The sequence below is a fragment of the Saccostrea echinata genome, unplaced genomic scaffold (assembly GCF_033153115.1).
Source record: "Saccostrea echinata isolate AGI-Se365-2 ecotype Australia unplaced genomic scaffold, CSIRO_AGI_Sech_v1 ptg000023l, whole genome shotgun sequence".
NCBI classification, from domain to species: domain Eukaryota; kingdom Metazoa; phylum Mollusca; class Bivalvia; order Ostreida; family Ostreidae; genus Saccostrea; species Saccostrea echinata.
The window spans coordinates 12507438-12795795 of NW_026889772.1; the positions used below are offsets into that span (position 1 = coordinate 12507438).

The following is a 288358-nucleotide window of genomic DNA, read 5'->3' on the forward strand; positions in this document are numbered from 1 at the left end:
ACATGTTTTGTTCGTTTTGATGTTGTTGCTTTATTTGAGTCTTTTTCTTTTGTAGAATGATATGGATAAGAGGTAGAACTAAAGACTGTTTTGTATACTGTATTCACTTCATTACCGCCTGTTGCACTCGCGCATGCGAGCTCATCCTATAGTGTTTTGAGTTTTATTTTATAAATAATTTATGTTCGGTTGAACTGGAGAATTAGAACATAATTTCTTTGAATAAAAACAAATTGTTTGGGCTGGTTCCAAGTTCCATATATACGTATATAATACGTTATATGTACACCAAAGATTTCCACTCTTCAAGAATACTTTGTTTCTTACATGTCATATTCCCATTTCTGAACTTCAATCGATTCCTCAGTCACATGAATAAATGTAGCATTCATTCCCTAAATATCGGCATTTGTACCTCCTCTGTGAATAAAAAAGCTTCCTACCAAACACGTTATATGCTAGGAGGTTTTCAACTTTACTTACACAACTGAATACTCCAGTACTACACACAATTGAACAATTTAATTTTTTTTTCACAACAAATGTATTAAACTGGGAAACAGCACTAATCAGATGTACTTTTTAGGAGACAACGAATATAGTGAGTAAGATACTCCTTTGATTTGTTTATATATAGCATTTCGGTTGAATCCAAATTTATCAATGGATTCCAATATTACAAATTCACTATACAGTATTTAACAAACTCTAGTGAATTGCAGGTAATTACAGTTTGAAATGGACACTCGGAAAATAAGAAGACACACCTTACTTACAAATATCTATAATGTGACATGAGTGGGAACACAGAGTACGGGGGACTTCTGACGAGAAAAGTTTTTCTGCATGATTAGAACAGTTGAATAGCTTCTTTGTATTCGCAGAGTCTGATTTTCTAATCTCTGTTTTAGGTCAATCAAGGTTTTGAACAGAGACAATTTTCTTTCGGCTGGATATTTTCCCTGTAAAAGCCTCCGCTGCTCCATCCGGGATCTTTCCTCTTCTTTAGCTTCCCTGATTTTATTTTGCACTATTAACTTTTCTAGACGAAGTTGATTAATCTTTTCTTGGAGACTTTCTTTCACTTCCGGTAGTGTTCTTCCACTAGGGGTTGAGTCCATGAAGCAGTTCAATTCTGTGGATGTTTCAGTAGCCTCTGTTGTTGAGAAATCTCTCCAGTAGGAATCTGTCATCCTTGACTCATTTTTTTCCTCCTCATCTGTACTAAGCGTGCCATCTCGGGTTAAACTTGCGTACCCTGCGTCCAACGATTCTTGCATTATACTCATCTCATTTATTTGGCCAATATCAGTTAACTGATAGGAACTTTCGCTTGAGTTTTCTGAATTATCTTCCAATGCTGTGGTGTTGAAATTCTTTTTTTCGTTACTCTGTCTGTTGCAGTCCGAATCATTTAGCAGATCCTCCATCGATACTTTTGTGAAGTCTCTTTCTGATATGCCCTGCTCTAAAATAAGGTCAAGGTCATTTTCATATTGCGCGTCGTAAGTAACATTGCCATTTTTCGAATCATTACTGTAACATTCACAGAATGCCTCACAGCTCCAATCAATTGATATGTCGCCTTCCGAAATGATTGACCAACGGTAACGAGTTTCGATATCCGTGCCTTTAGATCTCGTTTGTATCTCAGAAATTATTTCTAAATTATTTTGCAATGTTTCTTGTTTGCAAGTAGCTTTCAGTTCAGAAATATTTTGAGAAATAAGTCTTTCAAAGAAGCTGTATTCCGTTTGATCTCCGAATTCTTTGTTAACCGTAAACGTGTCGTCTGCTTTTGACTGACAAACACACAGCTCAGATGCTACTTCGGCAACCGGAAGTTGAATCCAAGGGTTCGTTCGGATTCGAGTCCTTTGTTTTAAACTATTGCATTTTTCTTTGTCTTCAAATGACAGTTTTTCTGGTTGTAATGAATCGAAATCAGAGTCCAATGTTTGCTGTGTTGCGTGTGTTTGATTTGCTCTAGAACGAAGGGTTTTAAAAAGACTATCCAAGTCTGAATCTATATCTATGAGGTTTGAAATACTGTTTTCCCGTGATTGTACTGAAAAATCGGCATGTTTTACATGGTCTGTAAAGTGTTTTGTATCCTTCGAATTGTCTTTATTCTTTTCAGATTTTCGTCTCCTTTTTGACTTCTGGAAGAAATTACTTGGAATAAGTTGTTTTATCTTCATAATTCGGTTCGATTTCGTCCTGTAACAAAAATAAAAACTCTTTCACAAAAACAATTATTATCCTATAGTCGTTGCATCACAGTACTGTTACTACTGTGTAACCTAGTTTTCTATTGGAAACAGATTTTTTTCACTTTGTGACACATCCTGGTTTCTGTTTCTTTAAAAAGTTAATACTTTATTTTTCAGTATGAAATTTGAATTTTAACACCTTCTCTCTCTCTCTCTCTCTCTCTCTCTCTCTCTCTCTCACACACACACACACACACATACACACCCTCACACACACACACACACACACTTGTTATAGTTATATTCATTTCACATCCTTCCAGATGTTTCAGTAAATTAATGAATAAGTTAGATAAATTAACCTACCTCAGACCTTTCGGTTTATACCTCTTATACTCTTCCTATTTTGTTTTATGACGTTTAATAAACTGGGATAGTTTGAAGAGGACCTTTGAAGACACTATCTTCCCTGATTAAGAAATAATACCCGTGTGCTCTACTCTTCTTAGAAAAAAACTTAGAAAAAAAAACTTATCCCTTCCAATTGTATTAACTCAATATGAGTGCGACATGAAATCTGAATGAATGTTTTTAAACAAACACCTCTTAATTTTGCCGCTAAGTAAACAACGTTCGCTGAAAATATCTTCTCATGAATTAAGTATAATTGCCTTTTAATAACATAATTGCAAAGATTATTTTGTCACATATGTCTAAGGTAAATTAAAAAGTTAACGAATGAAAGGAGAATCATTATGAAATATTCAATAACATGATCAGCTTTAGAAATTTTAACTCTGGTGGTTTTTCCAGGCTTTAATAACAAAAATCATTATTTTTACATTTAATCTTTCGAGTGTCAATAATTGTTTTCCCTTGAAAGCATGTAGATGGCATTAATCAAACATAGACATTTGTGTACTTAGATGATTCTTTTTTCTATTTTTTAATGAATAAAAGATAAACTGCTATTTAAAAGGTTTTATCCGTTCTATTTTTATCTTATATGTGTCTTTGATTTGATAAACAACGTGTAAAATAATTGTTTCTTTATAAAAGTAAAAAAAAAAACAACATAAATATATAATTTTTTTTTTTGAATCCCCAACTCACATAAAAAGAATTTTACAACAAGAGGAATCATATAATTTATGACGTGATTTTACATTAACAAAAAAAAAAATCTCTAAATTTAAATATTTAATAACATAAATAAAGAAAACTACAAAATTGTACTTTATCCGATGTTTTAAAGCTTGATTTCAATGGATAAAATTTGCTACCCTCTTAAAAAGAGTTGTGATTAAGAGTAATTAAGAGTAACTATTATTATAATTATTAATCGTTTAACAGTTAAATTTATTTTGCGTTCAAAAAGTTTTTAATGACCAAAACGCCATCAATGTTGAATTGTATAGGCGGGAAACAAGGGTTAGTGTGCGTAGTTCTTTTGAATTTAGTAATAGTAAATACTAAATTTACATCATTTACTGTCATTAGGTAAATTCCAAATTTACGACATGACAGATCTTATAACGTTTTCTCTTGCTTAAAAATTAATCGTAAGAGTTTTTGTGAAAAGGGCTACTGGATGACAGATTTACGGTGATCTGACAAATCACTTAATTTTGTAAAGGCAGATAGATGTTTATCATTCGTGCATGATCAAAATACTACAACAACAAATTTAACATAAGAGCATCAATAACAGCTAGGACTCATAACTAAGACCAAACTAAATTCGGTTTGATTTATGTCAAGCAAATTATCAAAATTATAGCATAGGAATGTGTTTTGGAAGTTAGGGAATGCTTTTCTTTAATGGACCTGTAAGACGCCCCTTTTCAAATGTAGTTCAGCAACAGAATGTCCGTTTTTAGCTCTTTTAAAATCATTTTATAGCAATTTTCTTTTGCATTTGTGTAAAGAAAATGTAAAATTTGTTTTATTTACTAATAAAATGCTTTAAAGATTAAAATTTGCTGTTAATAATCATAATATATTTTTAAAAAAAAAAGTCTAGAAATGTCAGACATTTTATTTCTTTCCTTTTTTTTTTTTTTTTTTTTTTTTTTTTTTTTTTTTAAATATTATTATTAATAATATTATTATTAATACATATTATTTTTTAACCCTTTTAAACCTATGGACAAAATCTTCAATTTTAAGCTCGGGGTCCTTTGACTCCATATATTTGAAAAGTTCAACTCCCAGGGGAATATTCGGTACTTTGAATCTTCCTTCAAGAAAGACAGACAGACACGGAGATAATTAGACCTAACTCATACTGACAAACATAGAGACAATAGGACCTGTATCATACTGACAGAGTATCATACTGATAGACAGACATAGAGACAATAAGACCTGTATCATACTTACAGACAGACAGACATGGATTTATTAAGACCTGTATCATACTGACAGACATTGAAACATAAGACCTGTATCATAAAGACAGGGCCTGTATCATACTGACAGACATGTAGACAATAAGACCTGTATCATACTGACAGACAGACATGTAGACAATAAGACCTGTATCATACTGACAGACAGACATTGTGCCAATAAACCTGTATCATACTGACTGATAGACAGACATTGAGACAATAAACCTGTATCATACTGACTGATAGACAGACATTGAGACAATAAGACCTGTATCATACTGACTGATAGACACTGAGACAATATAAGATCTGTATCATACTGACTGACTGACAGACATATAGACAATAAGACTGTATCTTACTGACAGACATACAGACATGTAGACAGTAAGACCTGTCTCATACTGACAGACAGACTTGTAAACAATAAGATCTGTATCATACTGACAGATATGTAGACAATAAGACCTGTATCATACTGACAAACATTGGACAATAAGACCTGTATCATACTGACTACTCAACTCTTACAGGATAATCTTCCTTCGGTCATTAACCTCCTCTGAGACATAGACAGAGGGATTGAGACTAGTACATACACACGCATTATTAGAGCAGCCTCCCACCCTACAGGAGTGTACACAACTCAGATACTGTTATTTTTTAGATGTACAACACGCCTGTCCACTTGCTTTCTCGACAAGGAGACATGAAATACCTGCCATTTTTGTCATTTCAGTTCTTGGTGAGGCTGACACGTTCATTGAACTCCTTCATCCTCCTGTATAAAGATTTAAACAATAATCTAATCCTTGCACACTGCAGTGATGGAAAAGTCAATATTATAATGGTGCCATATGAGAGGCGTACATAATAAATGCTGACGACGTTGTTTAATCGACTTTCGCTCAAAGGGAAATTACTACTGTATTTGTAATGCAGAAGTGGGAAATTTACTGTATTTATGTCCTCTTTAAAACTCATGGAAACGAGTGTGATTTTTTAAAAGAGCTCGAGGTTGGCTGAAATTTCGGATGCTCCCTCCATCAAGTCTAAATAGTAATACTATTCATAATACACATTTAAAGTACACCTTTCAAAAAAGTTACTTAGAGAGATTTGTCAAAAACCCCGGAGTAGCCCAAATCTATTTAAACAGAAAAAGGAAAATATTTGAAAAAATGGTGACAAAGCTTCTAGCTATTTACGCAATTCGACTTTTGTGTTATTGATTTTTTTTTTTTTTTTTTCCCTAGAAAAGATTCTATCAAAACTTTCTCAGTGCAAACCAGATTTTCTCAAGAGATGGTATTGGAGCTCTGACATTATGCACTTAATCGGAATATTTCATCGTGGAATACTTAATATATCAATATTAGATCTTAATTAGAATGTGTAGTATTGTTCTCTACTGGACTTGTGTACATGTACACTGTTTACTCCATTACGCTTCAATGTGAAGAATAAGACACTGGATCAGATTCTTTTTATTTAAATTTATTTTATTTTCTTCCAAAATTAAACCTCATACAATATTATATCTAAACATGTTCCACACTCATTCTAACTTGTTACTATGTATGATTTTTTCACGATCATATTCTGTTTATATATAGGGTGATACGAAAGTTCATTCCACATTTTTCTTTTATTCTCAAAAAAAGAAATACGATAAGAAGATATTTAAAATTTGTGATATTTCATGTTCACAGAGTCCATTCTTGCTACTGATAAGGTTTTAACTGTGTTTTGTTGAAACGAAAAGGGGAGGGCAGGTATTGAAACAGATGATATCACGGATACAGCTTATTTGTGAAATATCTTGAGCACACAGGTTAATATATCCTTTCAAATACCTATGCAAAGTTTATCAAGTAAGTATATAATTCAAATATGACAAACCTATTCTTTTGAAAAGGGACTGATCTTTCTTTTACCTTAGCTCATCAGTTTTGTATGATGCAAGATAAGCTGTGAAGAAACAAAAGTAAACTATCTTACATTTTCACACAAAATGACTAGCAGTTCTGTCACTTTGGTGTTCGAAATCTTGCTGTGCTGTCAGACTGGAAAATTAATCTCTTCAGTTATAACACTACTTTGAAATTTTAAAAAATGTTTCATTATGGAACGAACTTTCTTACCACCCCTTATTTTAATTTTTTTTAATCTAGTTTGTTGTAGTTCAAATTTGTGTTGTTAAACCGATGATGCACGTTGCAAAATGGTAATTAATACATGATTACATGTTATGTTTTATTTTTATTTTTTATTTTTATTTTATTTTATTTATTTTTTTTTTTTGTTTACCATAGTCATTTTTTAAATTCATGAATTAAACCTTCATGAGAGTTCTAACCTGTTCTAGCTCCTTTTATTCCTTATTGAAAATTCTTGCCTCACGGAGTGTCGATCTTGAGATTCGACAACCGAAAGAACATTTGGCGACAAAAAAGAAATGCATATACATTTAATCTGATTTAAGACACATTTTGAAAATTTTGATGAATCTGAGAGAACCTCCTGGGGGGTTCAGTTTTATTTGCAATACTACTTTGAACATTTACTTCTCTCCAAGATCGGTATTTTGAAACATGATTCAGAATATTGATCTGCGAAATCCAGTAATGGAAAGAGAATGATGAGTCATGCGTTCTTTGTGTATTCCATATCGATCTAGAGATGAAATTTAACACTAATATTGAATCAAGATGTAATAAGATGTTCAATAATTACAGTATTGTGCCACTGGCAAACGTATTGTAGCATAGTTAGTAGAAAACAAATTCCATAAAAAAACAAGAAATCAAATTTAATTTTTTTCTCTATAATATCGTGTTTACAGCGGGAAACGATTTTGTCTTTTGATAGTGGCATATCACGACAACGGACTTGGAATTTATGTTTTTGTATTGACTTATAACGTATCAGCAGAAGTACACGAGAATATTGTTTACCTGAAAGTAAATTAAGTACAAGGCTGATAAATTATCACGCATTCTTGCATGCTGGATTTTTTTTTTCGTCCCCTTGCGCAACAAGTTGCGGAGGGGATGTAGCATCGCTAGTGTGCGTATGAAATTGAGCTTGTGGGCAAGCTTGAATAAAATTTCAAGGTTATTGGTAAACTATATTAAAGAAAATTGATGTTAACTCGGACCGCAGTGGGGTTTAATGTCAAGAAATTCCTTAAGCACTTTTATTTCATTGATAGCTTAAGTGGCGGCACAGTAGCGCACAGCCCTTTATTTTTATATATACGACTATTCATAATATATATATATATAAATGTATGTATTATGCCAAAATTTTCCATTGAACACACACACACACGCATTAGCTTCAGCGGTCATTGCCTCCCCATTAAAACCGAATTAGACAATTTTCTTTTTGTTAGAATTGAGGGGGGGGGGATGAAATATATTCAGCGAATTGCTGGAAAATAACAAGCTCCCAGTATAATTAAGACTCAAATGCAAATTAGACGTCCTTTTCACCACCAATGAAAATATTTTTCCCCTTTTTAAATTATGAAGTCAAAAAGGCCGAGGGAATTTAAGGGGGGCAAGGCGTTTTTTAATATATATCCTCTTCAGAGTGTAGATCAGTGGTAGAAATCTGATGACGAAAATAATAACATGAAATTGAAAATGCCTAGACAGACATTTTTTGCATATTTCGGCTGTTTTGTCATATAGTTTTTTTTTTCTTCTACTTTACTGGAAAATTTATACTCGGCACGATTCCATGGAGTCTCTTCACGGAGAACACAGATCACTTTATTGTTTCTACGATATAAAACTCCATGTATACAAAAAATTGTGCCCTGGTTGATTTTAATCATATCAACATTGAAATCAGTAATTTGTGAAGATCATTGAATTCTATAATGTATGTGTAACTAAGAACAATCTGCTAACAAGAGCTATTCTTATTTTTTGATAATCTCTAAAATATTGTCCACAGAACAAGATTACTTTTAATGTCACTTGCATCAAACAATTTTTTTTCAAAAATCATGAAAATAGATACTAAATATATGTTTCTGTAAGTAAAATGAATATGTTTAACCACCAAAAGTTTTATTGTTATATATCAAGATTTCTCAATAATGTCATACAAAGTGATAAAAATTGTATAGGTTTATAAGGGGAACGAAAAAATGAAAATTTAGAACATCATAGAAAATATACAATTTCTTAATTGTTGAGGAATTTGATATTTCTATCATTTACATCCAAAACGTCGAAAAACATATAGCATACAAATTCATGCGTCTAATGTTTTGATTGTAGCAAGTGTCCCTATTAGTATTGCAAGATTTTTGTACATTAAGACACTTATCTCCTACACGCAATGTACAACCTTGTACATCAATGTATACATGATAGTCGTGTAATATTTAAAAAAAAAAACACTTACTACTAAACTGATAGAAGTCTACATTTAAAGGAAAATGTAGTAACTACATATAATTTGTAAAAATGACCTACCCAGTTTTTGACCTGCGAACATGGAATACTTATTGTAGCCATGTATGAGTGCTGAGTACTAACCAGCGTAGTTTTAAAGGTAACAACTAACTGTAGCTTCTTGTACTGACAGTTAGGTGCTGAAACAAATTCTTACAGTACGTGTATTAATAAGCCTCATAACATACCGAACTGATAACGAATAATAGTTTATGATACAAATACCGGTGCACCTCATTCTGCAATTTTATACATTTGATTTAAACATATTTTTGCAATTATTAGCATTTTAAAATCAATTTTACATTGGGTAATCACACATTCTGTCAGTAAGAATCAGCTCATTTAAACTTGCTGCCCGCTGCTCAATAAGTAGATGACAAGATGCAAGTTTAGGAAACTAAAAATGTTTTAAAACTTCAGCAAATTTATAAACTCAGAAGTGGTTGGTTAGTTACTATAAACATCCTTTCAAATAATTATTGATGTCCAAATTATCTGGAAATTCATAGATGCAATTTTAGTACATCCGCACTCGGTAAAGTTAACATTAAGAGAAAAAGTATAATTGGAACACACTGTACCTGCGCAACTTGTCTGCATCTGATCGGCGTCTTCGAAATTCCGAAGCACTGGAATGTCATCTCCAAGCTGTTGCTGATTTGTTCTGTGGAGGGACGATTCCTGGAGCACACGGCTTTGCTACATCCTATATCGATTAGTGGCATGGATTCCGACTACCATTACCGCCATTGTTTTCCTAGTACTCGGAAATCAATATGGTAACTGTAGGTTATTAATTAGTCAGCGAGTGCCGTACAAGTATGCAGTGTGACTTGGTGACAGAATTGACAAGTGCATGAAAGTTATGTGGGACATTAATGAGAATTTGTTAAGTGTCGGTTTCAGCAACACTGTGACTGTAGCAATGAATTCATCATAATTAATAAGGGACAGAGCGGAGGTCCTTAAACTTTATGCTGTAGCAAAATTCTTGTCAAGATCTATTTTTTTTCTCATAAGTTAAATAAATCTAATTGAGGTATCCAATCAACAAATTCTTAAAGTAAGATAATAAGGTCAGAGATTTTTTGCAATACTCTTTTTGCCTTGATTCTTTAGGCACTTTTCATAGATAATTATAATATTTTATTGAAATAATGTTCAAGTTACATCAACATTGTATTAAGCCCTTAGCCTATTTTTATATAAAAAAAATAATAATAACCAACAATAATAATCAATTATTAATAAAGTTTATCTTCTCTGGATAAACTAGATTATTTTGAGCACATATTTTCTCACTATAGTACGAACGATAGCTCGTACGTTTCACAATTATGCAACTGGGCATGCTCAAGGGTAACTTCCTTTTCCTGTTGAACAAGAAAGCTGCTAGGTACCAGAATCCCTCCCACCCTCTCCAAGTTATAACTTGTGCGGAAAAGCTTAGCCTTAAAATTTGATGTTTGTTTAATAATGTATGTACTGCTAGGCTAGTTAAGCACTGATCACGATTTACATGTTTGCAATATTTGTAGAACAGAAATTTTGGGGTTTTTTTTTCAAATTTATATTTTCAATATTATTTATATTGATTGATCATGTGCATATCAACAAAGACCGAAGCTGGAACCGAGAATTATGCGCCAGTGACTGTAAAAAATTATGTTCTGTGAATATATAATGACAATATTAATGGCAGAATTTTGCATAGAATGCCACCTCTAAGGGGCACTATTTTCTCCAGGTCCCTTGGGTCAAGGTGGTATTTCTAATGCTTTGAGTTGTTTGTATATTTGCTGCAATATCGATTTGAAGATCGGCGCATATTTTGTTGTTTTGATAATTGATTGTGAATAAATGGCCATGACAAGTACATGTTCGCTAAACACTAGTTATGTCTTAATAAGGTAAGGTCAGTAAGGTCTTTAGGATAATTATCAAATTTCTTATAAATTCTATTTATTTGTCTTTCAATGGTAAAGAATAATGATTTGTAAGGGGCGCCTTGGTGTCTAAAAATAACCACATTTTATGGTAAAAGAGAAGCATTATTACGTCATTATTCATTGGGTATATTTCATGATAAGAAGTCAGGATCACCAAGTGAATTTCAATTGCGATACCTATACTGGATTCAAAAGCTTCATAAAAATTCTTATTAAAGTTACAAAGCTCTACTATGCTTCTTTCTTTGCTTCACAAGAAAAAAAAGAGAAACTTCAGCAATAATGTGCAACAGCATATTCAAAACGCGGTGTAATTAATCTTTGGATGCAAAAGAAAATCAGAAATTACAAAATTTGGCCAAAATAAATGGCATCAAATCTACATACTTTGTTAAATTCTAAAAACCTCAATAAATGTAGTGATTCTACATACAAGTACTCTTAAGTTGATATAAATATTGATTTTTACACTGATAATATCGATGAAGTATTTTAATACCAGGTCCTCCAACAATCTGTGCCCCACTACATGAATAAGCGGATCTATTTTCAAATTCTTATGAAAATACTCATCAAAAACTTCTAAATGAAAAGAAGAAATCTTTACTGTGGCCTTTAATTTGACATTTAGATATATCGCCACGTTTAATCAAATGACAAAATTCATTTTCATTCATAAATCGACTAATACATCAAAGTGAACTCCAAATGAAAGACAATACAGAGTCTGACACCTGGATGTTGTACTAGAAAAAAGATATTGATAACAAAGTATAACAAAATCTGGATGATAAACGCATTGACTTCAAAAATAAACAATATTCATTTTCATTCTTTGACATATTTCATCGAACTCCAAAGAAGACGGGTGTGACCGGTCGACAGGGGATGCCCAGTCCTCCATGGCACCTGATCCCACCTCTGTTTTCATAGGTCTGTGTTTGCTCTGCTAACACTTTGTATTGTTTGAATGGACTTTGAGCATATATACTGCCTGTTTTCTGGTGTGTGGCAATATTTTTAATATGCAGACGAATGTTCTAGATCTGCAAATGATCAAACCGAGACAGGCTACTGACAAATAAGTTGATGTTACAGAGGATCAATAATACCAGGGGGAAAAGTAAACGATATTTTTTCAAATTCTATGGTCGTAATAATGGTCTTGTATGAAAAAGAACGGTTGTAGTTGGGTCGATGTTGACTACCGTTTTTTATATATTCGAGTAAATGTCTTTTTTTCTACAAATCATTCCGTTAGTGTGATCAAGCGAAAGGGTCGACAGGGGATGTTTTCACCTTCCTGGCACCTTGATCTCATCGCTTATGTTTCAGAGGGTCCGCGCTTGTCTTACTTGTAATTTTAATTGTTTTATTTTGATATTCACATTTTTTCAGTGGCACATTAAATCATGGGTTGCATGACATTTAAGGTCACTTTTACTTAATTTTCCAGAACTATTTTATCTTTGTTGTACAATGCATACAAAAGATTTTACATTTAATGACCATTTTGGCAACCAACAAATCTGTTTAATGCAAAACATTACTTGTGTTAATTATTTTCATTAACATCTAAAAAAAAAAAAAACAAACAAACAAACAAAAAGGTAAATTTCATTATATCTACTTTCAGGTGACACAAAATTAATGTTTATAATCTAAAGATCAGAAATTGATAGTTCTTTGTGATGTAGCATTAGTTTCTTAGTACATACCACTGACAAGGTCGCAAAAACTGCACTTTTGTTGACATCCAAGTTCGAAGAAGTATATAAAATCGTCTTTCTGTCATTTTGTCTTTATTTCTGTATATGGTCTGTATAGCTTCTGTCTGTTTTTTATGTCTTAGTCAACAAGATATCTGAAAAAGGGCTGAACTGATTTTAAAAAAAAATGTGAGAGAGATTTAACCATGGAAAAAAGAGAATATGTCCAAGTTTAAGATGGATCTGGCGATAGATGACGTTCCTAAAGTTTTCTGGTTTTAAGGTATCCGCTATATATCTCACAAATGGTATGTGAGTGTATCTTGATGAGTTACAGATCAAGTTTGCATTTCGTTTAGCTTCATTGATTTTTGACGGAATTATGGCCTTTTCAATTTTTAAGGGTTTTCCGCAATTTTCTTCTAAACACTTTCAGATATAGAGCTGATTTTTGGTATGTGACTTTACCTTGATTAATTATAGATCAAGTTTGCATTTCGTTCCGCTTCAAAGATTTTTGACGGAATTATGACATTTTCAATTCTTAACGGGAACCAGATTACACTTGCCGGTAAGGGACTAGTATTGCTAATGAAATACTCTCAGAATGCTTGTTTCGTTTATCTTTAGAGCTTCTGATTGATTGATTGATTGTATATTGTTTTACGTCCCATTTACTCAAATTTTTCACTCATATAGAGACGTCACCATATACCGCGGTGAAGTGCTTCAAATTTAGACCTATACTCGGCACTCAGGGCCATTGAGCACTGAAGGATCTTTATCATGCCAACGAAGGCCTCTGTTTTTAAGGTCTCATCCAAAAGACTCGTAACTTTCACTTCAAAGTGCCGAACGCTTGGCGAAGAAATAGTTGCTTCTTATTTTTTGCAGATTCTAAAAGAAATTACCACGATTTGTCCATAGACAATGTATTTTTAAAAAAGCCGTCAAAGCATTGTCCATTCACCTTAGAAGTAGTATACCAATAACAATTGTGGGACATCTACCTGGTCACATGTCATTTAATTTTATCTTTGTACATGTACGTCTGATCATGCACAAACTATCTTTAATCAATGTGATAATATTTGATAATTTTAAAATGATGGAATTCCAGATAGTGTATGAAAAATAAAATGAGAGAATAGTTTCGAAGTGATGACTCTGTCAGATGTTCAAATATAATATTAAAGGATTTCTTTATGAAACCCTCTCTTATACGTTTAAGTAATAGAACATTGGTATTTACGAATAATGTATTGTTAATGACCATCATCTGCTGTTGTATTTTCTTTTTAAAGCATACTGACAATATACATTAACTACAATAGGTTGTCTAAAACGATGAACATCTATGAAGATTGACACACAATTGTAAGATGCGCTTAACTTGCTGTAGAATCAATTTCTAATACATGTACAGTTATGCATCATAATCACAGTGTAAGCAAATGATAATTTCGTTAGATAATAGTTCGTAACTTTATAATCATATATATTAAGAATTTATTCTCCATTGCAGGGGTCCTGGAACTTTATCTTAAGATCAGTGGGATATTGTCCCGATTATCAAAAAATGGAAGAAAAAACAGTCTTCCTATTTTTCTCAGTCGAATTGAGTTTTAAAATAATGTATCACATCGTTGCTTATAAATGTAAGCATCTACTTATTTTCATTTTTCAATGTATAAGATGGATCACAGGTGCGGGACTTGAGAAGACATTTTTTCTTAAAATCATCCCAGTAAAGTTCACCATATGGAGCGCAATCCCTGTTCTGTGAAGCACCATTGACACAACTAACAAAGCCCTTACAGGTAATGCACGACTGGTAGTGTCCGTCTTCATGGTTACGACAGTCGGTTATACATCCTGAAAATGGGAATTTAATAGGGAATTGAAACATTCAATAGATTTCCTATTTCTAATTGCAAATTCAAGATTTCATCACAGAATCAATTTTTCTATCAAAATGTGGATAAAGACAGAAAGAGAGAGTGATGGGGGTATTTCCCCAAAGCAACTTCTTCAAATGCTTATATATATGTGCATGAATTTACAAATGATCTAAATACTTTAACTTACTAATGGCATGAATAATTTTATTTGAATTCCCTTTGCTTTGCTCTGTCCACTCATCATAATCTACAAACATTCGACAGGATAGTTAAACATATTAGGATATTAAATACAACATTGAACATTAACACAAAAAGGAGTTTATATACTTGCCTGCTTTGTTTGGTAAATTTTGTAGAAGCAATTTGATGTTCATCTCTGTCTTATTTGACAATTCTTCCATATCTTTTCTCATGGTTAAATAGAGAGATAGAAGCATTTTTATTCAATTGATATAAACGTTTCTAATGCTAAATTGTCTAAAAAAAAATATCAATCTTGATGATATCAAGCTTCTTTTTTACATGTAGATTAAATGATAATGACACTTAATAATACGGTAAATGAACTTAAGAAGGAATATAGATCTACCTGCTCTGTTTGGTAAAATCTTCAGAAATAATTCCATGTTTTCCTTTGTCTTATTTGACAATTCTTCCATGTCTTTTTTCATGATCGACAAAAGGGATTGAAACATTTACTAGTATATTAAATTGATAACAACGGAGGTAATGTAAATTCATATACATGTATACGTTGCTCTATATTTTTCAATAGCTTTTTTTTATACCTTTACTGATCTTTCCCTATATTAAATTAGATCGTTAGATTTGACTTATTCCCTAGAAATCGCTGTGAACGGACTAATACCCATGAGTTAGTCAAGTGAGCTAATCTCTGCTTCGAAAGCTAATTCCCAGTTAAACCTCTATAAATTTTACTTTTGTATTGGTGTAATAAAACAGTTAAAAGTATATCATTGAAGAAATTAGCTAGATTCTAGTTTCCTAAAGCCAGGACTATTTCCCAAGCCATACTAAATTTATTAGTAATACATGTACTTGCTTATTTAACACCAAAAAAATTGAAATCGCGAAATAAAGTATTAACCGTGACGATTTTATCGTAAAAGAAAAAAAAATCGTGCTTGTGTATTGTAGAAAGAAAATTCTTTTTCGTTAACTTTTGTTTTTCTTCCTTCGAGCAATTCTTTTACTGAAAAAAAATAATAATTTTGAATAAAATGTCATGCATGTTCGTAGAGGAGCACGGAAGAGTAATTGGTGTGATACAAGGTGGCACTCTCTAATTAGAGATGATGTTCCCGCTACGCTCCCAAATACACTTCTGTCAACCCTGACAAGAATACTATAGTTAACTAAAGTACACTATAATTAATTATAGTTTACGAAAGTTGACTATAATGAAAACTTTGACACTATGAAAACTGCAGTTAACTTTAGTGATAACTTTGACACTATGAAAACTGCAATTAACTTTAGTGATAACTTTGAAAACTTTGATTTACTTTAGTGATAACTTTGAAAAGTTTGATTCTATATAGTGATCAGTATAAAAACTATGATTAACTATGGTGATAACTATCAAAACTGATTTACTGATTTACTATAGTTGTTACTTTGAAAACTTTGATTTACTATAGTGATAACTTTGAAACTTTGATTTAATGTAGTAAACTATAGTAAGCTATAGTTAATTAAAGTTAACTATAGTATTTCATTGTTGCTCAGAGCTTAATGGTAATCTAACAACCAAGCTTTATGATAAACGTGATAACTTTAACTTTTCAATCGTCAGCTTCCCTTACTTATGCAGCAATATACCCTCATCACCTGCATACGGGGTTTATATCTCTCAATTGATTCGATAGGCAAGAGCATGCTCTACTTATGTACAATTTCTAAAACGAGGTAATAATAACTGACAAACAAGTTGATGAAACAAGGATATCAGCAGTCTCGTTTAAAGTCATCATTTCGTAAGTTCGATACAATGACCTTGTCAGCAAATAAAATTTATCATTGAGTCAAATGCTGACTGACGTTTTTCATACTAATTGTTAGACCATTATTTACACACTGAATTGTCGACGGATTTTCCCGTTATTTCCCGATCATGACAAGGAGCACAAGGCGGGTGTGACCGGTCGGCAGGGGATGCTCACTCTTCCATGGCACCTGATCCCACCTCTGATGTTTTGGAGGTCCGTGTTTGCTCTGCTCCTAATTTGTATTGTTTAATGGACTTTTGAGCTTAAATATTGTTCGTTATCTCCATATATTTCATTGTAAGGATTTACACTTGGTATTCAAGATTCTTGGAAAAATGGTGAAAAAATTATATCAAAAATAGACTTTAATCATATCATTACTAACAAAAGGACTTCTTTTTAACCTATCATCTCCTTACATGTTCCGTAATCGAAGATTTTGGAGCATATAGTTTTTGTCCTGTCTGTTTGTCAGCAAAAACTTTAATTTTGCCCATAACTTTTGATTTGTTAAAGCTATGGCTTTCATATTTCATATGTTTATTCCTTGCGACAAGACCTTTCTTTAGGTATCTACATATTTGACCTTTTGACATTGGAGTTTGATCGATTTTTGCAGAAGTTTAACAAACTTTAACTTCAACTTTGGCCATAATTTTTGAACAGTTGGTGCTAGGGCGTTCATTTTCACTGATGTATTCCTTGTGTCATGTCTTTTATTTGAGTATATTTACATTTTCAAATATTTCTCCTTAAGATTCTTTGCAAATTAGAGACCTGTTCATTTCTCATGAAGTACCATGGATGAGCAAGAATATCTCCATTGTGACGTCACAATACCGTACTTGACGTAAAACTATAGTGCAAACTGTTTTGTGATCGTTGAATGACATAAATTTGTGGCAAGTCGTCAGAGAAATAATGTAAATATAAGAAATGAATTTAATTTTTGAGAATTTATGAGGCATATGAACGACGGCGCTTCACGCCTGCTTCATGAAATATACCGGCGTGAAGGGTCGTAGTTTCTCATGAATTCTCAAAAAAATAATTCATTTCTTACACCAATATTTTTTATCTCTTGACCTTGATCTTGGGGTTTGACTTGCATTTTAGAAATTTTAACCTTCGCCAAGAGCTGTCCTATGGGGGCATCAGTGTTTCACAATCACATTTTGTTTATCTCTGTTTTTAATTTTTACTCAGTAAAATATTTCCTTAATAATCCGCAAAATAAATGGTTTTAATGATGATAGTGTGACCGCGTGTTTTTATCAATAAAGTTATTATCTAATAAAAATACAGCATTGACTTATTGTTTTAATTTTTGTCCATAATGTATTTCCATACTTTAATTAGTATTAAGTAAGAGTGTTTGTATATATCTCTTACACTAAGGCTTTTCCATAGTGTGTCCCATTAAGTCAAGCATTCTATTCATGCATGGGTGAACCCAGGTATTTGATTGGCTACCCTGGTGAGAAGCTCACTATTGTAATAATTTTTTAGACATTCAAAAAAGATCATTTGTAGTGAGAAGTGTATTTTTACAGACTCCAAAATTCCTAACTAATTTACTAACAATTTGTGTACCAGACATAATGGACTTATGGAAAATATACTAAACAGGTCAGTTTATTAACATTTTAACATTATTAATTATGAGCATGATGTGTGAAAGTTATGTGAATGAGATTTCTGTAAAATATTATTTTTATATGAGTTTTAAATATATTTTGCCGATAATCAGTCAGACTTACTTTGTGATAATTTATTATAGTTATGACTGACTGAGAAAGGATCAGGAAAGATCAGGTTCATATACCATATATTTGGTAAGATTGGTGTTTAGTGAAGTTTGTGTATATTGTGATGTCTATTTGTGTTGTAAATAGAATTTCATTTGCATACTATGAATGAAAATGTTTATAGTGAAAAGTAAAGTATTTTATGATAATGAAGTTGCATAATATAATGCTTGAAATGATTATTTTATGATGATCCTTAAAGTTATGAGGAAAATGGTGTTATTTCCCTTAGCCAGAAAATTCAGTGTTTTATGTGATTTTTGTGTATGTTTGTTTGTGAATAATTTGTTAAATATTTTATTTACAGAACTACATGACATGACCTGTACATATGAAGGAATATACAATATATTAATTGAACCCAGACTTTAATTCTTCGTTGTTATTAAAATCAACGTTTACGAATGGCGCCCAACGTGGGACGACACCACCATTAACCACTAACAGTTGCGTATCAAGGGCGGGAAAGTAGTCACATGCCTGTTGGATCCGCCAAGACCAAGATTTGTGTCGCATATCATCGGGTTAGGACTGCAGAATATTCCAACCATCATGGCTTTCATGTAAACATGTGTCGGTAAAATTGTTTTAATTTCTACGTGCAGCGAGGAACTTGACTGTGAATTAACTTTGAGAAAGACATTTTCTGAACATTCAACTACGGTGATATCGATCACTTTTGTGAATTGAACAATTAATATTTATTTGACATTTAATTGAATTATTTTGTGCATTGTCAATCAGCTGATCTCTTGACAGTCTTGTAAATCTTTTACACTTGTGCTTGTCTTGATACATGCTATTTATTCATATGTTTATTTATTTATTTTGCATTGGCATCACCTCATTCATCACCATCATTGTGTGTACCTCCATTTTTTGACACTGATTGAGAACATCCTTGAAGAAAGAGTCACAGGTCAGGGAGTGTGAGAGATTTCAGATTAACAAGAGGTTAAGGTAAAATATTAACCACTAAACTTTATTAATTGACAAAACCTTGATGACAGTAAGACCTACCGCGCTTATCTGATCAAAATGTTTGTTGTTGTCAGTTGGTATTGAGACTTTGAGTCTGTGGTTAAAGTTAGTCATATTTTCATCTGATCAAAAGAATTGTCTGTAGTTAAAAGGTCCAGGTACATTATTGCAGAGGTTTATCTGTAATTGATTGTTTCTTCAAACCACTTGATTCAGATTGAATATACAGGTGTGAACCATTGAGCATTACTGAATTTGAAAATATTTTTGATCCCATATTATTATTTGACATTTGCTATTTATATGGTTTGCACTTCGCGTTATTCCTTGCATTTTGACGTTGCTATCTGAAGACTACAGCTACAGCTAAAGAGGTTTGATATTTAGTTTAGAAATTCTTAGTTAAGAGATTTGATTTGAAGTATGTAGTTAAATTAGAATTTAAATCACACATATTTTTTTTTCAGGTGTAGTTAAGTTAGTTTATTAGATATTTAATTATCATTTGTACTGTAGTTAGTTTAGCAATTAGAGTTAGATTATAAGTTTATTTAAGTAATCTACAAGAAAATCAACAAACATGTCGGATGATTTAACAACAGAGGAACTCGAAAATATTGCAAAAGCATTCAAGGAATTAACGGTCATACCTAAAGCAGACACTACTCAGGACTTTACAGATTGGATGAGAGAATTCGTTGCAAGTATGCCTGTGAAAACAGAATCAGATAGTAACACCACAAGCTCAACAACAACATCTACCACCAAAACAACAACTATTCAGAATTCAAATTTTGTTCCAAAAATATCAGTGTTCATTGGAGATGGAAGGAAAGAGGACAACTATGACATATGGCACTATGAGATGGAGTGTTTGATTAAATCGCAATATAGTGAAGCAACGATAGGGCATGCCATAAAACGCTCACTCAGAAGTGAAGCTAGTAAAGCCATTATGCAGCTTGGTCCAGATGCTACAGTTCAACAGATGTTACACAAGTTAGACAACATTTTTGGAAGTGTCGAGAGAGGAGAAAACATCATGGAGGAGTTTTATAAAACAAGTCAAAAGAAAGAAGAAGAAAACATAGTATGGAGCTGTAGATTAGAGGAAATATTCAGGAAAGCTTTGATGAAAGGAATAGTTAAGGAAAGTGAAAGGAATGAGAAACTCAGGTCAAGATTTTGGCATGGTGAAGGACATAACAGGGTACAAGTATGATAACATTAATGATTTTGATGATCTAAGAAAGGAAGTTCGACTTATAGAAAAGGAACATGAGAGTAGTAAATCAACACCAACAATGGCTATAGCTGCGAATTATCAAGATCAAGACAATCATGAGGATGAAAGTGAATCAGACCTTAAGGGATTAGTTCATCAGATGAATGTAAGATTAAAGAAGATAGAGATGCAGAAGAAAGATTATACCGGAAACGGAAGAGACATACAAAGGAACACAGATACAAACAGAAGTGGAGACAGAAAGAGATATGAGGATGAACAAACCAAACAGTATGGAGATAGATATGAACAACGACAAAATTATCAGCATCAAGGAAGAGGTCAACGGAGATCGGATATACAATGCTTTAGATGTGGACAGTATGGACATGTAGCACATGGTTGTAGAGTGCGTATTGACCATCGCCGGAGTTTAAACTTCAGCAGACTGCCAATAAGGGGCACACGTCCGGTCTACCGTCGAGGAGCCGCGTACGAGAGACCTATCTAGTTGGAGAAACAACAAAGGTTGAGATACAGATTGAGAATGAAATAACTAAAGCACTCTTAGATACTGGATCTACCGTGTCGACAATTAGTGAAACATTCTATAGAGAACATTTGGGACATTTACAACTGCATCCTATATCAGATTTTATTTCCGTAGATTGTGCTAATGGAGAACAGCTCCCATACAATGGATATATAGAAGTAAACATTTCAGCAAAAGGACTACCACATTCTAACAACTTTGTATATTTCCCTTTGCTCGTAGTCCCAGACAACAACTACAACAGAGCAGTTCCTGTATTACTTGGCACCAACATTCTACAATATCTATTAGATGATTTACAGAAACAACATGGTGAAAATTTTCTTCAGAGAGCTCGACTTTACACACCATGGTACTTAACATTCAGGAGCATGGTTTTACTTCAGAAAAATTTAAAGAGAGAACAGAACTGGCATCATCAAATCAGCAGAAAACAAATGTATTCTCATCCCTCCAAATACCAGCATGACTTTGATAGGCTACGTTGACAAGGCAATGTTTCATACAGCAGCCTTGCTACAACCTACGAAAACATCAGTAATTCGATCAGACTTAGAAATTGCACCAACTATCATCAACTACCAATATCCGATGAAGAATCTGGTAAAGGTCTACATTGACCACATAACAACGTACAGTCAGTGTTCAACCAAAGTCGGTATTATGTGAACTGCAACCAGTGACTATTGAGAATGAACAAAATTGTTTTTCTACCAAAACCACAGATGACAATGAATGGACAGAGATGCTCAACATTGATGGAAATAATTTAACTAGGAATCAAATTCTAGAAGGTCAGAAATTAATCAACAAATATTCAGACATCTTTTCAAAATCTGACACAGATATTGGCCATACAACATTAGTCACACATCAAATTGAACTTTTGGATCCAGAACCATTTAAACAGAAAGCTCGTCGAATTCCACCATTAATGTTCAAAGAAGTGAGACAACATTTAGACCAATTACTTACAGCTGGAATTATAAGAAGATCCAAGTCTCCATGGTCCAGTAATGATGTGTTGTGTAGGAAAAAGAACGGCCAATTGCGCATGTGATTATCGCCAACTTAATCTCAAGACCAAGAAAGATTCTTATGCACTGCCAAGAACTGAAGAAATTCTAGATGCATTAGCTGGTAATAAGTACTTCACCATTCTGGATATGAAAAGCGGATATCATCAGATCGAACTATTCGAACAACATAAAGAAAGGACAGCTTTTACTGTAGGTCCACTTGGATTTTTTGAATTTAATGGACTCCAGTTCGGCCTTGTAAATGCACCAGCGACATATCAACGATTAATGGAAGACTGTTTTGAGGGATTACACCTAGACATTTGCTTCATCTACTTGGATGATTTGATTATCTTTTCCAAAACTTATGAAGAACACCTTGAGAGATAAGAAAAAGTATTCAAAAGACTAAGGGAGGTAAACCTGAAATTAACCACCAAGAAATGTGAATTTTTAGAAGCAAACTAAAGTACATAGGAAACATCATATCAGAAATTGGAATAGAGCCAGACCCTGACAAGATGAAGAAAGTAATAGACTGGCCAACACCACAAAACCCAGATCAAGTGCGACAATTCTTAGGATTCGTAGGGTACTATAGAAGACTTATAGAAGGATTCTCAAGAATAGCAAAACCCCTGATAGACCTCATGCCAGAAGGAAACAGAAAAGCTAAAAGAAAAGGAACATCACCAGAACTACCTGTTAAATGGAAATGGGATAAAGATCAAGAAAAGTCATTTATAACCCTGAAACAGAAATTAACATCTTACCCAATTCTAGGTTACCCCGACTTCTCATTACCGTTCGAATTACACACTGATGCGTCAACTACCAGTTTAGGTGCTGTGCTATACCAAACTCAAGACAACACCAAGAGAGTAATTGCTTATGCCAGCAGAGGATTATCAAAATCGGAAAGGAATTATCCAGTACATAAACTTGAATTTTTAGCTGTTAAATGGGCCATCAACGAGAAATGTTATGACTATCTTTACGGGAATAAATTCATCGTGATTACTGACAATAATCCATTAACCTATGTGTTGTCATCAGCTAAACTGGATGCCAAGCAACAGCAATGCAGAGACACAGTCATCAGATTTTGGTACAATCATGTAAGAAATCAGACCAAACCACAAAGATTCCAACTTCCTATGTCAAACTATAAAGATCATCTGTTTTTCCACAGAAATTTTGAAAAACTCAAGATCCAAGATGGCATTTTAGTCAAACAAACAACTTAAAACAACAGGAAGAAAGTACAAACTATTTTACCTCACTCGTGCACCAGACTGGCATTGAAATTACTGCATACTAATATGGGTCATCCAGGCAGAGACAAGACCAATGTTCTAATAAGGGACAGATTTTACTGGAGAAGTATGGGAAATGACATTGAGAATAACATTAAGAAATTTAAAAGATGCATTTTAAGAAAATCAACAACAGAGAGAGCACCACTTGTGAATATAACATCACAAATCCCATTAGAAATTCTGTGCATGGATTATCTTACCCTAGAAACATCAAAAGGAGGATACAATAGCATACTCGTAATTACTGACCACTTCACCAAATTTGCTCAAGCCATTCCGACCAAAAATCAAACTGCCAAAACTACTGCAGAGACTTTATTTAGAAACTTCATACTTCATTACGGAATTCCACACAAAATTCTTAGCGACCAGGGACCTCAATTCGAATCTCAAATCATTTCGGAACTTTGTAAAGTTCTGGACATCAAGAAAAGCAGGACAACACCATATCATCCAATAGGGAACGGTGTATGCGAACATTTCAACAGGACTTTACTGAAAATGTTAGGAACCCTGGAAACAACTCAAAAAGCAGACTGGAAAACTTACATCTCAACAATAGTACATGCCTACAATTCAACAAGACTCTACAGGGTTTTCACTATTCTATTTAATGTTTGGCAGAGAACCAAAATTACCAGCAGATATTATTTTTGGCCTACCAGAAACACAAGAAAACACAATGGATCAGTATATCGAAAACCTAAAAGCTAATTTAAAAGAATCATATAGAGTTGCTGAGGAGTTCATCGAAAAGTCTCAACAGAAACAGAAACATCAATATGACTTAAAGGCCAGACACACAGAAATAAGACAGATAAAGTTTTAGTGAAGAAAGTAGCATTTGAAGGGAAGCATAAACTATCAGATAAATGGGAGGAAACACCATTTGATGTTATAGAACAACATAATCCAGGCATTCCGGTATTCATTGTAAGTAATAGCGAAAGAAAAAGAACATTACATAGAAACTTACTGTTACCATTCCAGAACATCGACACCACAGAGCAGGATTTGTCGAAGCCGAAACCAGCACCGGGTCGAATCAAAACCAGAGCTTTTAAACAACAGAAATAACAGAGAGTGACAGCAGTGAGTCAGAAGATGAATTTGTGACGGAATCAGTAGTGGTTGTAAATCACACCACCAGTACAACTGATATCCAGGAAACACAAAGAGACCAGAGAACAGACAGTTCTACTGCAGAAAGAAAACAAAGACAAGATCACATGTCAAAAGATACAGAAAGAGTACAGCTCGAGCATAGTACAGTTCAGGAAGACAGAATACAAGAGATTGAAGGTACCACTGATCAGACAGACCCAGGAGAAGTTCATCATACTGAACCAAAAGAGACACTACCGGTAGTGACCAATAAAGAAAGCGTCGTAGTTTCTCATGAATTCTCAAAAATATAATTCATTTCTTACACCAATATTTTTTATCTCTTGACATTGATCTTGGGGTTTGACTTGCATTTTAGAAACATTAACCTTCGCCAAGAGCTGTCCTATGAGGGCATCAGTGTTTAACAATCACATTTTGTTTATCTCTGTTTTTAATTTTTACTCAGCAAAATGTTTCCTTAATAAACCGCAAAATAAATGGTTTTAATGATTTCTGTTTACAGAAATCTCATTCACATAAATTTCACAGATCATGCTCATAAGTAATAATGTTAAAATGTTAATAAACTGACCTGTTTAGTATATTGTCCATAAGTCCATTATGTCTGGTATACAAATTGTCAGTAAATTATTTAGGAATTTTAGAGTCAGTAAAAATACACTTCTCAATACAAAGGATCTTTTTTGAATGTCTAAAAAATTACAGTAAAACTTGTTAAATCCGGATGCTGTGCATTCCGGCATGTTGTTCAGTCAGGCGTAATATTTTAGTCCCTTGAATTTTCTTTATAATTTATGTTAAATAAATGTTGTTCAATTCGGATCTTGTCTATTCTGTAAACCGGCCGCTATTTAAAGAACTAACTGCTCATAATTAGTACAAATTATCTCCTCTAATCCGGCCACTTATTTTTGCCTGTGCCCGCTGGTCATTAGAGAAGTCTCGCGTGGGGTAATTATTGTCCCATTAATGATCTATCCTGTATCGACAGATTTCAACAAGCGTGATAAAAAAAAATCATTAACGGCTCAAGTAAGGCGAGGAAACTCGCAAAAGAATGAGTGATAGTGATGGTTGCGTGTAGCATGTCTGTAGACAAACTTGGAGACTTATACTATTCATGACCTCATTTCTACTTTCGTTTTGCGTGCACGACGTGCAATTCGAATACTTCCCTTTGTGTCACTAGTTTGCAACGACCATAGCGACAGAAGATTTTGGTGCAATATTCATTACATGTTTAACATTTGAAATTAACAAATACAGTGTCTAAATATTCAAACATATTAATTCTAAAATAAATTAATTAATTAGGAATCTGTACCTAACAAAATAATAGTCGCCCGCGTGGCGCAGTGGTTAGAGCGTCTGCTCTAGAGTCGCGAAGTAAGGAGTTGATCCTTACGTCGCGGGTTCAAATCCCACTGCGGGACGTGGAGACCGGTCCTTCGGATGAGACCGAATAAACCGAGGTCCCGTGTCGCAGTAGGAGATGGCACGAAAAGATCCCTCACTGCTAAATGGCCGTAAGTGCCGAGTGTAGGACAAAATCTGCAGCTCTCCACCGGCAAGTGGTGGCGTCTCCATATGAGTGAAAAATTCTCGAGAGGGACGTTAAACAACATACAAACAAACAAACAACAAAATAATATTTAAAGCTACGATGAGGTTTAGGAGTGTATTTAAAACATTTAACGATTTTCAAATTTGATAAATGACCAAGAGATATTATATTTCGATACTGAATAAAAAACTTAAACAGAAATGAAAATTCTGAAAAACAGAGTTCAAAACAAACGGAAATAGACGATTTTTTTTCAAGCGAAACGTAAAAAAAATGAGGGATTTGATCAAGTATTTATTTACCACTCTTTGTTTATATCTATGTAATTTTTAACTTGCTATAACGGTTCAATTTTATCCAGTCCGGATGTTGTCTAATCCGGCCAAAAATTTTGGAACCACTGGTCGCCGGATTAGACACGTTTTACTGTACTACAATAGTGAGCTTCCCACCAGAGTAGCCAATCAAATACCTGGGTTCACCCATGCATGAATAGAATGCTTGACTTAATGAGACACACTATGGAAAAACCTTTGTGTAATAAATATATACAAACACTCTTACTTAATACTAATTAAAGTATGGAAATACAATATGGACAAAAATTAAAACAATAAGTCAATGCTGTATTTTTATTAGATAATAACTTTATTGATAAAAACACGCGGTCACATTCTTCCCCGCTGCGAAAAATGTTGTCCCCAGTGTTGTCCCCAATCGGTTAACTACAAAGAAAGAATGTATTTAGTCATAAAATCAGAATGAAATATTATTGTAATTCAAGCATAAAACTATAACTATTACGGACGCTGACCGATTACTTATCTAATATGACATTTATCATGACTTGAGATAGATCCTTCTTGTCAATTCCTTCAAATATTTTGTATTTGCCAGTGCTAATAAAGTGTCTATTTTGTTCTTCAATTCTGGTTGTTGGCTGTTTTTTGTTACTTGATTATTGATGGTAAATTTTCCGGTGGTAATCCACCTTGGTCTTTTCCTGGGTCTCAGTGGTCTTGGTGGTATAGTAGGTGCAGTTGCGCCTTCTGTTCCTTCAGTCTCTGTGTTTTCTGTATTTCTCATTTATTGGTCACTACCGGTAGTGTCTCTTTTGGTTCAGTATGATGAACTTCTCCTTGGTCTGTCTGATCAGTGGTACCTTCAATCTCTTGTATTCTGTCTTCCTGAACTGTACTATGCTCGAGCTGTACTCTTTCTGTATCTTTTGACATGTGATCTTGTCTTTGTTTTCTTTCTGCAGTAGAACTGTCTGTTCTCTGGTCTCTTTGTGTTTCCTGGATATCAGTTGTACTGGTGGTGTGATTTACAACCACTACTGATTCCGTCACAAATTCATCTTCTGACTCACTGCTGTCACTCTCTGTTTGTTATTTCTGTTGTTTAAAAGCTCTGGTTTTGATTCGACCCGGTGCTGGTTTCGGCTTCGACAAATCCTGCTCTGTGGTGTCGATGTTCTGGAATGGTAACAGTAAGTTTCTATGTAATGTTCTTTTTCTTTCGCTATTACTTACAATGAATACCGGAATGCCTGGATTAGGTTGTTCTATAACATCAAATGGTGTTTCCTCCCATTTATCTGATAGTTTATGCTTCCCTTCAAATGCTACTTTCTTCACTAAAACTTTATCTGTCTTATTTCTGTGTGTCTGGCCTTTAAGTCATATTGATGTTTCTGTTTCTGTTGAGACTTTTCGATGAACTCCTCAGCAACTCTATATGATTCTTTTAAATTAGCTTTTAGGTTTTCGATATACTGATCCATTGTGTTTTCTTGTGTTTCTGGTAGGCCAAAAATAATATCTGCTGGTAATTTTGGTTCTCTGCCAAACATTAAATAGAATAGTGAAAACCCTGTAGAGTCTTGTTGAATTGTAGGCATGTACTATTGTTGAGATGTAAGTTTTCCAGTCTGCTTTTTGAGTTGTTTCCAGGGTTCCTAACATTTTCAGTAAAGTCCTGTTGAAATGTTCGCATACACCGTTCCCTATTGGATGATATGGTGTTGTCCTGCTTTTCTTGATGTCCAGAATTTTACAAAGTTCCGAAATGATTTGAGATTCGAATTGAGGTCCCTGGTCGCTAAGAATTTTGTGTGGAATTCCGTAATGAAGTATGAAGTTTCTAAATAAAGTCTCTGCAGTAGTTTTGGCAGTTTGATTTTTGGTCGGAATGGCTTGAGCAAATTTGGTGAAGTGGTCAGTAATTACGAGTATGCTATTGTATCCTCCTTTTGATGTTTCTAGGGTAAGATAATCCATGCACAGAATTTCTAATGGGATTTGTGATGTTATATTCACAAGTGGTGCTCTCTCTGTTGTTGATTTTCTTAAAATGCATCTTTTAAATTTCTTAATGTTATTCTCAATGTCATTTCCCATACTTCTCCAGTAAAATCTGTCCCTTATTAGAACATTGGTCTTGTCTCTGCCTGGATGACCCATATTAGTATGCAGTAATTTCAATGCCAGTCTGGTGCACGAGTGAGGTAAAATAGTTTGTACTTTCTTCCTGTTGTTTTAAGTTGTTTGTTTGACTAAAATGCCATCTTGGATCTTGAGTTTTTCAAAATTTCTGTGGAAAAACAGATGATCTTTATAGTTTGACATAGGAAGTTGGAATCTTTGTGGTTTGGTCTGATTTCTTACATGATTGTACCAAAATCTGATGACTGTGTCTCTGCATTGCTGTTGCTTGGCATCCAGTTTAGCTGATGACAACACATAGGTTAATGGATTATTGTCAGTTATCACGATGAATTTATTCCCGTAAAGATAGTCATAACATTTCTCGTTGATGGCCCATTTAACAGCTAAAAATTCAAGTTTATGTACTGGATAATTCCTTTCCGATTTTGATAATCCTCTGCTGGCATAAGCAATTACTCTCTTGGTGTTGTCTTGAGTTTGGTATAGCACAGCACCTAAACTGGTAGTTGACGCATCAGTGTGTAATTCGAACGGTAATGAGAAGTCGGGGTAACCTAGAATTGAGTAAGATGTTAATTTCTGTTTCAGGGTTATAAATGACTTTTCTTGATCTTTATCCCATTTCCATTTAACAGGTAGTTCTGGTGATGTTCCTTTTCTTTTAGCTTTTCTGTTTCCTTCTGGCATGAGGTCTATCAGGGGTTTTGCTATTCTTGAGAATCCTTCTATAAGTCTTCTATAGTACCCTACGAATCCTAAGAATTGTCGCACTTGATCTGGGTTTTGTGGTGTTGGCCAGTCTATTACTTTCTTCATCTTGTCAGGGTCTGGCTCTATTCCAATTTCTGATATGATGTTTCCTATGTACTTTAGTTTGCTTCTAAAAATTCACATTTCTTGGTGGTTAATTTCAGGTTTACCTCCCTTAGTCTTTTGAATACTTTTTCTTATCTCTCAAGGTGTTCTTCATAAGTTTTGGAAAAGATAATCAAATCATCCAAGTAGATGAAGCAAATGTCTAGGTGTAATCCCTCAAAACAGTCTTCCATTAATCGTTGATATGTCGCTGGTGCATTTACAAGGCCGAACTGGAGTCCATTAAATTCAAAAAATCCAAGCGGACCTACAGTAAAAGCTGTCCTTTCTTTATGTTGTTCGAATAGTTCGATCTGATGATATCCGCTTTTCATATCCAGAATGGTGAAGTACTTATTACCAGCTAATGCATCTAGAATTTCTTCAGTTCTTGGCAGTGCATAAGAATCTTTCTTGGTCTTGAGATTAAGTTGGCGATAATCACATGCGCAACAGGCCGTTCTTTTACCTACACAACACATCATTACTGGACCATGGAGACTTGGATCTTCTTATAATTCCAGCTGTAAGTAATTGGTCTAAATGTTGTCTCACTTCTTTGAACATTAATGGTGGAATTCGACGAGCTTTCTGTTTAAATGGTTCTGGATCCAAAAGTTCAATTTGATGTGTGACTAATGTTGTATGGCCAATATCTGTGTCAGATTTTGAAAAGATGTCTGAATATTTGTTGATTAATTTCTGACCTTCTCGAATTTGATTCCTAGTTAAATTATTTTCATCAATGTTGAACATCTCTGTCCATTCATTGTCATCTGTGGTTTTGGTAGAAAAACAATTTTGTTCATTCTCAATAGTCACTGGTTGCAGTTCACATAATACCGACTTTGGTTGAACACTGACTGTACGTTGTTATGTGGTCAATGTAGACCTTTACCAGATTCTTCATCGGATATTGGTAGTTGATGATAGTTGGTGCAATTTCTAAGTCTGATCGAATTACTGATGTTTTCGTAGGTTGTAGCAAGGCTGCTGTATGAAACATTGCCTTGTCAACGTAGCCTATCAAAGTCATGCTTGTATTTGGAGGGATGAGAATACATTTGTTTTCTGCTGATTTGATGATGCCAGTTCTGTTCTCTCTTTAAATTTTTCTGAAGTAAAACCATGCTCCTGAATGTTAAGTACCATGGTGTGTAAAGTCGAGCTCTCTGAAGAAAATTTTCACCATGTTGTTTCTGTAAATCATCTAATAGATATTGTAGAATGTTGGTGCCAAGTAATACAGGAACTGCTCTGTTGTAGTTGTTGTCTGGGACTACGAGCAAAGGGAAATATACAAAGTTGTTAGAATGTGGTAGTCCTTTTGCTGAAATGTTTACTTCTATATATCCATTGTATGGGAGCTGTTCTCCATTAGCACAATCTACGGAAATAAAATCTGATATAGGATGCAGTTGTAAATGTCCCAAATGTTCTCTATAGAATGTTTCACTAATTGTCGACACGGTAGATCCAGTATCTAAGAGTGCTTTAGTTATTTCATTCTCAATCTGTATCTCAACCTCTGTTGTTTCTCCAACTAGATAGGTCTCTCGTACGCGGCTCCTCGACGGTAGACCGGACGTGTGCCCCTTATTGGCAGTCTGCTGAAGTTTAAACTCCGGCGATGGTCAATACGCACTCTACAACCATGTGCTACATGTCCATACTGTCCACATCTAAAGCATTGTATATCCGATTTCCGTTGACCTCTTCCTTGATGCTGATAATTTTGTCGTTGTTCATATCTATCTCCATACTGTTTGGTTTGTTCATCCTCATATCTCTTTCTGTCTCCACTTCTGTTTGTACCTGTGTTCCTTTGTATGTCTCTTCCGTTTCCAGTATAATCTTTCTTCTGCATCTCTATCTTCTTTAATCTTACATTCATCTGATGAACTAATCCCTTAAGGTCTGATTCACTTTCATCCTCATGATTGTCTTGATCTTGATAATTCGCAGCTATAGCCATTGTTGGTGTTGATTTACTACTCTCATGTTCCTTTTCTATAAGTCGAACTTCCTTTCTTAGATCATCAAAATCATTAATGGTATCATACTTGTATCCTTCAACCATTGTTGTAAACCATGCCAAAATCTTGACCTGAGTTTCTCATTCCTTTCACTTTCCTTAACTATTCCTTTCATCAAAGCTTTCCTGAATATTTCCTCTAATCTACAGCTCCATACTATGCTATCTTCTCCTTTCTTTTGACTTGTTTTATAAAACTCCTCCATGATATTTTCTCCTTTTTCGACACTTCCAAAAATGTTGTCTAACTTGTGTAACATCTGTTGAACTGTAGCATCTGGACCAAGCTGCATAATGGCTTTACTAGCTTCACTTCTGAGTGAGCGCCTTATGGCATGTCCTATCGTTGCTTCACTATTTTGCGATTTAATCAAACACTCCACCTCATAGTGCCATATGTCATAGTTGTCCTCTTTCCTTCCATCTCCCATGAACACTGATATTTTTGGAACAAAATTTGAATTCTGAATAGTTGTTGTTTTGGTGGTAGATGTTGTTGTTGAGCTTGTGGTGTTACTATCTGATTCTGTTTTCACAGGCATACTTGCAACGAATTCTCTCATCCAATCTGTAAAGTCCTGAGTAGTGTCTGCTTTAGGTATGACCTTTAATTCCTTGAATGCTTTTGCAATATTTTCGAGTTCCTCTGTTGTTAAATCATCCGACATGTTTGTTGATTTTCTTGTAGATTACTTAAATAAACTTATAATCTAACTCTAATTGCTAAACTAACTACAGTACAAATGATAATTAAATATCTAATAAACTAACTTAACTACACCTGAAAAAAAAAATATGTGTGATTTAAATTCTAATTTAACTACATACTTCAAATCAAATCTCTTAACTAAGAATTTCTAAACTAAATATCAAACCTCTTTAGCTGTAGCTGTAGTCTTCAGATAGCAACGTCAAAATGCAAGAAATAACGCGAAGTGCAAACAATATAAATAGCAAATGTCAAATAATAATATGGGATCAAAAATATTTTCAAATTCAGTAATGCTCAATGGTTCACACCTGTATATTCAATCTGAATCAAGTGGTTTGAAGAAACAATCAATTACAGATAAACCTCTGCAATAATGTACCTGGACCTTTTAACTACAGACAATTCTTTTGATCAGATGAAAATATGACTAACTTTAACCACAGACTCAAAGTCTCAATACCAACTGACAACAACAAACATTTTGATCAGATAAGCGTGGTAGGTCTTACTGTCATCAAGGTTTTGTCAATTAATAAAGTTTAGTGGTTAATATTTTACCTTAACCTCTTGTTAATCTGAAATCTCTCACATTCCCTGACCTGTGACTCTTTCTTCAAGGATATTCTCAATCAGTGTCAAAAAATGGAGGTACACACAATGATGGTGATGAAAGAGGTAATGCCAATGCAAAATAAATAAATAAACATATGAATAAATAGCATATATCAAGACAAGCACAAGTGTAAAAGATTTACAAGACTGTCAAGAGATCAGCTGATTGACAATGCACAAAATAATTCAATTAAATGTCAAATTAATATTAATTGTTCAATTCACAAAAGTGATCGATATCACCGTAGTTGAATGTTCAGAAAATATCTTTCTCAAAGTTAATTCACAGTCAAGTTCCACGCTGCACGTAGAAATTAAAACAATTTTACCGACACATGTTTAGATGGAAGCCATGATGGTTGGAATATTCTGCAGTCCGAACACGATGATATGCGACACCAATCCTAGTCTTGGCGGATCCAACAGGATGACTACTTTCCCGCCCTTGATACGCAACTGTTAGTGGTCAATGGTGGTGTCGCCCCACGTTGAACGCCATTTGTAAACGTTGATTTTAATAACAACGATATGTTGTAGTTCTGTAAATAAACGATCGATGAGATCTCTGTTTTTAATTTTTACTCAGCAAAATATTTCCTTAATAATCCGCAAAATAAATGGTTTTAATGATGATAGTTTAGAATATTATCTTTATTAATGATAAAATTAATTTTTATGATTTTAATTTTTAAATTTTCATTGATTAAAACTTGTGCAAGAATCTTGTACAACAAGCGTTGACAGTGGTGTTGGGAGCATAGCGAAGACAACTCTGAATAGAGAATAATTGATTGATTGATTGATTGTATGCTGTTTTACGTCCCATTCGAGGATTTTCCACTCATATAGAGACGTCACCATATACAGGTGAAGGGCTTCAAATTTTGACCTTTACTCGGCACTCAGGGCCATTGAGCAGTGAGGGATCTTTATCGTGCCAACGCCTGCCGTGACACGGGGCCTCGGTTTTTAAGGTCTCATCCGAAGGACCCGCAACTTTCACTTCAAAGTGCCGAGCGCATGGCGAAGGAACAGTTGCTACCCATTTTTTATCGACTTAGGTCAGTCGCGGCCGAGATTCGAACTCACGACCTCCCGATCACGGAGCGAGCGCTCTACCGACTGAGCTACCGTGAACGGTTAATAGAGAATGATAAAGTGGTTGCAGCATAAAAAGGCCAGTTTCTGTAATATTACTAGTATCTGCTTTTATCGATATTCTTATTAACATGAGAAGTTTTAATTTTTGATCCTACATGTATTGTTGCAAACAAAGAAAAAATATCCCCATGTTTCTATATAATTACATCATCGCCGAGTAACAGGAAGTGATGCTGACAACTACTGCTCGTCAAGATCCTTACATGATGATTTCGGATTAAAGAAATCTGGATCTACATTATGTTAAACACCTAATTGTGGTTATATGTGGAATAAGGCTGTTGTATTAATTTTATCAGTAGTTCAGCCAAAATCAATTAATCGTGTTAATAATGAAATAAATAGGGATGTCAACGAATATTCGAACATTCGAATATCCATTCGATGAGTATTCGAATATGAATTTAAGATTCGAATATTCGATGTTTTCAGTTTTCATAAAAAAGGAGTACTGTGATTAATAAATTTTGATAAGAAAAGTGTAGGAATTAATTTACTAGCGATCAATATCGATCGCCTGATTTCTTTTGCTACTTTCTTATTTTATAGATCCGCTAAATTATTTTGTTTTGAGTAAGGTGTTAAAGAATTAAACAATAATTCTTTATATATAACACAAAAAGCACTTTCATAGTTTTTATTAGTTAAATACGATCGGATCTAGAATCGAGGACAACAAAATGAAAACCTTCTTAGAATGAGTACATGTATACGTATCAAAATAAATTTAATTGATCATTAAATAAATGTCCGATAGAATTAGGCTGTAATTAATATTGTTAAGGGCTCAATTTCAGAATAAATTTGTAAAATACTTGATTACCTAGGGTTGTACATAATCCTGAATATTATATTCATTATTGGGAAATTAGTTAATTACCTAGGGAAATTGTCTATAGAAATATTTGTTTACATATTTAAAACATTGTATCAAAGATTGTAATCAAATCTCATGCTAGACTTGTAACTAATTACACGTATTGAAATCTGAACAGTATATGACTACCTTGCCTTTGCTATAAGATGACTGGTTCCTCAGTAGGAGCTACTATAAATACACTTGTATCATTTGTTAAAATTATACTCTTCTACATTTAAATCAATTATTTAGTTTAAATATTGACAAATTTCAAATGGAATTCCTTATTGTACAACTACAAAAGTCTTCATACAATTTTACTTCCAATATAAGAATACCTACGCAAAACAAACCTTTTATGAGAGTAGGATGCTGAATATTTTAAATAAACCAAATTTTATTTACTGAGTATTTTATCGAATATTCGAATATATTCGAATACTTTCATTGGATATTTGGATATGAATTATTGACAAAATTGACATCCCTAGAAATAAATCATATATAATAGATAAGAATTCCAAATGAGTTGTTTTAAAACAATTTTTAGATGTGACTGTTCGTAACATCACTGAATGCAAGACTACATTGGTGCATGTGTTTGTCCATTAGACTGGCAGGTTAGAAGTCTTGATTAGTATATATTTACCTGTTCTGTTTGGTAAAGCTTGTAGAAGCAATTCCATGTTCTCCTTTGTCTTATTTGATAATTCTTCCATAACTTTTCATCATGATCAAAAAAGGGAAATAAAAGTATTTTTTATTAAATGTTAACAAGGTCGGAATGCAAAATTTTATTTCATCAATAGTAATATTTATGCCATATCAATTTAATTGTGGAAATATTGTGGCTTAATCAAGATTAACAGAATGACAGGCACTTGACCTCTGATGTTTTCAGGGGTCTCTAATTGCTGGTCTAAATTTGTACTGGTTAGTTTAACTTTTGAGTTTGATTACTGTTTGTTTTCCTCAAATTTCCAGACAGTATTGAAAATGATCATATTTACCTGTTCTGTTTGGCAAAGTTTGTAGAAGCAATTCCATGTTTTCCTTGGTCTTATTTGATAATTTTTCTATATCTTTTCTCATGGTTAAATAGAAAGATAAGAGAATTCTTATTACATGTTTTATCACGTGTAACAATGGTTTTTGGATTAACATATATATAAAACAGCGTAAATCATAAAATAGCAGTGTGTAAAACATGTGATTAAAAAAAAATCAATCGTGGTTTGTGGTAAGCTATGGTTTTTGAGCCAAATTCTTGCTGTGTTATTATCCCTTCGCCAAGGTTCGGGTATAAAAACACAAAACTTGTTGGATAAAAATCATACCCAACCACAAGTCATGGGAGATCCTATATATATCAAATTGATAATAGTGTCTTCATATGAAATGTGGAAAATGCTAAAATAAATAACTTTCTTTATAAATACAAATTGTATGACTAGCATTACACTTTAATATAAATGACATAGAATATTGAACATGATCACAAAAAATAACTTATATATTATATATATATATATATATATATATATATATATATATATATATATATATATATATATATATATATATATATATATATATATATATATATATATATATATATATATATATATATATATATATATTAAATATGATTCATATTTACCTGCTCTGTTTGGCAAAGTTTGAAGAAGCAATCCCATGTTTATCTTTACTTTATTTGATACTATTTCCATATCTTTTCTCGTGGATCAAAAATAAGATAGAGTAACGATTTTAGAAATCGATATGAATGTTGGCAATGCAAAATGATAAATATATATTTAGACGGTAACAAGATAGTTATTGATTTACTCAAATACTTCATTACCTCTTTTAGTTGGTAAACTGTCAAAGTGATTTTTAGGTTTTTTTTTCGGGGGGGGGGGGGGGGCAAAGTTGTGAACTTCTAAGTTCATATTTTGAAAATAATGTGTAAATTTAATTTCAGTTTTTTGCGTACTATCTATAGTTTGGTTTTACAAGTTATGTGAACTATATGATATTTGTGTATCACAGCCTTGAAAAGAACATCTTATCTTTCAAAAAATTCTCCGAAATCAATATAATGAAATATATGGAGATAACGAACATTATTATATACCCAAGTGTGTATCACATAATTTTTACTGTAGATTTCTTACAATCACGTGACGGTGTGATCCGACATACCGGATCACCACCATGGTTTTCTGAATCCATATCACCCCTCTCTGAAATTGATGACGTAGTACACAGAAACATGACGTTATTTTTCATGCGCATCAAAAAGTTCCTTGACAAAATGCTTTGTTTAATGGAAAAATCTTATATAATTGATCTCAAAAGTTTTTTAAAACCTTTATTTTGCTAGTTGTAAGGGGGGTATATAATAAATTTATCATTATATCAGTTACTGTTAGAATAATGTATATGTATTCAAGCTCAAAAGTCCATTAAAATTACAAAATAGGAGCAGAGCAAACACGGACCTCCAAAACATCAGAGGTGGGATCAGGTGCCATTGAGGAGTGAGCATCCCATGCCGACCGGTCACACCCGCCGTGTGCTCCTTGTCATGATCGGGAAATAACGGAAAAATCCGTCGACAATTCAGTGTGTAAATAATTGCCTAACAATTAGCATGAAAAAACGTCAGTCAGCATTTGACTCAATGATAAATTGTATTTGCTGACAAGGTCATTGTATCGACAATAAAACTTACGAAAAAATGACTTTAAACATAGATCTAAAGCAAAGGGATCGCCGACTTATGACGTCATAGTAGCGATCTCCTTGCGATTACAGCGCCTTCACCGGGATGTATAGAAACAAACTTCCTGTGATGAAATCAGTATTGTTGCATTCTTCGAGGAGAAAAACAAAAACTTGGAGCAGTCAATCATTTCTCTAAACTTCCTTCGACGAAATGATCTCGGTTTACTACTTTGGGGGTTATAGCTTTACGCTGTGCAGTCGATGAAACATTTTAAATACAGACATCAGCTGACTATGACATGACATCTCTTGAAAGCTGCCTGCTATTTTCTATGGTAGTACTCGATTATCTTATTATTTATTTTACAAAATAATGACACAATTTATTATCTGCCAATATTTAAACAACGATCAATATCAGATCTATGCTGAATTGTAAATTTACATAAATTAATACATCGTAAACTGCCGTTTCTAAAGATTAGCTAGCCTATTTCAAACAACTTGAGATGTCTCATTGACGATATATTTAAAGAACAATTATAACTCTCAAAAGATTAATTTATCTAAGAATACAGAATAATCAGTGATTAATAGAATTTCTAGGGTTTTTCTTTTCTTTTTTCAAAGATTTTGTGGAATGGGTCTGCCTTGCACGACACCAAACCCTATGGAAAATGTTGATAACATGTAGCATTCCAAGTACTATCTGGTATGATAAGTTATGTGGAAGTTAAAAAAAACACTGACATTCTGATCATCCTGGCACTAAGTGGTGATGTGATAGAACTGGTTACAAACCTGCACAGGATAAAATCAACAAAAGTGGTGTATGCATGGATGAGTTAACTCGTGACTGGATTTCATTGCAATAATACATGTTTGGAACTCCAATCTTTTCAACTATATCCAGATTATTAATATAACTTTTGTATATTATAAGTCATAGACAAACTGCATCAATTACATATAAATGTTAAATAATTTAAATATGAATGTAATGAAACATTAAAATTATTGTTGTATATAAAAGACTTTTCCACTTTTTTTTATTGATTCAAAGAGTGAAGTCATTCAGTTTAAAGCACTGCTAATTGACATCATAATTATGCATGGTTTTAGTATAATTGTATAAACTTGTGAATGAGAAAAACTTCATTTTACAGTTTAACAACTTTTTCTAGTGAGCATCTACTTGGCGAGCACTGCTCTAGATGTATGACATATTGTCTTTTCTAAATAAATTGTTTAAAATGCAATAAATCACAACTGCAAAGTACAAAATGATGATCTATTGAGCATCTTACCCGAAGCTTTAAAATACAAAAAATTATTTATATACAAGTTTAACTCCTATTATTACTGTTTGATCTTAAACCGACTGCCTTAAAATAGAATGAATAAATAGTTTTAATTACTATATCTCAAAAAAAAACCGCAAGCACCTTTTTTTTTTTTTTTTACTCAATGAAGACTATACCTCCTATACCTATTTATTTAGGTAGGGAAACTATTTTTTCATTAAAATAATCATACTCAATTGGGATATGAGTTTTTTTTTCTTCTTCTTCTTCTTTTTAAAAAATTAAATAATGATACATGTAAAATTTGTGTGCATAAATATAATTATATCGAACTAACTTTTGGTAAGCAATTTTCTCTCAGGTATAACCTTAGAACTGGATTTGAGATTGATTGTAATTTTTTTTTCGGCCTTCTAAGGATCAATGTAATCAACAGTAAACAGTATGGATACAAAAATGGGGGAGGGGGTGTTATTCCCTTATTTTTACAAACACAATCATTTATTGTAAATTTAGCATTTAGAGCATCGAGTTGATAATGTTCATTCAAAGGCAGGTTAACCTCCCACCCCATTTTTCCTGCAGCTTGATATAGTAAAATTTTCCAATGTTGAAGTATTTCCATCGTCTCAAGCCACGGTCTGGAGTCCGCATATGGCTCTCTCCTACCACGGCCAGTATGTACATTTTGGCCGTGGTTTGCGACAATGAAGTATTTCTTGATTAATAAAAACTGTAACCCCCCCCCCCCATCTTTGAAATAGATGGTTTTCGTATTTAGTCAATTCTCATTATTTTTTTTTTTATTTATTTATTATTTTTGCTTGTCAAAGAATATTCTTGTAAGTTATCAATTTCCCCCGCCTTATTCGTGTTACTGTACCATGATAGAATGCCATGATGTGATGTGCAAGGCTTGTTGTATAAATCATATGATCTTTGTGATTTAAAAGTTACACGAAATAAATATTTGTTTCTTAAACGTGAACGCTTTTCTTAACGAGCTGCACCTTGAGCAACCTAGCTGACATAATACAGCTGTTCTGTGATCATGTTATAAATTACTTTTGAGTTTATTATTTTACACATTACGAAACAATAAATACTTCAACAGCTGCTCAAGGAATTCTTTAATGTATTTGTAAAAACTTTTGGTAAATTCGGCGATAGTTCAATTCATCAAAGGCTATAATATCTCGACAATGTAGATGGAAAAAACGTCATGTTTATGATGTTGGAAGTTTTCTATACATCCCGGTGAGGGCGCTGCAATCGCAAGGAGATCATGTAAAGAAAATATGATTGTGACGTCATAAGTCGGCGATCCCTTTGCCTAAGGTCTATGCTTTAAACGAGACTGCTGATATTCTTGTTTCATCAACTTGTTTGTCAATAATTTACCTCGTTGTAGAAATTGTACATACGTAGAGCATGCTCTTGCGTATCGAATCAAGTGAGAGATATAAACCCCGAATGCAGTTGATGAAGGTATATTGCTGCATAAGTCAGGGAAGTTGACGATTGAAAAGTTAAAGTCATCACGTTTATCATAAAGTTTGGTTGTTAGATTACCATTGACGTCTTTTTCAAGTTAAATCTCCAAATATGAAACAGATGTGTCAGACTCTGTGGTATCTTTTATCTCAAACTCACCGGGATATAACGTATCGACATAAGAATGGATATACCCATTGTTAATTGACAATACGTTGTCGATATATCTAAATTTCGAGTTGAAGGCAACAGCAAGTGTTTTCTTCTTTTCACGTATAAGATTTTGGACAAATTCTGCTTCATATGAATACAAAAAAGGTCTGCTAATAACGGGGCGCAATTGTTACCCATGGGAATCCGAATAGATTGTTGGAAGACCTGGTCTCCAAAAACCACATAGATATTGTCAATCAGAAACTCGAGCATCTTTTTAATGTCAACTTCAGAGTACTTGTGTGAACAATCACAATAGTTTTTAACAAAATAATTTTGTAAATGACCAATGACAAGGTAAGTAAATTTACGAGTTCCATTTTTATTGAAAAAGCAACTGTCAATGATATCAAAAAGCCTGGACTTTAATTTATCGTGGGGAATGGGTGTGTATAAAGTTGAAAAGTCGTAAGTTTTTAAGCTGTTGATTTTGGTAAAATCTTGTGAATGTAACTGAAGCCATCTCAGATTTACATAAAGTATATTTTCGCCTCAAGGATAAAGAGACGACTTCTTTCTTTCATAAGCTTTACCGTCACGGTAGCTCAGTCGGTAGGGCACTCGCTCCGTGATCGGAAGGTCGTGTGTTGGAATCACGGATGGGACTGACCTACGTCGATATAAAATAGGTGGCAATTGTTTTTTGTTGTGATTTTTTTTTTTTTTTTTTTGCCAAGCGCTCGGCACTTTGAAGTGAAAGTTGCGGGTCCTTCGGTTGACACCTTTAAGACCGAGGCCCCGTGTCACGGTAGGCGTTGGCACAATAAAGAACCCACATTGCTCTATGGCCCTGAGTGCCGAGTAAAGGTCAAAAATGTCACCGATATAAGGTGACGTCTCTATAATTATGAGTAAAAAAAATCTCGAACGGGACGTAAAACAACATACAATCAGCCAATCTTTCATAAGCGTAGTCATGACTTATCAGTTCAAACTCACATTTATATAAATCATTTTATCTCACCACTTCTTAAGACATCTATATGGTTCTCCACTTCCTCGTGGCTAATATTCGAACTAGTTGGCATCAGGAACTGTACGTTACTAAGTGCTTGTTTAACGTCCTTGGGGATGTTCTCTCTTAAGGATTTTGTGCTGAAAACACTTGCAATAGCTGCCGATATAACAGCACATACCAATATCATACCAAATATGCCCATGTACTTTTTTGCATGACGACCCGTTTTTTTCGGTAATTCCATCTATTAAATAAGAGCGAAAGGAGGAGAAAGAAATTGATACCATTTTATGTTCATTAAAAATGTTTCTTTTCAGATCATTTAACACATTTTGATAAAGAAATAATCTTTATTAGAATTACTTTAAGAATTTGAATTAATGACAGCTTACCTGATAATGTATCTGAGCGTTCCTGTTCATGGGGGTATTGGTTAAAGCTGCTTTCATGATTCCATGTTCATCTGCCATAAAAGTCTAAAATATTTTGTAGATAATAGTGCACTGAGGTTTTGTTTAATTTAAAACTGATCTGATTAGGTGCTTGGGTTCTCACCAAAAAACACTAAAATATCAGTAACGTTTGAAACTGGTGAACATTGTTTAATTTTAATTTCATGAATATACGATAAATTAACATGATAGCATATCTTTGAAATATTAAAAGATACCTAATTTCAAATTTTAAAAGATGCAAAACATTTCAATATATAAAAAAAATTAATTCAAAACTTAGGTAGAGATTACTGAATTATGACTACTTTAATTTGTCTGTGTTAAGATGTTTATTTCCACTCAACATTGTTATAGGTTCACAAGTGTTACCATCTGATCTGCTTCATCGGAAATCGGAGACTTGGAGGCAATACTATTGCATCTAGCTAATTCGGCTCCATGGAGACACTAACAAAATAAGATGTTACTTATAAGGAACTTCTGAAGTTTCAGCTTAAACGATGACATATCTTTGTAGATCAAGCTCATTTATATACTGTCAATTGATCAAAGACACATATGTGTTCTGAAATAATCATTTAAAGCATGATAAACTTTGATATATAATAAACATCGTCTAGATTTCGTGGTCCAGTTGTCTAAATCTGTTTGAATGATTTTCAAAATAGATTTCAAAATTAGGTATATTTCTGTCTTTGTGCAAAAACATTATATTCTATCATACCGTTGCACATTTATAAACGATGTCTAGCTATTAATTATTACCTCAATTTCCAGATAAGTATTGGACGAAACATTGCTTTTGCTTGAATCTTTCTTAAAAGTCTACAATAGATTAACAGTTAAACATTAATAATTGTTTCCAACTATTATTCTTCGGTAATAAATGACATAAAAAGATCTTTACAAAGTTAAGTTTCAATTGATTATAGTCGCGAAGAATGCAAACAGCTACTTTCTTTTCTTGGTGATGCCTCACATGGCCAGTAATTTTGCATATTTTTAAATTAGTGATCTTAGTTAAAATTATAATTCATAGAAGTTTGATAATGGCTTCCTTAAGAAAAAATCTATCAAAACCTCGAATTGATATATATGACACAATTTGGAGAAATTCTTTTAACAATCAGTCAATTAATCAATCAATCATTTCTCAGCTAAGCCAAACAGAACACTTTTCAAATGTCTTTTAAGATGTAATTTTTTTCAGTTACAGTGTTCTACTCGTGCTCAAATATTGATTTATATAGTTAGAGCTTTTGAGAGCCGTCTAGCAGCATTGATAAATTTCTTTCTATTCCGTGAGTTCTTAAGTTTAGAATTTTGAAACTCTGCAGTCTGCAATCATCTAAATCAACATACTAGTAATTTCAGTATTTAACTATATTCAAATAAATGCAATATTAAGGACCATATCTACTTAAAAATAACAACTTTAAAGACTAAGCATAATGAATTCGAATTACTTCTATACCTTACCCTGCAACTAGCATAGCTACTACTGTTAGTGCTAATTCGGTGATCGTCTACATGGTGTTTCTGTAAAAAACCAAATAAGAGTTTCTATGCCATTATCCATGAATATACTTTGTAATGACATGTAAAAGTTTGGGGGTTTTTTGGCAATTAATAAGTTCATCTTGAATATCATAAATACAAATATACTTTTATAACTATTTCCTAAAATGAATGTATTCAGTTATCACAAAGAACGAGGGCGCTTTGGATTGGCATTCGGCAGGAATCTGGGCACACTTGAAAAGTGAAAATTTCATTGGTCTGTCACATGAAATTTTAGCATTCTTTTGATGTATCGGGTTCCTGTGAAACAGGAAAGGGAAATATTTTCCCGATATTCTATTTTGATTTGCTAAAAAAAGAACTTGAAAATTGACTAGATGAGTCAGTTGGTACAAAATGTTACATTTTCAAACACGTTTTTCTAAAAATTTGCTACCTCTGGGTCATCTCTCCATGATTTTGAAACGTTATTTGTGTGCATTTTAATTCAAAGAAACTAACAAACATTTGTAAAAAAAAAATGGAGAGAAGGCCTAGAGACGATTGAAAATGAACTTTTTCCAAAAAAAAAATCCAATCTGTAAATACGGTGCTTCATTGCTGCTTTAAAAACCATAAAGTGTGTGTAGCGATGATAGCTCAGTAGTACGCGTTACTTGTCCAGTACAATGAAAAAGAAATATTTTTGGTTCGATCTTCGCATGGAGCGTTAATAATTTTTTTTGGGGGGGGGGGGGTAAAAAATCATTGGGGGGGGGGGGGAGGGGGGTTCAGTTTAATTTAATGTACTGATTTATTTTCAAATAGATAAATTCAGGTTCTGTTGCACCGAAAGTGAAAGCAATTCTTCTAACCTACTGATACTTAAATATATACATGTACTTGTAATTGCATTTAACTATACCCTATAGGTGTTTATTATTTATGTGAAGCGTTACTAAGTTTTACATGTAGTAATTATTAAGACAAGCGGACTGATACATGAAATTTGACAAAGTATTTCAAACTTAATGTAACATTTTCCCATCTGCGTGACTTTGTAAAGTATACTTGTACAGCTGTGGTCAGCCGACCAAATCGTAGACATTTAAACTATAAATGTTTCGTACGCTTTATTCCTGCAGATCACACGCCAAACACGCCCATCTTCTTTCTGATAAATAGCAGAGTTAGAAAATGTGAAAATAGATTAATATATTTCATCAATTGCATAATATTTCATTTATTTGTATTCTATAATAGCTGGAGGTTAATATAATTTTTAACTTATTTTTCTAAAATCTCCATTTTTTTTAAATTTATAATTTCAAAACTATTTAAACATAAGTATCATCAAAACATACAATTTTTCTACGCTTTATAGAACATTCTTCATGATAAAGAGCATATCTTTTTGACAAAATAGTCAAACTGCCTCTGCAATAAGAATTGAACTCGTTTATTTTCATATCTTGTGATTGGTCATCTACGTAATTACTTTATCAAAAATCATTCAAATTCTACATACAAATACTCTGAAGATGATATTAAAAAGATGCTGGAGTTCCTAATTGACAATATGTATGTAATCTTTGGATACCAGGTCTTCCAACAATCTGTTAGAAATCCGATGGGAACTGATAATCATTTGCTGTGGCCTTCCACTAAAAATACTGTGAAATCACATATTTTCGTGGGTTCAAATTTACATGGCTTGAGGAAAAAATAATTGTTCGTGGGTATTTAATTTTGAGGTCGAGAAATAGCTTTGTTGTTATATATTTGAAAATTTACATTTCATGGAGGACAAATTCAAATGTCTTTTCATACCTCGAAAACAACGAAAATTCAACCCCCATGAAAATTTCTGATTTCGCAGTATCTTTATATTTTTTTCAATTAACAGTTGTTACTATTATAATATATCACTAAAATTCAATAAATTGGTGCAATTCAAAATATTATTCTTCAAAAATCGACTTCTGATTATCCATCTGCTAACTTCCTTCAAATGTGATTGATTCTTTATTCATTACGAACAACCTAGCCTTTTTAATCTAAAACAAGGTATAAAATAAATCTGTGTGGTTACCAATTGTCTTCCTCAGCCGCCATGACAGTTCTCGCGTGATGGACTGAGACGTGCGCTTGAAATTTTAAAAGTCTTGATAAAGTAAATGTCGGTGTTGATATAAATGTTTGTGTTGTATGTATCACTAAACATCGATAAATAAAAGCATTCTATATGAAATATTTTTCATAAACAGTGATATTTATGCTTGAAATAAGCTAATTCCTAAATACATGTAGACCCGCTCCCTAGATCCCGAATTCTCATTGGCTGTCCCAAAATATAATCGATCAAGGCCAGTAAACATGGCGGATAAAATCAAGTTGTGATGTTGATTTACACGAAAAATAACCGATATATGGATTATTATATACATTTTTCCAGGTAGCAAAATGATGACATAAAACGAGACTGTTGATATCTTTGTTTCATCGACTTGTTTGTCAAAAGCTTGCTTAGTTTTAGAAATTGTTCGTAGGTAGGCATGCTCTTGTGTATCGAATCAACTGGGAAATATAGACCCCATATGCAGGTGATAAGGGTATAATGCTCCATACGTGAAGACGCTGACGATAGAAAAGTTGAAGTCATCACGTCTATCATTAAGTTATCTTGTTAGGTTACCATTAACGTCTTTTTCTAGTAAAATATCCAAATATGAAACATATGTGTTACATATATCTTTGATCTCAAGTTCACTTGGAAATATCGAGCCGACATTTGAATGAATTAAAAGTGTATTGTTGAATATTTTGCGCTGGGAACAAAGGTCAAATAGAAGTTTTAATTTAAGATTTTTGGATGAAATAAAATAGATTGTAATAAATCCTCAACGACAAGAGCGATAAAATCTATGTACTTTCGTGATAAGACAAAATATGAATTTGACCTATATCTTAATTGTTATATTTCAAATATGCCACAAATAAAAATCACAATTTCCAGCGAATGTTTCATGAGAATCAATATTTACTGTTTTATATTCGAACAGAATGGGTCAGTTCATGAGATGTTATTTCCGTGTTATTTGTGCAATGCTACTGATAATTCAAAATAAAACATAATTTGAGCTGCATCATATATATGCATATGTATCATCGGATCTTTTTTTCCTAAAACTGTACTATATGTACAAACAGATAAAAAAAAATATATGTTAACTTTTCTGTAAAGACGTTTTAATAGAACGGAAATACATTTACTGTAAACAACATTTTTTCTGATGACACTTTGCTTCCATTCATTTTAACATCAGTGGAGACGTCCTTTGTATTACTGTTCGGGTGAATGCCATACAAAGCTGATACGAATTAAAAGTTCGTGGACTGATGCAATAAAATTAATACTATACAGGTTGTGCTTACAAAATTTATCAGGAACATAAAACTACAAAAGTTTTAGAAATGTTGAAAATTTTAGTTTGATAAGTTGATAATATGCTTATTTATCGTTGAATATAAAAGACATTAAATGAATACCCAGAGTTGTCGTTTGAGACAAAAATCTTCGGTTGACTTTGGCATCGTAATCCACTCGTTGGTGTTCAGTATCTTACACACGCAATCAACGTTACTTGCTGACGTGCCTGACTTTGGATTCGCAGACCAGGAATAGGCATTAAAAATATCTTTCCTATCTTTGAATCTTTTGTGTCGTTAAAAAAAATAGGTAATCTGGACTAATTTTGTCTCTCTACGACCTGTTCTAACATTTTTTAAAAGTCTGCATGTATATCAGATTTTCAAAAGTGGAACTATAGATTGCGGCAACCCCCCTTTTTTTAAACAAAAAGTTTTTAACTCTCTCTCTCTCTCTTAAATTTTCGATAAAATCTCGTAGAATTGACAAGAGGAGATAAAAATTGTAAATTTCACTACACAGCTTCGTAACGATTTTCCCCATACACTCACCATTTTGAGGTTGCACCGCGTGGTCACATCAATGCTTACAAAATCATCGCCAATTTACTTAAAAATAAAATGTATGATTTATAGTTTATTCTATAAATAGAAAAGATGATGTTCACAAAATTTGTAAAAATTCATTGATGTACTGTAGTACCTTAAGCGGATTTAAATATATGGCAGTCTTCGAATTTTTTGATAACCCCTCGTTACTTAACATAGAATATGAGTTTAACAATAACGAAATTATAAAAGAAAAATTAAAAAAAAAACATGATTCAGAATAAAAACCCAAGCCTTTTTTTACCTTATATCACATGATTAAAACTAAAAATGCCCTTCAAAATAATTTTAGATCTTGATATTCTTATGTCCCCGTAATGAAAGATTCGGGGGCATATAGTTTTTGACTGTCGGTTTCTTTGACTGTTTGTCTTCAAAATCCTTAATCTTGGCAATACATTTTGATTATGTGGAGCTATATGGCTTTCATATGGCTATGGCTTGGAGCTATGGCTTTCATATTTAACATGTACATGTATATTTCTTCTACAGGACCTTACTTCGGGTACTAATGTGTTTGACCTGTTGACCTTGACGTTGGAGTTTGGCCCACTTTTGACAACATTTAACAGTCGATCCTAGGGCTTTCATATTTTACAGGTGTATTCTTTGTGACAAGTCCTTCTCTTGGGTATCAACAATTTTTACACTTTGACCTTTACCTTGGAGTTTGACCTATTTTCGAAAAAACTTTAACCTTGTAATGACTTTTGAACAATTGATTATAGGACTTTCATATTTTACATGTATGTCATGTGACAAAACCTTCCCTTGGGTACCAAGAATTTTGATATGTTTATCTTGACCTTTGGAGTTTGACTTGCAGTTGAGAAACTTTAACATTTGCCATGAGCTGCCATACGGGAGTATCAAAGTTTCACAAACGCATCTTGTTTTACTTCAGAATTATTGTGTTCTATAATGCGTCTCTAGAAATCACTTTTTAAATAAAATTTATGCAATTTTTATTAAGCTTAAAATGATACAAATCCACCAGTAAAGTTTACTTTCGAACAGTTGGTCATGTAAATATTGTTGGCAATTTCTATGTTTGATTTGGTAAAAGAAAAACGTAACACACTTTACTTACTACGATAACGAATGTTTCAATACTTCTCAAGAGTAACAGAAGACTTTCAGGTGTATAATGACATGGCTGCATCGTTGTTGTCCTTCGTGACAGATATATTAACAGATATATACTAATTCACTCTAAAAAAACAAAATTACGAACACTCTCTTGACTTTAAAAAGGTATAAGAATGTAGCACGTGCTCCGGATGCAAAAATTGTATCGTGTGGCGCAAAATATTTGACCACATGAATGTTTTGAAGATGCTTGAATGTGTAAATCATTTTTAAAGAGCTTTGTTATCTAGTGTATCGATAACTGTTGTTTCATTTAATTATTTTCTGCTAAATATTAAGCTAATAATAAGATATATTCAAATTATGTTGGTGTAAGGAATTCTGCTCATGGACATTAGAAAAAGTATCATATATATATAACCATGATATCGTTATACTTCATTTAGCGTTCCATGCCTATTGAGACACATGTGAAATAGGAAGCTGGGATGCAATTTCGAAGTTATGGTAACAGATACAATCCTTTGTACTATTTATTTAGGATTTGCAAAGAATTTTCTTGAGTAAAAAAATTCCAACCTTACGGACATACAATACAGGATATTATTATTATTATTATATTATATTTTACAGGACCTTATTGAGAGTCACAGTCTGATTTTATTCTATATCTGACGACATGGGGATATTAAATTAAAGTTTGGTAATGTAATGTGATTATGCTCTATAATTTATTTACAACACACCACAAATGACTGTTTTAAAGATATATGCTAACTTATCAAAGACCCGACTGTTATTTTTATTTAAAAAAAAACACAAAATGTAATTTATCAGAGTTGCTAAATGCTAAATGCTAATGCTAAATAAATATCTCAATGTTGTTTTTCATTCCATTTTTGTATATTTGCCTAATAGTTTAAATATGAAGGGATTCATTTAAAGACTATTTTCTCTTTCATCTCATTATTTCTTACGCTTAACACCCCAACGACATCATTTGCATCATTTTATTGAGAATGACTGATAAGTCTACTCGATACATCCTAGTGAACTTGAAATAAAAGAAACTATAGTCTGTCTCTGTTTCATATTTGGATGTTATACTGAAAAAGTTGGATGAAAGAGTACCTTACTTACTTTTTTGGAAGCCTTGAATATTTTTGAATGGTACTGGAATACAATAAAATACTTTTTAAAAACTTGTGTTTCTTCCATTGTGATTTTCAATAATTTCAAAATACGAAAATAAGTATATGTGAAAGTTCAAAATACGAAAATAAGTATATGTGAAAGTTCAAAATACGAAAATAAGTATATGTAATGAAATTAAACGTCTCTCTCATTGAAATAGTCGGTAACTTTATATCCCATACTTACTTTAAATGGAATAAACCTTCGACGTTTCTTCTGCAAAATAAATATTTTGCTAAAATATCCTACAAAATGTTATTATTGGAAAGCAAAATTGCACTATTAAAAATGACACTTTAATCTAAATTATATTATGATTAAACATTTTTTAAATTTCCTACAATAATTCCAGCATTTATATTTTTCTTGTATTTATCTAGATTAGAAATAGATTCCATATGCAGTCAATAGTACGTCAACAATATAAAATATACAGATAATTACATTTGGCAATGTTGTGTCAGTAATGCAGTGAAACCTTGGAAATACCAAGTGAACATTATTACATTCAACCCGTGTGAAGAATTTCTTTGTGTACTTATTTGGTTTTCATGACGTCAGAGGGTGCTGTTAATACGAGTATATCGATTGGTGAGATGTACATAGGCCAGACAGGAAACACGTCTGATGCACTCATATAAGTTTTATCCAAAAATGAAGTTTAGTAGCTGTGATGCTAATATGAGTAATTTTTTTTAATTTTTTTTTAAAAATAAGACGATGATAATATAGCCCAAATTCATGTAACTATTTGTAAAAGTGGAGTCAAGAAGGACGGTTATCATTAAACATACCAACAATATCCTTCATTTGTGTTGTTTAATGATTCATTAATTAAGTTTTTAATCAATGACAAGTTTTTAGGTTTCATAGCTTGATAGATTAATGATTCATTAATTAATTTTTTAATCAATGACAGGTTTTTAGGTTTCATAGCTTGTTAAGTATTTAATTACAGTAAAAACAGTAATAAAAAAAAATAAACAGAGTTATGTATCCTGTTTGTCTACACTTGCTAATTTTCATTGACACAAACTGTTTCAAAGAAGCATGTGATTTGAAGATAAAGAACAGTCATCATACTCAAAAAGTAAGTTTTGAGCAGAAGCAACACAGTCTTTTAAAACAGAGGTTGGATCATATGCCATAGATCTGTAAGCACACACTGGTCACACCCACCGTGTGATCCCTTTTATGATCGGGTAAACAGGAAAAAGTATGAAAATGATGCTCTAACAAATTGTATTAAAAGTCAGTCAATATTTGACTAACCGATAGATTGTATTTGCGAACAAGGTAAGGTCATTGTATAGACCATAAAATTTGCGAAATGTTGACTTTCAAATGAGATTGTTGATGTACTATTAGCTTATTTGTCAACAGACTCGTGGTGTATATATATATATATATATATATATATATATATATATATATATATATATATATATATATATATATATATATATATATATATATATATATATATATTCTCAACAAATAAATGGCTTTAACAAACACAAAGAGATGACAGAAATTATAACTAATGCATTAGCTCTTTTTGACCAGAAGAACTTTAATTTCAGTCACCTGACTTTTCGTATGTTCTGCAGGGCAAATTGTCTGCTGAGTGTTTGCATCATGCTAAATTTAAAACAAAGAAGAAAAGCATTGAAAGTGCATATGCATGTCAAGGTATTTTATAAAAATAAGCAAAACATTTCCCCATATGTAAATGATAAACTATATATATATATCTATCACTATTAATTCACAGTCTTGTGCAAAACAATATGTAGACTGACGTTCAAGAAAGCTACAAAAAGTCTTAATTAGCTAATAAATAACTTCTTGATAATGATGTAATTTTCTGTTTTTAGTGCACTGTATACTAGTAAAAAAATCTCATGTTAAGTGCTTGTATTTACATGTATTTTCATACATTTCATTTCAAATAAGGTTGCAATTAATTGAATAATTAACCTATATGACATAAATAATAATTTACTATAATCAACAGTTGAAAGCCATCGCTTTATGTTCATGATTTTTAATTCACACATCGTTGTAAAAGTTTTTTATTAGTGAGTTAATGAACTTATAGAGCTGTTAACCATAATTGTACTTTCACTTGCCAAATAGAGGTTAAATAAGATAATTTGGTCAAATTAACATACTTTAGAAAATTCGAAGAAAGTTAAAACTGTCAGTGAAACTTTTGATACTGACTCTGTGATTTATATTTTATGTTATAAGGATCAATTTGCCCAGATTAGAAGTCTGCCAGCTGAAATTTTACTTCCTGTGGGGGCATCTCATAATTACTCAAAATTTAAAAATCTTTGCGAAATCAACAATTCTGAAATTAGGATCATGAAACATGCCAATGAGAAATAGACATACATTTACCTATCATAACTATGTGCTCTTGACCATGTCGATGACATAAGGTCACGGTACTGGCATGCCCTCTGATTATAAATATACTAGCGGGAAAAAGAGACTGTGTAGTTTAGTAACCTTATTTTTAGATTCATATACAAAATACATGCATTATGTTGCATTATGTATATCATTATTTTATATAATACATTGTCTTTGAATTTAAACATCAAATCAAGGATTATGCCCATTATGGTTGATACGAACAGCCACTGAATATAAAGGGGGATGCAAAAATGTTTCGCAAGTTTAATAGTGTTTATGTACGCCATTTGCACAGATATATAATGTAGACGTCGAAAGACATCGTCCCATTTCATCTCAAACATGTTCCATATGTGATTTATATGGTGACATCTCAGGCCAGGGTAGCACATTCACGTTTAGCTGTGAACAACACGTTGTTGGTGTTGAATGGTTTAGAGAAAACATTCTCTCCGGGGGCTATCGAGTTATTTATCTTACTTAAAAAACTCCCCCACTTTGGACCCCAAAGAAATATTTACCCATTCATATATCCAACTTTGCTGTAATACAATGGGATCAAGCCCATTTAGAATTCTAACAGTGACCCAATATAATAGCCTAATCGAACACCCCTTATATTCATGGACTAGTGAGCATGAAACTGCATGGTGCTAATTAATGTCATTTCAAATCTTTCCATTGTTCTGAACAGTCATGAAATCAGATGAAGAATAGTCTTAAGGACCCTCTCTACACTGCACCCTAATTTAAGGGTACTTTTGTGTAGTTGGACTGACCCACCATTTGACAAACCATGGAATAAATTGTAGTCATCACTGTGTGACATAATTTAAAATAAATCCAAGTGTTCTAAACCATTTATTAGACCTAGATAATATAATTGAAAACTGTATTTGCATGTATGTTCTCCACTTCAGTAAGCAAGAGCGATTTTTCTTTATCATTACTTCATTGTCTTTGAAGATTTTTCCCGCATAAAAAAGACACGCTACCTATATTAAAAATGAGTGAGTTAAATTCAGAATATCCCCCTCTACACTATGTAATTTTCTCAAAGTCCAAAAAACATATTTCATCAGTGTATAGAGGGTCCTTAAATCCAAAGAAAATTTAGAGAGGTTAAGATAGTGTTTTGAATATTTTTGACCTGAAAACAGAAGAAAATTACAGAATTTTGATAAAAGGTTGGTAATCTATCAGTACATATAAGATGATGATTTGTTGAGGAAAAGTGTTGGAACCTTATGGAGTTCCATTCGGACAATATTTCTAGTAGTGCTTAAACAGATGAAAAGGTTGTCGGTGTTATGCGGAACCTGCTTTAAAAAATATTCCATATCAAGATCTGCAATTAAAAAAAAGGTGACAAAAATAGATGGGCTATCAGTTATTAAATTGTTTTGGGAAGTACGCTGGAAAAGTATGAGAACAGAGATGAACCTCAAAAAATCCGATAACGGACCAACAGGAAGTGATGTGGTTTAAGGTTCAAGGTGAAAATGTATTTATAAGCGTGTCAAAAAGTTATGCTTTCAAAATTTAAGACCGGAAACATTCTGTTAAAATACAAGTACCATGGGATAAGTATTGGATATTTTATTGACGACAAGAGTCTAATAGTGTGCAAAATTCGGAGGAATTGTAATTTTTGTGAACATTGGAAGTATATTTTTAACTCGATTCTAATAATGTGAAAATGCGAAGTGATTAATTCCTCGTGCATTCTAACAGCGTGACAAATTCGAAGTAATTATTTTTATGTGCATTGGAAATAACAATGGGTGACATCATTGAAGTTTTTTAAGAATAAAGATTGATTAAAGAATACTTTTTTATGTTTTTGTTTAACATTTAATTATAAACTGTTTCATTTTTCCCCTTGTATATAATACACATTTTCAAAAATAAGTCGCCCGCGTGGCGCAGTGGAGTCATCGTTGGTTCGAATCCACTGTGGGACGCATGGCCGTAGGAACCGGGGGGGGGGGGGGGCACGGGGGGCCGTCCCCCTCTCCGCCAATAATTTTGCAGATATATAGAATATTATAGAAAACATAGCTACTACATGCTTGTGCCCCCTCAATAATAACCTCTAAACCCCCATTTGTTTTTTGTTTTTTGGTTGTTTTTTTTTTTTGTTTGTTTTTTTTTTTTGTTCTTTTTTTTTTCTTTTTTGTTTTTTTTTTGTTGTTTTTTTTTTGTTAAGGAATTTTGGTAGTTGATAGTGCCCCCTCAACTGAAAATGTATGGTTGTGCCCCCTCAAAGTGAAATTGCTTCCTACGGGCCTGCGACGTGAAGACCTGTCCTTCGGATGAGACCGTATAAATCAAGGCCCCGTATCAGAGTAGGTGTTGGCACCAAAAAGATCCCTCACTACTCAATGGCCCGGAGTGCCGATTATAGGTATGAATTTGCAGTCCTCCACCTGCGAGTGGTGGTGTCTCCATATGAGTGAAAAATTCTCGAGAGGGACGTTTAACAACAAAGAAACATTTTCAAAAATGTTGTCATAGATCGGAAAGGAAATTTATCTAACATCAAAATACATCTCCTGGTCATGTTACCTTTGCGCCAAATAAGTTGTGAATCCTTTCCAAAACCTGTGACCTTGATCTTTTTTTTTATATATAACCTTTTTGAAAATTTTATAGGATCATAATCTAAGCAAATTGTACAATAAAATATTCTTAATAGATCAGGGTTAACTCTGCAGATTGGCGAATGATCATACAATGATAAAAATGACATCGAATCTTCAAACGCAGGGCAATAAATGTTAAGTTTCTATGAATCTCTAAAATACATCACTGACTCAACGGATCTTCATAGTCTAAAATACACAGCCTACCGATTCCAAAACCAGATCGACATAGGTGTTCTGCTTATCTGTATGTTCTTCTTGTGCCTCCTAAAAAGGATGTTTAAAGAATGCAGCTATTTTTGGCTCAAACATTTAACAAACAAATTTTTCAAATGTATGTAGATAGGATATATTAATATAATTATATTAAACACAAGTTTATTAATGTGTTTTTATAAGCATTTCCAGGTGCCAAGATTTAAGACAAAAATCTAGTTGAAGACAAGACTTTGTCTACACTACAAGAAAGTGCCTTTCCTGATCAAATAATCTTTCTTGCTCAAAGGCAATATTTCTGACAAAATATATGACAAAAGTAAAAAATTTTCACTCAGCTAGACACCAGATTTAGTCCATTATCTACAGACTTTGTAAAGATAGTGCAAATAAATATGGACTGTGCGAGATTTTTTAAATTCAAGTGTAATAACTTCGATAAGAAACAAAACTCCAACTATATGTATTGGATATATATCACACAAAATTTCATTTGAAATCTGTAATGACAGCACAAAAAAATATTAAATATAGAATGTAAGGGAGAATTCTATCTCCTGAGTATAATCGAAGGTTACCCCACCCCCCACCCTCCAAAGAATAAAAAATTCATCCAAAAAAAAAAAACAAAAAAACAAAACAAACCAAAAACAAAAAACAAAACAAGAACATTAACAAAACAAATCACCCATACCAAATACTTTCTCTGTCTACTGTTAATTCCCAAAAATGTTGTGATTTCTTATTCCATTTCATTTATTTAAAATTATGTGTCCTTTGAAAAAAAAATATAAATCAAAAGGAAAAAAATTTCACAAAAAGTAGATAAAATTTGCCCATCGTTTTGTCGAATACAATTAATTTCATTTCAAAAAAATATCTCTTTATAAATTTATCTTACTTCAATATATTTCAAAAGACTTCATATATGACTAAATTGAAATGATATAACAACAATGTCAATGATTGCATGGCATTAATGGGATAATTACAATGTACACTTACCATTTTATCACAATGCATAAAATGCAAATCGCAAATCCTGTATATTCCTCTGTCTGCTTTTTTTTGTGTCCTGGAGTTTTTTTTTATATATATATAAAATCTTATCAACGTGGTTATGTAATACCTTACTTATTTGTACAAAGCTTTGGTTCATCCATAGTCAAAAAATAACATGTGGCATAGTTGTGTTTCACCTTGAACTTTGTAATATAACTTTCTTTTATCTATAGATTACATTTATTACTAAGGGATTCATTTCTCAAGGGGATGGGGGTTCAAGTGGTTGGGGTGATGCTATTTTTTGGACAAGATGTTATATCAGTGATTTAAATTATTAAGAATTATTCCTTTGCCAGTAAATGCTTTGGTGTACGATCTGTTTTATCACAATGCATACACCGTTTTAGATTTTAGTTTTTTCGGTGATGTTGGGGGAAGGGAATGGAGGTCTTTCAAAGGAGAGAATTTCACTAAGCAGTGTAGAACAAAGTGGTCGTTTATACGTAAACTAATTTGACACGACGTATTTCTTTTTGGAAAGGAAACCTCCAATACAGTAGCTCTGTAAATGTTGAATGGATTTTCATACCAAGTTCAGTATCAATAAATCAATTGTGTATTCTTCTCGTATTTTAATTTTTATTATATCTTTAATATTTCTTATTATGTTTTAAAATAATTCAGTTCAGGGTGAACAGGAATTTTCCTTACAAGGTAGACACAGAACATCTTCCTGGTTAACGAACAGGTAATACGGGTTGAGTCATCGCCGACCAGTTATTGATCTGATCTTATCAAAAATGCTGACTATCAAAGTAATCTCAGGTACCATGATTTAGCTTTAAAAATGTTTCCACAATGGTTTTCTTTCAAAGAACTTGCCAATATATGTAATTCTAAATGACAAATGAAACTAAAAAAAATTACCGCACCGGGAATTCGAGTGAGGGTCGTGTGAGCTTTTCGTTTAACTTAAAAGGTTATCGATTTCATAGATATCTAAATGATGCGGGGTTTTCCCTTCCTTTAAAATCGGTAAGTTCTTCACTGCTAAAGTAAAAGAAAGAACAGAATCTCTTTCCGTTGACAACGAGAAGAATTTTGGATAAGAAAGCTAGGGACAGCCTTTCCCTATGGATGTAATGACAATGTCGATAGTGTTGGAAATCTTTCCAGTCCACAGTGTAACAATGTAAATGTGATGGGACTTTTTAACCATACACAGAGACGTAAGCGTAGTCATGGGCATCGGTCTTACAATAAACCTTTAATACACGATGTCTCTTTTGATTAATTACTACCTTACGTAAATCAACAGTTAGGTCTACATCATATTCGCACCAAACTTTACTCTGTCCCTTTGAAACTTTTAAATAGTCTTCTTGAAAAGGTCAAGGAAAGTCCATTTTTGGATTCCTCGACACCAGAATATAGGCTCGGATCTGTAGTTATGGATATTGCCAATCATAGGCTTTTTAAACCCCCGCGTTTTACTGAAGAAAATGCAGCTAAAACAATCCGTTTTTTCATTAAACTTCAATATGCCAACAAAGGAATTGACGCGGTTAATATAAGTAATATCCTTAATCACAAAAGGGTCCAGTCTTGTATTCCACCATATTTCAAGTTAAAGACTACATCTTGTATTTCCTAAAAATATACATCGACTATTGCTTCCAAACTTTTCAATTACAAGAAAACTTTACAGGGCCTGGATATCGAATATCTGAAACATAATCCTCCATCGTGTTTATGTTCTTCTTCGCCCTATAACTATAGTCCTGCTGGACACGTTATTACTGGTGACGTAAATATAGTTAATAATGAGGACCTTAGATCACTAATTTTAAAAGGTCCTAAATTTAGGGAACCCAGATCCTTCAACTGGCGTAAGAATTTCATAAATATCATGGATTCTGTAGAGGACTACGCCAGGCGATGGGCCAGACATGAAAAAGAAGACCTTGACACTTTGTCAGAATGGATTAAATGTATCAGATGTATGTTAAAATCGCGCATTAAAAAATTGAGAGGCAATATGAAAACCATCTATCCTTCTATATTCAATATAATCCAGAAGTGAAAAAAGAATTAGATAGATTACATGATCAGTACGTACTGGTCCCTGCTGACAAAGCAGGTAACAACGTTGTCTTTGTTTGTAAGGCTCATTATATTAAATGTATTTTAGAGGAACTTGGATTCAATTCTACAAGTGGTAATCCAACTTATACTCATAGTACCCTTTCTAAGGAAGAAATTCTTCAAAATCATATGTCAGTTTTGAATATTTTTGATATTCCAAACAACCAAAATGAATTAGAATTACCATATTTATATTGGATTCCGAAACTTCATAAAAGTCCTTACAAACAAAGATACATAGCGGGTTCCAGTAAATGTTCAACCAAGCCTCTTTCTTTACTCCTCACTAAGATATTAACAGTGGTGAAGGAGAAACTTCAAGAGTACTGTGCAACAATATATTCGAGAAGTGGTGTAAATCAGATGTGGATACTTAAAAATTCCAAGGAACTTTTGGAAAATTTGAAATCACAAGATTTTACCAAAATCAACAGCTTAAAAACTTACGACTTTTCAACTTTATACACAACCATTCCCCACGATAAATTAAAGTCCAGGCTTTTTGATATCATTGACAGCTGCTTTTTCAATAAAAATGGAACTCGTAAATATACTTACCTTGTCATTGGTCATTTGCAAAATTATTTTTGCTAAAAAACATTCTGATTGTACACACAAGTACTCTGAAGTTGACATTAAAAAGATGCTTGAGTTTCTGATTGACAATATCTATGTGGTTTTTGGAGACCAGGTCTTCCAACAATCTATTGGAATTTCCATGGGTACCAATTGCGCCCCGTTATTAGCAGACCTTTTTTTGTATTCATATGAAGCAGAATTTGTCCAAAATCTTGTTCGTGAAAAGAAGAAAACACTTGCTGTGGCCTTCAACTTGACATTTAGATATATCGACGACGTATTGTCAATTAACAATGCTTATTTCCATTCTTATGTCGATACCATATATCCTGGTGAACTTGAGATAAAATATACCACAGAGTCTGACACATCTGTTTCATATTTGGATATTTTACTTGAAAAAGACGTTAATGGTAATTTAACAACCAAGTTTTATGATAAACGTGATGACTTTAACTTTTCAATCGTCAACTTCCCTTACTTATGCAGCAATATACCTTCATCACCTGCATACGGGGTATATATCTCTCAGTTGATTCGATACGCAAGAGCATGTTCTACATATGTTCAATTTCTAAAACGAGGTAAATTATTGACAAATAAGTTGATGAAACAAGAATATCAGCTGTCTCGTTTAAAGTCATCATTTCGTAAGTTCTATGGTCAATACAATGACCTTGTCAGCAAATACAATTTATCATTGAGTCAAATGCTGACTGACGTTTTTCATACTAATTGTTAGGCCATTATTTACACACTGAATTGTCGACGGATTTTTCCGTTATTTCCCGATCATGACAAGGAGCACACGGCGGGTGTGACCGGTCGGCAGGGGATGCTCACTCCTCCATGGCACCTGATCCCACCTCTGATGTTTGGAGGTCCGTGTTTGCTCTGCTCCTATTTTGTATTGTATAATGGACTTCTGAGCTTGAATACTGTTCGTTATCTCCATATATTTCATTTGGTTAGTTTAAAAAATATATACTATTATTTTTTTTTCTTGTTCAGCCTGTGGCTTGTGTTTATTGTCAATCATTACCCCCAAATACATCATCCATTAGACATGTTTCATTTACTAAATGTGTTGAATTCAAGGTCAATCAATAAAAGTCAAGGTCATCGTAGCAGATCAGATAATAAATGATACAAGATACATGATAATGATCAATTTGCACTTGATCAATAAACTGTTAGACGAAGCCTTGTTGCAATGGTTTATATCATAAAGTTTTGTGTAAACATATGAAAGGATCTTAAAAGCCCCCAAGACGTGACAATTTTCCGCGTGAAATGATCACATGACACATTTCTTTGGGAACGTCCTTCCTTGCATCTGGTTTGGTCAGGACAGATCATGACGTCTATAATTTGTTAATGCAGTTGGTATATTGTATGATTATCAGATTATCAGATTCTGATTGACAATATCTATGTGGTTTTTGGAGACCAGGTCTTCCAACAATCTATTGGAATTCCTATGGGTACCAATTGCGCCCCGTTATTAGCAGACCTTTTTTTGTATTCATATGAAGCAGAATTTGTCCAAAATCTTGTACGTGAAAAGAAGAAAACACTTGCTGTGGCGTTCAATTGCATGGTTGTGTGGTTGTGTATAAAGTTGAAAATTCGTAAGTTTTTAAGCCGTTGATTTTGGTAAAATCTGATAATTTAAATCAGATTTTAATCAGATTTTAAAAACATTCAATGCAGTTGGTATATTGTATGATTATCAGATTTTACAAAAATCAACAGCTTAAAAATTTACGAATTTTCAACTTTATACACAACCATTCCCCACTATAAATTAAAGTCCAGGCTTTTTGATATCATTGACAGCTGCTTTTTCAATAAAAATGGAACTCGTAAATTTACTTACCTTGTCAATGGTCATTTGCAAAATTATTTTGTTAAAAAACATTCTGATTGTACACACAAGTACTCTGAAGCTGACATTAACAAGATGCTTGAGTTTCCGATTGACAATATCTATGTGGTTTTTGGAGACCAGGTCTTCCAACAATCTATTGGAATTTCCATGGGTACCAATTGCGCCCCGTTATTAGCAGACCTTTTTTTGTATTCATATGAAGCAGAATTTGTCCAAAATCTTATATGTGAAAAGACGAAAACACTTGCTGTGGCCTTCAACTCGACATTCAGATATATCGACGACGTATTGTCAATTAACAATGCTTATTTCCATTCTTATGTCTATACGATATATCCCGGTGAGCTTGAGATAAAATATACCACAGAGTCTGACACATCTGTTTCATATTTGGATATTTTACTTGAAAAAGACGTTAATGGTAATCTAACAACCAAGCTTTATGATAAACGTGATGACTTTAACTTTTCAATCGTCAACTTCCCTTACTTATGCAGCAATATACCTTCATCACCTGCATACGGCGTTATATCTCTCAGTTGATTCGATACGCAAGAGCATGTTCTACATATGTACAATTTCTAAAACGAGGTAAACTATTGACAAACAAGTTGATGAAACAAGAATATCAGCTGTCTCGTTTAAAGCCATCATTTCGTAAGTTCTATGGTCGATACAGTGACCTTGTAGATTTTCATAAACCATTACGAACTACCATGAAATATATGGAGATAACGAACAGTATTCAAGCTCAAAAGTCCATTAAACAATACAAAATAGGAGCAAAGCAAACACCGACCTCCAAAACATCAGAGGTGGGATCAGATGCCATGGAGGAGTGAGCATCCTCTGACAACCAGTCACTCCCGCCGTGTGCTCCTTGTCATGATCGGGAAATAACGGAAAAAGCCGTCGACAATTCAGTGAATAAATAATGGCCTAACATTTAGTATGAAAAACGTCAGTTAGATACAAAGATAAATAGCAGTGTGGTAAATGTTCTACTCCTCGCAAAAATACAAGCAGCAGTGATGAAAAAGATTCGGAGTACAGTGCAACAAAATATTCAAAATATTGGTGTTAATCAGATACACATACTTAAAATGCGAAGAATTTCTCGAAAAATTGAAATGATAAATTTTTTCCAAAATTCAGAACATAAAAAATCATGACTTCAATTCTTTATACTTTGATTTACTATTAAAAAAAACACATTGATACTTTGATTAACTATAGTGAAAACTTTGATTTACTATATTTAATATTTTGATAATTTGAATTCATCAGTGTAAACTATATTTTAATCTAGTAAAGTAGTTTACTATTGTATTTTTGGTAGGGAAGCAGCATTTGAACAAATGCTATAACTTATTGTCAAGGGGTCCTGCTATCTGTGAGTGTTGAAGATATTATGAAATTTCGAAATCAATTTGACATGAATTCAACACATGATCTACAAACAGATTTTTAAATGGATACATGAAAATCACTTCATTTAAGTAAATGCTCTTCCAGAATACCAGGTCTTCCAACAATATATATGTTGCGATTCCAGTGGTACTCCTATTAGCCATATTGTGTTCTTATAAAGCAGAATTTCTTCTAAATTTGTAAAGAGTATATCAACGACGCTTCACCCCTGCTAACGTTATTGTGATTTAAATTCAAGACACGTGGTCTTGGTTGACCCATTCAAAGGTTATAGGGTAGAACCGGTTTTGTAAATAAAATTGGTAGTAAACAAGAAATTCTATGATCTGTTTCTTTTAAATACTTGAAAAACGTGTTTTCAGACCTTTCTGATAGATTTTAATGATTTTAAAAAGGAAAAGGGGGGTAATAAAGCCATATGCTAGTTAATCGTCACTTTTGTGGTAATTTAAGGCGAAGATTGGTGCTTGATAGCTACCAATTTTTCAAAGTCGCCAATAACCGCGAAGCGGATTATAAAGCGTAAACTGACCCAAACCAGGTTATACTCGAATAATTTGGCCAAGAATTAGAGTCATTCCTAAATTAATTCATTTTTGGGTTTGTTCTTACCTTTCTTTATATATAAGGGATGTCAACGAATATTCGAGTACTCGACTATCATTCGATCATACCGACTATCGACTAAATTTTTTTTTTAATCGGTTATTCGAAGGAAATTATTTGAGTGTCAATTTGTTTGACAAACATGCCTCCAAAATCTACAGTTTTTGACATACTTTAAAAGATGTCAGGATGGAAACACAGATAAATGTACATTATCACTGTAATGTGAAACTGAGCTAGCATTCTGCAGTGGAACATCAAATGTGATGTATCATATAACACGTATATGCCGAATCCGTCTAACATATCGAAATCTTCAAGTGAAACTTTCCTAGTAAATTCTCCGTGAAAATGCCAAAGTGCAGAACCGGTGTAAAGACGAACAAATACCCCCGTAGAAAAATGACCGGGGGTCATTTTTCGACGTTGAAAAATGACCTCCTAGCCGTTGAAAAATGTAATTTTTTGTAGAAAAAGAACACTTGGGGTCAATCTTCTACATATGCAACCTATAAAAAATTGACCCCCGTTGAATAATGGCCCTCCCCACCCAAATTAGTGATAAAACGTTTAAAAGAGAAGGTTTGCTTCTTAACGTTTAATTCTCTTGTATTTTTCTGACGAACATAGGAAGAACACGCAATTAAAATGTAATATAACTGCATTACATGTGTTTGGATCTATTATACCTTTTTGGATATTTTACTAGAGAAAGACACTAATGGCAAACTAACAAAAACCTATAATAAACGCGACTTCAACTTTTCTATCGTCAACATCCCTTATTTATGTAGCAGTATATACCATTATCGCCTGAATATGGAGTTTTTGTCTCCCTAACGATTCGATACGCGAGAGCATGTACTACTTACGAACAATATCGTAAACTAGGCAAGCTATTGACAAATACGTTGATAATACAAGGGTATCAACAGTTTCATTTTGTCAACATTTCGTAAATTTTGTGTTCGATGCAATGACCTTATAAGCATATGCAACACATCGTTAAGTCGAATGCTGTTAGGCATCGTTAAGTCGAATGCTGTTAGGCAATTATTTTTGCACTGAATTGTCTACGAACTTTTCCGTTTGCCCGATCATAACAAGGAGAACTAGCGGGAGTTACCGGTCGACAGGGATTGCTTACCCCTCCATGGCACCTGACCCCACCTCTGATGTTTTTTAAAGGTCCGTGTTTGCTCTTCTCCAGTGTAATGTTCCAGTGGACTTTTGAGATTGATTACTGGTCATTATCTGCATATTTCACCAATAGAGTTTTCAGCACACAATAACAATTGCACAATAGGTCGTCACAAGACTATTGGTTAAAACTTAAAACTGTTATCTTCATCTTTCTTTTTCATCCATTTCATTTTTGGATAATTTATTAGTTATAAACACATATTGCCAACTAACAACTTAACTCTACGTATTTATGTAGTAAAATTCTACTGTCGCCTGCATATGGTGTGTAAGTCTCCTAACATATTCGGTACGCATGCTCTGTATACGGTCAACTTTTAAATAGGCAGGATACTGACAAATACGATAATTTATTATATACCCAAGTGTGTATCACTCAATTTTACTGTAGATTTCGTACAATCACGTGACGGTGTGATCCGACTTTCCGGATCACCACACTGTGGTTTTCTGAATCCATATCAACCCTCTCTGAAACTGATGACGTAGTACACAGAAACATGACGTTATTTTTCATGCGCATCAAAAAGTTCCTTGAAAAATGCTTTGTTTAATGGAAAAATCTTATATAATTGATCTCAAAAGTTTTTTTAAAACTATATTTTGCTAGTTGTAAGGGAGGGTATATAATAAATTTATCATTATAACAGTAACTTGATCCGAAGAGCCGTATCACGTCTCGTTGACAGGCGCGGATCATCAGATCAAACTCGACGCTTCGCGTCTCGTTTGATCTGATGATCCGCGCCTGTCAACTCGACGTGATACGACTCTTCGGATCAAGTTACTGTTATAATAATGTATATGTATCAGGGCTTTCAACATTCTCAAACAAAGTAAGCATTTCGAAAATCATGATACATTTATTTTCCATTTTTTTTAATTTTGTAAGGTTGTACACTTTGTAATTTTAGAATCTTAATAGCTTTTACAAATTTACAAAAATCCATGAAAGCCATATTTATTTTTATAAATAAGGGATATAATACAATAGTATGGTGCAAATGAAGCAAACAAAAAATATATAATTGTTTGGACTAAAATGTTCTGACAAATCAGATAATAATTATGACAAGTTTGTTCTTCGTTCGGACGAACGAGATATTTTGGTGGACAAATTAGCAAGCTATTGACAAACGAGTTGATGTTCTATGGTCGATAGATGACCTTGTCAGCAAGTATAATCTCTCATGAAGTCGAATGCTGACTGACGTTCTTCATACCTATTGTTAGACCATTATTTACACTGAATTGTCTACGGATTTGTCCGTTTGCCCGATCATGAAATGGAGCACACGACGTCTCTGACTAATCGACAGGGGACGCTCCTCCATGGCATCTGATCCCACCTCTGTTTTGGAAGTCCGTGCTCCCGATTGGTATTGTTTCAATGGACTTTTGAGCTTGAATACTGTTTTTTATCTCCATATTTCATTACACAAGATTTATCATTCCACTTAGAAAGGAGCGCATGCAGAAAATCGAAAACGGTACATGTATTAAGCACATGGATTAATTGCACTTTGGGGACAAGATATGGATATTTGCAATAACAAGTTTTATTTTATTGACTCCATTCCGTTCCTGTTTCTGGGTTTCATGGAAGTTTTACTTGCAGTGTAGGTTAAAATTTCTTGCATCTCCACTTTTATTTGCTATTTACAATGGATAGGTAATTAATGCATTTTTCTATCGGTTTTAATGAAAATGTACCAAAAGTGTCTAAAACATTACACAAATTTTCTTATTTAAATTATAAAATACTTTTGCTATATGTCCGAAAATTACATGTATGTTTACTGTTATTTAAAATCACTGACTTAAAAATACATGCACTCAAATGCAACTTGATGAACAGATAGATAGACATTATAAACAATTCTCTCTCTCTCTCTCTCTCTCTCTCTCTCTCTCTCTCTCTCTCTGTGGAATATGTATATTTTTTAAATCAAAATAGAAGCATTTCCATATAGTGTAGATTGAAGTCGATTAATGTTGTCAATTGATCATAAAAGACAGTTCATTTTATTCGAATGATTTAATGACATCATCATATTATCTCTGTATCCTTATTTTAATTATACCTCAGGTGAGCATTTCGGTCCACGGGCCTTTTGATTTATAATTTTTAATCATTTTAATCAAAAAGAAAAATACATGTATATCCCTAACAAAACCTTCAGGGAATCTTTAATCTACAGGGGTCATAGGATAGATTTTTAAAAGAGTGATGTCACTTTTTCTATACGGGCAAAAGGGTCATTTTTCGACGTCGAAAAACAACCGCGGTCATTATTCTACGGGGGTCATTATTCATCTTTACACCGGAAAAAAATGTTGCTATCACAAACATGATTATCAAGGATTGTCCATGGCCATCTTTTACTGTTGTTAATGGAGAGGGCTTTCAAGAATTGTTACGTTTAGTAGATCCAAATTATAAAGTTTCAACCTTCAATTCAATAAGATCTCGCGTAATGCAACTATTCATAAACAAAGGCGGATCCAGCGCCGGCGCGCCGGGCATGCGCCCCCCCCCCCGTTTGAATTTTTTTCTTAAAATTATGTTTGTATTATCCTAAAATCAAGAGAAAACACCTCTTGTTTGTTAAAATTCGCCAGTTCCCCGGACCCCCATCAGAGCTTTCCCTGGAATCGCTGGGGGCTTCGATGCAGTCCCCCAGACCCCCTGCCTTCTACTGCCCCCCCTCCCCGTTATGAAATTCCTGGATCCGCCACTGATAAAGAATAATTGAATAGCTGTTACAAAGGTAAATAACCTGTACATGTAAATTGGAGGACAGTTACAAGCGTAATTAAATGGTGTTTCTTTCTAATATAGAAATCATGCAGTCAATTCAACATTGTATTGATTATTTGCACAAAATCACATAATTAAAATTTATCGCAAGCTCTGTTTTTTATAAGAGGAACGCTAAAATTGTTAATCAGTCACAGGATTCAATATTAACGCGTACATGTACTAGCACTTTGAAAAGAAAGGACAAATGCAAGCGTTTGATATCCTGCATTTAGATAAATTAGTATATTTGAAATCAAATACACCATGTACATTAGATACATGTATATATATTTATTACTTCGTAAATGTTAAGGATTCTGAAATTCGTTTTAATGGTGATAGCGTATATTAAATATTGCATAACTATATATATATATATATATATATATATATATATATATATATATATATATATATATATATATATATATATATATATATATATATATATATATATATATATATATATATATATATATATATATATATATATTAACCGCAATAAGTGGATAAGTAAAATGAATGTAACACATTAAGATTGGCACGCTAACATGTATCTTAGATGTGCTTAATTTTGCTGGAGTACCATTTTTATCATTGTTTAACTGCCCTTAGATCACTGAGAGAATGCACTATTTATATAATTGTATATTCTCAGAATTTAAGTAGATTTTTATTTCTCTAATCATTGTGTGTTCTGAAATAAATTTGCATTGACTTTTTTAATCAAGTGGGCATCTAATTATTTTCTTCCGCAGAAAGAGTATACGATGGATTACAGGTCCTTGAGGTAAAACGGCACAGTTTTTTAAAATCATCCCAGTAAAGACTATGGTTCGCATAAGATGGAACGCACTTTCTTATTAACAAAACACCATTTACACATGAAATATATCCCTCACAGGTAAAACATGATTGATAGTCCCCATCCGTGTGGTCAGAACAGTTGGTCAAACATCCTGAAAATGTATAGAAAATCTTTTTTTTTAATTAGTAATTGTTTGTTCTATCTTTTATATTGCTTAATTGTAATTATTTTATATATACTTGTATTATGGAAAAAAATTATGGAATATGAGTAACTTTTTATTATAATGATTTTAATATCCATGACTCTCCAATCATTAACTTACTCCTTGCTTGAATTAATCTATAAAAATTTTCCTTGTTGTCTTCTTTCCACACATTGAAGTCTGCAAATATTTGACAATATAAGTTTTATATCTTATTACGAATGACAAGACATATTGTAAATGATCAAAATCTACCTGCTTTATTTGGTTAAGCTTGTAGAAGCAGTTCGATAGGTATCTTTGTCTTATTTAAATTACACATGACAGGACAGAATTATTTTTATTACATTTACAACAGTGAAAAACTGTGATTTATTTATTGAATAAAAGTGATATTTTGGTACAGTGTGAAAGGAGACCAAAGTGATATTCTGTCACAATGTGAATGGATATCAAAGTAAATAAAATAATTTCTGGCCTGTCATACGATGGAGATAGTAACTAAACCATCATGATATAGACTTAAACTGCTAATTTCTTCCCAAATATATTGCTAAAATCCACTTTACGATGTTTTCGATCTCACAATTGCAAAGTTATGACGTCTGAACTGCTAAACTATGACGTCACAGCCTATGAAACTGTGTTAAGAAAAGACAGATGCAAATTTAAAATTCTACAAAGAGAAATCAAAGAAATTGTAATAAACAGAAAATTCAATGTTTTGTAGTTAGATATGGAATTTATTTCACTCGTGAGTCAGGAGTTTTTAATATTTTCACTCGTGCTTCGCAATCGTGAAAATAAAAAAAATCCTGCCCCACTCGTGAAATAAATTCCATATCCAATTACAAAACATTGAATATCCTCTATTTACTTACTTTGATATCCTTTCACACTATGACAGAATATCACTTTGGTATCTTTTCACACTGTGTCAGAATATCACTTTTATTCAAGAAGTAAATTCCAGTTTTTCACTGTTGAAAATGTAATAATTATAATTATTACATCATAGGCACTTTTTGAAAGTCTTATTTTATGACTTTGAAGAGATTTTGCTTCTCAAGTAGGCCATTTTCTTACTTTGTGGTATTTCATTATTAAAAAAATTCATCATAGATACGTAAAATATGTGAACAAATATCTATCTACTGGAAACGCTGCTCATATCTTCCAAGATATAGATAGATATGTTTTAAATGTCAGTTATTCCAAATTTGTATGTTTTGCCCTATGAATAGAGGCACGCCCTTTTTCCTTCAATTTTTTTTTCTCTGGGCTTAATATGGCAGTTCTTTTCAGTTTTAACTTCCTAATCTAAGTTCTATTTTATACACATTATTTAAACTAAACCTTACCACTTCTTAAACTTTCTATATGGTTCTTCAGTTCCCCACTGGAAACGTTTACGAATTTTAGCTTGAGGAACGCTCCGTTTCTTAATTTTTCCTCAACTGCAGAGGGTAGATTCTGTAGTAAATACTTCGTGCTGAGAACACTAGCTATGCATACTGATATAATGACACATCCCACCATCAAAAAGAATAAACCCATGTACTTCTTAGAATGCCCACCTGTCTTTTTAGGGAGTTTTTTCTATGAAATAAAAGAAATGTTCTATTATGCAAATGTAAATGTGCATCGGTGCCTTGTAGTTCAAAAGCATATTTGGATTAAAGCTTCATTTGTGTAAATTTAATCCATATGCCAAATCTTGGCCAAGAAAAAAAACTTTTTCTATTTTCTTTTAACATATCAGTGCTACTTTTAAAATTATATATTTTTTCCATCAAATTTGAGAACTTGGAATGTGATTCAAAATCTTATTTTATATATACATTATTACATTACTAACTCCACTCACCAATAATAATTCAAAAACTATACAATGTCATGTGATTGTGTATCTTGATGTAACTTTACATTAATTAAAAGATCTGTAAAAGGCGCAAACATTGTTAATAAATTAAAACATGTAACAAAACGTCGACAGATATTTTACTTGTTTAACCAATGTGTGTAACAAATGATTGTATGTTATTTTACGTCCCATTCAAGAATTTTTCACTCATATAGAGACGTGAAGCATATACCGGTGTAACAAATGAGGCAAAAAATAAATTCCACTTGAAAGATTTTTGTTTCTATGATAATGTTAAGAGGGCACTTAATAATCAGGGTACTGACATGCCTTGTAGTTATAATCTATTGTTCCTCTTGCCCTTGCAATCTATGGTTGGAGTTAAGGCCACATAAACCTTTCCAAAAATTATGCCATTACTGTATTTTAACACTTCCAATTTCTGTGACCTGTGTCTTGATCAAATGATCTTCTTTCAAGGTCTTGCTAATTGTGAAGTCAAGGATTACATTTATTTGTTAGCTAAAGATAAAGTATCTCCTAGACTTTTAATTTTAATTTTAAACTTAAAATTTAAGTGCAAGGTTTAAGTTGCAGTTGTACAAGAAATCATACACAAGAAAAACAGGTAGGCAATAATATATCGTCGAGTCGATCTCAGGGTCAAAACATCCCCCTTTAAAATCGTTAACAAAATATAATGTTCAATTATAAATATATCTGTTTATTTTGAAAAACTCAACCCACCGATTCAGAAAACATATCCACAAAGGTGTTTTGATTGTGCTCTTTAATTTGTGCTTTTAATGGGTTTCGTAAAAAAGACAAATGTTTCTTAATGTTTTTGTTTTTTACTTCAACTTGATAAATAAATTAAGTAATAATGAATAGTACTCTTTTTTTAATATTTGTTTTAATCTACATCTGTTGGTACCAAAAGAATTTTTTAAATGTTTTTTTCTGTGTTCAAATTTTCTCATTAACTACACACAAAAACAAATTTGACAAAAAGTCAATTACTTTTCATAATTTTTTTTTTAATTTAGCGACATCGATACTTATAAGGATCGAAACTCAAACTGGCTTTTATTAATCGCCAGGACTAAGTTTTGATTGTTATTTTCATGTAAATAAAGCGTAAACGACTCTTGCAGAAGTTATATCACAGAATCAGTAGACGAAATGTGAATAAAAATATTATGTCTCTGAAAATGCGGGTACCCCACAGAGAAATCAATTAAATATTGCCTCAATTCCTCTTTTGTATTTCTAGGCATATACTTCTCTTTTTTTCAGTTCTGAAGCCTCATGCTGTTAGAATTTAATGCTAAATTTACATACGCTTTCTATAGAAAGAAGAAAAAATGGTTTCATTTACTTAAAGCAAAAAGAATCAATCCAAATAAATTCATATGAAATTATTTACCGGAATTTTTCGTACTGTGGAATATTTAAAACATTACTTCCATTAATATAACGTCATTAACGAAGAATATAACATACCCACCATGATATTAAATTGTAAAAAATTCCAGTGAATTCTACCGTCTGATACTGTACTCTCTGGGGGTGTAATTTAATGCTTATCTATGAAATTTTGCAATACCGAACACATAAATCTAAAACATTTATATATATATAAGGATTTGGTTTCTTAATACTTAAAAAGATAAGAGGGAATAAACTGATCAATACAGGAGGTTCAAACCAATCGAAAGAGAATGATTAGTCAAGTCTGGTGTTTTCAGGGTTTTTCCCTGTTCTACAATTTACATCGATTAATGATTTATGAGACTGATCATTGTTCTACATATTAACATTTTACATGTATGAATCATCTTAAACATTGTATAATTTGAATATCTGTTATCTACAGTTTTTTTTTTCGTTTTTGTCGGGGGAAGGGAGGAAAGACATTTATGCATGACAAGGTTTGTTTAAGGTCTGACAACACGTTACTCGAATATCTGTTCAGTATTTTTTTCATGATATACAATAAATTAATCAAAATTATCATTATCTTGTGATTTCTAAACTGTTTTTAAATTGTCTAAGTAAATAAAGACACCAAAAGTTTGTGATATTACCAATGCTAGTGATTTCCGAAAGGATAATAAAGTAAAAAACATCCCTGGTATCTTGTACAAATGTCTGGTAATGTATCCTACTTTTTTCTGAGCAAACTTGTTTAAGCAGCAATACTTGAATGACAAATTCTTGGGAAAAATTATCTTTTATTGAGGAACGCGTCGTATGACCTTAAACCATAAACTTCAACAATATTAGACCAATGCACAGTAAATATAGAACGTATGAATAAGTTTTAAATCAATGCCATGTCTGCCTTCTTGGAAGTTTGTCTCTAAAAGTATGGGCTTACATAGATATCGCACGTATCACTCGGGTTTAGATAACACTCTTTGTGTCATTTTCCATTCAATATATCACTCCGATAGAAACATTTTTTATAGTTAAAATATGCTGACAATGAAGTTAGTGTAGTGTACCACAATTTAATTCGTACAAGTTTCTAGATGGTTAATAAGGTAATGACTTAATTTAAAGAAAACGTCAATACAAGAACAACTAGGAGAGTCGTGCATTTTTTTTCTAATATCGATGCCATCATTTTAATATCTAACTAGATCGTGTATTTTTTTCTTTTCTAAGGCAGGGGATTTTGCATTGACAAAAGAGTCGTGCATTTTTTTTTCTAATATCGAGGCTATAGGTTTAATATATAACTAGATTGTGTATTCTTTTTTTTCTACGAGGGGGATTTTGCATTGACAAAAGTATAAGAAAAGATTCATTGAGGTGATAAACTTAATAAAATTTTCGGTTCATAACTGTTGAAAAAACCTTAACATTCGAACTGAGATAATATTTACTGATAAGAAAGCAATGAATATGTTTTTGTTGTTGTTGTTGTCTATTTTATCCATTTTATTGAGAAAATATTGAGAAAAATATAATTTAATATTCTCAAACATATATGAAAATATCTACATGTATAATATTTATAGCTGATTAGTATCCATTACAATTTCAGTCATTCGTTATTTTACAAATACATGAAAATCTTTGATTATTTGTAAGGAACATGATGTTCATTTATTATGGTAGTAGTTATTTTTATACGAAATAGTAATGCAATGACGAAATATCAATGCTGACAATGACAATGAAAGCACAAAAGATAATTACTAAGAATAAAAACACCACTCACATTCAACCGGAGGTATACCCTTTCAAAACTTATGTCCATCTATATTACCTTCCGGTTATATGTTGTATAGGGTGACTGATCTTTCCTGCAGCGAGTTCTCGATCATAATGAAATTTAAGTGTTCAATTCCTTCTATGTTACCAATTAGACAATTCATTTCGTTTTTATATATTCTACAAGTAATAAAAGAGAAAGATGGTTGAACTTTTTTAATGTATTGCTTTGAATACAATAAAATCTTTTTTTTTATTCGTTCATTTTTATTATGGATAGTAGCTTATTTCGTTTCAGAAATTTTTCATACGTAGAATATGCCCCTACCTTGTCATTGGTCATACTCAAACTTATTTTGTTAAGAAGCATTTTGTTTCTACACAAAAGTACACCTAGCAAAAATGGGGCAACTGCAGTTACATAGATATACTGTATGGAATATGGAGATAACGAACTGTAAACAAACTCAGAAGCCCACGAAACAATACAAATCGGGAGCAGAGCAAACACAGACCTCTTAAAACATCAGAGGTGGGATCAGGTACCTTGGCTCGAGGAGTAATCATCCCCTGTCGACCGGTCACACCCGTCGTGTGCTCATTGTCATGATTGAGCAAACGGGAAAATCCATAAATTCAGTAATGCCCTAACAATTAATATGAAAAACGTCAGTCAGCATTCCACTTAATTGCAATTGCATCGACCATAGAACTTGAGAAATGATGACTTTAAACGAGACTGTTGATACCCTTGTTTTCATTAACTTGTTTGTCAATAGCTTGTCTCGTTTCAGAAATTGTTCGTTCGTGGAGCACGCTCTTGCGTATCAAATCAACTGGAAGATATAAACCCCATATGCAGGTGATAAGGGTATATTGCTACATAAGTACGGGAAGTTGACGATAGAGGTATATATGAGAGGAGTAAATGAGGGGGGGGGGGTTCTTTTGAACGACAAGCCGATATTTATTTTAGCGATGTGATACTTTGTCGAAAAGCCTGCAAAAGGTCTTTCAAAGGGATTGATTTATATCAAAAATTTGACACTTGGTTATGTGCAGTCTTTGGAGACCAGATCTTCTGAAATCTATTGAAATTCCGATGGACACTAATTGAGCTTCTTGATTATCTGAATTATTGTACGTAACCCATTACTTAACTACAGGTCACTACATTGCCCTAAACATATATGAAAGACTACAAAAAAAGTTAAATACAATTATAGTGTTTTAACCAATCCAGTGATCTTTGCAGTCGAAGGAGTGGAATGAATATTATACCGATAGTTATAAAATGCAAGTCATTGTCGCATAGTTACATTATTACTCAAATAGTTCAAAAATTAGTTTTTTGTGATTACTGATGAAGTGAATAGGGTGTTATTATTTCCTTCTCCATGTAAGGTATACAACGGATCACAGGTGTTTGAACTGTAGAGGCAGCATTTTTTAAAATCATCCCACAGGAGTGTCTTGTTTTTATAAGATTCGGGACAGATCATATTTACCAAATCACCGTTTGTGCATTTTATAAACCCCTCACATGTGTAACATGACTGGTAATCTCCATTGCGTTCATTACGGCAATCAGTTTTACATCCTGTCAAATAGATATTAGAATGTAAAAATCAATCATCAGTCCTTTTTATTCAATATAATTGTTTATATCTATTTTCATCATTGCATATTTTAATTGGCGAACAATCTGATGTACATGTAGTGTATTTTCCTCTTTTAGCAACCTTTATATTTCTTCTGTTAATTTCAGGCTCTTCCAATGAGTAGATGTATGAATGAATGTGACAGTATTAGAAAAAATCTATTGTGTTTGCAATCATTTATATGTGTATATACGATGGAAAATGTAAATTAAAAAAATCATTACTCCCAATCTTAATTGTTTAATTGCATTCTCACGTATTGAATTTAGAAATTTTTAAGTACAGAGGAAAATAAAAATGGAGAGATGTGTGTATTAGATCAATGAAACTTTCTGAAATATATATATTAAAGTATTTGGGGCTTTTCACACATTAAAAAATATTTGAACTTACTAATTGCATGAATTATTCTGTAGGAGTTTCCCTTGCTTTCCTCTTTCCACACATCAATATCTGCAAACGTTTGGCGTGGTTAGTTTTACACTTAAATAACATATGTTGAACATGATGACAAAAGAAATCTATATTTACCTGTTTTGTTTGGTAAAGTTTGTAGGAGCAAATCGATGCTCATCTTTGTCTTATTTGAAAAATCTTCCATATCTGTTTTCATTGATAGGAGAAAAACATAAAATCAATTAAATAAAATTCAAACAAGGTACATGTAGACAGTGACAAATGGTCGTAAATACTTACTTGGATTTAAACAAAATCAAGATTATTTTTGAAAACGTAAGCACCCAGATGTATAGATAACTTTCTTATGATTTGGTTTGAACATATTTAATTGAATTTACAATTTACAAAGGTAATTGAGCAAGAATTCCAAAATTAAGTACCATCTTCTTTTACTTGGTAATCATTGCAATTGTTTTACACTGTTATTTACCTTTCTTATTTGGAAAACTTTCAAAGTGGTTTTGATTGGTAATTTTTGTGTCGTTGGCAAATCTTTGAACCTCTAATTTAATATGTTAAAAAAATCGTCAAAAGTTAATTCAGTATCAAATTTATATGATTTTTATAATTTTTTTTAATCATAGTCATACATTCTTCGTATAAATTAATATCATATTTGTCTATATAAATATGCAAAAACACTATGGAAAAAGGGCGCTTATATTTTAAAGATACCAGGAATACAATTTTAAAAAAGTTATTTCACAGTTGCATATTTTTGCCGGCTTTTTGTAACGAAAAATCTTGCCTCTGTAATTGTGATTCATTCCTAAGATTCATTCCTCTGTTTAATATAACATTTCAGTTATATGCTTTAACTTCATCCCTACATCTATATTATGCATGTATTTTATCTTACTAGTTTGTAATCCATCTATACGTGCCATCACTCTCTCGTTGCTAACGTTGAAGAGAGCTTGCGGTAGGAAGTTTCCGCTACTTAATTGTTCTTCAACATCAGAGGGCAGACTATTTCTTAGAGATTTTGTGCTGAAAACACTTGCAATGGCTGCTGATAAAATAGCACATACCAAGATCATACAGAATATGACCATGTACTTCTTTGCGTGTCGACCTGTCTTTTTAGGAAGTTCCATCTTTAAATGATAAAAACAAGAATATTTTTATTTCATTTTTCAAGATTATTGGAATTGTTTCTTAGAACGAAATTCCAGGTTTTTCTTTTTTTCTCATTAAAATATGTAATGACAGCGTACCTGGTATTGTATTATTGGAACAGTGTTTGCACTTTCTTTTCGAATTCCTTGTACATCTGTGTCCTCAGTCTACAATAATTTGTTGATCAGATGACATTATTTCAAAACTGAAGTGATGAATACGCAAAGTTAGATACTGAGTTAACGTAATATTCCCATTTATGAAACCGTGGTCACTCAGTCATTAATACATATATATTCAGAAAAATATAATTTAATGGATACATGATAGATCTACGATTTACCACTATATATGTATATGTTTCTAAAAGCTTACACTCAATTAAATATCTATATGTAGCGAAACATATTTAGAATTTAAATAATGAAGATTACGTCTTTAGAGTTTGTGTTTTAGTTTTTAAAGTTTTGTGTTATCAAATTAATTATTGATAGCAATTAAATTGTTACCCTCCGATGAGCTCCGTCGGAAAAAGAAGCTTCTGTAGCAATGCTGTTGCATCTTTCAAGTTCGATACGATGGATACACTGAAATGTGAACGAAAATAGAAAGGTGCCATTATCTTATTATTGCTCGAAGATTAAAACATGGAAGAAAAGTAAAAAGTGCAAAAATAGTATCAAAATATTATATATTGCATTACTATTCTTAGTACATGAAGTATGCAGAAGATTCCTTGATCTTATTATTTCTTTACTATATTACTATAATTTATTTAAAGTCGTGAAATACGGAGAAATAATTTTTGCTTGACTGGTTGATTTGTTGACCAGTTGTTCTTATGACTCTCTCGGGCGTCACGGAATTTTTGTACTATGATGCCATTTTGATGGATTTGTGTTAACAAAAACAAAAAAATAAACAGTGCAAAATCCCAGATATTTTCATAGGACTTTTCAGTACATTACGTTCATGACAACAAAGTGCGTTGGATATGTTTGGCTCTATTGGTCAAAGAAAATAAAGCTTATGCGAAAATAAAATGTCCATTGTCATTTTGTCTGTCTGTAGACTTTACCAAACAATACTCCTCCTATAGCATAGGCACTGTCTCATTCATAGTTCTGAATTTCTTGGTTTTCAATTTTGATGAAGGGCATTTCCACGGATATCAACAATTTCTATTTCTGTGAAATGTTTTCAACACGCTACTCCTTCAGTTATCTTAAAGTTTCAATAAAAAATTAGTACATACAAACTACCTCTAGATATTTAAAAAGTTCTGTCAGTTTAAAATTTCAATGAACAATATTGCTATAGAAATTAAAAGAGGAATTATTTTTCAAATCGCTACTCCTTCTACAATTTTAATGTGATTTCAAATAGAATTGGTACGCTGGGAGACAATGCTAAGGCTTTTAATTCTTTTCTTTTTTTTCAGATTGAATAATGTTACCATAGTAACTAAAAAGAATGGTGTTTGAAATTACTTCAACATGCTTCTCCATTTACAATATGGTTTTGACTACAATAATACCCGGTATGGGTTTAGAAAATGTAAAGCTAAAAATTATTTTAAGTTAAGGTGCAATTTATTCTCTCTAATTTTAGTACAAACCACTAGAACTACTGTCTAGCTCATTAAAGACTCATACCTGATCAATGTCCAGGTACGTATGAGAAGAAGCGTTGCTTTTAGCAGAGTCTTTCTTATAGGTCTAAAATACAAAAAAAAGATAAAAAATAGATATCCCTCATTTCATGCTACCATTCTATTCATTGTCTTTCTGTTGTTTGAACTACAAATAAAAAAAACTATGGAAGATATTTTAAATATGCATATTTTATCCTCTTGTCACAGCCATATATTATTTTGCTAATCCCTCCTATTCAAAGTTTCATATAAAAAAAGGTAGCACATATCCAAAACAAACACGGTTATGGTGTTGCTTATTATAAAACTTACCTTACAACTCGCATAGCTACTGCTGTTAGTGCTATTTGTGCTAACTCTGCGATCGTCCTCCAGGCGTTTCTACAACACGAGAGGAAATCCATCAAATTACAATATCGCTCATGAAAAAAATGTGTCGAGAAAATTATAAATAGAATGGAGGAACACATGACGCCTTCAGCATTTTCGCATTTTTTTATGTGCTTTTCTCTTAATCCATCAAATTACAATATCGCTCATGAAAAAAAATATGTCGAGTAAATTATAAATAGTATGGAGGAACACATGACGCCTTCAGCATTTTCGCACTTCTTTTGATCTGCTTTTCTCTTACTATTTATGTTAAGGGATTCAAAAAATGATACGTTTCCAAACGTCGAATATTTTGGAGGTGTGATTTAAGCAGAAAAAATTGTTCCAATTCGTATAGAAATTACTTTCTCAGAAAAAACTATATCTTATATCGGAGTGACACATTGCAACAGCTTGTTGGTAATGAAAAAAGGTAACAAACAATGATCAATCTCAAAAACTCTTAAACGATACATATCTTTGACCAGAGCATAAAACACGGTCACTGGATATTCTAAAAGTGGGATTAGGTTCCTAGGAGGAGTAAGCATTCCCTGTCGACCGGTCACAACCACCGTGAGCCGTATGTGTTGGTCAAGTGGGAGGAATATTCAATAATCAAATTTTAAAACAAAGACCTACCAATAGTTATGAAACAAGTTAGCCGAAATATGACCCAGTTACAGGTTATATTCGCTAACAATGTCATTATAAAACCATAAAATTTAGGACATGCTGACTTTAAATGAGTTTGTCGAAATCCCTGTACTTCAACTTATCTGTCAGTTGTCTGCCTCGGTTAAAAATTGATCATACTCAGAACAGTATCGAATAAGCTGGGAGACGAAAACACCGTATGTAGGTGATAGTAGAATATTACTACAAAAATAAAGCTGGAGTCATCTCGTTTGTCATACAGTTAATATATACTGGGCGACGTGTCTACCGGTATCATTTTGTTTTTCTGTGTACTCATGAATGAATAAGAACCGCACGACAAGTATCCTCGGGGACAGACTGTACACCAGCAGAGATACATGTTCGGTGGTTAAATTTAAATATTTGGAGATAACGAACAGTATTCAAGCTCAAAAGTCTATTAAAACAATACAAATCGGGGGAAGAGCAAAGACAGACCTCCAAAAAACATCAAAGGTGGGATCTGGTGCCATGAAGGAGTGAGCATCCCCAGCCAACCAGTCACACTCACCGTGTGCTCCTTGTCATGATCGGAAATAACGGGAAAATCCGTAGACAATTCAGGTGTAAATAATGGCCTAACAATTAGTATGAAAAACGTCAGCCAGCTTATGCCTTAATTAATGATAAATCGTACTTGCTGACAAGGTCATTGTATCGACCATAGAACTTACGAAATGATGATTTTAAACGAGACTATTGATAATCTTGTTTCATCAACTTATTTGTCAATAACTTACCTCGTTTTAGAAATTGCTCATATGTAGAGCATGCTCTTGCGTATCGAATCAACTGAAAGACAAACACCCCATATGCAGGTGATAAGGGTACATGGCTGCATAAGTAAGGGAAGTTGACAATTGGAAAGTTAAAGTCAACACATTTATCATAAAGCTTTGTTGCAGATTACCATTAACGTCTTTTTCTAGTAAAATATCCAAATATTAAACAGACTCTGTTCATAGTTGTTAGTTGACCCTTATCGTTTATATATCGTCCTTCCAGATATGAAGCAGATGTGGCAGACTTTGTGGTGTCTTTTATTTCGAGTTCACTGGGATATATCGAGTTGACATTTGAATGAAAATAACAATTGTCAATTGATAAAACGTCTCAGTATATCTGAAGTTTGAGTTAAAGGCCACAACAAGTGTTTCCTTCTTCTCATGTAGAAGTTTTGAATTAATTTTCTTTGGAATATAGAAATAGGTCGGCTAAAAAGGAGCACAATTAGTGCTCAATGGTAGACATATTAAAGATCTATCAAAAACCTTAAATATCCATATTTAACGCTTCGACATTTAGGTTTAACTTGCTGGACAACCACACTTTTGTGCCATGTGAAATATGTTTTAATCGGATTCATATCTGAAAGAAATTTCTAAAAATGTTACTAGCTTCATTTTTATACATTATTTTTATTTCCATGTAATGTTTGGTCTTGCAAGGTTGCCAAACTACATTTTAATTTATTTCCCGTTTTGAAATGAGATGTGTTGGTCTGAATATTTATCTTTTTCAAGATATAAAGCTAAAAAATGACCCTCTCACTTTCAAAATGACTAATTCTTTTGTGTGTGTGTGTGTGTGTGAAAAAATTCCAAAAGTTATATGGGTTACTGTTGTTCTATATACAAAACTGCAAATGGTAATATTTCCGGTAGCTAAGTACTTCGGTACCAGCTTGAAAATACGGATATACATTTAATTGTTGTCGTTTGTTTGTTTGTTTGTATGTTGTTTAACGTTCCTCTCGAGAATTTTTCACTCATATGGAGACGCCACCACTTGCCGGTGGAGAGCTGCAAATTTTGTCCTATACTCGGCACTTACAGCCATTGGGCATTGAGGGATCTTTTTCGTGCCAGCACCTACTGCGACACGGGACCTCGGTTTATACGGTCTCATCCGAAGGACCGGTCTCCACGTCCCACAGTGGGATTCGAACCCGCGACGTAAGGATCAACTCCTTACTCCGCGACTCTAGAGCAGACGCTCTAACCACTGCGCCACGCGGGCGACTAATTGTTGTCGTAAAATTAAAAAAAAATATTTCAAAGTTAAGGATTATCTCCCTCATACATAGCTCTGATCCTTTGACGTATTTGGCTCCAGTCGTTGGCACTCCCTTTTTTCAGCTCTTCAATTTTTTTTAAATTTTAATATTTCGGCAAGAGCATCACTGAAGAGAAATAATTTGTCGAAATGCGCATCTTGTGCATCAAAATTGGTACCGTATAAGATTTACATCACTCTTACAATTTTGATAAATTAAGAAATTAATGAAAAATGAATTTGTAAATGAGGTACTAGTATCATTAGAATGATGCAGTGTGTATTTCTTTGAATTTCTTACTTGGATATACGTAATACGAAAAATAGTCTTCGAGAAATGTAAAAACGTTTAACCGGGTTATTTTAATTTTATATTCATGTATTTTTACATATTACATCACATGGTCTCTTAATAAAGTTAAAAGTGTAATTGATTGTTCATTGTAAAGTTTTCTTTCTTTAAGTTAATTCACATATGGTTGCATTGGTATTCTCTTATTAAATGAAATATGAGGAGATAACGAACAGTATTCGAGCTCAAATGTCCATTAAACATTACAAAATAGGAGCAGAGCAAACACAGACCTCTAAGACATCAGAGGTGGGATCAGATGCCATGGAGGAGTAAGCATCCCCTGCCGACCGGTCATTCCCGACGTGTGCTCCTTGTCATGATCAGGAAATAACGGAAAAATCCGTAGACAATTCAGTGTGTAAATAATGGCCTAACAATTAGTGAAACAATGCAGGTGATAAGGGTATATTGCTGCATAAGTGAGGGAAGTTGACGGTTGACGATTAAGAAGTTAAAGTCATCACGTTTATCATAAAGCTTTGTTGTTAGATTACCATTAACGTCTTTTTCAAGTAAAATATCCAAATATGAAACAGATGTGTCAGACTCTCTGGTATCTTTTATCTCAAGCTCACTGGGATATATCGTGTCGACATAAGAATGGAAATAACCCTTGTTAATTGACAACACGTCGTCGATGTATCTAAATGTCGACTTGAAGGCCACAGTAGGTGTTTTCTTCTTTTCACGTAAAAGATTTTGAACAAATTCTGCTTCATATGAATACAAATATAGGACTGCTAATAATGGGGCGCAATTGGTATCCCTGGAAATTCCAATAGATTGTTGGAAGACCTGATCTCCAAAAACCACATAGATATTGTCAATCAGAAACTCGAGCATCTTTTTAATGTCAACTTCAGAGTACTTGTGTGTACAAACAGATTGTTTTTTAGCAAAGTAATTTTGCAAATGACCAATGACAAGGTAAGTAAATTAACGAGTTCAATTTTTATTGAAAAAGCAGCTGTCAATGATGTCAGAAAGTCTGGACTTTAATTTATCGTGGGGAATAGTTGTATATAAAGTTGAAAAGTCTTAAGTTTTTATGTTGTTGATTTTGGTAAAATTTTGTGATTTCAAATATTTCAAAAGTTCCTTGGAATTTTTTAGTATCCACATCTGATTTACATCACTTCTCAAATATATTGTTGCACAGTACTCTTGAAGTTTGTCCTTCACTACTGTTAATATCTTAGTGAGGAGTAAAGAAAAAGGCTTGGTAGAATATTTACTGGAACCCGCTATGTATCTTTTTTGTAAGGATTTTTATGAATGTTTCGGAATCCAATATAGATATGGTAATTCAAATTCATTTTGGTTGTTGGAAATATTAAAAATATTCAAAACTGACATATGATTTTGAAGAATTTCCTCCTTAGAAAGGGAGCTATGGGTATAAGTTGGATTACCACTTGTAGAATTAAATCCTTGTTCCTCTAAAATACAATTTATACAATGAGCCTTACAAACAAAGACAATGTTGTTACCTGCTTTGTCAGCTTTGTACTGATCGTGTAAATGATAGAAAAGAAATGTGATTTAGAATTTGAATTTTGCCATTTTTTTCATCAGAAACGATCAGCAAAAGGTGTTCTCCATAACATTTCTTTGTCAGCATTTAAAAATAACGAATGTTATAGTTGCATTGTTTATAGATCGATCACTGTTCGTTATCTCCTGTTTCATAAGTACTACTTACTTTTTTGGAAGCTTTGAAAATTTTTGAATGGTACTGAAATTAAAAAAACAAAATCATTAATACATTTCCCGATTTCCCTCTACTTATCAGTTGCTTGTTCTATTTCTTTTACTTACTTTGAAAGGGATGAATCTTCGGCGTTTCTTCTGAAAAAAAGCCAATTTTCTGTTTAAAATCAAGTATTAATAACAGTTAGTCTTTCAGATGAACTGTCTTGTTTATTGGTAGTATTAATGATTATTTAATTCAAAAATGAAATTAAGTACGAAAACAAAATACAATGTTTCTATTGCTGCCCTAGAATAGATATTTTAAGAAATTGGTGATTTAAAAATTGATAAAATTTAAAATCAAGATGTTTTTAAACTGATTTAGACTAAATATTAGTCTCACCACTCTAAGACGTAGACTTGAAAAGCAAAATTTACATCGCAAAAAATATATTTAAAAAGTTTGTAACAATTTTTAACCATTCGATTTTTCTTTTGGTTCATTGCAGTTTATATATTATTTTTAAAACTATTAGTATCGTATCTAATTTAGGTTGAATTTTTTTCTTTTTTAAAAAGTGCTTTAAAAACTGTCACCTGACTCTGGGTAGGTCCTACATTGTATCCTGTATGTTGTGAGATAACAGCGCCCTAGAATTAAAAGAGAAATTGCCGTATTGAACATTGAAAATATTTATGTATGTATTCATGTGAGAATATGTTGAAATGTGTGAATCTTTTAACTTTGTTGGAAACAATATTATTTCTTCTTTGATTCGTACTTTTACCTGTGTGCCAAAATGATGAAAATTCAGGCTAAAACAGTTATAAATCGTCTATAACAAAATTGCATTAACAATAGGATATGTTTTCTCTTCGTTTCAAATAATTAGTTTTCAACAAAATGCGAGTAGCATATGAATAAAAAAGATGCTTGATGGTGTAGAGCAAAAACTTCTCCCATAGCAACAAGTCCCCGTGGATTAATTATTATATAGCAATGAATCCCCCATGGGGGAAGTTCTGCTATACAGAAAGATTCTCCGCATTGCAGTCCTTCCTACCTTTACGTTATTGGTTCTAATTTCACATATGCCATTAAATGAACAGCAATGATTTCAATTTTTTTTTCCTATTCAGTATTTTCAATACTCAATCTAACTCGCAATCATTCATAGGGAGAAAATTTGCAATATAGCATTTTCTTACATAGGGAGAAGATTTTTGCATTGGAATTAATCCGGAGGAAATTTTCCTTAAAGCAATTTTTTTAAATGCACAAATCTACATAACTTGATTAAATATATCGCTGTTCGTTAACTTCACCTTGTCATAGTAGCAGCTAGTTTAGTCAGTCTCTGCATATGTACTAATATCTTTTACAGACAGTAGATACTTAAAGATATGCTGTGGAAATGTAAAAGTTGAAAAACGTGAAGATAACGAATAATGAACGATCTTAAATTTCTTAAAATCAAAACAAATTTGTAAACGGGGCACAAAATAGTTTGTATAGGTTTTTCTTTTTTCATGGTTTTTTTTTTTTTTTTTTTTTTTTTTTTTTTTTTTTTTTTTTGTGCTAAAATACACATTGATCTTGGAGTTTTTCTATGAGACCATCCTTACACCATTTGAAAAAGTATATAAGAAAAATTACTTGAAGCATCAAATGTTTTTATTCTGTGAAAACACTGGATTTCAAATTATGTGATCAACAACAAATATTTACATTTTTTCTGTGATAAATCTTTGAAAGTTAGATGCGTTGATTTCTTGATAGAATTGTACTTGTAAATTTCGCCAAGTAAAAGGTAAGGAACCTAATATGCATGTCAATCTCGTGCGGTTGTCTTTGTGTCTGACGACAGTGGGCGGGGACTATGGAAATTAATATTAACTCATGTAATTTTTAATCTATTAGACAGCATTTTTTATATATATTAACATATTTATTTCACATAAAAATGTAAATATAAGGAATCATTGTCTTGTTTGTTGTGTATGCATAGGACATCAACGACAGATGGAAACGTGGGATAATTTATGCATATTATATATACAATGTGTATATGTAATTTATACATATTATTTATACAAATTATCCCACGTTTCCTACCGTCGTTGATGCCCTGACATACCCAACAAACTAGACAGTAATTCTTTAAATATATTCAGAAATGTCCATAAAATCTCTGCCCTGACATACCCAACAAACTAGACAGTAATTCTTTAAATATATTCAGAAATGTCCATAAAATCTCTAAAGTCATGGGATTTTCAATTTTTTCCACCTATTTGCATTAAATTTCAATAAAATAGATAGTTTACAATTTTGGGGAGACTGCAAAGTAAGGGTGTCTTTGGGTAAACTGTGTGATAAATATGTGTTTTTGCAGTAATAAAGACAGTCTAAACTGTTTACAAATTTCTATAACTTTCTGAGGGTATTCATGCATGTCTTTAAAGCACGTAATACCTACCGATTCAGTAACAAGTACCGTATAATGATTTTGGCCATTTTCGTCATGGACATGTTCAACAGTATTTTCTTGTGTATCCTGAAAATACATTTCTTATATGAATGTAGTTATACCGGTGTAAAGACGAATAATGAACCCCGTAGAATAATGACCGGGGGTCATTTTTCGACGTCGAAAAATGACTCTTTTGCCTGTAGAAAAAGTGGCATCACCCTTAAAATCTGCATACCCTACGTGAAGAAAAATGACTCCCGTAGAATAGTGACCCCTGGTAGATTTTATGAGGGATATTTCTTTTTTTTTTTTTTTTTTTTTTTTTTTTTTTTTTTTTGATTGAAAAAATTAAGAATTAATAAATCAAGACGCCCATGGATCAAAATGCTCACCTGAGGTAAATTGAAGATATAGCAATGATTTGTTGTTCTCATTAAATCTTTCAAATGTCTTTTATGATGAATTGACAACTTTAATCGACATCAATGTACACTGTGTGAAAATGCTTCCATTGTGATTTGAAAAATGTATCATTGATTTCTTTTTATTTTTGTTTATACTATCCACACACACACATACACACACACACAGAGAGAGAGAGAGAGAGAGAGAGAGAGAGAGAGAGAGTTGTTAACAATGTCTTTCTACCAGTTAATTGTGCCCGAATGCCTTTATTTTAAGCCAATGATTTAAACAGTGTACATACATCTAATTTTCGGACATGCCTTACAATTTAAATAAAAAGAATGGTACTTGATGTTTTAGAGACTTCTGAAGTCAAGCCGTTTGTTAATTGGCAATAAATATCTATAATCAGTAAAATATCGAAATGTGAAACAAATGATAAAAAGTTAAGACTAGAATGCATGGTATTGCAAGCAATAGTATAAGGGGCCGCTTTAGCATTAACCGCCCTTATAAGTGATATCACCTATTTGAATAGGTGATCACTTATTCAATTGGTGATATCACCTATAAAGCTTTGGATTCGGTGACATCCCCTATTTAAATAGGTGATATCGATCATCTTTTCAAATTAAACATGAAAAAACAATTGCTTCCAAGACTCTAGTGAATACATTTACTCTATACATGAAGTAAAAAGTTCAGTCTCTTTTCACATATATATGTAATTTTAACAGAGAGAGAGAGAGTTCAATAAATATAGCAAAACTGACTGCAAGTGAAATTTATATAAAACTTCACAGGGATTGAAAACAAATGATGTTTTAAATGTCTTGGACTATAACACAGGGGAAAAGGGCAGCCAAAATTTGCTAAGGGTCAATAGAAATCTAGTTGTTCATATGCAAACCAGGTATTTTACCGTCTTTTTGTGTATATATACACTGTAACTTACAAACTGTGCACTTCTCCTCTTCTTGGGCCAAAACAATGATCTTACAGCAAATTTACAGTTTATTTGATCAATGCAATGCCGAAATAGTAGAGGCTATGGCTCAAATTAAGTACAAAAAGTCCATAGAAACTTTATTATAGTTTTTTCAAGAATAATGAAATCAATTTCATCAATTTTGAATCAATGCAAAGGAAATATATGAAATTGCTCTTTGAAAACCTTTTGAAATTTCATCCTTTACTTTGCATTGAAGTCATCATAGATTGTCTTGAGGAAGAGAGCATTCATCGTTTAATGTTGTAAGAAATGCAAATTGTTTAAATCACCAATTCAAACTGGTGATATCACCAATCCAAAACAGAAAGGTAATATCACCAATTTGAATAGGTGATATCACTAAATGGCAATAAATACCAATACTGTGCCTCATACAATAGACATAAACAATGATCTATACGTAATGAACATATATTTACATCCACTGAATATTATTTCCTTTATTTCTTAAGAAAACCATTGCCGTTTATCAGTCAGTAAATACCGCCAGGCATATCACCTCTACAGATTCCTTGAGCAGTGGCTCTTCCATCAATGAAACTTACAATGACGTTCATATCCATAATACAATATTTAATCTTCTTAATTCTACTTTAAATGATTATTTGTACAGATATAAATATAAATAATAAAATGTATTTCTTTGGTTGTTTGTACGGGAATATGTTGCTTACGCTGGTTATGTATTTTATCTGCAACAGCTGCAACATTAATTCCCGAACTAAAAACCAAAGAAAGCACGTTAGTTCACTCATTCGTGGTGAGAAAAAGTTTGTCCAATCGTTTCACAAGCAATGGAAACAGTTTTAAAAATCTTAAATGTAGATGCATTTGTGAAGTTTCACAAAGATTTTAGAAGCCAACCATACATGACATGACAATTTTGAAAATCAAAATATTTAATGAACATCTAGAGTTGCTAATTGTCTTTTCTGAAACGTTTCATTAAATTTATCCAAGTCATGTCCGAGAAAATGTTGGGACAAAATGATAGGCCTAGAGATAACAATATATCATCCTGACTTACGTTCTGGACGACATAATAACAGCTTTTAAATTAAACAATAACCACTTTTAGGTATCTATTGTGCAATTTTAATTTTGAGATGAGAACACAATAGGTCTAATAAAATGGTACACATGTAACGTTGTTAAACAAATTTCAATTGAGTGTTCGTATAGTGTTTATCAGAAAAACGCAAGAGAATTGCCCGTTGAGACCCAAACCTTGGCATCAATCATCTCTTTTGAACTTTGTTTCAATCTGTTGGGATGGGGGTCATTTTTCAACGGGATCAATTTTTTATAGGTTGCACATGTAAAAAACTGACCCCTAGGGTTCTTTTTCTACAAAAAATTACATTTTTCTACGGCTAGGGGGTCATATGTCGATGACCCCCGGTCATTTTTCTACGGGGGTCATTATTCGTCTTTACACCTACTTCCATTTTTCGTACTATTCAGATATTTTCTTTCAATCTAGGTATATGTCTCTATTGCACAATAAATATAAAAATACAGTCTCTTTTTGTGTCAAAAAAAGGAATATAACTGTAATATCGTGTTTATAAATATGTTAAATATGTTTATGTGTCGACTGTATGCTGAAATTTAAAAAAAATTTAAACTTCATAATATTGTAATGAATGCATTTCTATGTACAGACAGCACTATACCCTTAAGGTATTCTAAAATGTATAACGACCATTTTTGTACCTAATAAATAAATGGTCCGATTTTTAAATCATGGTAGTATTTTGAAGGTGTTATCAAACAAAAATACAAAAATACTCCACCAAAGGAATTTACCAAATTTTAATTATTTTACAATTAAATGTACCTTGAAGTTAACATTGAAGTCTATTGGCAGCGCATGTGTTATTAAGATATTGTAAAAAGTAATTTGAATTTCATACAAATCTCTTGGTGAATATATGCATAAACTCTCTCTTTATTATAATATGAAATAAAATGAATCACTCACCATAGATGTTTTGAAATAATTAAAATTTTCTTCTTTTCATCATGGGCATATAACTCATCAAAAACTTTTAAGGTGGAAATTAACTGGTTTCTTACATGTTATCTGTCATGTGAATTTGGTTCATATCACTTTCATCGTTATCTAGCAATGCATTTTTAACTAGTTTAAGAATACTTCAAAATTGTTCAAAATACCTTCATAATACATTGAATACCTTAAATTGCCATATTTCAACGTAAATAATATGAGAAATGTAACATCAGAAGTCAGTCCTGAAAATTTCATAGAAACGTGCATTTTACTGCGGTTCATCAGAAAAAGACTTTAAAAATCTTTGAATTAAAATTAACTAAATACAAGTGGTATTTTACTTTGCAGAGATATATTTTAAATAAAATTTTTAACAAAATATCATTCTTAATAAAGCTACACTTTGCTTACCATTTTATCCCAAACACATTGAGAAAAATCAGAAGTCTTTGTATTTTACTGTCGCCTTGTGTATGTTTCCCCTGGTGTTATAAATCTTCCTTTTTTCTGACTGTTGTTATGCAATATCTTACTGTCAACGTACTTGAAAAATTGATATACTTTCTGCAAATTTTAGGTAGTGCACTTTTCTTCCGGGTAAGCATTTCAAAGTTGATAAGCAGGTCTAGATCATTTATCGATTGGTTTTCAATATATTCGTAATCTGTAGGTAAAATTGATTTTTTTTAATTTAAATCAAAGTTCTGACAAGGTGATTTAGGGTACCAGACACCCAGAGTCTTTCACATCTGTTTCATATTAGATGTTTTACTGACTATAGACGATAAGGTCCAACTAAATTGTATGACAAACGAGATGACTTCAGCTTTTTCATTTTATTTATAAAATAATATTCCGCTATCATATACATATGGTGTTTATGTCTTCAAAACTTATTTGATACTCAAATACTCAGGAGCATGATCTGAGTACGATCAACTTTTAAATCGAGGCAGACTACTGACAAATAAGTTGATGTTACGAGTATTTAAGCAACTTCGTTTAAAGTCAGCATTTCGTAAATTCTATGGTCGTTATCATGATCACATTAGCGTATATAACCTATCATTGGGTGTATTTTGGCTGACGCGTTTTATACAATTTATACAAATTTGGTTTTATACAAAATTTGTCTGCTAAAATGAAATATATGGAGATAGCGAACAGTATTCAAGCTCAAAAGTCCATTCAAACAATAATCAGGAGCAGAGCAAATACGAACCTCTAAAACATCAGAGGTTGGATCATGTGTTATGGAGGAGTGAGAATCCCCTGCCGACCAGTCACACGAACCGTGTGTTCCTTGTCATGATCCGGAAATAACGGAAAAATCTGTCGACAATTCAATTTGTAAATAATGGCCTAACAATTTGTATGAAAAATTGTATGAAAAAAGTCAGTCAGCATTTGACTTAATGATAGATTGTATTTGCTGGCAAGGTCATTGTATCGACCATAAAACTTACGTAATGATGACTTTAAACGAGACTGTTGATATTCTTGTTTCATCAACGTGTTTGTCAATAACTTACTTCGTTTTAGAAATTGTCCCTATATGCAGGTGATGAGGGTATAATGCTGCATAAATAAGGGAAGTTGACGATAGAAAAGTTAGTCATCACGTTTATCATAAAACTTTGTTGTTTGATTACCATCTTTTTCTAGTTAAATATCCAAATAAGAAACAGATGTGTCAGACTCTGGTATATTTAATTTCGAATTCAAGCTCATTGGGATATATCGTGTCGACATATGAACGGAAAGAACTATTGTTCATTGACAATACGTCTTCTATATGTCGAGTTGAAGGCCAAAGCGAGAGTTTTCTTTTTCTCATGCATAAGATTTTGAATAAATTCTGCTTCATATGAATACAAAATTAGGTCTGCTAATAATGGGGGGGGGGGGGGCAATTGGTACCCATGGGAATTCCAACAGATTGTTGGAAGATTTGATGTTATTCCAAAAGTTCCTTGAAATTTTTAAGTATCCACATCTGATTTACACCACTTCTCGAATATATTGTTGCACAGTACTCCTGAAGTTTCTGCATCACTGCTGTTAATATTTTAGTGAGGAGTAAAGAGGCTTGGTAGCACATTTACTGGAACCCGCTATGTATCTTTGTTTATATGGATTTTTAAGAAATTTCAGAATCCAATATAAATATGATAATTCAAATTCATTTTGTTTGTTGGGAATATGAAAAATATTCAAAACTGACGTATGGTTTTGAAGAATATCCTCCTTGAGAAGGGAGCTATGGGTGTAAGTTGGATTACCACTTGCAGAATTAATCAGTTCCTCTAAAATATAATTTAAATAATGAGCCTTACAAACAAAGACAATGTTGTTACCTGCTATGTCAGCTGGGACCAGTATATATACTGATCGTGTAGTCTAATATGCTCAAGACGGGGGTGACATGTCAACGGGATGCTTACTCCGCCTGGAATTTCCAGTGGTCCGTGTTTTATGCCCTATTCACACATTTGTATTGTTTTTCGATTTTTATGATCACTGTTCGTTATCTTGACTTTATCATTTATCACTTTATCATTTGTACTTGTTGCTTGCTTCGTGCTGTAGAACATGTCAGAATTTCAAGAGCTTTGTAATTTAAGGTGTAAGTAAGGGGTTACAATACTGGGTGTTGAGAAGAAAGGGTATATCAGGTAAGAAAGGCTCGAGAGAAAGGGAATAGACATTTTTTTTAAATCTATCTATCAAAGGATTCGTTGGAAGGGGTGCATAGGTACTTTCCTTCCTCATTTCCTCTCCCTTATCATGCCCCTCTGTTCCAAAAGACGAGGCTTGTAACAATATCATCTTTGTTTTTAAGACTTATTATTATAACTGTAATAAAGGAGAACTTGGCTTCACTTATATACTAAAAAAGACGTTAATGGTAATCTAACAACTGAGCTTTATGATAAACGTGATGACTTCCCTTACCTAGGCAGCAATATACCATTATCACCTGCATATGGGGTGTATATCTCTCAGTTAATTCGATACGCAAGAGCATGTTCTACTTATGAACACTTTCTAAAACGAGGTAAATTATTGACAAACAAGTTGATGAAACAAGAATATCAACAGTCTCGTTTAAAGTCATCATTTCGTAAGTTCTATGGTCGATACAATGACCTTGTCGGCAATCAAATCTATCATTAAGTCATGCTGACTGTCGCTTTTCATACAAATTGTTAGGCCATTATTTACAAATTGAATTGTCGACGGATTTTTCAGTTATTTCTCGATCATGACAAGGGGCACACGGTTCGTGTGACCGGTCGGCAGGGGATGCTCACTCCTCAATGGCACCTGATCCCACCTCTGATGTTTTTGGAGGTCCGTATATGCTCTGCTCCCGATTAGTATTGTTTGAATGGACTTTGAGCTTGAATACTGTTCGTTATCTCCACATTTCATTATGTCTGGGAAACTATCTTCTACTCATAGGTTACTTTCTAAGGATGAAATTTCACATTTCAATGTTTAATACGTTCAACATTCTATTCAACCAAAGTAAAAAAGTTTCCGACATCAACGACAGACAACGGACAAATTTTGATTATAAGGGCTTACTTGAGCCTGCGGTTCAGGTGAGCAAAAAATACAAACAATGTAAATCATATACGGTACCAATTTTGATGCACCAGATGCGCATTTCGACATCATGTCTCTTCAGTGATGCTCATGACGAAACGTTAGAAATCCGAAATATTCAAATTAAAAAAAATCTTTGAAGAGCTAAATAAAGGGGTGCCAAAGACTGAAGACAAATACGTCGAAAGATAAAAGCTATGCATGAGGGAGATAATATACATCTGTGAACAGGGCATAAAACACGGACCCTCACAAATTTCAGAGGAGGGATCAGGTGCCTAGGAGGAGTAAACACCTGTCGACCAGTATCATCAGTTGTGAGCCCCATATATATTGATCAGATAGATGGAATATTCTATGGTCGTTATATTGACCTTGTGAACAAATATATGGGACGTATTTTTAGCTGGCGTGTTTCATATCAATCGTTGGGCCTTTGTTTTCACACTAAATTTTACTACGGAATAATCAATACCTAAGGCTCACAACAGTTGTGACCGGTCAACAGGGAATGCTTACTGATCCTAAGGATCTGATCCCACCTCTGGAATTTCCGGGGGTCCGTTTTTAATGCACTTTTCATAAATTTGTATTCTTCGTAGATTCTTTTTAGATCGATCACTGTTCAGCATCTTCACCTTTCTCAAATTTAGTATAAAAAAAAGTTACGAAATATGTCACTCAAAGCGATCTAATTTTATGTTATATTTGCTAACAATGTCAATATATGACCATAGCATTTACCAAATGCTGACTATAAACGAGCTTGTTGAAATCCCTGTAACATAATTTTTTTGTCATTATCCTGCCTCAGTTTAAACTTGATTGTACTAAGATCATGCTTTTCAGTATGGAATAGTTCGAAGACATTAACACCATATACAGGTTATATTGGAATATGGCGTCTTTTATTTTGAGTTCAAGGCAAATACTATAACCTTGCAAATATCTTTTGATTGGTTGGAGCTATAGCTTTCATATTTCAGTTGTATTCCTTGTGACAAGACCTTTCTTTGGGTACCAGCTTATTTGACCTTGACCTTTGAGTTTTACCCAGCTCTTTTTTTTAATTTTACCAAACTTTTACATTGGCCATAACTTTTGAACGATGGGCACTAGGGCATGCATACTTCACATGTGTATTCCTGTGAGAAGACCTTTTCTTAGGTAAAATATTTTTAACCTTTTCACCTTGACCTTGGAGTTTGACACACTTTCAAAAAACTTTACCCTTTGTCATAACTTAAAATGGTTAGTGCTAGGGTTTTCATATTTCACATGTATATTTCCTGTGAACTTTGGTCATAACCTAGGGTATATTGCTACATAAGTAAGAGAAGTTGACGATAGAAAAGTTGAAGTCAGTTTATCATAAAGTTTGGTTGTTAGGTTACCATTAACGTCCTTTTTCTAGTAAGGGCCGGTACACACGGTAAGGCTTGCCTTACAAGTCTAAAACCTTACGTTTTGCAGGACATACGGCTCTGGCGTCCACACGCTAAGGCAAGACTTATATGATTATAAACAACATTTCCATAAATCCCATGGTTTTTTTTTTTTTTGAGCCGTAAACAGTGCATATCATTAAAATAGAAGTATAGATTACTAGCTAGGACTTTGAAATAATTTTACAGACCAGTGCATTCACACTTCTGAAAAAAAGAGGAGGTTGAACAAAAGCATTTGCGGATATTTTCATTATCTTATTCGAATATACTTCCCTTCAATCTACCCACGTGTTTGATCAAAATAGATTGAAATTTGGGTGAGTGGATTTCATTGGTTGAGAGGAACATGTCAGCTAAGTCTTGTATTAAGAAATAGAGCAGTGCTCTATTCGTAAGTCAGACTTGCAAGGCTTGAAAAAACGTGTATTAAGGGTGTACACACGGTAAGGCTAGAACTTAAGTTCCGTGACTTATAAGGCAAGCCTTGTCGTGTGTACCGGCCCTAAAATATCCAGATATGAAACAGGTGTGTCAGACTCTGTGGTATATTTTATTTCAGGTTCATTGGGATATACATGTATCGTGTCCACATATGAATGGAAGTAACTATTGTTAATTGATAATACGTCAATATATGGAAATGTTGAGTTGAAGGCCACAGCAAGTGTTTTCTTCTTCTCATTTAGAAGTTTTTGAACAAATTTTGCTTTATATAAATACAAGAATAGGTCTGTAATAATTGGGTGCAATTGGTACCCATGAGAATTCCAACAGATTGTTGGAAGACCTTATCTCCAAAAACTACATAGATATTGTCAATCAGAAACTCAAGCATCTCTTTAATATCAACTTCAGAGTATATGTGTGTACAATCAGAATGTTTTTTCAATAATTTTGCAAATGACCAGGACAAGGTATGTAAATTTACGAGTTCCATTTTTATTGACAAAGCAGCTATCAATGATGTCAAAAAGCCTGGACTTTAATTTGTTATGGGGAATGGTTGTATAAAGTGTTGAAAAGTCATACATTTTTGATGTTATTGATTTTGGTAAAATTTTGTGATTTCAAATTTTCTTCAAGTTCCTTGAAGTTTTTAAGTATCCATATCTGATTTACACCACTTCTCGAAAAAATGTTTTACAGTACTCCTGAAGTTTCTCCATTACTCTGTAAATATTTTAGTGAGGAGTAAATAACCTCCTCAATGAGTAAAAGCATTACCCTCCTCAATGAGTAAAAGCAATACCTTCCTCAATGAGTGAGTGTTACCCTCCTCAATGGGTGAAAGCATTACCCTCCTTAATGAGTGAAAACCTTACCCTCCTCAATGAGTGAAAGCGTTACCTTCCTCAATAGGTGAAACCATTACCCTCCTCAATGGGTAAAAGCAATACCCTCCTAAATGAGTGAAAACGTTACCCTCCTCTATGAGTGAAAGAATTACCCTCCTCCATGGGTAAAAGCATTAGTCCTCAATGGGTGAAAGCATTACCCTCCTCTATGAGTGAAAGTGTTACCCTCCTCAATGGGTAAAAGCATTACCCTCCTTAATGAGTGAAAAGGTTACCCTCCTCAATGAGTGAAAGTGTTACCCTCCTCAATGGGTAAAAGCATACCCTCCTCAATGAGTGAAAGCATTACCCCCATACCATCCTAAATGAGTGAAAGTCTTATCCTCCTCAATGAGTGGAAGGGAAACATTCCAGCATTACCCTCCTCATTGACTGAAAGCATTACCATCCAGCATTACCCTCCTCAATGAGTGAATGTGTAACCCTTCTCAATGAGTAAAAGCTTTCTCCTCCTTTATGAGTGAAAGATTTATTCTCCTTTACGAGTGGAAGCTTTAAACACTGCATCCTGTTAGTAAAAGATTTTCCTCAAAATTAATAAAGGCATGAATGAATAGTCGATACAGATTTTGTGTGGTGATTTTTTTATTAGGTCATAAGACTATCAAAATCTTTAGGAAGTGTTTTAATCATAACTTCTTGTATTTCATTATTTTCATTTAATCATTTTTTACATGGTAAAATTAAATTTATATTCATTTTCAGGTTAACTGAATTTTTTAAAACTTTTAATATAGATATTAAAGCATAAATTTGTGAAGAATGCAAAAAATAAGGATGTCTGAAGATGAAAACTTCATTTTCATCATGTAACTTAGCAAAAATAAAGCCTGAATAACTTAAAAATTTCTATAACATATTTTTATAAGTAAGCCATAACCTGAATAAGCAACAACTTCATTACCCAAATGTTTCTGATCCACTCACACAGTTATATACATGTAGATGTACAAGATTTTAAACCTTGTCCTTTTCATTTCACTCATATAATGCATTTTATATTTGTTCTTCTGGCAGTTTTGTAATGAAGCCCTCAGATCCCCCCGACTCTAACTCCTAAAGTCCTCTGACTGACACAATATCAATTTTGTCTCCCTCAGTAAAAAAAAAAGGAAAATTTTATTTAACCACTTTAATGAGTTGTTTATAATGATGTTGATATTATCATCATGATATATAAATATACAATGTACACAGGGAGGTCTATTGATAAATAATTCCCCATCAACTAGTTCATTAATAAATCAAAAGCTGTCATCTTTAAATCACATCTGTCACATGACTTGAATTATGTGACCTATTCAGATTCCCAACACATCTTGATCTATGCAGAGCACCCTAAACAACAGAAGGTCTTCAAATTATTTCTGCATTTTTAATACAATTCTAGCATCTATGACTTACAACTTTGATTAAGAAGATAATTCTCTTCACATGAAATATAATACCTTTTTAAGTTACAAGCATTCTACTGTTTATTGCACATGAGGTTTAACTTTGTATACAATATTCTATGTAATGGTACCAAACATCACATCTAGATATAATAACTTGCTCCTGTCAAATATGATTAAACCAAAGACAGCTTTATGGAAATCTAAGAATTTGACGCTATACTGAAAAGACAACTATCAACTTAATTTATTTTGATCAGAATGATATTATAGTTTTAATAATTTTACCCAAGTTCTTGTGACTGGCACCCACTTGTATTTCCTTTCATCATCCATTAAATGCACCCTTTCAAAGCAGTTATCTGAATAAGGAAAGTTTTAATGTGGACATTATTCCCCACCTGTATTAACATATGTACACATGGTTTCCTCTTCTATCATCAACTATGATAATCAATGCACCATGAAGAAGCCTTAAATTTATAATCCCAACCACAAATAGCCTACTATTATCATGTACTAATTACTTTTCCATTAGTGATTGTTGATTATGGATTGAGAAATTTACCATTCATACACTGAGTATTCATTTTTGTACACGATAAATACATTTTTAAAAAATATTTCTTAACAAAATCTGCCACAACAAAAAAGAGAAATCACCTTTCTAAAAAATAATCTTACTTAACAAATTTAACATTTACTTGGTTTAAATTCATTCTTAAAGTTAACTGCTTCAACAAACATTATGCTTTTCTTTCAGAATTTGTCACCATACTCCATAATAAAAGAGTTGACTTAAAATTTAAAAAACAACACATACATGTACAGTACATGAACATGTTCATATCTGTGAAACTCAACTTCTTATATATTGTAAACTCTTGAATATCCATAAATCTTTGACAAACTGAACTAAACTAGAACTCATACACATACAACTGTAGCTCATCATGGCAGAATGCACCATCAGTGTTTTAAACATGTATACACTCTTCACACAAGTATCTGCTAAAAAGAGGTTTCCTTAATAATTTAGGTAAATATCTGCATGTTATATGGAATGTATAATACCTTGGACAATGTAATAATGGCAACAGTTACATATATCTATAAAAACTGAAGGACTTCATTTAACCTGTATCCACCTTTTATACTTTGCTGCATATTCCATGAGTACCCCCTCCCCTCCTCAAATAGTCTATGCTATATTATGAAAGTGATCACCATTTAGTGTGGTATGCACATGGCATTTTATCACATTCTATAATTCAATGCCCAAAACAATCAACAAAAAGCAATATGTAATGCATTTTGAGAAATAAAACTTATGTTGAGAGTCTAGGGGAATATGTAGAGGCCAAAAAAATATATATTACAAACATAAGACATTTACATGTACATTCGCAAATTATTTTTCCCTAAAGCTGACATTTAATGCTTTTAATGTATTAATTTAGGAATTTAAAAGTAAAAACACACAACCCATGATACTTTTCCTGATCATACTCACAAACTTTTACACAACTTAACACATCATCAGAAAGAAGACCATCATTATTTTCTATATCACCTCTACTCTAGCACAGTACCAAACACAAGACACAAGCTAATTACAACAGCCTAATGATTTCGGTCTTCTTTCACTCTCATTTGCCTGTACAGATTATCTCCCTTTACACAGTCTTCTGTCTATCACATGGTTTGCTCCCCTGGGTATGCACTAAAATTGATGCTCCAGTAAATCTGCTAGGATATTTGGTACAGGAGGTTTGCTAGCACGTATTGTTAACCTGTACATCTGTAAAATGGAACAGAACCCATGGCTTCAAACATTGAATCTATGAACAACAAAATGCATGCATTTTGGGGTCAACTCAGATTAAATGGTATTTGGCATGATCAGAATATTTTAAGCATAAATACTGCACAGACTTTTAAAGACCCATATAACATAAAGAATTAGCTGTAGCAAAATGCTTTATGTGTACTTTAAATAGCAGGCTTCATATTCTAGGCTTTGCGCCAAAGCCGCTCGAATATGAAGCCAACTATTTAAAGCACACTCACAGTACAACAATGCGCTAATTCATGAATACATTTAATAAATCATTAATAAATATAATACATAGTGCGGACTTATGTAGCGCTAATTCATTATTACGTTAACCACTCAATACCCAGTGATTGCGCTAAATTTTGAATTTGAATCATCAATTTATGTACACATACAGTAGTCTAGGGATTAACTGAGCAAACAATCCATTACCTGGGCAGCTTTATTTGGTTCTAGTCGAATGAGACAGCCAATCTGGGCTGATCTGGTGTGAATGATTCCAGCAGCTACATAGTTTTCTGGGTTAGGGTCAATTCCTTCCAAGACACTCACTCCAAATCCCAAGATCTATTACATTTGTGTAAAAAATCAGACATTAGATATGGAATCATTGCAATAATATATCTACATCACATTTGCAAACACTATGAATGAAAATAAACTCAGAAAATGACTGAAATGACTATAAAAGCACAGTCTGTATGCTTACTTTAGTCTTGTTCTGTTCAGAGTCTATTGGAAATTTGGCTTTAAACACTTTCTGACATTCTTGATTAGGCCTACAAAGAGAAGCACAACATCTTTTCATTTTAAATATTCAAGTGTTCACTTTGTATCAGAGAAGAAAATGACAAATGAAGTTCAGTTATAGAGCCTGTTAAATTTATTTGACATTCAACCTACTGTGAAAGGGCCTTCCATCTGGAGAAAAATGTGGCAGAATCCATTTCAACGGGCTCCGATAATTTGCTACACATTACTGGAAGCTTTAGTTTCAATTTCTGAGAATTACCATTACACCTAAAACACATACATAGTTTCCTATAACCTGCTTCAGATTCTAATACAAGTATTTATGTATAAAACACTCAGGTACAACAATTTACACAAAACAGAGTCTGTTTTGAGGAAGAGTGCCCGATTTACTTACGTGAAGGAGATAGCCAGAATAGGAGCCTCTGCAAACTCGGTAATACATTCAATATTGATAACCTGTTGGACCTGAGCTCCACTATCTATCGTGGTATCTACAGGCTTTTGTGTACATGTGATCTGTAAACTGCTGTTAAGGCACCTACTTACATGTATCTAAAATCATTCTATAAGAAACTTTGTCTTCCCTTGACTTTAAACACAAAATTATTGATACAGGTACTTAATTCCTAAAAATTCTATAACTTAGTACATTTTCTCAATCTTACATCAAATGACAACCTTCGCTGAAGAATGATCACAATGAAAATCTGATTCCAATGTTTTTATGAATATTGTAGAAAACTCATGAAAATTATTTACTTTAGCAGGAATTAAGATACATGTAAATACTTTGTACATGTATTTGGAAGTAAATTAACATCAATATGATTACTCTGATAAGCCTTCCTCAAGTTATTTGCCCACTTACAAGGATATCCAAAACACATTGGGAGGGGTATATACAGATCACTCCAGAAACATATAAGCATTTTTGGGGGTCAAAAAGACAATTTTGAACTTGAAGTGACAATTAACACTCCATGCAATGTTGGGTCTTATTGAGATGCATCATTTCATGAAGTTTCATGATGATTTGATTAAAAATAAAAGAGTTCTAAGCTTTTTTTATGAAAGTGTGACTTCTTCCCAATAGAAATGGCTGAACAGACCCTGGACCGAGTCATACCTATGTGTCTGTAATTCTAGACGGTCTGAATGATCACTTCTGAACTCATTACTGTTCCTGTTTTTCTATTAGGACTGTATCAGATCAATATTTATGTTCCTTGTATTTAACTTCTATATAAAGGATATGAGAACCTAGCTCTCCTGGACATTGTGTGTCTACACTAAATCCACTGAACTGGTATGATGTTTTGTTGCCGTAGAATATCCCCAGTCTCCCAAGGTTCTGTCGGTATTCAGATTTCACTCCAATTTGTAGAAGGTCATTTTCAAATAATACTCCATTATTTTTACAAATAAATCTGGAAAAAATAAGCAAATTTTCTCTATTCTGTAATACATGTATCACCTTACTTAAAAAGAGAGCACTGTAAAATTAAATCTGTGATGTAATTACATGACACACATGACAGTTTAACATCATATCATTTAGAGAAATGTATTTTTAGTATCGCCTAGACTGTCTGAAACCATAGTATTGAAATCTATTACCTGCTAATTACAATCCTATGTAGCAATTTTATCATCATACTCTTAAAACTAAAAGAAACTGTTGTTTTAAATAGCCAGAATTGATCTGACTTATGGTTGAGTCAAGGATAAAGTCTACAAATTTACACAGAAAAAAGACAATCAACTTATAGATAAATAATGAAATAAAGGACATTTTACCCAGCAACTGCAACAGTAAAGATACGAATCTTTTTTTATAGACATACTCAATAATAACTTCCTCAAACATTTCTCTGTAAACCACAAAATGCCTTACTTTTTAAAGCTGTCTTCAGCCCCAACTGTCAGACCGTTCTCATCCACTCCATTGGTAGATGGACCTGAACCCACTGTGTCAAATACATCAACCAGGAAACTTCCTGCTGAGGGACCCGTCTGTGTGGGGGCGGGGGAATTCAGGCCAAGCAGGTCATCCGAGACCGTACTGGGATTGGACACTGTAGACAGCTGTAATACAGAAAAAATATCTGTATAAGAATTAAAATTAATGTTTTCACTTATTAAAATAAAAAATATTCAAATGATGGGTTTTTTCCTGAACTGATGTGATTATTCACGTGTCCTGAATATTTCTTCAAAAATGGCCAAAAGATGATGCTATTTTTCAATATTTTGTATACAGCACAACCTCTGATCCAAAATTATACAAATATGTAATGAAAGACCTGCTTATGATAATGAAAGAACTGCTTATGAATATTATAAATCATATTTTAATTTTTGGATCAAGGGGTGTGCTCACATCTTAATTCTTTGCTGAAGGTTCTCAAATACACCTGTTTTCTGCAAAATTCAAGAACGTTGCAATTTCACACAACCCATTTATCAATACCTGGGCTATTTACAGGAAACTTTGTTATACAAACTTAAAGCACTAAGTCTCTACTTTATATTGATGTTGAAAATGGGACATAGGGTTATTGTCAATAAATTGGTATATCCACAGGGCCATTTTATGCATAAAGTGAACCTAGCTCTTTTCAGACAAATCCACACAAGTCTCCGAGAACAGGTTTGGACAAAATCATGTCTACAGACAGACGGACAGCTAGACAGACATTCTGATTCCAATATGCCCCCCTAAATTTTGTTTGCGGGGGGTACAATATTAACTCACGGGAGGAGGTGTGGGGGTGGCATGGGTGTTGACACTGTTGCTCATCTGTGCCTGGGGCATTGGTTGTTTTGGCTCCTTGTTCTCTGTTTGTTCTGTCACTGTGGGTTTCTTCTTTTTCAATTTAGCCAAAATTGATGATTCTCTCTCTGGGAATGGTGGCATTTCTTCCAAAACTGTTGCCTACAATAATCAATAGCAACAGGAGCATGATGTCCCCAACAATTTTAACCTTGGTATTATCTGTTGTCTGAATGTTACGTACATGCACAATGCTTATTTCCTATGGTGTTTAAAAAAATGCTATTGTATCTCATATACGTTCAATGAAATATAGCTATAATTGATATAGAGATAGATATTTACCAAAACATCAGTTGAGGCAACTGTGCTTAACTGTAGATATTCCACACTTCTCTGTTGTAATTCAACATCTGAATTACGAAGATTATTGTCACTTTTTAAAACCTGAAATGAAAATAGAGTGCAAGTAGGCAAAAAATAAAATGCCAAAGAGTAAATTTTTTTATGATTAAATATTTTAATTTCATTCTAGCCTTTTTAGTAAAAACTTGGGATAATGACTTCCTACAGAAGATAAAATGGGCAAATCTGGAAGTCATGCTTACATCTTGAATGGTTGACTTAATCTCAGGAAACAGGTTGACAAACTTGATGTATGTAGACAGTAGTAATCCACGGGTGGCAGGACCACACAGGTGGTACTTAGAATGTAACAGCTGGAACTGGACAAGTGGACTGTCAAAACAGAAATTAAAACTAGAAAACTGATCACATAGGTGGTGCTTATAATATAACAGCTGGTACTAGATAAGTTGACTATCAAAATAGAAAGTAGAACTAAAACCTGACCACACTTAGAACTCAGAATGTAGCAGCTACAACTAGACAAGTGGACTGCAGGACAGAAAGAGAACTTGAGAATTGACAAAGTCATAAAATGCCCTGCAGTGTTATCTCGACATTTTAACACTTACACCTCAGAATCTGCTTTCATAACATACATGTATATGTTGTGAATATGAAATCTCTATCTTGAGACACATCCATTTTATTGCCACATATATAGAAATGCATTCATTGGAAAATAAATAATCATACAAGTACATGTATATCAACTGACCTAGATCTAGGATCCCCTGCAATAAGATTGCCAAACTCCCCTAGTATGTATCCTCCGACTTTGACCATGTTCTCATGACAAGCTGGGGCCTGCAGAGCCTGAACAGAAAACAAAACTCAGTACATGTATCAGTAATTCAGTTTACAGATTAATATTACAGATTAAGCAAACGACTGAATTCATGTTTGTGGCACAAAAGACGGCTGATATCCCTATGACCTACCTCAAACACAGTCTTCGCTGCATACCCTTGTACATCATCCCTATTTATCACAATCTGTATGACTCGGTACCAGACCTATTCATGATTGAGAACGCAGTTATTACACATCTTCTAAGTTATCTTCATATTTTACAGAAAAAACAAATTTCTGGTACAATTGATACAGTACATACATGTAGTAAGCATGATTGGTTAGGAATATATTTTATTTTAACCCTGCTTTTAATGCCTTAGTGAAAGGCAAGTCACAGTGTTTCTCATGTAAAGTTGTTTTCCAGCATGTTAACAAGATCACACCCACCTCTTCACTAACGTAATCTCCAGAGATGCGGATCAGATTCAGTATGACGTCCACGTACCAAGTGTAGTCCACCGCGTACTTCTCTGCCAGAATAGCCACCTTCAGCACCTACTCAAAAAAATCAAAATGATTTCAGAAATGTAATATACGTAGTACAACAACATTTTTTAAAATCCACAAAATTTCATATTACATTATACTTTTATTTCAATAAATTCCACGATTAGAAATGTGCAACTACCTGACAATTTTACATGTAAAAATACATAAAACTATTAACAATTTCTTCTCTTCTACTCATCATTGTACTGAAAGTAATTGTATTATTCCATTATGCCTTACTCAAATCAATTTCATGCCAGTGTTATTTTCACATTTCATTCAGCTTTAAGATAGTGAAAGTACATGTACACTTGTTTACAGTCATATTTTTGTTCTATGAGATCAAATGTGTCTCAACATCAGCATCACCCAATAATTACTGCTGCAGAAAATTTATTGATTATTAAAAAAATGAAAGAAAAAGTGAGCAAGCTCACATACCCCACGCTTCCCCAAAACTCGACAATGCAACACGTAATGAATGGCACAGTGCATTTTAAATACACAGTATAATTCAAAAAAGGGGCATTACTTGCAAAAAATCATCACATCAAAACTTCTTGCATATAAGGACATTCAAATCTTTGTATGTTACAAATTTAACTGGGCTGAAGTTTCTAGATAAATAATGGAATCAAAATTTCTTGGTAATATACAAATCTATACATTATTCTGAAATACCTACAAAGTTTCAGGAAATTCAGTGCCGGAATTATGCTGACAAACTGTTATTTAAATTCCTCAGTGATTTCGATTTGTTAATGAGTGTAAGTCCATGTCCAACACATGACAGTTTACACATTTAAATAATTGATGGAAACAAAATTATGATGTAGTCATATGAATCTGTTTATATACTGTACTTATGAAATTATTTAAGGCAAAGCACACCAATTTGAAGGGGGGGGGGGGGGGGGGGGAGAGAACTATCGAAGATGGTGTGTGTGTGAGTGTGTGTTTGTGTTAAACCATTAATATTTTGATCTCAAAATCAATAGGGGTCTTTTAAGGTCATAAAATATTTCACATAGAATTTCATTATAAAAAGCTGATTCCAGTGGAGTTTCTTATTACCTAGCTGGAAAGTTTCTTCAATAAAAGGCAAAACTCTTAAGGCAAAAATAATGGAATCGGAATTTCCTGGTAATATGCACATCTACACACTGTGTACTAAATATCTGCAAAGTTTGTCCAAATTCTGTGCAGCGGTTTAAGAGGAGTTGTGCTGACAAACTGTTCATCTCTATATTCAAGATATGGCCAAAAACCTAAGTTGAAAAGTGCCGAAATTCCCAGAAAAAATAATGGAATCAGAATTTCCTGGTAATATGCACATCTACACATTGTGTACTAAATATCTGCAGAGATTGACCAAATTCTGTGCAGCGGTTTAAGAGGAGTTGCGCAGACAAACTGTTCATCTTTATATTGAAGATATGGCTAAAAATCTAAGTTGAAAAGTGCCGAAATTCCAAGAAAATATAAAGGAATCGGAATTTCCTGGTAATATGCACATCTATACATTGTGTGCTAAATATCTGCAAAGTTTGACCAAATTCTGTGCATTGGTTTATGAGGAGTTGCGCTGACAAACTGTTCATCTCCATATTCAAGATATGGCCAAAAATCTAAGTTGAAAAGTGCCCAAATTCCGAGAAAAAATAAAGGAATCGGAATTTCCTGGTAATATGCACATCTACACATTGTGTCCTAAATATCTGCAAAGTTTGACGAAATTCTGTGCAGCGGTTTATGAGGAGTTGCGCTGACAAAAAAACAGGACTGACGGACTGACTGACTGACACACTGACTGACTGACACACTGACTGACTGACACACTGACTGACTGACGGACGGGTCAAAAACATTATACCTCACGCAACTTGTTGCGTGGGGTATAAATACATAATGTTGTGTGTAGAGCATAAGCATACCATTTCCTCTCGTATTGAGTAGTCAGCAGTTTCTAAATATTCCAACATTTCCCCTACAATTTCTTCAGCATTTGTTCTGTCGCACATGGCATATAGAAGGTCCACTGCCCTCTGTCTCACACTGACATCTCGCTCAGTCTAAAATAGGTATACCCAAGTGTTTACAGTCACATCCAAAATCAACTAAACCAACAATTTACATGTTCTAGCATTTGTAACAGTATTTGGTTCTTAAATATTGTCAATGTATAATGTCAATAAAGAAAAGGGTTAGTATTAAAAAACATTATTTCTTTTATGTACATGTAATTGCAATACTTTTCATAACTCGGATCCTTTATTCTTTCAATTGGGAATTAATATCAAAAAAAAATAAAGACAGTCAAATTGTACATCTTTCTTCTACTCACTTCTATGAACTAATACAATTTAAAAATTCAGATTTCTGATAAAAAGCACTACAATATTCAATAAACTTTTCATTTGGGAATGTTTACCTTAATTTTAGGAAAACAAATGTCAATTTTCCATTAGGATTGTATTTTTTTAACTGTTCCCACACGCTAAGATATAAATTGCACACTTAGCCTGTATTTGGACCTACCTTTAATGAATTAACTACAGTTTCTTGGTGTTTTTTCACTGCCTCGTGTGAAAACTCAGATGTTGCTAACAAACACATGCTTTCCAAAGCCAAGTATCTGTTACAAAAGGAATGGTATTATTCATCAATACTTTATATCAGCTGAAATGCAGAGCTTCTATGGTTATCAAATAAGTTTTTGAACCATTTCAATAAAGAAAAGTCAAATAAACATGCCTTTCATTGATACTTATTTTTTTAAATTTTTAATATGTTAATTATAACAATATACATAAATTCTAACCAAGACCTTTGTCTAAACTTCATTAAAAAAAATCTTTCTCGGAAATAAACAATCTAACAAGTAAGTGCATGCAAAAGAAAGGCATTTTCTGCCTTCAGTGCTATACCTTAGATTAGTTTCCCTGTGCTGTAGAAATTGGCCAAGTTGGTTACAGGCCCTGACTAGAAGGTTAGGATCACTGTCCATATGAATAATTAGGTTAATTGCTTCATTAAGTACCGCATTTTTGGCATTACCATGCTGGATCTTTTTAGATTTGGGAGGTTCCTGTGCTTTATTTAATATGGTTTCTAAGCACTCTGTTAACCTTGTCCTCACGGCTGGGTCCTCTACAGTAACAACGTTAAAAAACATATTATATTTATAAATTGATCCAGACTTTTGCCTGTCCTTTTCAATTTTGCAATAAATTTTTTTTAAAAATCAATTTTTATAAAATGTCTGACCTGGAGGAGGATAATTCTGTAGCAATCTTAAGAGTTTGACAGATAACCAAGGAGCTGGTACAAAGTAATAGGTGTAATCCTGAAGGTCTGTGTATGAAGCTGTCACAATCTGAAAATTAGGTCAGAATCCATATTACTATCTTAATTGAAATTGTATTTCATTAGGTTGTAGCAATGAAAAAGATAACAGAAATTATTGCTTATGTACTTTGGTTTAAATATCATACAGCTTAATATGTCCAAACTGGATGATTCTTAAAAAAAAATCTATGTAAACGGACAATATCCAAAATGAAGGCAGAGGAAAATATGAGTTATTGCCCTTAATTTACTATTTTTTTTGTATGGTCTTCTCCTTATCATTTGTGAATTCTTGAGTACTTTAGTAAAACTCAACTGATTAAGTTGCAGCAAAATTTACATATTTTTTTTTTTTAAATGCTTTGCAACCAACAATGCATCGTATTTGGCCCAACATAATACGCATTGGTGTAAAATACGCACCCCCCTTTTTGAGCCTGAAACTGGTGGGAAAAACACAGTTTGGTTCTATTATACGCAGAGAAGATTTTACCAAGCGGTGTTCTGAACTTTTCAAAATCGTGGTAATTTGCTATTTAAATCGGCACGGAGATAAAGTGCCAAAAATTTACAGAACATGACATTTTATTCAAATGCGTTTTTATTTCTTAATCTTGACTTTCCATATCGCGGCAATCTGGAGGAAATTATTTATTTTAACAAAGCACGAGATAATGTTGCATTAAAGTATTAACAGAGTTTTTTATTTTTTTTTTAGCACACGGTGATATTGAAATTATACCTCGCCATATTCTAACTATTCTTTGTGGAAATAATTTTATTTCAACAAAGCACAAGATATTGTTGCAAGTTTAACAGTTGTCATTTTTATTTTTAGTTTAAAGTAATCATGTTGAAAATTATGTACATTTAACAGGACAAGTGATATTGCAACATCAAAGTATTCATAGACTACAATTTTCCTCTTTTGAACTTGAAATTAATTAATGAAATAAATAGCTGATTTTATAAAAATAAAATCAAAATTTAACAAGCGTGTAAAGTGTAGTTATCAACACACCTCCAAAGCTGTGGAAAATGATGTACAAAGGTGGGATATATGTCTTCATACATCGAGGTAATCTTCGTGGATATCTTATTTTCTACAGAGCACGAGTAAATGATAACACTTAAGTTTTAACATACTTCATATTCCCTTTTTTAACTCTCAATCATTTAAGCACAAGGCCGATATAAGATAAAGTAAAATTAAATTTAACAAGCGTTTAACTGTTTAAAATGTCGTAATCAACACACGCTTATACATACGAAAGATCATAAACCAACCTCCGATTTTTAACAAAGAAAATAATCAAAGCCATTAATAAGGGCAGTAAATAATCAGTGCTCTAACTGTAAAAACAATGCTTTGGAGTCGGTAAACAATTTAATTGCCTGGAGGGATGTTGAGAGATAATTATCAAGTGACAAGCGCACGTGTTCACAACATTGGCTTCCATTCATTGGGACGTATATAGGGGGGTGTTTATGTTGAAATGAATTTTCACTGTTTTATTTAAAACCTAAAATAAATTTTATTTCATTGTATTTCATTAAAAATATTACATATTACTTTTCTGACCGAGTGTCTGACTGATTAGGTACATGTTTACTATGATTACGGAAGCACGTGGCAAAGGAATGTGTGAACATCTATAAATAACATCGTTAATGGGGCCTACACGGAGACAATGAACATGCAGCTCAAATTAATTTTAACTTGCTTTTTAATTTAATTTAACTATCAAAAGGTTATAAATATAACATTTTTAACAAATCTGCGTTCCAACAATAACTTTCCGAAGTTTTAAATACGGCGATAAACAGCAAGAAATTGCATAAGTCTCTAGGTAATAACATGGTCTGTGCGTATGATAGCCATGTTTCACCTGAAAGAAAAACCTATCAAAATCCCATTGTGGTGTAAAATACGCACCCCTTTCTCAAAGAAATTTATTTTAGGAAAAAAGTGTGTATTATATTCAGCCAAATACGGTACATGTACATTCATTAAGTAAGTTATCAAATCCCATCTGCTTTCAGACAGTGATTTATACAGATAACACAATTCTTATAGATGTGTCAAGTCTAAAAATAACAAAGAGCATTCAAAATAAGAACCATTTACATGGTATCAATAAAAGATATAAATTTAAATGCTTCACATATATTGAAAATAAAAAAAAAACAAAGGGGGGAGGGAGTGTAATAAATGTATTGTTGAATTGATAATGCTAATGCTTATTTCCATTTATCTACACTCACATTGAGGCAATCAAAAAGTATGTGATACTTCATTTTGAGGATCAAATGGACAAATTCCAGATTACTCAGAGACCAGTTTGGACATATTATACTGTGTATGTCAAATTTACTTGAGTAGGTTGTACATGTGCCTGTGACATTTAATGTCTGACAAGAAAATCAATATAGTAGGTATCAAATAAACCAACACAGTCCTCTGAATAAGTGACAATTACCCTACTGAGGCGGGACACTGCTAGTGAAACACAGCCCTTGTATTCCTCTGGGTTCTTCTTCACCAGAGCTTCAATTAAACTTGCTGCTGATGTGACTACTCCTAGGTGCTGGTCATTTAGTAGGTGAATGACTCTTGATGACCACTCTCCAATCTGAATGTATTCTGGTGACGTCCGCAGCAATCGAAGCAAAGTCAGAGCTGCACTCTGTTTGACAGAATCAATTGTTTCACTGCAACAAACACAAAACATTTATCTTAGAGCTGGAAAAACAAAGCTAAGTCAAGATCAATGTAGATTCCTTATCATAAAACAAAATCACATATTTCTATAAGGTCCTTTGAGATATCTCTGGTTAAATTTTTTCTTAAATGTAGGCAGTTGAACAGACATTGTTCCAAAACATTTGAGATCTATGTACATTTTCAACACATACAAGTAATATAAGACTATAGTTCTCTAAGTCATGTACACATTTTCCTTACCCTGTCACCAGAAGTTTGGGGATTTCGTTGCCCAGGCCCTCAGCCATTTCCTTACTCCCAATGTTGGCTGTGCATTGAAGAGCCAGATTAACATGGACAGGGTTTGGACTGGCCAAGTCGTTTTTAATGGACTTAATGACGAGCTTTATCAGATCATTATTGGCACTAATCATCACAGAAATGAACAGGTATCCCTGATAAATACAACAGTATCTTATATGAACCTACACAGTTAAATATATGTATAACAATGAGAATTTACATGTATGCATGATGGATGAAATAAATATTGTTTTAAAGTAATATTTCTTTTCTCAGATTAGATTCATTTTTCTTCATTTTCTCTTTATATAAAACTGTAACTAATATCTACTTATCAAGTTATATTGCAGCTTAATTATCTTATTACTACACAGAATTTCTCAAAATCACTGTCTGAGCAGTAGAGCTCTTGAACTGCTTTTTTCAGATTTTTGCGCTTTATCAGTAAAATAAATGAATTATCAATGGACAACTGATCCACATTTCTGTGTCCCCTGTATATCAGTAGACTTACGATCTGTTTTTCTGTGTATCTATTGGAGCTAAGAAGATTGACAGCCTCCATGTATCCAAAGTCTATATCATGACCCAAGAGGAAGATAAAGAGAAGTTTACAAACATACTTCTTCTTGTGGTAGCCATCTAAAGTCTTGTCACCTGTAAAAAGATAACATTATCAAAAGCTAGCTTCATATTTCCAAAATACATTAATATAATTAATGCCTCAGAAAAAACTTAATTAACTACATCTTAGATACAGGTGACTCTCGATCTCAAGGGACCGTAAGAAAAGTTCGAGAGATCGAGGGGTTCGAGAGATAGAAAGTGGATAAAATCCGGAATTTGCAGTTCCGATCATCGTTCTACTTTTATAGATACCGGAAGTATATGTTGATAATGTCATTGCACATTTTCATTCGTATTTTACGGGTAATTCAATTGAATTCAACAACATTGGTCGTGTTTTGAATAAATATAATGATTATTTTAAGTTTCAATTAATATTAATTTGTTCTCATTTCATGATAACATGAAACCTGAATAGCAATTGTCGATTTGTGGGGCTTGATCATTCCTTCACAAGATTGCTCGTAATTGGTATTCATGTCTTGAGATAGGATTTCTTGTGCAATGTTTGCCAAACTGGGATTGTGTAGACTCTATAATAATACATGTATTAATGTTCATAATCTATGGAAAATTACGTCCCTAAATTATTTTCTCAAATTATCGTCTCGTCCAGTCAAAATAAGTTCTGAAGCGATTTGTTTATAATTTACCAATTAACCAATTAATTATATCAACACTTGGACAACTCACAGGTGTAGTATCATCTATGTAAACACCCACTAAATACGTCCATCCCAGCCCCAGGCGATCACTGTTATCCAGGTAAGTCCAAGCTGCATTAATTTTATGCTTGATTGACGTGTATACATTTGCAATCAAAACTTCGAGAGATAGAGAGTAAAAGACAATGAAATGTGTATAACGGGACCCAGGTCTTGGTTCGAGAGATGGAGAACTTCGAGAGATCGGGAGTTCAAGAGATCAGGAGTAAATTTGCCTAGTTATATAGAGGGAAAAAAACAGGACCGGAGGTTCACTTCGAGAGATCAAGAACTTCGAGAGATCGGAGTTCGAGCCATCGAAAGTCACCTGTATTTGTATTTAAGATCAATGGAGTTTAACTTCACCCTCTAATTACAAAATAATTCTTTTTCTTAAAGTGAACAGTTTTAAATATATTTAACCTTGAAAATATTTTGTATCTCCTAGCTGACTTTTTTTACCTTTGAACTTTGACCTGATGTTGGCAAGCTCCTTGTTTATTCTTTTGATTTCAGCCTCTTTACTTTTGCCTGCAAAAATCAGAATGACACAATGAACAGAATCTATTAAAGTAAAGAGTTGTTTGAGTGACATAAGTACCTCATTAACAAGGCACTACAGACCAAACCACAACATTTTGATGCTAGTAAGCTACATAAAAACTTTAATTGATGCCCTTGTCAACATAATTGATAAGTACATCAAGATAAAAGCTACTAAAACTTCTCTCTATCTCTGTATTCTAAGTTTCTAACATGCAAATCTCCTTTTTTTCTTATAATATTCCCTTTAAGGGTTAAAAAAAACTCTTATAATGCAAAATTGGAAATTTATAAATAGGTCCTCAATATAAACAAAATTCAAATGCAAGGAATGGATCAAAATTGCTTCATTTTTTTTAATTATCTGACAAGTAACCATGGGATCTTTCAACTGTTCATAAAGCAACAAGATGTGATAAACAACCTCTATCATATTCATACAGCTTATTTCCTTATAACAGGATTTTGACCCTGACCTGATTTTTACCTTGAATCCATGTCAATCAAATGTAATAAGTCCACAAACAATAGCTTTGGACAAATACTATATGCTTTTCACTTTCAGCAAGGAAATAAATCCTTTAAATTCAAGGTTTAAGTCTACTCTCATTTTCAATGATATCTCCTATAATTTTACCCAAAAAAAGACAACTTTGATGCCAGCACTCAGCTTTGTTAGATTTTAATTCAGAGTCTGGACTCAATGTAACACCTGAAATTATTTGAACAATAAGTATTGAAGAACATAAAGAACAAAGCTTCTCAAAAAGCTTTAAAACTATGCTGATTCTTCATCTGTACAATGGACACGTAAGTTGCATTCAGCACCCAAATTTGTCTTCTTCAGCAAATTTGTCAAGATTGGTCATTTTTGGCCTTATGATCACTTAGAAATGGACCTCTTTTAGAAACTTTAATATTATCCCTTATGCATAGGTAAGAGGTTACAGACAATATATGAAACTTCATTAGCAGGGTTAACATTCAATGGTTAACGAAAATTAACATTTCTGGGCAGTAGAGTACATGTGTATATGATCTTCCCTTCCAGTGTATTAATGATGTTAATCAATGACTTTAGAAAAACCTCTCTAATTCTAGCATACATTTTTTTTCCTTTCCTGTAGAACATTAATACTCCTATCATACAAATTAATTGTAATGAAAATCAACAAAGTTAAACAATCATGAACCCATTACAAGAGATACAACACAAATAACTCTATTTGATTTCTGCACAAAAAGGCATTCATTTGAAATGAGAAAACTCTGTCATGCAGTAATGGTTTCTCATGATCAATTAGATCCTAAATATCTAACATAAATCTGAGCACTACAATCCCAAGAATCAATACACAGTTATAGCACAGGATCTCGACTCTGTCCCTACGGCGAGATCAATAGGACTGCCTCAGTACAATCAATGTAGAGGACCAGCTTACCTTACATCCAGCAATCAAACTAAACACAATATAAGCATGATAAGACTTAACTTAATTTGTTTTCATCACTTAAAACACTCCATGGGATTGCTACTAATCTGAAGACTTAAGATATTTATTTTCAGGAAGAATCTATTTAACTTTTCTATAATACAGATGTGTATGAGTTCAATAGCTCAAGATTTCACTAATAATGATTTTTAACCTTCATTATGAATCATTCTTAATCGTTCATTTCAAAATAGAAATCAATTAACTGCCTAAAGTACTTTTATGTATTGTGTTCCATATCAAGCATTTATAAAGAGAAAATGTTTCCATAATGTCATTAAACTTGCTGAACAACCACTTTTTGTAACCACTTTGATTTTATTAAATTTTATTACTTTATGAGTGGGAGACATCAAATTGTAACATATATCACAATATGCTAATGTTCCTTGTTTGTTAACCTATCATATGTGCATAACATTTACATTTTTATCTTATCTACAACTGTATTAGGGTCACCAAGAAAATTATTACACAGTTTGCTTTCTTAACTGAAAACATATTGAAATTTATCCAACTTCTTTTTTTATACACATGACACAGGACATGATATGCATATTAATCATAATTACTTTTCTTGATGTCTTAATAATCATTGTGTGAGGATGAGCACCTGTTACATCACCTGATCAATATCTGATGCTGTATACAGAATAGAAAGCTATCATCATCTGATTAATTATTTACCTGGCACTCATAGACAGGTAAATGCAGACAATGTCCTTTACATGTGAAGGAGATTCAAATGTTGTAATCATTACTTCTCCTTACTTTCAAGACTTGATTATTTAGCAGTACATGTATTATAGTTTAATTAATTTGGTCTCAGCAGTATTATATTTTACTTTTAAAGACTGAAAAAAATGGTTCACATACATTTCAATACTCCATTATTTAGTTGAAAATCAAAACAGAAAAAGCACTGCAAAAGATTTATCTATCACTTAATAATTTTTAATTTAGTAAATTTAAAAATAAAAACTTCATTCTATTATTTTAAGAGTCATATATTACAACTCAAGCTGAACCAGTGATATTTGAGAATATTCCACATAATACATGCATGAAATGGAAAATATCAAAAAGTTTACCAATACCACATACAGATTATTCAATGATCTGTTTATCATATTGATCCTTATTAACTGTTGACACTTTGCTCAAATGATGCTACACCCTTCTACATGACAATTTTTAAACTGTGTTAGAAACTATCACGCTATATACTATAGTCACACCTCTCTCATGTTTCATAGTAATTGTTATACCTGAATTATTTACAAATCTGTTACCAATTTTATATTTAACATATCAACTAAGACTTATGGTCCTTTTTCAAAACATGATTTACTAAGCATTCCAAGGGTGTAATTATTCTGTGTAGAAATAAATGGATTGATTTTCAACATTTCATATTTGAATCTCTTCTTTGCTATTCTTAATTAAGCATTATATTGTATTTATAAAGTCACTGTCATTTTTGTGTTTATTATACTGCAAAGTTAAGTGCATTTGTAAAAGAGTCTTTCCTCCCTGACTGGAAGATAATCTATACAATTTGTTGCCAAGATGACTCTCACTCCCTTGGTTCTAAAGACAAGTCTAAATTATCTCCCTTACTTTAGTTACAGTTCTGGATGTTGGAAATATGTTACTTAAAGTTACGGATGTCAGAGATGCAATCTAATTAAAATTAGATGTAGCGGATTCGGAACATCTACTTTTAATTAGAGTGGTCAACAGTCCGCATATCTTTATCTCTTCCTTATTGGTACTGAGAGTCATTAGTGAGTCACAGTAACTGCTCTGGTTTTAAGATAATAGACTTAAGACAGAATTTCAAATCACTATAACTTTTTAAATAATTTTTGAAAATCAAACAAAATTTTCATGGTTTGTTCAAGTTTAAATAATGCTCAAACCTGCAAATTTTTAAATACATATCTGAAATAAATATCAAGGTACTAAAAATCAAAATTCTGACTTAAGTCTATTCTCAGTTTATGGTCTTGAAGCCTTATGTCCGAGATGAAGACCAACATTCCCCACATTATCTCCCCTATTGGTATGGAGAGTCATTACTTACAATTACGGATGTCGAAGATGAAGACCCCATATGTTATCTCCCCTATTGGTATGGAGAGTTATAACTTACAATTACGGATGTCGGATATGAAGACCAACATTCCCCACATTATCTTCCCTATTGGTATGGAGACTCATTACTTACAATTACGGATATCGGAGATGAAGACCAACAGTCCCCGCATGTTATCCCCCTTCACAGCAGGCATGATGCCTTGTTATATGGACCTGGAAAAAATAATGTAAAATGCATAATTTATTCATCTTATGTTTAATACACAAATCTTTACCTTACAAAAATTTGCGTTAGCTTGTATGGAATAAATAAATTGCTCTAAATATGAAAGATACAGTCTTAATTTAATTGGAATTCCAATTTGGGATTTGTTTAAAATCTCAGACTTTATAGACTCTAAACCTTTCAACAAGTACGTCTATGTTTCCTAGGTTAAGTTTCATATAACTAGTATGCACTCAGATTTTCCTTATGGCAACATGGTGTTTGGTCAGAGTCACACTGACTGTTGAGTGCCAGTGAAACTGTCATCTGCTATTTTCATGAAAATGAGGAAAAATTTTCCCTGTATTCAATTGAATATAATGAAAAGAATACAGTATAGAATGTATCATGGCCTTCAAAGATCCATTAATGAATAATGTATAGACACAAAAAATTTCCTCCAAAACAGCAAGATGAAAAATAATAATTTTTGTACAGAGTGAATAAAAAGACAATATCATGCAAATATTCAAATTTACTCAATATCCTGGTCATTGATCAGGTAGAAATTGTCAGGGATTGTTGCTTACACAAAGCTTTAGATTCTGGATGATTAGAGTTGAAGCTCGGCTCTATTTTCACAATGGCATTTTTTCTTTCATTTAGCATGTTTAGTGAAACCAACAATGACATTCTGACAATAAGTTACCAAATGAAACCTGCACTTATAATACTATTTTTAAGTCAAATATTGATCATTAGAACATGTTACTTTGGGTTAATTGTTTCTGAATCAGAATGTCCTTTAGCTCCTGCTATCCTAAATTCAGGACTGAGAGTCCTAACAGGGCCGTCTTGCCCTATTCCCAGTTCTTGGGAAGTTAATGGATTGTTACATGTTTATATATCATGATATACATGATATATGGCACATACAATAGACAAAATAAACTCTGGATACTAGCAAACACAACACATTACTAATTTTTTTGTAGACACCTGTATTACATCTTTATATAATTGATTGTATAGGGATATATTTTTTTGCATAAATCAGGGAGACTGTAGAAATAACAACAAAATCTGCAATGCAGCATACTCCCACACCTCAACATGCTCAATTACCAAAATTCATTTCATTTTTAAAAATTTCTCCAAGTAAAAGACATCATTTTCTATGACACCTTATCTATGATAATCAAAATCAAATGTATGATTTTGGTATAAGGTGCGAAACATAGCATTTCTGATCCACGCCGGGGGTGTCACTTCCTGTCTGTAAACAGACTTTTACTTCTGTCTGCCAAAGAGCTTCTCGTTAAGCACAAAACTGCGGAGGGAAGTTGAATGAAACTATCTTTTCCTTCAATCTTCAACACAACTTTACTTCAAAAACGCTCACTAAAGTGGATGCAATGAATGGAAATGAACTTATCAACAATTTATTTTAAATGTTGTAATGTAAATTACTATCGCTTTTGATCGAATGCAATATTATAAAACCAAACAGACTCATTATTGTGTATTTTCGTATTACCTTATCCTGATAATGTATCGATGCTATAATCACAAATCACATAAAAATACGAATATGTTATTTCGGGAGGTGGGTCATCGGCGAGAAAATAGTCGCCATTTGCAAATTCGTGAATGAGGTCACGACACCCACTTCCAGTTGCTATCGATATTTTCTGTTGATCGAGCCCGACTAAAATGAATTCAACACGATTTTTTCCCATTTTTTTTAGACAAGAACTCAGTAAGTTCTTTTATTCCTTTAAATGAAGTATGTCGGAATAATTATTACTAAATAATATTGTAAATTACAGAACGTAGTGCTCAGGGACATTTAGGCAAATATTAATATGTGTATGTATAATATATGTTAATGTATTTTAATATCGACAACTTCTTTAGTACTAGGATTAAAACAATGCGTGAGCATGAATATAAAAGTGTTAGCGTCGAATTTTATAAAGAATTTTAATGATAACAGTTTTTTAATTCATCATGCAAACATATTCAAGCATATTTTTAACTTCGATCACATTGTCGAAGAAATAACTCAACATGTCACATTAAAGTAAATTTAACTTAATAAGTACATATTGTAATTTTAAAATCATTATTGAATATCAGTTTCCTCGCCAGGTTTCTGGAAAGGACGGTGTGAGGGAGGGTCTAGGAGGGACGCCCCTTTTATGAGTCAGAATTTTTTAAATATAAAAATGGATACATTTACACTATTTTCTTGGATTCTGCATGGTGGTTTTTTTTTTTAAATCATTTGTTCACATATTGCATTCAGTGAATAAATCGAGTTCTTCCCAGTTTCCACTGCCTTAAATATTCTGGCCTCCATATAAGTAAAGCAAAGCATAAAATTATAAATATCCTATCTTTCTTGAATACGATCTATATTTGGCTAACCTTTCCCTTTTCATTTTAGAGTTAGAATTAATCAGAGAACTATGATGGCCTATATATTTTTGAGATATGTTGTCCTGTATTATGCACGATCTAGAAGGGGGGTGGGTGGGGTGGAGTGTGAGTGAAATGATAAACAGAGTAATGAAAAAAAGTTACTCGTCCTCCCCCCCCCCCCTCCACCACCACCATTAACCACCCAACCCTGCCCCATCCCACCCCCGAAATTGGTTGTCCAGGTTGGGACAAGTTGTTTACGGTTTGTGTGTGAAAAAAATTCCGAGTCGTTCGACATGTGTATGAAACTAATAGTATATATAGAATATATAATACTTCATGCATCTCAAATTGTTCTCCTAACTTAATGACGAAATGATAAATATCCTCTATACTATAGGGGTAGATCTATATCTCTTTATATATTTATCAATTGGTCATTTACGAAATTAGATGGGGACCACCTATGGTTTTTATGTTTTTAATTATTTCTACTTTATGGTGGCCAGTGGCGGATTTAAGGGGGGGGGGGGGGCGCACCCGGCGCGCGCCCCCCTAAAATTGTCAAAGTTAACGTAAATCATAGTTTCGTCGAGAAAATGTAAAAATTTCTATTTGGTAGACCTCATTTTTACCCTACAAAATCTCTAGAATCCCAGACCCCCTGCCTACTTTTGGCGCCCCCTCTAACTTCAAATCCTGGATCCGCGCCTGGTGGCGTATTTTCTATTTGCCTAAATGTCCCTATATAAGCACTACGCTCTTAATTTACCCGTCGCGAAACATAAAAGAAAGAGGTTTCTAGGATTGAATTTTTAAGGACTGTCGGGTACAAATTTGGTGCCAGAACAAGTAATATGTTCTGGCACAAAATTTATATACGAAGGCGGCTGTATAGTAACTTTCATGCAGACCTATACATGTAGTACATTTTATTAATGGTATGTAATGTATTAGAGTTTGTGTTACATGTGTGCAATGTTATCTTGCATGTCAACATAAATGAGTCGCATCTAGTCACATGTGAACGATATTTGATAATTTTGTAACATTTTGCAAATTCTTAATTGATTACATTTTTTGTACATCGATCTATGTCAACTTAGTTATGTTGCAAGTCAAACTTTGCATGTTGACAGAATCTGTAGAAAAATAACTTGCATAGAGGGGACAGAAGCTAGTGATGCCATCATACTAGTTAGATAAGTAGAATTAAACTTTCCAATTTTGGTACTTATATTCGAATCGATGTAATCATTATTTGAAGAGAAAAGTAGATAAGATATAAGGCGTCTTGGATTTTTCCGATAAGTCTACAATGAGTGAACAATTACCCTGAAAAAAATCTTAATCTGGAATCAAGCTTTTCTTCATAGTTTTTAAGAAGACTTTTAAAGCTACAAAGAATATTGATATGTGATTTTTTTTTTATAGATGATAGTGGAATTAGTGGTCAAAAAATATTATGCTTATTTTGATGGATAAAACCAGAGAAGTTCTGGCTGACACCTCAAGATAATCAGCAGAGTACATCCTTATAGTCAAATAAAAAAAGGTCGTTGAAGTTACAGGTATTTGGTGTTCTTTCAGAAGAAAGGCGTACACTGTATGGGAGTACACTTTTTGATTTTCCCGCCCCAAAGACCTTTCGCGCCAAGACGTTTCGCGCCCGATTTAATCTTCATTGTCTATAACGATATAAATACGATATGTTTTAAGATAAATATTTACATATAAGGTTAATATTGACTTTATTAAAAAAAGTTCTAAAGTTAATAAAAAAAACTTTCATGCCTGTTTAAATTGTTGAAAATAGGCTTATACCATAATTAAAGGTATAATTTTCAATGTGCAAATATAATTATGTTTATTCAGCAATCATAATTGTCTGATTCAGTTTTGTAATTAAGGTGTTATAATTATAATTTGGTTTTCAGTGTCCGCAGGGACTTATAGGTCCCTGCAGTGTCAGGTGTTAAGTATAACCCATATAAATTGGTATTATTGTTTGAACCCATAGGCACTCCCCAGCTTAATTGTTAAAAAATATATATCTACTATACTATAAAAGTTATGTTTATAGTATAGTAGATATATATTTTTTAACAATTAAGCTGGGGAGTGCCTATGATTGAACCAATGGATTGGATTAATATAACACAGTATAAAAGTTAAGAAGTTGATAATTGCTGTTAACAAGTGATAATTGCCACATAATTAATTGATTGATCTTCGGCGCAAACCGTCTTGGGGCGAAACGTCTCAGCGCGAATGGTCTTTTGGGGCGAACCGTCCCGCACTCCACCGTAACAAGTGCTCGGCCTACCTTTTGTGCGGTCCTGTTATCGTGACGTAATCACCAAGGAGATAGGCAAATATTTCAATATGGATTCCCTCTCTGGAGAAAGTACATTGAAAAAATGCATTGATCATTGCATGTTGTGAATAATACTTGGTTGTCCCATTGTCATTAAAATACGGTAAGGTACCAAGATACTAATTAAATTTAAGACGTCATATTTTTCTAAACAAGACAATTTCACCATTATTTTAATGTATAAGCCAATATATTATACTAGGAATAGTGGAGCAAAAATGCATGCAAGTGCTCGTCCCATTAAACGAATAAACACTGCTGAAATGAACATGGCTTTCAATTTAAAATAAAATTTAGAAAATACTTTGATAATTCATTTTTAATCTACTTTAATCAATTAATAAATTGCATAATTTTAATATTTTTAGGAGTATATATGTGCATGGTCCCCAATTTCTTTTTTACAAAGCAATGTATGATAGTGGCTATTCAGCATGTTCATTGATATAGAAGCAAATTTTCTAAATTATTTAAAAAGGACAGAATTTAGTGGCAAAGAAATTACATAAATAATAATTTTGATTTGTTGATAAGACATATCACATACCTGAGTTTTACTTTTGATTAATTCAAATGAGATACTCTCAATTTTGATACAAACCGAAGAGCTTTATAATTCATTTATATTGACAAATTGTAAGTTAAATTGTAGTTTTGCGGATGAAAAAGAAATCAACATGGGCATGAACGAACGATTACATTTTGTCAAAATGGATGAAAAAGTTTTTGTTTTGAAAATAAAAAGAAAATGTCTTTAGTGAAATTAAAGGTCATTACATACAGTAAATCAGGATAGAAACTGAGCAACATGTGCAATATAAGACATGCATTTACTGTAAAAAAGAATATATCACTCAATTTATTTCATATAAAAACTGAATTCATGCATCTGATCGTGTATGATAACAATGTCTGTATTATATGTGCTGTATTGTATTGTATGTGCTGTATTGTATTATATGTGCTGTATTGACAATACAGGCAAGATGCCAGGAAGACGAGAATCGAAAGGTTCTCCTAATTCAAGGGAGGGAAGTCTAGCTTTCAGTAAACAGAATACTGATATGGTGAGTTACGAAGATCTGTTGATTGCACAGTACCTGGATGAACTCAGAAAAACCAAGAACAGTATGAAGAAAAAGAGAGAGTAAGTGTTAATTTTCTAAATGAAAAATGCACAATGTATTTCTGTTAGGTACAAACACAACAAGAAACTGCATGATTTTCTTGATACAGTACAAGGCCATGAATTTCTGATAGCTCTTAAAAATACTGCCTGAAAGGATATAGGCTGTCTAATTATAATTTATACCCTGAACTAGCTACTGTTAATCAATTTATTCATGAGAACTTTATTTTCGTGTAATTACACAAGACAGTGTGCTTGCAAAAATTTTATTCTCACGTATTAATATTTGTATTCCTTAAGATTATGTAGAGTAGTAACCATAATTCATGAAAATTTTGTCTTGCTAATTAAGGGTAAATGACTATCTCGCCAAAGTAAGGTGTCGTGAAAATTTAGTGATCTACAGTATTCTCGCGGTAATGTTTTTATTATTCATAATAATTGTGTTAACATGAATTGTATGATCATATGCTTTGTTATAGAGTACCTGCATCACCATACTCCCAGAAACTTCCTCATTCGGATTTTGGCATGTCAAACAGGAGACCAATATCTGCCACTGTCCCAGGACGACCCGGTTCAGGGAGACCGAGTTCTGGTGCCAGGAAACCAAAGATTGATTCCAAATTTATTGCTGACCCAAACCTATGGGACCCTGCAACTCCCAGGTCTGAGAGCACAACTTCTACATCACAGCTGAGGAAAGGGAGACCAGCATCAGCTCCTGTTAGGAGAAAAACGTAGGCCAATTTTTATTGCAAACTCAGTTTGTGTGTAATTAAAAGTATCTTCTCTGCAGTATACTGCAGTATTGCACATTGTAAAAATGAATGAAACTATGATTGAGAAGATGTACATGTAAGCAAATAACAAATTATCTAGACCTGTGTTTCCTTTTCTTCAGAAACCGTCCATTTTCTGCTACATCTAATCTGTCCTGGTTCTACAGAAATAATGCAAGAGGCTGGTCAGCAAGATCTACCCCTTACTCAGGTAAGCAAAATCAAAATATAAACTATAAAGCTTTTTTTTTTCTTATTTAGTTCAATTTTTTTATTTGGGCTACATTATTTGATAAAAATCTATGGTGTTTTGTTGTCTTGTATGTTTTTGATACATACTGTAACCAACTGTTATACATGACATTTTATTCGTTGATTGCCTAATTAATTTTGAAAAACTTGTCTAAAATTAAGTGTTTCGTAAACCTTTTAAAGTCTTAAACTTTTTTGTGACCATAAATATCTGTAAGCTTGAGTTGCTAGTGAATCTTCTGAATATTTATCAATTAACAATATATGAATTATCAAGATAAAAGTTGGTTTAACGTATGTATTTTGATATTTTAGTATTATGTTAGTTTTAGTTTGTTTTGATATTTGATGCATGCTTTGTTTTGTTTTATTATTATTAATTCCATTTGTAGAATTTATTATCTAGGTTTAGCATTAAGTTTAGATGATAGAATTACTAATTCTATGCAGATTTACAGCATGTTAAGTATTTATTTTACAGCATGCTCTGATTGTGTTGGATATGTTGACATGACAAGAAGTGGTATTATATTTATGCTTTTATTGACTTGATTTCTACCCACAGACCTGATTTGAGTGACATCACTTGATTTTGTTGCTATCACTTTTATCATCATCATATACCCTAATTTTTACTTGCACAAGCAGATTCTTTTCCCACAGAACTAATTTTTAGATATTGTTGCAAAAACAAAATTCACAAGGAAAATTAGCATTTTACTATTTCTTATAGCTATTTCTTGTACATACATTCTAATGAATTTAGAATTTTTTTTATAGTGCCAAAAAAAAAAAAAAAAAATCAATTTTAAGAAAAATGTCAATTTATCTGGTTTTCCAATCATTGAAAGTTTGTATCTAATCCTATCATGATTTGAAACTCCCCCTTTCCTCCCTAACAAGTCAGCACATATCATAGGTTGGCTTTCCTGCATCAAGTTAACTTTCATGTGTGTTGAGTTTGAATATCTAACATAAAATTGATGTATACAGATTCTCAATTGTTCAAAATTTTAAAGGTGTTGGTTAACTCAGTTCATTTTGCTTGACCAATCAAGAAAGCTGCTTTTATATTATTACAAATTTGCTAGCAACGAAAATTGAGGAAACTGAAGTATTGAAATTGATAAAGTCCAATGGGTCTTTAGACAATTAAATTCTTCCACTACTTTTTCATTGAGCAATTATCATGGAATATACATGTATTAATCATTTTATATTTTCAGTCTCTTTTATGAAGCACTTTTTGCTATTTTTCCCCAAATTTAACACTTTAAACTTTCACTTAAATTTGAACAGCTTTTACTGGAAGAAGAATTAAGTCCCAGTATTTGAACAAACCCTACACAATCAGATGTCTGGCCTTCAAGAATGGCAGCCGGGAAAACATGTGTCGAGTAGCAGCCCCATCAATGAAAGTGGTAGGAAACATTATAATTGTTTATCAAAGAATATACATGTACTTGAATATTTAAGGAATGAATGTAATAGCTGTCCAAATTATACTGGTATAACCTGGGTTGGGGCAGTTTACGCTTTATAAACCACGGTTTATAAAAAAGTGTAAAGTGTTCCAACCCAGGTTATACCAGTATAACTTGGGTAGCTGTTAAATTCATTCCTTATAATTTAAATTTTCATCATTAAGTGTAGAAAATAAGACAATTTCTCCTTCAAAAATGTCTTCAAATTGTACGTATTTTAAATGTAACGTCAAGCGGATTGATATGTTTTTGACGTAAGTAATTGTGATGTAGGCAACCCAGGTTATACGATATAGTCTTAATTTTTTTTATCCAGTCAAATGACGCCTTACAACCAAAATAAATTATATTGACTTATTTATATTTAACTGTCTGCTCTATTTATAATTTTATGTTTAAGTTTCTGGAGATGTGCACTGAGAGATTAGGCCTGGGATTTGCAGCCAGACGAGTGTTTTTGGACAATGGAAAGGAAGTTTTTGATGCATATGAAATTCCTCCAGATTCTGAAGTGTATATTTCAACTGGAGATAATTTTAAGGACCCATACAAAAGTGTGAAGCGTAAGTGTAGCTCATGTAACAGAATTTATTGTACATGATTTTGTAATGACAAAGATGTACTGGATGGCATCTCTTTAATCACATACAGTAAACATCAACCACAGTCAGGAGAAATTCACACTCAATTACATACTTGCAAAATTGGCACTCTTCATTTCTTTTAATAAGAATAAAAGAATTCAAGATCTTGAATGTGAATCATAACCAACAAAAATTAGAAATTAGATTCAAATAAGTCTTAATTTTTAAGTGCATTTTTATGTAAACACATGTGTAGTAATTCAATGACACAATACCGTATAAGTGGAATTTTTAGCGGGACCCAAAATTTAGCGATTTAGCTGTAAAAATTGCTATATAATTTTTGCGAGAAGTAATTTTAGCAATTTGAAAATATTTTGCAAGATAACCTTACCTCCTTAGTGCTGAATGAATTGTTAGCAATATGCAATTTTAGCAATCTGAACACCCTCACTAAAAATTCTGCTTATACGGTGTATCTTATTCTTTTGAAGAAAACATAGCAATAACTAATGGAGCCAAGTGGACACTGTCTGGAGTGTTACTGCCAGAGGAGGGAAGAAAGAAAAAGACAAAATGTAGAGTGTCAAAAAGAATGAGGTACGTTACCAATCTAATGATATCTAATGGTCCCATTCAATGAAAGGATTCAAGAAATCCCAATGAAAGGATTCAAGGGTAGCAACTCTCACCAATTAAAGGATTAAAGGGAAGCAACTCTGACTATCTAATTATGTAGTGTTTGATGATTTGTCTATTGTTTCTAACCAGGGGCCTTCTAGAGAGCAACAGACACCGGATTGTTGTGTACAGGAATGGCTACGCCACAGAACCGATGGAGATAGTGGCGGATATGAGTAATAAGGAGGAGGTAAACACAAACGTCCATTGTTTGGTCAATTCTCCATTTTCATAATTTCATAAAAATTTTCAATGTTTTCACCTGTTTAAACATTAAATTTTGAAATTCTTTTTTTCTGCTGACAGTTCCTGATAGCTTGTACTGCTAAGCTAGGACTAACAACTCATGCCAAAGTACTGTATGACTGGGAAGGAAATGAAATCAAAGATCTGAGGGACGGTAAGGTCGCAGACTGCTTTCATGCACAGTGCATTACACTGACATCTCTTATTATCATCAGTGTAGCATCTTTTCAAAGAATTTATAATCTCTTAAGGATATTTTGTAGAATTGGAGTTAAATTATTTATTTAAATGAAATAGATCATTACAAGCATATATCTCTTTAAAAAAAAAAAAAAGAAAGAAAGAAGCTGTTTATGAATAAGCATTGGATAATGTAATCATGCTGATGGGTTTTTTTTTTTCTAAAAAGATATTAACTTTTTACAAATTCCCTGTTTTTAGCCCCCTTGTTACATGAGGCAGTACAGGAAGGTAATTCCCCCATTTATGGTCCCCTGTGGGTGTCCATTGGCGAGGCCTTTAGCCCCACAGGTACTGTTCACTTTATCAAGTACCTGAAACGTACCATCAAAGGACAGCTGAAAGAAGCAGTAAAGTACAAAAAAGAGGTAAGATTAAATAGTCAAACTGCAAAAGCTGTCTTTCCATTCTCTCTCTCTCTCTCTCTCTCTCTCTCTCTCTCTTCATATTACAATGGCATGCATTTTGTAAATAACTGATATCAAAATATTTAATTTCTTGTGTTAAACTTGATAAAAAGAAAGTTATCTACAGCAGATTTATTTGAATCTTTTCAGGTGAATTATGCATTAGGGGATGAGAAAGACAAGGTCACCATTACTGACATTCTGAGCATGCCTGAGGATGAGCTTTACACCACGCTAGAGCTGGTATGTTACATGGATTTGTCAAATTCAAGGAATTACTGGTTAAATGAATAGTTTAGACCTCTATGAAGATTCTGGAATAATTTTTAAAATCTATTATTCCCAAAATGACTGAATTAGTATACGATGATTTAAATGATTGTAAGTAATATGAATGTTGAAAGGGCCTGAAAAAACAAGTTTTTGCCTTTTGTTGCTCTTTAACATTGATTGAAAAGATATCAATGTTAAAAGGTCTTGATTCTTACAGGGAATAAAACATCTAGTCTGTAATTTTTTTTTTAAGGCCGAGCAGGAAGTGGAGAATCTGACAGAGAGTTTGAGGGACATTGAGGACAAACTCCAGAAAATTGTGGAGCTTCAGCAAGTAGAGGAGGTAAGTTAGGGTAACCTTCGGATAAGAGAGTTAGAATTTACCCACTTGATACAAGGTGAAATGAAAGAGGCAAAAATAAAATGGGCAGAGAATCCCCCCCCCCCCCCCCTTAATAATAATAATACATTAGTAATGTCCCGTTTATTGTCTTATTCATTTGTATTATTCTGTAGAGTGAAGGATCCAACTACAGAATGAAGCATATCAAGGAATGGGAGTTTGAGCACAGATTGGTGGGAAGAAAAGGCCTTAGACTCAAGGTACCCAGAGGACATAAAGCTGTAGATGTCATGCTGGTTTAATTTATTGTAAATCATTATCAAACATCAGATAAATCATATTGTATCATTACAGGTGTATGAGAATGGGAGTTACGAGAATGATCAAGTGTTTTACTTTAATCTTGCTGGTGCATTACGAGGCACAAACGACAAAGGAAAAGTCTTAACAAGGGTAAGGACAGCTACAGGCAGTGCTTCAGCAGAGATGTTATATTAAGTAAATGTGAAGTTAAACTTGAGTTGTAAAGTGAAGTGTTTTACTGCTGAAGAGATGATCATTTACTCATTGATTTTTCTTGCAGCTGTTTGATGATCTGTCGACAAACCATGTGACTGCAAATCCACACAATCCAAAAATTGCTCCTGTGGTCAAGAAAATTTTTGACCAGTATGGAAAAGAGATCACCAATGTCTATGACCTTGAGTATGATCAGGAGATCTGGGTGTCTTTTGGAGAACCATTTATTAACCCGTTCAGTAAGTGTCAAAATAGAGTTGTGTATTATTGGCATTTATCAGTATTTCTGTAGATTTAAATAGATTACCAGGCAAATATTTTGTACCTTAAAAAAGAGAAAGTCTGAGTTTAAAGATAATTGATGTTTGTAAACTAGCAGCAAAAGACTGGTACATGTAGTTAAATGCATGGAAATTTAAGAAGTTTAAAAAATTGCTTAGCAAAACATCAATTGCTTTTAGCATACTGCATCCAGGCCATGTTTGAGAAGGCTACAGCATACCTTATGGAAGGGGAGACATTCATCATAAGAGAACCATTGAACATGGATCTTACCAAAAACAGAGAAACGTAAGTGTATTTTTATCTCAATTCTTTTCTTTAAAACAACAGAGAGAACAGTCCATGTGATATTTGACATTTTCATCAGAATATGGATTATGTATTGTTTGGTCTATATGCTGAGGGTTTATTTACAGGTATGCTGCTTGGGAGGCCACAGTGGGGTACCCAGCCTACGATTACGAGCAGGCCAACTCCCCAGAATCCCAGTCACATGTTCAGGACTTAGCACGTATGGCTCGTATTGATGCCAGAAGTACCTTCCTACAAGCTAAGGTATGTAATTAGTAACTCTAAAACACAACATGAAGTGTCACAACTTTACAGATCACAGTTGACTGATGATACACATGTATATTAGTCACAGCTGATTTCCACTAATCCTGTATCTTAGAACATCTCAAAAGTACATTTTTATGTTCAAATGAAATTATGACCTGTCTTCTGTATCGCGCACCTTAACCAAGACCTGGAGAAGAATGTTGACTTTGACACACATGACTGAGTTTCAGAGTATTGTATTATTATTCTTGTTTTTCAGAACAATGAAAAAATTGTGTTGTACCCAGAAGTGAATTGCTTCAAAAAAGTTAAGAAAGGAGGTTCCACAAAACTTTGGCCTCCTGAGGCTCAAGTCTGGACCATTCAGAAGGTAATTTTGGTTCTCATTGCCTTCTTTGTTAAAAATATGTGAAATAACCACACATATGATAAATGAAAATGCTTGGTACAGTGTATTAAAATGATTACTATATACATGTATGAAGCTGTTATAATGTGACAAGCAGGTTACTCTTCAGTTCAGGTTTGGTTCTCACTTGCTGAAATCCTTCTTTTTTTCTGTTTTCCAGAATGGCTACATAAGGTGTAAGTCCATACCACAGCTTTGCCTCGGAGTATCAGACACTAGGGTAGATTTGACCTTGGGTAAGGACACAGTGTCTGGGTTTGTTGTCAACATTCAGAAGAAAGCTACAGGCAACACCTACCAACAGTGGCAGTTTAATCCAGATGCCACCATCACATGCCTAGTAAGAAGCTATCTTTAACATGCTAAATGTTCTTCTTTCAAAATTTACAAGTTCATGTATCTTTTACTGAAATCTTGTGTCCATTTAAAAGCCCTCAGTTTTAAAATCATTGGATTTCTTTCACTTCTGACCTTTTCCTCTGCTGTTCTAGGCTCATCCTAACCTTGTTTTGACCTACAATGGGAATCACCTGGGGGATGAGGAAAACCAGCAGCCAGAGGGGATCTTACCAGGACAGTCCGTGTATCTGGTCGTCACTGAGAGACGACAAAAGAAGGAGGCATCTAATCAGAGGTTGGTTTAGTTTGGTGCTATAAATTGTTAACTATAAAAGAACTTCATAATCCGATATATATTCAGTTTTTCAAAAACATTGTTTTTATTCTTACTGTGGAACTGTTGAAAATTTTTCTGAAGTTAACCCCTATCAGCTGTTTTTCTCATACTGGTATTTTTTGTTCAATCAGATTTGCCCTGAAACAGGAGAGATTTGATAACCTGGGCCAGTGGAAGTACAATGATGCCACAAACATGGAGTGGAGCAAGAGAGCACTGTCCTGGCCTGTAAAGGAGGACGGCAATCTAAATGAGGTAGACTTATAATGTGTATTCTTCTCTCTATACTCTAGCATAGAAGTAGCTCAGTTGACGGGGCTTCATTATGTGTTGGAGTTCAAATCTCAGTATGTTCAGTGTAAGGTCTCTTTGATGAGACCTTGTTATGGTAGGTACTATCACAAATAAAGTCCTTCCTGCTACTGATCAAGTTTACAGCTGAGGTCTGCTATAACACCACTTATATGACTGAATCTGCTGGGATTGAAATATTTTTGCTGACATGCATGCATTCCCATAGAATCTTCAAACTTTCTGATTTTTTCAGAGATATAGAAATTAAATATTTTGGTTGCTTATTGTCCTGTTTTTGACATTTCAGGACTATGACTGGCCTATGGAGGGATATCTTCTACCAAATGCCCCTCCCCTACACAAACCACTGTCCAAACTTGGAATTTCTGGTAGTGAGTATACTGTCCAGAAAGAATGTGTGTACAAGTGATGGTTATAATTTATAAGTTTTCAATTTTGCTTTGTTCTACAGTAATGCTTGAATATATTTATTTGCAGTGGCTCCTTTAAGGCTCATGACAATGAAAAATGGAGAGAGAGACACCAGGCTAGCTATGCCTGTAGTTGGCCCAAATCTTACAAATGTAATTATTTAAATCTGTTGATAAAGAAAAATATACATAATTTCATGTCTATCAAGATAAAAAAAAAGTATCATTTCATGTCCACCAGAAAGTCAGTAAATCTTTTATTCCTGTAAATGTTAAAAAAAATTTTTTTTTTGCTTTTTCTGATGACTAGATGTTGAAGGACTTGAACAAGGAGAAGGGAGGTAAATCTGGTAAGAAGCCTCAGCACTCCAAGCTTGTGGAGAAGGATGTCCCCGTACCAGAGACAGACAATGTGGAGGAAGACATTAACCTCCACTGTGTGGACAGAACTGTCAGGGAACTGGAATTTATCATGGTATGTACTAAAATTACATTGAAATGTGACAGATTTTTACTCAAAACACCATGTTCTTTTCTTTAAAAAAAAAAAAATGATTTTAGTTTTTGGACAACTGCACAAGCCTGCTTAACTTGCCATTTGCTGCCAGACGACTTTTTGACAGTAAAGGAAATGAGCACTTCAGTCTAGTCAACCTGAGGAGGGATGACTTAGTTTATGTGTCCTGCGGGGAGGGCTGGATGGACCCCAAGCTGTCCAAGGATCAACAACAAAGGCGTATTCTGTTGTCACAACTCTCTCAAGATATCGCCAAAATCAGACAGTACATATCACTCCGCAATCCAGAGAGTGAGTTTTAATGTTTGGTTTTTTTTTTTATTCGGCTGACATGTCAGTCAATTAAGCTTTTTTGTACATTGTTAAGAGAACCATGTACCCTCTGTAACCCTCTCTTATTTTTAAAAAAAATTTATGCTGTCATTAATTATCTAAACTTCTGAGCTATTGTCTTTTATCACTTGTATAGCATCAAGCCTTATTTATAGTACATGTAATCGAGTCTCTTATTACGAGTACATATCCCTAAAGGCATTCCATATCTATACAAGCAGAACAGTGTGTATTTTATTATGCCCCCGGATCGAAAGAACCTGGGGGTATATTCTTTTTGTCCTGTCTGTTTGTCTGTTTATCTGTTTGTCTGTCTGTTTGTCTGTCTGTCTGTTGTCAACTTTAACCTTGCCCATAACTTTTGATTGGTTGGAGCTATGACTTTCATATTTCACATGTGTATTCCTTGTGACAAGACCTTTCTTTGGGTACCATCATATTTGACCTTTTGACCTTGACCTTGGAGTTTGACCTACTTTTGCAAAATTTTAACCTTGGCCATAACTTTTGAACAATTGGTACTTGGCGTTTCAAACTTCACATGTGTATTCCTTGTGACAAGACCTTCCTCTGGATATCAACCTCTTTGACCCTTTGACCTTGACCTAGGATTTTGACCTACTTTTGAAAAACTTTAACCTTGGCTATAACCTTTGAATGGTTAGAGCTAGGGCTTTCATACTTCACATATGTAATCCTTATGACAAGACCTTCCTTTGGATACCAACCACTTTGACCTTTTGACCTTGACCTAGGAGTTTGACCTACTTTTGGAAAACTTTAACCTTGGCCATAACTTTTGAATGGTTAGAGCTAGGGCTTTCATACTTCACATATGTAATCCTTATGACAAGACCTTCCTTTGGATACCAACCACTTTGACCTTTTGACCTTGACCTAGGAGTTTGACCTACTTTTGGAAAACTTTAACCTTGGCCATAACTTTTGAATGGTTGATGCTAGGGCTTTCATACTTCACATATGTAATCCTTGTGACAAGATCTTCCTTTGGATACCAACAATTTTGACCCTTTGACCTTGACCTTGCAGTTTGACCTACTTTTGAAAAACTTTAACCTTGGCCATAACCTTTGAACCGTTGGTGCTAGGGCTCTCATACTTCACACATGTAATCCTTATGACAAGACCTTCATTTGGATATCAACAATTGTAATCCATTGACCTTGGAGTTTGACCTACTTTTAAAAAACTTAAACCTTGGTAATAACTTTTGAACGATCAGTGCTTCAACTTTCATATTTCACCAGTATATTTCCTGTGAGGAGGCCTTTCCTTAGACACCATTATTTTTTACCATTTGACCTTGACCTTGATGTTTGACTTACTTTTGAAAAACTTTAACCTTTTCCATATCTTTTCAATGGTTGCTGCTAGGGCTCTCATATTTCACAGGTATATTCCTCGAGACAAGACCTTACTTTGGGTACCAACATATTTTATTTGCATTTGAGAAAGTTTAACCTTTGCTATAAGTTGCCATACGGGGGCATCAGTGTTTCATAAACATATCATGTTTTTTTTATTATAATGAAATAAAATCTGAATTGTTTTAATGGTTTATCAGAGTATGTACTGGAGATGGAAGGTAACTTGGTGGCCAATACACGGATCATTATCAATCGTCAGTGGAATCTTGAGGAGGAGCAGCCTCTCCCCCGACGTCCCCCACCCACAGAGAGGGACAGTCAGAATCTTCAGGACTCCAGGGCCACCATGTTTGCTGAGGAGGAAGAAGAAAACATGCAAGTTTCTGTGTTATTAGCTTAGAACTAATAAACAAAAAAAACATTGACAGAACTGTAGTAAAATTGTCATTATCATTAATAACTGAAATAAAATACTTAACAAGGTTTGATCCTGATATTTAAAGTCTTAAACTTTTTTTGTCAAGTATATTTTTAGTTTCTACACACATAGCTTAATTAAAAATCAAAACAAAAAATGGGAGTCAATATGCTTCTTTTGGCGCTACAGTACATTTAATATGACCTTTTTGCACTGAAATTTGTGTCTTAATCAAAAATCACACCTTCGATGTTTTTCCTCCAATGTTTTTATCGAAATAAATCATGGGGCAAAATAAACTATTAGTCTATTTAAAAAAAGACACATTAAAATTGTGACTAAGAAAAAGTTTCAAATTGCTTCGCATAATCAATTATTTGACCTTTCTGCACTCACAAAATGTGATTTTTCTGGCACTAAAAATTTAACAAGCAAGAAAATTATTTTAAAGTCTTAAACTTTTGCTGAATTTAAGCAGATTGATCAAAGTTATCTTATATATTAAGAAAAGAAAAACGAATGTGGGGATCTATGATGTAAATTTTTAGATATTACTAAAAAAGTGTTAATTTTATGTTAAAACTGGCTCAATTTTTTCCTGGACTTTCAGAATATATATACTATATTTGTCACAATATAATGAAAGAATTCAAAAGAAATAATTTGATAGATATTTCAGAACCAGCATAAACATTTCACTGCAAAAAACAGCTCTGTTTGCAACCAGCATGGAAAAATAGGAATTTAAACTTATACAGTACTGTATATATTTCAAAAGGAAAAAAATTGATCATTTTCTTCTAAAAAACCTTCCGCCACAAAATATAGTTCCTGACTTGAACCTATTTAAATGGAATTTAATCCCATTTTGTTTCATTGGATATAGTTTAATTTGCATTTTAGAATCCAGATTTAATGTTAGAACTCAAAAATGATGCAGAATTTTAGAAATAAAGGTCCAGACCAAAATCTGCTCAAAAGCTCAGGATCGATTCTCCTTAAATTTGAGTGCATTGTCTATGTTTAGGACTTGCCATGAGATTGCCCACAGAAGATCTGAACAGAGGTTGAACAACTTAAAATGGCCATGGGAAAGACTTATCAATGTCAGTCAAGATGAGGGATCCGAGGATCCAGACGCCTATAAATTCACAGACAAGGAGATGTATGACAAATACAAGTAGGTAGTCTCATTCCTAGACACCTGTTTACTTCAATGGTCATTTTTTTCCTTCAGTCACTACCCATGGTCCACATATCCATCTGATTTCTTTGTCCTGCATCATCTGTATGTAAGTTAAAGATAATCTTGGCTGCCATTTTATTTATCTGGGGCCCTTTTTTCTGTGATGGAGTCCAGAGTAGCCTGCATGTCTATTTACATATCTCCATACTCTGTCTTCTATATAATCCATATTTATTGCAGGGATAGATCAGGAAGGTAAATGAATAGATGATAAAATTAATTATTAACTTAGTATACATTTATATAGTTTGCAGTGATCTGTTCCAGAATTAACACAGATAGACCTATGTCTTTAAGTGATTTTAATAAAGTTTCTAACTTGTGATTGTGTAGTTTAGCTATTGAGTTGAGTTATTTTAACAAAAACATGAGTTTGTGTACATGTCAACAGTGTTATTATGTCTGTACCTTTGAAAACTTGTGTTTTTCACTTTTTAGCTCACCTCGACGAAGTCGAGATGAGCTTATGCTATACCCCCGGCGTTGGCGTCGGCGTTAGCGTCGGCGTCCCGGTTAAAGTTTTAGGAGCAAGTCCCATTCCCAAGTTACTATAAGCCCTACCTGGACCAAACTTGCATGGATGATGCATCTAGAATGGACACTGCCACACTTGCTTCGGATGCTGGATCTGACCTAGATTTTCCAGATGAGTGACCAGGTTAAAGTTTTTGGAGCAAGTCCATTCCCAAGGAACTATACGCCCCACCTGAACCAAACTTGTATGGATGATGCATCTAGGGATGGACACTACCACACTTGCTTCGGATGCTGGATCTGACCTAGATTTTCCAGATGAGTGACCAGGTTAAAGTTTTTGGAGCAGATCCATTCCCAAGTAACTATACGCCCTACCTGAACCAAACTTGCATGGATGATGCATCTAGGGATGGACACTACCACACTTGCTTCGGATGCTGGATCTGACCTAGATTTTCCAGATGAGTGACCAGGTTAAAGTTTTTGGAGCAGGTCCATTCCCAAGTAACTATACGCCCTACCTGGACCAAACTTGCATGGATGATGCATCTAGGGATGAACACTACACACTTGCTTCGGATGCTGAATCTGACCTAGATTTTCCAGATGAGTGACCAGGTTAAAGTTTTTGGAGCAGATCCATTCCGAAGTAACTATAAGCCCTACCTGGACCAAACTTGCATGGATGATGCATCTAGGGATGGACACTACCACACTTGCTTCGGATGCTGGATCTGACCTAGATTTTCCAGATGAGTGACCAGGTTAAAGTTTTTGGAGCAGATCCATTCCCAAGTAACTATACGCCCTACCTGAACCAAACTTGCATGGATGATGCATCTAGGGATGGACACTACCACACTTGCTTCGGATGCTGGATCTGACCTAGATTTTCCAGATGAGTGACCAGGTTAAAGTTTTTGGAGCAGGTCCATTCCCAAGTAACTATACGCCCTACCTGGACCAAACTTGCATGGATGATGCATCTAGGGATGAACACTACACACTTGCTTCGGATGCTGAATCTGACCTAGATTTTCCAGATGAGTGACCAGGTTAAAGTTTTTGGAGCAGATCCATTCCGAAGTAACTATAAGCCCTACCTGGACCAAACTTGCATGGATGATGCATCTAGGGATGGACACTACCACACTTGCTTCGGATGCTGAATCTAATCTAGATTTTCCAGATGAGTGACCAGGTTAAAGTTTTTGGAGCAGGTCCATTCCCAAGTAACTATAGGCCCTACCTGAACCAAATTTGCATGGATGATGCATCTAGGGATGGACACTACCACACTTGCTTCGGATGCTGAATCTGACCTAGATTTTCCAGATGAGTGACCAGGTTAAAGTTTTTGGAGCAGATCCATTCCCAAGTAACTATACGCCCTACCTGAACCAAACTTGCATGGATGATGCATATAGGGATGGACACTACCACACTTGCTTCGGATGCTGGATCTGACCTAGATTTTTCCAGATGAGTGACCAGGTTAAAGTTTTTGGAGCAGGTCCATTCCCAAGTAACTATAAGCCCTACCTGAACCAAACTTGCATGGATGATGCATCTAGGGATGGACACTACCACACTTGCTTCAGATGCTGAATCTAACCTAGATTTTCCAGATGAGTGACCAGGTTAAAGGTTTTGGAGCAGATCCATTCCCAAGTAACTATACGCCCTACCTGAACCAAACTTGCATGGATGATGCATCTAGGGATGGACACTACCACACTTGCTTCGGATGCTGAATCTGACCTAGATTTTCCAGATGAGTGACCAGGTTAAAGTTTTTGGAGCAGATCCATTCCCAAGTAACTATACGCCCTACCTGAACCAAACTTGCATGGATGATGCATATAGGGATGGACACTACCACACTTGCTTCGGATGCTGGATCTGACCTAGATTTTTCCAGATGAGTGACCAGGTTAAAGTTTTTGGAGCAGGTCCATTCCCAAGTAACTATAAGCCCTACCTGAACCAAACTTGCATGGATGATGCATCTAGGGATGGACACTACCACACTTGCTTCAGATGCTGAATCTAACCTAGATTTTCCAGATGAGTGACCAGGTTAAAGGTTTTGGAGCAGATCCATTCCCAAGTAACTATACGCCCTACCTGAACCAAACTTGCATGGATGATGCATCTAGGGATGGACACTACCACACTTGCTTCGGATGCTGAATCTGACCTAGATTTTCCAGATGAGTGACCAGGTTAAAGTTTTTGGAGCAGATCCATTCCCAAGTAACTATACGCCCTACCTGAACCAAACTTGCATGGATGATGCATATAGGGATGGACACTACCACACTTGCTTCGGATGCTGGATCTGACCTAGATTTTTCCAGATGAGTGACCAGGTTAAAGTTTTTGGAGCAGGTCCATTCCCAAGTAACTATAAGCCCTACCTGAACCAAACTTGCATGGATGATGCATCTAGGGATGGACACTACCACACTTGCTTCAGATGCTGAATCTAACCTAGATTTTCCAGATGAGTGACCAGGTTAAAGGTTTTGGAGCAGATCCATTCCCAAGTAACTATACGCCCTACCTGAACCAAACTTGCATGGATGATGCATCTAGGGATGAACACTACACACTTGCTTCGGATGCTGAATCTGACCTAGATTTTCCAGATGAGTGACCAGGTTAAAGTTTTTGGAGCAGATCCATTCCGAAGTAACTATAAGCCCTACCTGGACCAAACTTGCATGGATGATGCATCTAGGGATGGACACTACCACACTTGCTTCGGATGCTGAATCTAATCTAGATTTTCCAGATGAGTGACCAGGTTAAAGTTTTTGGAGCAGGTCCATTCCCAAGTAACTATAGGCCCTACCTGAACCAAATTTGCATGGATGATGCATCTAGGGATGGACACTACCACACTTGCTTCGGATGCTGAATCTGACCTAGATTTTCCAGATGAGTGACCAGGTTAAAGTTTTTGGAGCAGATCCATTCCCAAGTAACTATACGCCCTACCTGAACCAAACTTGCATGGATGATGCATATAGGGATGGACACTACCACACTTGCTTCGGATGCTGGATCTGACCTAGATTTTTCCAGATGAGTGACCAGGTTAAAGTTTTTGGAGCAGGTCCATTCCCAAGTAACTATAAGCCCTACCTGAACCAAACTTGCATGGATGATGCATCTAGGGATGGACACTACCACACTTGCTTCAGATGCTGAATCTAACCTAGATTTTCCAGATGAGTGACCAGGTTAAAGGTTTTGGAGCAGATCCATTCCCAAGTAACTATACGCCCTACCTGAACCAAACTTGCATGGATGATGCATCTAGGGATGGACACTACCACACTTGCTTCGGATGCTGAATCTGACCTAGATTTTCCAGATGAGTGACCAGGTTAAAGTTTTTGGAGCAGATCCATTCCCAAGTAACTATACGCCCTACCTGAACCAAACTTGCATGGATGATGCATATAGGGATGGACACTACCACACTTGCTTCGGATGCTGGATCTGACCTAGATTTTTCCAGATGAGTGACCAGGTTAAAGTTTTTGGAGCAGGTCCATTCCCAAGTAACTATAAGCCCTACCTGAACCAAACTTGCATGGATGATGCATCTAGGGATGGACACTACCACACTTGCTTCAGATGCTGAATCTAACCTAGATTTTCCAGATGAGTGACCAGGTTAAAGGTTTTGGAGCAGATCCATTCCCAAGTAACTATACGCCCTACCTGAACCAAACTTGCATGGATGATGCATCTAGGGATGGACACTACCACACTTGCTTCGGATGCTGAATCTGACCTAGATTTTCCAGATGAGTGACCAGGTTAAAGTTTTTGGAGCAGATCCTTTCCCAAGTAACTATAAGCCCTACCTGAACCAAACTTGCATGGATGATGCATATAGGGATGGACACTACCACACTTGCTTCGGATGCTGGATCTGACCTAGATTTTCCAGATGAGTGACCAGGTTAAAGTTTTTGGAGCAGGTCCATTCCCAAGTAACTATACGCCCTACCTGGACCAAACTTGCATGGATGATGCATCTAGGGATGAACACTACACACTTGCTTCGGATGCTGAATCTGACCTAGATTTTCCAGATGAGTGACCAGGTTAAAGTTTTTTGAGCAGGTCTATTTCCAAGTAATTATAAGTCCTTCTTAAACCAAACTTGTATAGATATTGATCTTGGGATGTACACTAACTAGAAAAAATATGATGTGAGATTTGCCTTACTTATAGATAACCTTCGTCGAGGTGAGCTTCGTAATCTTTGATTACCTATGTTTTGTGAAAGCTGGACATTTTCCAGTATATAATCCAAATTATTCAAGTTAGGAATACATTAATTCTTACTCTGTTTTCTTGCATGGGTAGTTATTTGTAGTTAATATTTAAATGTAAAAATCACTTTATAAAGTATTTATTGATTATTTTTCAGACCCCAACCCATCCCTAAAATATCTCGAGACACACTTCAGAGATTTGTGTATGAGGATGGGTATATAGCCTGTGCAGCCAACCGGACCCTGGTGTTGGGTGTATTAGAACAAGAGGGTCGAGTGAACCCAGTGTTATTGGTCAAACGGAGACCCGATGACATAAATCAGAGATGGGTCATTAGAGAAAATGGGTTAGCTTGATTATTCTTTTATGTTATTACTCATAAATCTTCAGAATATTTATGATATCATAATCTTTGAAACATGATCTTAAATAGCCGATATTCAAAAACATCAACTGCTAATAAGATATTCTATACTATATTTACATATCGAGTGATATAGTGTGCTAGGTATGGAAAGATATACTGTGTACAGAGTTAAATGTCAGACTTCACAAAATGTTAGACACAATGATTACTATATCTTATCACAGGGAAATACGCTCCAAGCACAGCTCTCAAATGGTCCTAACTGTTGCCATGCCAGCAAATGAGCCCTTTTCTGAAGATGAAGAAGGTCGACCTTTGACCTTCAGTGGCTGTGCTGTGACCTTGCAGGCCAGAAAGTTAAATATATACGGCAAGGCTCATCAGAAATGGAGATATGATGCAGAGACTGGATACATACATGCTTTTTTCACTAATCCTTATGATAAGGGTACAGTAGTTGTTTATGGACTGGGAATATTATTCATTCATGAAGCCCTATTGTCAAGAATACACAATTATAATATTCAGTCATTTTCAGAGAGAAATAAGAGTTGTTTATTCACAGAAAGGTCAAATAGTTACGATTGAAGAGTGCAACATAGGCTTCTCTTACATATAATTTGATATTGACCTTAAAAATGACCTTCACATTGCCTACCTTGCTCATCATTTTCATTATTGAATTTTAAAAAAAAATCAAAAATAATTCTTTTAATTGCAGAGATAACTGCCGCTAACCATGCTGACATTTGTACTTACGCCATATCACATGACAGCAAAATTGATCAACCAGTAAGGATCTGCTTTTTATAAATATATTTCTCTGGTAATTTTTCAGTATGTTTATTATCATTGAGCTTGAGGCTTCTATGAGTTAGATCTTATCTCATTTTTTAAGGGATACCTAGCAGAGGTTCCTGTTCACTCCAATTCTGACAGAGTGTCTGTAAAGAATATTACTGTCTGCACTTCCTGTGCCCGTGCCATGAGGGGGCGTTACAAGCTGCAGAAATTACCAGAGAGAACCGAATTTTCTTGTGCAATGGGAGAAGGTAATATCGAAAAAATTCTCTTGATTTTTAAAAACATACAGTTGTTTGACAAAGAAAGATAGTCATGCACTGAGCAAGAAAACAGCAAAATAATGTAGATTCTACACATTGGTTTCCTTTGAGAATTATTTTTCTAGAAGATAAAAAATGTTTAGATGAAATATTTAATTTTAAGATTAAAAAGGTCTGTTTTAATATATTTTGTGGTGTGTATCTAATTGTTAAGTTTTACTTTCAACAGCCAAAAAGCTTAAACTACAGCAAATAGGAAGTTTCCGAGTTTTGAATGGAAAGGTTGACTTGTCAACACACGAGGCTGACCTCACCTTGGAGACGTGGGAAGATACCCTCGGAAAACTGAGAGAGGAAGCCAATGTCAAGACCATCGCTAAGGAAATTAATGCAGCCAAGACGGTCAAAACCATCAAAATACTGGCCTACAAGAATGGAGAGGGACGCATGCACCAAGGGGAGCTTATCTGTGGATCCAGCATAGAAGGGGTAAGAACATCCCTTGTAGGAAATATTAGATATACTTGTGTCTAATTTAGATTTTCTTCTTGTGATAAGAAATATATATGTATTTTTACATCTAATGCATTACATCAGAAATTACATTGTTCTAGATAGTTGAAATTGCCTAAATTAGCAGAAAGCCAGCAATTGCATGTGACCATTTTGGTTGACACATTTTTAATTCAGTGCCTTTAGGTTGTTGCCTGGATTAATTTGATTTTCTGACCTTTAAGATTCTGAACCAGTGTACACATAAGCTGGGCCTGGCCTCAGCTGCCAGGAAGATCTTTACTGAGGACGGGACCCTGGTGCTGGAGATTGACGACCTGATAGACTGGGCCGTGGAGAATTACAAATCTCTGATGGTAGACCAGCTGGAGAAGATCCTCCACGGAAAGGAGGAATCCAATGTGGAAGGTAATATAGCATCTCAAGTCTAGCATTAGAATTATTGAAGAAAAGAAAGCCTGGTATGTCATATTTGTTTTTATCCTACATGTACAGATGAGGAGGAAGAAGGGGAAACCAAGCCCAGTCAACAGAGTAATGGAGCCCCTGGGGGAGGGGAGACTGAACAGCGGGGTGAAGGAGAGGGACAGGACAGTACAGCTGAAGGGGCAGGAGGAGACAATGCTGGTCAGTGACATTGCTATCATATTTAAAACAATCTTGCAATTTATTAAACAGTTTTCTTTATCTTGAAACTTTATTTAATCTCAAGTTTTTTTCTCAAATCAAAGATTCTTATTTCTAAGTAAATGCCTCGATTTAAAACACTGAACAGAATTTGTAATTATTTTAAAAAGAAGTGGATCAGCAGGAGCAGTCCAAGGTCCAGCGGGAGAGAGACCAGCTTCTGAGTCAGGTTCAAATCCCTCCTGTTGACATTATCCTCCGATATCCAATTGAGGTCTGGGTCTCTTCAGGCCAGGAGTTCTTCCCTCCTGAAAAGGTGGAGACTAAAATGGAAAATCGTAAGAAGAGACGTGCTTTCCGATCAGCTGTGTCTTTAGAACTGGATATGGAAAAGCATATCCTAAGGCAAATGAAAGGTATCTTCTTTACAATTCCTTTGAACTTTCCTAATGAAAAAATAAAACATAAAGGAAATTTTGGGAATAACAGAATTGATGCTCAGTGTGGTTGATGGATAAATACTGGGGAATTATGAATGAAAAACAAAGTTATACAGATTTAAAAGATCTTCTGATGTAAAATTTTGTATGATGGTTATATATATATTCTAATACTACACAAAGACTAGATTCCAAAAAACGGGGGAGATTTTTTTGTTGAGTTTACAAACAGGAAGTTGTCACATGTATTTCCGATTTCAGGACGTAGAATTGAGTCCCAGAACCCTGGGGAGTATAAACCTACCCGTAGCAGCCGGCAGCCCGTGATTGTGGAAAACAACTGGCAGGAACCAACCGTAGCTGAGGAACTCAAGCATGACACTATACACAAACTGGAGACACACCTTGCAGAGGTCAAGGCTGTCCAGAAAGAGAAGATCCGCACAGTCAGTGTTAACACAAACAGACGCCTGTACCAGCAACCAGACATGGTAAGGAAAACAAGCAAAAATATATAGGATGCTCTTTCTCACATTGCTCCTGTTTCATCATTTCCAGTCAGTGATTCTTTTTTGTTCTATGTCATGTTAGAGAACCCTTAGCAAGCATTTGATTTTATTGTAATGAAATGTGAAGCATTTGGCAATTGCAGTGATCCACAAAGTAATAAATAAGTGGACACAAACTTTTTAGAAATTCATTTTTGCAAAGGGAGAAAAGGGTTGCATAATACCTTCTCTTTAGTTGATTTTTCTCCAACTTGAGTTCCTAATTTTTTTTCAAGTCATGTGTCTTTTGACATTTAAAAAGATTAAGGAACTCAAGTTGGAGGGAAAATGGTTACTAGAACACGTAATGAAACCTATGTCTTTTGATGTATAGAGAAACTTGTTTCACTTTTCTCTGTTTCTATAATTTTACTGCAGGTAATTTAGAGTTGTATCATTTTGTATGTTATAGATATACGGTCATAAAATATACATTAAGTGTTCTACAATATAATTATACATCATAGTTTGTTTACCCTAGACAATACACAGAATTAAGTTCATAAATTCTGTGTATTGCCTAGATTTGCCATACCTCTGAAGATCAAGGATCTTTTAATTAATATACTAAACACTGACTTGTCCTTTAGAAACGAGTGATGGTATTTCCAAATGGGGAAAGTGTAGAGAGGGCAGTGTATGTGTGGGGAGAGACACTAGAGGAAATTCTGGACAATGCCACCATTAAACTGGGGCTATGGGGTCAAGCCAGGATTATCTACAATATGGAGGGCAAGAAGGTACGCAAATCATTAGTTCTGTCATTTAGAATACATCTGATACAAAAAAAATTACAGGCTTTCTGGTATTTAAGTTTTATAGCCAAGTGATATCCTTGTTCAATTATAACCACATTTTTATGTGTACATATAAATTATATTCTAATCAGTTGAAATATAATAAACAACATTTTTAAACAATAGAACTATTACATATTAATGCATTTAATGCATACTTCTCATTTTTGTAGGTGGAAAAATTTAATGAAATCAATAAGGATGAATTGCTTTGTGTTTCTATGGGAAAATCATTCAGCAAACCCAAGAATGCACTCGATGGAATAGAGATTAAGGCAAATTGGGGTAGAGCTCGGAAGCAGTATGGACCTAGTGCTACAGATTTAGTGGTGACGGCTCCAGTCAACCCTACAGTCAATGTAAGAGCAAACATGTCAGGTGCTATAGAGTTAACATATAAACAAAATGATTGAATCAAATAGTGTTTATAATTTTTTTCTTTTTATAATACTTTCAGATAGTGTTAAATATCAAAGTATAATTTTTTAAAATATGTCTTGTAACCAGATGCAGATGACAAGTAGTTACAGCATCTAAACATGTTTTCATTTATTATCTTTTTCAAGTTTGCAAAGAAGACCAAAGAAACTCTGTCATTTTAATGCTATTAGTTTAACCTACGTAAATCTCTGTTTTGATGGTAGAATTTTATATTTTCCTAGGTCGATCCTTTCGGACCACCAGGTCTTGCTCTTCCACCAGCAGAAGACAACAAATCTACCACAACAAACAGACCACAGTCTGCAAAACCACCAGCAACATGAATTAGCAACACCAGCACTCACATGTGCAACTTCTGGAAAATACATAAACTTGTTAGTGCTTGATAGAAGCTTGTAGAGACCTACCTTTGTTGTTTCCCAGTGTTAGGACCCTCTGTCATAAGCTTTAAAGGATTGTAGAATATCTGTTGGTTTCCAATCATCGAAATTCATGTTAAGAAGTTCTCCAAGAGCTAGATTCCAGCATGGACTTGATATAGAGTGTGTGAATGACATGTTTATCTCCAACAACCAAAAAGGGACCTTGACCCCACCCATTTGTTTGTGCCACTAGTACTTAGGGCAATGGTGCCTTGTGCCCATGTTCTTTGTTTCCTAATCCTTAGACTTATCTGCAGCATTTTTGTACTTACTTCTACGTAGGGGCTGTTGTTTGTGTATAACTTTTATATAGTATCTTTATGTGGAGCTTTAAAACTGATTTGTTTTAGTTTGTCTGAAAAAAAGACATGAGGGTTACAAGACCACAACATATGACATTACAGAAGAAGAATTGAATATCAGGGTACTTATGAACCATATCAATATGTGCTAATTTATGTGAACAATTTAATGCATTTGTTTTCTGTAAACTGTGTTTCAGTGTTTGATTTGAATTTAATACATTTTTATTTTACAGAATTAATTTCTCTGTCAAAAATAGTCATATTGTCTGAGCATTTGCCATTTTAAAAAAGAATGTTGAAAGGGAAAGTTTATATGTACATCTATAAATCTAAAGTATGAATGAGAGAATTAGATGGAAACTTTGTGTATTTGTAATTAAGGTCAGGAGGAGGTCAGGCTGAATTTGAAGAAGGGTTTGGAACAAAAAGACATGGGAATGAATAACTTTACAAAAATGGAGAGAAAAATTCAGATTTTTACAATGCAATTAGTCTCATTGCTTATTTAGTGAATACTCAAGAGTTTTACATTTCCATAGATTTATATGCAGAGTAGTTTTCAGCTTGAATAATTCTTACTGTAGCAGGAGAATCTGTCTCTTTTTATACAAGGGTTTTCTTGGTTGTGATTTTAGATATTGTCCAATTTTATAACAATTGTTTGTAATAACTGATTATTGGGACAAAGTAAATTTTTTTGCACTTGTTAGCTGCACTTTTATTGCACCATAGAGTTGAAATTCTAACAACTGTAAAATAAGGGGCATTTTGAACAACCACAACTTTTTGAAAAAAAAAATATATTTATTATGTATAGATTTTTTTTTATTTTTAATATTTATCTTTACTTTTGTATTTTTATAAATATTGTACACTTTAATGTCCGTCCATTGCAGTTCAGATTTGTTACATAAGAACTGTAAATCTATGAAGTTCCTGCCCATCCTATAAAAAAGTTGTATCTCTGTTATAAGCTAGAAAGTTTTTAATGTATAACTTTGTACATTTTCATTTTTTTTTTCAGCCCTGGGGGCTAATTTATGCATGGATAATGCAAAAGGGAAAATAAAATAGATAGAGAAATACACGGTGTTGTAAATTTTGATTGGAGTGGTGAAAACAGGGATAATCTGTCAATCAGTATTAATATATAAATTATGTATTCAATCATTTTGCGACAGTAAGTTAATTTCATTATGACTTTACTCACATTGTACTTACATACACTATTCAGATCATCTGGATTCTGAATGTTAACCAATCTGAGACTATTGAGATTTATACAGAGAGTTGTACTGAACAGATAAGGCTATCATGTTTCACCTCAACAATCTGTCATCCTTAAATGTCCTGAATGTGTCCAGAGATGTGTGGAGATATGAGCAACAGAAAGGTGTTAATAAATGAGCAACAGAGATGTGTTCATAAAATGGGCAACAGAGAGGTGTTAATAAATGAGCAACAGAGATGTGTTAATAAATGGGCAACAGAAAGATGTTAATAAATGGGCTACAGAGATGTATAATAAAATGGGCAACAGAAAGGTATTAATAAATGGGCAACACAAAGGTGTTAATAAATAGGCTACAGAGATGTGTTAATACATGGGCAACAGAAAGGTGTTAAAATATGAGCAACAGAGATGTGTTCATAAAATGAGCAGCAGAAAGGTATTAATAAACGGGCAACAGAAATGTGTTAATAATTGGGCTACAGAGATGTGTTAATACATGGGCAACAGAAAGATGTTAATAAATGAGCAACAGAGATGTGTTCATAAAATGGGCAACAGAGAGGTTTTAATAAATGAGCAACAGAGATGTGTTCATAAAATGGGCAACAGAGAGGTGTTAATAAATGAGCAACAGAGATGTGTTAATAAATGGGCAACAGAAAGATGTTAATAAATGGGCTACAGAGATGTATAATAAAATGGGCAACAGAAAGGTGTTAATAAATGGGCTACAGAGATGTATAATAAAATGGGCAACAGAAAGGTGTTAATAAATAGGCTACAGAGATGTGTTAATACATGGGCAACAGAAAGGCATTAATAAACGGGCAACAGAAATGTGTTAATAATTGGGCTACAGAGATGTGTTAATACATGGGCAACAGAAAGGTGTTAATAAATGGGCAACAGAAAGGTGTTAATAAATGGGCTACAGAGATATGTTAATCCATGGGCAACAGAGACATGTTAATAATTGGGCAACAGAAAGGTATTAAATGGGCAACAAATGTGTTAATACATGGGCAACAGTGATGTGTTAATTAATGGGAAACAGAGATATGTTAATAGATGGGCAACAGAGATGTGTTAATACATGGGCAAATCTATTCATTTTCCTTGACTAAGTAACTTTATACTTGTTTTCCATGAATATGTATCAGCAAAAATTTCACTGGCACATTCATATAAATGAAAGGTATATTTGTTCCAATTTTTTGCAGTAGAGGAGTGATCAGACATCACTTATATTTTCCTCATGGTTTCTTTTTCCAAGAGTTTGAGATATTGAGCTTAAATTACATAAAGAAAATGTGGTTGGGACTTCAAACTCACTTTTACATTTTTATAGTTTTCGAAAGATTGAATGTTCAAGATACCAGAGTTCAACTGTGTGAACATCTATATCAGATTAAAGCACTTGCAGTACCTAAACCAAACATGTTTAATAAATGCCAAGTACTGGGTCAGTGTCATGTAATGTCTAGAAAAATACTCGTACATGTAAACTGAATGAAGATTTTAGGAAAAATTACACACTTGGTATAAATTTTAACACATTTTTATTACATGTTAAATTCACCTTCATTACATGAGTGTTAAATATGAATAATTTATGATAAAGTGTAAAATTTTTATGTAAATAAAGCAGTAGACAAAACAAAGAAAATAAAAATGTGTAAACAAAAGAAATGAAATCTCAAAACACATAAATACATGTATTTAATAAAATGTAAAGTATTTAAATAAAGGGTCTTTGGGACTACATATGTACATATCCTTCTAAATATAGGTAGTTGTCATGGAACAATTACATCATAACACAGAAAAATAGAACCAACAAATCAAGTAAGATCATCTATGAACAATATCACTGGATGTGGTACATCAAGGTGTTAAGTTAAGACCTGGCCCCGGGATCATGAAACATCTTAAGCTTAAGTCCAAATCTTTATGATGTACTAATATATTGTAGAAGTGAAGTAGACCAAAATTAAAATATTTCTTAACTTCACTAAAGTGTTGTTCTCTGCAAATTTAGCGATTAATTCAGTAATTAATAAACATTTTACAGACTATTATAAATTTGACTTAAGTCTAAGTCTGTTTCGTGATCCTGGAGCCTGATCTTATATTTGGTTTAATATATTCCTTCTACATAATGAGTTATTAATGATACTGAATATACTGACTGTAATCATTAACAAATCATTCAATAACACCAAAGACTTAATGTGAAAAACTGATCAATCCTTGTACTCAATTAACATTGAAATACATGTACATGATAAATAAAATTGAGATTAATGATGTACCTTGTATATAAAGCAGTTGTTGATTTCACAAGTTAGACAAATGTGATTTCAGAGGAAGAACAAACTTAGCTAGAGGTATGGTGCAGTAATAATTGTTACATTAAAAAAATCTATTTGGTCACGTTGAGATTCTATTCAAGGAAAATTATACATTGTTGTATTTTTTCCAATATCAAATACAAAAAAAATCAATAATCATTGCTATGAACACAAACACATAATGCATGGTATTTCAAATTTAAAATATATCAATGGGCAATGCAATCAGATGAAAGATCATCAAAGCCCATTTGTATCACAATAATTTATTGGTTTTAAACCACACAATTGATTTTTTTTTTTTAATGTAAACTTTTCTCATTTGAAGATTTAAAGAACAATTTTAATATTTTTTGAGTCCAACAAATACAAAACATGAGACCATCACAAAAATTTTATTAACCATAACAAAGCATCACATTTTGGGTAGTTATAAAAACTTGAAATGTGCAAACACACTGCAAAATCAAACAATTCTTGGTGCATAATACTTGAGAAATCTTGAGCATCAATATTTGTATTAGTGACAAGCCATACACCAATCACCTATTTATCTTAATCAAATATAATAAAAAAAAATTTAAAAAAAAAAGAGAGATGTTTCTAAAACTTCCTACAGCATACATGTATTAAGACTTAGCCTTAATTTGTACTTACAGTGTGTTAAGCAAGAATTAAAATATTGGTTAGTTGTTAATGTAAAATTTCAAAATCATCTTCAAGGAGATCTGACAGACATAAGCATTCTAAAATTCTAATTGTATTGATTGATTATTCAAAACATAAACTATCTGTAAAAAAAAAAATTGCACATCACCAAATTTACACCCCCAAAAAACCTCAATTATCCTTCTCTTCAACTTGGACTTTTCTCTGGCGAACCCCCGATTCCTCTTCAGAATCCTTGTCCTTCTGTCCATCCAAAAGAATAACTTTTTCCTCTTTGTCCTTCTCCTTTGGAGTCTTACTTTCTTTTTGGTCCTCAGCGTGTTCAGATTCCTCCTCACTCTCTTCTCCTTGCTGTGAGGACCGTTCCTCAGAGTCACTATTTACTTTATCGTCAGAATCTACATTTTCCTGCCAAACGATGGAAAATTAGAATTGTTGTTTTAGAACACAAAGAAATATGTCTCCACTTCCAATTAATTCAAAGTCCAAGGGGCATTATGGGTCAAGACATTTTTTAAGCAACAACCTCAATATATTAAAACTAGACTGAAAGATAGAAAAAATCTGGCCCAAAAAAATTTTGGTAGGACAGTTACAGGGCTCAACATTACCTAAAATACATGCTTGCCCATTGGACAAATTGCCAACAAAACTTACTTATCCAAATTTATAGAATACTTGTCCATCTCTGAGCAGATATTAAGGAATTAGTAGAACATTATTTTCAAGAATGAAGTAGTTCAAAAAAATATTGAGTGTAATGATTTGTTTAATGTGAAAATAAAAACATTATTGACGTAAGATACAGTAGCACTGTCTGTAACCGTCTTGATTGTCTTCTTCCATTAACCAAATCCATGTCTGATTTGAAGTTTGTGATTTTGGAAAAAATCAGTCTTTAATGAATTCAGTGGGGATTACTTCTCATGTTCACAATATTCCCTTATGGAAACTTGTCTGATCAGACAAGTGAATCTGGAGATTGACTTATCCGATCACAAAATAAACTGGACACAGACAGACAAATTTTAATGTTGAGGCCTGAGTGATAACAAAGGTCAATGTCATAGGTTGGTTTTGACTGAAAGCCTTGACAAAAATAAAAAGACAATACATTCACATTCCACTTAGAATAATCCTGGACTAAAAGATAAACAAGTATTCCTGTTATAAGAATTGATCTGAAAACATACTACTCAGATGTGTTAACTCCTTCTCCAAAATCTTTTTTTGAAAAGTAAGAGAAATGACACAGAATCTTCAGAACAGTAACAATAACCTCATGAATTAACTTCCCCCCAAACACTACCTGCATATTTGAAGTACATTCTAAAATTTGTCCCAAAAGGAAAGGGTGTACTTCTGTTTCAGAAGTGAACAAAATTCTTGTGCACATAGAGAAAACATCTGACAGTACAAATGTTTTGCATCTCGAAGTGATTGCTATGAAAAATGTCATGAAAAATTTACAACAGTTGCAAATCCATATCAAACAAAATATTCTGTAGTTACACCGATTTGTAAGGTGCTTCTGGCTTGATCAATTAATGATTGGCCACAACTGATCACTAAAAGTTTATTCCAGAGAGACTTGCTAAAATACAACTACATGTTTGTACTTTGACATCAATTTTAAAGGTCAAGATTATATGTGGATCATGACAATTTATCTTTTATTGGTAATTCTACATATCCATTATCATAAGAGTAGGTCAAAAAATAAATAAATTCAGTCTGTACAAGCTTCCTTACTCAAAAAATAGTAATTTGACTATTATCTCTGAGGTCAAAGGTCAAGGTCATAAGTGAGTCATGGTGGTACATAAAAATAATCTTGCAATGATACATTCACATGCTATATATCACAACATAAGCTAAAAGTTTTTTGTAAATTTCCTTATAAAAGTACTGGGGGAGGGGGGTAATATAGATCATTAATAAATATACGTCAGTATACAGGTACAAGTTTATAAATATCCATCTTTAATATGAATACTAGTATCATTCAATTTTGCATCCGATATCACTCTTCTTGAGCCATGGTACATTTACTGCACTTGTTCCTTTATATTTATCTAATTTACATAATATATATGTACTGCTTACTTCTTTGGATTCAATGACATCTGTCACTTTTGAGGACACTGTCTGCATGGCTTTCAGAATCCTGGCCATCTGTTTCTCTGTTTCTTCTAATCTTGTTTGAAGAGCTCTCATTTCATCTGCACCTAATATAATCAATACAGAAGGGTCCACAATAAGAGCTTGCTTCAGGACCACCATAAAATTACTAAGGAAAATGCTTCTTGATTACGTAAAATTGATGTTGGATCTTTTCAAAGAGTATTGTACAATATATACATGTACAGTCAAACTTTGTTATTAGGATCTTGATGGGATCGAGAAAAAACTCCGAGATATCCAAGGATAAGAGATAACAAGGTTAAAATAAATACACATGATATAGAGTAGTTGGAACTTCCATGCGGCTTCGACATAACCTTGGTATTCGATATATTCGTGATTGAGATAACAAAGTTAAACTGTATATCAAAATCAAGTCGAGACAAATCAAGTTGAGATGAGAAACACAAGAGGCTCAAGGGCCTTAACGGACACCTGAGTACAATACAACAATTTAGAGGATCCATGAACTGATAAATGAAGTTTTGTTGCCCAAAAGCAAAAAATACAGTTTGATTAGCATCAACAAAATAATTGGTCTAGTATCTATCTGTCCCCCATTTATCACTATTACCATGCAGACTACTTAACAAAATGTTTATTTTTTAACCCCATATTGTAACCTCTCACATTGGCCTCTCTTGGCCTTTGAAGAACATTTAAAAAGATAAGTTATTTTTGTCTCAATTTTATTCATTTATTACTTCCAAGTCTACCTGATCATTAAAACTGTGAAAGTAATTTTTTTTTATTTTACAATAAATATTCTTGCATAATTCTCATATTCTATTAACCTTTCAAATACATTGTTTACAGTGATTAATTATCAAAGGTGAATGGCAAAGGGGTATAACTTTGCTCAGCAGAATACAAGTTAATAGAACACTGGGCAGAACCAGGACACTTGACTAAATGGTCAAGGTGTTCAAAATTCTGGTAAAAATACCTTTGCATATTAAAACTTCTACTTTGTTTGCCCAGAAGCATAGAAGATTTTCAAAGAAATGCATTTTTACTATATTATTAAATAAATAAAGCCCCATCCTTACACCAGAACATCTGACCCAGGGGCCATGAACTCACAATTCTGGAAGAAGCACCCTTGCTCATCATAACTATACACTTGTTTCTTTGCTTTATAACCAGTAGTAGAAAAAAAATAATTTATTTTGAAAGAAATTATGCATTTTCAATATATAATCAATAGAGTCCCCCCCCCCCCCCTTCACCTAACCCCTGACCCAGGTACCATGAATTTCACAGTTTTGAAGAGAAATTCTTCCTTATCATAACCATGCACTTCCTTTGTTTGAATAATACCAAGGAACAGAGAAGAAGATTTTGAAAGAATTTATGCATTTTCAGTATATAATCAATAGAGCCCTGCCCTAACATCAGAACCCTTGACCCAGGGGCCATGAAATTCATAATTTTGGAAGAGGCAACCATGCTCATCATAACTCATCGTCACTATGTACTTAGTTTATTCAATTTCCAGGAGCACAGAAGAAGATTTTCAAAGAATTAATGCAATTTTACTATATAATCAATAGAGCCCCGCCCTAACACCTGAACCCCTGACCCAGGAGCCATAAAATTCACAATTTCTGAAAAGGCAGCCATGCTCATCATAACTATGTTCTTCAAGTTAGTTTATTTAATATCCAGGAGCAGAGAAGAAGATTTTCAAAGAATTAATGCATTTTCACTATATAGTCAATAGAGCCCCGTCCTAACACCAAGAACCCCTGACCCTGGGGCCATGAAATTCACAATTTTGGAAGAGGCACTCTTGCTCATCATAACTATATACTTAGTTACTTTATTTAATACCCACGAGCAGAGAAGATTTTCAAACAATTAATGCATATTCACTATATAATCAATAGAGCCCCGCCTTAACACCAGAACCCCAACCCTGGGGCCATGAATTTCACAATTTTGGAAGAGGCACTCTTGCTCATCATAATTATGTACTTAGTTACTTTATTTAATACCCACGAGCAGAGAAGAAGATTTTCAAAGAATTAAGGCAATTTTACTACATGTATATAATCAAGTGAGCCCCGCCCTAACACCAGAACCCCTGACAGTGGGGCCATAAAATTCACAATTTTGGAAGAGGCACTCTCACTCATCATAACTATATTCTTAGTTAGTTTATTTAATATCCAGGAGCAGAGAAGAAGATTTTCAATGAATTAATGCATTTTCACAATATAGTCAATACAGCCCCGCCCTAACACCTGAACCCCTGACCCTGGGGCCATGAAATTCACAATTTTGGAAGAGGCACTCTTTCTCATCATAACTATGTACTTAGTTACTTTATTTAATACCCAGGAGCAGAGAAGAAGATTTTCAAAGAATTAATGCACTAGATAATCAATAGAGCCCCGCCCTAACACCAGAACCCCTGACCCAGGGGCCATGAATTTCACAATTTTGGAAGAGGCACTCTTGCTCTTCATAACTATGTACTTAGTTACTTTATTTAATACCCAGGAGCAGAGAAGAAGATTTTCAAACAATTAATGCATTTTCACTATATAATCAATAGAGCCCCGCCCTAACACCAGAACCCCTGACCCTGGGGCCATGAATTTCACAATTTTGGAAGAGGCACTCTTGCTCTTCATAGCTATATACTTACTAATAGTTACTTTATTTAATACCCAGGAGCAGAGAAGATTTTCAAACAATTAATGCATTTTCACTATATAATCAATAGAGCCCTGTCCTAACACCAGAACCCCTGACCCTGGGGCCATGAATTTCACAAATTTGGAAGAGGCACTCATGCTTTCATAACTACATACTTAGTTATTACTTTATTTAATACCCAGGAGCAGAGATGAAGATTTTCAAAGAATTAATGCATTTTCACTATAAAATCAATAGAGCCCCGCCCTAACACCAGAACCCCTGACCCTGGGGCCATGAATTTCACAATTTTGGTTGAGGCCTCAATCCTTATTACAATCATGCCAACAGTTTGACTGCTTGATGTCCAGGCATAAAGAAGAAGATTTTTAAAGATTGCATTATTTTTGGTGGTTTTAGCCCCACCCCTCAGGCCCCAGGCGGGCAAGGACCATGAAATTCACAATTTTTGTTCCCCTTCACCCAAAGATGCTATATGCCAAATTTGGTTGAAATTGGTTAAGCGGTTTCAGAGAAGAAGCTAAAAATGTTCAAATGTTAACACACAACGCAAGACGACGGACAAGAACGGATAGCAATAGGTCACCTGAGTGACTTAGGTGACCTAAAAATAGAAATTTGTACATCTACATATATATATAAGATTTTTTGTGTATGTTGAATTGTTCTTTGTTTTACTGCAGACATCAAGTGCAAATTTATTCACATAAAATGAGTTGCTTTCTTACTTATATTTTTATCATCTGCTTTAGCTAATAGATTCTCCAGCTCTGACAGTTTAGCACTGCTCTCCTTCAGATCACTTAATGATGCCTCCTCCACTACAGAACTCTCCTCAGATGTGTTTGGGCTTTTGTTTTTCACCCTCCCATACCCAGGCTTTTTGTCATATTCCCCTTTACTCTTCTTGTTAAAGACCTGAAATAATGATTTGAATACCTCAATTAGAATGTTAAACATACATTTTTCATGCATAAGAAGTCCCAAAGACAGCATGTCCTCAGATTGCTGGGGTTATGTGAACATAATTACATTACTAATCAAGCTCTCTCTCAAGTTTGGAAAATCTAATGCTTATTCACAGATACGTATTTTCCAGCACTCAGTCCCCACTAAGTGGCCTAATACATTGTGTTTCAAAAAAGCAATATTCAAGAAATAAACTAAATTGAAGACAATTCATAAATCAGGGTTCTCCATGAGCTGTTTTACTGTGTCGGGCCCGACACAGTAACAATTCAAATTTTATACCTGCGACACAGTAAAAATTTTGCGACACAGTAAGATCTGTGATAATCAGATATTCAGAACACTAATTCTCTCTCACTGAGACTTTAATCAAACAAATCTACCGTCTTTCAATTTTTAAGGCAGAGCACTTAAGAGCCCTCTATACACTGCACACTAGAGAGTTCTGATTTTGTGGTATTTTTATGGAAATAGAGTGATCTGCCCTTTGATCAAGAATAAAATAAATTGAAATGGACAATTTATTACTTAATTTGTGATCAAATCAAGCATTCATAACACTTTAATAAGCCAAGGTGAATAGATAGAATACTTCATTTGCAGATATTTTGCCCACTTAAGTAAACAACAGTGATTTATGTTCATCAGTACTTCATTGTCTTTGAACATTTTTCCTGGGGGTAAATGCAAGGCACCCTATGCTGAAAATGTGATAGATAAGCTCAACACTTACACCTTTACACACTATAATTTTCTCAATGTCCAAAAAATATTTCCTCTATTTAAGCTCCAGGACACAATGTGTAAAACTAGGTACATATTCCTCTTACTTCTTGCCCGTCACAGCAGGTGTGCCTCAAGGTTCTATTTTAGGGCCACTTTTATTTTTACTGTATATAAATGATCTTCCTCTACATGTAAATAATACAGATATTGATTTGTTTGCTGATGATGCAACTTTACATACATATCATAATAATGTGCATTCTATTGAAAATGCCCTAAATGATGATTTGTGTGAGATTGAAAACTGGTGTTCTAGAAATCAAATGATGTTGAATATTGATAAGACAAAATGTATGCTTATGGGAACTCAACATAGAAAATCTAAGTTAACATCTTCAAAACTAGATTTGTGTGTATCAGACAAAGTTCTTAAAAATGTTGAATCAGAAAAACTCCTAGGAGTACATATTGATCATTCATTGCGCTATAATAGTCATATTGATTCTGTTTGCAAGTCCTTGACATATAAACTATTTACATTACGTAAAATCAAAAAATTTCTCCCATTACACACACGAAAACTTTTCTATAATGCATATATTCTGCCTTCTTTGAATTATTGTTTGACTATTTGGGGCAATGCTCCAGGTGCTGGCATAGAAAGAGTTTTTAAATTACAAAAAAGAGCAGCCAGAATTATATTAGTTGTGGCACCAGATGCTCCATCACTACCATTATTTGTGAAACTTGGTTGGTTGACTATATATGAATTGATAGATTTTAACAAATACACATTGCTTTATAAAACACTTCATGGTATGGCACCTGATTATCTGAGAGACTCCTTTGAATTCATTTCCTCTAATAATTATATCCTACGTTCTGAATCCAATTATGACCTTAGTCTACCAAAGTATCGAACAAATATGTTTAAAAATTCTTTTCAATATTCAGGCGTTCATTTATGGAACAAATTACCACTACATGTACGTTTTTCATCAACTTCACAATCCTTTCGTAAAAATGTAGAAAAATTTATCATCAATGGACACAACATTTCTTAATTTGTAACTTGTTTCTATGTTTTAATGATATATACTTTTCTCAAATGCATTTCACCTATGTCATATACTTGTATTTTTCTGATTATTATACTGTTGTATTTATATTTGTACTATACATGCATAGAGGGCCCTGAGGAAGACTAGTGCTTTGCACTAATCGGGTTACCCTCTTTAAATAAAGTATTATTATTATTATTATTATTATTATAGAAGGTCCTTAATTATCTCCTCATTAGGGCACTTTGTCTTGCTTCACCTTGCAGAATCAATTATCTCCTAGACCCCGCTGGACTTTACACATGAAGAAACAAAGACAAATAATTTGTTTTCACACTTCCATGTAACCGTATAACTGCTAGTTGCATTTTTAAATATTATTTCAAATTTTGAAAAAAATTAAAACATTATTATGAATACATGTCTTTATACTTCAGAACCACATGGTCATCTCTAGTATCATGTTGGCACTGCAGATGTGAGTCAAACATCGTATTGGAATCATTTCATGGATGTAAATGTATTGTTCAAGAATTTAAAGGCAACCCCTAAAAGTATTTTATTATCATATGTTTCTTTTTTAAAATTCTGTAATTCGATCAACTGACAAAAATCACGGCAAAGAATGATTGCACTTAGTGTACAAAACGTGGCCCCCGGTAATTTGCGCAAAATTAAAGTATAGAAAATAGCCCCAATAGATGAATAATGCGATTCTTCTATGTCTAAATCGCAACTTTGCGAAATTACAGGAATTAAAAGTCCATGAAAATAAAGAACGAAACTGTGTTTTGTAAGAGGGGTCACTGCAATTCACGAATCTTCATTGATATTCAAAGTTATTCCGATTTTTAAAGCCATAATACATGGTGAGCGCATTGTTGCCCAAATTCCTCAAAAGGACAGAAGGTGTATAACTGTTGGAAATTCATCATATTTAAAGGAGATTTCTGCGCTCAGGGTAAACTTTTTGAAAAAAGGTACAAAACACTTTACTATTCACGGGTATTTACATGTCATTGACCTCATTATGACCTGTTAAATATTCCAATTTATCACATGATTTGTGGACTCGGGTAACTTTGTGAATACAAAAAAAATCAATAAATCACGTGGCTTTCGCTGCGATTAGCAATGCAGACCGTTACATTTTCAATTGATCAACATCGAATTATTTTTTTCTTCCCAGTATTTTTAGTAGTGCCAAGTTTTGCTAAAATATTCATTATTTTGTAAGTAATTTAACATTTTTGAATATTTCCAAACCGGTATTTTTTTCCTATAATTTTGCCTATTTTTCTCTGTAATTTTGCTTATTAGTATTTTTTTAATTTTTCTCCTCACCCCTTCTTTTTGGTACATTTTCTACATTTTTGCTTTGTTTATTTTACATCAATTATGTATTTACGTTGACCTTGATGTAGGGAGAGGGCTAAAATAGGCTGACCCTTCTACTAAATGAGTAAATTCCGGTTACTTTTCTTAACAAAATATTCTTTAAATTAAAGAGGCTGGGGGGTTGTGGCCATTTTTAGATTATATTGATCTCCTTTAGAAGAAGAGCTCCATATGAAGGTATAGAAAATGATCAAATTTTAAAACTAAAATTTTTGAAATTTTTCTTTGCCAAATGATAGTTGACAGCTTAAGAAATCATATCTAAAAAATTAAGTTAAATCTGGTGGTTAATTTGTTGACCCCCCAGCCTCCTTAAAACATACATCTGATATTGATTTCAGAAGTGTTCATTCAATATATACAAAGGAGTTCTTAGGTATGTAAAAAATTCCTTTTTTGGTAAAACCCATGCCCGTAGGAAGCAATTTCAGTTTTTGGGGCACAGCCATACATTTTCAGTTGGAGGCACTATCAACTACCAAAAATTCCTTGACAAGCAAAAAAAAAAAAAAAATTGGGGGAAGGGGGCATCCGACGTAATTATTGAAGGGGCACAAGTGTATGGTAGCTATGTTTTCTATAGTGTTCTATATATCAGCAAAATTATGGGGGGGGGCTCTGTGCCCCCCCCCCCCGGTTCCTACGGCCATGAAACGATGATTAATAGTGGCATCCAATGGATATTAATATTGTTCAGGTATTAGGTCCACATTTGAAGACAAAAAAAATAATGATGCTACCATTCATAAGAAATATTTGACAGATGAGGGTAATGGAATTTTAAATCGGTCAAAATGTAATGATATTTTAGTTTTAGTCCTTGGATTTAGGGGTTCGCTTGGGGGCTCAATGAGTTTCCAAGGCATAGTCTATATCTTAGTAATAGCATCATTCCTCAAAATGTTTTTGATTGTAAAAATATAGGTACACGGGGTAGAAGTATGGATAGATTGTTTAACACTGGAAAGCTTACTTGGACAAAAAAAAAAAATAATAATAAAAACTAGAAACTCATTGCGAGCAATGAGAGGTCTTCCGTTAGATTCAGAAATTAAATACGAAAATTCAAGCTGAAAAAGTGATAAAAGAAATTCAGACACTCTAGAGAATTAACCCTGGTCGTCAGCGTGAAAATCCAACGTGCTAACCATTAACCAGTCACTTTTTTGCACCACTTCCTGTCACGACCGGAAGAAACAGCGATACAAGATTTTCTCACGATTCATATAAACTGATGACTGACTATCAGTCCTGAAAGTTTTAGACTTCAGTTGTTCATTGTTGCCGAGCAATATTGTGAGAACAAATTCTAATTTTGAGGACAGGTAAACACACGACCGGAAGTGAATTTAAAAAAGTCTCTGACTTTTCTCTAGATATCTGCAGTATTTACAACATACATCAAATCATTTCAAGTACTTTATCGATAAGCAATATTTATGAGAAAGTTAAATATAAAAATAACGTAGTTTATCTCATAAAACCGGAAGTTGACGTTTTTGTTTCCGGTGGAATCTAACATATTTCAAAACAGCGAAAGAGATGAAATAATGTGATGCAAGTTTTGATTTAAAAAAGAAAAGATAAAATTTTGATTTCTTTGATCACTTCCCGTGACAAGCGGAAGTGACGACTTACGCGTTTAACCCAAATGGTTTCGCTTACTCCTCAAGGTCTATCACTCATAAAAGTTTGGTGTTTTAATCTTTCACCTGTTTTTGAGATCTCACTCAGACAACTCATTTTGAGGACAGGAAAACACGCGAGCGGAAGTGAATTTTTGAAAGATATTTAAAGATTACTCTAGACATTTGCAGTCTGAATAACATATCTAAAATTCATTTCAAATACTTTATCTAGAAAAAAAATATTGATGGGAAAGTAAAATACTCAAATTATGTAGTTCTCCTCTAATAACCGGAAGTTGTCGTTTTTGTTTCCGGTGGGACCAACATCTTTCGAATCTGCGAAAAAGATGCAATAAAGTGATCACTTCCTGTGACGACCGGAAGATTGGCTGACGATCTTAACCCAAATGGTTTTGCCTACATCTTAAGGTCTGTTGCTAATTAAATTTTTTCGTCTAAATCTCTTACCATTTTCGAGATCTTGCTCAGACAACTTCTCAGTTTGAGGACAGGAAAACATGCGACCGGAAGTGAATTTTACAAAGAAATTTGACATTACCCTAGATATTTGCAGTCTAAATAACATAATTAAAATTCATTTCAAATACTTTAACTACAAAGGATATTAATGGGAAAGAAAAATACTCAAATTATGTAGTTTTTCTCTTATAACCGGAAATTGACGTTTTTGTTTCCGGTGGGACTAACATATTTCGAAACTACAAAAGAGGTGCAATAATGTGATGTAAGTATTGATTTAAAAAAAGAAAGTTGAAATTTCATGATTTCTTTGATCACTTCCATAAACGACCGGAAGTGCCGACGACGACCAAAAATGCAATTCTGCAAATTTAGAAGTCACGTTCTATGCTCTCCAATAAGTCTCAAGTTCATATCTTTAGCCATTCTTGAAAAAAAGGGGCGACAAAATTTTATTTTAAAATCAGGATATTGCCCGTAACTTGGAACCAAAATGGAATTTTCCAAATTTTTCTTGTGATGAAACAAGTTCATACAATGACTAATTTTTCCTGAAAGTTTCACGGAGAACCAATGAATAGTTTTCGAGAAAACGCCTGCACAAAATTTGGTCAAAAAAAAAATAAGAAGAAGAAGAAGAAACAGTAGAATCACTATAAGGTCTTCCGTGAAAACGGAAGACCTTAAAAATAACAAAAATAACAAAACAAAACAAACAAGCAGATATATAATTAATAAAATTGTTTTAGTGATTAAATATCACAACAGCATCGCAAAAAATGCTTTGTATTGTTATTCTGTACACCAGTATTTACTGTACTTAAGTACAGATAGAGAAGGGGGGGGTTTCATATTATTTTAAAAATTCGATACGGCACTAATCTTTTTGAAAATACAGAATAAGTTGTTTTTCTTTTATATTTTTTTTCCATTAAAATAATGTGAAATGTGTGTTTACATGTACAAGTTGGTCTGGTTTATCTAGTGTTGATTTTCCACGTATATGCCACATACGTTTCTTAAATTGCGATCGCAACTTGCCCTATTTAAAATTAAGAATATTTTCGAAACAAAAGTAACCTGTCATTCACCTGTTGTTTTTTTAAGTAAGCTGCTAGATTTTGTTTATTTATTATACGACTTCTAGGATCTACCAGAACCTACCAAAAATGGGAGAAAATCTGGGTTTAGGGAGGGAGTACATGTACATCTTCAAGATCCTCCCTCGCACCCCTCTTTCCAAAAAAAAAAGGAAAAAAAAACAAAAAAAAACAAAAAAAAACTGGCTTAATCCTTGAGAAGTTTAAACATGTTCTTTTTGTTTACTTTTGTGTATATTTTTTTCATTATATCCTGCTGAGTAGTTCCCAGAAACCATTATATAACTGGCTATTACATGTTTTCAATCGATCGATGAAATGCTCCGCCCACTCCGAATATTAATGAGACACAATTAAAACCCAGCTCGGACAAGCGCAACATTCCGAAATTAACACCCACTAGTGGGCATTTTTAATTACCTTTAATAAAATTAAAGTGCCGTTTTCAATGTAAAAATTTTTGCAAGTAATGTACCACACAGATAACAAAATATGGATTAGGTGTAAAATAATTAAGATTTGAGTTAATTAGATGATGTTAGAGGGGTCCCAAAAAGGGGCCATGGCAATATGCTTAAGTGGAAACATTCTTTACTGTAGATTGAATGATCGACCAGAATTCCCTCTGCTCTTCAGAGCATGTGTGAAACATGAAGTTATATACATAAAAATATCAAGGTTTAATATATACGTACAACTTGTAAATAGTGATACAAATATATTTTAGTTTTTTTTTAATCGTACTTATTTTTTAAGTTGGGGGGGGGGGGGGGGGGTTTACACTGAATTGGTTTATCTTCTACATGTAGTACATTTTATGTACAGTATTATATGGATACATTCTAATTGTTTTAAATATCCATTAATTAATTTTTTTAATCAATATGCACGACCATAACATTTGTGTAACAAATAAGTGAGTAAAAAAAAATTGTTTGTATATGCTTTTGTAACTATAATGAATAGTGGTTCAGTTGCAGTTGCGAATTTGAACGCGAAAATGCCGCAAATATTAGTGGTTCACGTAAAGTCTGCAACAAAGTAAAATTTCAAATGATGGAGAACCCTGATAAATATTACTAGGACATAACTATGACTGTGTAAATTCCTTACTTTGACCAGTGTATATATCAGGTAACCAATGATGCCCACAGCATAAACAGGAAGTACCATTCCCATCATTCCTCCCCGACCACTAGAAGTCTTTGACTGTTGTTTGTTCATTTCTGCTGCATGTCTCATTCCAGGGTGTGGTCCCTGCTGAAATATAACAATAATAGCCAGTGCAAGAAAAAAGTTTATCTGCAATATTTATATGTGGTTTCCTTGTTAATATAACATCAAACCCAAAGAAACAATGTTGAATCTTATTCATTACGGTCTGTATAATATTCAGTGCGTTAAACACCTGCATGTATATAGCTGTTGCCATGGTTCAGAGTGTCATGGCATATGACAGGACCATGTATGTCTTACAGTTTATAATAAATATGTCTTATGGATATCATCTGACTGGAATGAGCAAGGATATAGAGCCTAAATCAAATTATCTGTAAATACATATTAATCAAAATCCCAGATATATATATCGATGATAATTGCTTTGAATGAATTAAAATACCCTCATATGTCTTTCAATTTCTGCATCCATATTAGGTGGCATCCCTGTCGGACGAGGATTTCCTTCATTTCCTCCTCCAGGGCCACGTGGATGATGAGCTCTTGGGGGCACTGAATATCAAAACAATAAATGCAATGGGTTAAATTATCATCAACAAAAACATCATCATCCGAGGTTTCATCACTTACATGTCGAGCAGCATAACTGATCCTAAAATTACATAATGCTCAATAATACAATAATATTTTTCACATAATGTTTGGAATTTAACGAAGCTAAAATCTTCTGGATTAAATTACTTTTTGGCTGATTGTTATGGACTCCTCTGTCTTTTGTTCTTCCTCCAAACAAGTTCATGACTATTGGGGCGAAGACCTTTGGGTAGAGAGTCAGTAAGCATCCTCCTATGGCAACTACTGTGATTATAACCCGTACATCACTCATACCCGAAATCAAAGCCATATTTTTATTTCAATCAGGAACCCTGCAAATAACTAATGTCAACAAAATCGTCTGTACTGCCAAATAACGTTTATTGGTCACGTGATCAATAATCAATCGCCTATTTTAGCCTATCTATAGGGAATTGCTTAATGAATTTCTTTTAAGGTATTCAAACTTTTCAGAAAAAGTTGATTTTAATATGCACAACACTTTGTTACGGCACTGAATGAAAACAATGATCATCAAATCACGCGAGATTTGTCTCTGAATTTCAAGATGGCGCTCTCCGTGAAAGAACTTGCATCTTTGCTCAGGTAAATATTCTTGTATTTCTATTTATATGAAATTCTAATTCGCATAAATTGTGCCATGGTAAAACTGAAATACCCTCTATTTTTCTTAACAAAGTTGTATCGGTAAATATACGGTAACACACAATAAAAAGAGAAGAAAATTTCAGTCATTGTCAAAGGGAAATAACTCCCTATTAGCATCTATATGTGTTGAACACAGGTACTTAGGTCTTGGTTTATGATTATGTATGTACCTTATTGACATGTACAAAAAGTACTTTTATACATATCAATAAGGTACATACATATTTACCAAGACCCAAGTACATGTGGTGTTGAATTTTATTATTTTACAACCATGCAAAAGCAACCAAGTATACTTTGCATCTTTGCACATATATATACATGTATTATTTATTTAGTCCTGCATCAGCATGGAGTAGTAATTAGAGCACAAAAGTTGGAATTTTATCAATGAAGTGAAAATAGATGAGGAAGGCGTAAATCCTTTGCGAAGATCACTGGTAGGATTTATAGTTTCTTATTTATTTTCACTTTATTGATAAAATTGTTGACTCCTGTCATTAGAGCAAGTTGTGAAGGTAAAGTAAGAAGTCTGATCCATATGTCACAAATTTGAATCCCTCTGCAGGATATAGAAATTAATCCTTTATTAACTAAGATCTGTGTTGAAGTAGGTGTTGGCACAAGAAGATCCATCACTGCTTAATTTGCCATGAGTGCAAAGTACTAGTTAAAATTTGCAGCCCTCCACTTACAAAGCATGCAAAGCAAGAAAACAAAAATATATACATGTACATATATATAAATATACATACATATAATGATACCAAAGTCCCATGGTCTTGCCAAAGTCTGATGATCCATCTATAGATGTGCCATGCGAAAGTAAAATGGATTTCCTTGCCAAAATATGAAAATTGATCTATAGACACACCAAACATTCTTCCCCCTTTTTTCTTGAGGTTTTCCATCCTGAAAACCTCACAGAGACTCTACTAAACCACTTTGGGGTTTGGTTGTTGAACACTAAATATTATAAACAGGGAAAAATTCAGACAGACTGGGATTCGAACCTGTGGCCTCCCGCTAAGCCTGTGGATGACCGAACTGATGCACCCAATTCCTGTTACATCCCGATGGATGCATGAGGCCATTCAACAAATATACCACTTACAACAGTAACTGGCAGCAACATAGTACAGTGCTCCCCTCCAGATTTCTCACCCTAGCTGTTCTCTTTCTACCGTAAAGCACTTGCAGATGTTCTTCAGTTTTTCAATTTCTGGTTATTAACATCCTTACATCATAAGTAGCTGACAGTTTTAGGATATTTGTGACACCAAATGTACATGTATGTTATTAGGAATGGGAAGATGGGAAAATATATTTTGACATCACAAACAAAAAAGTAGTCCCCGGGCATTTACAGTGCAGGCTAGTATTGCTCTGTAAATGCCCAGAACATCTCTATACATTCTATTGAGAAATATATAAAAATATGTAATAAGACTGGGATATTACAGGGCTCTCAATTCTCTATAATTGGGGCCATTTAAAGGCCCCATTCCCAATTCAAGAAAGGTACCTTTTTCCCCAATTTAATGTTTTAATTTTCCCAATTGGTCACTTCATCAAATATTAAAGAACATGTAGTAAAATGTGTGGTTACTAAACTTGTTATTTATATTTCTCTATATTACAAAACAGAAATTTAGTTGATAACAACCACCAGTAACTCAATATATAATGAATTTAATGGATATTGTCTAGCTATGATTTTCCCAAATTTCATCAAAAGGTCGATAATTTTCCCAGTTTCCCAGTTTTCATGGTCCCGGCCCCAGTCCCAAAAACTGGTGTGAGAGCCCTGTATTAGCCAAACACTAGATGGAGACAACAGTAGCATGACTAGCATCGTAACGTACACCTAACCATGTACATTAAACCATCACATCTTGTCATTTACAGCGTCCTCTCTGAGGACACCACCCAGACACAGTCATTTGAAAACTTAGCCACTGGTTTTCACCACTACTTTACCAAACAAGATCACTTCAAAGTGGGATCTTCAATTGTAAGTATAAACAATGGGATCTCCTCTTTTATTGTCACTCAACACTGCAATGTCAATCAGCACAACATATGTATGTTGTATTCTTTATTAAATTGATTAATGCAATTATATATTGCCTAAGTAGTTTGGAGTAGTTTATTATCATCTATATGTAATTATTTATGTATCCTATATTAGGGTATTATTAATCACAATGAAGCAAAGCTGACTTTGAATAGTTCTTTTTATTTTATTTTACTTGTACATCTGTTCTAGTTTGTTCAAATGTTAAAAGAATAAGTATTTAAAATTAATTTTTTTTTGAATTTATGCAATTTAAAATCAATATATATAAAAGTGTTTAAAGATAACTGTTGCAATAATTCCTTGATTTCTCCAGGTATTGCTGCTCCAGAATCGAGATTTACTGCCACACCCTACACAGAAGTTGGCTGCCATCTTTCTTCTGTATGAGATGTACCGTACAGATCCCATAGCTGCTAATCCATTTGCCACTGTCTTTGTTCATCTTTTGGTAAGCATTATTTTTTTCTTTCTTTGAAAATCTTGCCATGGTAACTGCATTGTATTTTGATCTATTTATTGGTGAAAAATTCCAATTTCATATACAGTGCATCTCTGAGCAAGTTGTGAAGCAGTATTTATATATAGATTCATGGTAAATGTGTATAACATTGTACACATACATATATTTTTAGATAAAGATTTTATGTTGTTATTACTATACTCAGAACCCTCCTACTGAAAACCAAGAAGCAGGACAGTTTGACTTACACTGGGCAATTCCAGCCATCTCCCCAGCAGAGAGATACTTCCTCTCACAACTCATCTCCAGTCCAACTAAAGAGGTACTTCACACTTTAATTAAAATATTAAAGGAAAATTTTACAGACAGAATATTTATGAAATGAATTTAACTGCTACCAAAGTTATACTGTATAACCTGATTTGGGACAGTTTACACTTTAAAAACTGTGAAACAGTTTATAAAAAAGAGTGAACTGTTCCAACCTAGGTTATCAAGTATAACTTGGATATAGCTATTAAATTTATTCCTTATAACTTAATTTTCTAACGTGTAATGTAAAAAAAGAAAACAATTTCCCCCCAGTAACGACTTCAAATGTACAAAATGTAAATGTAACATCAAGCGAATTGATATGTTCTTGACATCAGTCATATTGTGACATAGACAACACAGGTTATATAGTAATTTTTTCAGCTGATCAAAAAATTGCAGTACATCCAAAATTAAATTATATAGATTGAGGATATTTCCCAGGGTTGAATTCTAGACTTGCAGACCTTATCTCCTAGCAGTATGTGTACAGTGGGCTAGACCATCTAAGCAAGGTTGATTTTGATGGCATTGAAATTCTCAAATAAAGTAAAACCTCATTACCTTGAACTTGATGGGGGATTAGAGAAAAAACTACCTACATGTATTTTTCCAAGGAGTTGAAATGTTGAAATTAATATACATATTAAATGAAAATTGTTTGAAATTGAAATATATTACTACAGCTTTACTAATTTTTATTTTAGTGATTCTTACTAAATTTACCTGAGTATCCACTGATTATTGAGTTCCTTAATATTTAATATTATTTCATTTTTAAAATGTGACTCAAAGATAAAGAAATTTTTGCTTTATTTAACACACAGGAAAAGGGCATACTAAGTTTAAGAACTTTTCCCCCAGTGATCCCATTTGTGAAAAAAAAAACAATTTAGACATTTAATATATTCAAACTATGCTGGAGTTTTAATGTGCAATCTTCTGTAAGTAGATTTTATCATACTAAACTTATTTGATGATTTCTGTGAACTTGTATCCATCAGGCTAATCCTTTTGTTGCTCACTGCACTGTAATGGTAAGAACAACACAGAGAACAATTAAATAGTTAGAGCTGCATGTATACACGAGATTTTGATATTTATCAGATTCCAAGAATGGCAAGTACAAGTACTGTCCAGACTTTCATTTCTTGATTTGAAACACTGTAAACATACTTAACATCTTTTGATTAGCTTTACAAAATTGATATAGACATGTTCTTGATGAGAAAGTTATAGTTATAAATGTTAATTTGAATCAAATACTCTCTGTGACAGTTCACAAACTACACTTAACAATGGATGACACTTGTGCATAGAGTGTGTTTATAGTGTTTCTGAAATTGAATTCCAGTTTCTTTTTTCATTGAATAATAATTTGGTTGTTGGGAAAAGATCAAATTTGATTAAAATGCCACAAAGTATACCTTCTTTTTTCCATACAAGAGATAAACTTGAAAGGGATTTCTAGGGGGTGGGGTGGGGGGAGTAAATTTTATGTTCACATTCATGTCAGTGTATTTCCATTACTGCATCACATTATTTGTATAAATGGTCAATAATTATCTTTCTAATCCATCATTTATTTGAACTTTTCCCATTACAAAACAGTACTAGATATTATGATGAAATTTAAGATAAAGTTAATTTTGAAAAGTTACTAACTTTTTTTTCAGTGCCATTAAATTTTATTGTGAAACACAATGAATCATGATTTTGAGGTGTAGTAATTTATCAGCTACTATAATCAATTACAGAAATCTATGTGTCTGTCCATTCCAATTCAAGATATCCAAACTAAACTTGCAGATTTGATGTTACATGTATTTGCTCCATATCCTGATTCTTACCTAAATTTTATGCTTGAATTAATTATTATTTAAAGGATTTAGGCCCGTTTTCACTTTACAATAGCCTAAGTGATTCATAAGCTAAACATGTGATACTTACACACTATGTACAGTGCAAATAAATGGTTTTCTGAACTGTGGGTGCATTAATCTGGAGTGTTTTTAATGCGTCGTGTTTTTTATCACTGTAAACCATCTTTTATTTGTGTGCGAGAAATATCAGTGAGTTTCGACTTTCTTTTACTCACAAGCATTTTTTGTCGTGAACCAATAATTTAATATTGATGTGAAATGTTTCTCAGTTGCAAGAAATTAATGGTTGCAGATGGATTTTAGACTGATGAATCGCAAATAATAGTTGGTTTGCAGTATGTGGGGGTGGGGGAGGGGAGGGCGTATTCTGTTAGGACAACTTTTGTTAATATACATGTAATATTTACATCAACTGAATATTATCTCCTTTATTTCTTAAGAAAACCATGGCCTTCATCAGTCCATAAACACCACTTAAGCATATCACCTCTACAGATTTCTGGAGCAGTGGCTGTTCCATCAATGAAACGTACAGTGACATGCATATCAATAATACTATTTCATGTACTAAATCTTATTTTGAATGAATATTTGCACAGATATAAATATAAACAATAAAATGTCTCTCTTTGGTTGCTAGTACAGGAATTAACGTTGCAGCTGTTGCAGAAAAAATTACATAAACCGCTTACGCAGGTTATGCATTTTTTTTCCTCCACAGATGTTCAAAAAAACACCAACTCAAATTATCCAACTGGATGTCAGTAGCATGCAGGTATGTCCTGTTGCATTTTGAACATGTCTATAACAAATTCCTTCTTATATGTACATGTAAAGTTCATGACCCTCTTGTAGGTCCTAGAAGTTGTGTTGTATAGATGTTTGTGACATTTTATTATAGAACTTTGATGTAAGTGGCCTACAGCTGGCCTTGGCTGAGAGACAATCAGAAATGCCAGCTCAGAGCAAGTCAGCCATGCCATGTGTAGTTCCTGACCCTGATACGAAACCTACAAGGTGAGATGCTATAACAAAGGTCAATTATGTTTATGACTGCAACACAACATCCAGTGGGTGAATTGAAACCTTTGTGTAGGTTCTCATGAATTAGTGATCCCAGCATAAGTGTACTGGGAAATCTGATCTCATATGCTCAGCCCCAGACCTTCTACATGGCAGGGAGAGTTTTATATGTAACTCGTGCATTGGTATGGAAGAATTATTGGTACATACTTTGGCTAAAACAAACTAAATTATATAATCTACAACATTTGCAAGATACAAGTATTTAATATAAAACATCTAATGTCATGTGAATTTGACTTTTCATTTTGAAAGATGTGTGTCAAAGTCACCCTGCACAATTTAATTTTTGCTTCCTCACAAAAGCAAGTACCAGGGAGCATTCTTAAGATTTTTATCTTTTTATGCATTTTGTTTTTAGTTATGATCATTTTGGGAAGCCTGGTGTTATAAATCCTGATGTACAGAGGCAGACTATTGAGGCCTTACTGACAGGGAACAAACCTCCCGTGGAGAACTGTATGATGCCAGAGTTCATCAGATTAGCCCCACCCTTACATATTGCTGAAGATGAGGTACTGTACATAAATTATTATACATGTATTCAAAATTTAGCCCAATGACTTGGTATTGAGTGCTTGGCATAACCATGAATTAGCACTACAGATGTCCATTTACATTTTATTAACGGTTTTCATGAATTATCACATGAATAAGTCACTAAAACAGGAAGGTGCTTTTTAAGTTCACATACAGTATATGGTCTGGATAACATTGCACCCAGAGTCAATTTTTTTACTGCTGCAAAAGAGAATAACACTTAATGGATCTCAGTTAACAGTCAGAATCTCTGCACTATATATCTCTTTCTTTTTTTTGTAGCTGTGTTGGATGAACCCAGTGGACATGGATTATAATATTGCCTGGGATACCACCATGTGTGTCAGTAGTTCAGCAGGCGTGGAGATCCGACGGCTGATGTCTAAAGCATTTAAAGGAGCACTGACTCTGCCCCAGCAGCAACAATTACTAACAGAGCTGGAAAAGGACAATAAATTGGTTTACCACATAGGGCTTACTCCTGCCAAGGTAACCACATATAGTTCTAACTCCTACCAAGGCTTACTCCTGCCAAGGTAAACTTATAGCTCTAACTCTTACCAAGACTTACTCCTGCCAAGTAACCACATATAGTTCTAACTCCTACCAAGGCTTACTCCTGCCAAGGAAAACATATAGCCCTAACTCTTACCAAGGCTTACTCCTGCCAAGGTACTATAACCACATATAGCTCTAACTCCTACCAAGGCTTACTCCTGCCAAGGTACTGTAACCACGTATAGCTCTAACTCCTACCAAGGCTTACTCCTGCCAAGGTAACCACATATAGCTCTAACTCCTACCAAGGCTTACTCCTGCCAAGGTAACCACATATAGCTCTAACTCCTACCAAGACTTACTCCTGCCAAGTAACCACATATAGCTCTAACTCCTACCAAGGCTTACTCCTGCCAAGGTAACCACATATAGCTCTAACTCCTACCAAGGCTTACTCCTGCCAAGGAAAACATATAGCCCTAACTCTTACCAAGGTTTACTCCTGCCAAGTAACCACATATAGCTCTAACTCCTACCAAGGCTTACTCCTGTCAAGGTACTGTAACCATGTATAGCTCTAACTCTGACCAAGACTTACTCCTGCCAAGGTAACCACATATAGCTCTAACTCATACCAAGGCTTACTCCTGCCAAGGTACTGTAACCATGTATAGCTCTAACTCCTACCAAGGCTTACTCCTGCCAAGGTTACCACATATAGCCCTATATCAAGACTTACTCCCGCCAAGGTAACCACATATAGCCCTAAATCCTACCAAGACTTACTCCTGCGAAGGTAACCACATATAGATACATCTCCTGCAAAGGTAACTATTTATGGGGTATCGTATATACTTGCCTATAAGTTGGTCCATTTATAAGTCGGTTGTATTTTTAAAGTTTAAATTAGAGGGTTTGACCTGCTAAAATCCCAATTTTTTTATAACTCGCATATAAGTCAGATAAAGAGTTTTGGACCAAAGTTTAACTCGCAAAAAACTGACTTTTAGGCGAGTATATACTGTACCTGGGAGGTAGCCACATAGTACTTAATCCTGCTGACCACATAGTGCTCACTGTTGCCAAGGTGGCTAAGCTCGTTCCATATAGGAATTACTCGTTCCAAGGTAACCATATAGTATTTACTCTTGCTACAGTTACCCTTCAGGGTTTACTCCTGGCAAGGTATAACATACATGTATGGCTTACTCCAACTAGGGTTACCACAAGGGGTTTTCTCATGCAAAAGTAATAAGAAAAGCTTTTATCCTGTTAAAAAAAACATATATCTTAGACCTTGTCTTGCCAAGGTAACTATTATTACTATAGGGTTACATCTACTAGGGTAACTATATTAGTTATAGTCCTGACGATGTAGCAATGTAGGTTTACTTATACAAAGTCATATACATAGCTCAAAAGCTTGTGTACTGCTGAAGTTACAACAAGTGCTTCGCAAGGCAGAGCATCCCCTCGCTAAAGAGCACATCAATCTCTACAAAAGTTATTACTTCTGTTATGCATGCACTCGCTCACCCACACACTCACAAGTGTGTTACTATATTCCCTCCAACTTCCTTGCGAGGGGATAATAAAGGCTCGACCCCGTGAAAGGTAGTTCTGCCTAGGTACATGTAATTATACAGGGCGTACTGCAGCTAAAGTAACCATGGGGAGCTTACTGTGACAAGGGTATCTATAACATGCTTACCATTGTAAAGAAACATTGAAGTGTTATCCTGGGAAGGATTACAGTATTTTTATTAAGTAAGCTGCAGCCAAAGTTTATGTAAAAGGTTCACCTCTGCCAAGATAATATTAAAGTGTTAGTCCACTTAAGAACAGTACTACTTTACGAAAGCTTAAGGACTTATTGCAGCAAAGGTACCTAAAAAGCTTACTGCTGCCAAAGTTAACATACAGGGCTTTCTTCTGCTACAGGTAATCATATTGGGCTTACTGCAGCCAAAGTAAGACTAAATGTTTAACCCCTGTTATAAGAGCTGTATGTGACTTTTCCTCCCAAGGTCACCATAATGGACCCATTCCTTTAGGGTTAATGTACTTCAGTCAGTATGTACAACATAGTTTTAGAAGGTTGATTTAAATACACATGTAAACACAAATATTGACCATAATTATACATACTTGTTGATTTTATTCTTAAAACATTTTCTTCTGTACCATTTCATTCATTTACAGCTTCCAGACTTAGTAGAAAATAACCCCTTAGTGGCCATAGAAGTTTTACTGCGATTGATGCAGTCCAACCAAATCACAGAGTGAGTGGTTTTTCTTCATGCATGCTTCTGAAATTTCAGAATCCGGTACCTGTATTTTACTGTAATTAAGATTCTGGTTTAAAACAGCATTTGATGAGAAAGTTGTTAAAGCTTCCACACATCTCAAAAATTTGTGTTGTATTAAGAAAGCATAATGATTTTCCCAGGTATTTTTCTGTCCTTGTCAACATGGAAATGTCTCTGCATTCAATGGAGGTTGTCAACAGACTAACAACAGTAAGTATTTTAATGATCCATAACATGGTGTTTTAATCGATTTAAAGTTTGGCACAACAGAACATGAAGGCATGCATTTCCTACCTGAGGAATTTTACATTATATAAATTTAATTGTTTTCTTTCATTTTAGGCTGTAGAACTACCATCAGAATTCATTCATTTATACATTTCTAACTGCATCTCAACATGTGAAACGATTCGTGATAGATATTTACAGAATAGACTTGTACGATTAGTGTGTGTATTTCTTCAGTCTCTCATCAGAAATAAAATCATCGACGTCAAGGTAAGGTACAATCTACTTGTTTCTATTTCACTTGAAAGAGAAAGAAAAAAACTTTTAAATAATGTATCAATGTTTGTAGCTCATCAGGTTGAAGTTGAGATGAGCTTACTGTAGATCACTAAATTTTCGCGACACCGTATTTTCGTGAGGTAGTCATTTACCCTTAATAAGGGAGACAAAATTTTCAAGAATTGTGGTTATTGCTCAGCTCCATATACCCGGTAATCTTTAGGAATACTTCTATACACGAGAATTAAATTTTTGCTTGCACATTGCCTTGCTTAATTTCATGAAAATAAAGTTCTTGCAAATAAAGTGATTTACAGTATGTGTCCTATCTGGACTAAACTTGTGTGGATGTTGCATCTAGAGATTCATACATGTACAGTGTATATGTGCCTTGCTCACGTTTGCTGCAAGTGACATGTACTTTTGGTTGTTTTATGAAAGATTTATAATGATTATATTGAACTGATGGTTCTTACTGATCATTCACTTTGTACGAGACTTAAGTCGACCTCAAGATAACATTTATCGAGTTGAGCTTATTAATCTTTGATCACTTTAATTTTAATTGTGTGAATCAACATTTCGAACTTTATGACTGTATTATTTTATGGAGAACGTATGATTTTTGTTTTTTAAAAATGAAATGTCTCCTGCAAGTTTTAACTTTTAATTTGTAGGATATCTTCATAGAAGTACAAGCCTTTTGTATTGAATTCAGTCGGATACGAGAGGCAGCGGGATTATTCAGACTTTTAAAATCTTTGGACAGTGCCGACCCACAAAATGTGCAGGCTGCTGCATCAAGATAGCAGCCAACAATGATGTGAATGAGATTGATGTGAAATACTGTGAATTCTTAAGGAAAAATCGTGTTGTGTGTGATGTCACTCACAAAGTACCCTTTTGTGATATTGCAATGTCGACATCACACATACGTGTACCTGAGTCTATGGTCATACATACTTGTACCTGTGTCTGAGGTATACATGCACTTTGAAGAGTTATACTGTCTTACTTTTATCTAAAAATACAAACTTTATGGTCAAATTGTTGATAAGAAATCTCTAATGATTAATGAAATGAAATAAACCTCGACAGTTACATTTGTAATCTATTGTCATGTTTACTATTTATAGACGAGACCTAGAAATCGATGGCAATATTATGAATAATGCCAGTTTGAAAACATTGTCACAATTATTTATAATGAATGTTACAATCAGAAGTTAATGGCTGTTTTGCATGTTTGTAATTTCACATAATCATCTAACCTTTATGGATTTAACATCAGAATTTCTTTTAAAAGATTGCCATGCCTTTGTTCTCTGGGGCAGCATCTTGTTAAATCAGGTAATTGATAAGGTAATAATTAAATTAGGTCTTCAAAATTTGTATTATACTCCTTGGGAATCAAAGCCATTAATTAGATAAATTGTGAAAAGTAATCAAAATAAATCCATCGTATTTGTGAAATTCTAGATCTAGACTAATGACAAATAAAATTGGTGACATCTTAGTATACATGTACATTTAAAAGCAAAAGTTCTTTCCTACTTATAATGTCTATATATCCGTGTAAACGAGTAGCAGTTTTACTAACCGATACTTGCATCTTTAACCTAGTACTTGTTGACAACACTATGTGATTTAGATGTATTACTTTCCAATATAGTTTGTAGAAACATCACTATATCTGGCATCTAGATTGATTTGAATGAAGAGCACACAAACCAGAGAATACCTTTCAATGCATAACGTACAGATATTATTTCTCAAATTCTGAACTAGTACTTATATTCACATTGTTGATGACATTTGACCTTTTCATGTAGCCACCTAGCACCTGTTTATCAAGTACAAACTGAGAATTGGCAGGCTCAGACTGTCCAGCTACCCTTAATTCCTAATTAGGGCCCATTGTGTGGGTGCACTAGTGTTCAATCTGTCTGTCCATCCAATTTTATTTGTCCAGAGCATATTTTCTCCACTTATCCCAGTCAGGCTCAAAGTTCACCAATAGATTGCATATATCTTTCCCCATTGGTCCAGGTTAGCCCAAATATGGAGTACCTGTGGGTGGAGGGTGTGCAGTGACCTTGAACCAATTTTCTAGATGAAGGATCAAGGTAAAAAAATCACTGAATTAAAAAAGACCTAGTCCAGAGTATATTTTCTCTCCCCTTGGCCCAGAGAGTCTCAACCTTCACCCACAGATTGCCCATGAGTAACGGATGTGCAGTGACCTTGAACCAATTTTTAGGTCACCTGAGTCACTCAGGTGACCTATTGCTATCCGTTTTTGTCCGTCGGCGTTCGTCGTGTGTCAGTGCGTTAACATTTGAACATTTTTAGCTTCTTCTCTGAAACCGCTCAACCAATTTCAACCAATTTTGGCATATAGCACCTATGGGTGAAGGGGAACAAAAATTGTGAATTTCTTGGTCACTGCCCCCCCTGGGGCCTGAGGGGTGGGGCTAAAACCACCAAAATTAATGCAATCTTTAAAAATCTTCTTCTTACTCCTGGACATCAAGCAGTCAAACTGTTGGCATGATTGTAATAAGGATTGAGGCCTCAACCAAAATTGTGAAATTCATGGCCCCAGGGTCAGGGGTTGTGGTGCTAGGGTGGGGCTATATACATCATATAGTGAAAATGCATTATTTCTTTGAAAATCTTCTTCTCTGCTCCTGGGTATGAAATAAACTAACCAAGTACATAGTTATGATGAGCATGGCTGCCTCTTCCAAAATTGTGAATTTCATGGCCCCTGGGTCAGGGGTTCTGGTGTTGGGGGGGTGCTCTATTGATTATATAGTGAAAATGCATTATTTCTTTGAAAATCTTCTTCTCTGCTCCTGGGTATTAAATAAACTAACTAAGTACATAGTTATGATGAGCATGGCTGCCTCTTCCAAAATTGTGAATTTCATGGCCCTGGGTCAGGGGTTCTGGTGTTAGGGCGGGGCTTTATTGATTATATAGTGAAAATGCATTAAATCTTTGAAAATCTTCTTCTCTCCTCCTGGGTATGAAATAAACTTAGTAAGTACATAGTCATGATAAGCAAGAGTGCCTCTACAAAGATTGTGAATTTCATGGCCCCAGGGTCAGGGGTTCTGGTGAAAGGGGGGGAGGGGGGCTTTATTGATTATATAGTGAAAATGCATTAAATCTTTGAAAATCTTCTTCTCTGCTCCTGGGTATGAGATAAACTTACTAAGTAAATAGTTATAATGAGCATAGTTGCCTCTTCCAAAATTGTGAATTTCATGGCCCCTGGGTCAGGGGTTGTGGTGTTAGGGCGGGGCTCTATTGATTATATAGTGAAAGTGACTTAAATCTTTGAAAATCTTCTTCTCTGCTACTGGGTATGAAATATACTAACTAAGTACATAGTTATGATGAGCATGGCTGCCTCTTCCAAAATTGTGAATTTCATGGCCCCTGGGTCAGGGGTTTTGGTGAAAGGGGGGGGGGCTCTATTGATTATATAGTGAAAATTCATAATTTCTTTCAAAATATTTTTTTCTACTCGTGGTTGTAAAGCAAAGAAACAAGTGTATAGGTGTATAGTTATGATGAGCAAGGATGCTTTTACAAAATTTGTAAAACTTGTGGTCCCAGGAGTTCTGTTCTTTCTCGGGGGGGGGGGGGGGGGGGGGGGGCTATTTGATTATACAGTGAAAGTGTGTGAATTCTTTGAAAATCTTCAACTAATTGCATAGTTATGATGATGAGGGTACCTCTTCCAAATTTGTAAATTTCCGTGACCCTAGGTCATGGGTTCTGGTGTTAGGGTAGGGCTGTGTTAAATAGTGAAAATGCATTATTTCTTTGAAAATCTCCTCTGCTCCTGGGCATATTGGAAGCAAACAGAGTAAAAGTTTTAATAAGCAAGGTATTTTTACCAGAATTTTAAACATCTTGACCATTTAGTCAAATGTTCTGGTAATGGCCAGGGCTCTATTAATTTGTATTCTACTGTGTGAACTTATTCCCCTTTGCCATTCACCTTTGATAATTAATCACTGTAGATAATGTATTTGAAAGGTTAATAAAATAAGAGAATTATGCAATAACATTTATTGTATAATACAGAAAGTACTTTCATAGTTTTAATAATCAGGTAGACTTGGAAATAATAGATGAATAAAAATGAAACAAAAATAACTTATCTTTTTAAATGTTCTTCAAAGGCCAAGTGAGGCCAATGTGAGAGGTAATAATATAGACATTTTGTTAAAAGTCTGCATGGTAATAGTGATAAATAGGGAACAGATAGAAAGATACTTGAACAGTTATTTTGTTGATCTTCATCATACTGTTTTCCTTGCTATTGGGCAACAAAGCTTCATTTATCAGTTTATGGATCCTCTAAATTGTTGTACTCAGGTGACCGTTAAGGCCCTTGGGCCTCTTGTCCAATTACCGGGGTAAAGATCAAGGTAAAAAAAAACTCTTTGTAAAATCCTTGTTCAGAGCATATTTTCTCTTGTCTTAGTTGGACTTGTGCTTAATCCAGATTGCCTGTGGGTAGCAGGTGACCTTGAATCAATTTTCCAATCAAAAGTCAAGGTGGTAAAACCACTCTGTGTTAAAATCTTATTCGGAGCATATTTTGTCTCTCCTTGGCCCAGTTTAGCTCATACTTCACCCATAGAGTGCTCTTGGATAAAGAATGTGCAGTGACCTTGATAATAATTTTCTAGATGAAAGGTCAAGGTTAGAAAACCCTTAGCCCATCTAGCCCAAACATCACCATTAGAGTGCCCATGAGTAGAGAGTGGGTGTGCAGTGATTTGTTTTTTGAGCTAATTTTCTGGTACAAAAAATCAGTTTGATGTCAATGTAAAATCTTTGTTCAGAGCACATTTTCTCTCCCTTTGGCTCGGTCAGTCTCAAACTTGACCTATAGAGTGCCAATGGATGGAGGGTATGCATAATCTTGAACCAATTATCTAGATCAAAATCAAGGTCAAAGAACTGTAAAATCCTTGTTCAGAGCATATTTTCTCTCCCCTTGGCTCAGTTGGGCTCATACTTAATCCAGAGTGCCCAAGGGTAGTGAGCGTGCAGTGAACTTGATCCAATTTTTAGCTCTACTGGTCAGAGACCAGAAGAGCTTATGTGATAGTAAGGTGCCCGCCGTCCGTCTGTCTGCCTGTAAACAATTTCAAAACGCTACTCCTCCTACAGTTTTGGTCTGATTTCAATATAACTTGGCACACAAGTAGCCATAGTTACTAAAAATAGAAATTTCTGTGAAATACTTTCAAAACCCTACTCCTGCTACAGTTTTGGTCTGATTTCAATACAACTTGGCACACAAGTAGACAACACACAAGTAGACTACACTGTCACAATCAAAATTTAATCCCGATTATTGTTTTATTTATGTTTATGATTTTTACTTATTTTTCCTTTATGGGACCTCTTTATTCTGTTACGTGTAATGAACCTCAAATTTAGAAATTGCAGGCATTGGTCAGTTACGGCCTATTGTATTTGGAGAATTTAAATCGCTGCATTGCTGACCACGTAGCCGGGGTCCACGTTTTCATACTTTTTACATGCTTGACGTACAATCCAAGATGTGTAGATAGGTAGTTTTTACAACGGTAACCATTTCTCCATGAGGGGTAAGTTAAATTTTCTTATTATTTAGTATTTTGATATTGCATTAAGATTTGTTAACTTTGTAAGAAAACGGGTTAAGTAATGTTTTTTATGCCCCCGGATCGAAAGATCCCGGGGGTATATTGTTTTTGTCCTGTCTGTCTGTTTGTCTGTTTGTTTGTCTGTTTGTCTGTCTGTCTGTTGTTAACTTTAACCTTGCCCATAACTTTTGATTGGTTGGAGCTATGACTTTCATATTTCACATGTGTATTCCTTGTGACAAGACCTTTCTTTGGGTACCATCACATTTGACCTTTTGACCTTGACCTTGGAGTTTGACCCACTTTTGCAAAATTTTATGAGACTTTAACCTTGGCCATAACTTCTGAACAGTTGGAGCTTGGACTTTCAAACTTCACATGTGTATTCTTTGTGACAAGGTCTTCTTTTGAATACCAACCACTTTGACCTTTTGACCTTGACCTTGGACTTTGACCTACTTTTGAAAAACTTTAACCTTGGCCATAACTTTTGAACAGTTGGTGCTTAGGGTTTCAAACTTCGCATGTGTATTCCTTGTGACAAGACCTTCCTCTGGATATCAACCACTTTGACCCTTTTGACCTTGACCTAGGAGTTTGACCTACTTTTGAAAAACTTTAACCTTGGCCATAACTTTTGAATGGTTGGAGCTAGGGCTTTCATACTTCACATATGTAATCCTTGTGACAAGACCTTCCTTTGGATACCAACCACTTTGACCCTTTGACTTTGACCTAGGAGTTTGACCTACTTTTGAAAAACTTTAACCTTGGCCATAACTTTTGAATGGTTGGTGCTAGGGCTTTCATACTTCACATATGTAATCCTTGTGACGAGATCTTCCTTTGGATACCAACCACGTTGACCTTAACCTTGACGTTTGACTTTTATTTAAAAAACTTAAACCTTCACCATAACTTTTGAACAGTTGTATCTAGGTCTTTCAAATTTCACAGGTGTTTTCCTCGAGACAAGATCTTTCCTTGGGTATCAACATTTTTTATCTTTTGGCCTGGATTTTGACTTGCATTTGAGAAACTTTAACCTTCGACATAAGCTGCCATACGGGGGCATAGTGTTTCACAAACACATCTTGTTGTTACTGTTTACGTATACAAGTTTTGCTGAGTAGAGTTACTCATGCGTGTAATGTTCTGGTTTTGTGCATGTACTAAGTTATGTACGCACGCAAAGTATTTTGGGTTTTTTTTGCCGCTTATACAGTCGGTGTCGTGGGTTTAGTTGTTAAAACCACTTGTGTTAAGAAATTGTGTATTCTTAACGCTGTCTACATATATAACAGTGTTTGGTTAGATTTACTGTTTGTACGGTGTGCCATTTGTGCAATGATAGTCAATGGTGACTAGTCTTTTTTTAAAGGTATAAGTAACCTGTGACTTAAAAATATTATTTAATTTAAAGGTTCCTGATATAATCCTGATAATATCTAGTCATGTGTGTGTTGGCAATGACGTTCAACAGACCGGAGACCCACTGGGAGCCAGTTGGCAGGAGTCCGTCGTGAAACGGGGCGTGTCTGGACGTATGCGTGGTTGTGAGCAAACACCAGGATGACGTGGATTGAAAGAGACTTTTAAGATATACATATTGTAAATTATAACTGTATAAATATGGTGTAAATATTGTTAATACTGATTTTATTTATATATAAAAAAATGTAAATAGAAAAAAAAATCTTGTTGTGTCTGACTGAACAGAACACGACGGCTGTCGTGACATACACAAGATGCATAATTCTGTATATCGGTGTTTGATTTCCATGAAGGGTGTTGCCAAGGTTACTAAAAATATCTGTTTTTGATTTCAATGAACCATTTTGCCATAGTTACTAAAATAGAAATTTCTGGGAAATACTTTCAAAATTCTACTCCTCCTACAGTTTAGTATGATTTTAATATAACTTGAAATGCAAGTAGACTACACCAAGATACATAATTGTCTATTTTAATGTATGATGTTGCCATGGTTACTAAAATTGAAATTTCTGTCAAATTCTTTTATAAGGCTACTCCTCCTACAGTTTTAGTCTGATTGCAATAAATCTTGCCATAAGAGACTTAACCAAGGATCATTATTCCATTTATTGCTGTTGTAAAGTTTTGAGTCAAATTGCTACTTTTCTCTTCCTTTGTTATAAGTACAAACCAGTAGAGCTACAGTCTCATCAGAGACTTATGGTTTTTATATTGCTACTCAAGCTATGTCGATTTAATTTGTAGTTCTTGTTTAGATTATGCAATGAAAGCAGTTGACAAGTAGTTCTAATGTATCAAGACGCCCTTTCTGTACTTCAAAGTATTTTTCAAGTTGCAAAGGTGAATCCATTTAAATGTCAAAAACTGCCCTAATTTAGTTATAAAATTCCCAAAATTTGTTCATTTTTTACATCTAAAAAAATGCTGTACAAGCTGCAGGCTTCAAGTTGTTTAATTATAAGTCATTGTCAAGGTTTATTTCTGTCTTTTGACTCAAGTTTGATATTTCAAAAGGAACCCCTCAGATTGTGCCCAGAAATTAAAACCTACTATAACCTTGACTTTTTGACCCAAAATCAAATAAGCTTCTTCACTTGGCCACCAAGCAAACTTGTACAAAGATGAGAATTAAAGGTCAACCTTAACTTCTAAAAAAAAATTTTTTTTCAGGGTAACATGAAATTGTTATCCCACGAAAACCACTGTTGACCGAGGTGAAGGCGAGGTCAACAATGGCTTTGAAGGGATAACAATTTCACATAACCATAAAAAAACAAGTAATATTTTTTTTTATTATACCGAATGTATTCAGCATGCATATAAAGAAAAGGTCACAGTGAACCATCCACAAAAACATTCTGTGCAGTTAACAATTTTTATACCGATACCCCTCGTCTTGCATGCATTTTCAACATTTGCTATGTAATGATACCCGGAGGGCTTGGTTTATGCATGTGGTAAGGTAATACTACTTTTTAACCAATGTTTTTAAAGCCAATCAAAGAACAAGTCTCAATAAGGCTTATCTGTGGTCCCCGGTTACTCGTCAAATTTCGAACATTTATTAAAATGTTTAAAAATGAAATTTTATTATTAATTAATGTCTTTATTATTTGAATCATCATCTAAAAATGTCAAACAATAGATATAGGCAGCATACGAAGCTGCGCGTTGAAGGTAGGGTCCTTTGATTTTCAAGAATATCAAAAGAAATCAGTGACATATACACACTTCAAAGCTTTCGTAAACACCGAGCACAGGTTTGTTCAGAGTCGAGTTTGAAATATAATGTGTATATTATATGTGTAAAGGTTGAGTGAAAATATCTTTGTTGAACAACCTTGTGCTCTATGTTTTCTAATTAAAAGTATTGTGATTTAGAATCTCTTCGCTGACTTCATTTACATGCGATTAACCTCTCTATGACCTGTTTAGAATCATAACAAGCCACGTGGTTTTGTATCGTTACAGGTAAATGCCCCCAGTGAACGTGCTAGTTCTCAGTTGAAACGTACTCAGTTTTATATCGATCAGCATGGACTTGTTTGGTTCATCTTGTTATAGCTTTTATTCCCAAAGTTTTGTAAATAGAAAATTGTATTTGTAATTGATTGTGAATCTTGAACATATAATTTGTCTTTGAAAGAAAAATATTATACCAAGATCTTCTTTTTATAGTATCTAATCTAAATGTCTCCGCCCATTTCCATGTAATAGAGAAACCGTGGTCTGATCGGGGGAAAATGTTCCGGCATTTTTAAGTGCGATAGGTGTTAAAAATAGGCTTGTATTTTCTGATATGTTTAATTATTCATTATAAATACACAATGTTTTAATTAGAAATACTTCGTTGTACACAATGAAAATAAACAAAATACCGTATGCTAATATTTAACCGGTAAACCAAGGGTGTAAAAAGGGACCACACTACTATACTTAAGTAGAATACTCCTTTGACTATTTAACATGAAAGTATAATAAAATTATTTATTATACTTCATTATAATTATTCTATACAACGCGTCATCTGATTGGTTCTTGATTATCACGTGACAGCGCCATAAAACTTCATATTTTACTGTCGTCGTCGTGCTTTTCATCATATTCAACCTCTTCGGAAACCTTATGCATTTTCCCGCAATAGTTATCGTTCATTGAACGAAAACTCCCGAGAGTAGTAGACGTCACAATAGCCTTCCTTACATCACAAAAATACTGATGGACTTCTGTAAATTGTTTCAGTAAAACTAAGTTAAAATTGAAAGTGAATTTAAGAGCGGTGCTGAATTTGAAAGTTTATTTTTATTTTTAATGTTTCTGCTCGTTTCGGTATAATAAACAATTTATTGCATGAATGTTCGAGAAACATGAAGATTTATTCAGCCAAGGAATATCATATTCCCCTCGGGTGAAGCCCTCGGGGAATATGATTTTCCTTGGCTGAATAAATCTTCACATTTCCCTCACGATCATGCAATAATTGTATAATATTCCCTATTTGAGCAAGGACACGAGTAATGTACATTTACCCCACCTCTGTTCATTTTTCGATGAAATCCTGGCTTACGATTGGTTGAAGTCTGTCACGTGAAGGGGGTGTATTACTTATACCTAGTCGCTTGAAAATCAATACATGGTCGATACGGAGTTATCGTTCTTTTGTAACGTTCGAACAACTCGAGTTCACGCGATTTGCCGAGTGTCTGTTGACAATGTTACAGTTAACTAATGTAAGTAACGAAGATGGAACCTTTTTCTCCCTTTACTGAAAGTCTTCAAAACTGTCAGTACGTTATTATAGCACGAAACACTCGCAAAAAAACATTATGTCATGCAACGTGACGTCATAATAGACATTGTATGAGTGATATATAGTGAGAAAAACAATTTTACAAACCACAGACAATGCATAAATATTTTATCGGTGGGGTAAATTCATTACATAGTTTTGTAGTGACAGGGTACGGGATGATACCTGGTTAGTAAATTCCATACCTGGCTCGACTTCGCCTCGCCAGGTATGAAATTTACTAACCAGGTATCATCCCGTACCCTGTCACTAAAAAACTATGTAACTAATAGTATATCCAACTGAACTTAGTACTGAAGGAGTAATCAAGTATGAAATAACAGCTCTGGTACAACTGAAGATAACTAGTACTTTACTGATTTTATTACAGTAACAATTTAACAACAAGCAATTACAATATTCACACAGACATTGCTGTATAACATCATTGAATAACGGACAAAAATAGAGGCCTATTAACATTACTCAAAAAGTAATCCACTCTACTACAAAATAAGTCCAAACTAATGGAATTCTGTGTCAATTTCCTACATTTTCACCTCCTCCAATATCTATAGAATTTGTGAAGAACTTTGAAATGAAATTTTTGCCTAAATTTAGAAGTATTTGTTTATTTTGGAAAAATACAGCATTATTTCTAGATGGACGGAGCATTAAATTGTTTTATAGATTCAATTGGATAAAGCAAGATTTAATACAATATATGCCAGCAAGGTTTTTTTCAGTAAAACTTGTTTTATTTTATACTGACATTTAATAAAACTTCTTATAATGCACAACGATTACCTAAAGCAGATAGTATTGAAAATAATAAATGCAGGCAAGCAGCTCTATATACTGTACATTGCTTGAATTTCTGCAAATCTTATCTTTTCTTAAAGCACTTTTATGCATGTCAAAGTACTTAATTAAAAAAAGAGATCAGTCCTAGTAATTAATAGTGAATTAAACTTGATATAAAACTGTAAACACAGACCTTGTTACATGTATATATTGTACTTTTTATGTATTTTGTCCTCAGAGATTGAAATTGTTCGAAGAGCACATTTTGGAAGCAAATGGATAAAGTTCACTTAAATTCTATTAAATAAACAAAAAAATCAAAAAGTTTCCATATTTGCCCTATATTGCTGATCTGCATGCAGAAATGTAAAATAACATTGGACAAGACATTCTGCATACAAATCAATCCCTGTAAAACACTGTTACATCTTGCACCACGTAGATGAACATGTTCTTTAGCACAGATATGCAGTATGTTTCACAATAACAAATCACTGTCTACAATATCCAGTGAACATTCAAGTCCTTTAAATCTCTCTGGTTAATGGAGGTCTTGAAAGTTGATAGTTGACCCTGTAAACTCTGAATCTTGAATTGATTGGTCTAGACTAGTGGAAGAATTATCAGTTAGATCTGAAATTTCACTTCCCAACACTTGTTCATCTGAATATAAATCTGTAACTGTACTAGGAGGGTCATCCTGAAATAAAAAAAAATATTCTTCTTGATGCCTCACTCGAAGGGTATTACTATTTTTACTACTTAGCAATGCAAATGCCTTTTTAAATCTAAAAGATTTTATTTTCCAGTTTATATTTTGCAAAACCCCTAGAGAAAGTGTCAAAGTTCTCTGATCCAGATAATTTTTATATCAGAGTGTGGATGACAGAGATAATGGTATGGTACACTGACCTGTAACAGCTGTGTCTGTACGTACATGACCCCTGTCTCGGGGTCCCTAAAGGTGATCCCTCGGGAGGAAAGGGAGTCAGCCGAAGGGCTGAAGGTCACATGGTCTGCGGAGGCACTGAATGATGGTGCCTCCTCTGGAGAAAGGAAAACTGACGAAGCCTGTGCCAGCAAACTCTCTTCAGAATTCTCTACAAGATAAATATTGTACATGTATTAAAAAGGTTGCTACAATTCTCAATTTAAATTTTAATCAAAATAAACTCATTACCATATACATTGTTTACACATCCTCCTACATTCAGGTTTTAATACCTCAATGTATATCAACTTAGCAATTAAAACTGAAGGGACTAGAAAACTGACACAGTCAGAGAGGGCCCCACTAAGGGCAAAGTTGTTCTCTTACAGTAAAGTTCTACTGTGTAAAATTTGAAAATGTTGCATTGAAAACCGAGTTATTAAACTGCAACAAAAATTTCAAGGATATACATTCAAACATACATACAGACAGTTCTATCAGTGACTTGGTCTTATAGTCGAGTACTTCTGTACAAATTTGAAAATATTAAGTTGCTCTTGTAGTAAAATATGTACAAAATTGAAAGACATTTTGTTGAAAACTGTTTGAGTTGGTATGAGTTTTCACGTCACAATAAAAATGTTTATGGACAGACAGGCAGAAAGATGGACAATGTAATTCCTATAGAGCTCCTTCATTTTCATGCAGGGCCCTAAAATAATTGTAGCAGAAATATCTAAACCCCCTAGTGTGAGATGGAAGACATGATTTTCCATCAATGGTTTTTTACAACTCCCCCTTTTTATAAGTAAATGAGACGGTGTACTTTACCCTGGTCTGTGTATTCCTGACTATCTCCAGCAGTGGAGGTTTTTTCCTTCAGTAGTTGTCTCCTTTGTCTGGCTCGATAGCTCAGGTTGTGATTACTGAGATAATCAGTCCGTGCAGATCCACTGTTATTCTCCAATACCACTGGACCAGCCATGCTCTCTGTATATAGAGGTAATAACGATAGAGATTATCGACTTTTACATGCATATTACATTTGACATAATTCTATTTTTGATTTATATTTTACTCTTAAACATATAAATCCTTTAAACAAAAAAAAAACATAAAAAAGCATGCAAATATCAATATCATTTTTAACCTTTTTTAGACGGTGGCTATTTATAGCCACAGGCTATTGCTGCTGGTCTGGGCTATGAATAAACAACAGTGTAAAATCACGGGGACACTAGCGGCGATTTTTGCAGAGACAAAATAATGAAAGTGGGGTCGTTTCGATGTTCGAAAATAAAATGTACTTGGTTCTCAAGTTATTTCAATGACATTTTGTTGTTGGGCGTAAAGTTTAATTCCTGATATTTGCCGTTATAATATTTCTCGCCTCATGAATATTCATAAATTACGCCGACTTAATGTTAATTCGTACAAAAACTGATTCGTATATAAGGAGTCAGTTCGTATGCAAACCACAGAAGTCAATTCGTACATAAAGTTTGCTGAACATGAAACAAATGCAAAAAGTCTGTTCGTATACACTGCCTTTTTGCGTTGTGTAAATGTAAAATTTCAATAAAATTTATTAAAAGTAAAAAAAATCTGGGGGAAAATATTTATGGATAATGGTTTCACATTACACCTTACCATCTTAGGAAATAAAATAATTATTGTTAAACCAACACACTCTCAGCGGTTTCTTCGCTGTTGGATGTGCGAAAAACACGAATTGCGAGATGTTCCCAATTTGGTATTCCCTAATTACGAGATACTCCATGCTTGGAAAGCGTCGATCCCTAAATTTCTCCATTTCCAAAAATTCAGTTAACATGATTCGAGGACTGCGTATTCCTTATTGCAGAACTGCCTGTTTTAATTTTTTTTTTGGAGACGTTTTGTGGAATTTTTATACAATAATACTTATACAGTTTATTGAAATTTTACGGTGTCTTTTGATTATTTGAATTTCTAGTATCTGTTGACGATACTATATTAGAGAAAGATATATTTTCGGAATAGAAAAAAAAAATCACGTCCTCTTAAAGTTTGCATAAAAGAGAGTTATTGAAGGCAGTTACGATGCCATGTTGCAAAGTTTATTACGGTTCTATCTAAAAACAAAAGGCATTGCCTAATTATCTCGGACACAAAATCTACTGAAAGGATGCTAATTTATCAAAGCTATAATTATAAGACTGCGACGAACAAAAGTTACCCATATATTTCAATTGTATTTGAAAATTCTATCGTGCCTCGAATAAAATTTACCCTTTAAAAAGTGTAAGAAAAAAGCTACACAAATACATTTACATGAAATATTAGGATTTTCTTGCGAATTCAGTAGGCTTAATTTAGGCCAGCCTTCTCCTACATGTGTTTTCAAAACTTCGTATTACACAATGACTTGCGGGGTCAGTGCATATTAAGATATTAAGAGAAATAGAGGGTGAAAGATATTTTGTTATTCTGTTCTTTTTTTTTCTTTTCGAATAGTATATATATCAAACAAATAGGTAAAACTACTGTACAATTCTTGAAGTCTTTCAACCTTATAGAAATAAGTAAATTACTGGAAATTTGGCAAAGATTGAGATTCAAAGATAAAGTCTATTTCATTATCTTTCAGCATATGATTTATGTCGCGCAAAACAACAGTACAACGCCAAAAGTCATTCATCATTTCCCTTTTTACCGTATATTTTAAGAAAAGTTAGTTTTTGTTTTAAAAAATATTGTGAGTTCAATTTTACTCCAGATTAGCAAAATTTGATAATTAATCACTGAGTAAAAGATTTTAAATTATAAAGTCACAATTTCTAACTTCAGCACACCACGATTTCATGACACTTTTTGTTGTAAAATTTAACTTTTTCATTCGATACTTGATATCACTGAAATGCATGCTGATATGATTATTTTCAAATTATGCGAAGAAGGTACAATGAATTCGGAATTTACTGATACTCGCTCATATCTGCAACTCACAATAGGGTTATTAATTATTCCTATAATATTTCAAACACATTTCTACAAAAAAAAAAAAAAAAAAATGCACATCTTACTTGGAAGCGCACCTAAATGGAACCACACATGCATGAAAGCTGTCTTAAAATAAATATATTCAGTCACCACATGAATATATTAGCACCTTTGATTCCCTTAATTTAACATTTAGGGTAAAATGAATTGTTTTAAGGATTAATTAATGAAAAAAAAAGATTGAAATGATCGATCTTTCGTTTCTGGCATTTCAGCGCATTTTTTTCTTCAAACATAATTTTATAATAAAACTAAATAAATGTAAAAAATTTCATGCAATAAATTGCTTAACAACTTCAATTAATACATGTCCTCATTATACTGATGCAAATATAAATTAACTTATCAAATTAATACATGTATTGTGAAAAATTGCAACAAACTTTCATAACTTCAATATCATTTTACAGATTCTCATATCATTTTATTTTATTTAATTCATTCATGCCAGTGGCCATGTGGCGCAGTAATTAGAGCATATGCTCTAGAGTCACGGAGTAAGGAGTCCATCCTTACGTCGAGGGTTCGAATCCCACTGCGGGACATGGAGACCGGTCCTTCGGATGAGACTGTTAAACTGAGGTCCCGTGTCGCAGTAAGTGCTGACCAGAAAAAGATCCCTCACTGCACAATGGCCCTGAGTGCTGAGTATAGATATAAATTTAAAGCCCACCAAAGGCAATGGTGGCGTCTCATTATGAGTGAAAAATTCCCGAGAGGGACGTTTTAATTAAAACAAACAAAAAATCAAACAAAATCATTCATGCCACCGTCTATCAGTACTCACAGTACTTTGATTAACCAATTTCAGTAAACAGTTGAAGCTAAGGTAATAAATATGCCCGTCTATTTCTGAAATCTTACGAGTGTGGGGGGCTGTTTGATTGGTTGTTGGCTCCGGTTTCTCTAACCCCGACATCAGCTGATTCAGAACAGCCTGGCTGATCTGTGGAATCTCTCCAGAAGAATCTAAAACAATAAATTTCTTCAATTATTGTACTGAGCATCACTTTTATTATATCATAATGTGGAAATTTCATGTAAATGAAAGTCAGTTAAAGTTCAAAGAATAGAAGAAATTAAACAATTCAGATATCAAGATTTCTTTACAACAAAATACTTTAAACATTGACATCTCCCCAAAGTACACCAATAAACTGCCGTAAAAGACACTTTTAAGAACTGGTATCTTTATATGCACCTGCATGCATTACAATTAAATGTTGAATTACCTGCGGGATTGGTGATGAATTCTAATGGGTCAATGGTCATTTGCTCCGATGCAGGAATGGTCAGCATAGCCATCGTAGTCTTTGGTTCTGTTGAAATATTACCAATAGTAAGAAACAGAAATTTGAATTTTTTTCAAAAAGTCCTCCAATTTAATTCTTAATTCATCATTTTATGCAATTTTGTATTTGTTGATTCTTTGATATTGACTGAGTACCTGTTGCCTGGACTGACTGTTCTAGGTTTTGGCTTCCTCCTGGATCTACAAATAAGCAACATTAAAAGTTCAACTTTCACTTTTGTTTTCTGAAACATGTACAGTGTATATATTATATAATTTTCATTCCATTGAAGACAAACAATATTATTAAAACAATTAATAGCTGTCAAAACACTTATTTCAATACAGAATGAAATTGTGCTATTAGTTTATTTACTGAAAGACACATTTAATTTACATGTTTATTACTAAGAGTTCTTAATTTACTTATTTTTTTGAAAAAGACTCTTTTACAGGAATGTTTAATGTGTACTGTCAACATACGGGCAGCCCAAATACTTCAAATGATAATTCACAATAAAATATTACTAGATAATTTTTGCAACAAGTCAATAAATATGGAGTTTCAGATCCAAGGTTGAGAGGAATAATTAATTCCTTGGCATATTTTATTGTATGAATCATGTCTCCACTTTCCATGGTAGAGAATCCCTCATTTGGGCATTTAGTGAGAATGTTAGCCTGAATAAAACCTTAAAAGAATCTGCACTGAAATTGCAGGAACACATTCAAACTTCAGTGGATAATAATAACATTTGCCATTTAAATACTGCTTTGATATTTGAAGGGATAAAAACTTGGAAGTAATCAATTATTAATCAATTACATCTTCCAAAGTAATCGATTACAATCGATTACAGGACAAAAATGAGTGTAATCGATTAATAATCGATTACACAAAATTCCCCTAAGTAATCGATTATTAATCGATTACATTTTTCAGTAATCCTGCCCATCCCTGGTATATAACAATCTTTTTTTGGGGTTGTTTATCTTCTTACTGTTGATTTGAACTGTCTGGATAACAGTTTTGGCATCTGTGTTTGAGGTCATCATTCCTATGTCCTGTAACTCTCCCCCCAGCAGTGGCTCCAGGTCCAGTTGAGTGACCTGTCCATTACTGGAAATACTGCTTAAGTGTTTCTGAACCATGTGTTCCCGCAGCTTGGACTTTAAAAAGTACTTCTTCATGCATCCCTCTATAGGGCAGTGATACGCTATCTTCTCCACTTTTTGATTTTCATGCCGATTCATGTGAACCTTCAGGCTTGTTTTGGCAACAAACTTTGCAGTGCATCCTGTTAAAAAATGCATTTTCAATTCTAACAATTTTTTTTTCAAAATCATACAAACTCTAGACAGAATGAAAGTTTCTTAAGAATGTGCTTACCTTCAACAGGACATGAAAATGGCTTCTTCCCACTGTGTGTAATCATGTGACCTTTTAGGTGCTCCGACCTCATGAAAGCTCGGCCGCAGTTTTCCACCGGACATTTCCATTTACGCAGTCCTGTATGTTTGGCTTGATGTCGACGCAATTTACTGGCAGTAGTAAATGCCCATCCACAATTCTATTTCAGAAAAAGAAATTACTTAAATGTACTCTGCACACTGACATACTTCTGAATTTCTTGAGAATCATGACATATTTACATGTATGTTCCCATTTTCAACTATCACAATATTGCGATGTCTTCCAAGTCTTTCTATTATAAACAGCTATTGTATTGTCCTGAAATTTTATTATTATGGTGGTGGACTCATGGTTTTTTTTGCAACTTTTGATAATAACTCTTACAACAAGACCAAAACATACTGTAAAACTCTTCAAAGCTTTCAGATAACTATCTTCAAAGTTATAACCTTCTGATGTTTTAAAAATTCACTGAGTCATAAAAATTGCTCCTCAGAAATTTAACCATAGACATGTATTTTCTAACGGAAAACAAAATCTGTTTGATAAACGCAAATCTTCAATCTCAGGGCATAAAAATTCCAACAACAAATCTGCAAATCATGCTTCAGACTAATGCAATATGAGAAAAAACTTACTTCAAAGTAACAGACAAAAGGTTTTTCTCCTGTATGAGATCTCATATGCTGCTTGAGGCGACAGGCAGTGGAGTACACTTTGGTACAGCCCTCATAATTGCACCGAAAATCCCGGTCCTGTTGATGTGTACGTGGGTGTGACCCCATACAGTGAGGAGAGAAGAAAGTCTTGTCACAGCCATCTACTGGGCACCTAAAAATGAAGCCAATCACAGTTAAAATTACACACTTAAAATTACCAGTTTAGAGGCTTAACTTTGCCATTTTGTTTTCCTTTGCAATGCTTTCTAAAAGTCAACCCTATTCAGAAAATTAATACAAACATACATTAACTTTAACATCATATACAGTCAAACCTCATTATCTTGAACTCAATGGGACCAAGAACAAAAAAATCGAGATATATCCAAGGATTCAAGATATCAAGGGTAAAATACTTAAGGAATAAGTGGTTGGGACCTCCAAATCACTTTGACATATCCATGGTGTTCGGGATATCGGTTTTCGAGATACCGAAGTTCAACTGTAAAACCTCATGCTTACTTGTATTTCTTTTCAGATCCATTATGTGTTTTCATGTGAAGGTTCAGCTGTCTACGGTTTGGAAATTTCATGTTACACCCTGGTTCTAAACAAGGCTCACATGGCTTCTCATGAGATTTCTTGTGAGATTTCAAGTTATATGACGTAGCAAATCTCTTACCACAGTCTGGGTAGTCGCACTGAAAAAAAAATATATAAATAAAGCTACATGTTTAAAATTAGAGCTAGATCAGCTATTTGGTGTAATCATTAAGCAGAGTTCTAAACATTTGAAAATTTAACTATGGAAAAAGCTATGCAAAAACAAATGATGCAAAGTTATGCTTTGATAGTGACTATAAATCAGTGTCATCAAGACTGACTCTTAAACCTCTAAATATGATCTAAAATGAGAACACAAGACAAACGGCATACCTGGAAGTCCTTCCTTCCTTGATGAGATTCTTCATGTCTTTTAAGTTTGTAACACGTAGTAAATGCCCAATCACAGCCTGGTTTGCTACACTGTAAACAAATATGTAGTATGAACCAATAGTTGTGACACTGTACATGTTCTTAAATTCTCATTTGCTCCTCAATGCCTTGTAACCCCCCCCCCCTTTTGCACTTTTTTGTAATTACCTTGAAAGGTCTTTCCCCTGTGTGACTCATCAGATGTATCCTCATTTTTGAAAGCTTCCTGAAAATTTTGTCACATCCTGGATGAGTACAAAGGTACATGTACACCCACTTGTGGGGCCCTCCAGTGGGGTTCTTCAAGAACATGGGAGGCTACAAGAACATACATTTCATGTCACATTATCAGAAGAAATCGTTGAGTTTTAATTCAGAAGAGTTTGTTTTTAGTAGGGGTACATCTATAACTAAATACATGAAACTTAATTTTACCTCTTTAGTCCATTGTGGCCTTGATTATTAGTGATGTATGCTTACTGCTTACCTTTGTAATGGAGTTGTCCACGTTTATCATCGTCTGACCCCCTGCTTCACCAGAATTTGTGGTTAGAATGGTACTTCCTCCTGGGTTAGCTGGCAAAATCAGGAACCCTGCAAAATAAGGGAAAGCATAATAAATATGTATTCTGCAATGCAATATCTTCTATGTACTAACACTCTACACATACTGCATAGATGGAGAGATCTTTCTAATCAGTAAATATTCCATTCAGGAACCTGGTTATGTAAAGTATGCATTCCAAAAATAGTAGTCAAAACATGGCAGTGAAAAAAATATGAACACAAGGTCTATAAATATAATATTCTTCCTGTATCCTTAATTTGCGATAAATCACTATAAGACTAATCATGATGCTCTTTTATTCACCAGTTTGAATGGGTTGGGCTTTAGAGTTGTCCACATTCTTCGCCATCTGATTGACAGGTACAAGCCTCGTCATGGAATCACTCCCAGGGAGCTGATTGGAGTTGATGTGCAGGAGTTGCTGCCCCTGGCTGGTGTTCACTAGAATTTGAGTGGTATTCTGTACAGGTACAAACTTGATTTCTGGGGCCTGTTTGTCACTGTTTCCATCTGTTTTTGGGTTTTGAATGGTGATGAGCTGATTCGGCACAATCTGTAAAGTGCCAGATGTGAGAGTTGTTGGTGCGACAGTATGCATGTTCATGGGTTGCTGAACTTGAACCACATTCAGTTTACTATTAGTTACAGTTATTGCACTGTTCGAAGCACCAACTGATTGTGCTAGTTTAGTGACTTGCTGAGTCTTGCTTTTTAATAATGAAACAGATGAAGTAATGTCAGTGGTTGACTTTGAGAAAATGTCCGAGTTGGAACTCTTTGGGCCTACTGAAGCTTCAAACTCTAATCCCCTGTCAGGCATACTTTCAAGTTCCTGGGGAGTCATTAACATGTTATTTTTATCCTCAAATATTGAGACGTCCTTTTCCGAAATACTTGTACTGCAACCAGTAGACTGGGATTGAGAAAATATAGAAGCCATACTGGAATTAGACCCAGAGATTCCTCCAGAGCTTGCGGTCGACAACAGGGACCCATTTGTCCCTCCCAGCAGCAAACTTGACGTTTCCAATGGAAGGACTGATCCCTCAGCACATAGTGGCAAATCTGTCGTGTCCGAGAGCGATGTACCGAACAATTCAATTCCATCGTTGCCACTTGTTGGAATGTCAAAATCTATAGCCTCTATATTTCTGCATCGCGACTTCAACCATTCTGTATTGTTTTCAACTACAGCCCTTTCGTAACTATCTAAATCTACGTCCGATGGCGATGATAGAAACTGTAAGTTGTCGCCATTTTGTATTCCTTTTTGATGTTCAACAAGTTGGTCTTCCGTGAGAAGCTCGTTTTTAATTGAGAACGCATCTGGTAGATCAATGTTTACATCCAGACCCGGCACATGTGTACTACATTGGGGGCCGCCATGTTTTACGTTCACTAGACCCCCTTCATTCGACATGTCAAAGCCCCATTCACGTATTTCTTATGGGGTTCGCCATTACAGTTCAGAGCGCAAGGTACCCTGACGTCACCGGATATGGTGTAAAATTCGTAATATGTGCAAATTAAAATGGCGGGAATGTATTCATTTTTTTTATGCCCCGATATGAGTATGGCCGGGGCATATATAGTGTTTGTCATGTCCGTCTTCCGTCTTTCCATCTGTCACACTTTTTGAAAGAAACTTCAACATATTTTTATCAAGGTGAAACCTTATAGACTTTCAGGCTATGCTGGATAGGGCAATTCAAAAATGTTTGACTTTGACCTTGACCTCACTTTTCTTAAATCTGTGCATGTTTAACTCAGTTTCTAAGAAACTATTCAAAATATTTTTATCAAACTTAATTCATATGTCGATACATATATTGATGAGATCTTTTCAACTATATCAGCATTTTTTTTTTACCTTGGCCTTTCCTCTAGTCTTGACCTCACTTTTCTTAGTTGTGTTTAGATCAATTTCAAAGAAACTATGCAAGATGTTTTTATCAAACTTCATATGTTAATATATACATATTAGTGAGATCTGTTCACCTGCATCAAATATGTTCGCCTTTGACCTTCCCTGTGACCTTGATCTCACTTTTTAAAAAAAAAATGTTTAGATCAGTTTAAAAAAAATATATTCAGGGTATTTTATGTATGTTTATTCACTGTTACATATATAATTTGGTGAAAATTTCAATTATGTCCAATTTCTTTTACCTCGACCTTTCCTTAACCTTTGGTTTTGTTTCGGATGATTTTCTTTTTATTTTATTTCTTTAATTTTCTGAAACGATGATCTGCTGATTATTATGCTAACAGCTTACGCATTTTTCGGCGGTGGTTCCTGAACTACATTTTCATCAGCGTACACCCCTCTTTTCCGGCCATTTGATCATAGGTTTAAAATTTCAGAACAGTGCAACAGAGGCCTACATGAAGCTATAAAGGATGACTGCACTTAAGGAAATGCGAAATTTGCGACAAAATAAACTTTCAAAACAAACATTTTTCTTTTCATTGCAATAATGGTCAACATTCAATCTACAACTTTATGTAATTACGTTTAATAGAAGTGTGTACGAGGGTTGTTAGAAAAGTTCGCGGACAAGTCCTATTGCGAGCGCGCTATTTGCATGAATTCATTAAATCTCTGCAGGTAAAAACTATAAGTATTTTCAAATTAATCTGCAAAAATTTGGTGTTTCCGATGATCTTTAAAAAATATGTAGCGAAATTATTTAGATAAAACATGCTTAACGGAGCATGTTACTTTTTCGAACTTTTACATTTCAGAGACATAATTTTGAAATTAAAGATTGCACTATTGTAGCGCATAACAATTTATGATATTTCACCTCTCGCTAAGATATTCATAAAACGTCATCTGACGAAATTATGAATTAAACTGGAGGAGTTATGACGGTTTTATCATTAATTATAGATGATCAATGCGTAAAAACAAAGCTAAAAAATGGTAACGTCATTGAACATCTTGGAGCACTGAGCTATTAAAAAATTTTGTGTGCAGACAGGAAAATGCCCGAAAGAGACTAAAATGTTTTTAGATGCTGCTGGGGATACCAAAGTGTTCAAGTGGTAACAACTTTGTAAGAATGGAAGGATGGACATTTTTAATTATAGACTTCTGCGATACTCCAATATCCTGCTCATAGAATGGGCGTTGCGCCTATGGATTTTGCATTGTTTCTCAAATTTTATCGCTGAACTTTGGAGACATTGTTTTAAAGATCTCGCTAATGTCCGATACGCCACAAAAGATATTTAAAAATAGATAACATGTCTTGATATACTTATTCAATTTTCAAGTCAAAAAAAGATATGAAAAGTCTATAGAAATGAAAGATATTTAGAACTGTGAAAAAGCTTCACAGGTCTAGAATCAGGTTGTCGCGTCATCTAACGTCATAAAACGTTAAGTGATTGCTCCGTGAATCCTATATGACCGCGCAGTAAAAAATCAACGTATATTTTCAAACTCTTAGTAAATGGACATGATCTTTTCCATACTCATAAACAAAAGATAAGAATTTAATAAGACATACGTCATTCTTCAAAGTTTACAATATATTTTCCCCAAATCAACGTGCCCGCGAACTTTTCTAACAACCCTCGTATTTACGAAGTTCGAATCTGTTTTCAAAGGCAGGGGTCATCACAATTTCTTGAATCTCCGTTCGATAATGAGGACGCCCACTTTTTTACTGACTTTATACATAGTCAGCGCATGTTTGTCTATTGTTCTACGTTTAACAGTAGTTGTATATTTGCATAAATAACAATGTGTCAAAAGGAGATTAATAGACAAACATGCGCTCATGGTTAAAAAGAGAAAAAAACTGCTTCTTCTTACATGCATTCGCTCTGTGTGTTGTAACCATAGATTGTGACTTGTTGAATATTATAATTCACCACGTGATTTCTTACCTCAGGTAACTTTGTGAATACTATATTCCGTCACGTGACTTGTAAGGTAGCATGTTTTGTGCTAACTAGGACATTGTGTTCGAACACGTTAAGTCATCTGGCATTGATATAAAATCTACTTTAATCACATTGACGTGCTCATATTGTTAATTTCGTTTTGAAACATTTGTCAGAAGTGTGTTTGTTCCATACAGAATGGAGAGAGAGATTGGAAAGAGTGATCAAGTTCTTTTTTCCAAATATGTTATTTATCAAGTTTAATTTTAGACCCATTCTTACAATGTTAGCTCCACCTCTCATGCATATGTAATGTTCAATCAAGGGCAGGGAAGTGTAAATTCACTATATTTGGAAAGCAGTAAGGACAAAAAACATTGAATCATTTTATTGTATCACAGTCTAAAATCATTTTAAGATTTAAATTTGGTTCCAAATTGACAGGATTCTTTCATAAACGTACAAAAGTGAAATAAGGTTTAGATATAAAAGCAACAGAAGCAACCGAAAAGGACCCATGCAAAAACAGGCGTTAAGTGCAGTCATCCTTTCAAGGAATGTCTTTCGAATGAAATGTGAAGTATAAACGAATGAATGTATGACATGGCCGTAGGAATGGGGGGGGGGGGGGTCCCCCAATCATTTTGGGACTGTTGAAAACATAGCTACTATATACTTGTGCCCCCTCAATAAAAACGTCTGATGATTTTTTTTTTTTTGTTTGTTTGTTTTTTTTTTTTTTTTTTTGCTTGTCAAGGAATTTTTGGTAGTTGATAGTGCCCCCAACTGAAAATGTATTGCTGCCCCCCCCCCAAACTGAAATTGCTTCCTACGGGCCTGTATGAGATTTTATGTTTTGACAAGCATTTCTCATCTCATCCTCGCAAGCCAGGGGTCCTGAGTCAACACGTTGGCGTTGGACCAACGGCAACGTGTTGACTCAGGACCCCTGGCTTGCGAGGATGTTCTCATCTCAAACATGTCAAACTGCTATATTAAATTTTAAATTATATGCATTTTATGATGCGACATACTGTAGACAAATAAGGAGCAACAACAAATAACACTGCAATATTTGTTTAAAAGTATTTTTTTTGTATAAAATGTATTGTGAAAAAATAAAATGACAACTTGGTTATGGTCACTACTTTAATTTGGAGAGACAAAGAGGAAGAGTTTATTTATTTATTTATTTATTTATTTATTTATTTATTTATTTATTTATTTATTTATTTATTTATTTATTTACATTTTTCATATTTAAAAAAATGATAAAATTCCCGTAAAATATTATTTTATTCTTGTTATAAAATGTATTTCTGGTGTTTTCGTACTGAATCGAAATTTCAATCGGGTTCGAGGTGCATTACTTTCCTCATGGCGGAAAACTCAAGAATAAGATTTTTCAGAGAAGTCGTTGTTCCCTCGAATTCAGGGTCAAAATGGAAAGAATGCCACATCAATACAGGTAATACAATCATTCAGATATTAATTACTTTGGTCAATTGATGTATTTGTTGATATTCTCAAGAGAGTCGGTGTGAATAGTTCCCGGCATTATCTCTTGCCTAGGTTTCATTTTCAGTGTAGAAAAGTACTGTATGATTGATTAGTCAACATGTAGCGTTTTTTGTTTTGGAAAGAACTAATTCAAGGCAGTCCAAATGAAAAGCAAAATATTTTCATCGGAAGACAAACAAACATGGAAAAGCATTAACAATCATGAATGCATTGAAGATGAGTAGCATTGCACAGGCACTTGTTTCTTATACATGGCACCCCTTTTTTTCTTTCCACAAGGTACCTAACTCAATTTCAGACACCCCCACTTCAAACTCGTATTTCATTAATTTGTCGATCATCTTCATTAACCTACTTGAACAAGACATAGTTCACTTCAAGATACTTGTTTCTTTTCTAATGAATTGTTATGCACACGTCCTTCATCAAACCTCTTAGCATTTCTACTGAACACTAGGGGGAGGCAAAGAACGATAACTCTAACTTAGCGGAAGTTGTGACCTGTTGATTTTATTTGCTCGTGAGTTGGCAAGAATACACCGTGTCGCGAATTTTAGTTGTAACACTTCCCTGGTGTATGACATTGTCCTAACAAGGTAAATATAATTTCTGTAGGTTCATAGAAAGCTATTTTTACTAAGATTTAATCAATTATAACTTGAAATGTTAACAAAAAAACAATTTAAATGCATGTGCTATGAATTCGTCAAACAGAAAAAATTATTTGCAAAGGTATTTCTGCCTGCTTCAAGTTGCATCACTGATAAAAAGTTGCCAAATATAATTAGATGTTTTTATGCAAAATCGCAGTTTGAACAGAGGTTGCAATTTTTGTCACTCATTTTTTAAGTATATTGAAGCGGTGTTTTGGTGTTTGATTACCTCCCTGTTGTTTGATGATAGTTTTGTTCTATATACATAACATATTTTCACGTTAGGTATGTTCTATGCATTTTCATTACTTTAAATAATGGCAACATCTGCTTATGGATAATATCATATATAGTGAATAAGTTTATTTTAAATGCACAACATTTTTTTGATGTTCTGTGTTATGCTATACTAGTACATATATGTACAACGAAACTGGTTATAGATAGGAGTTATCCTTCCTAACTGAAAATTCATCTTTGCTGTCAGGTTAGATTATTTCCATTGAGTCACAGATCGCTGTGTAAGGTAGGCTGTACATATAACTTGATTTTATGAAATCCAGAAGGTATTGAAGCAAATTTCATTTAGAATCTACAATTATATGGAGATAGAATAATGAAAACTGACATTTGACCTTATAATCTTTTAATTTAATTTTTAGCTCACCTGAGCTGAAAGCTCAAGTGAGCTTTTCTGATCACCCGTTGTCCGTCGTCCGTCCGTCCGTCCGTCTGTCTGTCCGTCCGTCCGTCTGTAAACTTTTCACATTTTCAACTTCTTCTCAAGAACCACTGGGCCAATTTTAACCAAACTTGGTACAAAGCATCCTTGGGTGAAGGGGAGTTTAAATTGTTAAAATAAAGGGCCAAGCCCCCTTCCAAGGGGAGATAATCAAGAAAAGACAAAAATAGGGTGGGGTCATTAAAAAATCTTCTTCTCAAGAACCACTGGGCCAGAAAAGCTGAAACTTATGTGAAAGCATCCTGGGGTAGTGTAGATTCTAAATTGTTCAAATCATGACCCCCGGGGGTAGGGCGGGGCCACAATAGGGAATCCAAGTTTTACATTGAAAAATGTAGAAAAAATCTTTAAAAATCTTCTTCTCAAGAACCACTGGGCCAGAAAAGCTGAAACTTATGTGGAAGCATCCTGGGTTAGTGTAGATTCTAAATTGTTAAAATCATGACCCCCGGGGGTAGGGCGGGGCCACAATAGGGAATCCAAGTTTTACATTGAAAAATGTAGAAAAAAATCTTTAAAAATCTTCTTCTCAAGAACCACTGGGCCAGAAAAGCTGAAACTTATGTGGAAGCATCCTTGGGTAGTGTAGATTCTAAATTGTTCAAATCATGACCCCCTGGGGTAGGGCGGGGCCACAATAGGGAATCCAAGTTTTACATTGAAATATGTAGAAAAAATCTTTTAAAATCTTTTTCTCAAGAACCACTGGGCCAGAAAAGCTGAACCTTATGTGGAAGCATCCTGGGGTAGTGTAGATTCTAAATTGTAAAAATCATGACCCCCGGGGGTAGGGCGGGGCCACAATAGGGGATCCAAGTTTTACATTGAAAAATGTAGAAAAAAATCTTTAAAAATCTTCTTCTCAAGAACCACTGGGCCAGAAAAGCTGAAACTTATGTGGAAGCATCCTGGGGTAGTGTAGATTCTAAATTGTTCAAATCATGACCCCCGGGGGTAGGGCGGGGCCACAACAGGGAATCCAAGTTTTACATTGAAATATGTAGAAAAAATCTTTAAAAATTTTCTTCTCAAGAACCACTGGGCCAGAAAAGCTGAAACTTATGTGGAAGCATCCTGGGGTAGTGTAGATTCTAAATTGTAAAAACCATGACCCCCAGGGGTAGGGCGGGGCCACAATAGGGAATCCAAGTTTTACATTGAAATATGTAGAAAATATCTTTAAAAATCTTGTTCTCAAGAACCACTGGGCCAGAAAAGCTGAAACTTATGTGGAAGCATCCTGGGGTAGTGTAGATTCTAAATTGTTCAAATCATGACCCCTGGGGTAGGGCGGGGCCACAATAGGGAATCCAAGTTTTACATTGAAATATGTAGAAAAAATCTTTAAAAATCTTCTTCTCAAGAACCACTGGGCCAGAAAAGCTGAAACTTATGTGGAAGCATCCTGGGGTAGTGTAGATTCTAAATTGTTCAAATCATGACCCCCGGGGGTAGGGCGGGGCCACAATAGGGAATCCAAGTTTTACATTGAAATATGTAGAAAATATCTTTAAAAATCTTGTTCTCAAGAACCACTGGGCCAGAAAAGCTGAAACTTATGTGGAAGCATCCTGGGGTAGTGTAGATTCTAAATTGTTCAAATCATGACCCCTGGGGTAGGGCGGGGCCACAATAGGTATTACAAGGGGAAATCGGGTGAAAAACAGCAAGGCCAAAGTTACTCAGGTGAGCGTTGTGGCCCATGGGCCTCTTGTTAGGAAGAAGTGCTAAACCTCTTTGTTGTAAACCACTCATTTATTCCTCAAAAAGGAGATGGGCTAACATAGCGTGCAGAAAGCCTATAGCTTCAGAAGTATAAAAATCATGTTCAGTTTGTGAATTTAATATTTAGAGTAAAGTTCTCATTATTGAAATTTATGAAATCATGATAAACAAAACTTTTCTGAGGAAAATTTTCTCGGCAAAATTTATTCTTTTATTAAAAAAACTAATATGGTATTCGTGGAATTCGAACCCTAGCAACAAAAATCCTGAGTATCATTTTCTTTCGAGACTAGCACGCTAACCACTAGACTAAAGAAGTCCTGACGAACAGTGGCATTTAAATCATGTTTGTGATATGACCCTTGACCTAATGGACTTGAAGTATTTCTCAAAAAGATGTGAATGTTATGTCATAAAAGTATATTTTTAAGGTAAAGTGGGTCATTGTTCCATATTTTTGGTAACCAAAAAATGTATATTTTTATGCAAATTTTGAGGATTAACTTTCAAAAAGGTGGAGCGAAGACCCACTCATATCGAAAAATAGTGTTATAGTATGAGAAAATGACTCTTTTTGCCCGCTTTAGTGTGTGTCTAATATTTCACAGGTAAATAATTTCCATCTTTGAGGGATTTTTGCAAATTGTAGAGATTTTACATAAAGTATATTTTAATGTTAGACGAAATATGAAGGAAAATTTTGATACAATTGAAATTTATTTTTTCATTTTCATGTTTGTCACACTATAGGCTTATTGCTCATCATGTCAACCCATCTCCTTTCTAAGCACATTTTAAGACTTTATAGAAGATAATCAACTTCAGGTTAGGCTTATCATGCTTATAGTGTAGGATAAAACCAGAGACTACTGAGCTTTTCATTCTGAAGTCTCTGGGTTAATGATAATGATAAAATAAGAGTTTAAATTTGGGGTGTCTGAAATTGAGTTAGGTACCTTGTGGAAAGAAAAAAAGTAGGGGGTGCGCTGTATATGACACAAGTGCCTGTGTGCTCTTGGTTCAAATATTAATATCAATTCTCTGTAAGGACCAAAATTTTACTGTAGGGCTGTGGCACACACCATGAGCGATTTTCATGAAACTTTTTCAGGTGATTAATGCCCATATATTATGACATAATCAACATTCAAAATTAAGGTTACTACCTTGGTTGCCATGGTAATGGGCTAATATAGATTTTTGCCCCATTTACTCTCAATTCAAGCATAAAAATGCTATATACTTGATTTCATGTGGTTTAATCATCTTTATTATTTTGAGATAATTCATACACTAAATGAATAGAACAAATGAAGCACTATATAACACAATAAAAAAATTCCACAAGTCACTGCAAATTCTTCAATTGATGACTCAAAGATGACCAAATTCTTACATTTTGAAAATGGTCATTTTTACCCTATATTTCAAGAAGTCTTTCAAGAAATGCAGGCAATTTAAGAAAAAATCACCAGAAATTTTAGAAACACCATAATAATATTAGTTAACTTTTATGAAAAGTAGAGTGGGGATTTTTTTCGTTTTCGGTATTTTTAACTTCGAAAATTGGCATTTTGCCAAATAATATTTTTTTCAAAATGTTACTGGACACTGGTTGTTTTATAAAATTTCTTTTCCAAACATTTTTCTCACGAATAGATAAGACAAATGGAATGATAAGTAAATATTATTAAAGATAATAAATAAGATACAACAAAATTAAATGAATTATTATTGTTTCTCTATGATCCTTTACAAAGGGCAGGTAACTCAAAATCTAAAGAAAATTAGCTATTCAACTTTTCACTGGAACTTATTTCAGTAAACAACATTTTCAAATACTAGATAAAAAATGGAAAAAGATAATGGATAAAAACTCTAAAGTATACTTTTCAACCAAAAAGAAAATAAATAAAATAAAATAAATAAATAATAAATTATTACTTTTTCATGCATAGGAAGGTAGATATTAATTTAGCAGGTTTGAAATTTGATAAGCTAATGTTAATTTCCTCCATTTAAATTTTGCTTGTTCCCAGATGCAAATCTTTAGATATCAATTTTATTTCGATAAAGAAATTTAGAATTATTTAGACTGACCATAAACATGATAAAGAATGGGGGGGGATAAGACGAGCCATGTGCCCATGCCCATTTTCCGGCTATGCAAGAACATTTTATTGGAAAAAATCTCTCAATTGTTCGAATTTACTTAAGCATTTTAATGTTTACCGTAGTTTTCAAAATGATATATATATTCTAAACAAGCTAAACAGTTGACTTTCATTTACTGTCACAAATGTCTAACATGGGTAAGGACTTCTATTAATTAATCTGCATATTGAGTGTTTACACTTATTGTGGAGATATTATAAAAATGTTAACACCGTATATAATGATAATGGTGATCTAGAAGCGCTTTTATTTAAAATAAATAAAAACGGGAATAAAAGTATTTAAATATCTATTATAATTTTTATCCGGCATTTTAAATAATTTACTGTAAATAAAAGTTCATTACTACAAGTATATATTTTATTTCCAGTGAAAAATATGTTATTCCTATAGACATTTTTTATAAAGTAAAACAAAATTAAAACAAAACAAACAAAACAAAAAAAAAAAAACAAAAACAAAACAAAAAAATCAAAAAATCAGAGCATGACTCGAACACTTTCCTCAATAAACGTCCCTTTAAAGAGCTCCTCGCTAACCACTAGACCACGGCGTCACACTTACATGTCTATTTAAATAGCATACTGTTCTCTATATTTAGCAAGCGTTTTTGGACTTAGAATATTTTAAGACCACGGTGAAAATTTAAGTAAGTTAACTTAATTTTTTATGTAGAGTGGGTCTTCATACCATATTTTTGCAAGTGTAAAAAGCAACATCTTTCCATTGTATGCAAATGGTAATAAGCATTACATTAATTCAACAAAAAGTGAAATATTTGTAAAATGAATTTATTGATTTTTTATCGATCGTTATGTAGGCATATGGCTCGGCTTATCCCCCCAGTTTCTTAACACCCCATTAAAAAATAAAACCATTAATGTATATTCTTACAATCAGAAAACATACACATATTCACGTCAGACGTGTATATGTATAATTTTATCATTACTTTTAAAAATTTTTTTTTTTTTTCAAATTATTAATCAAGCAAGAATCTACATCTAAACATTGTCTAAAATGTGTATTTAGAGATAAACAAAATGTAGAAAATAACTGCTATATTGCAATTTTGTAGACAATAGAAACAGCTAGGCTTGATGTTTCCATGATTTCTCTTTACATCAGAGGTTAACCATTATGTGGTGTTGTGTCTGACCAGTCAAGAAGAATTTTAAATGGTTTTGAAAAGTGAAACTTGAAATAATCATCTTCATCTTTTCCCCTGGAATAAAAAGCATACATGTACTTTAATTAAAAATCAATTGTTTAATATCTACTACATTTTTCATGTGATAACAAATACAAGTATATAAGCATATCTATTTTTATTAAAATGTATATAATACTAAGCTATTAGTAGTTAGTATTTACACCTCCAAATAAATTGCCCCAGAATTCCTGCATGTGTACTTTAAAAAGCAGGCTTCCTATCACAGGTGCTTGGGGACAGGACCCCCCCCCCCCCCCCCCATGAAATAAAAAAATATGAATACACAAGATATACTAAAATAATAATGAAGATGACATAAATTTATCTATATGTTTATGTTTTCAAATATCTGGTTCCAGTTAATCCATCTTCTTTTATAGTTTATACACATGAAGTTCATTGTTTTATTTATTTTTATAAAAAATTCATACTCTTGGATACTAAAAGAGAACTTTTAGTATCAGAAAGTATGAATTTTTATAAAAGGTTACTTTTAAATTATATTTTGGATTTTTAATTGTAATACTTTGTGAATGTGTCATAGAAATATATTTTATTAAAAAAAAGTCGGGGAGAACCCTTGGGGTACGGAACGCGGGGGAGGAGGTCCCATCCTCAAGCACCTGTTCTTCATATTTTATCGCCTTGAACGCAGACAACAATTTGTTAATTAATGAATACCCTAAATAAACCACCAATAAATAAAATACATGGCGCAGACGTATGTAGCACTAATTCATGATTACGCCAACCACTCCATACCCAGAGATTGCGCTAAATTTTGAATACGCCAATTTATGTACACATACAGCAGTGATTTTTCTACACCCAATTTAGGTCCGAATTTCGGCCCTTTCCCCTATCAAAAATTACTGATTTTTTCCCAATTTCAGTTGCTTTTTCCCCCCAGAAAAACCGTTATTGATTTTGTTATATTGAATTTTTTATGTACGACTTATCTAAATTGGAACCCTATTGCTCTCGGTCATTCATACTCTTAAAATAATAGTGAAAAACAGCAGATCATTTTGTGCGTTTACAAGACAAAGAAAAACACATGGATCATGTCAAACGTCAAACTTTCATACATCGTAAGAAAGTGTAAGATGCATGTGAACAGGCGAAACATAGCTTTATTTGTAAATCCAAGAACTAGTAGTTCTACAACAAGCATCCCTGATTCCATGAAAATCAAACTGTTTTTACACCCGGCAGATGCAAGTAATATTGCGGGGTAATTGCAGCACAATGATTAGGGTGATTTAGAAAGCTAGAAGAAAAATGATTTGTTTTAAATCATATCAGATTATATCATCTTCAATGGCTATTATGAGTAGGATTTTTTTCTTATGTCTACCAATATGGCAAAAAAAAAAAAAGAATTGAAATATAGGACGGTCACAACTAATGACAACTTTCAAAGATTAAAAAAAAAGTTAAAAATGTAGAACTGTGTCTAATTTGTTATTTTGTAGTAAATATTTTGAATAAATGATGTTACATTTACTTATATATTTTATTTTACCTGTCAATTAAGGTTTATTTCAATCTTATTGATTTTTCCCAATTTTACACAAATGTTGATGATTTTTCCCAATTGTAAAGGCCCAGGCCCCTTTTAAAAAATGTAGAAAAATCACTGTACAGTATTTTCAGTGTAGCCAATTGCAAGGTAAAAGTAAATGAAACAATTTACCATCACCTACTCCAAAAGCTGTCCCCATGCTCTAACAGTTCAATCTTCTCCAAAAGAATATTGTTCAGTTAAGATACTGTCCGATGTTCCGTGCTCACGGTCAATTGCAAGGTTTCTGTCTCCATTAGTTAATTTTGTAACTGCCTCCTGCTTCTGGTATTTAGCCTTTGTGTTGAAATAAAGATGATAAAAACACAAGAACAAAAGTTCTCTTTATGTGCCTGTATCTTTTCATCTTCTTTTTTTCAAAGCACCAGTACATCTAAAATATGTTTAAAATATTTTTTTTCAAATTAAAGAAATTCATTCTTATTGTCAATCATGAATACATACATTTACATGGGTATATTATATTTATATCTTATTAGTGTGTATTTATAGCTGCAGTTAAATCATTCTCTTTTGAGGAGCTGATGGCTCGTTATAATACTCCCCCTCAGGGGGAGTATTAAAACGAGCCATCAACTTCTCAATAGAGAATAGAGTTAAATATGTTTTGTTCTTTTACAGTGAATCTGAATTATATGACTTCTTTTTAGGCTAAAAAATTTTTTTTATGTGTTTCCGTTAAGTCGACCATCTCTAATTTTTACCCACCACCTACCGGTACTACTTTTTTGGCCAAATCAGATTTTAAACTGTATAACTGGCGGATTTAGAGGGGGGCCCAACCCCCCTTTTTGTGTCCAAAATATACATCAGATTTAATAAATCAATTTTTTGGCGTGGCCTTGAGCCCCTATCCCGACACCAAACTGGTCCCTCCCCCTTTTCAAGATTCCTTGATCACCCACTGTGTACAACGTTAACAAAAATATATGTTTTTTTATATTAAATTGCCTTGTGTATATTTTTCATTACATACAAACTTTCATCTTCTATAACATTCTCCTCCTTTTGATAAACTCTGTAGTTATGATTTGCCAAAGTAAGTTGCTTTCTGAAGCAAGCAAAAATTCCTATAATGCAGCAAATATATTACTATTAAGATGTATATCTGGAATGTCCTGCTAACATGGTGATCTTTGAATATAGACCAATTAAGTCTATTATATAAAAGAAATTATTTAATTTAAAAATTATGTCAATTTATTTGAAAAAGCTTCTTACATGTAGTTTTTATACAAAATGAATATTTGAAAAAATTCAAATTTATACCTATGCCTAGGGTTGTTCTAACCAGTTTAATTTTTTGTCTTCAGTGCAAAAGAGTCAGCAAAGGGAAATAACTCTAGGTTAATTTTTAGGAAAAGTTATGATTTGAGGGGATTGGAATATGACTTTTAACTGATTTCCCCACCTCAAATCTTTTTGCATCTTTTAGATCTAAGCTCGATCTTACTAATAATATCTTTTTTCAAAGTTTCAATTGCCTGCAAAAATTTATATGCATATCAAGAAATAGGCGCCTTTGTATTCATTTTTATGACAAATTCATGTTAATTGATCTGTATCATATTAAAAATCTTGGGTTAAATTGAATAAAATTTAGATGCACAGAAACTTTAATTACTTAGCTATAAAATGAAACCCATGTTATGTTGATAACTTTCCTACATTAAGGAAGCACGGAATTATTTTACATGGAGATGACAATCAGGTCAGTTTTGCCATAACAAAATATTTCAAAGCAGTTGCTATGGAAACCAAGGAGGTACTGTCCAAAATTTACCCACCAATAGTCTTTATATAGGGCACTCTCTAATATTATAGTGATAAAATAAAATTCCATGACAGTGCGTGGACAAGCATTTTTGGTCCTTACAGAGAATTGATGTTAAATTGTTCACTGAAACTAATTTTCACCACCTCTTTTTCAGTGTTAATTTCCCTTTATCACATTCCTGTACCCTACTGGAAGCCTTAATGTGATTTGTATATTAATTGTCTATAAAACACATTTATTCAGGACTTCATTCTTCTTAATGTCAATTACAACTGATTACAACGGCTTTGTTGATCAGTGATAAAATGGTAAGACACACTACAGTTAAAAATTGTTTGTATAAACATACAGTATGTTAGAATTACCAATGATTCTCACAGCAATTGTAAATATAATTTATCTCTCTATCATCAATTGTGTGAAGTTTAGTGAGAACCTACTGGGGGGGGGGGGGGGGTATTCACAATTCAAACCAATATTTTAGAAATTTCTGCCAGATATAGCCATTGTTTGATGGTTTTGCAGCCAGGACAAGCAGTTTTCCATTGCACAATACTTGGTTACAACTTTGTATAAAAAGAAAGAAAGAATTGTTGTTTCAAACTAAAAAAGTGTAAATTCAATCTTATGTTGTAGTGGCATCAGTCAGCACCTTGCAGGACATCAAAGTACCAGACAGCAGTGGTGGCTATGCATACACAGAGGGTGGTGTGACAAACAGATTCATTTACTGGTATGTATATTAAGAAGTGAATAAGTTCAATAAGACAAAAGGAAGTAGAAATAATGTTAAACAGAAACCAGGGAAAATGTCAACAGATTCTTATTAAAGTGAAAATTTCACATTAACATGAGCTTGACAGTGTCATTTGTAAAACAGAGATACATATATAGTATATGTAGATCTATGTAAACAAGGGAAAAATATTAAGTATTTCATTTAAATAATTAGGAGGACAACTAGTAACATTCTAGAGCTGGTGGAAGAAAGTTTGGATTACAACTTGGTGGGTTCACAGATCAGATTTCACTTCCATGACACACAGATTATAGGAGGCATTTCCATTCATGAGTCCCATGGAAATGTTGTAGTGTTTGTCGTCACTGCTATAAGCGTACATCGCCTGGTGTTTCCCCATCCAAGCAGACTCCTCAAAAATGTAAGTAGCAATACAATTAATATTTATGTATAAGTATGAATTCATGCTGATTGAAAATAAATAATCCCATGCAAATGAAAACATATTTTTGTAGTTGTAGAACCGAGTATGACATGTAAATAGGGGGAGATTTGTCAGACAGGAAGGGTTTTATTGGGGGCCCATGATATCTGACATTTGCATTCTATGTTTTGCAGTTTGAAATTCTTAATTTTTTAAATAAATGCCGATATTATTGACTACCGGTACATTCATTTTCTGTTAAAGATTTAGTCTGATTTACTCCCAGATAGTGATGTGCCGATTGTCGCCGACGATTGATTGTCGGTCATTAGAAGCTCTTCGATGCTACTAATCGATTACAAAATGAATGTCGCCGACATCGCTGACAAAAAATAATATTGTTATACTTTAATTTTATAACCAAATCCAAGTGTAAAGAGTTTCAAAGTAGTGATGAATGTTTAAAATATCGAAGGTATCCATGCCATGTTGATATTTTCACCGCCATGATTGAATATAGGGTCAGTCTAATAACAGAAAACGGATGATATTACGAGGTTTTACTACACACAGGAAAACATTAACAGTACAAACGATCTGTAAACGTAATTATAATTAGGAAATAGAAGTTCAAATTCTTAATAACTACTTTTGAATTCTTTTTAAGTAAATGCCCATTCAGTATATTTTAATGAGATTTTTTTTATTAAAAGTAAAGAAATTAATTCTTATTTTCCAGTTTATAAAAAGAAAAATAATATTTATGAATATTTTTTGTAAAAGTCTGAATTTAAATCTGAATAAGTTTAACTTTTTAAAATATTTATTTCATTAAAGGTAAAAATTCGATTATAATCGATTATTAATCGATTATGCACAACCGATTATTACCGATAATCGATTATGATTTTTTTCCGATTTCCCATCACTACTCCCAGGTAATTTCAGGTTATGGAGTCTACATGTATCTTCAAGTATAAAGCAATGATCATAAAAAACTTATTGACGACAAACATATCATTTAAGTATTGCATGTCTAATCTCCCTATTTAGAACATTGGGTATACGCAGAACAGCCATCCAGTTCCTTCAATATTCAGTTATGCATCAGATCTAGAAGGTCTTTGGAATAAATATTTACTGAACCATGGAGGGAATTTTTCATCCCAAATTCAAGGCGCAGCTTCAGCCCAGAACGGAGAGGGTCAGGCTTTGTTTGTCCTCAGTAGTAATGAGGGGAGTATCCTCCTAATAAAAATGCCTCCCCTTAATGTTCAAGGTAAAGGATAAATACGTGTGAATTGCAGTTTTTTTTATTTTCAGATGTAAATCCATATCTTCAGATGTGTTTTAATGTCAGGAAAATTGCTGATAAAGTGTGTCATTGTCATAGATTTTGATAGTACTTTTTGATAATTGGGTAGTCAAGATTTTTGCCACATGAGAATATACATGTATGTTTCTTTTAATAATATTTTCTGTAATTTTGGATATTGATCAATGGCTTTCTATTTTTTTTTTTATGTCCCAGGGATTGTCCAGCAGTTTGAGCTCTCTAAGTCCTCCATGATGCAGAAGCTTTGGACAGGATTGGTGCCTGCAGCCATGAGGTTTGTCAAAAGTGTTGTCAGTCTTAAAATTAAAAAAACAAAAAATATGTATTTGTCCAGTAAGGCCAGGAGGGGGCCATATTCATAGTTTGTGATATGAGTATGTAGTAAAAATATTGTAAAGGTTCTTTTGGACAGAACAGAATGCCTACAACCAGTCAAATAATATGGTAGCATCATTATATTGTGTTGGTTCAAATTTGTTCCAATCATTCTCACCTGTTTGATTGGGGCTACAATAGGGGTGTGTATACTACAATAGGGGTGTGTATACATGTACATCACTACCAGCAATCAAAAAAGAATTGTTGTGTTGTAAGAAAGTTAAGAACTTATGACAAATGAAATATTTTAGATGACAAAATTTTACTGAAAGACTCCAACAATATTAATGTTCATTGAGATACTGTATAAATGATATCCCAAGTAAAAGTTTTCTTTAAAGTACTTTCAGAAATTGGTTTCTGAGATTCAAAACTCTGCATTTTAAAATTTATAGGGGTAGTCATGAATCCTTAGAGTCAGCGACAGGATTGGTCATCCATCCGTATCGGGGTGATATGTACATCTTTGCCATCTGTAGAGATCACAGGCTCAGAGTCTGGTCAACCAGGGTAGGTGTTTCATGTTCTAAATGACAAGTTTTGCTCATTTACTGTCAAACATCATATTGAGTCTAAGTAATACTGTACGTGTACATAAATTGGCATATTCAAAATTTAGCGCAATCACTGGGTATTGAGTGGTTGGTGTAATCATGAATTGATCTACATAGGTCTGCACCGTGTATTGTATTTATTAATATTTTTACAGTATTCATTGTTGTCTGCGCCAAAGCTGCTAAAATATGAATCCTGCTTTTTTAAGTGCACATACAGAAATAAATTTGTTAGATTTAATTGTATGCTATGTGTTTTAATTCACTGAATCAAAACTTGATAGGTTTGGAGTTTGGTTTAAAGTAACTACATGTAGCAAAAGTACATATGTATTGCCAAGTAGTCTAATAAATCTACTTTCCTTTTTTGCTGAAATGACTTTAATATCTTCTGCAGACTCATGAATGTGTTGCAATATACAATGTGCTGGAAACCTGTCCAGAACTAAAAAATGCACCACCTGCAATAGGTAAGTAATTCTGGAGACATGACAACTGCATGCAGAAGTTAAGGAAATATGCAACATAAATATGATCTATATTCTTTTATTCCCTCTAAAACTGAAGAGTTCCAGTAATTGATGGACAACTTTTGTGCAACTTTTTTAATGCCTAATGATGCTATACAATTATTCTAGAACAAATTATTAGGAAATACCAGCTAGAATGAAATGTTTGGTAATTTTTGTGTATTTTTCTTTAAATAACACAAAGATTTTTGTCATTTGATATCTATTCAACCCCCTAGATATGGATGCTGATTTTTTGTACAAGAACATCTAATGATACTTTGATTTAAGAATATCTTTGAAAGTTATCAATGGATGAGTTTTTTTGTTAGGTACTTTATGTACATGTACGACCTCAAAATTTTTATTTGCTATAAAATCTTTGGACATGTATATCTTTTAGGGTCTGGTCATAAGCTGGTGAAGGTGATGACTAGTGATGCTGTCAATCTTCTTCTCTGTGTACATTTAAATTTTGCCAAAAGAAACCAGGTAACTGTGTCATAATGGTTAATACTTTAGTTCATAGGGAAAAAAAATTACAATATTTCTTAATTTTATAGCATCAACAATATACAAACATAGTTTTTTGTTATAATCTAGTTTTGCTTTCTCCAACCTCAACTGTTGAGTGGGAGGGTGCAGCCTATACATATGGCCACAGTGGTGGGCGTGGCTGAGGACCTGATTGACTTCTGTGTTACCTCTGACAAACTATGGACCCTTTGGACCAATAGCTCAGGAGAGAGCATAGCCAGGGTGTGTCACATGTCAGGGTGAGTATCATGAAAATCAGTAGAACAGAGTGTGTCACATATCAGGCTGTGTGTGTTGTAAAAGTATGAAGATTTGTTTATTTGTTTTTCTTGGCAAATTTAAAGGTTTTTAAGGAGGCTGGGGGGTCAACAAATTAACCACAAATTAACCACCAGATTTAACTTAATTTTTTAGATATGATATCTTAAGCTGTCAACTATCATTTGGCAAAGAAAAATTTCAAAAATTTTAGTTTTAAAATTTGATCATTTTCTATATCTTCATATGGAGCTCTTCTTCTAAAGGAGATCAATATAGTCTAAAAATGGCCACAACCCCCCAGCCTCTTTAAAATTGAATGCATATTTAACCAGATATGATAGTTTATATAACTAGAAGTGTAGATCTTATACTGTTAATATGTATACTTTGTAAATGAAAGTATTGCATGGTACATTTTACTTTTTATCAAATATTGCTTGTAATCTTTATTCTGAATGAATAACTTGACAGAGACCTGAGAGATGGTAACTGGGTGGAGGTAATTCTTCACCCCTCAGATGGAGGGGAGATTCTTGTCAGCCAGCACACTGACCCACGAGAAGTCTACATGGAAAAAATGTTCCAGCCCAAACGCTTTAGTCTGTATGACATCCACAAAGCACTCAATGTAAGGATTTTTATATGACAAAATAAGCGGGTAAAAGTGTAGATACTCACTTAATTGAAAAAGAGTTATTCCAATTACATATTGAATAAATTTCATGTGATCTAAGCTTTCCAAAACATAAAAAATGAACTATGATTCAAGCTGCCAGAATGTAGGAAAGGACAAAGTGACCCAAACTGTAATAAAAGTTATTATATACCTAACTTTGTATCACTCAATTTTACTGTTGATTTCTCGCAATCACGTGACGGTGTGATCTGACTTGTTATAATATATATTTACCATCCAAGTGTTTTTATTAATTCTGTTGGTATTGTTGTAGGTATACAGACGCTCTATGGATGCTAGTGTCCCAGCTGACCTAAACATCGACTCACTGAAACATGAAGTTACAGAGGCTGTGGAAGATGCTGTAAGTAATAACAGTAAATGTGATAGGAAAACAGAATAGGATCAAGCAGAAAGTAGATTATGAACTCTATTTAGATAAGGTAAACCTCAAAATAATACAACTGCTACAAAATTGTCAAAGCACATGTATATACATATATGTAATTGAAACACATCTTAATTTTAATAAGTTGTGTAGACATAACTTTGATTTTGTAAATATTTTGATGTTTTGTAGATTCGTAATTCTGCAATGGCCAATGAGATTTCAGAAGAGGAATACTGTGAGTTACAGATGGAGCAGTGGTCCAAATTCTACTCTGGTGTGGTGCAGTACCAAGAGGTATACCATTCTGACAGAGTTAAAGTACTCATGTCAATAGACTTTGTTGTCTGTAGAAAAATTTTAAAAAAATTATATTATTATTACCTACTGGGTACATAATCTGCATTGCAGGTTGGAGGAAAAATGAAAGGCTATTTTGCAGATTCAAACACAGGACTTGTGTGCATTATCAAGAAGGTATCTATATACTACACATCAGTAAACATTTCAGTGTACATTGTATAAATAATAAATTACAAGTTGTTTATGTACAATGTGTATGTTGTGTTGATTTCAGGGTGGTTTGAGCTATGTGCGACCTTGTGACCCCATTGAAGAACTCTATTTAGGAGATGGTCATTGGTCAGCCCAGGACTTGGGTAGGCTGGTTTTCTGTGTTTAAATTGCAGAGTTGAGTGTAAGTTTGTTAACCAGTTGAAGTACACATGTACATGTGTGGCAAAACGTCATTTCTGTAGTTCATTTGTGAAAGTTATTATTACCTATGATGCTTCCAGTTTGATATACTGTAAACCAACATTTATTCGCGTTTGAGAAATATTAGCAAGTTTCGCGACCTACATTTACTCGCGAATTTTAATCACCGCGAACCATTTATTTTGCTTTGTATTTGTAGAGAATGTTTCCTGAGTCACAGAAATTAATCGTCGCGGATTGATTTTAAACTGACGAATTGCGAATAAAAGTTGACGTGAATAATAGATGGTTTACTGTATCTTTGTTACTGCAGATCAGGAAACCTGTGCAGCAAGGATGCATTTTTTTTTTGTCTTTAAAAGTATTTTTCAGCACATTTCTACATGTACATGTATATCTTTAAAAATTTTCTTTTGAATGAAAAAGAAATGAGAAAATGATTATTTTTTAACTGAATTTTATTTCTGAACAGATGAAATAACAAGGAGGGATGTGAAGACACTGGGCAGGTGTCTGAGTTTAATCAATAGCAAGATCTCGGAGGAAATGGTTGTTCAGTTTGAAGATCAGCTGTTGATGAAAGAACAACCAGAGGAGGCAGTCAGAACTATTGTGGAGGATCTGTTCTTTAACACAAGGTTAGGAAGATTTAGTCAACCTTGTATAGAGATCCCTGTTTATTTGCATGGAAATGTGCCCTATACGAAAGAATTATCTTTATTTTTTAAAATGTTTCAACACTTCAGATACATTTATATGCTGTATAAAGCTTTCTTTTCCCGTACTTTTATGTCCACTGCATGCAGAACTGAAATTGTGAAAATGTTTACATGTACATGTAGTTGTTGAATATTATGGTGAGAGTAATAGAAAGAACAAACTTCATTTAGGGCCTTTTTTTCATCCTTTGAATTTCTGAAAAATCAAAACTGTCCAGTTTTTAGTTGACATTGTTTTAAATATCACTAATGACTTGGACAATTGGTGACTGCATATCGCTTTAAAGTGACATAATGAAATAAGTCTTTACATGTATTCCCATATCCTGAAAATTTCTGCAGAAATAGTCAAAATTTAAACTGTTTTTCAATACAGCCTCTGATCCAAAATATACATTTATATAATGATGGCACTGTTTGTGAAGATTATAATTTTTTTTTTTAATCTTTTGGATTGAAGGATGTGCTCATATTTTAATTCTTTTTTTAAGGTACTCAAGTACACGTTTTCTGCAAAATTCTTGACCATTGCAATTTCACAAAGCTTGTGTTCCAAAATTTGGACTTTCAGAGGAAAATATGTCATAAGAAATGAAGGCACTAAAATCTCTTCCTTATATTGATGTTTGAAATGGGATCTAAGGTGTTAGTCAATTACAGTCTACCAATAATTGGTATATGACAGGGCCATTTTATACATAAAGTGAATCTAGCTCTTTAATTGTGATAATTATATACATTTATTTGTTTGAGAAATTTGCAAATTGAAATACACTGATACCTTTTGAACATTAGCACAAATTCAGTCTGTTGGTCAACACTCCTATGTGCTGCAGTAACTTAAGAACTTCTTCATCAAATGACTTTATATTACATGTATATATGTAGGGAATTGTAAAAGGAAAATTTTATGTTGAATGTTGTGGTGTTCCTCAAAATAAAACAGCTGTTGTTCATTGATAAGTACATGGTTGTTATCATTTGATGATAATTCAGTTGTTGTCTTCTAACAGCTTGGTGGAGATATCGCTGGATTCCCTGGGAGCTTTGGTACAGAACATACACGACCTCCCTAACTGTCTGACAGTAGTACTTAATTCACTGGATCTCACCTACGGAGCTGGCATGGATGAGGAAATTGGTAAAAATTTTGTCAATGAAAAAAATCCAGGAGAATTTCTCAGATTAAGATGTTTATTTTTTTTATGTCTCTGATGTTGAAATGTCTTTGGTCATTCAATTTTGCAAAGTACATGTAACTAAAAATATGTGGTACATGTATTGCAGTTTGAAATACCGAATATTGTTTTCTTTGTAATTAAATCGTATCAGCTAGCTTGTAAGATTCCCAGTTGTGAACACAGAATCTTATCCTTGTTTTGCAGTATGAGTTCACAAAGGAATTTTAAACAAATATCCATGTTTTGGTACATTTGTAGATATGGAAAGTGAGCAACAGCTAATAAGTGGTCAGATACTGACCAGTGACTCAGCCATTGACCTGTTGACCACTACCCTTCAACAGACCTCCGAGACAGGGTTTAAGACACTCAGGGATTTATTGGTGTTTCTGACTGCTTCCATCAGCTTGGGAGACAGAGTAAGCAAAGCTCAAAATGTTTTGTTGTGGCATACCTAAAAGACATATCTTGTGTATTTGTTTCAAGATGTAATTGATTTATGTTTGCCCATGAAAATAGGGATAAAAAACAGTATTGCCAGTGAAAACCTAATTACAAGGGGATAAGCATTTTGCATCTTGTATCAGTTGACTGTCTGAAAAAGTACATTAACTTTGTAGCTGAGAGGCAACTTTTTTTTTGTAGAATGAAATCTGATTCGTGCTATCTTAAAACAATGTCAGGTATGCTCTGCTTTTAATGCAAACTTTTTTGTTGGTATGAGCATGGAAAAAAGCAGAAAATCTTTCACTTTTTTCAGAAGTGATCAGGATTCATTCTGTAATAAAGATATGATGTAGTTGAGTTTACCTTGTACATTGACATTCACTGACTTGACTTCGTGTTTGTTTTGTCAGGACGGTATAACCCCAGAGATTAGTGAGGCAGTAAATGACCTCATTCCCAGAACCAGCTCCTTGCTTCAGTCTTATGCCACACTAAAGTGGACCTCTAACAAAGTGGCTACTCCAAGTCATTCAAATTCAGTGTAAGTCAAGTCATGTATAACTACAACATTTGCAGAGTGAAAGTGGAAAAATCATAATACATGTCCCTTTTACATGCTTGTTCAATCCCCTAGGTTGATAAGATACCAATATGAAAAATGAATCTTATGATCTTCTGATTTCTGAATTCTGAAAAAGTGTCAATGAATTTTATTGTCATCTGCTTTTAGATCGAAACTTTTCATCTTGTATGGCCTGTATGTATTTTAGGGAACTGAATCTTCGTCAATTGGCCACTCTTGAATTAACAGATAACTCTGGATTAAGCAGCACACAGAGAGCAGGTTAGATTGTCATGTATTCTTGTTTCAAACACAGTTTGAGGAGGATGGGGATTAACATTTGAGTTCCTTTTCATGCTAATTAAAACAAAGCCAAAGGCAATTGTGAAAAAAAGAGTTGTAGCAGTAGGGGCAGTAATTTTTGTGAGCATGCTTACAATATCTGTTTTGTACTGAAATGTTGAAGACTGTTTTATTGAATACTAGAAAAGCTCAAAAGTATGATCTGTAGATAACATAAAGACTGAATGACACTGAGATTTGAATTCAAAGATGTATCATGAACTCTGCTGTGTTTGATTCATTTCTTCAGTTACAGTATTTTTTTTCCAAATTAATTTTACAATTTTAACATTTTTTTCCAACCCTAGGGCCATGAAATTCACAATTTTGGAAGAGGCACCCTTGCTCATCATAACTATGCACTTAGTTTGTTCCTAAATTATGACAGTATAATATTTTAGGGCTTTTCCAGGAAAAAATGTACGGGAGGGTTGGACGGCACTTCATATATTTTTGTATGGGTAGTGGGTCTGGAGCAATTAAATTTGTATGGGTGGTTGTCTTCACTCGATATATTTTTAGATGGGTGGTTGTATTTACCTTCACAAATAATCAAGTGCAAAGTACTTCTTTCCTCTCATTTTGTATAAATTGGTAAATACTGATATTTTCGTCCTAAACAGTTGTAAAGTGTGTTTACATTGAAAGTGAAAGTAGAATCGAACAAAACGGAAACAAGGGCAGATAACTATAAAAGCATGTGCAACTGTGACTGCAATGACAGTGGGGGATTGGAAAACGGATTAGTTGTGCTTTGGACTCCCTGGTCCAGTTTTTTTTCGCCAGTTTAATCAAACATGATTACATTGGTAAATTAAATGATATTAGAAACAATCAGAAAGATCGTTTTATTTTAAACCGAAAGTAGAAAAAAACGTATCTGATAATGAACGTTTTAGAGCATGACTACGGAGTTTGCAAGTCAAATATTCTACTTTATACCACATACAGAGTAAAAGGAAGATGAGATATGAGTTTGAAAACAATATGAAATATATTATGTCAAAAACATGCCAGTCCTTAACCTATTAAGTGTTAACTTGTCGAACTTGTATGCACCAATGGTCTAAGTTGTTAGATGGGATTAATAATTCATTAAATATATTTTTTAAATCAAAGTTTTCACTTCACAGACACTGCCTACAGAAGTTTAGTCCCCCCCCCCCCCAAAAAAAAAGAAAAAAAGCAGGAATCATTTTGTTATGAAAAGGTGAACAACAATTGTTGAGGATAACTAGGCTATAATTTACAATATTAATTTTAATTAATTGTAGGAATGTCATTTCTACTAGTACATGTGTACACATACTTGTAAAAGATTTACCTAAGCTTTACAGACTAAAAAGTCATGCATCAGAACAGATATACAAATCACTATAATAAAGACTTTCAGTGGTGTGTATCATAGGCCTAAAGGAACATATTTTTTTAAGCTGTAGCAGGAACACAGGGAACTGTTTTACCAAAAAACTTATGACTAAGACTAAAAACTTTAGTTGTTCATAAAATCTTACAAAACTTATGTTTCTGTTAAAAATTGTTGGCATAAAACTATCTTATTTTTTTTCCGAAAGATTTAAAACATTTTTAAAGTAATGCAAAAAAGAAATTTATTTGCATAATAACATTTTGATCTTAGTCATAAGTTCTTTTGTAAAACGGGCCCTGGTTGGATAGATGTCAAAACCCAACACTCATTCGGAGTCAGATAAATTACAATAACTGAAAAAAGTAGATAAAATTTTATTGAATATATATGTGTGACACAATTTTTTTTTTTAAATTTAGATGGGTGGTTGTATCAAAAGCAATTTTAAATTGATGGGGGGTGGGGTAGAAGGTAATTAAAAATGTATGGGTGGTGGGGTAAAAATAAAAGTGCCTTCCAACCCCCCCATACAATTTTTCCTGGAATAGCCCTTAGTGAAGACCTCATCTTTTCCAGCAACCTCCAATTTAACAGTGGCAGAGCTCTTTATCAGAGGTATCGGTGGAAGCCAGGCACGAGTGAACCTGACTCGTAGAGAGAGATTCCTCGACAACACAAAACAGATATGCAGCTGGGCTGTTTTAGGAATAACCAGGCACATTCAACTGTTACTATGGCCTCTTAATGAAACCTTTGTGTTCCCAGAATTCCTAGCTAGCTGTTGTCAGTACCTTCCTCTTCAGGAGTATTCATTTCTGCTGAATCATTGGTGTGACATGAACCCTGCCTCCAGGAAGTTTATGCTGGGACTCTGTTACCTACACTTTGGGTAAGATCTCCTTGTAGTGTTTTTGGAAGGTAAGCCCAGTAAGATGTTTTCTGTTTGAAATTTTCATGTTCTCAATCTTTTGATACTACTTGAATATGTACTTAGTCATAATTTATATTAATTTGCATATACATGTAAAGCTGTCATCAGGGACTTCCATTTATTTTCTATCATGGGTCAGTCTTTCAATTTGTCCCCATATCAAGTCACTCTCTTTCTCAGAGATCCCTTTAGTGGACCATTTTAAGTATCCTTAATGGTTTTCATCTCTTTCGTTCCCCTGGTGGTGTCCATCTCAAAACAATTTTTACTAAATAGTCTAATTGATTTCTATAGGTGTGTTTAATCATCTTCCTCTCTTTTGCTTCATTTCTTATGATATGCCATCTCCTGTGGCTCTTCAAAGTAGATTGAGATTAAAAAATGCGTAAAATCCTCTGGAAGCACCTTGTTTGAAGGACGACTAACTTGTTGTTTTTAGCATATACTGTATACAAGGTTATTTTCGCCCCTTGTTATTTTCGCCCTTTCACACTTGTAAACAATTTTGCCCCATCTTAAATTCGCCCAGTCACAGTTTTGTTTAAGAAATTATTCTGCATTCTTTGATTTCGCCCCGTTTTAAAATTCGCCCATCTGTGGGTAGGGCGAAAGGGGCGAAATTAAAACGGGGGCGAAAATTTCCCTGTATACAGTATGTATGTTTGATCCCCAAGATTTTGTATGTAGTGATCTTAATTTGGGTTTAGATTTGATCTTAATGTACATGTCCATATAATTTTATTTGTACATGAATATTTTAACATGTTGAATGCTCATATTCTTCATGATAGCAGTTGACTAGAGATTTTGTATGTTGGATATTTCAGGGAGCCAGAGAAAGCTGCTCAATGTTACACTGAAGCTAAAGAGGGCTTAGAAAGGGAGCCTTTCTTACGACAGAGTCTGCTACAAACATACGAAACTAACCCACGAACACTTGAAGTTCTGTACTATCTCAAGGTAAGTGAAACCCTTCTTACGACAGAGTCTGCTACAAACAGATGAGACTAACTTACAGACACTAGAAGTTCTGTACTTTCTAGGGCTGAAACAATTCACTGAAATATTGATACTGTTCAATATAATTGCCCAATTCAATGTTCAATTCATTATTTCAATTTTCAGTTCAATACATTTCTTTTTAAAATCGAGTTCAATTACACCTTGAAATGGATCAGGCTCGACCTCATTTCAATAGTTTGACACACTCGAGGGAGCACTTTGATTTTAAAACTGTCACTGTCAATGGAAGGCAAGTAACTGAACATGAAATGAAAAGACAGTGTGTGTAGAATTTGTTACAATATGACGTTAGCCAGAAGGCTTGGAATACTTCCAATATGGCAGCCCTCCTGAAACGAAAGTTTGCGATATCAGTGAGTGACAATACTGTGTCATCAAGTAAAATTCCCCAACGTCCATCTACCTCCATACTGGTGTTAAACTCAGTGGGAACAATGTTGACATGCTGGATTTTCTCAAATAAAGTCTTCGAGTTCCATGTGACTTGTATTAGAATGGCATTTTATTTAAAATTATTTCATCACTTTTAATCTAAAGAAGCACAAGAAGTGATCTTTATTGTATCACCAACTTTTTACTTGTCTTCAAATTTCAAATGGTGTTAATCTCAAAATGTTGAAATATTTTGTATTATCCAGTGTATACACCAGTACTGGCATTTCATTGACAGGTTATCAGACAGTTTGAGGAGTTAGACTGTGCTGACATGGTGGTTCATTTGGCTAGGACGGCTATTAGTATTGCAGATGAAGATGATGAGAACACGGTAGGTCAGGGAATACTTCTCCTTCCTGGATGAAGCTGGTTAATTAAAGTTTTCATTCCATAAAGAAAATATCTTGTGAATACTGTTTGGAAAGAATATCTGATGAAATAACTAATCGCCCATCATGAAGTGTATCAATAAAAAAGTTAGCTATTAATATTTGCTAAGATATTTAGTGAAAAGAATTTTTTTCCTATAGGCAACCTTGTGGTCAAAGATGTTTAAATATCAACTTGAGCTCGGTCACAATGATGCAGCGTACAATGCAATGGTCAGCAATCCAGACCCATCTAGGTAAATGAAAATTTCAATCAGTTTAAAGCTTTTCAGGCTTTTCAGTTTTCATCCTTGAAGATAACCCTAGGGAGACATGCATGGTACAAAGACAATGTAAATTGTGTGAGCTACTGATCAAGACTTGTGAAATTTTAAGAAACAGCTTTTACTCTCCCTGAAAAAAGTACAAGTTTTTTTTGACATAAGGTTTTGTCTGATTACAGGAGGAAAGACTGTCTAAGACAACTACTAGTGACCTTGTGTGAGAGAGGTGACCTTCAAACACTGGTGGGCTTTCCATACATTGATCTCCAGGATGAGGTAAGTTATTACTCTATCATTCTACTCAACTTGTCTAAATTCTTGGGAATATAGTTTTTGGCCTGTCTGTCTGTCTCTCTGTTTATTTGTTACTTTAACCTTAGCCATAAATTTTGAACAGTTTGTGCTAGGGCTTTTATATTTCACTTGTGTGTTCCTTGTGACAAGAATTTTCTTGGGTACCAACAATTTTGACCTCTTTGTGACCTTGACTTTGTAGTTAAACCTTTTGAAAAACTTATCTTTGCCATGAGCTGCTGTATTGAAGGGGGGGGGGGGGGGCATCAGTGTTTCACAAACACATCTTGTTCTATTAAAGGTCATGTTGAGCAAAGTCCATTGAAAGCAGGAAATTATTTCAAACATGAAGAATTTATAACTACAGGTAACTCTTGATGGCTCGAACTTCGATCTCTCAAAGTTCTTGATTGCTCGAAGTGAGTCTCCGGTCCCAAATTTTTCCCCTATATAACTAAGCAAATTTACTCTTGATTTCTCGAACTCTTGATCTCTCAAATCCCTTGATCCCTCAAAGTTAGAATGCAGTCCTGCTATGCATATTCTATTGGAATTTACCCTCGATACCTCGAAGTGACTATGTCTACACAAGGTTACGTAATTAACCTCTTCACCTGGACATTTAAATGGCCCCAGGCAGAAGACGCGGTACTCAAGGAACAGGATGTTTTTTTCAGGTGACACTTATACTGCGAGATGATAATCGATTTATAATTAATAATATTTTACCTATCTGCTATTAAATTAATTAACATCGACTGTCTTTCGATAATCTAAGAGACACAGCGAAAAGTAGAAATTTGGTACAAGACGAGACACTAATTAAATTTTTACTTCAAGTCAGTGTCAAAGTTAGTTGAAAAATGAAAAATCAGAAACTATGCATAACAGTCTCGATGTCAATATGATGACTTTTACTGGACAAATACCTACAGGTCATGTTTGGTATCAACATGTACAAATAGTAAATGCTATGTACGATGCTGTAAAATGTCATTTCATTTAACGAATGCATAGTATGATGTTCTTATTACATAGAATAAATAAATATACATGAAATGACAATATCCTTTTTTTTGCTTTACTCAGTTTAATAAATTATTCACCTGAAATACGAAAAAATATCTTTATTTTATAAAAACCACGTGTAAAAGGTTAGCACTTGAGGGAAAATCATTACATCCGGTAAGACTAATTTCAAAACCTGTCAACCAACTCGGAAAATTCTGGACTCTTGAAAACTGGAACTCTTGATCTCTCGAAGTTTTTCTTCGGTCCCGTGGACTTCGAGGTATCGAGAGTTACCTGTATTCTGTTTGTTGTTTGATAGGTTGTATCTATCCTGGAATCTCGAGCCAGAGCTGTGGACATTACAACACAAAATTATTATGATCTCCTGTATGCCTATTATGTGTCCAGAAACAACTTTGGAAAAGGTTTGTATGGCTCAGATCAAAATACTGATACACTGTATATTTTTCTCTGAGGGTTTTTAAGGTACATGAAGACCCTTGTTGGAAGTTCGAAGAGAGTCATCAATTTGTGAAGTCTGTGTTTATTATCACTAAAAACTTTTTTTTTTTAATATTTACTGAGTTTGATCTATAAATGTACATTTAAGTACAAAATGTATGTATTTTGGCCACTAGAACATTTTTTCACCCACTACTCTGTTGTGTGTTTTGCAAAAAAAACCCATTTAATTGCTCAAAGTACTAACTGTAAATTCTTAATCTACCTGTATATATAATTGATTTCAGCTGGGTCTGTGATGTATGAGCATGGAATGAGGCTGGGGAGAGAGGTAACCTCCAGACAAGGGCTCCAGAAACAAGCTCACTGTTACCTAGCAGCCATGAATGCCCTTAGACTGGTGAACCCAATGTATGCCTGGATTGTAAAACCCACCACCAGCATTGACCCTCAGGTAAGAAAGATAATGTGACAAATAGTAAGGTAATGTCATAAATACATGTATGATAATTTGCTTTATGTCTTGTAGATGGTAAAGGGCATCATGTCAGGCAAACGTAACATTGAAGGAGACGAAAAAGAAATGCAGAGTAAGAGTTTTTAAATTAACATACAATATACATGTACTTTTGAACATTAATGTATGGAGTGTATTCTATACTGAAATGAAAAAGAAACGCATACCTTATTATATAAGGTTCGCATTTATTACTATGCGAGACAATGATAGCCAAATATAATTTTATATAACAGCGGTTTTTTTTTTCCTTATATAACTGGTACTGATAAACAGTACCATTCCCCATGCCGAAAAATGCTAATTTTTCCCAATTTTAAAAATTCCCAATTCAACTGCCAAGCAACAGACTATGATGACATTGTATTTCTTTTATAATGAAACATACAAGTTGACTAATTCTTTCACTTTCACTTACCGGTAAATCGAAAGTAGAGATTAGTCGTAATATGGCGGGACCTGTGGAGGAGACAGTGTAGTGTCATACATTTTGACAAATTGAAAGCATGAAAATGCAAAAGGCAAGGGACATTGATATGAAAAAAAATAAATACTTGTTTATTCTTTGAAACACAGAATAATAGTTAATGAGGTTGGAATAAACACAAAATATGTTTTATTTGTTTAAATGACAGAAAATTCTCCTTTGTTCTACTTTGATGCTACTTTTCCCAATTGAACCAGTACTGGACCCTTTCCCAATTGGTAGAAAAAAGTGCTGTATAATATTTCATTCATATTTGTCATTAATCAAGGCAGCTACTAGCTGTGTCAGTGTGATATAATCAAGGCAGCTACTAGCTGTGTCAGTGTTATATCATATTTATCTGAACATAAATAGATTAAATACAAGTAATTATTTTCACAGCACCAAAGAGAATGGAAGTACTGGAGTTAAAAGACATTGAAAGGGAGTTCATGTTAGTTGATGCTCGCCTTCAGCTGTTGAAACATGACAAGACTAATTCTGTGGGATCAGGTGAATATTGATAGAAGAACATGTATTCTGAAGCAAATTGTAAACGTCTGAGGTTTGATACAGCCACAAATCCAATATTATGATAAATGGATCCAAGATTTCAAATTAGGGATAGAGTTATGGGGATGCAGGGTTAAAAAAAAAATAAGAAGAAGAAAAACAATTAAGATCACATAGTGATGGTTTTTATGCTGCATGTATTTCAAATGGTCAAAATACACGTAAATTACTTTTTAAGCCTTTTTGCAGAGATTATTCAATTTTCATAGAAATAAATGGGGTGGTGGAGTTAAAGGGACTAGTTTGCATGCCTGACCCCCTCATTCTGACACTAATTTTATCATTTAAGACCAGTATTTTTTTCAGTTCAGGAAGTAATGGAAATTGTGTGGCCTTATTACTGTCATATTCAATTCAAGGACAGACACCCAAAAAAATTTACATGCAAGACCATCATAATCTTACTGGTTTTCTTATTATACATGTAGGTCCCACACCAGGAGCAGATGAGATGGTGGGCTTACTGGTGAATGCTGGGATGTATGATCGAGCTCTTACAATATGTCAGATGTTTGATATGAAGCTGACATCTGTGTTCGACAGTCTCGCTCTGAGGTATTAAAGTTACATGTATGTCAATACTTTATTATCCATGAATTAAGGTTGGATGCTGGGGACAAATTACAATGAAATCCCCTGCTGAGATTTGAACCCAACCAGGTTATGGTGAATTAGGACCACCCCCCCCCCCCCCTTTTCAAACACACAACATGCACAAATACAAATCTTAGGATTCACAACACAGATTTTGGGTTTACAACACATGTATTTTGTCCATAGTAATTTGACCCTAGATCACTGTTTTGCACTTAAATATCAAATGACTGTGGAGATGTGTGAAGAAATGAAATCCTGTTGAATTATAATGCTGAAGGTATTGTTTGGAGGGTCTAGGTGTTCTGATATATCTTTTCATTGATTCCGTTTCCTGTTCCAGGTGTGTGAATCTTGCTAAAAGTTGCAGCCATTCCACACTAGCAGACAGTACGACCTTGACCCGGGCTTGGGACTGGCTCAAACTGAACAGTCTGACAGCACCAAGCATTAAAGAGAGCAGGTAAAAGAAACTCTTACAAAACATTGTCTTATACTGTATGTACATTTATCAATATGGAATATGAATCAATTCAAGTTTGACACTCATTTAGAATCAATTTTTAAAGGCATAGCAATCAATTTTATTGTAGACGTATACCGGTACATAAATATTTTTTAGATTTTTTAATCAGAAAAAAGGCTCTAAGTGGTTCCTCAATTTGCTAATAATCGCAAAAATAAAATAGTGAAAATATTCTGATGACATTAAAATATTTTTTAACCCCCCCCCCCCCCCCCCCAACCCCTACCTTGAAAGTTTTCATGGTAATATAGAGAGAATTATGAAAACATACTCATACAGTTTAGATGAAATAATGTTCAAATCTTTAAAAAAAATAAATTCATTGAATTCAAATAATTTTGTTGAAATAACTTTCAATGGTTGACCTTGTGAATCTGTGTTTTACAGTGCTGCAGACACTGCCTGGAGCCTCCTACAGTATTACCTAAGGATCCATGAGGATAACACAGCAAGACTTCATCGCACCATCGTAATTCGTCTTCTCTCTCAAGGCTTCCCTCTTCCATCCTGGCTTGTCAAATCTTACAAGGTAAAATACACTGTGCTTGTCACACTTGACTGGACTTCTATACTTTTTAGCTTAGCTGAGCCAAAGGTGCAAGAGAGCTTTTCTGATCAAAATTTGTCTGTGGGTGTCGTCAGCATAAACTTTTCACATTTTCAACTTCTTCTCAAGAACCACTGAGCCAATTTCAACCAATCTTGCCAGAAAGCATCATTGGGTGAAGGGGATTTAAGTTTGTTTAAATGAAGGACCATGCCCTCTTTTAAGGGGAGATGAATAAGAATGAAATCAATTAGATTCAAATTTTTTTGTTGTTGAAATCATGACCCCTGGGTAGGGTGGGGCCACAATAACTGATCAAAGTTTTACACAGGAATATATTGGAATTTTTTTTTTTTTTTTAAATCTGCTTCTCAAGAGCAGCAAAGCTATAATTAGTCATATTAATGTTAGGGATGTCAAATATATTTCCTAAGTCAATTATTCAATTTTATTATTTGAAATAGTTGAATATTTGGAACATTTTCTGAAATAAATTTTGATCAAAGACTAAGCAAGACTTATTCTTTGGGTAATTCACTGGTACATGACATATATTTATGACTCAAAAACTCTTTCACTTAAATTTATTAAAGATTCATAAGTGATATTTTGTAGGAGCTATCCTGAGGTTATATACATGTACATACTAAGAATTCTGATTTATCTCAAATAAGACTGTAATGACTAGTGATACTTTGTAGGAACTGAACTGGTCAGAGCTTCTGAGGTTGTATACAGATTATGACCAGTTGGAGGATGCTGTTCTATTGACCATAGAATATGTGGACGCTTTACTGGGGACATACACAGGGCCTGATTGTCCAGCATTTAATATTAAGGTAAAAAAATTATTTCTACGCAGGAGATCTTTTTAGCTCACCTGAGCTGAAAGCTCAAGTGAGCTTTTCTGATCACCCATTGTCCGTCATCTGTCCGTCCGTCCGTCCATCTGTAAACTTTTCACATTTTCAACTTCTCAGAAACCACTGGGCCAATTTTAACCAAATTCGGTACAAAGCATTCTCAAGTAAAAGGGAATTTAAATTGTTAAAATAAAGGGACAAACCCCCTTACAGGGGAGATATTCAAGAAAAGACAAAAATAGGGTGGGGTGATTAAAAAATCTTCTTCTCACGAACCACTGGGCCAGAAAAGCTGAAACTTACGCTGAAGCATTCTGGGGTAGTGTAGATTCTAAATTCTAAAAATTATGACCCCCGGGGGAAGGGCGGGGTCAAAATAGGGAATCCAAGTTTTACATTGAAATACATAGAAAAAATCTTAAAAATCTTCTTCTCAAGAACCACTGGGCCAGAAAAGCTGAAACTTCTGTGGAAGCATCCTTCTGTAGTGTAGATTCTAAATTATCAAAATCGTGACCCCCGGGGGAAAGGCGGGGCCACAATAGGGAATCCCAAGTTTTACATTGAAATATATAGAAAAAATCTTTAAAAATCTTCTTCTCAAGAACCATTGGGCCAGAAAAGCTGAAACTTACATGGAAGCATCCTTGGGTAGTGTAGATTCTAAATTTTTAAAATCATGACCCCAGGGGGCAGGGTGCGGCCACAATAGGGAATCCAATTTTTATATTGAAATATATAGAAAAAAAATCTTCTCAAGAACCACTTGGTCAGAAAAGCTAAGACTTTTGTAGAAGCATCCTGGGGCAGTGTAAATTCTAAATTATTCAAATCTTGGCCCCTGGGGGTAGGGTGGGGCCACAATAGGGAATCCAAGTTTTACATTGAAAAATATAGGAAAAATCTTTAAAATCTTCTTCTTAAGAACCACTGGGCCAGAAAAGCTGAAACTTATGTGGAAGCATCCTTGGGTAGTGTAGGTTTTAAATTGTTAAAATTATGACCTCCGTGGGTAGGGCGGGGCCACAATAGGTATTACAAAAAAAGTTGTCTGGTGAAGAACAGCAGGGCCAAAGTTATTCAGGTGAGTGTTGTGGCCCATGGGCCTCTTGTTTGTGAAGTATAAGGTTAAGATTTCATAACTTGACCACTTCTGATTTAACGTTTCTATAATGTATACATGTCAGGATCTTGTAGTAAGCATGGCATATTTATTCCTAAATAATATTTACTGTGGTGGATTTAAAATTGGTATACAAATGCTTATGGCAGTGTCAAGTGTTGAAATATATGCTCAATGAAATGGAACTTTTATTTTCAGTCATCCCTCAGGCCTACTCCTTTAAATAATTGGTTACCTTACACCTGTATTGATCAGCTGCTAAGGGCCCTCAAAGATGTCAAACAGGATATTCTCTATGAAAGGGTAAGCTTTCCTATCGTATGTATTTCAAATTGTCCATAGTTCACTTCAGTGTCACATAGTTTTTACACACCATGAGGGTATCCATTACATAAAGGCAAACCAAGCTGAAAATAATTTGAAGATGGAAGGAGAACATTTTTAGCTCACCAGAGAGGAAAATGCTGATATGGTCCTATAAATTCCCCTGAAGAAATGAGGCTCCAAAAAAGATAAAATAAAAGAGGTCCCCTACAGGATAACTGAACATTATACAAATTTAGATAAAAACAAATATAGAGTAAATGTGACACTATTAGTTTGAAAAGGAGTTGGATGGTACTCAGGTGACTGTTAAGGCCTATGGGCCTCTGATTTGATAACCTTTGTAAAATAAGATGATAAATCTTCATAATTTCCTTTTGAAAATGATTGTTGATGTAATTATGTAATGCTGAGTGAATTTTCTTTCTCAGCTGTCAGAAAAACTGGAATACACTCTTGCCAACTACCACCAGAAGATGAGGAATATATCGGACAAACTCTTACTGAGATAACAATAGCTTACCTGTGTTGTAACTTTGAATCCTAAGAAGAAATGTTATGTCATTACTTAGAAGAGAGGGGGCATGCATTTATGAAAAGTGCAATAGGGAGAAAAGATGTTTGACTATCGTGTACTGGAGAGCTAATATTTGAATGTTTTTTCTATAACAGTTTTTGTATTAAAGTATGTCTGAATAAATTAAATGAAAGCTTTCTATATATATTTTATGGTTTCCTATTATTTTATCCCTTTGTCTTCAGAACTATGACTACCCAGATGATTCATTGAAGACCAAGCACAATTGCATTTGCGGGGAAAATAAATTCCCTGAATAATAGGGGTGCAACGGTACACCAACCTCACGATACGATACGTTTCACGGTATTCAGTTCACGATACGATACGTATCACGATACATGACAAGGTTAAAAAGTCTTTCAAGTTTGTCATCATAATTTTTTAAAACTTGACAGGGTTGTATGAAATGTTCATATTTTTTGATAATAATGATTTAAAAAATCATTTTTTTAACTTGAATTGGATTGATAGGTAGAACTTTGAGTCGTGACAATATTCTAAACCAATGATGAACATTTACAGGGAACTACGGGGACTTTTCCCAATAAATTAATCTTCTTTTTAAATTGGAATGAAAAAGGAAGACATTCATTCATTTATTTACGTAGAAAACCAGTTGTCATATTTCTCGTGTTAACACGTTTTAGTCAACAAGACAGCAAATTTTCATCAAGATACACGCATGGTGAGATATTGTGTATTACCAAAGAATACTTTTAGATCTGAAGGGTTTATCATTTGTCTTAACATCTATAACTTTTAATCACATTAAGCCCTTCTCCTTGTTAAATCTGAGGACTGTAAGATGCTGGATAGGAGTTTAACTGCCGTTAATCAGTTAATGCGATATCGTTGACCTCACGTTTTGCGCGGAAGCCATTTTGAAATTGTAAACGGGGAAACAAAACGGACGATTCGGATAATTCTGGACCGATGGAACCGAACCGCGATATCCGTCTAGTGTATCGTGAATTGAACCGTGGAAAAATATACCGCGATATACCGTCAAATGGTTTATCGTTGCACTCTTACTGAATAAGATTTTTTTTATATTTCAGAACAGCAAAGCCATGATGAATCATATTTATATGGAAGCATTCTCAGGTAGTCTAGATTCAAGTTTGTTTAAATCTTGACCCCTTGGATAGGGCGGGGCCATTCTCAGGTAGTGTAGATTCAAGTTTGTTCAAATCTTGACCCCTGGGGATAGGGCGAGGCCACAATGGACTATCAAAGTTTTACATAGAAATATATAGGAAAAATCTTCTTCTCAGAAACAGCAAAGCCCAGATTGTCATATTTATATGAAAGCATCCTCAGGTAGTGTAGATTCAAATTTATTCAAATCATGACCCCCAGGGGTAGGGTGGGGCCACAATGGAGGATCAAAGTTTTACATAGAAATGTATTGGAAAAATTTTGAAAATCTTCTTAGGAACAGCAAAGCCCTGATTGATCATATTTATGTGGAAGCATCCTCAGGTAGTGTAGATTCTATTTTCTTAAAATCATGACCCCCGTGGGTGGGGTGGGGCCACCATGGAGGATCAAAGTCTTAAATAGAAATATATAGGAAAATATCTTCTGAAGAAGAACTGCAAACCATGATTAGTCATTTTGATATGGAAGCATCCTCAGCTAGTGTAGATTCAGTTTTGTTCAAATGATGACCCCCAAGGGAAGGGTGGGGCCCAACTGGGGATCGAAAGTTTTACATAAGAACATATAGAAAAAATATTTCTTCTCAAGAATAGAAAAGTTATGTTTAGTCATATTGATATGGAAGCATCCTCAGGTAGTGTAGATTCAAGTTTGTTCAAATGATGACCCCTGGGATAGGGAGGAGCCACAATGGGGGATCAAATTTTTACAAAGGAATATATGGGAAATTTTTTTTTAAAATCTTCTCAAGTACAACAAAGCCATTTGTTATATTGACATGAAAGCATCATCAGGTAGTTTAAAATTCAATTGAGAATTATTCAAATGTGTCCAAGATTGTATGACCTTGACCTCATTTTCTTTATTTTGCCTTTAGCCCGGTTTCGAAGAAACTATTAGAGATATTAAATTTAAAGAAGTGTCCAATTTTTTATTACCTTGACCTTCCCAATGACCTTTGACTTTACTATTTATTGTGTATAAAATTTAGTTTTATAGAAACTATTTAAGATATTCATACACTAATATAAATTTTCATGTTGCAATACTTATGAACCCTGGGTGGGGCATTCATGTCCTATGGACATATTATCAGATGCATGGATACCTTTTTTTCTAAACTGCAATTTTCTTCAATTTTAACTACAAAATGCACAATTGATGTTTTCATTCATGTTTATTTGAGATTTTGTAATTTTCCTGTATTATATGATACTAATGATGAACTTTGAAGAAAATTACAACTGAGTAGACTGAGGCACATTGCTTCTGAATTCACTGACATTTTTGTGATAATTCCCAGTTACTGAAGTAGACATGATGAGAGATAGACAACCTTAATATTCTCTTCTTTTAGTGAAAGTTGGGAACACAAAAAAAGATGGGAAAAGTTTAAAATATTTATTTGAGTAGTACAAGTAAAAGTCATGCTTTCATAAATATGGAGAAAAAAATCTATTTCACAAGTCATCCACTGACAACAGGTTTAGTCACATGCAGCCACACTGTCTTCTTTTTTCAATCAACTCCATCCACTCAGAAAGGGTAATATTCCTCATCCTTCTGCTGCCTGAAGTGGACAGAAAATGCTGTTACATTTATTTATAATTGATGACAACTCTAACTTTCTCTAAAGTGTAAAAGGCTAATAGCACTGATACTTAAAAAAAAGCGAAATGTGTTTGTGAAACACAGATGTCCCTGTATGGCAGCTCAAGGCCAAGGTTAAAGTTTTTCAAATGTAGGTCAAACTCAAGGTCAAGAGATCAAAAATGTTGATACCCAAAGAAAAGTCTTGTCATCAGGAAAACAGATATGAAATATAAAAGCCCTAGCAACCAACAATCAGAAAATATGGCAATGGTCAAAGTTTTTTTCAAAAGTTAGGTCATACTCCAAGGTCATGAGGTCTAAAATATTGGTACCAAAGGAAAGGTCTTGTCACAAGGAATATATGAGTGAAATAAGAAAGCCCTAACACCAACTGTTCAAAAAATATAGACAAGGCTTAAGTTTTTATATTGTAGGTCAATGTCAGGAGGTTAAAAATGTTGGTACCCAAAAGAGGGTCTTGTTACAAGGAATACACATGTGATATATGAAAGCCCTTAATGCACCAACTGGTTAAAGTTTTTCAATGTCAAAAAAGTTGGTATCCAACAAAAGATTTGGTCACATGGAATATACATGAAATATAAAAGCCCTAGCACCAATCATTCAAAGTTATGGCATAGGTTAAAGTTTGGTAAAAATTTTCAAAAGTAGGTCAAACTCCAAGGTCATGAGGTCAAATATGTTGGTACCCAAAGAAAGATCTTGACACAAGGAATACACATGTGATACATGAAAGCCCTAGCACCAACCATTCAAAAGTTATGGCCAAGGTTAATTTTCTGTGGACAAACAGATTAATAGACAGACCAAAAACCATATCCTTGAATCTTTGATTACTGGGACCTAAATAAGATGAATTTTCATAGTGGGAATTGGTCATAATGAAGCACTGCTACATTACAGGAACCAAACTGATTTGATCTGAGCATTAAGATATTTGATTAGTTTCATAACTTCCATGTTTAAGAAATTATAATCCCCCTACCCCCAAAAAATAAATCAAGGGCCTAGAAACACCCTTCTATTAAATTGCAGAACAGGCAATAACAAACTACATCGTGTACAGGTTCCAAGGTGCACCAAAAAGACACAGGTTCTAGATGTTTTAATATTTCTTTTTATAAATAAAAAAGTTCCATACTGCAATAATAACTATACACAGATTTATTTTAAAATGTCAAGTGCCTTTGATATAATATGGTGATGTGTACTAGATGGGTATGAAACAATACTGTATTTAGCAAATCAAAACATTACAAAATGAGGCTATCTTTACGTACTTTTGGGTTGCAGAAATCTTCATTAAAAGAAAAATACCTATGTTCGAAACTATCACACCCTACTCCTAGGGGGCATCAACCAAAATGGTTTGATGGTTTGAGTTTTCAACCAAACTTTAATTCCTGAAAATCTGACTTTTATTAGTACATGTATATGCAATTGTTATTCCTACAAGCAAGAGCCTTGGTTAACGTCCCTAAACTCCTTATATGCAGCCTCAAGTTAAAAGTATCTCACCGTGGTCCTCTGGCATGCTGGAGTAATGCAAGTGTATTCAGTACGTTAAAAGACCTCAAGATGTATGTGGTTTAATGATCCTTAACCTCATAGTGTAAGAGTTATCTATTAAAAAAGATTTGACAATAAATAGATATCAAATTCAAAAGAGGTCAATGTGATCTACTTTTGGATCAACATATCCCCTGGCACCAAAGCACATTACCAGTAAATGACAAGGTCTGATGATCACATGCCTCTTAGTATCCAATTTTTAAAAAAGATATGACAAATCAAAAAATAGGTCAGCATGACACCTTTTGGGTTCACACACCCCTGGGCCATAAGATACATCAAGTCTCTAGGTTTGGTTACCCTACATGTCATAGTATTCAGAATATGTTGGTTTAAAGGTATCAAAATGATATGCCATAAACTTCAGAAAGTACGTCACAGTGACCTACCTGATCCTAGTCCTCAAAGTGGGCAAAAGTTTATCATTTTAAGGAAGCTCTAAACACTGCACACTAAAGAGTTCTAATTGTAGGGTAGTTTTATACAGATAGAGTGATCTGCCCTTAGAAGTAAGATAGAAAAAATGGTTATTTATAGTTAATTACACAATTTGTAATAGATTAAAATATTCATAGCATTATATTAGACCAAAAATAAGTAATTGAATTCATTATTTCCATTACCGGTAATTTTCCCAATGTTGGTAAACAATAGTGATTTCTGTTCACGCATAGTCCATTGTCTTTGAACATTTTTCTTGCAGAAATAAGGCAGGTACCCTATGTTGAAAATGAATTAAATAGTCTTAATATGCACACCTTTATATGATATAATTTTCTCCAAGTCCAAAAAGCACTTTTTGTTAGTGTTTAGAGCTTCCTTAAGTCAAATTTGAAGAGACCTCAAACCACATCCTTAGCCCAAGGTAGACGCCTTTAACAAATATTACTTTACAATGTAGAATCATTCTGCCCAGTGGTTCACTGTTACCACCTCCTTTTCCTTCCTTCTCCAAGTCATGAGGCTGATAAGGCCAGAGCTTATACCAGTTTCTGTGGTGCTAAGCAGATAGAGTCATTGAATCCCCCTGGATGGGACACTAGTCCATTGCTGGTTAATTCCCAGTATTGGCCTGTATCAAATGCAGCTGGGTGGAAACAACGTGGATAAAGTGCTTTGCTTAAGGATGTAACACAGAAGATCAAGTGCATCTGGGCTTGAACCTTTGGGTTACTTGCCAAATTCCTATGACCAGAGAGCCATGTGCTCCATACTGTAACCACCACTACCTGACTCAAGAAGACTTAAGTCACTAATAACCACTACACAACACAAATGTGAAATCTTAAAAGTACATAAAGTGCACCACTACGGCACACGATACATCCTTCAGATATTGTTTATAAATAGATATTAAAGTGTGTATGTCAAGTCAACCTTAGTACAAAGATTTCAATGATTTCTATTGCTTTTAATGTTTGATGTACACTATACTTTATTAATAAGATCAAATGGTACATCCTAGGTTGTGAAACAAAAATGCCTAATCTGCAGCTTTGTTCATTGTTTAATTTATGAAAGATGATCAATGACACTGTCTAATAAAACATCAAAATACTAAACAAATCTGATTCAAATAGTCTTTGGTGCTTTCTGAAACTGACCTAGAAGCAAGGTAAAAATCTTTTCTTTTTAATTTCTGGTGTAACAAATTTTCATTATGTTTATGATTACACTGACAAAACTTCTGCATTCGTCGTCTCAGTGACGTATAACTATGATATAATACCAAATTAATTTTTGAAAAGAAAAGGCAAGCCATCAAAAGCTCTTTTGATTTGACAGACGCTATCAATTGCAATTGAGAAGCCATATCCATAAATTCACTACCCAATTTGCAAGATGTACTAGTCTACCCAATTCCCAAGATATACTAGTAAACCTGCTTGATCAGAGATGGTCCTACAGAAATTATTAGGGCAGACTTCGTGCATTCAACTCATTAATTAATATTTAATTTGGCAGATGCAATTTGTCTCTTATCAAAATTCCTTGTGCATGTTCAACTGAACCCCAACAAATTCCATGGATTGGATAATAACTCCCATAGGACAAATGGAATTACTCAATCTGTGTGTGATGAACTGGTTAAGTCTTGCATATTTGTAGCTGTATATTTATGTCATCATTGTTAGAAACAAAAAGAATTTTTAAAAAAAAACAACTATATATATATATATATATATATATATATATATATATATATATATATATATATATATTAGGGATGGCAATCAATAACAGAATTGCTAATCAGTTAATCGCAAGATGTTCCGACCAATTAATCGGTTAATCGTATCAAAATCTAAGTATTCATATATATATAAGAAGTTAGATGTTAGAAACTTTTACTTTATTTTCTTCATTTGGAAACTATATGTACATATGTTTTCTTCAATTTCAAAAGACAAGAAAAAATTAAGAAAACCATTACCCTTGCCTCAGAAATCAGACAAAGATTGGTCAGTGTAGATGTCACAAGTTCATTCCGCATTGTCACCATAATCAAAACTATGCTTTAACTTCCACTTAATTTACAATGCTTCTTCTAATGATATAATTCAATAGATAATGACACAAGATAGACATACTAATTCACAGTGCTCTACGGTTATTTATTTATCATCATAAAAGAATTACAGGACAGTTGAGAGGTTTGTTCCCATTTTGCACACATATGAAATTCATGTGAGGAAAAGAATGTGTGCAAAATGGGAATTTGTACAGGTAAGATAATTACTTAATTGCTATGGTCTGTATCACAGCTTGAGAATATGGGAAAGGGAAACCTATAGGGAAAGATTAGGAAATAAAGTCATATGCGTTTCATGTCTAAATTATTATTCTTTATTATAAGATTTTATTAATATTCATTTTTCAGTCAAATCATTCATGTGTTTGAAATGCATATAACAAATTTTCATTTATTAATTCGTTTATTCCTTTTCTCTTATTTTTTCTTATTTCTTGGTAAAATTAAGGTAAATCCAGGTAGGATGAAGACTATAATTGTAATGAAAACATAATCCAAACCTATTGTCTTAGATCTAATTATCAAATGTGTGCAAAACGTGAACACACGATGTTTTTAAAAAATTATCAGATGTTTTTTTTTCAAAACAGGAACACATGATGTTTTTAAAAACAGTATTCATTAACACTTCCTAAAGTTGAAAACTGATCAATTACTCTCTCTTTCCTGAGAGACATAATTACCACCAATTTAGCTTGATAATAAGATGTGTAATATGCTATAAGTAATCAGCTTTTTATGCAGAGGTTTCCTTTATAAAAATGAATTTTAAGAAAATTGTGCTCAAAGTTACATATATATTTTATTTTTTTTCCGACTAACCGCTTACGGATTTTCTAACCGATTACCATCGTTCCGACCGATTAATCGGTTAACCGGTTACAAATTGCCATCCCTATTATATATATATATATATATATATATATATATATATATATATATATATATATATATATATATATATATATATATATATACCGGTATATATAGTTATATATCGTAAAAAATCTGTATTTCTTCATGTTACATTTTTGTACAAGGTTACTAAATTACTCTTACATCTGTAGGGAATACCTTCCTTGAAACCTAGTATTTTCTTTTTAAATATCATCTTCAAGATGAACACAACTTGTAAATAGGCATATGCCAAATTATTTTTCCTATCTACTATATCAGCACTGGGGTATATAAACCCTTTGCATTTGTTACACCTGGTCGCTGCAGCGTGAAGTGCATGTATATCTCATGTTGTTCTTTTTGTTTACGTTCATTTCATTGAGAGTGGATTTGTTTTATTTCATTGAAGGTGCATTTGTGTTCATTTCAATTTGTAATGCATTGACCTGTGTAGTTGATATTGAATATCTTTTGATAGCTTTTTTCCTGATGTGGCAGAGGCTATCTTGAGGCATACAGAAGTCATTTTTGTTGCGCCCAACTATATCACAATGACAATGAAGGAGATGTGTTCTTAAGGTAGAATCCGTTAGGGGTGAAACGATACATCTCCTTCACGGTTCGATACGTATTGTATAATTTTGTCTCGGTTCGGTTATTTTCGATACGATACATTTTGATAGAAGGAAACAAATTCTACGTTGTTTTATGCTTTCTTTTTCTAAATCTAGTCACATATTTTACGAATTTTATTTGCAAATTGACTAGAAGAAATTGATTAAAATTATTTGACTGTCAAAAATTATTTTACAAGCTATCAGTCATCAAAAATTTACGTTTTCTATACTTATTTATACTGAGTAACGTGTTATACCTTATGCCAAACCCGACTGAATAACGATCCCGACCGAAAAATGAACCGAACCGAAAATTTGAGATTTTGCACCGTGTATCAAACCGAGAAAAAATACCGCGGTGCATCGATACCGCGGTGAACCGTTTCACTCCTAGAATCCATGAAGCAATATACGTTGAACTGTAAACAAAGCTGAGGCTTATATAGTGGATGGAAAACAACAGCCTTGAGAAAACTAATATGGTGAAAAAAATAACTCTATTCCTTTTACAATTACAGTGACCTTAATGTTAGGTGTGACACACTCTACCTAAGATACATTATTTATCAAAGTTTGAAGATTCTAGGCCAAAAATTTTCCAGTTGAATTGTTATGAGCCCTATATTTGGCCATATCAACATAATTAAATGTCACAGTGACCTATTAACTTTAAAATGTGACACACCTTTTATCCAAGATGCATCAGCTGATAAAGTTTAATGATTCTATGCTTCTATGCCTCATAGTACTTAAGTTATAAGCCAGACACAGATAAGCTATCAGACAGATGAACAGATATGATCACCATACCATACTGCATTCCATCACAGACGGACATAAAAAAGTCTTTAAAGTTATCCTTTACTTCCAGTAGCCAACCCAAAGCAAGAAGGAAATCAGGTTAAGGAATATGGCACTTACATTCTGGATGAATCGTCTCACATGGACTATAAATTGTTTACAAAAATAAGTGAGGAAAATTGAGCAGCTGTTACTCTGTTCCACATATAAAAGTGTATTACAAAATTTCACAGAAAACACACCATCCCTACTAGTAGCAAAATTTGTACAGATATCTGACTTTGACCTTCATAAATGACTTAGACCTGACATCAAGCCTCTCTGCTTGACCAAATATAAAGTCTCTATTTCATATTATTAGATTGTTTAAAGTTGTAGAAACACTTTTTTTTGGCCCTAAAAGTCTTTCTACAATTAATCATAGTCTCAGAACAACTAAATTTAAAGTTGTAGAAAGAGACTCAGGGCTAAAAAGCAATACCCTAATATTCCATGGTTTGATCTCAGGGGCAATAAATCTGTATGTCTGACTTACTCTAACAGCTGCAGTTTCCCTACGCAGTTCTTGAATGACCAGGACTAGGGCTTCTGGGTTCACACCATTTTCACAAAGACGAACACATGTTGCTAAAGTCTCAGCATCAAAACCAGTATTCAGGAGTTTTGAAATCTCTAAAAGGGCTGAAAAAAAAAAGTACATTATAGTTACATTCATCATTGCTCATTTCTGTATAATTTGTATATAATTTAACCGACCATGGTTAAAAAAGTATCAACTAAAAATGTAGTACATGTACCAATTTCTTGCCATATATGTAGATATGTCAAGACCTAAAAATGCAGTACCTTCTTCAGGTCCGGCACAATCTCTTAATTTAGCTATATAGCTTGATTTAGCTATATAGCTTCATTAAGCTATTCAGAATAGCTTGATTTAGCTATTTTATCACACTTTTTTCTTAAATATGTTATTTTCTCAGCACGCACAAAAAGTCGCACCTTGATGCAGTGATAATATTCAACCTTGAACTCTTCTGAAAATAATGCATGTAGAAATCACTCATCAAATTGCGTCTCCTCAGGAGACTTTGTACTCAAAGTTCTAAATGTTTTGGGGCTATATAAAGCAATTGATACAGTTACTTCTGCAATGAAATTATAAAGGAGGCCAATTATGGTCAACAAGATAATTGATTGGTAATAATTCAGCACAATGAGATCCACACCTCTACGCACACAAGGTAGTGTACAGTTACTCAAACAATGAAAATACATCTTTTGCTTAAAAGTATTCAAATGCGGCAATGTTAGAACTATCTTTGATTTTGGTTGTTGTTTTGATAGCCCATAGTACATATATGAATAGTCAAATACTTGCGACTTTTAGTCTATTTCTTACAAGAAACATTTTTCTGCAAAACTGCATATAAATAGCTTTAACAAGCTATTTTGAATAGCTTGATAAAGCTATATAGCTATTACAAGCTATATAGCTAAATCAAGAGATTGTGCTGGACCTGTTCTTGCCATATAAATAGATAAACAATGGCCGTTTATAAAAATGTATATAATGGCTATTGTCTGGTCATATGTATGTTCATGACTCTTTAAAGAAAGAAATGACTGTTTTTATATTTATTTTTACAGGAAAAATATAAACAAGCATACTTTCCAGCGTTTCCTTGGACGCCGAAGGTTTTCGCTTCCCCGAGTCCGCCATTTTTTAAATATTAGCTTGTTCGCTGACTGATTCTTTTACTTTATTGAAATCGTTTGCACAATAATGCAGTAAAGGCCAGGTAAAATTAATCTTTAGATTCTCATCCCCGCCCGCCCCTCTCAAAGTGCCCCGCCCCATTGTTTTTTATTTTGCTTTTATGGTGCCAAACGTATTATTTTCATGTATTTTTATTCAGCAAGAATCTGGGTCAAAATTTAAGAGTTATCTCCAGTCTGTATTAAAAGTCGCGTGGCGCTATTTATAGCAAAAAAACTATGTGAAGAATGGAGAAAAATCGGCAATAAAAGCAGTTTAAATATGTAAGGAAAACAGAACAGGAGTTGTTGGTAAAACTATAAGGTATTTGGGAAAAGGCCGATGAGAAAACATGCATATGCAATTTATTAGGATCAGCACCTCATTTTGTTTGGCGTGTGCCGTATCCGTGTACTTGATAATTTGTTAATAAAACTAACGTTATATATATTTTTAATTTTCTATAACAAGAATCTTCTGTAGATATTTAAAAGAATATGAAAACAATAAAATCTATTCATATTCATTTGGCATTAACATACTGTAAAATTTACGTGTACGAATGTTTTGTTGATACTTTCAATTAAAAAATAAAAAATAAAATCCGCCCACCCGCCCCAATTTTTTAGCAAATTAGGATGAGAATCTAAATTTTAAATTTATATGGCCAAATAGGGGTTTTAGTATTTATCAGTGATTTCTGAAACTTTTTATGCATTATTCAATTTATCGTAACTTCGGAGATTTTAAATAAAATGTATACAATATGATGTTACAAGTGAACCAGAAGTCTCTGACGAGACTGTAGCTCTACTGGTTTGAACTTATAACAAAGGACTTGGACGTGAACTTTGCAACAGCAACAAATAGAATAATGATCCTTGATCTAGTCTCTTTTCATGGCAAGATTTATTGCAATCAGAATAACATTGTAGGAGGAATAGCCTTTTAAAAGACTTTTACAGAAATTTCGATTTTAGTAACCTTATGGCAACATCATTTATCAAAATTAAAAAAACGATAAAGACAATTATGTATCTCAGTGTAGTCTACTTGCATGCCATGTTATATTAAAATCAGACCAAACTGTAGGAAGAGAAGTGTTTTGACAGTATTTCACAGAAATTAAATGTCTTTTTTTAGTAACCATGGCAACACCGTTCATTAAAATCAAAAACCGACACACAGAATAATGTATCTTAGTGTATTCTACTTGTGTGTCAAGTATATTGAAATCAGACCAAAACTGTGGGAGGAGTAGTGTTTTGAAAGTATTTCACATAAATTTCTATTTTTAGTAACCATGGCAACACCGTTCATCGAAATCAAAAAACAATAGAAAAAAATAAGTATCTTATTGTATTCTACTTGTGATCCAAGTTATATTGAAATCAGACCAAAACAGTAGGAGGAGTGTCATTTTGAAAAACTGTTTACAGACAAACAGACGGACGACGTACACCTTACTATCGCATAAGCTCTTCTGGTCTCTGACCAGTGGAGCTAAAAATATGTGAGGATTTGACAGATTGATTTTTTTTTTCCAAAAAATTTCAATTTGCTGGTCATTATTTTTGAATTCACCCATTTGCCATTTTAGATAGTGTCAGGTAAATTCAGTTCAGTTCGAAAAGGTGAAAAATTTAACCTTGATTCTTATCTTCGCCGAACAGTCTTGTAATTTTGAACAAAACTTTCTTAGTGCCCGCACACCTAAAGAATTGCAAAATATCGTACATTCTTATCTTTGCCTTTTGACACTGGAATTTCAGGGAGCCCAATATAGTCCCAAAAACTTTATATAATATATAATATACATTATGAATTTCTCTCTGATCAGTGAGTACTTTTCATTAGAAATTTTTAGCTTCCTCTCTTGTTGTTTTCCTGCTTGGAAAAAATAGTAATATTCGTGCTATATTTTATCACTTTACAGCTATATTACTTCTATTCTCCCTGCAAAAGTCGTTTGGAGGTAAGTTGACAATGCCTACATTTTATGTATCTTTGTGGCTCAGTGTAAATTGCTATTAATATTATCGTCACATTAATAAATGATGAAATTTCTGATTTCAGAATTTTTCATAACATATTGATAAATACCTGTTGGGAATTATATAGGTTGTTTGAAATACACTAATTTACTATTCACCTTTTTGTTGAAGCCCTACAATGTTTACAATGTTCTGTTATCTTTTTTTTCGTTGAAGCCCTACAATATTTACTATGTTCTGTTATCTTTTTTCGTTGAAGCCCTACAATGTTCACGATGTGTTCTGATACCTTTATTGTTGAAGCCCTACAATGTTTACGATGTGTTCTGATTCCCTTTTTTTTTCGTTGAAGCCCTACAATGTTTACGATTTTCTGTTACTTTTTTGTTGTTGTTGAAGCCCTACAATGTTTACGATTTTCTGACACCTGTTTTTGTTGTTGAAGCCCTACAATGTTTACTATCTTCTGACACCTGTTTTCGTTGAAGCCCTACAATGTTTACTATCTTCTGACACCTGTTTTCGCTGAAGCCCTACAATGTTTACGATTTCTGATACCTTTTTTTATTGAAGCCCTACAATGTTTACTATCTTCTGACACCTGTTTTCGCTGAAGCCCTACAATGTTTACGATTTCTGATACCTTTTTTTGTTGAAGCCCTACAATGTTTACTATCTTCTGACACCTGTTTTCGCTGAAGCCCTACAATGTTTACGATTTCTGATACCTTTTTTTGTTGAAGCCCTACAATGTTTACTATCTTCTGACACCTGTTTTCGCTGAAGCCCTACAATGTTTACGATTTCTGATACCTTTTTTGTTGAAGCCCTACAATATTTACTATCTTCTGACACCTGTTTTCGTTGAAGCCCTACAATGTTTACGATGTTCTGATACCTTTGAGCCACGACTGTGTAACCGGATAGAAGTATGCAACAAAGGAGAGGTAAGGGATCGGTTTTTATTATTATTTTATTATTATTAACATGTATAAAGCGCACAATGTTACAGATAAAATGCAATCAATGGCGCTGTACATGTGCATGCATTTAAAATGACCTAAACAAAGTTAAACAACTAATTAATATTTAAATTAATTTAATAATTAAAAAAACTATTTTAACTGAAAATAAAACAAAGTTGTATAGTTAACCTATAATTAAAACGTCAATTGAATGCACTTGTAAAATAAAAAGCTTTTAAATGTCTCTTAAAAACGTTAAAATCGCTGATGGCTCGTAGTTAGGAGGTACCTCGTTCCACACGGTAGGTCCTGAAATGGCGAAGGATCTTGAGGCAGATGTTTTGCGTTTTGCGATTGGGACGGTGAGAGTTTTAGCCAAATTATCAATGGAGCGAATCTTGTAAGTGGAAGTTCTAATGCTAAGTATTTCCCGCAGATACATGGGACTGTCCTGTCATTAAGACACTTAAAAACAAGACAAGCTATTTTAAATTTAATCCTATAGGTAACTGGTAGCCAGTGTAGAATTTTAAGAGCTTCTGTAGAACTGTCAGTTGATTTTAGTTTAAGCACGAGTTTTGCTTCTCGATTCTGTAATAACTGTAGTCGTTTGATGGTACATTGTACATTTTGGCAAACTGTTGGCGTAATCCAGATGGCTTATTACTAGAGACTGTACTAACTGTTTACATGAGTCTTCAGTAAGGTATTGGCGAATGTATCTGATGTGGTAAAGATTCATCGAAATTTTGCTACATTTTTCACTAACAAATTCCTAAAGCTTAAATGTTCATCCAAGTAACATCCGCGATATTTAATATACGGGAGTGCGTGAACATTTGCACCAACCACATTGATCGATTTCGTTGAAGACGCAGATAGCATTTTATGACTTCCGAATAATATAAATTCCGTTTTACTTGGGTTAAGTTTAAGTATGTTCAAATTCATCCAATCATTAATGTCTAGCAGAACGGTTTAACTTCCATAGATCTTCAGTTTTCAATCCAGAAGAACACATTCTGAAAAAAAAGGGGGGGTTAAGGCATTCTACAGAGATACCTATCTATGTTCTCAACCATGACATTTAGCTGGGTAAACATATTGGAGGAGGATCGAGGTGCCCCTTCTCTCTCCCCCATTCAACACGATAATAATGCAAAAAATTGTTATACATATCTATTAACACATTTTTTTTATTTAGTATGCTAAATATATTTAGGTCCTCTGTATTTTTTTTCCCACATTGTATGCTATCCTTTTTTTTAAATGTGTCACTTTAAAGTCAGATATTTATGGAGAGCCAAATTAAAATAAACTTAAATACATGTAATTGAAGATTTCTTTATTTGAATTTTCATCAATTCATTTGATATGCACGCAACAATTCTATTAGATATCTCTTCAAAATGTGAAATATTTAATTATATCAGTTTTCATTTCTGAACTACTGCACACATTTATTCAATTGTTGATATCATTAATTAGTTTACTTTTTAATTTTTGCTCTTTTCAAATGAAATGATGAGTATAATAATTTAATTCAGCGGAGAAGAGCAGTAATCAATTTATGCGCGCAGTAATTGAATTAATGCTCTCTTCACTTGATTTACTGCACGTATCAATTCGATTAATGTGCTCAATAATTGAATTACACGTACTTGTATTGCTTCAATTGAATTATTGTTATCATTAATTTACTCTGGGTAATGCGTGCAACAACTTTTTCATTGGTGATATTTTTCAAGTCAACATATCTATGATTTAAATGATAATCTCTTAAATTGAATTTGTGGTCTCTTTAATAAATTGATGCGCTCATTGATTTTTCTAACAAAATTTTTGTAAAGTAACAAGATGTCTTCAATTACATTAAAGATATCAACAAAACATTTATACTAAAGTGTAAATTATTTTTCTAGTAATAACCCAACACGCTTTAAACCTCAACAACTGAATTGATGAGAGCAATAATTGAGATATAATTGCTCTTTTTAATTCAACATACGCGCATCAATTCAGTTGAGTAGAGCAATAATTAATTCGACGCGAGCATCAAAGCAAGTATTGAGCAAAATAATGGAATATATAATATTTTCAAATAATTTTAAAAAATAAAATCTTCAATTATTGGATTCGAATTAATGTTTATTTTGGCACCTTAACTATAGCTATTGTCTCTGGTATTTGTAGGTATGTGGGGTACGTCTGTACCGATCTGATAATGGCGATGTCAGCTACTGGACCGGGTGTATGTCATCTCTGGTAAGGATCACCTAGACCATACAATACAAGTATGGATCAATCAGTTCCATAACGAATTAGACACATGTAATCAATTTTAAAGGAAAAAAAGTCACGTATGAATAATCCTTATAATGGATGTGTTTTGAGAAAAACACAATACTTACCGGTACATTGTATTACCTTTGGAAAAATATTCGTTAATCATTTCAGGATTGTACTAAAACTATAAACAGAACAGTTGTTCACCCTAAGCGTGACGGATCCTCCCACATCCCAGGCCAGCTGTTATGTACAGACTGCTGTGTGGGGGACATGTGTAACAGCGAGGGATGTGGGGCAGACGGTGAGTTGTAATCAAGGTGTTAGTGATCAATTATTCAGTAATAATTTGTGGTGCATGAAATGTGATTGATTGATTGTATGTTATAAACGTCCCATTCGAGAATTTTCACTCATATAGAGACGTCACCATATACCGGTGAAAGGCTTCAAATTTAGACCTATACTCCGTAATCAGGGCCTTTGAGCAGTGAGGGTTCTTTATCGTGCCAACGCCTACCGTATCACGGGACCTGGGTTTCTAAGGTCTCATCTGAAAGACCCGTGACTTAATTTCACTTTTAGTGTCGGGCGCTTGGGGAAGGAACAGTTACTACCTATGTTTACGTCTTAGCTTTGACGCGGCGCGGCGAACGAAAATCGAACCCGGGCCTGCCGATCACGAAGCGATGTATGAAATGTGAAGGTAACGAACAGTTATCATTCTCAAAAGTCCATTTAAACAATACAACTATGAGTAGAGCCAACGTGGACTTCTTAAAACAGAGAGGTGGGATCAGGTGCCATGGAGGAGTAAGCACCCTTTGTCGACCAGTCACACCCGCTCCTTGGTAAACCGAAGAATCCGTAGACAATTTGAACAGTGTGAAAATAATGGCTTAACAATTTTTATGAAAAACATCTGGTCAATATTCGACTTCGAAATGTTCACTTTAAAAGAGATTGTTGATATCCTTGTGTCATCAACTTATTTATAACGAAAACGGATCGAGCTGACAAATCGCAAGAAAGAGTTGGTTACCAACCCCATAAACTACAAAATAGACACTTAATATCTATATTAACATTATATCATATTTTTACCTCAGAGTTATACCATAACCATACCTCTAAATCAAATTAGACAGTAATTAGATACATATATAAAGGTGTGTAGTTATAATTAAACTCCGCTAAAATGCTGAAATATGTTCGAAATAATGCATCAATTAATAGCGTACTTTGGCAGAATAAAGCTTAATCAAAAATGACATTTATAGCTCATCCTCACAATATCGTTCTGGTCTGTATACAAAGTAAAATCAAAAAGTATATATAGTATTATAGTATAGGGTGTAAAGTCGAGGAATATCTTCCAATCAGCATTAAAACATGATTGGGACGTAATCTTTTATGTTTCTTGTACTATACTAACAAAATGTTTTAAATTCACAATCCAATAAGACCTCGGGCAAATTTCACTTACCAAATCTGAATTCGAAGCAAGGTCAAGTGATACGCTTCATTGGTAAGTAGATACTCTAACTTTGACCTTGACAATTTGAACACAAGATTTGTACGTTACGCGCAATATGTTTGTGCCATTTTACAATTTTAGTACCAGACCTATTAAACCCATCAATGATTTCAAAACAGTACTCACAATATGGGCGATTTTGGTATGAATCAAAACAATAGGTTTTGAATAGAACTACCCCGGTTCCAGTCAGAAAATAACATTTAAAAAGATTTTATGCAAAATATACAATTTTACTTAAAGATACTTTATGCGTTTAACATTTTTAAGCAGGGATCGCGCATTTTTCTTGGATAGAATGCTCTAAAATGAATCTACAGTTCTCATTTTTCTCACAAAACAAGAGCAATCCATGTCGTTAACGATTTTACATTCAATGATGGCAAGAAAAAGAAAAAAAGATTGTTTTTACGGAAAAAGAAACTGCAGTGCAAATAATTAATTTACTCAATTACAAGAACGTTTAAAAAGAATCAAATTATAACAAAATGATGTGCTTTTCTTATGGATTGAATTTTTTCATTAATTAAGCCTCATGTCAAAATGCATTTTTTGTAGCAAATAACTTGATTATTTGTTTGTTTGCCCTCTCCCGACTCAGGATTTAAGAAAATGGAGTCGGTAGGTAGGTGGGGAAGTTTTTCCCTAGAAATTTTCAATATCAACGCCAAATTTTCAAAATCTGTTAAAATTGAGGCTATTAATAAAATCAAAATAGTTGTTGTCGGGATGAGAAAATTCCGGAATTAATAAAAAAAAAATCGTTTCCTGGAGGTTTAAAAAAGTTTTGAGTTGGGTTATTTTTAGCCAGTCAGTCGCACTGTGGTCGGGAGAGGGCAAAAAAAAATTTTTTTTAGAGATGGCCAAACCTGAATGATAAAGGTGAATGTTTGATTTTCCAGGGTATCCCATCTCCAGGGGGCCATTGTGTTACGACTGTCGTGATATCCACGCCCCTGGTGATTGCCACAAGATAGTACCATGTAGTTTAAATGAGGCTAGTTTATACCAGATTTATAATTTCTAAAAACGATGCAAGTTCATAAAAGCGAAGTACCCATCACACCAATCAAAGGCAACACTCAGATAATACATATTTTATATAATATATTGTTACTCACTTTATACCGATATTATCATCACCACCCTCGCTTCCTCGTCTAATTCTTTCAAATGACATCTCATTCAGAAATGCCTATTAGAGGAGAGAACTGTATTTGGTCAGCGCTATTTCACAAGTAGATGTGAACACGGACAGGTAAGTCAGCACGTGTTCCATTTAATTTCTAAATCAGTTTTGAAAAGTGAGTTTGGAAACAGAGCACCTGGCGCTAAAACTAGGATTCGTGATGCTTAGAAGACCCTGGTATTTGGAGCCCATGAGCATCCATTTTGGGGACCAGGGCAAGAAACTACCCTCTATACACTAAAGGAAAAGATTCACTGGAATGGTATTTAAGTTAAAAAGCAAAAACAAACAAACAAAAACAAAAAATTAAACCACAAAATAAAACAGAGCATAAATAGGACTCCATTCTCTCTAGCTGTGTGATGATTTTGTACATTTTACAGACGTGCGATTCACTAGTACACATACCATTCGGTAGAAAAAGGGCTACGGCAGTCAAGTGCCACCAGTGCTGTGATGGGGATTTGTGTAATAACAACTGTAACTTGGGTTAGTGACATTTTTATTTGCCTATAATTAACGAAAACAAAAACACACATCTCTGTGTTCTGAGAGTCTTTGGTAGTACTGTGTATATGGCAACATGACAGCAATTTTAATATTGTAAATTTTTTTGTTTTAATAGTGACGTGTTTTTTTTTTTACTGTTAATCATATTAAGATACCTTACATTGTTTTGTTTTTTTTTTTGTTCATAGCTAATTCCGTTGGTGGCTCCACCACTCCAGGTACAGTGATGTCATCATCATCAGCAGCCCCCTACACGTCCTACAGCGTGGCCTTCTTCACACAAAACAATCAAACCGTCACCGGGCCAGGATCAAGGGATATAATCTTCGACCAGACTGCCATTAATATTGGGGGCGGATATGCCAGTAGCACGGGGATATTTTTGTGTCCCCAAGCAGGCTTATATATGTTTGCATGGGGAATAGTTTCACACGGAAATGGGGTCGACACCAGTTTGATGAAAAATGGGTATCCCGTGGGTGTCGCAGCGATAACTGATCCGAAGGCTTCCACGGTTGACGATTCGAGCACCTCCTTTGCAGTACTTCGTTTGAACAAGAATGATAAAATAAATGTGCATCAATTTTCTGGAAGCAGAACCATCAGCAGTTTTTTTGCGGGCTGGAAAATTTACGATGGGCCACTAGATAGTGAGTAAATTTTATTTCTGTTTTTGTTTTCACAATTATTTTCAAATTCTTAGCTGGATCATTTGTCATGTCGGCAAAATTGCAAATTGCAGATATTTTATTTGAAAAACAAGATGTGTTTGTGAAAAACTGATGCATATGGCCAAGATTAAAGTTTATCAAGAGGTGGTCAAGCTCCAAGGTCTCGACGTCAAAAATGTTGGTATACATAGAAAGGTCTTGTCACAGAGAAAACTCATGTATAATATAAAATCACAAAAAAGTAAAACTTCAAGATCATGATGTCTTTTATCTGCATTGCCTCAGTCCACCCAGATGCAGCGGGTACCGGGTTGCGCTTTGGAATTAACCTGTGATGAACTGGTGTACCATCAGTCAATGACTATTATTCGCCTAGCACCACAGAAACGGGGTATGAGCACCCGTCTTATGAGCCTTATGCCTTGACGAAGGATTTAACTTTAACTTAATTAGTACTAACAGTTCAAAATTATGACCAAGGTTAAAGTTTGGTAAAAGACTTTTCAAACTCGAAGGTCATGAGGTCAAAACTATAGGTACCTAAATAAAGATCTTGTCTCAAGGAATACACATGTGAAATATGAAAGTCCTAGCACCAACCGTTCTAAAGTTATGACCAAGGTTAAAGTTTTTGTGAACGAACAGCCTAGCAGACAAACAGGCAGACGAATAGATCAAAGACTCGGTATATGCCCCGGATATCCGATTTAGTCCGATTACGGGAGCGACTTTGGTGGTTTTGCTTTATTGGAAATACAAGCTTTTATACATTCAGTTTGCAAGTATACTATTTTTAATTCGTAACTGGACAACTTGATATGATGGTTTTGATATACCCGGTATCGTGTTTACATATATATGGATGCATATCTTACATTAAAAGATTAAATTGTTATTCAGACTTTTCTATAACCACGATAGATCAGTATATAATACATGAATGAGGGGACGATTTTTTAAACTTTAGGCAGCATTTATTATCTTATCTCTTTAACATAATCCCAAACATGACTAAATCATTTGCGAGTATGAATGGGTAAAAATAATCCTTATACGGTTTATAGTTATAGATCATTTTCAATTAAGATTTAAATAATGTTACCCTTATCGTGTCTTTTAACTGATTCGAATTGACATGCCATCCAATTTGGCAAAATGGCAGTATGCTGTGAATCGCGAAATTGTCGATGGTCTAACTTTCAAGCCCAGGAGGGCTATTAAAAACGGCTGTATATAGGGAATGTTTTGTCGTGGAAATAGTAAAAGAATATGTTAGGAATAAAAGGTTGGTAATATTCTGAGGTGGCAGCAAAATTAATTGGAGAAATGGTGTGCGCTTTTTTGCACACAATAAATACACACTTTTTTTTCCAGTGGGTGGATGTGTAGCTCTCTAGTTGTCCATCCCATATTTTTCAGACCAGCGAGCTTCAGATCTGCAGGTTATTCTAAATATTAAACCAAGACAGGCTACTGAGAAATAAATTGATGTTGCAGGCCGTATTACGACCTTGTTTAAAGTGCTATGTTATAATGACACGGATTGAAAAAAAAACTATCGTTGGGTCGTATTTTAACTGAACTGTTAAGCCATTATTTTATATTAATTTTCACCACGGATTGGTCCGCTAACTTGGTCATCTCAGATTAATGGACAAGTGATTTTACTTCTACTAGGCACCTGATCCCACCTCTGGTGTTTCCAGGGGCCCGTGATTTTGACCTGTTCACGTTTCGCATTGTTCAATGGATTAATATGAGCTTGATTACTGCTCATTATCCTCACATTTTTTTTTGCTGTATTTGTTCTATTTTTTTTTCTTATACTAAAAATGCTTCATTTAAAACTATTGCAGGAAATATCGATGCATTTACAACTGCTCTGAACCATTCAAGCTACAGCTCAACAACAGTTCCGTTTAACAGCGTCATATTTGATAACAAGGGAAGTTATCGTACTGGCAACCAAACGTTTGTTGCAGATAGTCCCGGTTTATATGTTTTTGGTGTTTCGGGACAACAGTCTGGTTCTCAGTACGACGATCTACAAATTAAAGTTAATGCAGCACAAAAACTTAACGTGAGTCTAGTTTTAACTACAGATCTGTTATGACCACCCCATCCCCATATAATTTCAAAGAAAAATCTCAGCTTTGGTGTTTGGTGTTAATTAAATGTAAACGTCCTTATATACGCCCACAATATGAAAATATGAAGCAACCAAGCATTCAAAAATCTTATGTGATGTAAAAGGCTGTACATGTATTTCAAGTATCTTGAAAATAAAACGCGATTTTTACACATCTAAGCGATGGCGAGAGGACATAGCATCTTTGCAATAAATATTGTCTCCCAGAATAATGCTTCATGTGCATGTAGCAAAAACATTGGTATTTACGTTCAAAGATGTATAACTCCCCTTTTCTGAGAAGCAATTCATAATTTTTTTCACAAAATTCCCACAAATTGTTTGAAAAAAAAAAATGAAATCAAATTTAGAAACATGAAATGAAAATTATTGCTCTTAAACGTTTTCTTCCCACGTAACATATTAGCCTGCTTAATATAAATGTTGATTAGAAGGGTATTCGTTCTTTGCTGAGGGACGCACCACTGTTATAACGCGAAATGTAATAACAACGCAAAATGAAATAAACTGGGATTATTACATTTTCCGTCGAGATCAACGCAGAATGTAAAAAAGTAATAAAACGATTTTTTGATTGTTACATTTTGCGTTATTTAATTTTTGCGTTGAGGACAACGCAAAATGTAATAAAACAAAATGTAATAACACAAGACATAATTATTTCTTTTTTTTTATTTTGTTCAACGCTAAACATCACAAAATTAATTTAATATTATAAAATATGGAAAGGTATTGCGTTGAAGTGGATGGGTCGGTTAGGGGTGTAAATGCAATTAAGGGGGCCGACTGGGGTTTTCATTGTGCAATACTTCGCACAACATAGTAAACTCAAGCTCATTTATACTTTAAAAAAGCGAATATTTTCACATAATTTATCAAATCAAACAAAAATTAAGATTACAGGTCAAAAATCTTGTTCATTTTTTTAAAACTGAAATCAGTTCTAATGTAAGAATGAGTTTGTTTATTTTCTTTTTTTTTCTATCTTTCCGTTTCTTTTCTCGATCAACTACTAAACTGAACATTATTCTGAACCTAACTGACCAAAAACTGTGTTAATACGTTTTGCGTTGTTGCATTTTGCTTAATCTTCGATACAAAATGTAACAACGCAAAATGTAATAGTACAAAACATTGTGTTATTACATTTTACGTCATAACATTTTGCGTAAATCTAGACGCAAAATGTAATAATCCTAAACGTCTCTTATTACATTTTGTGTTATTACATTTTGCGTTGACCTCGACGCAAAATGTTAAAGCGCAAAATGTAATAATCTTACATTTCGCGTTGTAACACACCACCTTGATACGATTCATGTCTAGTTTGCATTTCTTTCAACAGATTGTAAATAATTCCAATCTTTACATATTTTTCAGACCTTTCCCGACTCAGAGAGCGGACATTCTGATTCCGGGGCGACTCTGGCTGTCTTAAACCTCAATTCTCATGACAATGTTAATATTGGAGGCCGTCATTATGTTGGCTACAGGGGAACTACAGCGTTTTCGGGATATAAAATTGCAAGTATGTTTTTTTTTTCTGAAAAAGGTGGGGGATGAATGATTTTCATGATGAGGTATGTACTCATGAAAGTTTTTAAACAATACACTTTTAGATGGTTAATTTTGCATTCCCTTTAATAACTTAATAAGTTGATTGTAAAAAAAAAAGGGAGAAGGAGTCAAAATGCATGAAAAAATCATATCTTTAATCCATTTCAGACGTCACAACTCCGGCATTTACAGCGGTGCTCACGTCGGATAGTACGAGTACTATTGTCCCATTCAGTGACGTGTTATTAGACACCCATCATGACTTTAATCGTTTGACGGGGGTATTCACGTGCAGTGTTAGTGGAACCTACCTCTTCACGTGGACGGTTGAGACAAACGGGGCTGAACTAGAAACACAGCTGATAATTCAGAGAAAAGTGGGTTCTCAGATAAGTGGTCCAAAAACTTTTGGAGAGGAAACTAAGGGAGATGAATACGACAGCAGCACGGGGGTGTTTATCTACGGTCTATCCACGGGGGACACTGTTAGTATAAGACGTGTGCGCGGGAAAGTAGAGGGAAGCTACTCCTCATTCTCTGGATGGTTGTTGTTCTAGTTAATGGTATTGAGAAGAAAAATAAAACGAAGATATTTAAATTCAATGTGTGCTTTCTATTTTTAAGTCTTTGATGTAAAAAGTGAAGATAACGGACAGTGAAATCCTGTAAGGAATACGAACAGGAAAAATGGGACCCCGGGAAATACCAGAGGTGGGATCAGGTGCCTGGGAGGAGTTCAGTGAAACAGATGTATGCGCATATGTTAAATACACCAACGTCAGCTGCATAAAAGTTTCTAGTAAAGTGCAGATTTTTTTCATCCCTATAATATGTCCATTACATTTACATATAGTGTATTTGAATGACAAAAAGTGAACGTTGAATTATTTTTTTCATGGAGGGGCTCTCCTTTTTTTCCATGAAGTTAAAAGAACTTTTCTAAAAATTTTGTTATCAAATTTCATTGAAAATTGTATTTATTTTCATTTCTGTTCAGGATGAAAATTAAACAGTGATTTGATTCGAACATTAACTATCAAGAGAGGAATTGCGTTTTACATTATAAGATAATTATTTTTGAAATGAATTTCAATTTACTTAATTAGAGTAGTAGTTAAAGGTTCCTGCTATCCGTATGCCATGCTTCAATAATATGTTAAGTTTTTCAGAATTATACCATTCGATTCATGGCCGTTTTAGTTTTAAACTCTAATGAGCTATGTAAAATGCTAATTTATGAAACCTTTATAAAACACTGACTAAAAGGATCCGGACGCATTGAAATAGATAAAAATTAGTGTACTGTCGCATTTGATAAGAACAGGACAGGAAATGCATTCTTCTAAATGTGACCACAAACTTGCCAGATACACTTTCATGACACACCCTCTGGTCATAAGTAATCATTTTGTGAAGTGTAAACTTCCAGTATTTTTCCATTAGAGAGTTATAGACCAGACTAGAATTACATGTTATTCTGAAAGTTACCTTTAGCTTACCCAAATGATCTTGGGTCAAGGTCATAATATACCATCAGGACATTTAAGTAAATTTCTGTGTGAAGTAAGAACTTCCAATTCTCCTCCAGTCCAGTAGAAATTTATGGACCAGACACAACTTTTATACTTTTCCTTATAGACACATTGAGCTTCAAGATTAAGGCATACCCTAGCCATAACACAGACACTTGTTTCTGTAATAATTTTTTTTAACTCATAGCATTATACCGGTAATAACAAAAGATATCTAACTCCGAATTACATGGAGTACCCCCCTCCCCAAGATCGAAGTCATTTATACTTTCAGAGAAAATAAACAGGAAACTGTTTATTACCATTCTCTTCTACGAAAATTTAGCTACACAGCCATGTATGGCATGTTTGTACGATGGTCGATAGCGGCCGTCAATTTACACTAACGTTATGTGTGTAACATGTACAGCATTTTCAATGAAAACTCACTGACACATTACTCCCAAAAGGAAAAGTGTACAGTGTCAAAGCAAATTTCATGTACACTCTACACCAACGTTTTATGTGTAAAATGTCAGTAAAACTTTCATGTACACTCTACACCTAAAGGTGATATCAAGATTCAAAACAGATCCAATGTTTCTTTATCGTGCTGCTCCCTCAAAGTGCCTCTTGATGTTCACATAAACCTGAAGTAATTTTTATTTATATTTTCGCTATAAGGAAATGGCTAAATAAATGCGTCTGTCCAGTAGAAGCTATCAAACAGTTCATATAGTTCTGGAAGTGAAAAATCTTGTTTCTAGTAAATATGGATGAAAGGTTATAATACATTTCAAAATATATAAAGTGAATCATTTTCTTTTACTTAGCAGTAATATTTACAATCATTTTCACACAATGTGAAATGAAAACAAGAATTGTTTTATATTGTGTGATAATTATCACTTTCCATTTTTTGACTGGAAAATTTGAATGCTGATGTACCTCTCCTACTGGCAGACTGATCCGTTTTCCAAGCTGTGACCTAAATAGCATTTTCGATAGTTATTATCATGATCTGATTAAGTACCTGTAATTTAATTGATGACCCTTTTAAACCTTTCATAAAATACTAATTTTGCTCTTTACTGATTATTTACCAAAGAACTTAATATGCCAGCTAGCATTTCCTCAGGCCCCAAAACCATAAAATGAGAATAGACTTAAGTCAAAATTTTGATTTTTTAGTATCTTGAATTTTTTTTTTAATATTGTTGCTTAAAAATTTGCAATTTTATATAACATTTAAACTGAAATATATGATGAAAATTTGGTTTCAATATCAAAATTATTTCAAAAGTTATATTGGTTTGAAATTTTGACTTAAATCTATTCGCAGTTTATGGTCTTGGGGCCAGATCTATGTGAACTTCAAGAGGCACCTTGCGGGAGCAACACAAAGAAACACGTCTGGTTCTGTTTTGAATCTTGATTCACCTTTAGATGTAGAGTGTACCTGAAAGTTTTTCTGACACTACACACATAACTTTGGTGTAGAGTGTACACGGAATTTGCTTTGACACTGTACACTTTGTACACTTTTTCTTTTAGGTGTAATGTGTCAGTGCGTTTTCAGTGAAAATGCTGTACATGTTACACACATAACGTTAGTGTAAATTGTCGGCCGCTATCGGCCATCGTATGTTTGCCTATCTCCGTAAACAGCGTCAAAACTCTGCTTGCCGACTGGAAATTCGTCGCACTTCGTGCTCGGTCAACATGCTTTCTCTAAGTATCTACATACTGACCTGATCAAAAGGCTATATTTGTACAAAAATTACACGATGTTCACATAATAAATGATGCTTCGGCACGGATTAAGTGGTATAAATTATTTTTAAAAAATCCTAATGTTTTACCATATACATTACTGATTCAAAGATTTTATTGTATAGGTATAACTAAATAGTTGCTAACAGGGGTCTTTGGCAACAGCATCGTTCGTCGCAAACCACGGCCAAAATGTACGATACTCTCCCATTCTGGTAGGGTAGGAGAGAGCTATATGCGGACTCCGGATCGTGGCTTGATACAATGGGGCAACAGTTGATCTGTCCGACCTGTGCGCAAACTGTTGCCCGCGGCCTTCAGTAACAGTTTATACACCGGTCCGACAGATCAACCTTTGCCCTCAATTCCAGTCAACAACTGTATAATATTTCTACGTTACGAAGTTATGAATCGGACATGAATATTATAATACGCTTTTTCTGTCAGTCACCATGAAATTGTCCAAATGAACTTGGCTCAAGGCCATGACACTCCAATCATATATCAAGTAAGATCTTTCAATGTTTCTCCATTATAAGACATGGCTGGGGCATGGCAAGAATTTTAAAGTTTTTAAATGACCTTGAACTTGATCAAATCTCCTCGGACTAGGTCATGATACACACTCCAGTCATAATTAATTTACGAGTGGAGTACGAAGTTTTAGTGTTTGTTAATTTGAGAATTATGAGCACTGGACACTTTTTTTATAGTCGGTGGCCTGTAACTTGCCTAAATGATCTTACTTGTCCATATATTTAATGTTTCTCTGTTACAAAGTTATGGTCCAGACATGGTTGAACTTGTATAGACAGACGGATAAACAGCTAGACGGATGAACAGGCGGACAAGGTTACTGTAAAATATTTTAACTCTTATTTATCTATAATTTTGCCAAATATAACATACATAACTTTATGGTTCGAAAGTTGTTATAAGGGTTAAACTAAGTTTATGACAGAAATACAGAGTGACACAATTTATGACAGATTTTCAGACATGACAAAACAATACAAAACCATAACTCTCTAATGGAGAAATGTTGGAAGAAGATACTTGACACCAGAATTACGTATGTCCTGAGGGTGTGTTATCATGCGATGAGCTAGAGAGAGATCGGGGCATCCGGACCCCCCCCCCTTTCCGGAATTTGCCGAGTTATTAAATGTATATACTGAAGCAAATAAAAAATGACGTTGGACCCCCCCCCCCCTTCAGTTTTAGAAAACGTGGATCCCTTGTAAGTAGTAGGTTTTTCACGTTTGAGAAAGACGATTAGTTGTTTTGTTGTTGTTGTTTTTTTTTTTTCGTTTGTTTTTTGTTTTTTTTTTTTTTTTTTGGTATTGTGCTGTTTTGTTTTATTTATTTTGTATTTTGTTTGTTTGTTTGCTAGTTTTGTTTGTTTGTTTGTTTTGTTTTGTTTTTAGGTTTTTTTTGCTTGTCAAGAAAGATTTTCTGGGTTGAATTTTTTTTGACTGGAGAGGACCCCCCCCCCCCCTCTGAAAAAAAATCCTAGATACGCTCAGTTATGATATTGACCCAAGGTCATTTGAGCAGGTTCAATGTCTCTGGCAGAAAAGTAGCTGAAATTCCTTTCTGGTTCATAACTTTCTAATATAGAAACATTGGAAGTTCATACTTCACACAAACCTCTGCTTTCGGGCCTTGGATACGAATAATTTTAAGAACGATTTAATTGAAATAAATGGCGGGTATTAAAAATAGTTTAATTTTGGACATGTTACGACAAGGGATATTGTGACAATAATTCACTTGTGATTAGATGTTTGAGTGTAATAGATCCAATATGTGAGTGTTGGTTATAGCAGAAAAATGGTTAACCAAACATGTATGTAGTATGTACTGATGTAGGACAAATGATTCAAGTGTGAAATACAAGTTGATTTTGGCATATTTGCAAATACTATTTATAGGTTTGTTTACCAGTTTTACAATTGGCTACACTTATCAAACGACAACATTGGTTAAACAAAGGTGAATTAATTGTTCTGAAGAAAAATATGCATGAAAACATTGTACAGCATTTACATTTACCATGTTTACAGAAAATTTACTACTGTCAAAAAGGACTCCTTTCAGAACTATGAAAAACAGAGAATATTTGAAGATATAAAGCCCATTTGATGTTATTCCACTATCTGGAGCTTGTCTTATATTGTTTACTGAATAACTGGTTTCTTATAAAGTTCCTTTCACATACAAACCTTCGTGGAAGCAATCACATTTCAGATATATAGTGTGTGATATAAATTTGAATGTTTACCTTGTACAATTAAACATCATATGAAAGCCCTTTGATGCCCAGTTCATCTACAATAATAGTGTGATTGCTACAAAATTATCAAGCATTCAGCAACTGGTATCTTCATGATACAGATGTTTGCAGAAAATTGATGACATATGTAGCCAGAAAATCTAGTGTGCAGCATTTTCACACTGGCCAGTACAGTGGTAGAATATATCAGGGACCTATATATACTAGTTAGTATATAGGTCCCTGGATATATTAGTATACTCATGATGATAAAAAAATTGTTATGACTGAGTGAGTTACCTAGTAAACAAAACTGAATACTATCGAATTAAAACTTATTGCAACAGACCTAGGATGTTGCAAATCATTACAATAAAACATCCATTAAAAAGGGAATTACTGAAGACGTTGAAGAAAAAAATGAACAAGCCTTAAGCTCTGCATGTACAATAGCAATTTTTATTGCAGGACCTCAAAAGTTCATTTAATTAACATGCCCAAGATCGTCCTGGTAGTTCTGCTCATTTTCTATTGTACAAAATATGTGAATACAGCTTAACACGTCTTACAAAATTAGTGTAATGTAGTATGTACTATTATTCTAACATTTGTAAGAGAATAAGCTCATTATATGATCTTTATGATTGTTTATAATGATGAAAATAGTCATAATACCTGTTGATTTTTTTTTTGTTTTCAGTCCTAAAATGAACTAGTGCAAATTGATACAGGGGATATCATTTGTAAAAATGGACAAAGATTCTCCTTTAAAGTTGCCATCTCCAATTTTGCCAAATGAGGAAAATGATCATGAGGAGGGAAAGCTAAAGGTCCCTTTTGGAACCCCGAAAGACTATGCAGCAAGTCCCAAATATGCACCCAAAATTTTCACTCCAGGAGCCCATGGCAAGAAAATTGGATATGTGCATCCTCACATGTCAAGGTATTTTCTACTTGATAACTTGCACACCTTGTTGTTAGAGAACACATGCTTTGATCTTTTCCCAATTTACAAATTCTAATAACTTTCTGAATTGAAAGGGTGGGGCTTTTGTTATCAAGAGGTTATAAATCAAAAGACTGAACTTTGAGTGGACAACCTCCAGAGTAATAAAACTTGCTCTTAAATAAAGTTCTTTGTTTGTCTTTTTAGTCCAAGTCCTAGTCATAAGCTGCCAGGTGCTGGATCAAGGAATGAGTTGTTTTTGAGATCAGTGCTATCTAGTCCGTACACACATGATGCTCACTCATACACACCTATGTCTGCAACACCAGCAGGTGTCAGCCCCCGGCCAGTGTTCAAGACCCCGGTCACAAAAGATAATGGAAGTCCTGCTGTACACAAGACACCTCAAGGTAAAGAGGGACAAGAATTAGAAAAAAATACAGTTTATAGAGTAAATTCCACAAACTGTTCAAAAGACAAGTAAGTTTTTTGTCTCTAGTCAGGAAGAAATCCAATACATGTAGATACTTTGGAACAACATGTATTTTGATTTGTTGGGGTCAGTATTTGTGGGAAATCAAGATTAACTGTTAAGTAGGTAACCATATATATATGAAAGATTCAATGAATCAATATTTTAACAAAGTTATAGTTTAAGGGAATGTAAATTTGTGGGTAAATGGTAATGATGACCTACAAAATCCTTGATGATTTCACAGTGGTTTAAAAAAAAAATGATCTGGTAACAAATTTTATGGATATGTCTGACTGCAATTATAGGTTGGATATTCAATATGAGGTGTTATTTCTCCTTTTTACTTGGCAGGCTCCCGGCCTCCTCTAGGATCATCGTCAGGGAGGAAACAGAGGGTAATAAACCCGTTTGATGCGGCCCTCCTGGAGCAGCTTGATGGTCCTGTATTTATGAGTCCTGGGGTGTTTACTGTACAGTCCACACCCTCCACGGACGAGAAGGTTAGATTATGTCAACTTACAATGTCTTACACTGAAATAGGAGAGAATTGTAAAGCAAAAATAAGGCAGCTCATCAAGTGTTAAATGGTAACTCAAGACTCATTACATATGATAAAATAACATCAAATTATTATTTATATATAGGTACAATGTATATTTAATATTCATATGTGTACCAGGGATGGGGTCAATTACTTTAAAAAGTAATTAATTAAATTACAATTACTTTGACTTTTTCTTCAATTAAATTACAATTAAATTACAGGCTTTCTAAGACATGTAATTAATTAAATTACAATTACTTTGCAAAAGTAATTAATTAAATTACAAATTACATTTTTAATTTTTTTTGAAAATTTTTATAATCTTTGTCAATGAATATACAGAACATCATTTATTTGTATATAAGCTCAGCCCTGCACAAACAGTACAATTAAGAAATAATATGCTATAGGCATTGTGTATCATTCTGTTTTAATTTATAACATTTATTTACAAAACAATAAGGATATCTTAAAGAACTATCTGAGATCAGTTTGATGCAGTTTCCACCACACAAAACCTACATGTACACAAATTGCATGGCTTATGATATTTGATTGAAAGTGAGTATTTTAATAGAGTGAAATGAGTCGCAACTGTAACCTCTCAAATTAAATATTTTCTTTGAAGGTAACCTGAACATCCTAAATTGCTATTTTTGTTGAACAATTTTACTTCATAAATCAGAATTGTACAGATAGAAAATTCATTCTTAAAAATCTGTTTAAATATTAAAATAATTATCAAATTGAAAGTTTTTTTTATCTAAAGCTAGCGGAGCATTTTAAATTGAAATAATTATCTCCATTGGCTTGGTCTTCTAAATCATGGAATGAATATCTCTTTAGAGGAGTTGATTTGTTTTGATTGCAATTTAAAGCTGTGATCTGGAGGGCAATTATCTCTTTCCAACAAGAGAGAACTTAATTAATGACACACACTTTCTTTTTCTTTATTATTGTTCAAACAACAAAGATTGAAATATAATAAATGTGTGTTTCATAGCTGAATAGACCTAAGAAGGGTGGTTCAAAATTCATATTTATAAACATAGATAAAAAAATTCAAAATTTACATAATGATTAGAAAGAAACTAGTTTATTATTATCAAGCTAATCATTTAATTATTTTTTTGTAAGCATTAACCTAAGATTTTGTATAATTAGAGGATTGAGGATATGTTTATCAATAAAATAAAAACCAGTAAAATGGGGAGGTAGTGGTGATGATATATCATGAATATATCATGAATGTGTATTATATAAAGTAATTGAATGTAATTGAAAAAGTAATTGAAATTACATGGTATTTTTTCAGTGTAATTAATTAAATTACAATTACAAGTAATTGAAAAAATGTTCAATTACAAATTACTTCCAATTACTTCAAAAAATGTAATTAATTACAGTCAATTACAATTACTTTTTTCAATTACCCCATCCCTGATGTGTACATTTTATTTTGACATGTTTCAAAGATTTTATCTGACTTATAAATGTTTTCGTTAGCTTTAAATTTTTTGCCCATTTTCAGAAGCCATTCCGCTGGTCAATTGAACATATTGCAGAACTCCACCCTGCAGACATTGACGAAATGCCAGTATATCAACAAATTACGTGAGTGATCACCTGAAGAGTTACCTCCTGTAGAAAAATGGATGCTTGTTTTATTTTTTGCCCCGCCATGAATATGGCCTGGGCATATAGTGTTTGTCATGTCCGTCTTCCGTCTTTCTGTCCTTCCGTCCTTCAGTCTGTCCTTCCGTCAGACTTTGCGTTTAGCTCTGTTCAAAGCTCAGTTTCAAAGAAACTATCCAAGATATTTTCATCGAACTTCATATGCTGAAAGATATTGATGAGAGCTATGCAACTGCATTAACATTTTTTGACCTTGACTTTTCCTTTGACCATGACCTCACTTTTCTTAAATTAGTGTTTAGCTCAGTTTTAAAGATACCATTCAAGATAGTGTAATCAAACTTCATATGTTGATACATACTGATGTAAGCTATTCAACTGCATCAACATTTTTGACCTTGACCTTTCTTTTGACCTCACTTTTCTTAAATTAGTGTCAAACTTCATATGCTGATACATACTGATGTAAGCTATTCAACTGCATCAATATTTTTTCACCTTGACCTTTCCTTTAAACTTGACCTCGCTTTTCTCAATTTGTGTTAAATTTTTGCATTACTAATATACCCTAGGCGGGGCATTCATGTCCTATGGACTAAGAGTGCAACGATTCAATTCATGATACGCTAAACTGATATCACAGTTTGGTTCAATCGGTCCAGAATTATCCGAATCATCCGTTTTGTTTCCTCGTTTACAATTTAAAAATGGCTTCCGCGCAAAACATGAGGTCGATGATAAAGCAGTAACGGCAGTTAAACTCATCTCAAGCATCTTACAGACCTAAGATATAACAGGGTGAAGGACTTTAACTCATTCCTAATGTGATTAAAAGTTATAGATGTTAAGAAAAGTGATAAACCATTTAGATCTAAAAGTATTCTATGGTAATACACGGTATCTCATCACGCCTGTGTTTCCAACTTGTGGAGTAGAACGCGATAACACTTCCAATTTAAAAGGAAGATAATGAGGAAAGGCCCTTTTCTATAAATAAGTCATATCTGAACTTTGAATCCAGGCTACCGTAGTTCCATGCTAATGTTCTTCATTTTAGAATATTGTTGCAACTCAAAGATCTACTTTTCAATCCAAATAAAGTTAACAGATTGATATTTTGATTATCAAAAAATATAAACATTTGATATAACCCTGTCGAGTTTTAAAAACTTGAAAGACTTCTTTACCTTGTCATGTATCATGATACGTATCGTATCGTGAACTGAATACCGTGATACGTATCGTATCGTGAGGTAAGTGTATCATTGCACCCCTACTATGGACATATTTCTAGTTCATTATCAATCAGATTTCAGTTATTTTGATAGTGCTCTTCACTTGTTCACTGATTGTCTGTAAATCAAAGACATCTGTTTCTACATATATGGAGCATTTATAATAATTTGTATAATGAACTCTGCAGCATGGCTGTTTATTTTAATTTATACAGACCAGACAAGGAAGTTGAAGAGAGAGCACAGAAAGCTATTGAAAATTACTTCTCTAACAATCTGATAGCACCCTCTCCATGGAATTCCAACTCCAAAGGAACAGGGGCCAAAAATCTTGTGCGTAAGTGAAAGAAAATCAGTATTTTACACATCGCTGACTTCATTTTATAGTGAACACACTTTTACCTACACATAAGTTAGAAAATCAAAAATAAATATTGAAAGGAGTAAAAAAAAAAATAATTGATTGAAATACATGTAAATAAAAATGTTAAAGAATTCACATACATGTACATGTATTTGTTGTAATACTGTAGTTCACCAAATTTTCGTGACACCTTATTTTCGCGAGATAGGTATTTGGTATGTATAAGCAAGACAAAATTTTCACGAATTCTTGTATATAATCTACACAAACGAAAATTTACACGAGAATGAAATTTTCGCGAGCAGACTGTCTCGCGTAATAGCGCGAAAGTAATGTTCTCGCGAATAAAAAGTGATTTACAGTATTCAACAAAAAAAATTGTGAAATAATAGACAAAAAATTCACCATTGTTGAAAACGATACATTTATTCTTCTGATGCACTTTCATTTCCCTCTGCTTTAAATTAATATCAAGTTTCTTGCAGAGTTTAATATATATATATATATTTTTTAATCTAGAGACTCCATTGAAAACACTGGAGCCAGATCTTCAAGGATCCATTCAGAAACAGCTACCCTTTGTCACAAAGATCCCCGAGTTGCAAGATGGTAACTATCCCAGTATACAATCTCATTATCTAATGAGAATTTTTAAGTTTTGTTTATATTTGTGGAAACTGGTTTTTTCGTTTACAAAAAACATATTCCAGACCTGCCCTATCCTCCCAATTTACCCATGATTTTTGAGATTTTTGACCCTGTAAATACACTCTATGCTTTAAATACCAAATCCCCTGATTTCCAGATTCTTGTCATTTTTTGTATTAAAAAATATAAACTATGGAAATAGGGCAGTATGAACATTTGAGTGATAGAAAATCATCGTACAATTTTCAAGCATTTGTATCGCACAATAAGTAGTTATCCAGATGAAAACAAACTGCTAGACTGTGATGGACAAATAAGGAAGTAAAGGAAATATTTTTTTCATATCTTCTTGTGTAATGTAGATTCCTAAATATATGCAAGGAAATAATTATCGCGTAATTACGCGAGAAGAACCACTCGCGAAAATAAAATTACTCGCTTTAATTTTTGTGGTACTGAAATCCATATAAAATGTCTTAATCAAGTGTCCACTCACGAATTATACTTCTCTCGATTTGTCGTCTAAGGGCCATTTCGCGATATTAAGTACTCGCGTAAAATAAGGAATCTACAGTAACTTTTGAATTTTCATATCTTCTTGTGTAACTTTTGAATTTTCATATCTTCTTGTGTAACTTTCCAATGTGTCATCATGTCCACATTGAGTATCATAATTGGTGTGTTTTCTGCAATTACAACAATAAATAATTTGTTTTATATGAATCACTTAAATTTTCTGTATTTACATGAAAGTCAAATCTTACAGAAAAAGTAGCAGAAAGGTACTTATAAGATTTGTTTGGAGTAAGCAGATCTGTTTTTCTAATGTTCTTCTTCAAGATGTGGAATTTTTAAGAGAAGTTTTGTTATAAGTCACTTACATTGATGCAATAATTAATTTAATTCACTAAATAAATGATAATACAGTCATGTAAATTTGTTTTTCCCAGCATCAGCTCAGACAATGCTGTCATTACCTGTAAATTTTGATGTCAAGGAAGTGCTAGGTTTGTGTTTACAATACTGAATCATACCACTCAAAACAAAATGCACTGAAAGCTTAATCTGTTAAATAGTTATCATTGTCTTCCTAGATACATATATGTTGATATAATAAGTGTATTTACTTAACTTTTCCATGAATTTAAGGTCAAAGGGATCATTTTGGATTTGTGTGTTTAATGATTGTTTGACTTTCTATAGCCTCTTGTTCCTACCTGTATGTATTTTTTATAAGGTGAATACATGGTATGTGAAGACACTGAACTTCATGAAACATCACAGAAAAAGGAAGCTGTGCAGGATGTGTTAAGCACTTCCTCTTTAAGAAGAAAGTTGTTCTTTCATCCAGACAATAGTAGTTTTGCTATTAGTCCTGTAAAGTTAGTATTACTACAGGAGAAAATCTGTTTCTCTATTTTCACTTGTTACAATGTATTTTAACATTTTCTGTGCATATTGAATTGAATGAACAGAGTCTCTAAATGATTTGATATTTTATTTTATTGTACAATATATATATATATATATATATATATATATATATATATATATATATATATATATATATATATATATATATATATATATATATATATTTATATTTATATATATATATATATATATATATATATATATATATATATATATATTTATACCACAATATTCATTTAGGACAGCTCCTGTGATAGATGAAGAAGTTGACTTTAATGGTTGCTCCTCCCCACAAGTAATCTCAGCCAATGAAGCAGAGATTCCCTTCCAGCATGCCACGCCCCTTAGGCCACCCAGCAGAGTAAGTATTAAAGCCACTTTAGTCACTCAGGTAACCTAGTTCTCTACACTAGGATCCAGTTTAACATGTTCATCCATTCAACCAAACTTGCCACAAAACATCCTTGGGTGATTTTAATTTAAGTGTGTTTACTTGGAAGGCCAAGCATTAAAGAATTTATTTGACAATTTGATTGAAGACTGCATGATTTCAATCAAACAATATCCATATATCTTAAATGTTTTCATGTCTATTACAGAGTCATTTTTCATCAAGCCCAATAAAGAATATAAAGGGACTAGAAACTCCGGAGTTTCAGAACAAACAACAACAAAGAGAACTCTTCAGTTCCCCAGAGTTATCTCCCATTGTGCGTGGACTTGTGTGTGAGTATTGGGGGTTATAATACATGAGTAACATGACTGTATACACATGTATGTCATCCCTAATAAAGTTATGGGGATGGAGAGGGAATTTTTAGTATTTTGTTGAAAATTTAAAGTTTACATGTTTTATAAGTTATCTTGTTAGGTACATCTTATATGCACAAAGGTTTTATTGAAAATTAAATAGAAAATAAAAATTCCAAGGATAATATTTGTTGTTAAATATTGGTTGTAAAGATGGGCTTCTGAGATGAGCAGTGTCAACTGATTGGTTGGGCTATTTTTTTAATTGTCTCCCTTTTAAGAATTTTTTGTAAATCCTCATTCTTCTTTGTTATGCAGCTCTTTATAAATATTATTGGTTGAAATAATGAGATTTTCATTAAATCTTATATTGAGGATATATGTATGATTTTCATGTTCATATGAGATAGCCAAGCTTATAATGCTGAAGGTGAATACTATGGGTATGGTGTAATGAATTATCATTGGCTCCTGTTGTTATTGAAGTTCTGTTACATCACTGAAGAATCTACATATAAAGTTTTTTTGAAATGTAACATCACACCACTAACTGTAGTTGAGACTGAGTTTTAAGAAAGATAAAACCATAAATTTTGACATACCATATGTTTCAGTAAAGGAGAAAAAGTATTCATCAGGATTTGTTATGTTTCAGCCACAAAGAGGTCCTCTGGTCTCTTTTCACCACATGAGAAAATATTTGGGGAGGGTACAGTTCAGAAGAACATGAGTGTTGAATTTGCCCAGTCTCTCAGTAGCCCTGAGGTTTCCCCCATTAAGGGGGGGCTTTGTAAGACCCCACAAACAAAGAGCAGGTCCAAGCTGTCCATTCAGAGTCCAGGGGTCTCCCCAATCTGTGCCAACCCAGGGATCCTTGATGATGACCAAGGATCTTTTATACAGGAACCAATACCAGGTAACTGCTGGCTTTGTTTTGACTCTATCTATTTCTTTAACATATGCAAATACATGTATACTTTTAAAAAAGTATATTAACTAAGGACAGATGATACAAACAAAAAAATCAATGCCTGGATTGATAGAGCAAAACAAGTTTATAACGAAGTGCCAGGGATGGACGATTTTTCTTTGTTATAAATGTAATTTGTTATATCCGTTAAGTTCACAATATATTTTAAAGTCATTGGGAATGAAAATCACTTTGCTGTAAGCGTCACTTCATTATAACCGTGTTTGCTATAAGCATGTTTTACTGTATATATTTTTGGATCTGCATGTATTTTGATGGTAAATTATGCAAATATTAAATTTCTAGAATACCGGTTTTAAGAAATTGTCAACTTTCTATGATGTTCAAAATTCTACCTTTCTGTGATCACACTTATAAATCTATACAAATTTTTATCACTTCATAGGACAATATTGTGAAAATGAGAATGAAAAATTAAAATCCATTTGGCCAAACTTATTCATTTTACTTATATAAGCATGCATTTAGTTCTTATTTTCATTGTATATTTTGATGAACGTTTGTATCATCTGTCCTTAAAGACAACTCATTTCTGAGTGTACATTGGTGTTCTTCGTTCTACTAGTAAGGAAAAAAACCCACACTCTTTCATTTTCTAAATGACACTACTTGCAGGGATAATGCTATATAAGCAGAATTTTTAGTGAGGATCCAATTTGGGCATTATTAGCAAAGGTGTTGAGATCGCTAAAAATGAATTTCGCTAACAATTAATTGTGTATCTTTTGTAATAGCTTCTTTGTAAGCATTGTAAAATTGCTAAAATTACATCTCGCTAAAAATATACATGTATATCAATTTTTAAGGATACATCACTAAATTTGCGTCCCTCTAAAATTTCCACTTATACAGTATGAATTGTAAAGATGATTTCAAAAAGTTTGATTCCTACTATACATACACTGACTTAATCATATAGATTACACTGAATATTGATAAACTGTAAAGGTTAATATATTTTATGCAGTCCACTGGTACTTCAGACAAAATTTTTATTACAGATTTTCCCTCAGATGAGTCTGATGTAGAAACAAATACTCCTCTAGCTTCTGATGGTCACTCAGAAAGAAAACCAACAACCACACGAAAAATTTCCCATTTAGCTAGGCGTGGTCAGAGAAACATTCTTCATGACTTTGAAGACACAGCTATGGAGTTTGAAACAAATGAGCAGCCTTCAAAGCATTTACGATTTGCAGATGAAATAAAGACATCTAGTTTGCTCTGTGCAAAGGATTATTCCATGGAAATGGATGATCATGGTATTGCACCTAATTCAACCAATCATGACACAGGTTATCAGACTGCAAGTCTTCAGTCAACCAATCATGACACAGGGTTAGCATCAAGTCAGAGTAACCCATTTTCTGTGACAGCCAACAGTGAAATTCCTCCATCAACGAACTTGACTTCATTGTTCAGTAAACTCCCAATAGACTCGGTATTACAGGATCCAAATCAACCCACAGATTTCCCAGAATTCATTGCCAAAGAAAATGATGCCAAAGCATTTAACCCAGTGTCTTCAAATAAATTCTCTCTCAGGGAAAATCCATTGATTGAACAAATTTTAGATGTTACTAATCCTGAACAGTTTGGTCATGCTCCATACAGTGAAGAGGAAATTCTGGAGAGAGCTCGCAGTGTCCTAGACATGGTAAACAGGATGTATCCCGAGATGCAATCTACAAGCACGGATCCTGAGGAGGACTTGGCGTCCATGATCATGAATAAAACTGGATTGTCTCTTTTACATGAATTAGAACCTATTGTGTCATCCACACCCCAAAAAAATGGCAAGGGAGATTATTCAAACACAGTCGCAGCAAGTAAGTGATCTTTTTTTTATGTGTATTGTTCAAGACCATTTCAAATTTAGCAACATCTATAACAAATTCAAACTACAACTACCACTAGCAGTTTGACATTTCATGAAAGATTATAGTGTTGAAAAAAATTTGACAGTCTCTGTAAGAATTATGAAACAGAGAGGCTACTAGAAACAGTGTATAGTTAACTTTATTCTTGCTAAGACTATGGCATGAATTCACATTTCTTGTCATAGATGCACTGCAACTTTATCTTTTCTGTTTGCCTCATAAATTTCAATTTCCAGGTAACAAAAATGTTTAGTCAAAATGTATACTTTGAACACATATCACTGGTAATGTACCTTGAGAGTGGATGAGTACACTTCACTTCATTTACAGGTGAACAAGCTCTAGCTATATTAAAACAAGCCGGGGAGGACTTGGCTAAATTTGGACACATGCTCTCCTCAATCAAGACTTCCATGGATAGCAGCAGCATTCCTACCCAGCCATCTTGATGACTGTGACTTATTAATAATCTCACTGACAATGGAGCTAAATCTCTGTCCATAGAAATCCAGGGAGTATAGTGTTTGTAATTTGTATGAGTTTGTATGTCACTGTTCAGTGTCCAATGTATGTTGTATGCATTTTCAGACTGCCGGAGTCCATTATTTATTTGTTTTATGTCAAAATGTGCCAAAGCAACCCCTTATTTTCTGCAGAATCATGTCAAAACTAAGGAAACTAATTTATTGAATAAAAAATTACCGCAAATCAATTTTCTATAGTTAGATATTTTGTCAAAGTATTTTTACATGTATTATTTATGTTCTTACCAGTAAAAATGTGATTTACTGAGTTGAAAATTTTTACATACATATAGTTTGCTTTAGCTTTGAAATTTGAAATGACACTTGTGTGACATGAGTACCAATCTTAATTAAATAACTACATGCACATATATATCATTTGCCAAATGAATTCAAATAATTTATAGACTAAATTTAGTCATTCATTGTTTGCATTTAATTCCTTCTTTTTTTCTGTCATGATGTGTAAATTGATTTGATATTGCGGAGTTTTACTACAGCATAAAGTCAAATGTGTGTACATGTATGATATGAATAAAGTTGTATTTTAATGATTTTACGATTTAACGATTATTAAATATTGAACTCTGATTAGTTGTTATTACTTGATGGACTTGTAAATTTATTGTTGATAGAAAAAGCAAATATTTGATTTTTTTTTATCATTATTATTATTATTTTTTTTTTTTACATCTAAGGTTATGAAACATAGACAGTTAAAAATTTTCTGCTTTGTTTGGTATTTTGTAGATGTTCTCCAAGAAATGAAAACAGACAAAACTGATTAACTGATGGACACTAAAAATGGAAAAATATTTTTGTGAAGTAAACAAATTGATCTTTTATACATTTATATATAGTTTAAAATTTACATTATGACATACATTGTCAGATACCCATGGGTGATCTCAACAATTACACATCATGATGAGTAAAAGATGAGATCACCCGTGGGTATCCCACAATGTATGACATATTTCAAAAGCATTTATCACCTCAGGGTATTGATTATAGACACAGACATACACATTTTAGGAGGGGGGGGCACTTAACAGTTTTGGGGAATACGGTATTCTACTAAATTATCTACACATTTATTGTTGGAATTATTGTTGTAGCCATATTTTTCATAGTTTTATTATTAGCTCATCTGAGCCGAAGGCTCAAGAGAGCTTTTCTGAATAAAATTTGTCCATTGTCATCATCATAAAATTTTCACATTTTCATCTTCTTCTCCAGAACCACTGAGCTAATTTCAACCAAATTTGGCACAAAGTATCCTTAGGTAAAGGGGATTCAAGTTTGTTCAAATAAAGGGCCACTCCCTCTTCCTAGGGGAAATAATTCGGGAAAAGTCTTTGAAAATCTTCTCAAGAACAGCAAAGCCATGTTTAGTCATATTGACAAGGAAGCATCCTCAGGTAGTGTAGATTCAAGTTTGTTCAAATCATGACCCCCAGGGGTAGGGTTGGGCCACACTGGGAGTTCAAAATTTTACATAGGAATATATGGGAAAAAATCTCAAAAATTCTTCTCAAGAATAGCAAAATCTTCTTGAGTCATATTAATATGGAAGCATCCTCAGGTAGTGTAGATTAAGGTTTGTTCAAATCATGAATCTGGGGGGTAGGGTGGGACCACAGTTTTACATAAGAATATATAGGAAAAAATCTTGAAAAATCTTCTACTCAAGAACAGCAAAGCCATGATTAGTCATATTATTATGGAAGCATCCTCAGTGTAGATTCAAGTTGTTCAAATCATGACCCCTGAGGATTGGGCATGGCCACAATAGGCAATTAAAGTTTTACAAAGGAATACTAGTACTGTAAAAGGAAAAAAATCTTCTCAAAGACGGCAAAGTCTTGTGTAGTCATACTGATATAGAAGCATCCACAGGTAGTGTAGATTTAGGTTTGTTCAGAACATGACTCCCAGGGGTAGGTTGGGGCCACAATGGGGGATCAAAGTTTTACTTGGGAATATATTGCAAAAAATCTTCTCAAGAACAGCAAAGCCATGTTTAGTCATATTAATGTAGGGCAAGGATTCAATAGAAGATCAAATATTGCAACCACATTTATATTTAACTTTTCAATACTGCACTGATTTCTGTTTTTTCCTAGCCAAGGTGCTGGGGTGAGCGACGTGGCCCATTGGCCTCTTGTTTAATGTTTAGAATTGAAAATCTGTAATTTTTTTGGGGTAAAATTATATAATTTCTTTTAACAACACCACCAGTGAAAATTGCCAGCACTGTTACTGTACTAATATAACCGCAAAACATCGGTCACATACATTTATTTCAACTAGATTTGATTTCCCTGTCCAAGAACATATTCTAAACAAATGCAGAAAAGGCCTAACCCTGTCTGGTGGCATATCCCTGTAAAGGAATCCCCACCCCTTTTCCAGATTGTGGGATTTCATTGTTCAACAAGATGTGTTTGTGAAACACTGATGCCCCCGTCGGCAGCTTATGGGGAATGTTAAAGTTTCTCAAATGCAAGTCAAACTCCAGGTCAAGAAATCAAAAATGTTGGTACTCAAAGAAAGGTCTTGTCTCGAGGAATATACCTGTGAAATTCAAAAGCCCTGGTACAAACCATTGAAAAGTTATGGCGAAGGTTAAAGTTTTTTTCAAAGTAAGTAAAACGGCAAGGCCAAGGTCAAATGGTGCCCAAGGGAAGTTCTTGTCACAAGAGATACACATGATCATGAAATGTGAAAGCCCTAGAACCAAACGTTCAAATGTTATGGCCAATGTTTAAAATTTTTAAAAGTGGGTTAAACTCCAAGGTCAAATCCAAAATTGTTGGTATCCAAAGGAAGGTCTTGTAACAAGGAATATACATGTGAAGTATGAAAGCCCTAACACCAACTGTTCAAAAGTTATGGCCAAGGTTAAAGTTTTACAAAAGTAGGTCAAACTACAAGGTCAAAGGGTCAAAGTTGTTGGTATTTAAAGGAAGATCTTTTCACAAGGAATGCATATGTGAAGTATGAAAACCCTAGCATTAACTGTTTAAAAGTTATGGCCACGGTTAACATTTTTCAAAATTGAAGTAGGTCAAGGTCAAAGGGTCAAAGTTGTTGGTATCTAAGGAAGGTCTTCTCACAATTAATTCATATGTGAAGTATGAAAACCCTAGCATTAACTGTTCAAAAGTTATGGCCAAGTTTAAAAGTTTTCAAAATTGAAGTAGGTCAAACTCTAAGGTCAAAAGGTCAAAGTTGTTGGTATGTAAAGGAAGGTCTTGTCACAAGGAGTACACATGCGAAGTACGAAAGACCTAGCACAAAACTTTCAAAAGTTATGGCCAAGGTTAAAGTATTTTTAAACAGTAGGTCAATCTCCAGGGTCAAAGGGTCAAAGATGTTGTTATCCAAAGGATCACAAGGAATACACTTGTGAAGTTTGAAAGCCCAAGCTCTAAGTGTTCAAAAGTTATGGCCATGGTTAAAGTCTCATAAAATTTTGCAAAAGTGGGTCCAAGGTCAAGGTCAAAATGGTATCGAAAGAAAGATCTTTTCACATGTGAAATATGAAAGCTATAGCTCCAACCAATCAAAAGTTATGGGCAAGGTTAAAGTTTTTGCGGACAAACAGACAGACAGACGGACGGACAGGGCAAAAGCTACATGCCCCCGAATCTTCGATTACGGGGGCATAAAAATTAGATTTTAAACTACCCAAGACCTATGTCTTTCTAGGCATGCTTCCAAATATATTCTTTTACTATGAAATGGTGCCCCCCCCCCCCCCCACTTTTCGTTGTAGCATATTTAAATCATGGTAATTTGGTATTGTATGAATAAAATTTGGTTGTGAAAGAAAGTTGGAACCCCCCTCCCCATCGACCCCATCCAAGAAATAGAATTTTTGAGTTTGGACAATTTTTTTTCTTTTATTGCTTGTTAAAGTTTTTACAGGTAAGTTGTATTTTTTTGTCTGCCCCCCTCCCCACTTTCAAAAACGATACTAAGTGCCTGTAAAGTGATGGTGAAAAGTATCCATGTCATGGAACCCAGAATTGAAATATTTACACGTAAGTACTAACAAATCAACCAATAACTGTCATCAAAAGCCTGTTAGCCTTAAACTACGAGGAAAAAGCAAAAAAAATTCGCCCTTTTCCGCAATATTACGCCTTTTGATTCGCGTATTTACATTTTTTTGAACACCCGATTAGTATTGATGTACCGATTAATCGATTAGATAATCGAAATGGCCATCGATTATAGATAATCGATGATAATTTTGATAATCGATTAATCAAAATATTTATTTAAAAGCAGATTATTCCTATGATATTTGATCCACTTTTCTTTGAATTTAACTAAACTCTAAAAAATAACATAATAAATGAATTCAGTGATACAAAAATATATCAAAAATGTATTTTAGAAATCAATCTATAATTTTTACCAATTTATTCTTCATTGAAAAATGAACAAATTTAATACTTGAAATCATTCCATTATTAATCGATTATAGTCCATCCGATTATTCCGATAATCGATTATGAAAAAAAATCTGATTTTCCATCACAACCGATTAACGTTATTACGCTTTTTTGGGAACCTAATTTAATACCCATTTCATTTCCAGCATTTATTTTGTTTGATTTTGATATGGATAAGTTTATTTCAATCGTGTGTTTTTTTTTTAGTGGATGGTTGAATAATTGATATATTATTAATTAATATGAATAATTATTATTCAAAAATAATGTTATTTTCCTCAATATTATCCCCTACTATCTAAACTTCGTCACCAAAAGCGGAAAACACGCCAGGTTTCTATCTGAATTTTTTTTGATTTGTTTCTTGTTTGCTACACTTAGTGATGAACTTAAACATTGTTTTCAGAACTATTTAAAAAAATTCAGTTACTGGGCTTATACAAAACTACAGTAAAACTCGTTTAGTACGAACACGGATATAGCGAATTCACGGATATAGCGAATTTTTCTTGGATCCCAAGCTATATAAATTTAACGAATTTCTTATACGGATATAACGAATTACGGATATATAACGAAGTAATTTCATAGGTCCCATGCAGTGACTTCGTTATAACCGAGTTTTACTGCCTTACATTACGTACGTCCAATGAACCCTAACTCCGTCACCAGGGCGCTCTACAATATGTCAACGTATTAATTTTAATTTTTTTTTTTCAATTTTATTGATTATAATTTTTTCCAGTTTAGTTTTTTCTCCCTTCATTTTAAACTTGTAAACATGGAAAATTAGTTTTGAAGATTTAAAATAGTATTTAATTGTATTTTAGGAAAAGTATCAACAACAGATAAAATAACGTTAATACAACGTATTTTATATGTAATATAACCTCACACAACGTTATCTCCAATGTGTTGTGTTTTAGGAAAAATTGAGACGAAAAATAAAATATTTTTTAGCCGTATTCAATATGGTATGTCATATTAATCCTTTGGCAAAGACCTTCATAAATATGGCTGACATGTAAAAATGAGCATATTGACGCACATGTCGGAGGTATCGATGGAATAGCGCTTAAAGGGAAAGGTGCCTACTGACTTCACATAAAATATGATGGATACAATAGATCACGTGTAATTGTTATTTATTTTTGACGCATTCTTGAACTTGACTGTCTCAGCATTTGATTGTAGATTTTCAGCATGTAAAAATTAACGTCACAATCGTATTCGTTTACAATAGCGCGGAGTTTCCCGAAAGTGACGGAGTTAGGGTATTGACGGAATTAGGGTATTGACGGAATTAGGGGGTTTGACGATATATAAATGAAAAATAGAAATGTCTGTTAAACTTTTCTTGAGACTTTTTTAAAGATTCACATTATGCAGAAATTAACAGCATTTTTTTTTAGCCCTTTAAAAGTTTTCCATCGGTGATGAAATCATATTGCAAAAAAGGTACTTCATTTCTTCTTGATGACGGAATAAACCGAAGTTTGCCGAATGAGAATTTCGCGGGATTTTAGCCTAGATGACAGCAGCTAATCAGCTTCCACATTACATGAGAGTTTTAGCCAATGAGATTTCTCAATGTGTCTGAATATGCATTGAGTTTTTCTTGCAGACGAGAATGAAACGAACATCTTGTTTTTGTAATATATATATACACAGCTGCTTGTAAATAATGTAAGTTTGTAGTCTCTCTCATGTATATTTCAATTATCAAGTTTTATATGTGGGAATCAAAATCGATACTTCACGGTGGCATTGTTGCTCAAATTCATAATAAATCTCGTAACAGGTTCTTGTGTCACCTGAGTCACCAAGGTAATCTGTTTTGGACCTTCAGCCTTCAGCTCCTTCTAATAAATTGCTAAACCAATTCTAACAAATTCTAGAGTAGAGCATCTATGGGAAATAAGGGACAAAAATTGTTATTTCCAAGGGTCCTGCCCCCCCCCCCCCCACTTTTGGGACCAAGACCATCAAAATGCAATTTTGAAAAAGCTCCTTCATTACTCCTGGACATCAAGCAGTCGAATTCTTGACATGATTATAAAATACAATGAGTCACGTAGCTACTAAAATTGTGAAAGTCATGCCCCAGGGTCAGGAGATATGGAGTTAGGGTGGTGGGGACATATTGATTGTGTAGTGAAAATGCATAAAATCCTTAAAAAGCTTATCTCCCCTGTTTGTTTAGCAAACAAACTAAATGTATGGTTAGGTGAGCAAGGCTGCCATTTCCAGAATTGTGAATTTTCATGGCCCTGTGTCAGGGGTTCTGGTGTGAGGAAGTGCTCTATTGATTATATAGTAAAAATGCATTATCTCTTTGAAAATCTCTACTCCTGTGTTTTGTTTGTATGTTGTTTAACATCCCTCTTGAGAATTTTTCACTCATATGGAGATGCATCTACTTGCTGGTGAAGGGCTGCAAATTTAGACTATACTTGGCACTTAGGGCCAGTGAGCAGTGAGGGATCTTTTTTGTGCCAGCATCTACTGTGACAGGGACCTTGGTTTATATGGTCTCATCCAAAGAACTGGTCTCCACACCCCACAGTGGGATTCCTACCAGTGACATAAGGATTGACTCCTTCAACTCTAAAGCAAACACTCTAACCAATGCCCTATGTGGGTGACTCTACTCCTCTGTATTATATGCAAACAAACTAAGTGCATGGTTATGATAAACAAGAGTGTCTCTTCCAAAATTGTGACTGTCATGCCCCTGGGTCAGGGTTTTTTGTGTAAGGGCAGGGCTCTGTTGATTATATAGTGAAAATGCAAATTTGTTTTTTGAAATCTTCTTCTTGTTCTGAGGTATTTAGCAGTTATTAAGCTAAGTGCATAGTTTTGATGAGCAAGGGTGCCTTTTCCAAAATTGTGAATGTCATGCCCCTGGGTCAGAGTTTTTTGTGTAAGGGCAGGGCTCTGTTGATTATATAGTAAAAATGCAAATTTGTTTTTTGAAATCTTCTTGTTCTGGGGTATTTAGCAGTTAAGCTTCTGGGGTATTTAGCAGTAAAGCTAAGTGCATAGTTTTGATGAGCAAGGGTGCCTTTTCCATACTGTGACATTCATGACCCTTGGGTCAGAGGTTCTGGTATTAAGATGAGACTCTATTGATTATATACTAAAAAGTAAAATTGCATTAATTCTTTTAAAATCTAAGAGGCAAACAGAGTACAAAGTTGTAATGAGTAAGGGTATTTTTACTTGTGAAATTCTGGTACACTGAGTTAAGTGTGCTGTTGCTGGACAGGGCTCTATTAATCTTGTAGAGAAATTTGTAATCTAATAAGAGAAGTTATTCCCCTTTGCTATTCATCGATGATAATAAATCACTGTTAATAATGTAATTGTTAGGTCAATTGAATAAAAGAATTCCAAAAAAAAAGTATAATACAAAAAAGTACTTTAAAATTTTTAATGGCTAGGGAGACTTATGAGACTTAGGGAGAAATAATAAGCATTAAATATCAGAAAAAAATATCTTAACTTTGTACATTAAATGTTCAAAGACCAAAAGAAGCCAATATTAGAGGGTGTGAGATGAGTTTATGTGCTCAAACAATATTGTTTTGTTTAGTCTGGATGGTGTTCGTGACAAAGATGGAAGTGTAATAGCACTGGCAAGTACAGGCAAGTAAATAAATTTACTTTATGATTTGTTACTGGGTTCTATAACTAACTATTTTGGTGATCCCTGATCTTTTAAGCTCTTGTTTTTGAGCAACATATCGTCATGTATCAGTTTATTTTGTTGTATTTATACTTCAGTGTTGTATTATACTCAGGTGACTGTTAAGGCCCTTGGTTCTCTTGTTATTAATAATAGCAAGATCAGAAATAAAGATATTTCTTGATACTTCCGTAAAATATAAAAGCATTATGTTCCAATAATTCATGGGCTTAAAACATGTAAGGCAGTATAGCACATCTCCATTGTTTAGAACACTGGTTTGTGAAGGGAAATATAAAATACATTTTAAAAAATATATATATTACAGGCAAAATGAGTTTTACCAATGATACTAGAACTATTCCTGCAGTGTCCATTAACATTCATAGTTCCACCCCTTTTCATGGATTCAAACGCATTGAACTTGCCAAAAGATCAAGGCCCAAACGAAAGCTAAAATTCAATGGTCAGCATTTCACTCTCACCCCAGTTAAAGATTGTGATGAGGAAATGCATTTTCTGAAAATCATCACAAAAAATGATCAGAAGAGAATCCATGTATACCCATCCATAAAGTCCAAAAAAAAGTACAGGAAGAGGAAAGACAAAAAGAAACTAAGACAACAGTATTCCATCGATCCTATGATACAGATAGATGAAGATGATGATTGTAAGTTATAGTTTTTACTTTTTCAGTTTCTTTATGCAACACATTTTATGCCCTGTCATGTATGTATGACCTGGTGATATATTGTTTTATATTTGTCCTTTATTTTTATCTCTTGACTTGACTTACAGAATTTGCATTTATAGGCTCATTTTTAAAAATACTTTTTAATCTATTAATTTATTGTACAACTTCATACCTTGATGCATTTTAGTGAGAACCCATTAAACATGTCAGAATGGTCAGAATTTTTTATGTTCAATGTTGTGATCTTGACCTTTCTTTTGACCTAGACCCCCATTCCATTAAATATTCATGTAACGTCCTACACTAACAACATGAGATACATTATGATATACACTGCACATGTGATATAAATGTTGGTGAATAAGAATAATGTTTCCAAAAATGTTGTAACCTTGCCTCAATATGTTCTTAAATAATTTTGGGACTGTGAAGAATAACAATTTTTCGCAGATTTACTAGTCCTTGAGGGAGTCCAAATATATGTAAACTTACCCCAGTAACTGCTATTTTGCAAAGAGCTATATATGTGGAAAACTTTCAACACACAAATATAACCTTTCTGAGAGCTTGCATTTCAACTTCGCCTCAGTTCAGTGACTTACCCTTTTTCATTGTCAGATACCAAGGCAGATTTCATTTTCTAGACTGCTCCTCATTAGTCAACAGAAAAAGACTAGCCATGAATACCCAATAATTGTCGTCTTTGTGACACATTACCTATTTTGCATTTATAAATTTTTTCTCTACAATATTCTATTCAGAAAATTACTTTACCAAACTTCATACACATAATAATACATATCTATGTCTCAATGAAAAATTGAGTATCCAAAAACAAGACCTTGCATATATAATTTGTCCCTTGCATTCAGTTTTTTTTTTCAAGTATCAATTGGGAGATTAACTAAAAATAACATTTTAATGAACTTCATGACATTAAATTTCCAAGTTTTGTGTTTGTCCAGTTCTTGGTTTTTAAAAAAAGGATCTATAAATATATTTATATCATTTCTTGTATCTTGCAGGGAGCATTTTCCTTATCACTGTCTTATCATGGACATGTATGGTTCTGATTTCAGTTGCTAAAACTGACACATGACTACTTCATATTGAATAATTACCAGTACTCACTTTCCTTGTGTAACATTACAGATGAATCAGAGGATGAAGAAATGAAGGAAGAGAGAAAGAAAAGTATCCAAGAAAAAATTGCCAATGGAAAATTCTTGTTTACCAGAGTAAGAAGTTATTTATACAAGGATATACTTAAGATAATTCCCTGGCAATGAGGTAGAAAGAGTGTCATATTGCACTCATTTAAATGCATTCTAATCTAGAACACTCCATTTGTTGCCAGGAGACATTAACAATTCTGAATGCGAAATTAAGGTTTTAGCAATTAACATTTAATTTTTACCATACCTTTAGAGATTTTAAATTTTTTTCTGAATTTCTAAATCAATACTAGAGTTTGAGCATTTCTTAATGTTATTTTCTGTTAGTATAATGGAATGCTCTGAATTTAAATCTGTACCACGGAATAATTTCAGAAGATAAAAAGAAACTAGAGGTAGTGTGAGCATTGAGCTTACAAAATGATACCCACCGCTTCCATATAAGTATATATGACAAAGTCCATGTTTAGAAATGGGAAACCTTAAATATATGTCCAATCAGAGCATAAAATAGGAAATGCACAACAGCACTATGTAATAAAGATTCCTTGAAAGTCTGATTAAATTTATTCATTGGTATAGGAGGAGTTGCAGATAAGAGATGGGGTACCCCAATATTATAGAAAGAATAGCTGTATTCAGGTTTAGCTATGGGAACCCCCAAATATCTATTTTATCGAAACAAAAAAGTAGGAGGTGCACAATATCACTATGTTATAAAGATTCTGTGAAAGTTTCATTGAATTTGTTCAGTGGTATGGAAGAAGTTGCAGATAAGAGATGGGTACCCCCAGCCCCTGTTACAGAATGAATGAAGTGTCCATGTTTTCCTACATAATGGCCAACCAAAAAATAAAATATCTGTCTGATCAAAACAAAAATTAAGGGGGTACACAATGGCATTATATATGTAATAAAAATTCTGTTAAAGTCTCAGTAAATTTTATGCAGTGGGATAGGAGGGGTTGCAGATAAGAGAGGCCTACCTTCCATATTGTTTTTAGGTAGTTTAAGTTGCACCTATATCTTTACCCAGGTTCTTTTCTTTGTTGTACATTCCCCATAAATTTTTTAACATTTTCAGCTTCTATTCTGAAATGACAGAACCATTTTAATTTAGTATGTATGTAGCGTCTATCGTAGGTGCTTTCTATTTAAGTTTGTAAATGAAAAAATGATAAGCCTATACAGGTCTATCCCTTTATACTTTGATAAGTCTATACAGGTCTACCCCTCTATACTTTAAAATCAACAGGGCCTGCAACTGCCCATCTTCGCTAGCCAAGGGTTTTTGGTCCGCTCTGCTCCCCATAAATTAGAGTCAAGGCCGTCAATCTCTCTGATTTGGGTCCGATAAACGGACCTTTCCCAATTTGGAAAACCCTATAAAATTCCCAATTTACTTATCCAGAAATTCCCAATATCACAAACAGCTGCACACTGTTTGTATAAAAAAAAAAGAGTAAATTGTGTTAGTTTAAAACCTAACTGAACTTACTCTTAATTGTTTTTGTCTTTACCGTAGAACAATCAATTCACATTTTCTTAGTTTTTTAAAGCAGCCTCGGGAATTCTAATTTATTGAAATAAAATAATTGCAAGTGATAATCCAGCACCACTGCATTATAGTGTTAATCGATATTTCACTGACATCCAGCTGATCTCTGCTAGAAGTTGAGAAGGGGAGCGCCCATGGCATCTGTGGATAAAGGGATCAATCATAATTTAACGATGAATTTCATAGTCCCCCTGGAGCAGGTTAAATGGACATTATTTTTGCAGAAAGAAGAAAAAGATATACACGAGAGGGCAGAAGACTTTTGTAGGAGTGTAACTGCAGATATATATCATTTTGTGAAGCCTGGAAACTCTGACTTATATTGTCCAGAACCTTGTTACGTAGTAAATGTGGATGGATCTGTGAAGGAGTGCCCCCAGCCAACAAAACGGAAGAGGGGGACCTATCTGATGGACAGTTGTTATATTACAAATCATGATTTTCATGATCCCTACGACAACACAAAAATGCTGCCTACTGGTATATCAGATTATAATTGGCTTAATTTTATTTTACATTTTGTTCTGCCACGTACATAGAAGTGATTGGTAATGTGGTCATGTCCATCTTCTATCCTTCATACTCTCTATCCTGTATGGCATTACCAAAGGCATTAAGCAATTCTCAGATTTACTTGTAAAGAACATACACAGACACATCTTGCTTTAAATGTTCCCAGTAACATAAACTTGACCTCACATTTTCAGATACAAATCAACATATTTATCATAGCTTATTTTTCATAAGGTACCAGACTGTTGAGGCCATCAAGAAAGTTAGTGGAAATTGTGGCAAAAGTACTACAGGACAGTCCAGATGGCCTACTACAAGTCCCCCAGATCTATGCTGCTCTACAGTGAGTTTAATTTTCATATACAAGTATTTTTATACCACCCCACCAACAAAGTTTAGAGGGGTTTAAGGAATCACCTTGTCAGTCTGTTTGTCCATGTCTATCTAGCTGTCCATCCATCTGTGCAATTGTGTCTGGGCCATAACTTTGTAATGGAGAAATATTGGAAGCTCATACTTGACTCAAAGATTGCTTATGATCTAAAAATTTGCCATTATCTAACCAAAGGTCATTCTGTCAAATTCAAGGTCATTGGTAGAAAAATTGTAGAGTTTATGTCTGGTCCATAATTTTTTAATGGAAGAACATTGAAAGTTCATACCTTAATCCATACATTGATTGCTTATGATCTGGAGGTGTGTCAGGACCTTGACCCAAGGTTATTTTGTTATGTTCAAGGGCACTTTTAGAAAATTGTATACTGTGAACGTACATAAATTAGTGCACTCAAATTTTAGCACAAACGTCCTCTTCAACTGATTAACACAATCCTAAATTAGCGCACTAGATTTTTAACAACAACATTTTACATGAGCATGTACATAAATTAGCGAACAAGATGAAGTGCAAAGTGTGCTAAAATAAGATTACTGCTAAAATAAGAATGTTTACAGTAATTTCTATTCTTACCATATCTTCTTTTGGAGAAACATTGGACAAAGATTTATGACCTGAGGGTGTGTCATGACCTTGACTCAAGGTCAATTGGGCAAGTTCAAGGTCACTGATGGAAAAAAGAGTAAAGTTTGTGTCAGGTCCATAACCTTTTAATGGAGAAACATTGGAAGTTTAACTTCCCACATATATTACTTATATATGTCCTGAAGGTGTGTCAGGACCTCGGCCCTTTGTCATTTGAACAAGTTCAGTCTTTTTGAGATGGTATGTAGATGCATATATGTGCACATAATTTTCACATCAGAAAGTATCGTGAAAAAGAGTTGAAGAAGTAAAGTTATGCTTAATGGTGCATCAGTGATCTCTAATTAACATGAAATAAAATCATGGAAGAAATTTTAACTGAATTACTGGGTATAGTTTTTCAAATTTCAGTTTTGTTATGGTATATCATATTTGTTACTATCATTATTTTTGTCTTTACAGGAACAAGTATCCTTATTACAGATACATGGACAAACCTAGCATCAGCAGCTGGAGGGTAGAGTAGTTTTGTCATGAGCAAAGGGTCATTCCAATATATTTTATGGCTAAATTTTTTTCAATTTTATGGATCATAAATAAAGTGATATTTGCATTGAATTACATGTATAAAAGTTTTTTGCAGTCCTCAATTCGACATGCTTTGTACCAGAAGTGGTTTAAGAAGGTCAAGTTTTCTGTGACACAGATCAGATGTAAAGGTTCCTATTGGGCCCTTAACACTGACATTGATCCACCAACATTGAAGCAACCTGACAATGAAAGGTCCCCCCAGTCAACAAAGAACAACGATTCAGCAACTGAAGAACATAATCCTGTTCCTAAAAGTATATTGCATCTAAATATTTCCTGGATATATAGAACTTAAGTTTCAAAAATAGAAATTGAAAATAATATATTTGTAAACTTTTCATCAAGTCTCCTTGCAAATTGTACAACAAATGCATAATAATTCAATCACTGAATAAAAAGACATATTTTAATACTCATAAATTTAAATTTCAACAAAACACAGGCCATTTCCCCTAGGTCAATTTTCCCAAATTTTCAAAGATTTTTTCTCCCCCAGCTTTAATATAAATACAAATGTATGTAATTTTTCCTTACTGAAAAGCCAGAGGGCTTTGGAAATTTGTGAAAATTGCTGTTAATTGATTGATAAATTTCTGATTTGACTTCAGGAAAAAGGAGATCAAAAAAGAAGAAAAATGAAGGGATGTGTCGATTGCAATTCAAATCCAATGGAGAGCTGTTAGAAATGAAAGAAGATACAAAGGAGGCATGGAATCACAATGTTACCAACAGTTTGCAGGTAAAAAAAATGTCTCAATTGCAATAATCTTAAGGTATTGTAAATTGTCAAGTGCTTGACTAACTTTTGAACATTTTCAACTTCTTCTCTAGAACCGCTCAACCAATTTCAACCAATTTTGGCATATAGCATCTTATATGGTTGATTTGCATTCTCTCAGATATTGAAAGCTGAAATGAACTGCTCTGACTAAGGAGATTTAAGGGGAACTGCATATTTAAGGGAATTTAAGAAAAGCAAGAGGCCCATGGACCACAACGCTTACCTGAGTAACTTTGGCCCTGCTGTTCTTCACCAGATTTCCCCCTTGTAATACTAACTGTGGTCCCACCCTAGCCCCAGGGGTCATAATTTGAACAATTTAGAATCTACACTACCTCAGAAAGCTTCCACATAAGTTTCAGCTTTTCTGGCCAAGTAAGATTTTTAAAGATTTTTCCTATATATTTCCATGTAATACTTTGATTCCTTATTGTGGCCCCAGATAAGCCCCGGAGGCCATGATTTGAACAACTTAGAATCTACACTACCTCAGGAAGCTTCCATGGGTGATCAGAAAAGGTCTTTTGAGCTTTCAGCTCAGGTGAGCTAAAAAACATTCTGTAATCCAAACTACATGAAGATTCTTATTAGGCTAAACAAAATTAAAAATATAGTTCTCAGGTCCGCATGCATCCATTTTTAAGTAGCAATTATAATTTTTTTGTATTTTAAATGAAATAAAAAGTTGGTAATACAGAAACCTATATAGATTTTTATTTCCTGTAGCCATTTCATATAACAAGCATGGTTTTTTTTCCACTTTAAAGCGGAATTCCGCTATTCATATTTGCTCAATCCACTTTAAAATTCGTATTCACATTTTTTAAGTATCTCAGTATTTTCTGATTATACCATTTTTGTCTGTTTTTGCTTCACTTTATTCCTACTTTATTGATTAAATGTAACATGCAATTTCATTGGTTCTTGATTTTAGAAACATTAATTCAACCAATCATTGGAAGTTTTATTAAAAGCATTGATTGAGGTAATGGATTTTGAAGGAAAAATTTTGGAATAAAAAATACCTATCACATATAATTTATTGCCAATAGAAGGGGGGGGGGAGCCTCTGTTTTAAAGAAAATTGGCCTGAGAACCCTAATTTCCATTTTACTTAGCCTTAATATGACTTTATGGCCCTGTTTCTAGTATTCTTGAGAAGATTTTTAACAACTGAGAATAAGTTGGGGAAAGAAGCAAAATTTATATTTCAGACAAAACTCAAATAACATTTATGAAAACTTACTACAGTAAGTTTTTTTTTTTGGGGGGGGGGGGGTCACATGACGGGAAACAAACATTTTTTTCAATGTTATTCTGGCCTTAACTTTCATTGCCTTTCATCAAAAGAAGAGATATTGCATAGATTGTGCATTGATTAGTAGTACCCCTATGCATGCACATTTTAGATCGCTTGATTTTCTGTTTTCTAATGGTACTTGCCCTCCAGGCTAGCAATTACATGTAGATAAAAAAAAAATATTTGGTTATCATTTCCAGCAACTTAAAAAATATCTAGACTGTGATCTCAATATTTTTAATAGGCACTTCTAAAGGTAGCCAAACAGTATGGACTTAAGATATCTCTTACTGCCACCCCTGTGGGAGGGGACAGTGATGTGAGACAGAGTCCAGTATATCAATGTGACCCAATCCTCTCCAGCTGGCCTTCAGCTTGTCTAACTGGTATGTACAGTCTTCAAACAAAAATTTTCTTCTTTAACTTCCAGTAATATTAATTTCACAATTTCCAGTTTCTATTAGATAATAAAAATTCTTACAATGTATGGTTTTCATATGTAAAGGAACTTGAAACCAGTAAATACAAGAGGTAGCAATTTTGTATTCTTTAGTTTTGAATTAAATCTTAATTTCAGCAACTGGTGGACCGATAAATTCTTTTTGTGATAGTGACCTAATGTATGCAAACTATTCACCTTCAGCAATAGACAACCAAGACTTTGAAAAAGAGTTTGTTTCCAGCCCATTACTACACAATATCAGCCCATGCTTTTCCTCCATTGATTCATGTTCTAATGAAGCAAGCTCATCCAGATGTGACTACAATGTGATTCCATCATTTACTGGTAGTCCATGCTCCAGTCTCCAACATATGCACTTATCACAAAACAACTCAATTCATTCTCAGGAAATGTTGGGCAACATGAAAACCATTTTCACAGATTCAGAAACATTGTATGTTAATAAAAATGAGGATACAATGGACTCGTATATTGATGAGCATTTCTCATTACAAGAATTAGAAGACGAAGAAAACAGTGAAACTGAAGAGTTGTTTAGTGCAGTAAACTCTATTTGTGAAAACACAGATGAATATGAAAACAACAGACTGCTTGAAGGGGATGATATTTTAGGGGAAAGTAACATACTGCCGAACTTCTGCAATATCCCCCCAACCTCTCAGTATGATGACCAAAGGCTCTCCCCCTTTCCTAATTCTGGAAATGACTTTACACAAGACAGTTCCCTTGATGATTTTCTCAATAGTGTGTTGAGAATGGGAGGAAATCTGGCAGACACCACATTCAATGATGAAGATCAGGTAGAGGATGATTCTCTTTTTGACCTC

The 288358-nt window shown here is 33.8% G+C and overlaps 12 protein-coding genes and 2 long non-coding RNA genes across 16 annotated transcripts in view; 6 read left to right on the forward strand and 8 right to left on the reverse strand.

Annotated features, from left to right (window-relative positions):
• Positions 1 to 451: 451 nt before the first annotated feature.
• LOC133191490 (uncharacterized) lies at positions 452 to 9855 on the reverse strand. Its single transcript, XM_061327241.1, has 2 exons — positions 9663 to 9855; positions 452 to 2220 (listed from the first exon to the last, which is right to left on the reverse strand). Exon 2 carries the CDS (start codon positions 2199 to 2201, stop codon positions 783 to 785), a length of 1419 nt encoding a protein of 472 aa, XP_061183225.1. The 5' UTR covers positions 2202 to 2220; positions 9663 to 9855; the 3' UTR covers positions 452 to 782.
• Positions 9856 to 67428: 57573 nt separating this feature from the next.
• Positions 67429 to 70510, reverse strand: LOC133191491 (uncharacterized). The gene is made up of 4 exons (XM_061327242.1): positions 70481 to 70510; positions 69231 to 69468; positions 67990 to 68049; positions 67429 to 67815 (listed from the first exon to the last, which is right to left on the reverse strand). The coding sequence occupies exons 1-4, from the start codon at positions 70493 to 70495 to the stop codon at positions 67595 to 67597; spliced, it is 534 nt and encodes a 177-aa protein (XP_061183226.1). The 5' UTR covers positions 70496 to 70510; the 3' UTR covers positions 67429 to 67594.
• A 3605-nt stretch (positions 70511 to 74115) lies between these two features.
• Positions 74116 to 80322, reverse strand: LOC133191298 (uncharacterized). The gene is made up of 10 exons (XM_061327050.1): positions 80314 to 80322; positions 78161 to 78229; positions 77850 to 77912; positions 76704 to 76781; positions 76293 to 76361; positions 75935 to 76172; positions 75506 to 75577; positions 75148 to 75219; positions 74499 to 74555; positions 74116 to 74153 (listed from the first exon to the last, which is right to left on the reverse strand). The coding sequence occupies exons 1-10, from the start codon at positions 80320 to 80322 to the stop codon at positions 74116 to 74118; spliced, it is 765 nt and encodes a 254-aa protein (XP_061183034.1).
• A 2825-nt stretch (positions 80323 to 83147) lies between these two features.
• LOC133191544 (uncharacterized) lies at positions 83148 to 85575 on the reverse strand. Its single transcript, XR_009721725.1, has 3 exons — positions 85502 to 85575; positions 83619 to 83672; positions 83148 to 83177 (listed from the first exon to the last, which is right to left on the reverse strand). It is a non-coding gene; the product is annotated as an uncharacterized LOC133191544 (long non-coding RNA).
• A 10883-nt stretch (positions 85576 to 96458) lies between these two features.
• On the reverse strand, positions 96459 to 117544 carry LOC133191203 (AP-2 complex subunit alpha-2-like). The gene is made up of 23 exons (XM_061326938.1): positions 117415 to 117544; positions 115803 to 115885; positions 111999 to 112067; positions 110720 to 110862; positions 110164 to 110357; positions 109679 to 109910; positions 107118 to 107226; positions 106778 to 107000; positions 106389 to 106485; positions 105785 to 105922; positions 103749 to 103856; positions 103448 to 103522; positions 103225 to 103322; positions 102710 to 102839; positions 102447 to 102548; positions 102084 to 102263; positions 101223 to 101413; positions 100593 to 100755; positions 99723 to 99856; positions 99476 to 99592; positions 99282 to 99351; positions 99005 to 99139; positions 96459 to 98536 (listed from the first exon to the last, which is right to left on the reverse strand). The coding sequence occupies exons 2-23, from the start codon at positions 115864 to 115866 to the stop codon at positions 98459 to 98461; spliced, it is 2850 nt and encodes a 949-aa protein (XP_061182922.1). The 5' UTR covers positions 115867 to 115885; positions 117415 to 117544; the 3' UTR covers positions 96459 to 98458.
• Positions 117545 to 120702: 3158 nt separating this feature from the next.
• Positions 120703 to 145556, forward strand: LOC133191208 (doublecortin domain-containing protein 1-like). Its single transcript, XM_061326945.1, has 40 exons — positions 120703 to 120781; positions 121660 to 121825; positions 122290 to 122547; positions 122712 to 122800; positions 123323 to 123364; positions 124141 to 124262; positions 124726 to 124888; positions 125404 to 125509; positions 125681 to 125780; positions 125897 to 125990; positions 126278 to 126444; positions 126634 to 126726; positions 127010 to 127099; positions 127273 to 127359; positions 127454 to 127552; positions 127683 to 127857; positions 128080 to 128188; positions 128317 to 128455; positions 128721 to 128831; positions 129031 to 129210; positions 129362 to 129504; positions 129678 to 129801; positions 130148 to 130232; positions 130339 to 130424; positions 130582 to 130746; positions 130833 to 131079; positions 132707 to 132884; positions 133955 to 134107; positions 139104 to 139295; positions 139541 to 139764; positions 140038 to 140108; positions 140215 to 140368; positions 140610 to 140869; positions 141118 to 141301; positions 141389 to 141520; positions 141691 to 141936; positions 142222 to 142451; positions 143099 to 143248; positions 143479 to 143664; positions 143968 to 145556. Exons 2-40 carry the CDS (start codon positions 121665 to 121667, stop codon positions 144067 to 144069), a joined length of 5697 nt encoding a protein of 1898 aa, XP_061182929.1. The 5' UTR covers positions 120703 to 120781; positions 121660 to 121664; the 3' UTR covers positions 144070 to 145556.
• A 1693-nt stretch (positions 145557 to 147249) lies between these two features.
• LOC133191492 (resistance to inhibitors of cholinesterase protein 3-like) lies at positions 147250 to 163141 on the reverse strand. Its single transcript, XM_061327243.1, has 6 exons — positions 162858 to 163141; positions 162559 to 162668; positions 162051 to 162197; positions 154304 to 154493; positions 150834 to 150955; positions 147250 to 149135 (listed from the first exon to the last, which is right to left on the reverse strand). Exons 1-6 carry the CDS (start codon positions 163018 to 163020, stop codon positions 148899 to 148901), a joined length of 969 nt encoding a protein of 322 aa, XP_061183227.1. The 5' UTR covers positions 163021 to 163141; the 3' UTR covers positions 147250 to 148898.
• A 113-nt stretch (positions 163142 to 163254) lies between these two features.
• On the forward strand, positions 163255 to 174161 carry LOC133191209 (CCR4-NOT transcription complex subunit 11-like). Its single transcript, XM_061326946.1, has 12 exons — positions 163255 to 163316; positions 165288 to 165393; positions 165773 to 165907; positions 166125 to 166241; positions 168836 to 168889; positions 169016 to 169131; positions 169559 to 169712; positions 170020 to 170226; positions 172438 to 172517; positions 172685 to 172754; positions 172887 to 173042; positions 173729 to 174161. Exons 1-12 carry the CDS (start codon positions 163279 to 163281, stop codon positions 173858 to 173860), a joined length of 1365 nt encoding a protein of 454 aa, XP_061182930.1. The 5' UTR covers positions 163255 to 163278; the 3' UTR covers positions 173861 to 174161.
• Positions 174162 to 183859: 9698 nt separating this feature from the next.
• Positions 183860 to 194670, reverse strand: LOC133191211 (zinc finger protein ZXDC-like). The gene is made up of 14 exons (XM_061326947.1): positions 193485 to 194670; positions 193101 to 193207; positions 192782 to 192931; positions 192575 to 192664; positions 192161 to 192339; positions 191618 to 191810; positions 190956 to 191136; positions 190567 to 190863; positions 189722 to 189766; positions 189507 to 189593; positions 189139 to 189243; positions 186064 to 186222; positions 185214 to 185401; positions 183860 to 185001 (listed from the first exon to the last, which is right to left on the reverse strand). Exons 1-14 carry the CDS (start codon positions 194599 to 194601, stop codon positions 184843 to 184845), a joined length of 3057 nt encoding a protein of 1018 aa, XP_061182931.1. The 5' UTR covers positions 194602 to 194670; the 3' UTR covers positions 183860 to 184842.
• Positions 194671 to 198445: 3775 nt separating this feature from the next.
• Positions 198446 to 230670, forward strand: LOC133191212 (nuclear pore complex protein Nup160-like). The gene is made up of 34 exons (XM_061326948.1): positions 198446 to 198543; positions 209103 to 209199; positions 209419 to 209626; positions 210683 to 210908; positions 211161 to 211239; positions 211739 to 211853; positions 212295 to 212367; positions 212810 to 212898; positions 213010 to 213182; positions 213676 to 213832; positions 214155 to 214244; positions 214461 to 214565; positions 214680 to 214745; positions 214846 to 214927; positions 215458 to 215623; positions 216718 to 216845; positions 217144 to 217304; positions 217743 to 217873; positions 218103 to 218176; positions 220182 to 220494; positions 221364 to 221496; positions 222230 to 222325; positions 222525 to 222619; positions 222826 to 222922; positions 224271 to 224376; positions 224701 to 224867; positions 224943 to 225003; positions 225799 to 225909; positions 226398 to 226524; positions 226907 to 227026; positions 227477 to 227618; positions 228338 to 228475; positions 229821 to 229925; positions 230378 to 230670. The coding sequence occupies exons 1-34, from the start codon at positions 198453 to 198455 to the stop codon at positions 230456 to 230458; spliced, it is 4203 nt and encodes a 1400-aa protein (XP_061182932.1). The 5' UTR covers positions 198446 to 198452; the 3' UTR covers positions 230459 to 230670.
• Positions 230671 to 233074: 2404 nt separating this feature from the next.
• Positions 233075 to 241445, reverse strand: LOC133191493 (uncharacterized). The gene is made up of 3 exons (XR_009721702.1): positions 241390 to 241445; positions 240257 to 240402; positions 233075 to 233257 (listed from the first exon to the last, which is right to left on the reverse strand). It is a non-coding gene; the product is annotated as an uncharacterized LOC133191493 (long non-coding RNA).
• A 1852-nt stretch (positions 241446 to 243297) lies between these two features.
• Positions 243298 to 254933, forward strand: LOC133191299 (uncharacterized). Its single transcript, XM_061327051.1, has 10 exons — positions 243298 to 243316; positions 243414 to 243452; positions 244342 to 244418; positions 246630 to 246701; positions 246894 to 247026; positions 249162 to 249242; positions 250147 to 250608; positions 252486 to 252709; positions 254159 to 254306; positions 254504 to 254933. The coding sequence occupies exons 1-10, from the start codon at positions 243298 to 243300 to the stop codon at positions 254890 to 254892; spliced, it is 1644 nt and encodes a 547-aa protein (XP_061183035.1). The 3' UTR covers positions 254893 to 254933.
• A 4399-nt stretch (positions 254934 to 259332) lies between these two features.
• On the forward strand, positions 259333 to 271521 carry LOC133191213 (protein aurora borealis-like). The gene is made up of 14 exons (XM_061326949.1): positions 259333 to 259428; positions 260595 to 260837; positions 261048 to 261250; positions 261667 to 261815; positions 263391 to 263473; positions 264945 to 265066; positions 265613 to 265702; positions 266692 to 266748; positions 266979 to 267123; positions 267416 to 267536; positions 267775 to 267901; positions 268581 to 268841; positions 269918 to 270745; positions 271127 to 271521. The coding sequence occupies exons 2-14, from the start codon at positions 260644 to 260646 to the stop codon at positions 271243 to 271245; spliced, it is 2499 nt and encodes an 832-aa protein (XP_061182933.1). The 5' UTR covers positions 259333 to 259428; positions 260595 to 260643; the 3' UTR covers positions 271246 to 271521.
• A 5894-nt stretch (positions 271522 to 277415) lies between these two features.
• Positions 277416 to 288358, forward strand: part of LOC133191214 (uncharacterized) — a 16087-nt gene continuing 5144 nt past the window's right edge. Inside the window, exons 1-11 of one of the 3 annotated variants that reach the window (XM_061326952.1) lie at positions 277416 to 277472; positions 279382 to 279434; positions 279803 to 280144; positions 281321 to 281406; positions 283126 to 283381; positions 283649 to 283757; positions 284859 to 284913; positions 285040 to 285241; positions 285596 to 285726; positions 287313 to 287454; positions 287646 to 288331. In XM_061326952.1, the coding sequence (XP_061182936.1) occupies positions 279808 to 280144; positions 281321 to 281406; positions 283126 to 283381; positions 283649 to 283757; positions 284859 to 284913; positions 285040 to 285241; positions 285596 to 285726; positions 287313 to 287454; positions 287646 to 288331 (2004 nt within the window). In that variant the 5' untranslated portion in view covers positions 277416 to 277472; positions 279382 to 279434; positions 279803 to 279807. Of the gene's footprint in view, positions 277473 to 279381; positions 279435 to 279802; positions 280145 to 281320; positions 281407 to 283125; positions 283382 to 283648; positions 283758 to 284858; positions 284914 to 285039; positions 285242 to 285595; positions 285727 to 287312; positions 287455 to 287645 lie in introns of all 3 variants that reach the window. The other 2 variants (XM_061326950.1, XM_061326951.1) reach the window with 2 other exon arrangements.

Coding starts and splice junctions, on each gene's coding strand:
- LOC133191492 (XM_061327243.1), bottom strand. CDS start 163,020: ATGGCTTTGATTTCGGGTATGAGTGATGTACGGGTTATAATCACAGTA. Junction 154,494..162,050: donor TGATATATACACTGGTCAAA/GTAAGGAATTTA, acceptor TCATTATTTCAG/GTCTTTAACAAGAAGAGTAA. Junction 149,136..150,833: donor ATGTCATTGAATCCAAAGAA/GTAAGCAGTACA, acceptor ATCGTTTGGCAG/GAAAATGTAGATTCTGACGA.
- LOC133191491 (XM_061327242.1), bottom strand. Junction 68,050..69,230: donor TATAGAAAGTTTAAGAAGTG/GTAAGGTTTAGT, acceptor AAATATTTGCAG/ACTTCAATGTGTGGAAAGAA. Junction 67,816..67,989: donor TAGATTAATTCAAGCAAGGA/GTAAGTTAATGA, acceptor ATACATTTTCAG/GATGTTTGACCAACTGTTCT.
- LOC133191213 (XM_061326949.1), top strand. CDS start 260,644: ATGGACAAAGATTCTCCTTTAAAGTTGCCATCTCCAATTTTGCCAAAT. Junction 261,251..261,666: donor TGTACACAAGACACCTCAAG/GTAAAGAGGGAC, acceptor TTTACTTGGCAG/GCTCCCGGCCTCCTCTAGGA. Junction 268,842..269,917: donor TATACAGGAACCAATACCAG/GTAACTGCTGGC, acceptor TTTTTATTACAG/ATTTTCCCTCAGATGAGTCT.
- LOC133191212 (XM_061326948.1), top strand. CDS start 198,453: ATGGCGGAAAACTCAAGAATAAGATTTTTCAGAGAAGTCGTTGTTCCC. Junction 215,624..216,717: donor GATCTGTTCTTTAACACAAG/GTTAGGAAGATT, acceptor GTCTTCTAACAG/CTTGGTGGAGATATCGCTGG. Junction 224,377..224,700: donor CAGAAACAACTTTGGAAAAG/GTTTGTATGGCT, acceptor AATTGATTTCAG/CTGGGTCTGTGATGTATGAG.
- LOC133191299 (XM_061327051.1), top strand. Junction 244,419..246,629: donor AAGTATGCAACAAAGGAGAG/GTAAGGGATCGG, acceptor TGGTATTTGTAG/GTATGTGGGGTACGTCTGTA. Junction 249,243..250,146: donor TTGCCACAAGATAGTACCAT/GTAGTTTAAATG, acceptor TTTTGTTCATAG/CTAATTCCGTTGGTGGCTCC.
- LOC133191203 (XM_061326938.1), bottom strand. CDS start 115,866: ATGCCTGCTGTGAAGGGGGATAACATGCGGGGACTGTTGGTCTTCATC. Junction 110,358..110,719: donor GATACACAGAAAAACAGATC/GTAAGTCTACTG, acceptor TGTATTTATCAG/GGATACCTGTTCATTTCTGT. Junction 101,414..102,083: donor CCACCCCCACACCTCCTCCC/GTGAGTTAATAT, acceptor TCTGTATTACAG/CTGTCTACAGTGTCCAATCC.
- LOC133191211 (XM_061326947.1), bottom strand. CDS start 194,601: ATGTCGAATGAAGGGGGTCTAGTGAACGTAAAACATGGCGGCCCCCAA. Junction 192,665..192,781: donor CAGGGGAAAGACCTTTCAAG/GTAATTACAAAA, acceptor ATTTGTTTACAG/TGTAGCAAACCAGGCTGTGA. Junction 190,864..190,955: donor ATTTTCATGTCCTGTTGAAG/GTAAGCACATTC, acceptor ATTTTTTAACAG/GATGCACTGCAAAGTTTGTT.
- LOC133191209 (XM_061326946.1), top strand. CDS start 163,279: ATGGCGCTCTCCGTGAAAGAACTTGCATCTTTGCTCAG. Junction 163,317..165,287: donor GAACTTGCATCTTTGCTCAG/GTAAATATTCTT, acceptor TGTCATTTACAG/CGTCCTCTCTGAGGACACCA. Junction 170,227..172,437: donor TAGGGCTTACTCCTGCCAAG/GTAACCACATAT, acceptor ATTCATTTACAG/CTTCCAGACTTAGTAGAAAA.
- LOC133191208 (XM_061326945.1), top strand. CDS start 121,665: ATGCCAGGAAGACGAGAATCGAAAGGTTCTCCTAATTCAAGGGAGGGA. Junction 122,548..122,711: donor GCTCCTGTTAGGAGAAAAAC/GTAGGCCAATTT, acceptor CCTTTTCTTCAG/AAACCGTCCATTTTCTGCTA. Junction 126,445..126,633: donor CAGTAAAGTACAAAAAAGAG/GTAAGATTAAAT, acceptor GAATCTTTTCAG/GTGAATTATGCATTAGGGGA.
- LOC133191298 (XM_061327050.1), bottom strand. Junction 76,782..77,849: donor CGTACCTGGACATTGATCAG/GTATGAGTCTTT, acceptor TTCACATTTCAG/TGTATCCATCGTATCGAACT. Junction 74,556..75,147: donor AACTTTACCAAACAAAACAG/GTAAATATAGAT, acceptor TCTATTTGACAG/GATGTAAAACTGATTGCCGT.
- LOC133191490 (XM_061327241.1), bottom strand. CDS start 2,201: ATGAAGATAAAACAACTTATTCCAAGTAATTTCTTCCAGAAGTCAAAA.